This window comes from Osmerus mordax, chromosome 4, assembly GCF_038355195.1.
Source record: "Osmerus mordax isolate fOsmMor3 chromosome 4, fOsmMor3.pri, whole genome shotgun sequence".
NCBI classification, from domain to species: domain Eukaryota; kingdom Metazoa; phylum Chordata; class Actinopteri; order Osmeriformes; family Osmeridae; genus Osmerus; species Osmerus mordax.
Window position 1 is genome coordinate 2,311,053 of NC_090053.1, and position 215,278 is coordinate 2,526,330.

The 215,278-nt window shown below is 43.8% G+C and overlaps 24 protein-coding genes across 33 annotated transcripts; 15 read left to right on the forward strand and 9 right to left on the reverse strand.

Moving 5' to 3' along the window:
* The first annotated feature begins 225 nt into the window (after positions 1–225).
* Positions 226–10,846, forward strand: LOC136942212 (disintegrin and metalloproteinase domain-containing protein 10-like). 2 transcript variants are annotated; one of them, XM_067235045.1, is made up of 16 exons: positions 226–360; positions 1,689–1,839; positions 2,930–3,048; positions 3,245–3,403; positions 4,478–4,578; positions 5,033–5,179; positions 5,270–5,362; positions 5,524–5,707; positions 6,075–6,238; positions 6,365–6,548; positions 6,771–6,921; positions 7,044–7,227; positions 7,543–7,651; positions 7,875–8,095; positions 8,188–8,314; positions 8,468–10,846. In XM_067235045.1, exons 1-16 carry the CDS (start codon positions 294–296, stop codon positions 8,665–8,667), a joined length of 2,361 nt encoding a protein of 786 aa, XP_067091146.1. In that variant the 5' UTR covers positions 226–293; the 3' UTR covers positions 8,668–10,846. The 2 variants fall into 2 exon arrangements, with proteins under 2 accessions (XP_067091146.1, XP_067091147.1); XM_067235046.1 differs by lacking the exons at positions 226–360; positions 1,689–1,839 and adding an exon at positions 2,597–2,706.
* A 3,752-nt stretch (positions 10,847–14,598) lies between these two features.
* Positions 14,599–18,666, reverse strand: LOC136941478 (aquaporin-9-like). Its single transcript, XM_067233971.1, has 6 exons — positions 18,506–18,666; positions 18,211–18,337; positions 17,039–17,176; positions 16,584–16,702; positions 15,904–16,121; positions 14,599–15,424 (listed from the first exon to the last, which is right to left on the reverse strand). The coding sequence occupies exons 1-6, from the start codon at positions 18,605–18,607 to the stop codon at positions 15,223–15,225; spliced, it is 906 nt and encodes a 301-aa protein (XP_067090072.1). The 5' UTR covers positions 18,608–18,666; the 3' UTR covers positions 14,599–15,222.
* Positions 18,667–18,805: 139 nt separating this feature from the next.
* LOC136941479 (cingulin-like protein 1) lies at positions 18,806–27,896 on the reverse strand. 5 transcript variants are annotated; one of them, XR_010876532.1, is made up of 19 exons: positions 27,847–27,896; positions 25,753–27,132; positions 25,100–25,205; positions 24,917–25,012; positions 24,447–24,595; positions 24,183–24,324; positions 23,853–24,065; positions 23,576–23,782; positions 23,356–23,460; positions 23,015–23,167; positions 22,600–22,770; positions 22,030–22,182; positions 21,359–21,448; positions 20,543–20,626; positions 20,289–20,413; positions 19,845–19,953; positions 19,560–19,723; positions 19,311–19,440; positions 18,806–19,164 (listed from the first exon to the last, which is right to left on the reverse strand). XR_010876532.1 is itself a non-coding variant. In XM_067233973.1 (19 exons), the coding sequence occupies exons 2-19, from the start codon at positions 27,069–27,071 to the stop codon at positions 19,362–19,364; spliced, it is 3,402 nt and encodes a 1,133-aa protein (XP_067090074.1). In that variant the 5' UTR covers positions 27,072–27,132; positions 27,847–27,896; the 3' UTR covers positions 18,806–19,361. The 5 variants fall into 5 exon arrangements, 2 of the variants coding, with proteins under 2 accessions (XP_067090074.1, XP_067090073.1); XM_067233973.1 differs by having other exon boundaries at positions 18,806–19,440; positions 25,753–25,847; positions 25,911–27,132; XM_067233972.1 differs by having other exon boundaries at positions 18,806–19,440.
* A 1,097-nt stretch (positions 27,897–28,993) lies between these two features.
* Positions 28,994–36,322, reverse strand: LOC136942434 (transcription factor 12-like). Its single transcript, XM_067235339.1, has 13 exons — positions 36,254–36,322; positions 33,359–33,440; positions 33,061–33,188; positions 32,722–32,848; positions 32,528–32,601; positions 32,006–32,102; positions 31,798–31,871; positions 31,503–31,676; positions 30,972–31,095; positions 30,718–30,859; positions 30,225–30,457; positions 29,471–29,650; positions 28,994–29,088 (listed from the first exon to the last, which is right to left on the reverse strand). The coding sequence occupies exons 1-12, from the start codon at positions 36,320–36,322 to the stop codon at positions 29,514–29,516; spliced, it is 1,461 nt and encodes a 486-aa protein (XP_067091440.1). The 3' UTR covers positions 28,994–29,088; positions 29,471–29,513.
* Positions 36,323–41,368: 5,046 nt separating this feature from the next.
* Positions 41,369–52,807, forward strand: LOC136942226 (DNA-binding protein RFX7-like). The gene is made up of 10 exons (XM_067235065.1): positions 41,369–41,562; positions 42,337–42,370; positions 43,393–43,478; positions 43,984–44,022; positions 44,113–44,235; positions 44,620–44,736; positions 45,434–45,518; positions 45,998–46,205; positions 46,296–46,591; positions 46,717–52,807. The coding sequence occupies exons 1-10, from the start codon at positions 41,429–41,431 to the stop codon at positions 50,071–50,073; spliced, it is 4,479 nt and encodes a 1,492-aa protein (XP_067091166.1). The 5' UTR covers positions 41,369–41,428; the 3' UTR covers positions 50,074–52,807.
* A 1,809-nt stretch (positions 52,808–54,616) lies between these two features.
* Positions 54,617–68,159, forward strand: LOC136942342 (protogenin B-like). Its single transcript, XM_067235209.1, has 19 exons — positions 54,617–54,683; positions 55,325–55,624; positions 58,844–58,988; positions 59,116–59,249; positions 59,352–59,648; positions 59,768–59,927; positions 60,051–60,298; positions 61,025–61,189; positions 61,303–61,608; positions 62,995–63,180; positions 65,083–65,178; positions 65,339–65,525; positions 65,661–65,788; positions 66,180–66,350; positions 66,666–66,848; positions 67,008–67,131; positions 67,225–67,354; positions 67,495–67,596; positions 67,736–68,159. Exons 1-19 carry the CDS (start codon positions 54,617–54,619, stop codon positions 68,156–68,158), a joined length of 3,552 nt encoding a protein of 1,183 aa, XP_067091310.1. The 3' UTR covers position 68,159.
* Positions 68,160–71,674: 3,515 nt separating this feature from the next.
* On the forward strand, positions 71,675–73,340 carry arpp19b (cAMP-regulated phosphoprotein 19b). The gene is made up of 3 exons (XM_067234764.1): positions 71,675–71,849; positions 72,287–72,409; positions 72,502–73,340. The coding sequence occupies exons 1-3, from the start codon at positions 71,805–71,807 to the stop codon at positions 72,673–72,675; spliced, it is 342 nt and encodes a 113-aa protein (XP_067090865.1). The 5' UTR covers positions 71,675–71,804; the 3' UTR covers positions 72,676–73,340.
* A 350-nt stretch (positions 73,341–73,690) lies between these two features.
* Positions 73,691–86,713, forward strand: LOC136941762 (unconventional myosin-Va-like). 2 transcript variants are annotated; one of them, XM_067234347.1, is made up of 40 exons: positions 73,691–73,840; positions 74,158–74,268; positions 74,713–74,884; positions 75,205–75,349; positions 75,488–75,641; positions 75,721–75,864; positions 76,150–76,231; positions 76,575–76,682; positions 76,810–76,916; positions 77,146–77,411; positions 77,496–77,577; positions 77,661–77,801; positions 77,913–78,038; positions 78,316–78,399; positions 78,687–78,791; positions 78,873–78,970; positions 79,126–79,212; positions 79,396–79,504; positions 79,604–79,815; positions 80,036–80,192; positions 80,476–80,715; positions 80,911–81,159; positions 81,316–81,409; positions 81,500–81,642; positions 81,748–81,858; positions 81,951–82,085; positions 82,200–82,256; positions 82,341–82,568; positions 82,707–82,789; positions 82,893–82,970; positions 83,169–83,367; positions 83,459–83,552; positions 83,657–83,791; positions 84,048–84,202; positions 84,292–84,381; positions 84,480–84,630; positions 84,792–85,074; positions 85,347–85,521; positions 85,672–85,752; positions 85,859–86,713. In XM_067234347.1, the coding sequence occupies exons 1-40, from the start codon at positions 73,814–73,816 to the stop codon at positions 86,009–86,011; spliced, it is 5,451 nt and encodes a 1,816-aa protein (XP_067090448.1). In that variant the 5' UTR covers positions 73,691–73,813; the 3' UTR covers positions 86,012–86,713. The 2 variants fall into 2 exon arrangements, with proteins under 2 accessions (XP_067090448.1, XP_067090449.1); XM_067234348.1 differs by having other exon boundaries at positions 81,751–81,858.
* A 235-nt stretch (positions 86,714–86,948) lies between these two features.
* On the forward strand, positions 86,949–98,549 carry myo5c (myosin VC). Its single transcript, XM_067234349.1, has 39 exons — positions 86,949–87,113; positions 87,356–87,466; positions 87,709–87,880; positions 87,987–88,131; positions 88,212–88,368; positions 88,549–88,692; positions 88,817–88,898; positions 89,061–89,168; positions 89,274–89,380; positions 89,677–89,942; positions 90,040–90,121; positions 90,222–90,362; positions 90,471–90,593; positions 90,748–90,831; positions 90,939–91,070; positions 91,220–91,317; positions 91,626–91,712; positions 91,799–91,910; positions 92,192–92,403; positions 92,553–92,718; positions 92,824–92,970; positions 93,088–93,252; positions 93,337–93,494; positions 93,571–93,845; positions 93,936–93,999; positions 94,227–94,307; positions 94,395–94,575; positions 94,655–94,748; positions 94,844–94,907; positions 95,271–95,439; positions 95,606–95,690; positions 95,784–95,882; positions 96,002–96,156; positions 96,242–96,331; positions 96,435–96,585; positions 96,717–97,002; positions 97,105–97,279; positions 97,517–97,597; positions 98,049–98,549. The coding sequence occupies exons 1-39, from the start codon at positions 87,087–87,089 to the stop codon at positions 98,199–98,201; spliced, it is 5,229 nt and encodes a 1,742-aa protein (XP_067090450.1). The 5' UTR covers positions 86,949–87,086; the 3' UTR covers positions 98,202–98,549.
* A 184-nt stretch (positions 98,550–98,733) lies between these two features.
* On the forward strand, positions 98,734–102,693 carry gnb5a (guanine nucleotide binding protein (G protein), beta 5a). Its single transcript, XM_067234366.1, has 11 exons — positions 98,734–98,935; positions 99,465–99,601; positions 99,793–99,834; positions 99,931–100,007; positions 100,129–100,261; positions 100,613–100,756; positions 100,897–100,988; positions 101,096–101,144; positions 101,256–101,352; positions 101,682–101,848; positions 101,979–102,693. The coding sequence occupies exons 1-11, from the start codon at positions 98,800–98,802 to the stop codon at positions 101,988–101,990; spliced, it is 1,086 nt and encodes a 361-aa protein (XP_067090467.1). The 5' UTR covers positions 98,734–98,799; the 3' UTR covers positions 101,991–102,693.
* Positions 102,694–103,023: 330 nt separating this feature from the next.
* ap4e1 (adaptor related protein complex 4 subunit epsilon 1) lies at positions 103,024–110,996 on the forward strand. Its single transcript, XM_067234350.1, has 21 exons — positions 103,024–103,279; positions 103,455–103,526; positions 103,821–103,944; positions 104,043–104,116; positions 104,203–104,324; positions 104,421–104,580; positions 104,755–104,921; positions 105,039–105,112; positions 105,208–105,330; positions 105,416–105,525; positions 105,609–105,748; positions 105,887–105,999; positions 106,122–106,240; positions 106,526–106,828; positions 107,137–107,248; positions 107,330–107,468; positions 107,796–108,039; positions 108,129–108,656; positions 108,739–108,929; positions 109,318–109,478; positions 109,616–110,996. Exons 1-21 carry the CDS (start codon positions 103,139–103,141, stop codon positions 109,774–109,776), a joined length of 3,378 nt encoding a protein of 1,125 aa, XP_067090451.1. The 5' UTR covers positions 103,024–103,138; the 3' UTR covers positions 109,777–110,996.
* A 614-nt stretch (positions 110,997–111,610) lies between these two features.
* cyp19a1b (cytochrome P450, family 19, subfamily A, polypeptide 1b) lies at positions 111,611–114,470 on the reverse strand. The gene is made up of 9 exons (XM_067234364.1): positions 114,338–114,470; positions 114,022–114,172; positions 113,752–113,906; positions 113,223–113,399; positions 112,890–113,004; positions 112,680–112,794; positions 112,363–112,555; positions 111,989–112,230; positions 111,611–111,880 (listed from the first exon to the last, which is right to left on the reverse strand). Exons 1-9 carry the CDS (start codon positions 114,468–114,470, stop codon positions 111,611–111,613), a joined length of 1,551 nt encoding a protein of 516 aa, XP_067090465.1.
* A 757-nt stretch (positions 114,471–115,227) lies between these two features.
* On the forward strand, positions 115,228–121,706 carry LOC136941610 (histone-lysine N-methyltransferase PRDM9-like). The gene is made up of 11 exons (XM_067234147.1): positions 115,228–115,234; positions 117,611–117,678; positions 117,806–117,923; positions 118,182–118,304; positions 118,600–118,679; positions 119,062–119,140; positions 119,234–119,368; positions 119,534–119,805; positions 120,058–120,125; positions 120,273–120,463; positions 120,949–121,706. Exons 1-11 carry the CDS (start codon positions 115,228–115,230, stop codon positions 121,704–121,706), a joined length of 1,899 nt encoding a protein of 632 aa, XP_067090248.1.
* Positions 121,707–123,239: 1,533 nt separating this feature from the next.
* On the forward strand, positions 123,240–130,179 carry clpxb (caseinolytic mitochondrial matrix peptidase chaperone subunit Xb). Of its 3 annotated transcripts, none has more exons than XM_067234357.1 (15): positions 123,240–123,568; positions 124,188–124,262; positions 124,611–124,771; positions 124,939–125,056; positions 125,186–125,340; positions 125,502–125,661; positions 125,950–125,991; positions 126,694–126,870; positions 127,011–127,175; positions 127,361–127,449; positions 127,555–127,719; positions 127,881–128,180; positions 128,443–128,535; positions 128,625–128,731; positions 128,890–130,179. In XM_067234357.1, the coding sequence occupies exons 2-15, from the start codon at positions 124,208–124,210 to the stop codon at positions 128,978–128,980; spliced, it is 1,878 nt and encodes a 625-aa protein (XP_067090458.1). In that variant the 5' UTR covers positions 123,240–123,568; positions 124,188–124,207; the 3' UTR covers positions 128,981–130,179. The 3 variants fall into 3 exon arrangements, with proteins under 3 accessions (XP_067090458.1, XP_067090459.1, XP_067090460.1); XM_067234358.1 differs by having other exon boundaries at positions 123,240–123,431; XM_067234359.1 differs by lacking the exon at positions 125,950–125,991.
* Positions 130,180–131,004: 825 nt separating this feature from the next.
* LOC136941612 (ubiquitin-associated protein 1-like) lies at positions 131,005–133,015 on the forward strand. The gene is made up of 5 exons (XM_067234148.1): positions 131,005–131,136; positions 131,304–132,017; positions 132,403–132,573; positions 132,700–132,801; positions 132,881–133,015. Exons 1-5 carry the CDS (start codon positions 131,005–131,007, stop codon positions 133,013–133,015), a joined length of 1,254 nt encoding a protein of 417 aa, XP_067090249.1.
* Positions 133,016–133,692: 677 nt separating this feature from the next.
* Positions 133,693–138,551, reverse strand: LOC136941768 (protein regulator of cytokinesis 1-like). Of its 2 annotated transcripts, XM_067234360.1 has the most exons (15): positions 138,471–138,551; positions 137,836–137,968; positions 137,623–137,745; positions 137,245–137,478; positions 136,944–137,114; positions 136,506–136,655; positions 136,244–136,391; positions 136,025–136,161; positions 135,833–135,928; positions 135,590–135,736; positions 135,391–135,501; positions 135,109–135,210; positions 134,849–135,022; positions 134,609–134,646; positions 133,693–134,225 (listed from the first exon to the last, which is right to left on the reverse strand). In XM_067234360.1, the coding sequence occupies exons 1-15, from the start codon at positions 138,479–138,481 to the stop codon at positions 134,174–134,176; spliced, it is 1,827 nt and encodes a 608-aa protein (XP_067090461.1). In that variant the 5' UTR covers positions 138,482–138,551; the 3' UTR covers positions 133,693–134,173. The 2 variants fall into 2 exon arrangements, with proteins under 2 accessions (XP_067090461.1, XP_067090462.1); XM_067234361.1 differs by lacking the exon at positions 134,609–134,646.
* A 281-nt stretch (positions 138,552–138,832) lies between these two features.
* Positions 138,833–142,065, reverse strand: spi1a (Spi-1 proto-oncogene a). The gene is made up of 5 exons (XM_067234370.1): positions 141,911–142,065; positions 141,537–141,630; positions 140,996–141,177; positions 140,000–140,168; positions 138,833–139,897 (listed from the first exon to the last, which is right to left on the reverse strand). Exons 1-5 carry the CDS (start codon positions 141,932–141,934, stop codon positions 139,575–139,577), a joined length of 792 nt encoding a protein of 263 aa, XP_067090471.1. The 5' UTR covers positions 141,935–142,065; the 3' UTR covers positions 138,833–139,574.
* A 1,971-nt stretch (positions 142,066–144,036) lies between these two features.
* On the forward strand, positions 144,037–145,949 carry tmem276a (transmembrane protein 276a). Its single transcript, XM_067234369.1, has 4 exons — positions 144,037–144,433; positions 144,853–144,966; positions 145,088–145,225; positions 145,436–145,949. The coding sequence occupies exons 1-4, from the start codon at positions 144,037–144,039 to the stop codon at positions 145,678–145,680; spliced, it is 894 nt and encodes a 297-aa protein (XP_067090470.1). The 3' UTR covers positions 145,681–145,949.
* Positions 145,950–146,741: 792 nt separating this feature from the next.
* fibina (fin bud initiation factor a) lies at positions 146,742–148,314 on the reverse strand. The gene has a single exon (XM_067234371.1). It carries the CDS (start codon positions 148,307–148,309, stop codon positions 147,689–147,691), a length of 621 nt encoding a protein of 206 aa, XP_067090472.1. The 5' UTR covers positions 148,310–148,314; the 3' UTR covers positions 146,742–147,688.
* Positions 148,315–149,157: 843 nt separating this feature from the next.
* slc5a12 (solute carrier family 5 member 12) lies at positions 149,158–153,990 on the forward strand. The gene is made up of 15 exons (XM_067234362.1): positions 149,158–149,511; positions 150,010–150,075; positions 150,201–150,252; positions 150,336–150,403; positions 150,899–151,053; positions 151,189–151,329; positions 151,528–151,657; positions 151,733–151,821; positions 151,968–152,080; positions 152,292–152,359; positions 152,469–152,555; positions 152,685–152,878; positions 152,994–153,097; positions 153,492–153,616; positions 153,699–153,990. Exons 1-15 carry the CDS (start codon positions 149,158–149,160, stop codon positions 153,858–153,860), a joined length of 1,908 nt encoding a protein of 635 aa, XP_067090463.1. The 3' UTR covers positions 153,861–153,990.
* Positions 153,991–157,785: 3,795 nt separating this feature from the next.
* On the reverse strand, positions 157,786–177,707 carry ano3 (anoctamin 3). Its single transcript, XM_067234149.1, has 25 exons — positions 177,662–177,707; positions 171,794–172,009; positions 169,396–169,583; positions 169,034–169,192; positions 168,636–168,736; positions 168,480–168,524; positions 167,647–167,778; positions 166,920–167,026; positions 164,589–164,644; positions 164,349–164,470; positions 164,012–164,146; positions 163,738–163,834; positions 163,501–163,561; positions 162,358–162,440; positions 161,892–162,032; positions 161,376–161,540; positions 161,149–161,185; positions 160,729–160,840; positions 160,376–160,433; positions 159,958–160,055; positions 159,458–159,603; positions 159,132–159,284; positions 158,772–158,919; positions 158,248–158,443; positions 157,786–157,968 (listed from the first exon to the last, which is right to left on the reverse strand). Exons 1-25 carry the CDS (start codon positions 177,705–177,707, stop codon positions 157,786–157,788), a joined length of 2,985 nt encoding a protein of 994 aa, XP_067090250.1.
* Positions 177,708–186,137: 8,430 nt separating this feature from the next.
* Positions 186,138–190,112, forward strand: svip (small VCP interacting protein). Its single transcript, XM_067234372.1, has 4 exons — positions 186,138–186,741; positions 187,037–187,087; positions 188,416–188,529; positions 189,132–190,112. The coding sequence occupies exons 1-4, from the start codon at positions 186,679–186,681 to the stop codon at positions 189,144–189,146; spliced, it is 243 nt and encodes an 80-aa protein (XP_067090473.1). The 5' UTR covers positions 186,138–186,678; the 3' UTR covers positions 189,147–190,112.
* A 785-nt stretch (positions 190,113–190,897) lies between these two features.
* LOC136941775 (growth arrest-specific protein 2) lies at positions 190,898–208,456 on the reverse strand. The gene is made up of 8 exons (XM_067234368.1): positions 208,256–208,456; positions 204,301–204,463; positions 201,896–202,026; positions 197,914–198,055; positions 195,773–195,836; positions 195,421–195,640; positions 195,115–195,222; positions 190,898–191,807 (listed from the first exon to the last, which is right to left on the reverse strand). The coding sequence occupies exons 2-8, from the start codon at positions 204,443–204,445 to the stop codon at positions 191,598–191,600; spliced, it is 1,020 nt and encodes a 339-aa protein (XP_067090469.1). The 5' UTR covers positions 204,446–204,463; positions 208,256–208,456; the 3' UTR covers positions 190,898–191,597.
* Positions 208,457–208,883: 427 nt separating this feature from the next.
* fancf (FA complementation group F) lies at positions 208,884–210,531 on the forward strand. Its single transcript, XM_067234367.1, has one exon. The coding sequence runs from the start codon at positions 209,051–209,053 to the stop codon at positions 210,083–210,085; it is 1,035 nt and encodes a 344-aa protein (XP_067090468.1). The 5' UTR covers positions 208,884–209,050; the 3' UTR covers positions 210,086–210,531.
* The last annotated feature ends 4,747 nt before the right edge of the window (positions 210,532–215,278 follow it).

The window sequence follows — 215,278 nt, forward strand, 5'->3', positions numbered from 1 at the left end:
TTCAGTTGCTGGGGTGGTTTGGAGAAAAAACACAGGAAAGTAGTCCCTCCAGAGCAGGCACGGGGTTGGAAGCACCTATCATATAGTATATTACTACACATAACGGTATATACTGTTATGTGTAGTAAAATACCTTACGTGTGTTGTGGGGGGAAGGGTTGTCAAGATCCCAACTGCGTCTGACGTCAGGGCGTTGAGAAGAAGGGGAGGTGATGAGAGGAAGCTGCAAAAACACAGGGCGGCTGCGCCTAGCTAAGTAGGACAATAAAGTGATAACACTCAATGCTCTAACAATGGGTTTGACGGATATGCTTCTCTTGGAATTAATTTTCATTATTTATGTAATAAACTGTGCACAAGGTGAGTTGCCGTATTTCAATTGATTAATCGGAAAAGCGACATACACGAAGGAATTGGACAGCAGAAAAAAGATATCGCGAGCCAATGGCTAGGCAAAAACAGCGGACTAGCCATGGCCTGGTTGTTATGAAAAAGATTGCATCCTTCAGTTTGATTTCTTTCAACCACACCGCCACATAATAAAATGTATTTAATAGTTTCCAGGTAATTAGTTAAGTCTGCCCATTTTCAATTTACAACTACCTATATAGACTATTGTCGGTTTGACAGTGGTACTACCACCCGACACGGCTAGCTAACATATAATCTAGGCTAGCTGACTAGCTAGCTAGCTAACAGTTATTTACTACCAGGTCTTGGGGTATCGCTTTAGCTAAGTTTGATAGATTGCTCAGTTATTAATGCAAACACGCAATACTGATCTAAATGTTGTTTTTGAAATGTCTTATTTTTGCAAAATTCTATGTTGTCATTTAGCCACAGTTTCATTAGATAGCACAGCAAGTAGGTGTTACGTTCTTCATTATGCTATCTGATTGTCTATTGTATTGTTGGAAGCTAACTAGCTGCCTAGTCAAAAGCACCAGTACAGAAACAATGACCGGTTTCTTCTTAGCAAGGGTAGCTATACCTTTTTGTGTTTTGCTAGCCATGCAATGCTTTTTACTTTGCAACAGAAGCCCTAGGGATTCCTTCACTTCCTAATTTGCAATATGATGTAGTCATGACTAATTGACGGGCATTGCTATATTATTTTAACAAATATGCAACCCCCGGTCATTTAAACTCACAAATTATGGCTTGTGGTAGTTAGGGAATTTTTAAGCGAAAACTACATGTTTAAGCAGTCGTCAATATGGACAACAGCAATCATGTGAAATAAATATTTCTGATGCTGATGTATCTATATTCCATGCCATTCAATATATTTGGTTATGTTCTCTTCTTGTAATAATACGTTTTTGATCTAGCTTTATACTAGGCATGAGGTTGAAGAATTAGCAATCCCAACAATTTGGCAAGCTAATATTTTAAGGAAAAGCATTAAAGACAATTGGTTTCGGGGACATTCAAAACAATCAAAAACGCGATCAAAGATTCTCCCATCTTTGATACTTTAATGTTTCCAAATACAGATAAAGTCGGCCTATATGGGAATAGCAGGACTATTTAATATTTTAGAAGTAATAGTATACATATATATTATACTACTAATACAACTTGCATATTAGCGAACTATGTTGATTACTTTGATCTGGGTCGGAATGTGTTGTTTAGGCAACAATATGTGTATGGAACTTGCTAAAACTCCCCTATCTTATGTCCAGGACATTATGGGAACCCCCTGAATAAATACATCCGCCACTATGAAGGTCTGTCTTATGACACCGACCTGCTTCTCAGCAAACATCAGAGAGCCAAGAGGGCGCTCTCCCACGAAGACAAGTTCCTTCATCTGGACTTCCATGCCCATGGAAGGTTTGTCGGTTTTCTTTGTAGAAATAGAAAAGTAAAGCATGGTTACGTTGTTGCAAAATATCAAAGTGCATCGGTTCTTTATATACAGAATGATCTTCTCGGTCACAGAAACTGCATTTCACCCGTGGATGCTTTTAGAAGCGCATAATCATTTAATATCCTGTCCCTTTAAAAAGAGCTGTGTCAGAGAGCAGTGTTCGGTCTAAGCTGACAGACCCAGTGGAGACCATCTGGCAGGGAGTTTGGCGAGGACCAGGGCTCCTCCTGCCAGTGGCCAGGCCTGGTGCGTTGAGGCTCAGATGCAGCTTGATAGGGAAGGGAAAGAAGGGCTGAGCAAACAAACAAATGGAAGCAAGGCGCCAGCTTCAGAAAAGTAGGACTCCTCAAAGCATGCAGCCCTCCTGGCTTAGCATGAAACAGCGCTAATTCTTTGCCATATGGACAATGTCTGTTTCTGTGCTATTCCAGATGATATCTTTTAGATAAATCTCTGCCTTATATTTTATTATATATAGCCAGCAGCATTCTACTTTTAGAGAAGATATAAGTATCACTTAATATTTCACTTGTTTGTTTCTTTGGTCTCTGTCGGTAATAGGAAACACCGCTGTTGAAAAACACCCAATAATTTTTCTATGAGCTACTCACATAACATAATGTTAGTAACTTCTAACTATCTTTTTTGCTGAGCCAGTGGCCTTGCTTTTATTTCTTTTCATTTTCCCTTCCCCCCCCCCCCCCCCCCCCCCCCCCCCCCCCCGAGTGCCGAATAACGTCACCAACCTCTCTCCGCTCTGCCAAGTTCAGACCCCTGCCCCAGCCTGGGGGCACATGCTCAGAGTAACACGTTCCTGACCCTCGTCTTGGGTGTGTGTCCTCAAGAGAAAGTACACGTAACAATGAAATCTGACTTGGATTCAGGATGACACTTATCCTCTTCCTTTTTGTTGTCTAATGTTTTTGTAGAGAACAGATAAGCAGATCTTCCCTGGAGGCGTAGGCCTGTTGTTCAGGGACTTTCTTTTGTTCTGTCCTGGACGCACTTGTGCATCTGTTTCCTGTGCGCTGACTCTGTTTTCTCGGTTCTCAGACACTTCAATCTGAGAATGAAGAGGGACACCACCCTGTTTGTCCCGGACCTGAAAGTGGATATGGGAGGAGAAGAGAACACGTATGATACCTCCCACATCTACACTGGAGAAATATATGGTACGCTTAAAACCTTCCTGTGTCTGTTTTTCATATTTCTGGGGGCAAATAAAGTTTTCTTGAACTTTGGGAACCAGGAAGGAAGAGGAAACCACCTCACTGATGTTTATGGTCAAACCAATAAAAAAAAGCTGGAGAGAAGTCTCTGAAGCTGCCTTCAGTGTCTGTCTGTCTGAGTCTGGGTCTCTCTCCACAGGGGAGAAGGGTACCTTGAGCCACGGCTCCATCGTGGAGGGTAAGTTTGAGGGCTTCGTCCAGACCTACCAGGGGACGTTCTACGTGGAGCCTGCTGAGAGATACCTGAAGGACAAAGATGTACCCTTCCATTCGGTCATCTACCACGAAGACGACATCAGTGAGTCCCTTCCTCACACACACACACACACACACACACACACACACACACACACACACACACACACACACACACACACACACACACACACACACACACACACACACACACACACACACACAAGCTGACTCTCCTGTGTTCCCCAAGGCACCACTTAGCAGTCTCTTCCGGGCCACTACAGCTTAATTAAGTGGCCTGTGTGTACTGTGTTGGTACACTGCATACTAGCCACAGTGTTGGTACACTGCATATTAGCCACAGTGTTGGTACACTGCATACTAGCCACAGTGTTGGTACACTGCATACTAGCCACAGTGTTGGTACACTGCATATTAGCCACAGTGTTGGTACACTGCATATTAGCCACAGTGTTGGTACACTGCATACTAGCCACAGTGTTGGTACACTGCATATTAGCCACAGTGTTGGTACACTGCATACTAGCCACAGTGTTGGTACACTGCATACTAGCCACAGTGTTGGTACACTGCATATTAGCCACAGTGTTGGTACACTGCATATTAGCCACAGTGTTGGTACACTGCATACTAGCCACAGTGTTGGTACACTGCATATTAGCCACAGTGTTGGTACACTGCATACTAGCCACAGTGTTGGTACACTGCATACTAGCCACAGTGTTGGTACACTGCATATTAGCCACAGTGTTGGTACACTGCATACTAGCCACAGTGTTGGTACACTGCATATTAGCCACAGTGTTGGTACACTGCATATTAGCCACAGTGTCGTGCCATGTGCCATGCAAAGTTCAACAGCGAACAAGGTCTTACTTTGGTCTGTAGGGACGACTAATTAGGGACGACTAATTATCTTCTGCTTGTGGCACTGGCTGCTCATGAGTATGTAGAGAACATGTGTGATAAACGTATTATTTGCTCTTTGAGAGCATTAGAGAAAGGCAAATGGCCAGTAACGTTGGCAAGAGACCCATTATCTCGACCGTTAGAGGAGCTCTTAAGTGCATTTCTTCAGAGACAATAGAGGGGTCTGAGGCTAAGTGCTTCAAATGGTATGGGTTAATGTAAACAATGTGCTGTCCTTTTCCCTCAGACTATCCACACAAGTACGGGCCAGAAGGAGGTTGCGCTGACCACTCTGTATTTGAGAAGATGAAGAAGTACCAGAGCTCTGTCATAGAGGAACCGGCCTTGGTAAATCCATAGCACACAGCCACAACTTTACTGTCTGATACTGATAGATCATGGGAGTCAGATGGCTGAGCGGTTAGGGAATCGGGCTTCTCGATCCTGCTGGTTCGATTCCCGGCTGTGCAAACCAAATGACGTTGTGTCCTTGGGCAAGGCACTTCACCCTACTTGCTTTGGGGGAATGTCCCTGTACTTACTGTACTGTAAGTCGCTCTGGATAAGAGCGTCTTCTAAATGACTAAATGTAAATGTAGATCAACACAGATCATAACTGTTATCCGCTTATATTTCCCCAATGGTTGCATGCAGATTCTTTGGTATCAAAACTTTGGTTTAGGTATATTTGACGACCTAAAAATACGGCACATGTTTTATTCAGCCACCTCTGGCCTGAAAATGCTGCATATGATTTATTTAACCACCCATATCTGTTTCTCCTTGGCTCGCCCTGCTTCAGGAGCAGAGCGAGGAGGCACCCTCTGACCCTGTTCTGCTGAGGAAGAAGAGGATGGCGCAGGTAGAGAAGAACACCTGCCAGCTCTTCATCCAGACAGACCACCTCTTCTTCAAGTTCTACAAGACCAGAGAGGCTGTCATAGCACAGGTAGCGCAGGACACGCCAGCTTTCACTGGGACCAAGGGGGGCAGTTCCATTCCAGTGTGAGTAACGAGTGATCTCATCTCCCTGCTCCAGATCTCCAGTCACGTTAAGGCCATCGATGCTATCTACCAGGGCACAGACTTTATGGGCATTCGCAACATCAGCTTCATGGTGAAAAGAATCAGGGTGAGCTCGAGATTCATTCAGTCGTTATAAACGCCAACCTGACCCACTGTGGGTGACATGCTACTCTCATATTATGCTGGCATTGTTACTTTCCTTGAGCTGTGTGTGTGTCTCTGTCTCTCTCGCTGTCTCTGTCTCTCTCTCGCACGCGCGATGTACAGATCAACATGACCAGTGACGAGAGAGACAGGTCCAACCCCTTCCGCTTCGCCAACATCGGTGTGGAGAAGTTCCTGGAGCTGAACTCGGAGCAGAACCATGACGACTACTGCCTGGCCTACGTGTTCACTGACAGGGACTTTGACGACGGCGTGCTGGGCCTGGCCTGGGTGGGAGCCCCTGCAGGTAACGCCTCCATCATTTACATTTACATTTACATTTAGTCATTTAGCAGACGCTCTTATCCAGAGCGACTTACAGTAAGTACAGGGACATTCCCCCCGAGGCAAGTAGGGTGAAGTGTCTTGCCCAAGGACACAACATCAGTTGGCATGATCGGGAATCGAACTGGCAACCTTCGGATTACTAGCCCGACTCCCTCACCGCTCAGCCACCTGACTCCATCACCCTCTAGTCAACACCGTCAGGGTCACAGCCGCAGATGTAGTCAGTCAGGTAGTGAAGCCATGACTTGGTTAGGTTTTAGCTTCCCATGTGCATGACGATTCCATATTTGGGGAACTCTGCTGACAGGATTGGCTTGTCTTCACAGGCAGCTCAGGGGGCATCTGTGAGAAGAGCAAGTTGTACTCGGATGGGAAAAAGAAGTCTCTGAACACCGGCATCATCACGGTGCAGAACTATGCCTCGCACGTCCCACCCAAAGTCTCTCACATTACCTTCGCTCACGAGGTCGGACACAACTTCGGCTCACCGGTGAGTTTAGAAGGATAACGAGTTCCTCCCCGCTCAGCGCAAGTGAGGCTTATGGCGCTAGTGTGACTCATTTTAATCCCCCTGTTAAATCCTGAACCAAGATGTCTTTTTTCTTCTCGTCCTCAGCATGACTCTGGGTCAGAGTGTACTCCAGGGGAGTCCAAGAGCCAAGACAAGAAGGAGAAGGGAAACTACATCATGTACGCCCGGGCCACCTCAGGAGACAAGCTCAACAACAACAAGTTCTCCATCTGCAGCGTGCGCAACATCAGCCAGGTGCTGGAGAAGAAGAGGGGGAACTGCTTTGTCGGTACGTTGTGTTTGTTGTGTTTGTTGTGTTTGTTGTGTTTGTTGTGTTTGTTGTGTTTGTTGTGTTTGTTGTGTTTGTTGTGTTTGTTGTGTTTGTTGTGTTTGTTGTATTTGTTGTGAATGTGAGGGCGGGCCTGCGGTGTAGAACCCTCTCCACAGAAAGGGAGGCATTTCTGTGTGTTTTTTTCTTTGTGTAAACACACACACATGCACGGCTACACAGAGTCTGGCCAGCCCATCTGTGGTAACGGCCTGGTGGAGCCTGGAGAGGAGTGTGACTGCGGCTACAGCGACCAGTGCAGGGACCAGTGTTGCTATGACGCCAACCAGCCCGACAACAAGAAGTGCAAGCGAAAGCCAAACAAAGTCTGCAGGTAATTCAAATGGCCAACAGGCAGTCGCTTGTTTTTTTCTCCCTCACAGTTATTCTCACACAAATCAACAGTCTGAAAGCGACGTGTAGTACAGCCGACTGAACTCTCTTGTGCTCCCTCAGTCCCAGCCAAGGCCCCTGCTGTACTCACGAGTGCACTTACAAGGGCCGCAACGACAAGTGCAGAGAGGAGTCCGAGTGTGCCCACCAGGGCATGTGCAACGGGGGCACGGCCCAGTGCCCCACCTCCGAGCCCAAGGCCAACTTCACCGCCTGCCACGGGGAGACCCAAGTCTGCCTCAACGGGGTAAGTGGGCTTCCTGTGGGAGCTGTGGTGGGCATGCCACTGTCCTGTGAATCCCTCCCTCCCCTGGGAACCCCTCTTGTGAGGGAGTCAGGTGGCTGAGCGGTTAGGGAATCGGGCTAGTAATCTGAAGGTTGCCAGTTCGATTCCCGGCCGTGCCAAATGACGTTGTGTCCTTGGGCAAGGCACTTCACCCTACTTGCCTCGGGGGGGAATGTCCCTGTACTTACTGTAAGTCGCTCTGGATAAGAGCGTCTGCTAAATGACTACATGTAAATGTGAGGACGCAGGTTGACCTCTCTCCCTGCTGCTCCCCAGGGCTGCTCCGGCTCCATCTGTGAGAAGTACGGGCTGGAGGTGTGCACCTGCGCCAGCCAGGAGGGCAAGGACGAGACCGAGCTGTGTCACGTGTGCTGCATGGAGAAGAGTGAGTCACACTCACACACACACACACACTCACTCACACACACTCACACACTCACTCTCACACACACTCACACTCTCACTCACTCACTCACTCACACACACACACACACACACACACTCCATCGCGAGGCGTGTGAAGTGTTATTAGGTTGGGTGTAAAGGTGAAGCTCTTAATGTTCTGGCCGTTAATGCACGAGCTAATGGTCACTCCCTTCCCCTTGCAGTGAACCCCAACACCTGCAGCAGCACGGGCTCAGAGAAGCTGGCACGCTTCTTCAATAAGAAGGTGACCACCCTGCCCGCTGGGTCCCCCTGTAACGACTTCAAGGGCTACTGCGACGTGTTCATGAAGTGCCGTCTGGTGGATGCAGACGGCCCGCTGGCCAGGCTCAAGAAGGCCATCTTCAACCCCGAACTCTACGAGAACATCGCAGAGTGGATAGTGGTACGTGTCTCACAGCATCACTCCAGTCCCCTCCGTCAGCCCTCAGGATGATGTCCCTGTATGAACTGCGTGTTTCTATGATCTCCATCCAGGCACACTGGTGGGCCGTCCTGCTGATGGGCATCGCTCTGATCATGCTGATGGCTGGCTTCATTAAGATCTGCAGCGTGCACACTCCCAGCAGCAACCCCAAGCTGCCCCCGCCCAAACCCCTCCCAGGTGAGTAGCAGCTTTCCGTCCAACAAAAAACACTTAACAAACAAACCACTGGGGAACGCCAACCACATGGTTGAGACCTGGGAGTCGTTTTGTTCTGAAGTGCTGAACTAACACCCAGTCGCCCATCCCTCCCCCCCCCTTCCCCCCGACCAGGCACCCTGAAGAGGCGGCGTGCCCAGCAGCAAGCCAGCTCCCAGGTGCAGCACCAGTCCCAGCACCCCCACTCCCACCAGCATGCCGGGCAGAGGCAGCCCCAGAGGCAGCCCCAGAGGCAGCCCCAGCCCCAGCCCCAGCCCCAGAGGCACGGCCGGCAGCCCAGGGAGAACTATCAGATGGGGCAGATGCGCCGCTGAGTCCACCAGGCCACGCCTTGGCTCCTCCTCCTTGTGCCTACAGTGGGATAAAACAGTCACTCCATCCAAAGAATAGCCTAAACCAGTCACCCGATCATCCTCACACCCTTCATCCACCAAACAGCCCGACAAACAGACGGCGAGATATGGAGAATGACCCTGCCGTGAGCCCGCACGTGTCGAGTGATATCGGCCATCCTGCCTGGGATGTAGACTTGGACCCCCGGGCGATTTTCCAACACGGCCGTCTGGCATTTTTCTCTCTTGACCCCCCCCCCCCCCCCCCCCCCCCCCCCCCCCATATTGTTTTTATTGGTTTGTTTTTAAAGGAGTGCCAAGGAGTTAAGGAATCATGCGTAGCTTTAGTACCTTCTGTGATGATTTTGTTTTTGTTTTTCTCCTTTCCAATTGCTAAGTCCTCTCAAGTGACACACCTGCGGCTGCTGGTGAATCTTCTGTGATTTTTCTTCTGCCAGGAAGCCGAGAGGCACTCGGTAGAGATCTTCAGCACTTCGGGATTTTCCACCTTTTCAAAACGTCAAAAGACACAAGCTCTTGTCTCTCATGCAGACCATCCTCTGCATGTGACTGTACAGATTTAAGTGTATCATAAGTGAATACAAACTATTTCTTCTACTGTAAATGTATGATTCTTTACTGGTTTCGGTTAGTACTCTCAGGACTCTAAACACACAAATGAAGGTATCTGCGAAGATGAGCTCTTGAATGCTGAAGCGGGGGTGGAGGATCTGATGGTCGTTCGACTTCCCCTGCTGCAGTCGGATCAGGAGGGAAGTCTCAACATCACGTTAGGTTACTAGACATGGATGCTAAACGTCAAGGTCACCCTATCCCACTTTTGACCTGGAGGGACGTTCGAGATCCAAATCTTCATCTGCTTTTGTTTTGTTGCTAACATCTCGTACTGATCACACCATGTATCATATAGGGATAGTCAAGGAACAGGAGGGAACCTCACTAGGTTTTACACACTTTTATTGTTGCTGAAGAATGAATAACCACTAACTTAAGATAAGAATTCTGCCTGTGTAGTTCATAAATGCAGGCAAATGAAGGCAGACTTAGGGGCTTACAATAGGTCAGAGAGTGTATTAATGTTACAGTGCTAGGTTTACGTGAGTGTGGAAAGTGTGAAATTGCTAAATAGTTCCAATATGGATGTAAAAAAAAGAAATGAAGAAAAAAAAGTTACTCCATGCTCTTACTTTTCACATCAAGTGTGCTCTGAAGATGATTCCATGTTGGTATGCAGACACATTAATTACATGTTACTACAGCGCACAAAGGTCAGTTGTCACTATCACTTTGCTATGAAAGCTCGTTGTTTCTAGTCTTAAAACGGTGACAAAAGATTGAGATTGGAATCAGTGGCAAACTGAAGCCCATGACAGCTGTGTGTCAGGGGCTAGTAGCTGTATGGAATGAATGATCATTATTCTTTTATTTCCTCAAACGGATCTCCTGCCCGATGTTTCTGCAGGTGTTTGTTCTGTAAAGCCAGAGGCCCACCAGAGCAGATGAGCGTGTGTACATGACCTGGTCATAAATGTCTCTTGACCAGAGGTCTGTAAAGAGCAGCCCCATCGCATCCTTTAGTGTCACAGTGGTTGGAAAGGGCCAGTAGGTTTTGAGAAGCCATGCACTAGTTGGGACAGATTAAGCCTCAGGTTTGGAGGAGATGGGGACTGCCATGGTGCGCTTGTTTGGAGGAGATGGGGACTGCCATGGTGGGCTTGTTTGGAGGAGATGGGGACTGCCATGGTGCGCTTGATTTGAGCTCGGGTGATTTCCTCCTGCCCTGTTAACACGAAAAAGTGGGGGCAATGCTAGCTGTTTCCAAGCTAGTTTGCTATCCCATCACCTCTCTGTGGCCAAGCATGCACAGGTCTGTAGGAGACTCTAGAGTATGTCTGTCTCACATCAACTCATTTGTTTCACATTGTTGAGGAATTATTGAGATTAGGGGTTGCTAAACTCATTTGGGGGTTTAAAAGTATGAAGGAGTGGAAGTGGTTTTAAAATCATCTTATAGGCTAGCCCACTAATACTAGCCCAGATTATATCCTTGTGAACTTGTACAGTACTTGGAGAATTGGAGTTTTATTTGAAGATGAAGACTTTTTGATACGTCTGTTTTTTTTGTATTCTAATTCCAGATTTTAAAAAAAGTTCAGAGATGTTCATGTGTGACAAAACCTCCCTCTCTTCTAAGTTATTTATGTTCCTATATGTGCTAGTTGAAAAGGGGTTTGTTACAGATATTTTTTTCTCCACCATCACCAGTGGTAAAAACAATTCAGTGTAATGGACTTAATGTCTCATTCTAATTTTAGTCTTTTGTTATCCTGTGGCATGGTTTGGGTAGACGAACAGAAGAATAATGCCTGTAAATTTACTTTCATTTTAATTTTGTAGTACCGGTAAAGTTTTTAGATAAACGTGCACTGAAATGTCCAAATTGAGTTGAAATGTTGTAGGTGATATAGGCCGAAAGAACACAATTAAAAAGTAATACTACTGTCTGATTTTAATGTTCACTGTGTTTTATACAGTATCAAAATCTTTTGTTCACTTTGAACATTTTTACAAAAAAAAAAAAAAAACGGTTTCAAATTGTATTGTGCGAAGAGATGTAATTTTTGGAGTACTTGAAATGCATTAATTAAAAGATTCGTTCAAAATAAACTGGACAATTGCCTACTGTTTTTATTTTTGTGTGCTACTGCAGACATACTGTAGTTAAATATTCTGTACTGTGAACTCTTACCAATAGGACAGGGGACCTTTTAAATATATTCCCACTACTGTCTGTGTTTAGTCTCCGAGAAACCTTGCTGCATAGGTAGGTACTAAATATACCGGGACTAGAGGTGGTACAGATGGGTATTACCACTATGCAATACCACAGCTTGCCACCAGAGAGCTCTGTGCATCTGACACCAGCCATAAGGCCATGATAGTCCAAGTTGAACACTGGATGATGGTGTTTCAACACCCATTGACATTTCCCTGTTGTATGATTATGTTTAGCCTGTGTTCTGCTCCTCTCTTTCACCAACCGTCTCTGGAGGAGGGGATCCCTCACTGAATTGCTCCTCCCAAGGTTTCTTCCATTTCTCTTGTGAGTTTTTTCTGGGAGTTTTCCCTTGCCTTCCTTGAGGGTTAAGGTTGGTTGAGGGGCAGTTCTATGGGCGTATGTGAAGCCCTTTGTGACATTGCTTGTAAAAAGGGCTATACAAATACATTTTGATTTGATAGACCCTGTTGCCCCATCTGCTTGCTACTGAAAACACAAGAAGAATCAATGCTCTCGTGTGCTTCGGCTCAAAGACCATTGATCCTCAATCATATCTGGCATGTGATCATATTGATTGTAAATCTGGTGGGTGTGATATGCAATTGCTGGATCATCAACAAAAACCGTGACCCAGTGAATTGGAAGCACATGGGATTTTATATACCAACTACAATCGATAGTGTTGTCATTTTTCTCACAATCCTTTTCCTGATGATATCCAACACAGCCTGTGACAACATCAACAAAGAGAGGAAACTGTCACAACAGTGCCCTCCGTCCGGTGCAGTTCTAAGACGATAAACAAAGCATACCTCTGAACCTCCCAGCAGAGTCAGGGTGTGTTCGTACGTGGAGATGGCCGGTCTGGTAGCCCCCAGACAGGCCAGGGTGGCAGCAAGCCCTTCACACGTTAGACACTGACCCCGAAGATCTCCTGCGGGAAGAGAAATGCACACCAGGAAACAGCCGAATGAGGACGAGAAGTGCTTAATGAGGACGAACCAAAAGTCATAGATCACCGTGAGCTTACCTGCTCTCCTGAGAGACTCCAGAGCTGTTTGGTAGCAGACCTGTGCTGGCTGGTAGAGTCTCATCTGGCTGTCGGCATAGGCCAGGTTGGCCATGCTCTCCCCTTCCCCTTTCCACTGATCCAAAGCACCTGCAAGTTAAAATAACTATGACTACCAGTCAGGGTGTGCCTGGTGTAGTGACTGTGTGAGCGTATCAAGCATCGGGACATATCCAGCAGGATGAACTGTACATTTATATTTGTAGAATTCATGTACGTATGTTGAGACTGTACCGAACAGCTGCACTGCTTCAGTGTGATAAGGCAGAGAGCAGGAGAAGAGGCCCTGGGCGTTCTTCACAGCCCCCAGGTTCTGCAGCAGCACTGCTCTCTGCGGGCCCTCATTTGTTTGTGTGCTGCAGGCGGACAGCGCTTCCAGAAAACAGGCCTCCGCGCGGCTAAACTGACCCAGCGCGCAGTAATGCAGCCCCACGTCAGTCAGCAGCTGGCCTGAGTGAAGGAGAAGAAGCATCGTCATGCAGTTACTGCCCTCTTCACATTGTAGAGGGTATGAACTCACTGGTATAATCTCAGAATGAGAGGGGGTGCGTTATCTGAAACGTACCTCTCAGCCTGACATCACAGCCCCCGTCCTCGCAGTCCTGCAGGCAGCCCTGCAGAAGCTGCATCACACGTCTGTCAGACGCCTCACCGCTCAGTATGGCGTGTTTGGCAGCCTCCCGAAGAGCCATGGCTGAGTCCTCCTTCCTGCCAGCTTGCCTGTGAGCCTTGGCAGCCTGGGCAAAGGACTTACCCGCGACGGCCCTTTCCCCCAGGGAGACCCAACAGTAGGACAGTTTGATCAGAGCATCCCCTAGGCTGCTGGAACAGTTCGGCTTGAAGCTTCTCACTGCCTGCTGAAAGAAAGGCAGGGCCTTGTCCAGTCTTTGCAGTCCCTCGTACGCCAGACCGATGTTGAGGTAAAGGTCTCCATCGTCCACCCAGCCTGACTGCTTCTGTACTTTCATGCATCTCAAAAGGCACTTTAGGCCTTTCTTGGTTTTGCCCACGCCTACGTACTCAGCCCCCAGGTTGAACAGACAGCGGTACTGTTTCAGGAAGCAGGAGTCTTTACTGGACAGTAGGAAAGCTCTCTTGTAGTGGAACAGTGTTTTATGATGAGCAGACTGTGTCTGAACACCCTCTGTCCTTCCAAGTCTCTGTTTCTCAACATCTCTATATGTGATCCTGAAGTTAAAGTCAAACATCCCAAAATAATCTATAATTCTATATTTAGTTTATAGTAAAACCATTAGTTAGAGTGACATACCCATGGTCATAACTTAGGTAGGATCCTAAGCAATATCACAAATTTACCAGGTGTGAAGGTTTGCTGTTAAAAAATTAGCATTTTCTTCTGCTTATTCTCATCGCACTGCTAAACAGAAGTGTTTGTCGGTTGGCTGCCTGTTCAAGGGCAGTGGTGGAAAGATGCTACTAAGCAACATGAAACCCACCCACAAGCATTGTGTGTTTGGTTACTATGATGAAGATTACTGTGTAAACATCCCTCTGAACAGTGACAGTTTGAAGATGGCTGAGCGGTGAGGGAGTCGGGCTAGTAATCCGAAGGTTGCCAGTTCGATTCCCGGTCATGCCAACTGACGTTGTGTCCTTGGGCAAGGCACTTCACCCTACTTGCCTCGGGGGAATGTCCCTGTACTTACTGTAAGTCGCTCTGGATAAGAGCGTCTGCTAAATGACTAAATGTAAAAAATGTAATGTAATGAAGACTTGAGGACAGAGGACAGGTGGACTGTGAGAATGTAAAATATGTTTGAACATACAAGACACACATGCTTTATTATGAATCATAATCTTCGACACAAACAGGAATCTGAAGTAATCCTTACATTTAAATGATTTGAAAGACAGACAATGTGCTTGGCAATGATGCAAGAAATTTACAAAAGAACAAAACCACCACAACACATGACGTAGAACAATGAGTAAGTTAACCGACATCTAGGAAGGTTGTAATCAAATCTTTCTGCAATACGTCAAATAAACGTACCTCGAACTGTAAGTGTGAAAGTCTTATGTGTCTGAAAATGATACATTTGTTTGAAATGTGTGTGGGTACGTATTTTAATCTAAGCTTACACTGATAGCAACACATTTGCTGCAGTAGAACCAGTATTCCTCCAACAAGGAGGAACAGATGAAGTGAGGTCCACATATCAGAAACATCTGGTCAGAAACATAACGTTTACATTTGAAATGACAAAGGACAAGGTCAAATGTAAAGAGCTTTATACAGACAAAAGGAAAACTAAGAAGAATTGTTGTTGTCAAGACATGAATGTTACATTTCCGTTGTGTTACAGATACTACTGCCATATGTTTAACAGCACATCACTATAAACCAATAAGTGCCTTCGTATACTTATAATACAGTTCTGAGATCAACTGAACGCCAATGCAAGAGAATCTTCTAAATCAACGCACCTTGTAGTATCACTCTCAAGACGGTCGTAATATTTGTTGCCACCAGAGGGCAGATACGGTGCTGACAGGCATAACTAATGGCTGTCTATCTACACCAGGGTTTCTCCATGATAACAGTGAGAGAGCAAGCTTGTCCCTATATGTAAGGGGGTTGGACATTCTTCTCCTGATTGACATTTGCTGAACCAGACACTATGTTAGTCCTTGCAGGTAGAGCTCTTTAGCTCATGGTGATCATCTCATATTTGTCCTTGAGACTGCTGTCTTCGTCCTCTTCCTCGTCGTCCTCCTCCTCTTCCTCCTCGTGGGGCTTCTCGGGCTGTGTGTGGTGCAGCTCGATGAACAGGAAGTAGACGAGAGCCCCTACCACACCCCCGGCCATGGGCCCTGCCACGGGAATCCACCACCAGTTGTCCGCAGTGCTGCATACACACACACACACACGCACGCACACATACACACACACGCAGACGCACGCACACACACACACACACACACACACACAGACACAGACACACACACACACACATTAACAAAGTATGTTTGTTTTCTAAATACATCAGTAAATTCTATGAATTCCGTGTATATTAGTCGATTTCTTTAGTTTTACATGACTGTTTGGTTTTGACAAGGGCAGCCAACAACCATAGACTTTCACTATAATTCAATAGAGGGGACAGAGGCCCAGCATAGCACACTACAAGCAGGTGACTGGATCATTTGTCAGCATTGACTGCATGGGATGAATGCATGTGAGGTTATATAACACTGGAATCGATTTCAACATGTGTTTTTTGCTTAGCAAATGTCAATGGAAAACCCTATATAGCAGGGGAGCCAACTGAACCGGGGCAGCTCGTCCACTAGGGAGAGGATGGGAATAACCAGAACGTGAAGCCACCTGAAGACGTCCATGCCCCATCCGGCCACCGCAGTGAAGAGCCTGGGCCCGAGGTCGCGGGCCGGGTTCAGGGGGTAGCCACAGTTCAGGCCCATGGACACCCCGATGGCCATGATGATCAGGCCGATGGCCAGTGGCTCTGTTCCTCTGGGGGCTCCGATGTTCTTGCCATCGATGATGGCCAGGATGCACATCACCAGCATCCCTGTCCCCACCACCTGAGGTAGAGGAGAGAGAGAGAGAGAGAGAGAGAGAGAGAGAGAGAGAGAGAGAGAGAGAGAGAGAGAGAGAGAGAGAGAGAGAGAGAGAGAGAGAGAGAGAGGGAGAGAGAGAGAGAGTTTTGTCAGTTTTATAGAACGTCTGGTATTTAGTTTAGTCCCAGGATTCAGATCGAGGGAGCCATTGACGTGGTTACACCACTCATTGGTTCCACACTACATAACACTTGTTTGTTTTTGAAGGATCCGGAACAACCAAAAATGGGGCTAAGTGTAGAACTGAACATCCAGAGAGTCAGAAAATGGGTCATTACACCCAAAACTCAGCTAATGAGAAGGGTGCTCTGTGAGAAAGTAGGACAATCAATTTGCATTAACCACATTTCCCTGAAAAGAAAAGGGGGTTATTTAATGACGGAACTGGAACAACACAGGGGTCATATGTCCCCGATCCTGTCTCACCTGGTCTATGAATCCCCCGAGGACGGACAGGTGCCTGGAAGGGTAGGAGGCAAAGATGTGAGCCGTAGCGTTGATCCCGGTCACTGACAGGATCCCGTTAGTGTACTCCATAAAGGCATCTGCACAGGTGACAGTGTGACAGAAGCAGTTCAGTCGCTTGAGCATCGGTCAATGTTGTTCATCTTCACAGTCAAATAGATGCTCAATAATGCTCGACACAAATAAACACATATATTCGAAAGTAAAATGGGATAAAAGTCATCTACAAAGAGTGTTTGTGAAGATACCCCTGGTAAGGAATTAACCCAATTGACCCGATGTGTCCCGAAATCTTTAAACATGTCCTGTGGCTTCAAAGTTGCCTAATGTGCTGTAATGGTTTATTGTGCCATCTGCTCCATGGGGCACTTTGGGGAGTAAATCGGGGGAATGTTAGCTAAAAACAGAAACCTCACCATAGTACAGTCCGAAGACTGCTGCAGCCCCAGTGAAGGCCCCCAACAACTGAGCGATCACATAGAGGGGAAACTTCCAGAACTTGAGCTTGCCCAGGATGACCATGGCGAGGGACACGGCAGGGTTCACGTGGGCCCCTGAGACGGAGTGCAGAGCAGACAGTGAGAGGGAGGTGGGGTGGGGAAGCCGGCCTAATTGGGGGGCGGAGCCACAAGAGCCAGCAGTAGGAAACAGCAGCGCTTCAGGCTTCTGTTATAAACGTCTCACGAGGATGTCACTGAGTTCGAGAAGATAAGGAACTGTGAGTTAATGTAAAACAAGAAACAGCCCTTTCGAAAAGTCACAGTGTGGCTCTGCGTGTTTGTCAACAGTTTCCTGTGAGGGGCGTTTGGGCTGGATGCTTTCATAGAAAGATGGACATGGGGGAGATCGATGCAGCTGACAGGGATTTTAGAGCCTGGGGTTATGGATGGCCTCAATGAAGCCAACACTTCAAATGTGCCGGGGATGAAAAATCAATGGCCAGCTCTCATCCATCGGATCTGGATGACGTCTGGCACGTTCTCCCTGACTCGAGTATAAGTATGACTGGACTAACGGTGGCACATGGCAGGAAACAGCTAATTCTAATGTAATAAGAAAACTTTATTTACTTTGTTACCCTGGCAAAACACTAAGTCCGCTTCACTTATTAGTCATTTTAATGACATAAACTGTGTATACAGTATGGATTGTATCTATCACAGATAATAGAAAATGTTGAAAAGCACTGCACGATCCTTGAAATAAAGATGTCATCTCCCATTGATTTAACTGAATGCCAATACCCCGGGTCGAGGGGAATTGATCTTTGCCAGCTCCAATTAATATCAATCCATTCATTACATAATATTGCACATGCAAGCTTTTATGCCACGCTCTCTGAACACACAACTACAAATTAGCTGCTCTGTTTGATTTGGTCTCCACCAAAACTACAAAGTTTAATTGATTAGGTTAAACTTATTTTCATCTACTTAGAAAGCAAATCACGATGAAGCTATACTCAAAGCTGAAAGCAAAGCCGTCTACGACATAAAAAACTTCAAATGGAATCGAGTTGGTACAGAGTTGACAACTCTGAATAGCCCCAACCTGAGATATTTGTGATGACTCTAATATTTTGATTTACCTGACACTCCACCTGCCACATATACTGCCATCATCAGTCCAACAGAGAAGCCGATGTGGATGGTGAGCGGTTCCCCCAGAGCATTGCGACTCAGGACAGACTGAGCCACAGAGCCACAGCCGAACAGCTAACACACAGATGGAGCGAGACAACGAACAAAAAAACACATTTTAATTTAAATTGACAGGAAAGTGACCACCACAACACCCACTGGATCAACGTTGAGAAGCAACGGCAAACAAAAAACGTCAACATTTCAAAATAAAAGTTAGCTCGAACATCAAGCTTTACTTACAACCAAGACGAAAGTCCCAAGAAATTCAGCCAGGAACTCTTTGAGTATCCCATGCTTCAGAGCACAATGCTGCCTCATCGTTCTCTTGTGTTTTATCTCCATGTGCTTCTGTGCTACCTCTGCAGCCAGGACTGACAGTTGACTAACACACTCGGAAACCTCTGGAGTTCACCAGACCCCCCCACCCCCACTAGACACCCATTCAACACCCCATCGACCTGTTTGTTCGTGTTCACCACCCTCACAGTGCACATCCATGGAGTCATGGATTGGAGGCCCAAGGGTACAGTACTGTATGTGTCAATTTGAAAAATACATTTTAATTTAGGTAGTTTTACAGTTATGAGATGCATTCCTGTCAACAGTGCAGTATTCTGCTTTGCAGATACGAAAAGTGCAGTCATACATACAAACAGTATGGAACAGGACATTCCTACAAAAGGCAAACACAGCCATAGTTGGATTAGAGGTTTAGGGACTTTATACAATTATTATTCAGCATGTCCACTTCACTCTACTGACTGAAGTTAAATACATACCATCATGATTAAGTACGTATTTTAAACTATCAAATTTTTGAAATACGACAAGCTTATTGTGTTTCATCATGTTGTCAACGTTGCTCCATTTGTTCCACTAGTGTCTCCTCACTGGTTTCTCTGGAGGTACATCAATAGGTGTTTAGAAATGCAGTTTAGAAATGCCCACTAGAGGCCACTCTAAGCAAAACATTAAGAATTCACAACAAGAAACAGGCAGTTAGTGAGTGTTGTCCACGAGGCTGTACAGGCAGGGCTCCTCACACCCGAGACAGAATGACTGCTTCTCATCTTTCCAGTCGTTCAAGGTGCATCGTTCAGTCAGAGATGCAGTCATCTACGTCGTCCACGTGGTCTTCCACGATCATCATCAGCGGGGCCGATTTCCCCTTCCGCCTGGTGGAGTAAAATTGTAACATTTGTTGTCATTAAGAGCAAAGCTTTCAGGTCATTAGTATACAAGATGAATCATTAAACATCGGGCATTAACACAGACAGACGGATAGACGGATCACCGCATTTCGTTGCGCAGAGCGTGGAGCTGGCTCTGCAGTTCCTCGCTGCTCTCTGCCTGCTCGTCCAGGTCTCTCTGCAGCTTCTTTTTGGCGTGTTCCAACCGCTCAATCTCCTCCTCCGCCTCATCCATCTGCCTCTTGGCCGTCTTCAGCCTCTGGGTGAGCTGCACAGGAGAGGGCGCCCAGGTGAGACAGTGAGGAGGTCGTCCCATCCAAGCCCGAATCAAGTCTCTTGGCAACACCGGTTGACCCTGGGTGTTTGCAGCCAGGTGTTGGAACACTCACCTGGTCCTTCTGAGTCTGCACAGACAGGTGCTCGTCCTCCATCTGCATCATCATCTCCTTGACCTTGCGCTCCAGTTTGCGGTTGGCCTGTTGCAGGTTACTGTTGTCTCTGATGATACGAGCAGAAGAAGGACACATCCGGTCAGGCGGGGCGCTGGCACGACCCCTGCATTACAAAACGCTCTCGACGGGGCCACACCAGAAAAGAACCCCCACGCTTACAAATCTTGTCTTCAAATGAACGCAAGTGGACACCAGGGAGGGTGAGAAGAGGACAGTATGACATGCTAACAAGCAACCCAAGGAGACAGTAAACTACTTTTACGAATCGACTTATCTCATACAACTGACACGCATTACCGTAGTTCATTACACTGCCTTATAGGTGCTTTCTGCATGTTTTTTTAAGTGTGCTGAAGACTTATATTTGTGCCGTGGCTTCACCTCTCCTCTCCCTGCAGCTTCTCTTCCAGCTCCTGGACACGGGCCACCAGCTTAGAGACCAGGCCGTCCTGGTTGGCCTTCTGGGAACCCTCCAGGTAAGAGACTCGGCCCTTCAGGTCTTTATTCTGTGGAGGCGGGAGAACACATTGCAGTCGCTATGGAAACGGGCGTGGTGGAAACAGGAAATGGTCTTGGTGGAAACAGGAAATGAATCACGTTTCTGTTGTGGCCAGCAGGTGTTAACAGCACTGTACCTGTCTCTCCAGGGTGATCTTATTACACTCCAGATCCTGTCTGGCTGCTCTCTCCTGCAGCAACTCACTCCTCATCTTCTCCAGCTGTGACAGAAAAGCAACAACCAAGTCAGGAGACAATCGAACACCCCTTTACATTGACCTTGTCAGGTTTACAACTGAGTGATGTTACGAAAAGCATTGTTCAAGTGGTGAGGTTTCCTGGACAGAGGAAATGGTGTCTGGTCTAACTTCCCCAATCAGACTGTGGGCAGAATACAGACTCTACTCTGCACTGGATGAGCTGAGGCCAATTCCTAGAGGCGGTTAGTCGACGGAGTCTGAATAGCTGCCCCGAATAGTCTGCTCGTTTTCTTTTCTATTTATGGTAGCCAAAACAATGTAATATTGTGTGGCAATTAGCAACAATCTGCTCGCATACATACTGGCCTACTTTACCAGCAAGCTGCATAGAGAACACGGACGAATCTCACAGAAGCATTCAGCATTTCACATACACATTCCGTCTGAGAAAGGGGGTTTGGGGGGGCTTTGAAGAGGGGGGGGGGGTTTGGGGGGCGGTGAAGAGGAGGGTTATGGGAGAGTGCTCTCACTAGAAACAAAAACCCTCCCTGAGTTCCACAATCTGCGTCTCAGTCAGCTGCTCTCAGCTTACGAGGGGACATGGGACTGTGGGCGGAGCTCCATGTGTTTACCAGGAAACTCACGGCTCATTCCCCGAGACTGAAGGAGACGTCTACATGGCGTGAGTGAAGAAAAAAACGTCAAATGAGAGCTAAAGATGATGCTGTTTGTGTGTGAGGGATCTAAACCAGCCTGCTCTTTGCCCTTGTCCACTCTGTTCATCAGGAGGTCTGCGCTGGTGCGTTCCTCACTCAGGTCCTCCTCCAGCTGGGAGATCCTCCCCTGGACAGGAAACACGACACACACAATCTAATGTACTGCACGGAACTCCCGCTCCTCCTATTATTGATTTGACGGAAGACTGCAATATTTGGGAACATGGTAGAAGTGACACGTTTGATGAGAAAAAGTCTGATATTTGAGTACACACACACACACTCACACACACACACACACACACACACAGGTCTGTCCACTCTGTAGTCACCTGCAACGTGACCCACCCGCTTCCCTGTGACCTTGCAAAGAGTCGACCATGTCCCCTGTCTGGTGTTTTGTCATCAGCCACGCTAACAACACTAAGGTGTCATTGAGATTCTGCAACCACTACTCTTTCTGCTACCCTTATAACATTCAGTGCATGCAGGTAGAAACAGAGGTGAAAGGTAAACACCCTGAGAAATGGAACGATTCTACAATGAACCGAATCTGAAAAATGACTGACCCCCTCAGGGTGTGTAGGAGATGTTTGTAAATGTCACATCTGTGATTAACAGACACACTGAATGACATCCATTGGAAAATATGTATTTTCCTGATCTTGGATGTATTTGGTGACTTGTAGTTGTGCACACAGTACATACCTCCAGGACTTTGACCTGTTTGGCCTGCTCGTCCTGGGCCGCTGTGCCCCTCTCCTCCACCTCCTCCACCCTCCGGCCCAACTGTCTGCTCGTCTCCTGGGCGGTGTCCCGATCCCTCCGACACCGCTTCAGGTCCTCCTCCAGGGTACACAGCTGAACACACACACACACACACACACACACACACACACACACACACACACACACACACACACACACACACACACACACACACACACACACACACACACACACACACACACACACACACACATGGGATTGTCCACATTGGCAACAAATATCTTTCATTTATCAATCCCAAGTGAATCAAATAAAACTTTGAGTTCAGTGAGACATTACTACCTCATTTTGAATTAAAAACTAATATATTTAGATAAAAAAAAATCCTGTTAGGGGCTCACAAACAGCATAAAACAAACACCTGTAGTCTCAGAAAATTACATTAAAACCAAACCAAAAATTTATAAACCATTTTACGTTGAAACAGTTTCTCTGCTAATCATAACATAGGGTGGAACGTGTACTAAAGAGGGAGAACAGCGACCACACCTCTTCCTGCAGTTTGTTGGCCGACTGTCGGGATTTCTCCAGTTCCACTCCCTTTTCCTGCAGCTGTTTCTGCAGCGCTGCCAGCTCCCTGAAGCTCGTCTCCCTGGCCTCATCGATCTGGGCCTGTAGCCTGTCTGTGGATGTCTCACACTCTACTACCAGGTCACTCATCTGACCAGACGCACATCACACAGGTAGAGAGGGGGGGGGGGAAACACAAGTATGTTTGCTGTCGGATGTCATCATCTAGATTCCACAGTTTTAACTGGAATGGAATGTAAAAGGAATGTAAAAGCAGCCATAAGGGCCGTACATCAATACTAGATCATCCAACCACACCTTCATCCTGAAAGAAATTGTTGCCCTCTGTGACTTGGCTCTGGTCCCCTCTCCACCCACCACCCATTCCACTAACCTGTTTCTGCAGCTGTTCCACACATCTGTCCTGCAGCTGCCTCTCCTCCTCCAGGCCGCTCTGCCTCCTCCTCAGGTCCTCAGTCTGCCTCTTCTCCTCCTTCAGCTTCTCCTTCGTGTCTCTGTGTTCATGGTTGAGTTGGGTAAACTCACTCTGACCATGAATGAGGATGAGGGACAGAACGTTGAACATGTGTTCAATGAGGCTGATCAATTCCCAAACCTCTATAGAAACCCATGAAGATGAATTGAGGCCTGCTTAATTGGGATGGACAGTGAATACTTATATGAAATGTAGGGAAGAGAGAGAGAGGACTGTATGCCCCACATCCCTGGTCTTACCTGGATATACTCGAGCCGTACGACCAGGGCGTGGTTAGCCTGACACAGCTCTTCCTCTTTTTCTCTCACTTGCATCAACGTTTCCTCAACGTGCTGTTTCTCCTTCTGCGGAAGGACAACAAAAGAGCCCCCTCTATTTAGAAGCACCCGTCTTGTAACATTGAACAACATTTTCACATGCCAAGCCTTCTACCATGGCCTCCATCCCCCCCCATCTCACCCTCAGCTGGTTGGACCTTTCCTCCAGCTGGTTCTCCAGGGCTCTGGACTCCTGGATCATGTGATTGAGGTGGTCCACCTCCCTCTCCAGGTCCTGTACCTGTCCTCTCAGCTGCTCCCTCTCCTGGGTCATCTCCATCACCTGCTCTTGGGCTGCTCCGCTCTCCTCCACCACCCGAGCCTTCTCCCGGCCCAGCAGGCAGTTACTCTGATAAGGAGAGGCTAAATTAGCCTCTTAGCTCATTATGGAAGTGAGATGTCTGTCCGGCTACGGTTACCTCTTTGACTTTCTCCACCAGCAGGCGGAGCTCCTGGAACTCTTTCTCATACTCCGCCCTCAGAGAAACCATGTCCTTGTCATGTGTTTCCACCTCCTCCTTCAGAGCCCCCTTGAGGGCGGTCAGCTCCCTCTCCCTCCAGCGTAGCACCTCCTCCTGCTCCTCCTGCTCCTGCAGGACCTCCTGGAACTCCAAACGCAGCTGTGCCATGTCCTACCAAAGAGCAGCGTTCAAAGAAATAACAAACTCAGGTCGATCAGTGACAAAAATGGACTCCGAACACACTGCGAACGGTTCACACGCGTGTTTTGATGAGTAAACCTGTTTAACCTTCAGAAGAACTTCGTCTTCGATCCTGTCAGCCTCGGACTTCTTGGCTTGGTCCAGCTCGTCGTGCATCTCAGACAGCTGCTGCTGCAGGTCTTTCATCTCCATCCTGGACTTATCTCTCTCTGCCTTCAACTGCACAAGCCTGGCAGACACACATACACACAAGGGGATATCCTTCAGCAGATGGACCCCAAAAAGTGCCAGCCTGTAATAACTGAGTGTGTTTTACTCCAGAACAGAAGTGGGTTAAGGTCCTGTACTCACTCATGTTTGGTTGTCTGAAGTTCTGTCTCCATTTCAGCCAGTCGGTCCCTGAGTTTCGACAGCTCATGCTGCCTCGTCTCCAGTTCCTCCTGCAAGCCCTTCACGTTCTCCTTGGCCTTCATACACGCGTCTGCTAGACTCTTCTCATTCTGCATCGCATACGTAGACATAAAATGGTGTTATTTTTAGTGACGGAGCCCTCTCCCAGGAGGAGCCACTCTCCAGGATGTGTACATTTAGTCATTTAGCAGACACTCTTATCCAAAGCGACTGACAGTAAGTACAGGGACATTCCCCCCGAGGCAAGTAGGGTGAAGTGCCTTGCCCAAGGACACAACGTCATTTGACATGGCCAGGAAACGAACCAGCGACCTTCTGATTACTAGCCCGATTCCCTAACCACTCAGCCACCTGACTCCGTATCGTGTACATGTTTCTGGTTCTTTTCTCCCTAAACTGCAACGGTTTACCAGCGTTTCATCCTCCAGTTGTTTCTTCAACTCTGACACTTGTCTCTCCAGCGTTTCTCCTTTCTCCTGAAGTGCCTTGGCCTCCGCAGCAAAGTCCTACATGATACGGAACAAACAAATACCCTAGAAACAGTTTTCAGACACCCGACAGTACAGGTTGATGAGGCTCATCTCAACTCTCACTTTGTTCTCTGCCTCCACTTTCTCTGCAGTCTTCCACTTCAGCTGGTCGATTCTGTCAAACACCAAGTTGACCTTCTTTTGAGTGGTGGAATCATTGTCAGTAGTCCTGAAACACATTTACAGTTAGTCATTTAGCAGACGCTCTTATCCAGAGCGACTTACAGTAAGTACAGGGACATTCCCCCGAGGCAAGTAGGGTGAAGTGCCTTGCCCAAGGACACAACGTCAGTTGGCATGACCGGGAATCGAACTGGCAATCTTCGGATTACTAGCCTGATTCCCTCACCGCTCAGCCACCTGACTCCCAACCATCTGTAGATTAAAGGGCATCATCGAGATATCGAGTATTATTGGTAGAATTATATGTAATTTAAATTCAATGCAATGCAATGATGCATCCCCTTGTGATTTTATGTTGGTTTAATATATTGGGTTTATGGAAGCTGTGGAAGTAAGTTCTTGCTCTGCTGTCCTGGGCTGTATAAAGTGAGATCGCACAGTGAGATCATACAGCTAAAACATCAATTCCTTATCAGACTAATGGATGAAAACTAGCGTCAAGTCACGTGGAAAAAGGTGAACGTTTTCGGATCCCCGGGTGAACTGAATATGAAACAAATGACGATTGGTTTACGTTTATTTCCAGTACTTACCCATCCTTGAGGTATGTGTACAGTATCTGTTTGGTGGTTTCTGCGTTCGGTTGTGGAAGGAGCTCCTGCCACCCTTTCAGCAGATCCGGAGTAACCTGATGAGTGCACAGCAGAGTGTTTACCAAGTACCCAGCTGTGTGTTCCACTGACTGTTTTACCTGCGTGTCTCTCTCCTCAGTGGAGTCATCAGTGGTGTTGGTGGAGGTGGAGGTTTCGGCCCCTCGGTACAGCACTTTAACTGCTCTGGGAGAAGGTTGCTCCTTGTCTTCCTGTCCTCTGAAAAGCAGCGTGGTGGACTTGCTGTCTCCTCTTCTGTGAGCCAGCATGGGCACCTCTCCAGTAAAGAACCTAGCCCTGGGAGACCCGGGGACACTGGATCCCCCTGGGGTCTCCCCCCTGACGGCACACAGGCTGGAGGGGTTGGACGGCTGGCTGCTGTCCACACTGCGCGATCTCCTCTGGTCCTCTGGGTCGATCCTGCCCCTGCGACCACAGCGGCCCCTCCTCTGTGGCCTGTCAAACTGGTCTATCAACCTCCCCACTGAGGGGACGGGCTCAGGCTCCAGAGAGCTGGGGGACATCCGGGTGGCCTCGGCCTGGTCTCTGGGAGCCCTGCCCGGGGTAAAAGCCTGGCTCTGGGGCTGGTTCTGGGGCTGGTTCTGGGGCTGGCTCTGGGGCTGGCTCTGGGGCTGGCTCTGGGGCTGGCTCTGGGGCTGGCTCTGGGGCTGGCTCTGGGGATGGCTCTGGGGATGGCTCTGGGGATGGCTCTGGGGATGGCTCTGGGGATGGCTCTGGGGCTGGCTCTGGGGATGGCTCTGGGGCTGGCTATCGGCTTCCACTGAGCCCTCAGCTGGTAGGGGGATCCTGGCTTTGGGCATCCTTGCCTGGGCATCTCTAAACTTGGGGATCATGTGTGAATGTCCCATATGAGTGGGAGATGGAGCTCGGAAGCTGTTATCAGGGTCGTACGGGCGGAGTAACTCTGGATACCTCTGATAATGAAACACAGTCGGGGATCTTGGGAACTCTCCCTGAGAGCCATACTGACCCTGTTTAAGAGCTGATCTTCTATCCCATGAAGGACTGCCCAGTGGGGACCCCCTTACCATGGCAAGGCCGTTCTCAGACTGGAGGCCTACGACAGAAACATCCCTGAGACACTCCTGGCTGCCAGAGCAACAGGGATCTTTGGCACCGTTGTTCACAACCACATATGGATGACCTTTTATTCCTTGGACTTGGACTCTGACCCCAAACTGGCCTGCGCTGTCACTCTGAAGACTGCCTCGAGGGCTGTGCTGCTTGTAGGGGGACTCCATCAGTGTGCGCAGGGGGTGGGGGGGGACTCCAAGGAAACCCCTGAGCTCCCTAAACTCACAGCTGGTCAAAAAACACATGCATTTCTTAGACATGATGTTAGCATTGTAGACAAGACATTTTAAAGCAAAAGATCTATGCACGTGGTTTCGAGTAGTTTTATTTTCAGCCGGTTGAAGTGGCTCATTAGAGTATGGGCTATTAGACAACAATGTTGTGGCAAGAGTACCTCACACGCAGCTACACAACAATACAATAGTAAAAGAATACAGACACAGTACATTGATGTTATTGTTCTGTGAAAACAGGTCACTCTGTGTGCAATCACAGAGTACGATTGTACAGCGAAATTGAGTCAACTGCATGACGACTTGACACTGACAGTGTTTCTCCTAAAGACTGTCGTCATAGTTTATTCGACGGTACTTGACCGAAGTGATTGTCAAGCAAGTAGTTAGTAGTTGTGAAAAACATCATCAGCAGACGCCATCGTATCTGTTTAATTATATTAAAAACGAGATTTTGAAAATTTTCGAAAATTATTATTAGATTATGCAAAACTTTATAGATAAATGTCATAGGTTTAGGTAGCCTAAATGAGCATACCATCGTAGCCTAAACAATGGTAGACACATCTCTTTATTTACCGTAATTGCAAAACGACGCTGATCCATTTAGTAAAAATGTCGATTAACCTCATACAGCAAAAATTAACTTTCGACCATCTAGCTCTGTACTTTATTATAACTTGACAGTGTTCAGTGATAATTGACTTACCAGTTTGCGTAGCTTCAGACTGAAAAGAGACGCGCTCCTCCTTGCGCGAGAGTTGTCTGACGTTATCTGAAGTTCTCTCTCTCTCTCTCTCTCTCTCTCTCTCTCTCTCTCTCTCTCTCTCTCTCTCTCTCTCTCTCTCTCTCTCTCTCTCTCTCTCTCTCTCTCTCTCTCTCCCTGTCTCTCCCTCCCTCTCTCTGTCTCTCTGTCTCTCTCCCCCTGTCTCTGTGAAAGCTAGTTGGCACTGCCTCATTGGTGAGCAACACAGTAATTTATCGACAGAAATTCGTGGAATGTGTGTTTGAGGGAAACTTTAAGGAGTTGGTTGTCAGGAAAAATGAACACTTCATGTAACATATCCTTCCAAACATGTACAGTTTTTTATTTTCAGCCGCATAATTTTAAACTTCAGACAATGTTGTGTTAGAAATCGGAGATTAGTTAATCTATATCGCTATCACCTACAGTTCTGGTCAAAGTAAAATAATTATAATCTGTTAAAATGTTTAGAAAATATGACAAAACATCATCTTGTGTAAAATTGAAACCGACAATGTAATAATTACTTCTCAATACATGTATAAAAGATGAACTATTGAAAAAAATCAATTAAATCTAGAAAGATAATACATGCAACAAACAATACACATGTGAAGAGTAATACTTAGAGGGAATCGGGGAGATTACATATTGCTCTGTTCTATCCATCACTGTGGCCTTTAAGAAAATACCATTCACCAACATGACTGACATGACACGACCTAGTGGTCATGGCAACATGGATAGCATAGCAACTAGGATGCAACGAACAGAACAAATGAAGAGAGGTCTGTTCATTCACAGAATGGTCAAACTCACACATACATCTGGACTCACACTCAACAAGATACACTCACACATTTAAAAATATCTGTCCTCCGCGGTTGACATATTCAGTGCACAAAGATAAATTGTGTAGTATGATTCTGGGTCTAGCTTAAACCAGGATAGTTAACCCCACAACAAGGACAACAGTGGCTTTATCCAAAGACTTAATTGCTTTTTGATGTCAAACAGAAAGATCATTGATAATTAAATGTTTAAAAAAAAAAGAAACCGGTAGTACAAAACATTTTCAGATTACAATGCATTTGTCAATTACAAGTAAATTCAGGCACGAGTCCATTTAGAGAGTTGTGAAGACAGCAACACCATCCGGAGTGGCTGAACAGGTCCACCGTCTCAGGATTCTCATCAACTCAACATCTGCTGATGGGTTACAAGATTGTTTTAATTGGTTGGTCGAAATTCAGCACAGGGTAGATCACCGCCGGATTTTCATTAACATAAAAAACAATGAGTGAATGATGGTTAATCACATTTACATTTAGTCATTTATCAGACGCTCTTATCCAGAGCGACTTACAGTAAGTACAGGGACATTCCCCCGAGGCAAGTAGGGTGAAGTGCCTTGCCCAAGGACACAACGTCAGTTGGCTTGACCAGGAATCGAACTGGCAACCTTCGGATTACTAGCCCGACTCCCTCACCGCTCAGCCAACTGACTCACCAGAGAAACCTGACTAATTAACTGGCAGCCTCTAATATGTGTCACAAATAACCATCTATGAGAGTGGATGTAATGTACCTGACAGGGGCTCAGAGATGGCCCATAGGGTTAGCTGTGTCTGTCAGACTTGGGTGGAGTGATGGGTGTAGCGGCTTGGGTGGAGTGATGGGTGTAGCGGCTGGCCGTCTGTCAACACCCCGGACAGCTTCTCCTCTTCACGTGTCCTGAGACAGGCGGTCTTTGGGTTCAAGTTTCTCTCTGTAGGTTTCAAAAGACATCCAAGTCAGTGCCGATCCACATGAAGCAGATGACCAATAACATGTGGTATCTAATTAATATTCCCCCCTTGCAATCATCATCATTATCTTCATTGAAGTACTCTAGCTAGAGATTCCCTGTTCTCACACTCACTCACACATTCCAAAATGTATGTGACTACTATAGATACACATTTTTAGGATCTATTCTATATTTCTTCACCCACTACCTCTTTTGTTTCTGTCTATGTCTTTCTATCACTCTCTCTGCCCTTCTCTCTCTCTCTCTCTCTCTCTCTCTCTCTCTCTCTCTCTCTCTCTCTCTCTCTCTCTCACTCTCTCTCTCTCTCTCTCTCTCTCCATCTCTCCATCTCTGTCTCCCTCTCCCCATCTCTCTCTCTCGCTCTCTCGCTCGTGTGACCTTACTCATAGAGGAAGAGGGCCCGCCCACACCGAGCGTCTCCCTCTGATGCAGAAGTCGAAGTAGTAAGAGGCAATATGACCCCCTCCCTGCTCGACCCGGCCCCCACCCCCACCCACACCCCTGCCCCCGCCCCCCGTGGTGAAGCACTGACCTCGGACTTGTTGTTCTAGACTGAGTATGACAGCCACAGCCTGGTGCAGCACCAGAAGCTTGGTCTGGGGCTTCTCGTTCTTCAGGTGCAGCTGGCACATGTGGCCCAGCTCCTTGAAGGCCTCGTTGATGTCCCGCACGCGCAGACGCTCCCGGGCGTTGTTGGCCATCCTCCTCTCCCTCTCCCGCTCGGCCTTCTGCTCCGGACTGAGGTCCTCGTCCTCATGGATGCTGCTGCATCCAGGGGGCACAAGGAGAGAAAAATGTTTACTTCTTCGTCTTCACCAGTTGCATGTCTCTAAACTGTGCCCTGGCCTGAGTTGCAAGCTTTTATAATTTGGATTTATGCGCCCTCTGGTGGTCGGTTTCCGCACAAACTGTAGATTCATGCGTGCTGGAGTCAATGCAGATTGCCGCATCCCTCTTATTCGCAAAAACAAAAAGTCCTAATCATGCAGGTTTCATGAAAGGAGGCGACTGCCTGGACTCGTCACCTGGTGCTGTCTCCTGGTGTCTTAGTATCCCGTGTGTCACTCTCCTCGTCGGAACGCTGGCTGGCTGAGCTGTGGCTCTGACAAGTCTGCATGTCGTCTCCATCGAGACCCTCCAACTTCAGATCCAGCTGGCTGAACAATGCTGGAAGAAATGTTGTACAGACACAACGTTTATTTAAGAGGATCTTGCTGTGGGTGTTGTGAATATGTCAAGAGAAGTATGGCAGGTACAGAGGAGAGGGTTTGTAACTCACCTCTACTTTCTTCCTGCATGTGTATGGTCTGTTGGGATGTTCGTCGCACACTGTTATAGGGGTGGCCATTGTGATTGCGGTTGTGCAATGCGGAGGGGTTGTTGTTGAGATTGACCCCTTCTGTCTGCAAAATACACAAATAAATCTTTACAAAAAAAAAACGTTTTATGCACATCTGTACTACTCCAGTATCTTTCTGTCCTCTGAGAAGCCAGCTATATTACACTGTAAATGAAAGCTCTATAAATCTGAATGACAAACAGGTCACAAAAACCAACATCTGCCCACTCATTTGTTATATATCCCTGAGTAAATCTGTCACACACAAAATGAATTTAATCCGAAAATATACTTAATCCTTTGCTAAAAACTCCCCTAACTCTTTCAGGAAAGTGAAAATATTATGTGCACACAATTCCATTCCAGATAAAATAACCACGCATATGCTTCCACACCCTTACATGCCCAGACAGACAGACAGACACACACACACAGACACACACACACTTGGAAACAATCATGTGTTTTCACCATGGCAGGTGTGTGATTGGTGCCGTGGGGTCCTGGGGCAGAGCTCAGGCCAGGGTGAGTTGGGTTCATCAGGCTGTGGATGTCGCTGGTCAGGCTGGGGACAGGCCCCACAGCATGACTGCGCAGGACATGGATCACGTCATCCAGTCTGTCCAGACGATCCTCCAGCTGAGACTAAAGACAGGAAGTTGGATCAGAGACTGTTGTGTGAAGTACCACAGCGATACAGCAGATGTCACGGAAATATAATCCTTTATTAATTTCATATGACTTTATCATACAACCATGTGCTTACCATGGATATGAGACAAGACTCATAATTAGGGGAGACAGGGGCGTGAGTTGATGTGCGGGGCCAGAGGTTAGTACCTAGGAGAGACACAGACCGAGGAGAGTGAGCTGTCAAACTTTAAAAAACAAAACAAAAAAGAAATAGTCTACTACTATAAAAATGTAGCTTCAGCGAAACAGCTTTAGTTTGTGATGTTATTCTAGGGTCGTACCTTGGGGTGCAGCAGAGCTTGTGAGAGGGGATGGAGACCTGGCAGGGGTGGAGGAACTGGACGGAAGGCTACTGCTCGTGTGGTCAGGGGAGTAAATCTACCAGCAGACGGAGGGGGAGGGGGGGAGAGATGGAGCACCGTGAGGACCAACTCGTGGATCATTTTAAAGGCACAACTTGTCATTTCTCTGTAGGGCTTTACAGCCCCTGCCGTGGTCTTTGGAGAAGGCTCGTAACCCGAAGTGACTCATCAATCCTGGTCTTTTTTTACAAGTCAGCAGCTCATAAAGAGCCCAGCAATGCGAGTACGGCTCAGGCTCCATACAAGACACTTTGTTACCAGGGTAAAAAAAACAATTTCTCTATTTTTTCATTAGAGCCTGACAAAAAAATAAGAGGGTTGCGTTTTATGTCTCGGTTTGGGTTTTATGAACAGGACAAAGCAAACCAGAGACAGAGCAAACTCAAAACAGCACAATATTGTACAATTTACCCTCATAGAAACCCCGTAGTTGATACTTACAGAAGCCAGAGCTTTCCCCAGGGCATCCCCAGTCTGCGTCCTGTCAGTGGGATGGTCACGGTTACCATGGTTACCTGGCCCACAAGAAGACTGGCGTTTAAAAGTTGCGTACAGATAAATGTAAACCAAGCAAACAATATATAGATCGAAGCCGCTCTGGTCTAGATCGACGGCAGCCACACTGCGCGTCTCACCTGTGGAGCTGTCTGGGCTGCTGGCGGCTTGAGGGTGAGAGGTCGTGTTGCCGCCCCGGTGGAACGTAGACATGGGAGGAAGACCTCGGCTTATGTCAGCGGGGGAGACTGAGTGTGGAGAATAGTCCTGGGGAACACAGACAATCAGTGAGGCCGGGTTTAAACCAGAAGTGAATCCTGCCCTGGACACAGGCCCAGCCAATCAGGTCTGAGGCCCAGCCAGTCAGGTCTGAGGCCCAGCCAATCAGGTCCGAGACCCAGCCAGGCAGATCTTAGGCCCAGCCAATCAGGTCCGAGATCCAGCCAGGCAGATCTTAGGCCCTCTCTGTCAGGTCTTACCGGGTGACTGTTGGATGGCAGGTTGTTGTAGTTCCCTGAGTGGGATTGGTGGGTAGAGCGGCCTCCATATCCCAGCTGGCTCAGTTCACCGGTGGAACCCCACATGTCCGTGGATCCGTTTGTACCTTCTGAAATCAGAAAGAAATTACATTCACTGTCACTGAAAATTACATTTTTAAGTGTTTGAATGTAATTTGTGTGTTTTAATTTAATTGATTACAAGCATTTTTGTGGTGACTGATATAATAGCAAGTACCACAGAACCAATACATCATGCATGGTGTGAACTTTTACTTACCATAGAATGTGCTGCCAAACATATTGCTGGGGGCCGTGGAGGATGGGTGCGTAGACGGGTTCTGGTTGATGTCATCATAAACCTGAAGATCAGAAGATAAACAGAAGATAACGGAGTCAGATGGCTGAGCGGTGAGGGAGTCGGGCTAGTAATCAGAAGGTTGCCAGTTCGATTCCCAGCCGTGCCAAATGACGTTGTGTCCTTGGGCAAGGCACTTCACCCTACCTGCCTCGGGGGGAATGTCCCTGTACTTACTGTAAGTCGCTCTGGATAAGAGCGTCTGCTAAATGACTAAATGTAAATGTAAACACACAGCAGCATTAAGTGCTGATGAGTCAAATCTATGACACTGGGTTGAACAGGTTTAATACACAAAACAGTGATTTCTATTAATTACTTTAGGAGAAAAAACTGACATAAAGATAATTTCAATATCATAGATGAGAGATTACATGTTCAAATGAAAGCAACGCAGCAAGCTGATGTACACTTAGAACTATTGTGATAATCTATAATCCTAAAATCCATGTGGCTTCTCATCCGGATTTAGGAAGCATTCACCAGGAGAAATCCCTCCCCTAATCATTCTCAGGTCCTGCTCGATTCAAAAGCTTGAACTTGTATTTCATTTTAAAATTTAAAAATAATACTGGATAAGATGTCCTCCGCACAATTTGCCACATTTTAAAGGTGCATTATTGTCATGAATGTGTTCCACCATTAAGGGCTCTCCAGGGTGGGATTAGTAATGTTGTAATAAATATCTTAATCAGTTATAGATACCCCCCCCCCTTAAAAAAATAAGCTTAATACAGTAGCATACATTTCACTGTACTCATAGGCACGATCTGACAACACAAGCCAAATCCCTTGTATCATGTTTGTTGTTTTAAAACCTTTTAGACAAGCCATTCCCAACCTTTTCCACCTTGCGGCCCACTTGCATAGCTCAACTTTGTTTGCGGCTGCAAAAAAACACATCCGTTCACTTAGTTCACGTTTATCATAGGCTACTTTCACAGCAAGATTATTTTAGCGATCAAAGACGACCAAGTGTCCATCAGCGCCACAGTAAGCACACGTTGTATACAGAGGTAACCTGCGTAACTACCACGGCCAGGCCAGGTCTCGAACTTCCGTTAGTTAAAGCGGAAATGTCAGTTTCGTCCAACGTTCATTGGTTTAGCAGCCCACCTGTATTACCCTTGCGGACCACTAGTGTTCAAACCTTTCAAACCTTTTTTAAACCTTTACAAGACAAATTTAACCCTTTTCTCAATTTGAAACTTTTAGAAAAAATAATTGAACTTTTTTGGTAAAATATTTTTTCGAAACCATTTTGAAACGTTTTAGAAAATATGTTTTATTTTAATTTTAAACCTTTCAAAACTTTTTTTCGAACCTTTTTCTCTAAAATATTTTTGCTAAAATTAAAGTAACGTATCTGTCTTGAAAATGTAAGAACAAGTACAGATATTTTGTAAAAAAAAACTTAAGGAGTGAAAGTAAAAATACTAATAAATAAAGAGTGAAGTAAAGTACCGATACCAGAAAAATCAAATTAAGTTTATTTGTACTTCGTTACTTCCCATCTCTGCTCACAAACACACACTGGCACACACACACAAACACACACTGGCACACACACACAAACACACACTGGCACACACACACAAACACACACTGGCACACACACACAAACACACACATGCAGAGCGTGACCCTGTCTGGCATGAGTCCCATGGTGATTGTGGGCCAGGCAAACCAGAGGAGCCCCTGCAGACATGAGGGCAGTCTGAGCTTCCACAAGCAGCATATGGTGGTGGATAAAGCCAATTGTCCTCCTTACCATGAGCAAGGAGGCGACCCGTTAATAACGCTCACACCCCCAGTCCAGCACGCCCTCGCTGGCCCCCAATGGAGTGAGCCCCCATCTCCATCTCTTTTATCACAGCATTGATTTAGGAACCATCAATCACACTGGCACAAATGATAAAGGGCTGTTCTTTCAAAGGAGGCAGCTTATGTTTTTTTTTTGCTGCCATACCCAAAACTTTTGCTTCACCTATATAAAGTTTGCATGTCTAAGAACATAAAAAAAAACATTTTAATAGATTGTAAAGCGGGACAAACTATCACCCTTACTGTTCAAAATGCACATGCATTAATATACTGAGGAAACATAGCTGAATTGAATCCTTGTATGTACCTATGGCGCTGTCACGTGGTTCCACCATGACGAACTACGGCCGGATGAAACTATTTTAGTTTCTCTATGATCCGTGATGTCTGGATATGGTTACACTGACAAAGATCAAAGCTGCCTTTGATAACTGTCCTAATCTGGCATAGGGACTGCTGCACATTGCAAGGTTAAATCCAACAGAAATAGCAGCAATCTGTTTTATGTCAAGATCTGTTTGACAAGCTGATTTAACTAGCAGGCTCTTAGGTCTGTCTGATCAGAGGACCTTGAATATGCCGCCAGGATTGGTACACTTGCACTGACCACCATCCCATCCCATGAACATGACCGTTCACAGAAAGCTTTGTTGGTGTCTGGTAAAACCACTAAATATCCACTAATTTACATAGATCATTTCATACATAAAATATATAAACTAAACGTACTTCATCACTTTTCCAAAATGTATCTGCTTTCAAATAGATATTACTTTTAGATGGTGACAATGCGGATAAAGAGATATGTTTTATAAAAACTGAAGTGAATTTAAAAAAATCTAGCAAATAACATGTAGAACAGAAAACCTTCTGTACCAGAGCACAGTCAGGTAAAGGTGTCCCAGCATACCTGCAAGCCCTCCTTTGACACCATCGCACCAAATCACACAAAAACAAAGACCCTATCTACAGACAAAATAGAAATATACTCACTGATTTCACATTGCAGCCATACATCAGTGAGTTGTTTCCTGTCCCAGAGGCAGGATAAGCACAATACATGACTCCGGCTAGTTCAGTACAAGATTCCAGTGTCACAGTGCAGTCCACAGCTCCTCGCTCTGCTGATGAGCTCTTAGTTCACATCCACTCAGTCCCTACCCTGCTCTCTTCATGCAGTGAACTCACACAGACTTTATGCAAATGAGGGCTAGACCATTGCAGGGAGCAGAGGGGGTGGCTGAGCGGAGACCAGGGCAGTATGTGCTTGACTTGTACTGTGTCACGGTGTAACTACTGACGTGTTCCATTCACAGCAAATTTCAAATAGTTTATTTAACACCAGCAGTGTTCATTTCACACCTTGAGTGTTTATACAAGTCCACTCTCATCATCATTACGCTGCTGGTGTTTCAAACACTTTGAAATCTGATGTTCTGCAGTACATATAGTATATCATAGCTTTTGGCAAACACTGTAATAGTAGTGTCAGAATATATACAATTGTGTGTCTGTAAATGTAATCCCCTTCAAACAATTGAGTGAGACATGTTTTTTAAAGGTTTACATGGGGGAATACAAAAATGTCTTTATATGTGATCACAATGAAAGCATACAGCTGAATATCATCACACTGCCAAGAACACAACGCACACTAATTGAAGTAAGCCTGGTGTTGAAGCACAAGGACGACAAGGTTACCTTCCATTAGCAAAGTAGAAAATTCCTGTAAACACCACCTACTTCTCAGCTGACCCACATTTTCAAATTAAACCTAGTCTTAGTACTCAGCACGTGTGGCGTGGCAAGTTCCTCCTTTGGCTGGAGTAAGGTTATTTATAAATCAGCCTGTCTGGGTGCTGCTTTGACTGAATGCACACACAGAAGAGGTTTTCCTGTGAGCTATAATCCTCTTGGCTCTTAATGCGTGTTGGCCTGGGCTACCAGTCTCAGTGACCTACTGTACAAAGATATGCAACTGTTTTAAAATGTCTGGCCTCCACTCTAACCTTGATTTGACTCTCCATCAGAGCTTTTATCTGAGATAAAGTATGAACTGCGTATCTTAAATAGATTCTATGTCATGTTTAGCAAAAAACGAATACATTTAACAGTGAGCATTTAGAATAATCTGGGGAAAAAAACTAATTTTAAAGGATCAAGAAGGATCTCCTCCCTGGAGATCCCGACGCGACAAGTTTCCCTAGACATTGTGACACTTCACAAAAATCCAATCAAAGAATCCTCACTGAGCCAATAGTGTTGTCCCCTTATCAACACTTTCTGTCCAACTATTGGCGCTTGTAGTTTGGAACACAGTCATAGGAGGTTTAGTTTAATAAGGATAAGATCCAGCCACACTACGGAGCCAGGACACACATTGTTCTTTCTAATAAATACATTTAATAATGATAGTGAGAAGAGTTGCTGGGCACTGTTTGGGGTTCACAAATAAGATTCAAATTCATAAGTGTGGGTCAAAATGTGCGTTCACCACAGAATGTAATGAATATTAAAATGAGTTCCTTACAAACAGTGAAAATAATTGACTGACAAACACGAGCCATGCCCTGTTATAATAGTTGTATTTATGCAAATGTATTTGATAAGGGTTTTCTATATGTTTAAGGAGCCTCTGCCACACAAGGATAATCATGTCTGGGTAGAAAATGTAAACAATTTACACATTTGTTAAAAAAGGAAAACTGGAAAGCTCCGGCAGAAAGGGTGAGTGGTCATCCCTCCCAATACACATCCAGTCAAGGTAAGCCAGTTTGTACTGGTTCTTCAAAAGTAATGCTGCAATCCCTACTCTTGAGCATCAGCGATCAACAATTCTAACCTCCAGGAAACTGGGTCAGGAGGTCCACACACACCTCCCTCCTATTAGCGTCATTATCTGAGGATCTTAAGACGAGATGACTGAGGTAGAGCTCACTGTAGGGTAGCCTTTACTCATGACAGAGGTAAGGTATTTTTATAAGGAGGTCACATATAGCTCAGACAGTTTTCTTGGGTGAGGATGGGAAAGATCTCCAACCACTCATGCAGACATACACTCATAAAGGCTTCACAAACATGAACCCGAGGGAAAATGCACACAGTCACCTCACTCTGAACTTTGCATCAATCTTAGTTAATTACAGCCTTGTCAGGAGGGCCATTATTCAAACAGGTAATGCAAATGTTAATGAGTTCATATTAGCATATCTATATTTTTCCTTTGTTGAAATGTCATTGATTATGACACTCTACAATGATGAATGTCACTTCTGATGCACTCTGATAAGTGACTGGTCATTAGAAGGAAAAGAGCAACTGGAGAGAAGGGAAAATAAGGAATTAAGCAAGGCTGTAAAAAGGCAAAATTTGAGAGAAATATGTTACATGTCTCTGACTGCAGGGCTATCCGTGTTGCACTGTGTGGTTCAGTTACACCAATTAACTGTGAAGGTATAGACCCTTGTGACATCAAATTGATAATAATAATACTCAAATATTGAAACATATTATTGATGTAAAACCTCAAATAATATATGTTAATAAGAGGAAAGACTACTGTTTAGTAGTCAACCATACATTCTCTTTGGATCTAAATCAACAATACAGTACACAGAACTTCAATAAAGATATACTTTTTCAAGCGATTATTTTTCTTATCTTTGAGTGGATGATTTGACAGGGTTTAAATAACTAAATTCCTGCCAGTGAGGAGGGGAAGAGTTGCACAACAGAGCAGATGGTGACATTCCACATGACCAAACTGATCAATCAGCCCGCTGGGACGCAGGTGCAACACAGCCGGGCAGATCCACACCATCTAGTTCACCATCTACAGGGCACAAACACATGGGTACCACTCATGGCACCCTGAGGGTCCGCCTGCTCCACAGTCCTGCTGAGCCAAGGTTGATGACATCAGTTTCCCATCCGCTCTCCCACTGGAGAGCACAAAAACAACAACGTAAAAAAAAAAAAAAAACTCTACAATAAAAGCCATCCAAGGATGGGTTAGGACAGTGACGTCAAAATCAGGGACTCCCGAAAAAATATTAAATAACTCTTCTAAAAATACACAGAACCATACACACACATGCACACACACACACACACACACACACACACACACACACACACACACATGCAAGCACACACACATGCACACACACTTGCTGGCTACTGTAGGTCATTGGAAATAATATGTTGCCAAATATGTTTTAAGTCTACACTTCAAACCTGAAACTGGAACGTTCCTGGCCTAATGTATGAAAGACCATACTTTGTTGTATTTGTTTGTTACTTCATTTCTGCACTGCTACAGAAATGTTAAAACACAAGCCAATATGTTCTGTTACTAAAGTTCTGCAGGTGTGTGCAAACGGTGTTCGATACCTGGCGTGACTCTACAGGGTGGAACTATCTTTGGGATAAGATTATGGCAGATGATCTTGGAGTCCGGGCTTGGGTGCCAGAAGATGTAGGTCTAAGAGGATTAAAGAAGGGCAGCAGTGTCCACGTGAGGGCCAGACACACTGAATCATGTGCTGTGGTGACCTCAGACACTGGCCCAGATTGAAGCCAACCAGCTAGAAAAAGAGAGAAGCTCACATCAACACCAGCCCTGTCTGATTCTCCTCTTTGACCTTATGAACTGGCATATTACTGTGAACCACACGATTCTTTGATGCATTTAAACTGTAGAAGTAAAACTACTACAGTTGGGAGTCAGATGGCTGAGCGGTGAGGGAGTCGGGATAGTAATCTGAAGGTTGCCAGTTTGATTCCCAGCTGTGCCAAATGACGTTGTGTCCTTGGGCAAGGCACTTCACCCTACTTGCTTCAGGGGGAATGTCCCTGTACTTACTGTAAGTCGCTCTGGATAAGAGCGTCTGCTAAATGACTAAATGTAAATGTAAGACATTTGATGATCAATAAAAGCAGAGAGCAAGAGCGGATGTCTTAATTGCAGTCAAAAACGACCAAACTGATCATCTAGGAAAGCATACTTTGGTCGCCATTTGACATTTGACAAAAACTAGTAGAGAACCATTCAGCGATGCTAAACCTGTGAAACATGAAGCAAGAACAGACAGACTGCTCAGACAAGAACGTTGAAAGATGTCGAATTAGAAGTGACAGGAGATTGACAGTTAAATAGATTATTATTGAATAGCAGGGAGCAGCAAGTCAAAAATAGAGTATAAAAATACACTTAAAGAATCACTAACAGGGAGATCTTTTGAGATATACGGGAAGTGTCACCATTTTACCTCATTATTTTAGACAGCATGTAAAATGTTAGTATAAGATAGACTCAAATACGCCAAATTAATTTCTCCATCAATGAGAACCTTATCTTACCTTCTTTAAAATTGCATATTTTACGTAGCATATATGACAAATTTGTTTGGATTTATGTAAAATACTAATACAGAATACAAGGAGAAGGAAAGTTCATTCTTGGCCTGTTGACTATCCTCTTCATTTTCAAACTCAGGAAAATAACTGTAAACCTGAAGGTGGCAGTATTGAACAGGTAGCTGGGATTTTTCTCGCCATACTAAGTTCAGACAGGTACAGGTTACTTATACATCATTTAGACTTCTGAATTCAAGCATGGAGTTTCGATTTTATTATCAGTTATACATAAATATTTGCATATCATTTGAAGTTGTACAGTGTAGTGTTAGATTTGTCAGGAATTGGTTTAACTGGGCATGTTTATTGATGATAATGTTAGTTAATTAAACTATTATATTGTCATTATGAAAAAACATTCACTGCCAATGTACAGTAGACCCTTATCTACTTCTCATCTGATGCCGCTCCCTGCGCGTGCGCCCCTACCGCCTGGCAGCAGCATCGTCCGTGGCTGCTGCAGGCGTGCTGTTTGCGGCAGTGGAAACCTCTGCGAAATGTATTTTGTATTCCCGAATGTGTTTTGTTTGGTTTTATACATTTCAATTGTCATATCATAGTCTTAATAGCTATGCTTTATTGTCATTTTAGTAGGTTGACTTAGCTAGCTAAGGTTTATTTAAACGTTCGAAAACGTTGGGTCCGGTCTAGCAAGCTAATGCACAACCGGAGAGGCGCTCTGGTCTCGAGCTACAGCAGGATGAGGCCTACTTGTTAAAGCTCCCTCACCTCCTCTCAAGAATCATCGTGATGGCTGATGATCAACAACAACCTGGTCAGCACCAGAAGCCTACTTCGGGATTAGGCTCACTTCCAACGCTAGTGCCAGGACTTCAGGGGCCTGAGGCAAATGCATTGCAGTTCAAAATAAAGAATTCCATTTGGTAAGATTGATTATGATCAATGTCAATGGATGATCAACACGCAAATACAGTCGCTGTCAAAAAAAACGATAGTATTGACACCCGCCCAGCCTACCGCTAATATCTAGATAGCATGGTTGCAAATGCTATTCATTTATTTAACCCCATATTCGTTAGGCTGTTTGGCTAACGGGTTATCTTCATATGCAAATAATAACTAGTTTGCAAGCTAGCAAATCAGTCAAGGGAGGCCTTTTGTAATACACCTGAGCCCTAGCTAGCAGCTAGCTAGCTAGAGCCATCACTAGTCGATGATGTTTGTTTTTCGCGTGTTGCGTGCATGACATAATATAGATCATTGTGCTTGATTGATGATGGAGCTAAATAATCCAGCTAGCTATCTTTACAGTTGGTGACCTATGGGCGTTGAATTAAGAATATAATATCTGGCTGATCAGGCAGGCAGTTGTTTAATATTAGCTAACAGTGTTCTGTATGCCATCTAGCTAACTGGCGCTAAAGTAGGTTGGTCTGGTCCAGACGTGATCCAGAACATCTGGGCATCTGGGCGTAGCTATCTGACAGGCATCAAAGGTTATGGGGTAGAGGTCGCCAACCATTTACATGAAAAGTATGAATGCATTTAGCTATTGTTGCATCCCAATTAATGCCTGGAAACATTGAAGGAAGGTGATCCAATCTGACCTTGGCCAATGGTCCTTGCAAGAAATAGTCACTGGATTACCTGATGTGTCACCGTTCATGATTTGACATTTGCTGTCTCACCTTTTGCAGCAAATCCGTACAATCAAAAGTGGACAACATATTGGTGAGTAATTACATTTCTGCTGGCTGTGGTAGAAATATTGAAAGGATACTGAAGTTTTAGTAATTTTTCAGCTGCTTATTTGTAGCCCACAAGTTCACCACTACCAATGTTTTTAACTTTATATAATTATAAATTAGTTGACCATGAATTGAGGGTGCCGATCTCTATGAAGTTTAATCTTATGTCAACACTGAATTGTTGTTAGAATGTCAAATTCCTCACTTGTCACACATGTCTGGTGATCAGATTACATCATGTTATAACATGGCAACACACAAACACTTTATTACCTTGGGTCAAACCAAAATCTATTTTTAGGGTAGATTTTGTGTTATTCATTAAACTGTGTAGTAGGCCTACTCTGTAGGTTTGCATTTGCATCACTTTAAAGGAAACTGGCAGTTGGCACACTGCATGCTGGTCAGAGTCTAGTAAAAAGCTTTTTTTAATGGATGCTTATTGGCTGACTCTCACCTCATTCATAAGTATTGGTTACCCTAGCAACAGGCGAGAGGCAATAGAAGAGGTGAGATTATTCATTCTTAAAAGCCAAAGTATTCTAAAAAGAGGCGCATTTCAAGTGTGCTTAACATACTATAGTGTTTAGATTTTCCTTGCAATTATGTTAATGTTCTCCATGTTCATCGGTTGTAATATCTGTTGCCTCAAATTGCAGAATGCACTGTTAACCAGCTTCCCATGTCAATTCACACTCAGGTTTTTTAGCGGGAGCAGCCCACTCACCATTCCATTAGGGTAGACCATATAGAAAGGAGGATCATATACACAATTGGTTTACAATTTACTCGTCAGTTGGTCTTAATTTTGTGTTTCCGTTTTGTATAAATTCAACAAAGTATGATTTGTTGGTTCAGCATTGTACTTGCTGTGCTATACTTTGAGGGGCAGTTCTATGGGCATATGTGAAGTCCTCTGTGACATGCTTGCGTGTAAAAAGGGCTATACAAATAAATTTGATTTGATTTGACTTACTTTGGTCTTCTTCCTTCCCATGTTCACAGCAAGATGTTGAGAAGTTTACAGACATTGAAAAACTCTACCTCTACCTTAAGTTGCCTTCTGGTCCCAGCAATGGCAATGATAAAAGGTATTCATTCACTTTAATGCCACAGTCTTTGAGCTGGATGTCATGATTCAAGGGCTTCTTTCAGTTTGAGAAACATCCTCAGTTTCCCCCGTTTTTACATTGCCAATGCTTCTTTGCTATGCATTTTTTGGTTATTATGAGTGGATTGTTATGATCTAATGATTTGATTAAATAAGTCCATAAAATGTCCCCACTCGCATTTGTAAAAAATATTAAAAGTACATTGTCTGTTATCATTGTATATTCATCAGCTAATTAATAATATGCGTACGACCAACACCTGTCTACATTATATTGTGTAGTTGTCTGCCTGTGAGTTTATTATCACATTTGTTAGCCAGGGTCTCCTTGCCTCCACAGTACAGTATCATACCAGCATCATAGCTCTATAGTTATCATCAAGTAACCCTATTAATGATTGGTTTTTGCTATATACAGCTTTCTGTGTTTTTCATTTGTTTCCCCATATCTATTCATCACCTCAACCCTCAATACTCCACAATAGGACTGAAAATCAGAGAGGGTCCACAACTCCTGGACTATGGTACTTAAGTTTCTCTTCTAAAGGACAAGCAATCAGACCTATCCATTGAGGATCTGTCTTCACTAAGCGTTTGTTTTTGCGCCGTTGCAGTGATCAGAGCTCGATGTCCTCCAGCCGGACACAGCAGATGTATGCATTTAACTGGATTCGGAATCACCTAGAGGAACACCCTGAGACATCCCTTCCAAAGCAGGAGGTTTACGATGAGTACAAGTGAGTGTCTGCTGCTCACCTTTAGAGCCATCTGCATTTCTGAAGCAAGGCTAAATATAATGCTATTAGCAACAAGGTTTGTGCCAATTACAATTGCTTTATAATAATGGATTATACAGTATCATCCCAGCATTTTGACTTCCACTGAATGACTTGATTATACTGTATAATCAAGTCATTCAGTGGAAGTTACAATTCTGAGATGCATGTTGATGTAGATGAATAAACATTTAAAAGCCATGTCAAATAAAATAGGCTTTAGCTCACCTATACTGTATACAAAACTGAAGACCCATCTGTTTCATTCAAATAATTATTCATATCCCTACTACATACTGTGGCCTGGTAGTAAATGTACATAATGTTTATTTAAATGTGTTTCAGGAGCTATTGTGACAATCTAGGCTACAACCCACTAAGTGCAGCAGACTTTGGGAAGATCATGAAGAACGTCTTTCCCAACATGAAGGCACGCAGGCTGGGCATGAGAGGAAAATCCAAATATCCTTTCAAATAGAGCCCGACCGATATATCGGCGGGCCGATATTGGGGATTTTCCAAACTATCGGTATCGGCATTTATAATGGCCGATCAATGAATATTAATGTTTTTATTTAATTATTTTTTATTGTGTTTTTGTTCAAAGGACTTTAAGTTTCATATCTTAAGTTTGTATTTTTATAAATTTTATTTATCAGAAACTGCATTAACATATTATTTTAGTGAGGAAATAATAACAGGAGTCAGATGGCTGAGCAGTTAGGGAATCGGGCTATTAATCAGAAGGTTGCTGGTTCGATTCCTGGCCATGTCAAATTACGTTGTGTCCTTGGGAAGGCACTTAACCCTACTTGCCTCTGGGAATGTCCCTGTACTTAGTCGCTCTGGATAAGAACTTCTGCTAAAAGTGACTAAATGTAAACAAGAAATAACTACTGTTAGGGAAATCAGTTTTTTTTGTTACGTGTTTCTGGATTTTTAAAATATTTTTTTATATCGGCCAATATTGGAATATCGGATTTTTAAAACACCAAATATTTGTATCGGTATCGACCTTAAAAATCCTTTATCGGTTGGGCTCTACTTTCAAACGTACTCAACTGGAGTTGAACAAACCTGATTAACGTGTTCAAAAGTTGTTCCCACATTTTTCTGTAGGTTGTTCAAAGGCTGTAAATAAACCTTAACTCCTTCTCACATACTGTTATAGTGGCTTGAGGAAGAAAGCTTTTGTACACATGCCATCGTTACCCAACCTGGATCTGCAGAAGTCAGGCGACGGAGTAAGTCTTTGTTTGTCCCATTGGAGGCGCACCATAAGACGGGTCAGACACCCAGACTGCACTTCTGCACTAGATGCTGACCCCCAGACTGCACTTCTACACTAGATGCTGACCCCCAGACTGCACTTCTACACTAGATGCTGACCCCCAGACTGCACTTCTACACTAGATGCTGACCCCCAGACTGCACTTCTACACTAGATGCTGACCCCCAGACTGCACTTCTACACTAGATGCTGACCCCCAGACTGCACTTCTACACTAGATGCTGACCCCCAGACTGCACTTCTACACTAGATGCTGACCCCCAGACTGCACTTCTGCACTAGATGCTGACCCCCAGACTGCACTTCTACACTAGATGCTGACCCCCAGACTGCACTTCTACACTAGATGCTGACCCCCAGACTGCACTTCTACACTAGATGCTGACCCCCAGACTGCTGACCCCTGCCTCCGCCTGTGCTCTGTGTTCCCAGTGTGAGCTCATGGAGCCGTCGGGCCAGTCTCCCAGCGCTGAAGATGAGATGCGCTCGGCCGCTTGCGGCCTGGTGTGCGAGTGGGCCCAGAAGGTTCTCAGCCGCCAGTTTGACAATGTGGAAGACCTGGCCCGCTTTCTCCTCAACAGTCACTACATCGGCACCAAGTCCATGGCTGCCCTCACAGTCATGACCGGAACCCCGACAGGTAAAGATGGCCACAGGTTCGAATCCCCCCCCCAGCATCTTATAAATCACGTGACTCTCAACCGCTCAATCACATCCCCCGCCTCAGCAGGAATGAAGACGCCCACCCCGGCCTCTGCGTTTGTCCCCACGGCTGAAGCGAACTCCTTCCAGCCCCAGGTGAAGACTCTCCCCTCGCCCTCCGTCGACGCCAAGCAGCAGCTGCAGCGGAAGATCCAGAAGAAACAGCAGGAGCAAAAGCTGCACTCCCCTCTGCCCTGCGAGGCTCAGGGGAAGAGGCCTGAGGTCAGCACCCCGGGACCCACCATCCCCTGTGGGAGCCCCGCCCTGCTGTCCCCTCAGCCCACCATAGGCATCGTGGTGGCTGCTGTTCCCAGCCCGATCACGGTAGGGTTTTTTTTTCTACCACGAAAGATGAATACTTGAAGGGAAACTTTCCTTTTCTCCTGATTGATCGTATCGTTTAGTCGTTGCTGTATGTGAAGCAGTCTCTCTTGCGCTGTCACCCTCAGGTGCAGAGAAGCAGGCAGCTCATGACCTCACCCAGTCCTGTGGGAACTGCCGAAGGGAAAGTTCTGCCTGTCAACTTCCAGGTGGTCACCCAGTCTCTGAAACAGTCCCCTAAAACTCCCCAGAATATCTCCGCCAGCCCCGTGGGCGACCGCCTGGCCCGGCACAGGTACGCCCAGATCCTGCCCAAGCCTTCGGCGACGAGCGCCATCACCCTGCGCTCGCCTCCCACCCTCCTGATCACCAACAGCCCCATCAAGACAGTGATGCCGAACCCTCACGTCAGCTCGGTCAACGTGGTCAAAATGACCGCCATATCCCTGTCCCCGAGCGGCAGCAGCAACACCATCAGCACAACCCTGAGGCCCATCTCAGCTGGGGGAGGAACCTCGGCAGCTCCAGAGGAGCACTCCCATAGCGGGCCCTCGGCCACCCCCCAGTCCCCTGCCGTCAGGCCTGGTGCCCCGACCCCTACCACCAGCCACGACAAAGCAGTGTCCGAAGCTAACAACAACCACTTAGCTCCCGGCACAGAGAAGCAGAGCACCATCCAGGAGTCGTCAGCTGGGGGCAAGGAGGATCGGGTCACCAAATACAGGGCTGCCAGTGAACCCAGCTTCTTGGTTAAGTGCTCCCCGGGACCTGACAGAGCATCCCGGACCAAAAGTGACTCGACGTCTCCCCCTACGGCCACGGCGGCCACCGGGACTCAGGACAGCAATAACAACAGTAACTTTCAAAACAGTACTTTGTACCTGACTGTTGATAATCATAACGCCAGCGTCAGCATGTCGTCCAATGGCTCCTCGGCTGTTACTCTGTTGTCCAAGGACTCCTCCTGCCCGGGCTCCAAGAGCCCTAGAAAGCGCACCGGCCCGACCCTGGACTCCTATGTGATTCCTGTTAAGAGGGTGTTCATCTCCCAGCAGCCTGTGGCTGTAATTGACAATCCCAAACCCGGAGCGGGCGTCGCTGCCGTGAAGAGGATCCCCAGAGCAGGCGCTGGCGCCCGACCTGAAAGCGCTCCCTGCAAAGTGAGTGTGAGACACGCCACCTTAATGCCCACCCACATACTGGCTCTCTCCGACTCGCCCATCGCCCACACCGAGGGCTCCCAGACTGTTGTCAAACCCAAGGCCTTTCTGCTGAAACCAGGGGATCTGTCTCTCGGCACCAGCAGCGCAGCCCCTGGTAGCGGCGGCACCCCCGACCCAACGCCCCTGCAGCAGATCGCGGCCGATCCCGTCGCCGTAGCAACCGGCTCGGGAGGCGCGCGCGAGGCCTCCGCGATGAGCAACTTGAAGAGCACAATATGGGAGGAGGGGCAGCTGGACGAGCTCCAGAAGCAGGCCTCCTCAGAGCCACTGCCCATGATGGGCCAGGCCTCCTCAGAGCCACTGCCCATGATGGGCCAGACCTCCTCAGACCCACTGCCCATGATGAGCCAGACCCCGGAGGCCTCCAGCCAGCTCGCCCTCCATCAGGACATCGTGGACTTTGCGGGCTCCCAGCCCAACATGGACTATTTCCCCTTCAATGACGACGACATGACCCAGGACAGCATCGTGGAGGAGCTGGTCCAGATGGAGGAGCAGATGAAGCTGAAAGGCCTGCAGCCCTTGTTCAGCAGCTGTGTGGACATGTCTCTGCAGGGCCAGTCTGCTGGTCACCAGAGCTCCATCCTCAACGCTCACCAAGCAGGTTCCTCCTTCTACCACTCTGCCCACAGCAGCACCACCCCGGTCCAGACCCCTACCCCCACCCCGACACCCACCCCCACCCCCACCTCGGAGATGATCCTCGGGGGACATGATTTGACCAGAGAGAGCCCATGCTCCCGCATGGCTCCCATCACCCCCGTGGACGGCACCATGGGTCGGCACACCCCCATCAGCACCCCTCTGTCCAACTGCAGCAGCAGCGTTCCCCCTAGCCCCGTGGAGTGTCGGAATCCCTTCGCCTTCACCCCCATCAACTCGAGCATGACGGGCTATCACGACGCCAGCATCGTGTCCAGCAGCCCAGTCAAACCCATGCAGAGGCCCATGGCGACCCACCCTGACAAAGCCAAGCTGGAGTGGATCAACAACCGCTACAACAGCAGCTCTGGAGGTCCCCTGTCCAGCCAAGGCATCGGCATTCTCCCCAGCTACCAAGACCTGGTGGACGACCAGTTTCGGAAGCCGCACGCTTTCGCCATACCGGGCCAGTCTTTCCAATCGCAGTCGAGACAAGACTCTCACTTTGGCCGTCTGACGCCCGTCTCCCCGGTGCAGCAGCAGATGGCCAGTGTGCCCACGTCCACCAAGCAGGAGAGCTTCGCCGTGCCCGCCCCGCTGGACAACAAGGCCGCAGGCTCGTCTGCCTCCGGAACTTTCCGCTGTCGCAGCGTGAGCCCGGCGGTGCGTCAGAGAAACTTCAGCGGTAACACGGGCCCCCCCACGCCCGCCATCGCCGCCTCTGCTACCGCCCCCGGAGCCGTCGGGGCCCCCTTCAACACGCCTGTCTCCTCGGAGGTGCTGAACCTCCTCTCCGGCAGCCAGGCAGTCGACACCGTCCACAGCTTGGTCCAGCGCAGTCAGTCTGTTCCTCTCGGCATCATGATGCAGAGCGAGGTCCTGCCCGTCCAGGGTCAGAGCAACCCCACCAAGATCACCAGTGTCCTGCTGAACAAAATGGACTCCGACGGGGACGACGCGGTCCGAGGCCTGGGCATCAACAACCTCCCGTCCAACTACACGGCCCGTATGAACCTCACCCAGATCCTGGAGACCACCCCTGGCTTCAGCGGAGGACCCTCCCACCAGGGTCCGCTGCTCCCGGTCAGTTCCAGCCCGGCTGCCTTCGAGCTCCAGCAGCACAGCTACCTAAACGCTAGCGGGGAGCGGCTGAGCTTCGTGGCCACGGAGACCCAAGCACAAGCAGGCCTCTGTGAGCAGGAGGACACAGGGCAGCCCCAGCCCCAGCTCCTCCTCCAGAGCACACAGCAGCAAGATGAGGAGGAGCAGCAGCAGCTGGACTTCAACAACACTGTAAAGGACCTGCTGGGGGACGATGGACTGAACCCCAGCTCTCAGCTGGTGGGCCAGGTGGCCTCGGAGCTCAACGCCGTGGCGTCCGACTTCTCCAACGACATCAGACTGACCTCAGAGCTGTCCAGTAGCATAACTGACCTTAACACGTTGGACACGAACCTGCTGTTTGACCCCAATCAGCAACAAGAACAATATGAAGACTCGACACTGGAAGAACTAAAGAATGACCCGCTATTTCAGCAGATATGCAGTGAAACTGTGAACTCTGGTTTCGACTGGCTGGAAAGCAAAGACCAGCCGACCACAGTTGAGATGCTGGGTTAATATTGTTGTAAAGTAGTTATGGTGTCTGTTTTTAATTATTGTTTGTTGGGAATTGTCTGGACTTGGCCACCTGTCCAGTTAAAAGTGCCAGCCTATCCAGAATATTTCTCTCCTACTGATTTTGTTTTCTCGTTTTCAGTTGTACATGTCATAGTACATATCCACCTTATCTCTCCATCTGAAATATGTTATGCACACAGGTGAAACTTCATCTTCCATATTACAGTCAACAATGCAATATTTCTATTCAGATATCACTTTAGCAAAGTGGGATAAGTAAGAAATTTGGCACAAAAACAATCACAAATGACCTCACCAAAAAATGTATGCTGTATCCTGTTTTAGGATTTGGAATGGAAGGACAACAAAATCGTGTGCTCATCACCTAGGACATTTGCCTACCATATCAGAATACTACAAAGGGAGCAACTGATGCTGCCAGGTGCTGAATTTAGGACATTGTCTTTATACATTATCACATTACAAATCAGCAGAATACTGATTTAATGTCTGATCTTTGTCCAGGAGGGAAATCTTCTCAAAGTCTACACTACTTGTACTGTTCAATATTTTGTAAAAGGAGGAGATGGATCAACTAAAATTGGGCCGTTTTGCAGATTATGTGACATGGAAGGGAAGCAACAACTTGGCTGCCTTATTTCCAAAGTCCAAGGCCTTATGCCACCTCTAGAGAGACTGTATATAGCATACTCTGCAGACTTCATCAGAACCACCCTGAGCGAGCTTCATCACATCCAGGCAGCTGTTACTCTGATAAGGTTTTCTCAGTACTTTTTCTTATTCTTAAAAAAAACAAAACCAATCTGTTGCAGCATTATGCATGCATGTTGTATAAACCACACTGCGCGTGCCCTTATCGGTTGTAGATCAAGATTATTTAAAATGCTATCATTTTATAAATCCCATGTCCGGCACACTGAGTAGTGGCAAAAGGTGTTTCTCTCCCAGGATGAACATCAGTGGTATGGAGACGGCTTGATTTGTTGAATTGAAGGCTAGAGGCTGTATTGCAAAACATTTGATCTTGGTTTTGATGTAATCTTGAGATCAAGAGATGAATTGTGATTATTGTCTTTCTGGAGAACCAGCCTTATTTCCATACCAAAGATGAGCTGTTGTTATTAATGGATTTGATCATTCATCCGCTCCTAATGACTAATATAAATGAATGGAAACAGGCAGCCATGAAGATGAGATCACTTAAGAGTTATGTAGTGGTGGATTACAAGAAACAAAATTAAAACAGATAAAGATAAAGCTGCAAAAATATATGTACAGTATGTAAATTAGTGATATGGTCGCAGTCCTGTGCTGAATAGGCAACTACTGACCTGAAAGCATGTTGGAACCATCACTGCTAGCCAGGTATGTGATAAAGTAGGATGCTTGCTTGAATTTTGGCTATTGTTAATGTTGTAAAAGTCATGTTAAAGTTCCATTTGTAAATAGGATAGATACATAGGAATTGATGTATCAAGACGCTATATTATGGCCATAATTCTAGCTAAATCTATGGGCCATTACAAAAAATCTAAACAGAACTATAGTCGGCAAGATACTGTATGTTGTCTGTTGCATTTCTGGATCGATGTATTGTAGAAGTATCGCTGTCTGTTTGGTCTCGCTTGCTGGTGTATTTTTTTATTTTATTTTCCGAAGATAATAAGTCTCTGCTTTCGCAGAAGTGATGTGAGCTTTGAGCGAGAACAATAGCATGGTTTCTTCAGAAAAAGGTTGTGATATTAGCTGGTTGCAAACATTTCTGTGACATATACATTGTGTTAGAAGACTTTAAGCAGACACTGGAAATTTAATGGTTCATGTTTCAGCAAACTTTGGAGGTTCACATTATTGCACTAAATTTTTATGACACATGGCTTTGCCACATCTTTATGGACTAATGTTATGATGGATGCCCGCAAAAAAAAAAAAAAAAAAAAAAACGAAAAAACGAATTTTTACAACAAGGTAAGAAAGGAAAATTTAAAAGAATCGTCTGAAAATGACTATATAATTGTATTGTAGCAAAATGTGCATTAATCTCAGTGAGATACGCATTCTTAGTCATTCTCATACCTGAGAATATAAAGCGTTAAGGAAAAAAATGTTGAAATTACCTTTTAAAACCTTCATGCTTCATTATGTTTATAAATGATTGTACGCGTGCATGTGATGAATTCTATAGAAATTTGTATTCTTGGTAACCACTGTCTTCTGTGATTAGGGCGGGTTCTGTTAACCAGACGAACAGTGCTAGTTACTTGAGTTACTTTACTCTCTCATTGTGTGCTGTTTACTAAGTTAATATTGTTCTGTATGTTTTGTTAATAACTGTTTTGTCAATTTTACATTTTCTTATTTTGCAAAATGCAGTAGTAAAGACATTTTTAACATTTTCTCTTAATTTTTTTACATTGAATAAGGCACTGACATATGAATTTGAATGAAGGAAAATGCACCTTTTGTAAGATGTACAGGAGCTCCATCAAGCAGTGACTCTGATTCTGTACTTCTGACTTACCCAGTACCAACTCTGTTTGACTATTTTGTCCATTTATACCAGTACCAGTAGAAGAGCCTTTCTGTGTAGTTGTGTGGTGTACTGCTTAATGTACAGTAGCTTGTTAATATTGCAAACGCGGTAATGTTTTTTTTCAATGGAAAGTACTCACTGGTGAGATTTTTAAAGTGGTTTTAAAAGCCAATAAACTTTTTTAAAGAATATGCTCATCCTGGATGAATCTTCACATGTATAATTCTCTTCTAAATCGCCAACACTACATTGTAGCATAGTTCTGAATTCTAAAACATTGATAAATGATAAAGACATCATTTTTGTGCATTCTAACATTTGTATGATCTAAAACTATACGAACTGTACTTCCCATCACTTTACTCCCTTCCTACAATTAGCATATTAAATAGATTGTTTACTGAAGTTATTTTAAAAAGTAAATAACTATCATAGTTATACCAGTTATTTCATGTATTTTTTGTTTTATGCAGAACAATTAATGTGTTTTATCGTCAACCCATCTCGAGGTCAAGAAGTCAAGTCAACCCCTCTACTGACCTCATAGGTCACTGGGGAAGGGTCTACCACAGACACTGCCTCTGACCAATCAAAGCAGAGTCGGTTGGCCGTGGCTCCCCTTTCCCATGGCCTCACAATATTCATAACATGTTAATGACCTTTACTCTATTGATCATGACCTCCCAGCATGACCTTAAGCCATGTGGCACCTTGTACCTCCTGCCTGAGTCACCAGATTTGACCAGCAAGACAGGACAAGGAAGAAGCCACCCTTTTGCATGGAGATGGTTTGTAGAAGACTGTAAAAACTATAATGTAGATTATAGTTTTGTTTGGTAACACCTGAAAGATATCAGTCTTCTGAATAATACAACAAACTACTTGGTCATAAACAGAAGACAAATCAACACAGTTTTTATTTTTTACAGACATCAGTAAAATAGAGAGGATTTTAACTATCATTGGCCAGCTGATAATTTTCTCCTCACTGTGACTTTTGGCTTGAGTATTGTCTAAAATCATAAAATCAATGTTTAGCCCAAATCAATAAATAATCACACTGCACTCTATCTCATTTGATTGGAAAGCTTTTTCAATATTTAAGAATCCCAGTGGTATAAAAACAGGTTGTTACAAATATATATTTGTTTAGAAAAGTAGTCAGTGAATCCATATTGAAATTAATCCAATACATGTGTGCACCTTTGTTTTACGACTGGTACAAATCCCATGGATGTGGACGAACATTTCTAATCACTTTGAACGTTCCTATATGCTTAAGGGACTTTTTTTTGCTGATCCTGCTGAGCTGATTTCCCAGCTGAAGCCCATTGTATAGCTATTGAATGAGGACAGCGGGACAGGAGGGTCATTGTCACGAGGCACAGACTGTGGATCAATATCTGAATTCATTAAACAGCTGACTTGCTGTCATCAATGCTTCTTAATAATTATCAAGTTTGATGTTGAGAGCAGCTTCCACTGAAACCTGATCACTTTTTATCCACTAGCGCTTGGCAACAGCAAGTCACAACGTTATTTGTTAGAAAGAAAAGCCGTTGTTTGTTAGAAAGAAAAGTGTCTGCTAGCTTTATACATACATTGCAATCTCATGACTATTCAAGCTAATGTCATTAAACATCAACTGTCATTCAAATAAATACTAGTGGAATAGTGCAAAAATGGCTTGACAAAATATGTGTCGTTATAGGCTACATGTTAATTAGCAACAAATATATGTTATCAATCCAAACCAAGTACGAAAGGCAAATTCGGTAAACTGTCAATATTATGGTTGCGCAATATTTAGGCCTAGTTTCAGTTATGCGAACATAATATTGGTTGAGCGTTGGTGCGCATGCGCTAAAAGGAAGGGGTCTCTACCACTGGAGTAGGACCAACAGTGTCATTAGTAATTTGGAGAGGCGCGCAGGACGATGGGGAACCTATAGGTCCGCGAGAGTGAAAATGACAGAACAATTTGGATAAATGGCTCATTTTAAAATGAAACTTTTACATCATTTGTTGTTTTTCGTTTTATTTCTTCGACTCACAAGTAAGTAATAGTTTTTCTCATCATTTCTGTTGGAGGTGACACATTTTTAGCCAGAGCCTATGGTTCGTGAGTGACCGGATGACCATAGCCTTTTTTAACCGCTATGGCCACAACGTCTGGGCGGATAGATTAGGCTACCTGAGAAAATAAATGGGAATTTACGTTGCATGGTTTAACGGTATTGGGCTTTATGACACAGTAACTGATTGATTTCTACCTGGCCAACATCCTGCTTTTTTAATAGTTTGAAATTGCGGTCCCATGCTGCTTGATTGATCACCTATTCTATTAACTATCACTACTTATTTCCAGTTTTCGTTAACTTTCACATTCACCGCAATTAATATTAGCTGTGTTTTCTTGAATACATACGAGAACGCATAATTCCGTTTCAGGAAGCCGCTGTAGTGTGGGCTGTATGAGATCTCTTCATGCATCTACCACATGCAACTGTTTCAATAGGCTTTTAAAGTTTTCGCTATTCATCGAATACAAAAACGGTGTTAGTTCCACAGTCCTTCAGTCGCTTGACTCTCCTCTTGTTTCAGCTGCAAGGCATGATGTAATTTTGTGTCACTATCCATTTCCTCCCCTTGTATCCCAGATACTTGATGATAATGCTTCCTTCTATTTATTTTCAGCTGTTTTTAGTTTTAGTGAGCTGTCCTTCATCACAGAGCCCAGCGATGTCACCGTAATACCAAAGGATCCTGTGGTTTTAGACTGCCAGGCCCATGGACACCCTCCAGTCACTATCAAGTGGCTAAAGAATGGGCTCAAAGTGCTAGAGAGTGAACACATCCAGTTTCTCTCCAACGGCTCGCTGTACATCCCAGAGGTGAAGAGTGATAGAGAGGACTCTGACGAAGGCTTCTATCAATGCCTTTCTCAAAACAAATATGGAGCCATCTTGAGCCAAAGATCTTGTCTGACTATCATAAGTAAGTATGGACTGCAAGGTAACAATATGGCGTTGTGAGCAGTAGGACTTTTATTCCCAGCACCATTAAATGTTCATGGTGCAAGTTCATTTTGGGAGCCAGATGAATGAGGATCTTAAGCCCATGGTATTGTCCACTTTGTGTTGTCAGGATGTCCCAAAGTCAGGGTCACAGGTTGTTACCGTGGAGATGTGGGGCAGATGGACCCCTCCTCCTCTTCTTTATTTATGAAGGAAAATCCTCTAAAGTCACCATAGCCACTACAGTCACGTTTCTATGTCATTAGAAGTCACGTATTGTTCCATAGAAAAGGTAGTCCTGATGGTAAAGGCTGTTGGGCTGTTAAAGACTTGTTTTAAAGACTGATCCTTGATAGAGTCTATCATAAGGTAATAAAAGCTAATACTAGGCCTGATATTGTTTATGTAATCGCTGTGTTCTAAGGAACATTTACAAACTCATACCAAGAAATACCTCCTTATTTATTTTTGACAGATGTTCATATTTTTAGGGAAGGTGTTAGAGTTAGAGTGTCCTCCATGTTCTTGTGTTGGCTATCTTGTATTGTGAGTGTAGGCTTCTGCTCTGGGTGATTGGTCTATGGTCTGCCACACAGAGGAATCTCCAATAGGCCATTCACTTTGCCTCTTTTGTTAGGAGTGCCCCTGACTGCCCCTAAAGAAAAGACTTGTTTTTCAGGCTATTTGTCCACATATCAGTGCTCAGGACAGCTGTGTCTGTTCACAAGGTCAGTCCCACTGTGGACTAGGCTGTGCTCTGGGTGAGCTGTGCTCTGGTTCAGGGAGTAGTCTTACAGCTATATCTTAAGGGGTAATGATATGGTTCTCTAAAAGAATAATCGTATACAGACATTATAACCACAAATCTGCATAAATCTCCTTTTCTCTGAATACAATCTTCTGAAACAGCGAAAAATAATTACATGCAAAAGAGTTCATATTTGTTTGTGATTGTTGAACAGGCAGCCATCCTAGTGTAATGAAGAGTAAAAACGAAATCACAAATCACAAAAGCACACATTTAAAAAATCTATGTTATGATCTCCAACTTGATCATGGGGATTTTCTGGAACTTAATGGGTTAAGGTTTAGGTCAGCTGTAAGCTCGGGGTGGAGGACTGACCCCCCCCCCCCCCCCCCCCCAATGCTCCCCTTCTGTCCAGAAGCCCAGAGGGTCAGAGGTCACATGGGAAAGGCTTTGTGATGTCACTGGGCTGCTCTGGTTTGGTGGTCCTGTTGTCCTTTGGTTCAAACATGGATCCTTTTTCCCTCTTCAGCATTGTCAACCACACACAGTTTCTTTGTAAGACATATAGTCTGTTTCTCCACCTTGAAATGGTAGCTGAGTTTCTCCCATGCGTTTGTAAATGGCCAAGCACACTAGTTGGTGCTGCTTGTGTATTTCTCATAATGGTGTGTATCACTTGACACAGTGCAGCTTCTGTGACTAGTCACAGCACAGGAGCTGCAATGGCTAGGGCTCAGAGTCTTTGTTTACATACTACATATTTGTTTACATACTCTATGTAAACAACAACAAGACACCACAGTTGCATCATTTGATGTGGCTTATGAGGTATTAGAATGCTTATCGACAGCATATACAAATCCCAGTTTTGTAGACAAAAGGCAAACTTACCTCGGTCTGGGTCCCCATTTTTTTTTAGATTGGATGGACAGGGGGCTGAGTTGACCCTTGACCTCTTTAGGAGAACCTTTGTGCTGTTTGACCTGGTCATTGATCTCTTCTTTACGACACTGCTGACCATATTAGTGAAGCAGTCTGCTGTGGCCACACCAACAGGGACATCATGGCCTTTACTTATATTCTGGGTATATTCTTCGGCAGTTGATGATGCTGCTTTGATATTTAAGAAGTGAATATTTTCCATAAAAATTACTTGGGTATGCTTTGAATAACACAACCCAGAACCCATTTTCAGGGGTTTTCCTAATTAACTGGATTATAAATTGACTCTTCTTAGTCTTGAAATCAGCCACTCAGATACAGGGATGACAAATAAATCTGTCATTAACAACATTTCCAGCTATGTGACAATATTATAACGTAAGGAAGAAGCCAGCCTTATGAGTGAGGCCTAACCTTTAATATGTTTGAGTAGTGACCAGCTGTTCATGTGTAATTGTATGAAATTAAGCTTCAAATTCAGATCTTCTTTACAACATTTAAATGGTTCTTGTTAGAGGAAGAAACACAGTGCACACATTGATTTCCTTTAACTCATTATTGACCTGCTCCGTCTTGGACTTGGGGTATGGGAGAAAATGTTATTACACAAATGGATTAGGGTTACATAGTCTTTCAACACTTAAAAGATAGATAGGTAATTTTTCATCCCCTTAATTTGTGTTTTTATTTTGTGGTATTTTGGTGTGTAGAAACATACCTATCCTACATCTGGATGTGACGTTAAAAAAAAAATCACCTCAAAGGTAAACTGATTTTAAGCATGAAACACAACGATTTTTGGGGTTAGAATTACTCTTACATTTGACTAAAATACAGAATCACTATATAAGTCAGTCATTGTCTAAAATCATACCAATTTAGGCCTAAATAAGGTTTGATTTTGCTGAGAAATGGTCAAAGGTAATTCCCCCTGAGTAGGGCTAGCGTATTGATTAGTCATGCATCATTCAATGCCACTCCCATTGATCTATTGATCAGAGCAGCTGGACAGTATTGGACCTGATAACCACTTAAAGACAAGACCTTTATGGCCTAAAATGTTAAACACCCCCTATGATGATTACTTACCATAATTATGGTTTACAGTGATTCCCACCCTGTGGGCCGCGGCCCAATAGTGGTTCGCTAGGGGAATACAGAGGGCCACCAAACCAATGAAAACTAAAGTATGAAAAATGAATAAATAGAAGAAGAAAAAAAAATATATATATATATATTTTTACAATATCAACAAATCAACATATTTATAAATACTATTGGTATACAGTTTGACAGTATTAAGATGCGTAATGATTATGAACACATTAAGCATCTAAATACTGTCAAACTATACACAATTGTTAAAACATTATAAATAAAACAATAGAACAGCCTTCATCATCTATGTCTATCATCTATGTCTTCCTTTGACTGAACTGAAAAAACCCTGTTTACTCTGACTGGGTCTGAATGGTAGTCCTTACTTGGTTTTACCCCACTGTGTCCCAGACATCTCACCCTTTGTGGTGCAGCCTGTACCTGTTGTGGTGACTGCAGGCTCTGTGGCCAGGTTCTCCTGCCAGGTCACCTCCAACCCTCCTGCCTCTATCACCTGGGAGCTCAACCAAAGCATCTTACCCCTGGAGACAGACAGGTACTCCATCAAAGCAGGCTCTTATCCTTCTACTCTAATTGCTGTCTCTTACTCTTACTTAGTCTTCAACGGTAGTTAGATTGTTGTATGCTGTTATACATGTGTTTCCATGTTCCTCTGCTCTTAGAATCACTGTTCTGCCCAATGGTGTTCTTCAAATCTACAACGTCCAAATGGAGGATGCTGGACAATATCGATGTGTGGTCACAAACATCGGCAGTCAAATAAGGAGCAGAGAGGCAACACTGACCGTCAGCTTGGGTCTCGGTGTGTAGACATGGAGATTAAACACACTGACTGTGAATTTAACACCTGGATGAAATGTATACTTACATGCGTATACTGATCCACCCTTGTCTCCAGGCACAGGCTCCAAACCTCGACAGAGGCCCAGGATAATTGCCGGACCTCAAAATGTCACTGCGCCCCTTCACCAAACAGTGGTGTTGGAGTGCATGGCCACAGGCAACCCCAGACCCATCCTCTCCTGGAGCAGGGCTGACACTAGGCCCATAGATGTGTACAACGCAAGGGTGCTTGGCAGTGGGAACCTGGTTCTTGCGGATGTCAAGCCCCAGCACAGCGGAGTCTACCTGTGTAGGGCCACCACACCCGGAACACGGAACTACACTATCGCTGCGGCCAACCTCACCGTGCTGGGTAAACTCCTCATTTACCTCTACATTTCAGACATTAAAGAACAAATACGGCAGTATTTCCAGAGTTCTTTTGTCGACTGTTGTTTTTTCTCATTTCTGGCTGTTTTTCTGTGCCTCCAGTGCCTCCATCCATAGTAGAGAAGCCAGAGAGCCAGACCCGCCCTCGAGCTGGCACTGCCCGCTTCATGTGCCAGGCTGAGGGGGTTCCTCCTCCCTCAATCACCTGGCTGAAGAATGGAGAGAAAGTGCGCTTGAATGGCCGGATCAAGATGTATAACAGGTATCAGCCCAGCGCACACAGAGTCTGAAGCTGTTCCCTCTATCTAGAGATCTTGGGTAATATCCTTATGATGATAAAGGCTGTACAGATGTTGATGTCTTATGTGTTTGCCCCCCTTCCCAGCAAACTGGTCATTACTCAAATCATCCCTGAGGATGATGCCATCTACCAGTGCCTGGCAGAGAATGAGCAGGGCTCCGTGTTGTCCCTGGCACGCCTCATAGTGGTGATGTCCGAGGACAGGCCCAGTGCGCCCAGAAACGTCCACGCTGAGACCATCTCCAGCTCCGCCATCTTGCTGGCCTGGGAAAGGCCGCTCTACAACACAGACAAAGTCATCGCCTACTCTGTTCATTACATGAAAGCTGAAGGTAAAGCTGAATTTTTGTTTTGTTTTATTCTTTATTTCTTTGATTTGAGATTCATAACTTGAAGATGATGATGTATAATCCTGATGAAATATTGTGTTCTGGAAAGGTATGTGTCTTTTAGAGAGAGGAATGTTCATCTCACTGAGCTATGCAGCTCTTTTACATGTGGCCAACTTTCCTTAGTGGAGGCCATCTGTTGTTGCCAGGGGGATCAGAGGTCAAGGAGAAGAATGGCAGCCTCACTAAAATAACAACAGGACTGGCCTGTCATTGTCCACTCCTCAACTCACTGCTCAATGTTAAAGGGGAAAGACAGGCTTTAAAAGCCTGAAAAAGTTGACACAAATGAACCCACAAACGTGGAATTTTGGGTTGCAGAGATGCGTCTTTGAAACGAGTTCCGAGAAAATGAGAGTAGAACCCGAGGAAATAAACTTTTTTTTCTCCTCGTTTGAGTACGCCTGTTTCTGGAGGCCTGGAGGGGAGACAGGAATGATGCGAACTTAAGAGAAACGTGGTCCTGCTTTGCATTAGCCTGATGTTTACAGAGTATATGAAGGACATGTGGCAAATACAGGCTGACTCTGACAGAGTCACGCCCTTGTTTACACAATACCAAGTTATGTTTCATGTCGGCCGGTTACCTCTATTAAGGGGAGCCGACCCAATTGAAGCAAATTGCATTAAAACTACCCTTGTCATTCTCTCCCTATCCATTTAAACCAGGTCTAAACAACGAAGAATACCAAGCTGTAATTGGGAACGACACCACAAGCTACATCATCGACGACCTGGAGTCAGCTAGGAACTATACTTTTTACATTGTGGCCTACATGCCAATGGGAGCGAGCCGCATGTCTGACCAAGTCAGTCAACACACCCTAGAAGATGGTGAGTAGGGAAAGAATGCAACTCTTATCTCATAATAACACGACCAGTCATCTTGTAGAAAAGTCAGGTTGAGCCAGGTGAATGATGTGTGCTTGTCCTCTGGTCTGCTTCAGTGCCTCTGCGTACCCCAGAGCTCAGTCTGACCAGCAACAGTCCTTCCGACATCCAAGTGAGCTGGCAGCCGCTCGCCGCCAAGCTGAGCCGTGGCCGGGTGTCCGCCTACCGCCTGTCGTACCGCACAGCCACGGACAACACGGTCAGCAGCGTGGAGCTGCCTCAGAACAGCACCCAGCACCTCCTGGAGTCCCTGCAGCCTGACACCATCTACCTGCTCCGCATGGCCGCCGCAACCCGCGTGGGCTGGTGCGAGCCCTCGGCCTGGACCTCCCACCGCACGCCCAAGACGTCCAGCACCAAAGGTAACGTCTCACGTGGAGATGCTGGATGTGAAACGAGGTGTAGGCTGATGACATCCTGACGATGTTTGGATCTGCACAGATCCTAGCACGTGTCTGCAGAACACGCTGATGTCTCTGATTGGGCAATGGGAGAGAATGTCCGATTTAAGCTCAGAGATACATTTTGGTTTCTTTGATGGGTGTGAAGAAGGTGAGGGGCCTCTTCAAGTGTGTCTCACAACTAGTGTTGTTTAGAACGGGTCACATCCCAGTCGGTGAGCACCTTGCCCGTCCACACAGAGTTCCTGAGTCATGGTTGGTTGAGCTTGCTCGGCTAGTCTTGTCACATGTTTTGAAAACTCTTGGTATATTCTGTGAAGAGCAGCCAGCCCCATGCAGCCTAGCCAGCTCAGGACTAGAGCCTGCTCTGGTAGCATTGTCCCACAGCCTTTGTGTTGGTTACCCATGGACCTTTGGCCTGCTCTGTCAGTGGTGTTAGAGTGGCCTCTGTCACGGGTCATAAAGAGCTGGCCCCAGGCGTATGTGTCGGGGGAAGAATAGGCTCTTTTCATGGCCTGGTGTGTGGGGGGAGGTTGTTTATCTTCCTAAACAATATTATGAGTTTGAACATGAAGGAGTGCTGTTGGTAAAGGGGAACGCTCTTCGGCTTTAACCGACACGAGATTTTTAATCTTCAGACAAACATTTCAGAACAGGGTTGTGAACCTGTGTGTCAAGCAGAATGGATGGGACTCCTGGAGTTGTGTGTGTGTGTATTTGTAGGTGGGGGTAAATGTGAAACCAGCTGTGTCTGTTCAAGTCACTTCACACAAAAGAGATAATACAGTTTCACGCTGTAGTTCTTGGCTGTCATGAAAAAGTTCTAGTTTTCTGATGGTGATGTATTAACTATTTTAATTTAGCACTCAGTAAAAAATAAGAAAGTAAGAGTGAAGTAAGAGTGAAACTTCACAACTTTCTAAATGTAACATGATAACAGGACAACAACTACGTTCATTAAAAAAACATGCAATCATTCATGCAAACATAAAGAGATATATCAAAGGGAATGCAGACTGATACAAAAGCATTGGAAAGGAGCCCAGCTCGAATCAATAAGATCAATTGGAGAGTAACATATTTATTAGGTCTACTGTACATTTACTGGAGAGAAAGAAGATTGCCATTGGTGCTGAGTAAATAGTAAAACTATCACAATTGCATGGTTTCTGATTACTGATTTCTGATTTCAATGGCCTATTCTGTAGATTACCTCTGATTGATTAACACTGGTCTTTTCTATGCCCTTTATTCTGTTTCCTCTGGGGTGTGAGTGTGACCCACACAATCCTGTAACAGGAGGATGCACACACTGTCCCTCACGACAGCTGTTTTGTATCCCTGCAGTGCCCCTGGCCCCCCTGGTGCAGCTGGAGCCCGTCAACTGCACCTCCGTCACAGTGAGGTGGCAGCCGACTCCAGGAACCGTGGTTGTTCAGGGTTACCGTCTCTGTTACCACGAGGAAGGCCAGCCAGAGCAGCCCACCATCCAGATCCCACCGCAGCACTCCCACTACACCATCAGTGGACTTGGTAAGTGGTGCGGCCTCTTGAGGATGAACTCATTGAAATACACGGTGTTGAATTGGAAGGAAGTGATCATGTGACAGGTGCTGGTATTTTAATCTGCATGTAGGTCTGCATTTTTCAGTTTCTTTATGGCTCAGACAAGTGCAGATTGTTATCTTTCAAATGACATATCATACAGTGAAATATGAAAATATTTGAAGGAGATATGCTCATTTGAATGCTGGTAACTCTTGAATCAGAGAAATCGGAGAAAATGTGTCTGTACTCGATACACTGAACCTATTGCCGTGTCTGTGGTTTTAATGTTAGCTTGTTGTTCTTTCAGTGGGCAGTGTTTTAGTATTCCTCAGTCTTCCTGGCCAATCGATAAGGCCTGATCCTGCTTTCCTAAACAGCAGCGCCTTCCCCTCCAGCCTCGCTCCAGTATTGTGGGAGCACAGACTCCCAGGGTCAGAGTTCAGAGCCCAGATGGCCCTCCCATCCCAGTTTCCCATCCTCATCCTTGCATAATTACTCCTGGCCATTGTGCCTCAGGTCCAGGGCCAGCCCTGCCCAGTGAGACCCTGACTGCCCATCCCCACCCCCCTCCAGCTGGACACTGGGGCTCACACAAAGCCCTCTGGGACTGTCCGGAGCTGGGAAGGCCAGTGACCTATGGACTTGAGACTGTGGAGCTGGATTGCATCCCACCCTACTCTCAGCTCTAGTCTGCTATTTAAATAATGCAAGGTTACTTATATAAAATGTTCAAGACAGGAAGATAATTTTAGTTAGTTAGTCTGTGTCTGTGGACTGGAAAAGTATGGTCATATAGTTATACTTTTCTGGTTTAGCAAACGCAATCAGAGGGAAATTAGATAAGCCTAGGTTCCTGGAATGAATGGACAGGTTCCCCCCCCCCCCCTAGTTGATCATATCACCTTCTGATAACTTCCTGCGTTATAGTAATAGTTCTTTTCCGCCACCTTCAAGTTGAAGGCTAAAATGGGTGCAGCATGAAGGACTTTCAGAGGGAACACTAAGGGGCCCCACTCCAGAGCCCAGATTCCTTCTGTTCTATCTTAGCCTGACCTACTGGCCCCAGTCAAACCCCCCAGTCCCCAGGGTCTCTGGTCCCAGCAGCTGAAGGCTGCCCCTAGGCCCCCTCCCCCAGCGCAGGCCTGGACACACCGCCTCCACTGGTCAATACCCACAGGCTAACCTTTCACACTCGGAAGCATAAAACAAATCTTAACGCTCCCTAAAAACGTCCTGGTTTAGTAGGAGAGTTGGTGGTGTCTTCAAAGGAATCCTGAGCCAAAGGACAGTGATTTTAATTGCACATTTCAGGGGGAAAGGATAAGCAGCTATTACCCACTAGCTTTTTGTATGTTCCTTTCCTTGTGGCTTAGAACTGATTTATTGTTGAAACTTCTTGCATGCTGCGGTTCTAAGTATGTTTTATATGTGCACAGACCTCATTTCACCTGAAGTCACTTGCCTTACTTCCAGGGTGCATACTGCAGTGCAGACTGCTGGCCATGTTTCTCTGCTGTGACATTGTGTTGTATTTTTGCCATTGAACCTTTTGAATGGGGACTGACATTGTGTCCATCACTGAGTTCAATGGTCATGTCACCACCATTTCAGGTCCTTAAGGCTTCTTCTTCTATGGCAACACATGATAGATTGGGGTGACACCAGAGACCCTGAATTGTCTGTGAATGGGTGGTGGCAGGCAAAGACAAAGGCATTTTTCTTCCAGCACCAAACCACTGTGAAAACTATGCTCTGTTAACTGAAAAATGTGACTTGAGTGATGTTTTTGCCTGTTTTGACTTATTTCTAAGTGTTGCTTTGGTTTAATACATTTTTGTTGGTATGATGGCTTGTTTAAGACGCACTCATTTATTTTATTTTGTTTAGATCCAAGGCGGAAGTACCATGTCAAACTACTGGCTTTCAGCCTACTGGGAGATGGCTATCAGGCCGACCAGACTGTCAGCACCCCAGGATGTGTGTGTGAGTAAACAATCTACCAAAGACTTCCCACAGCCATTTTACCTTCGACCAGAATGGATCCGTTTGACTTCTAAATGCCAATGGGAACCAGACTTGAACATGTGCGTCTGTGTGTGTGTGTGTTTGTGTGTGTTTGTGTGTGTGTGTGTTTGTATTGCAGCGGTTCGAGACCACCTGGTAGCTTCTCCTCCCTCCCCTGACCATGTGAACGCCCGGGCAAACAGCTCCTCTGCGGTGCTCCTGCGTTGGAGTCAGCCTGCCTTCACCTCGGGGAAGGCCGTCAGCTACACTGCTCGCTGCACTCCGGTCGGGACACACAACTCCTCTGACATACGTTACCTGCAAACGTGAGTTGCTGCATCGTCATGGAGAACAGCTTTTTAGACGCAACTTGCACATTCACGCTTGCACACAGGGATGATATGTTACTGTGTTTGAGTTGATGGGACATTCTTCTCTGTCGTTGTATTTGTACCCCGCAGTATCAACCAGAGTGTGATTGTCAAGGATCTAGAACCCAACACCCGTTATGAGTTTGTAGTTCGTCTCCATGTAGACCAGCTGTCCAGTCCCTGGAGTTCTGTTGTCTACCAGCGGACTCTTCCATCAGGTAAGACTCTCCGTAGAAGATGCCTGCACCCCTGGGTGATAACAGCTAGTGTAGTAGATGCCTGCACCCCTGGGTGATAACAGCTAGTGTAGTAGATGCCTGCACCCCTGGGTGATAACAGCTAGTGTAGTAGATGCCTGCACCCCTGGGTGATAACAGCTAGTGTAGTAGATGCCTGCACCCCTGGGTGATAACAGCTAGTGTAGTAGATGCCTGCACCCCTGGAGGATTATAGCTCTTTCCTCTATGAAAATTGCACTGGTCTTACGTGCATTTTGTCATCACAGTAGATATCTTTCTTTGTTTTAGATATGTATTGAGTTTATCAAGTCATGAAAGAGACTCCTTCTTGTGTCTGTACTGACTGTGAGTGCGCCCTGTGTGTTGACAGCCCCCAGCCAGCCGCCCACGGGGGTGAAAGTGACCCTGATCGAGGAGGACACAGCGCTGGTGTCGTGGAGAGAGCCGGAGGAACACAACGTAGCGGTGACACACTACACCATTCTCTACGCCTCCCAGAGGGCCTGGCTGTCCGGTCACTGGCAGGTCCTGCAGAGAGAGGGTGAGGAACAAACATACGTGCAGCTTTTAGACCACTACACACTGCTGTCTGTTAGCAGCGTGCTGCAGAGAGAGGGTGAGGAACAAACATACGTGCAGCTTTTAGACCACTACACACTGCTGTCTGTTAGCAGCGTGCTGCAGAGGGGTTTGTGGATGAACATAAGAAAAGAGATTCTAATTAGCCTTAGTCTTAGTAAGCCTTGGTCTAGTAAGCCTTTGTCTAGCCTTGGTCTAGTAAGCCTTGCCACCCAGGAGACTGTAAGGGGGCTTGTTTATCACATCAGTGCTCTCTGACGCCTGCTGTGATTGACAGGGAGCAACACCATGGCTCTGCTGGAGAAACTGGAGCAAGGCAACATCTACCTGGTGAAGATCTCTGCCTCCAACCAGGTTGGGGACGGCCCCTTCTCCAGCATTGTGGAGCTGGCCCTGCAGCCTGGCACCACCCACCGAGGCAAGAGCCCACGCCACTCGGACGGCCGCTCCGAGACTACCGGTACGTTTTGGAGGGATGGTGTGGCCAACAAACCCTTTTTAATCAGGCTGAGTGTCGATGTGTAAATTTGTCTGCTATACTTTTTTGCCAAGTCATAAAGGTTTTGGCCGAAAAGAGATGAATTCCCCTTGAGGAATAAGTGTTGTGTTTGTGTTTCAGTGTTCTCTGATGGTCTCTACCACATAGACCAGAGGTCCATGACGGGGATCATCGTGGGTGTGTGCATCGCCTTGGCTTGCATTGTCATGTGTGCCTTAATCCTCATCAGTAAAGGCAGATCTAGGTATAAACACCAAACATAAAAACCTAAAACAGATTGCACCACAGCCATTTGTGAAGTTCTATTGACTAACTTCTGTCCTTCACACACAAACAGGAAATCGTCAAACTCTAAGATCATTGGTGTGGTTAACGGGCAGGTTGCTGGTTCGCCCCAGGCCACTGAGAATGCTCAGAATGCAGATTCCCTTGAGCCGATGATGAGAAGTCCGTTCATAGATAGCAAGGTGAGACACGAGTTCACAAACAGGAGTGTTTTCAGGACAGACTGTTTTGGTCAGGAATGGAATTAATAGTGACGGTAACACGGTGAGATGTGAAAGTATGCATTTCCTGTATTGCTAAATGTACCTTCTGACGGTTTTAGGGTGGTACCAACCTGGTGATAAGCAATGCTGGCCCTGTTGGCACTAGAAGAAAGAGATGGCAGTTCTTTAAAAAGGAGAAACAGAATACGACAATATGCAATGTAAGTTGTCAGATTTAATTACAGTAAATTCTATATTATGACTTTGATATTGTTATTACTGTATAGATATATCCGTACAGTTATTTAAGTACAGTGACTCACATGCCTAAACAATTGTTTTGTCTCATTTCTCCTGTAGATTGAGGACAGGGCCTGTCTGTATGAGGCAGGGAAGACTGTGCTGAGGTATGAGGAGAGGTTGGGCGCCTCTCCCCTCCAGCCCTCCTCCCTGCAGATCCTCCACGGCCCCCAGGGGGACTCGGAGAGCTCTCAGACCAGCGAGGGGAGCCACGAGACCGGGGACTCCGGACACTACTCCAACGAAGAGGCCGAGATGAGCAACCCATCCACCAGCCGCAGCTCCAGGCCTTCGTCCTTTGGGTCTGACGACAGCCCTGCTCCGGAGGAAGGGGACGCCTGCTTCACAGTGGCGAGGGAGGAGACTTGGAGCTACCTCCGCAGCAGCGCCCCTGACACTGTGCGCGTCTCACTTCACGGCTCCCTCACAGCTGTGGAGACCTCTCATCCCGGCCTCTACGCCTCCCAGCCCGCCTACTCTTGACACCGACCATCCTCTGCTCTGCAGGAGATGAAGCCCTGCCACCACCTCGACCACCACGCCTACTGAACTGGACCCCAGGGTTCTTTTCTAAGAAGCACGGATCAGGAAGCTAGCAGTTATGGAGGAAAGAGGGCTGTTACTTCAGGTCTACCTCAGGATTTTATAATGAATGTTGTTATACTAATTTCTTTCCCTCGGTTCAGTCTGTCTGTGTGTCTCTTCTTGTATGTTCGAAACCAAAGCTCACCCAAAATGAATGTCCTACAGAATGTCAAAAATGTATTGAGATACATTTCTCTATATTTAAGTTTTTTGCCACTGGAGCAAAGGGTGTAGTTGACCCCTTATTGCTGGATGTCTACCTCAGTTTCTCTTTTTGTGTTTACACTACTACCTCCTTTGTCAGTATGTTGTGCAGTATTTCTTCTAACTCAGGGGACACGGTTTATTTCACAAAAAGCCATGTTTTCCTTTGTGCATTTGTGTCCTTCAGGACTTATTGTTCAGGTTACTCCTGTTTCTCCCGAAAATTGTTTTTCAAAGGTTGAAAAGTTTTAAATTTTGTATTTTTAGTGTTTTGTTTCAACATTGAAGTGCATTAGATATTGTCAACTTTTATTTGAGTAAGATCATACCAAAAAAAAAAGTTTGACTGGCATTTCCAGTGCACTGAACTTTAAAAAGCTTTAAAGAGGGCCTTATATGGAAAGGGATTTGCATATGATGAAAACATCCAAAGACAGAAAATATACCCAAAGAATGAGTTTTTAAGAATACGAAAGAAACTCAAAAGTTACCCAAAAAAACTACTTTTATAGTACCTACATGTGAGGGTATGCCAAAATATTGTTCTTCCAAAAAAAAGTTATCTCTTTTTTAATGATAGCGTGAATGCATTTATCATTGTACATTTATTGATGCTTTATCCTGGTGAAAGCTTTGTCTCTTAGATGAGTCATCCATTTGCCTTTTAGACCATTGCTAAATGCAACGGTTACGCCATGCCAAAGAGTTGTCTTATTCCTCAGAGGGTAGAGCTGTTCCTTCAGATAATCCTTGTAATCATTCAGTAGATGTTGCTCATGTCAGACCAAAGATCCAGTGTGTATTCCCAGTGACGGCCGATGATCAATCCAGTTGTGGATTCTAAATTTCCGTTTATCTTCTATAGATCTAAACTTTCACAATTGACCGTTTGTAAGTGATGTATGCATGGTGAAATATTGGTTTTATACGCTGTGTTCTGTGTGACGACAACAAGGAGTCTGACTATAAATGATTACCCTCTGAGTGAAGAGCAACATAATCAAATGTTATAGCTTTGAGACACAACCAATCCTAACCAAAGAAATGTTTAATCTGTTATTTGTTCATTACTTTTGGTTTGAATTTGAACACAGTATTTGCATAATGTGATATAATTTTCAAACGTTTTGATTGTTATAGAAAGGCTGAATACATTTTGTGGATGCCAATACATTTTGTTTGAACTTAAGAGGTCAAGTTGTTCAGTTGGATTGTGTTAGTGAAACTTCATCTGAGAGCTGTAAAAACGGTTACATTGTGACTTTCTTTTTTTTAGCATCATCATGTTTTAAACTTTTTTCAGATTACAATTGGAAGTATTTTCTCATCTGAATATGTGGATTCTGAAAGAGTGTTTTTAGACTATATCCTTGTTGCTTGTGGAATGCAGTGTCATAAACTCAGGACTATTCAGGCTAAGGGCTAAACAAACATTTTATTTTGCCCTTTTTTGTTATTATTTAACTTATGCTTTTGTAATTACATGCTTTTCAATATTCACATTATTTACCACCTCATGTATTTTATTTTAAATTTCTAACATAGTGTTTTTATCTTGTATGAAAGCACAAAGTCACTACCAACCAAAGTTTTTGATTCTCTAAAGTTATTTTCACCATTTAAATAAAAATAACTTGAAAAAGGCTCAACCTCTCTTGTAGTAGCCTAGCTGCACCGTGTTTAATGTGATACATTCCTTCATAATAGACTACATCAATTTGCAGTGTTATCTGTTTTTGATAGTGTAGCCTACTGGATACATTTCAGACATAGACATAATTGATGTCTATGTCTGAATGTCAAGATATAAGGTTTGAGAGAAAATAAAATAAATTGTAGCCTTCTTGAAGAGACGTTCTCGACTTCAGTTAGTAAGTTACTGCTGCACAAATTCAGAAATTAGTAAGCAAACAATACCCTCAACGAACTTGCCCCCAAGCAAACTAATGATCCCTCTAAACCTTTTTTTAAGGAAGAGACCTAAAAGGCGAATGAGAAAATATTCCCTTGACCTGAATGCCTGACTGTTCTGCATCTGTCTGTTCTGTATCCTGTCAAATTGGGACTGTGACTTGACATGTTAATCATTGATATACTACTTTAATAAAATATACTATATTAAAAACTAAACGTATGGCAGATACTTTTTGGGCGGCCCTATTTCACTTGTCCCGTCACCTTTCCCATCACGTCACCATTCCCGCCATGCAAAGGGCCCCAAAGCCTTGGCCAGCCTTGGCGCTCGCAACTGTAGCCTACACATAACCCAACTCAACAGTAGGTGGCGGTGATGCCCCTCCTAAACATTGTGGCAATCTTCCATTAACACTACTGTACAAAGAAGAATATATACGAAGAAGCTAACTGTAGCAAATAGATAACGTAAACGTAAAAACGTTAGTCGTTTAAAAAAATTGCGTTGAAAAGTGCTACTTTAGTTCTGGGCCTGTTTATCCGGGGCATGGAATGAGATTTGTACGAAACAACTGCAAGGTAGCCTACGCAGTGTTAATTCTTTTAATGCGGTATTCACCAGTAAATATTCTGTATCGACCCCTGTGTACTGTACTTTGGTCCCCGTGCACACATCCCCAAGAAACGTTCCTTAAAAAACGTGTAGGCCTATTTTCACAACGTACTCATTATCGTACATATCGTATGTAGGCTACTTTTAATATTTCAGTTTTATTTTCAACATATATGCTCTTAGAGGTTTTTATATCCAACTTGGTTTTATCAGTATGGTTTGCTTTTTTATTTAATCTTGTTTTGTTTTTTTGCCGTTTTATTGGAAAGGTATATGGATTAGGCCTATAGTTATGTGGTTTAATCAGTTTTATGATATTTTGTGGCTTTAGTATTAAATGGCTGAGATATTGTGTTTTGCCTCATGGTTTAAACTCGGAGATCTGAATGGGAGTCTGAATTGTATATACTAAAGAGACGTTGTCGTGTGAACTACATACATAATCATATCACTCAATGGTTCATGTCAAATGTTTGGTCAGTATGGATTTGCAGATCATTGCTTAAGACATGACAGCCTGAAGGAATTTTTTTTAGCTTGATTTGGTTATTCTACATAATAATAGTACAGAAATACATGAGAAAGTGATAAACTAATATTTTCCCGTTTTTATTTAATTCGAAATAAAATCCTAGGGAAGTGTGGAAATAGTGACGTAGAAGTATTTTCCAGCCACAAACGCTGAACTGCGCAGGTGCTGGGGTAAAGTTGGTAGCTGGAGCATCGTTTCATTGGAGTTGGTAGGGTGTCAACTTGCTAGCTTGGTACATTTTGCAAACAGCGTCAGTATCAGGGAGTTATACTTTGATAGCTATGTCTGAGGGAAGTGATATAACACGGACAACTGAGGAACAGCAGGTGAATAATTTACTGCATTGTATTTTATGTTGTCGAGATGCATGCCGCAAGCTAACATTTAGCTTGCCAGCTAACCACCATTTAACAGTAGCTGGCTAACGTTAACTAGCTAACACTAACTCTGGGGCCATGATGACTAATCACTAGACATGTACCTGCTTCAACGTTTTGGATTATAAGACAAACGGTAGCATTCATGGTTTTCATATCATAACGATTAATCAAACGAAAACATTTCCTTTCAACAATCAGTTTACTGCACGACGTAGCATCTAGCGACTCTAGTCAGCTAGCTGCCTTCCTCCTGGTGGTGGTTGTTTGTCGGTGCAGCTTGGCGGTAGCTTGATCGTTGGCTCTGTAGCTAGCAACTGCCTAGGCCAAAATATGCCACTCGTGCACAACTCAACGATACAATTCTTTACATTGCTTTGCTGTAGGAAATGGATGATAAAGTTGTAAGTCCAGAGAAGGCCGAGGAGGCGAAACTGAAGGCACGGTATCCTCATCTTGGTGCCAAACCCGGAGGATCTGACCTTCTCAGGAAACGACTTCAGAAAGGGGTATGTGTGGTATAACTTTTTGGATGTAGTCCTCAATTCAAGACAATTAAATTACAATTTTCATAACTGTCATGTCCACTTTATACACGCAGCATCAAAAGTACTTTGATTCTGGGGACTACAATATGGCGAAAGCCAAGGGTAAGAGCAAACAAGTGCCAACGGCCACAACGGAAAAGGCTGAAATTACGGGGGACCACATCCCAACGCCTCAAGATCTGCCCCAGAGAAAGCCGTCGATTGTGGCCAGCAAGCTGGCTGGTTGAATTGAAAGGTTCTGTGACGTCAACTGTTTTGTTACCATTCCGGCCCTTCACGTCTACATATTGGCCAACCCATCCTTTGTCGTCGTGTATCTCCTTGATAAGAATTGAGAAAGCACTGTTTAATCAACCAGAATATGTATGCCACACAACTCTCTCATAGAACTAGAAATTATTGACACGATGTGTAGGACTTTTTCTGAAATCTAATATAGTGACTGGTTGAAAGTCATCCCAATCTGTTGGAGAGAAGCCCCGTTCTGCTACTGTTTTTACATTTTGCATCGCGCCTCCTATTAGAATTGTGAAATAATGTTGTTGTTTTGGATTATATCTACCCCCTATCGCTATATTCTTTGTTGAATGCATTGAAAATGGTTTGGACATAGCCCTTCTTAGGTGGTCTTGTTACAATTAATATTTGTGACATTGATTTTCAAAGGCTGCTGTGGACATGCATCTCATCTTGACTTCTAAAATGGCCTTAACAGTAATGAACCACTGTTTTTCTCGGGCAATATTTGCTCACTCCAGTGAGAATCTCTGTGAATGAAGCGGTTTTGTAGTCAAGCAACTCACTAAAATGAATTATCTGGAGTGTGCATGTGCATTTACTGTACAGTCACCTTGTGCCATTTGTTTTGTAAATAAAATAGTTTTGCACAATATTGGGGCTCTGACTTTTAATTGAAAACATGTGAAACAAAACGTTTTAAATACTGAGTCAAGTGCACACATAACTGCACGAGTCATCAGCAAATACATGGGAGGTTTGTTTGACTCAAATGTAATGTTGAATAAGTATAATCGTTGACAGCGACCATCAATTTCTACAATTTTGCATTCATATTGCATAAACATGATTTTTTTCAACGGTCCAATGCGATGTAATACCCTTTCCAGGCCACTACGTGGCACGCGTCCCTCGCCCGAGGCAAACGTGCCACGGCACGCTGGCCAGCTGTAGCTACCCACAATGCACAAAGTTCTGTGTTGGAAAAGTATGTGTTGGCAAAACTCGAAACAGGAGAGCTGCAACTCTTCTGTCCACATTTGCTACGAAAATGGATTATGCCCACACACTGTGTCTCAATTGCAGAAGAGAGTTGAACTGAAGACGGATTAAAGCAGAGTTAGTGCGATGGCAGCCTCAGAGCTGTATTCGAAGGTAGGTTAATACTAGATTAGTTGACATACAGTTTCTCATTGATTCACCGGGATGGTCTGTCTGTTAGTTTTATATTTCAGGTAGAATTGAGCGAATAACTGTTTTCTAAATAACGCAGTGGCAGAAAAAAGGCTACATGGTTCTAAAGCAACGTATAGTTACATTTGAACACGGACGTGGTATTGTTTTGTTTTTAATTATAAATGATTGTAATTAAATAGGTACCGTAAACAACAAATTGAGTATGCGCCTACTGACATTTAAGGTATTCGCTGCTAATAGGCAGCTGTGTCATGACCTGTGCTTCTGTCTCTCAGAATGTCCGAGTATGGCTTCCAGATGCAGCAGAGGTGTGGAAGTCAGCAGAGCTCACGAGAGACTACACCCCGGGGGACAAAGTTATCCATCTCCAGCTCGAGGATGGCACGGTAAGAAGGGATCAGGGCAGGTTGCTGGTCGGGCGGGGTCGAGTGAATTTGTCCAATGTTCATAGTTTCCTTCCTGTTGGTGAGAGGTAGGAAAACATGACCTATGGTTGAATTTGAAATAACTGGGCCACTTGGACAAATCGTGGCCATAGAAGAGACTGCATGCTCTTTAGAAGAAACTTCTCCAAATGTAATTAATGTGTTCTATGCATCATCATTTCTCCAGTGCCTTAAGCTGCTGCACTCTGCCAATGTACCTTCGTGTTTGGTCATGTAGGCTAGACCGACTCCAGATAACTATGAAAATAAGTGCAACGTATTATCTGCTGTGGCTAGTTAAAGTGAATACTGACTGGGGGCAGAATTAATTTGTAATATCTACACAAATTACTCTACTAAAACATGTTTTGTCGATTTCATTGAAACTCTTTTGTCTCTTTCCAGAATGTGGAACACAAAATTGACCCCCAGACCCAAAGTTTACCCTACTTAAGAAATCCTGACATCTTGGTGGGGGAGAACGACCTCACAGCACTCAGCTACCTCAACGAGCCTGCTGTCCTCCACAACCTCAAAGTGCGCTTTATCGACTCCAAGTTGATTTACACATACTGTGGTAAAGAACCATTCCTCTGTAGATTCACTATCTGCGTCAGTGTAGACTTTGGAGTCTCTTTCACTGTACTGTCTGACATAATCTCTTGTTCATGCTGATCATTGAGTTAGACTCTATATTCAACTTACAACAATGCCAATTGATAGGACTGTACTGAGGTTTTACACAAGTGACTATTGTAATATAGAAATTGAAACCCCGTTATTTATTTGAAATAGAATCCCCATCACGTGTCTGTGTGTGTAAGGAAACAGTTAATACTAACTGTCAGACTAGCATATGGATTCACTGTATTCATACTTATTTGTTGATGTGTTCAGGCATTGTCTTGGTTGCCATCAATCCCTATGAGAGTCTACCTATTTATGACTCTGACATCATCAATGCCTACAGTGGACAAAACATGGGGGACATGGACCCTCATATATTTGCTGTTGCTGAAGAAGCGTACAAACAGATGGCCAGGTTTGTCACAAGTAGCATTCTGTTTAGATGGAAAAGTTTTTTTATTTTCAGATTTTTTGTGTGTCTTCATTAGATTCATAATTCCAAGGTCCTAATGAAATTTCACATCAAACAACGAACGACTACTCATTCCTACAGAAATGAAAGGAATCAGTCCATCATCGTGAGTGGAGAGTCGGGTGCTGGAAAAACTGTCTCTGCCAAGTATGCCATGCGTTACTTTGCCACAGTCAGCAGCTCCAGCGATGCCAACATCGAGGACAGGGTCTTGGCCTCCAACCCCATCATGGAGGTTAGAAACCATCCATCTAGGTTCATGTGCCTGTAGCATGACTGCATGACACACTGCGTCCTTTCTGCTTCTCCTCTAGGCGATAGGAAACGCCAAGACAACCAGAAATGACAACAGCAGTCGCTTTGGGAAGTACATCGAGATTGGCTTTGACAAGAAGCATCACATTATTGGGGCTAACATGAGAACGTACCTCCTTGAGAAATCTAGAGTCGTTTTCCAGGTGAGTGGGCCTTTTGATCATTCGCATAGTGTGAGCATCTGTCTGATGCCCACTCTCGGGCCTAACTTGCCACAGCTGGACGGGATATCCTTAGATATCTTGCTTTGTATATATATATATATATTAATTAATATTAATATTATATATTAATTTGATTATCCTGGTCTGCTTCTAACTAATCTATAATCAGAAAAAGACACAAAGCAATTATGTCATTTCTATCTTTACAACCTCTTATTAGAAATTTCATAGATTTAAAATGTCAGTGTTTTTTTTTTTTCTTAGGCGCATGGAGAGAGGAATTATCACATTTTCTACCAGCTGTGTGCCTCCTCCCATCTTCAAGAGTTCAAAGCTTTGAAGTTGGGTACGGCATTTGTCTAAACGATCTGGCCAATTAAAAAGCTGTTGTTATCATACTGTGGGAAAACCACCCTGTCCTGGAGTGTAAAGTGCCATGCCCAAAATGACTCTGCCATGTTAAACAGAGGATTCCCAAATTACCCCATGGGCTTTTGATTTGGTTACATCCACTGTAGTTTACACCCTTTCTGGTTGCTCTCTGTGTATGAAATCACCTATGAAATCTTGTTAAAAAAACATATATTAATACATGTCACAAGTCTGAATGACAAGAAACACACGGAGCTATGGCCACTGTACCTGTACATTGACTTTTATAGAAATATGTTTTGTGTGATGAAATGAAGGTAGCGCAGAAGACTTCCACTGTACTAACCATGGTCGCAGCCCAGTGATAGAAGGAGTTGATGACGCCAAGGAGATGTACAGCACCAGGAAGGCTCTCTCATTGTTGGGCAAGTCCTCACAACTGAGGAGGGGGGTAGTCAAATTGTACAAAAGTCCTACCTTTTTTAAGAAACCCAAAGTTCAGGTTTGTAGTCACACAGCCTACACTTATTCTTGAAAACGTTTTACTTTTAGGAATCAGTGAAGCATATCAAATCGCAGTATTTCAAATCCTTGCTGCGGTTCTTCATCTGGGCAATGTGGAGGTGAAGGATAGTAGTGGAGACAGAAGCACCATCTTGGTAAGTCCACATGGGTTCCACGTGGGTTCCACGTGGGTTCCACGTGGGTTCCACGTGGGTTCCACGTGGGTTCCACGTGTTTCTATAGATGTTAACAGGAAGATTTACTATATTGCTCTGACTTGTTTATGTAAGGAACACTTTTTTCAACCTTTTTATGCCGGTAACCATTTATTGAGGATACCTTAAAGCTCTAACCAACTATGTATTCAAATTGATGTGATTTCAGCCTGACAACAGTCACCTGACTGTGTTCTGTGAGCTGCTGGGTGTGCCCTATCAGGACATGGCCCACTGGTTGTGTCACAGCAAGCTGAAGACTACAACTGAGGTCTACGTTAAGCCTTTCTCCAAGGTGAACGCCGTCAACGCCAGAGATGCCCTCGCTAAACACATCTACGCGAAACTCTTCTCCTGGATCGTCAATCATATCAACGAAGCCTTGCAGTCTGCCAGCAAGCAGCACTCATTCATCGGGGTTTTAGACATTTATGGGTGTGTTTTCGTTCATTCTTGTTCATTTTTCTTTTTTTGTTGTTGTTAAGACTTACTTTAGTTCTACTGTCTTTTTCTCTTCAGGTTTGAAACATTTGATGTCAACAGCTTTGAGCAGTTTTGCATAAATTATGCCAATGAGAAGCTTCAGCAACAGTTTAACATGGTTGGTCTCTATCTTGTGTGCATATCAGTAATGGATATCCGAATTATAGCATGTGGCTGACTGTGCCCTGATCCTCTGCCCAGCACGTGTTCAAGCTGGAGCAGGAGGAGTACTTGAAGGAGCAGATTCCCTGGACGCTGATTGACTTCTCTGATAACCAGCCGTGCATCGACCTGATTGAAGCCAAGATGGGAGTTCTGGATCTTCTGGACGAGGAGTGCAAAGTAACAGCATAATTTCCTACCCACGCTGACTGTGCCTGTAAAGCCGTCCACAGGAGTGTGTTTTGAGGAAGCCCAGTAATGCTGGAGTCAACCCCTTCCTTCCTTCCATAGATGCCCAAAGGTTCCAATGACTCATGGGCCCAGAAACTCTACAACACCCTCCTGAAGCAGAAAGCTCACTTTGAGAAGCCTCGTATGTCTAACAAGGCCTTCATCATCCTACACTTTGCAGACAAGGTGAACACAAACATAATGATTGAACTTCTGGTACGTGTGCTAACCACCATGTGGTTGTGTAAGTGAATAGGATGTGGAATTGATTTCAGTGACAAGTAATTTCCTGCTCACTGTCTGAGGTATACGTGTGATCCAGTGTGGTATGAGCAGAGTTAATAGGTTTCCTTGCAGAACAGCACTGGTCAATTAGGTTGCAGAGTGAGCTTAATCTCTTCCGGTCTTATCTGAGCAACGTGAACATTTCCCTAACCGTTGTCTGGTCTCTCCTGGTTTTAAGGTGGAGTATCAGTGTGAAGGGTTCCTGGAGAAGAACAAGGACACAGTCAATGAAGAACAGATAAATGTGCTGAAACTAAGCAAGGTTGTGTTTTGGTATTTCTTCTCTCTCTCTCTCTCGCTCTGGTTCCACCCTCAGTAAAAGCGTGTGTAAAAGTGCACACAGCTTTCAGTGGTTGACTAGTCAGCTTGTCTTGTGTAGCGCTGAGACCCCACACCCTAGAAGTTAGAGCTGTGGAAACAAGTCTGGACAATGTGAGGGGAAGAATGAGGGAGGGCGGCCCTGCAACACTGCCACCTGCTGGGCGCTCAGTCTCTTATGGAAAGGTCGAAGCCTAATATGTTCTGAATAATTGATGTATTTCACTGCAGTTTGAGCTGCTGCTGGAGCTGTTCCAGGAAGAGAGGCCCACAAGCACAGCAATGACACGGTCTGGTCAGGCCCAGAGGGACCACAAGAAGACTGTCGGCCTGCAAGTACGGGAGCAGGACAGACTGATTCGTCATTGTAGCTTCGTGCAGCCAGAGCTCTTCCTTGAACTTGCATTTTCTTTACAGTTTCGCAATTCTCTACACTTACTGATGGAGACCCTGAACGCCACCACTCCCCACTATGTCCGATGCATCAAACCCAATGACCTCAAAACTCCTTTCACGTGAGAAAGATTCCTCTCCTATCTCCACAGATGAAATTCTTCTCAGACACACTGGATTAGAAGAACCCATTTTTCCTTCTCCATACTTGTTTTCTATCTCATGGGATTTGAAAGAGCCCATTGAGAAACGGTGATGTGTGGTTTCTTTGTGTAAGGATGGATCCGGTGAGGGCTGTACAGCAGCTAAGGGCCTGTGGCGTTTTGGAAACTATTCGCATCTCGGCCGCGGGCTTCCCATCTAGGTACATCCTGTGCATGCAGCCCATGGTCTCCTGCATGACCGCATGCATGCAAACACTCCACATACAGAACATGAACACAAACATCCCCGTATGTACCTGAAAATGCTCCATGTCATAGGCTGAATGACAGACAGTTGACTTGATTGTCATAGGCTGAATGACAGACAGTTGACTTGATTGCAGGTGGACCTATCAAGAGTTTTTCAGCCGCTACCGGGTTCTGATGACACAAAAAGATGTTCTCTCGGACAGGAAGCTGACCTGCAAGAATGTCCTGGAGAAATTAGTTAAGGTACATGTAAATAAGGTTTCTTGAAGCACAACTATTGTTTTTTGCAAAAGTAAAAAATCTTGAACAAAGAGCTTGAACAATGTTCTACTTTGTCTCAAGGACCAGGACAAGTACCAGTTTGGCAAAAACAAAATCTTCTTCCGGGCTGGCCAGGTGGCCTACCTGGAGAAGTTGCGCTCAGACAAACTGCGGAAAGCCTGTGTCCGGATCCAGAAGACCATCCGCTGCTGGGTGGCCCGCAAGAAGTACCTGAGGATGAAGACGGCTGCCGTCACACTACAGAGATATGTACGCGGCCATCAGGCCCGTTGGTGAGTTCAGGCATCACAGTGGGTATGTTGATCATGTAAAACCTTTAAGAGTCTTTACTGTGAGGCCCAGTAGCTCACAGGGTAAGAGCGGGAACCTTAAGGCAGGGGCCTGGGTTTGAATCTGACTGAGGCCCTTTCTTTGACATCTTACCACATCTCTTTCCCTGGTAGCCTGTCAGGGATTATTTAGTATTTAGTCCATCTCGCCTGTGTCCCTCAGTCTTGTCAAGTTTATGCGGCGGACTAAGGCTGCAGTCGTCGTTCAGAGAAACGTGCGGATGTGGGCGAGCAGGAGGCGTTACCAGAAACTGCGCCAGGCGGCCATTACGGTGCAGTGCTACCTACGGGCCTACAGGGCCAGACAGCACTATCACAAGGTAAATAACACCTCTACAAATGATGAAGAGTGATGAAGTAGTCTAGTAGGAAGTTGTGGGCGTACAGTACTGTATTGTACTGTACCAAGGGCTCCTCTTCCCTGTGTCATTTCTTACCCTCAATTCACGACACATATTTGATGGTGGGTGTACAGGAAATCATTGAGGGCATACAGCGTATGTCTACATATTTCTGTACACTATACGATAGGAAGTAAAAACTGTGTGTGTCTGCACATGAATGTGTGTGTGTCTGTGTGTGTGTGTGTGCTCATTCCCTCAGCTGCTGTATGAACACAAGGCTGTGGTGGTCCAGAGGCGGGTGCGAGGCTGGCTGGCCCGGCGCAGGTACAGGCGCACCCTGGCGGCCGTGGTCCTGCTGCAGAGCTGCGTCCGGCGCCTCAGCGCCAAGCGGCAGCTGAAGAAGCTGAAGGTGGAGGCCCGCTCGGTGGAGCACTTCAAGAAGCTCAACGTAGGCATGGAGAACAAGATCATGCAGCTGCAGCGCAGGGTGGACGAGCAGGTGAGCTCCGTCACGGCAAACATGGGCATCCGCCGACTGCATCTGTGTCCATGTTTGGTGTTATCTGTCCAATCAGGATCGAGTATTTTAGCTGTTTGGTTTATGATGTACCCAAGCTGGGAAAACAACAACGTTCTGAGGTAGAGGGAGTTGTGTCGTGTCACATGGTTAGTCTGCGTGTCTCCCCCCCTACAGCACAAGGAGAACAGAGAGCTCAGTGAGAGGCTGGGTGGCCAGGAGAGGTCCCAGGCCGGCGAAAGCGAGAGGCTGGGGAGGGAGGTGGAGCGCCTGCGTGCGGCGGAGGAAGAGGCCCGGGGCAAGGCGGAGAGGGTCCCCTCCCTCCTGGAACAGCTGTCCTTCCTCCGTCAGGAGCTGGAGACCACCCGCGGGGAGAAGGAGGCCGTAGAGGAGCAGGCCAAGACCTACAAGCAGAAAATGGAGCAGGTAGGTCGATCACGTCTCAGTCTGGTTTATGATTCAACCCCACAGGCACTGGAACAACCAGTGTGCTCACATGCCAAATATTTGTATTTGGATCATCTGAATTTGTGCAGTACAAAATTGTAGCAGCTTGGCACTTTAATTTGCCTTGACCCCCAGTCTCTGGCAGAGTTGAATGCCAAAAACAGCTTGATGAACAGCGAGAGAAACGACCTGAATCAGCTGATCGAGGAACGGGACCAGCAGATTTCAGGTCTGCAATGATGACATCTTATCACTAATGAGGTCCTGTTAAGTGCCCAGGTGAGTGTTTGTGACGTGTGTCACCCATTGGCCCGGTCAGAGATCAAGGCCGAGGTGGCAAACAGCCAGCAAATGGAGAGAGACCTGACAGAGGAGCGCTCCCGCTACCAGAGTCTGCTGAGTGAACACCTGCACCTGGAGGAACGCTACGGTGACCTGAAGGATGAGATGAGACTGAGTGTGGTGAGAGACATTCATGCTTGGATGGAACCCTCTCACACACAAACACACACACACCGAAGCGGTACTGCTTGGTTTGGCTGTCCATGAGTAATATTTTTCTCTCAGCAGGGCACACGCAAGCCTGGGCACAGGAGAACAGACTCCAACTACAGCAGCAACGGGTCAGAGGGCACCCAAAGTTCTGGATTCCCAGAGGACAGCTCTGTACGAAGCGAGGTACGAGGTGTCCAACACGAGCAGGAATTTGCTGCGTTAACTCAAGCAAGGAACACAAGTACCTGAACAGGGTTTTATTTGCCATTGGCCAGGATGTGACCGAGACTGCTGTGGACATGCCGGTCCTTCTGAAGCTGCAGTGGAGAGTCAAGGAGCTGGAGCAGGACAAGCAGGGTCTGCAGCGCCAGCTGGACCGGAGAGAGGACGCCCAGATTAACAAGGCCAAGGTGCTGGACGCCAGACCACCACCTAGGAGGAGTCGAACGAAGTTTATCACACACGTCTACATCACTGTGCAGTTGGTCTTGTTTTATTGATGGCGTTTCTGCTTCTTGCTACAGGAGGCCGAGGAGCAGAAGACCGCTGGTAGGGCTGAGCTGGACATGGAGGCTCTCAAGGTAAGGATGGACTCGTAGATTGTTCCGGAAGAGACAGGCTCTGTAGATGGGTATGGGAGGCCCTTCTTCTGACCTCTTTTTCAGCGGCAGGAGTTGGAGTCTGAGAATAAGAAGCTGAAGCAGGACTTGGACGAGCTGCGTCAGTCCCTGACCGAGGACTGTGGCTCTCCAGCGTCCCCTAGTCCCGGCTCCCTGCCCTACAAGGTGCTGCTGGAGCAGCTCAACACCTCCAACGAGGAGCTGGACATGCGCAAGGAGGAGGTGCTGCTTCTCCGCTCCCATCTGGTGCGCCAGGAGGCGCTCAAACACAAGGTAGGTGTTTTACCTCAAGCCTTTGTTCAAAAAAAGGTCCTGTAATTCACATGATATGGTTGGATTTTTGGAGAGAGATAAAATGTTGTGTGTGTGTGTGTGTATATATGGTTTAAGAGTTATTTTGATTCTATGTAGGACTCAATGTTGGGAGAAGGGCTGAATCTAAAGGATATTAGTGAGATCCCACTGCCGTCTATACATCCACATAAGTCTGACAGGTAATTCTGATTCTGGCCTCCTCCTCCTCCTCCACCCCATCCACTTCCTGGATGTTTTGGTTGACATTTGCTTACTTCTTTTTTTTGTTTTCACGTTTCTCAGATCCGCTCCTGACGTCCACACTCTGAACGAGGATGGAGAGCTCTGGCTGGCCTACGAGGGGCTAAAGGAGACAAACCGGTATGAAACACTGCAACCGGAAAACATATTCTTTCTTAACATGAATTGGAGTAGAAACTGACACAACAACAGACTTACTCTGTTGGACACTGATTGACACCATTCACACAGGTGGTGAAAAAAATAAAATAGAGATATTTATTTTGTCTCTTACCCTTGTGGTCTCCCTCTCCTGTCGCCCTTCACCTCCTCCTGCAGGGTGCTGGAGGCCCAGTTGCGGCTGCAGGACAGGAGTCACGAGGAGGAGTGTGAGGAGATGCGTGAGGAGGTGCGCAAGGCGAGGGAAGACAACCGGCAGCAGCAGCAGCTCATGGCCCAGAGCCTCCACCTGCCCCAGGGCGCTCGCATCGACGCCGGCCTCCAGCACGAGATGACACGCCTCACCAACGAGAACCTGGTACGGGCGTCCCCCACAACTCTGCGCTGGGCGGACGGTATTTCACATCGATGCAGCATGTTTGACCTTCGCCTGTGTTGTCATCGTGTAGGATCTAATGGAACAGCAGGGGAAGCAGGACAAGGTCATACGCAAACTCAAGAAACAGCTTAAACTCTACGTGAAAAAGCTGGAGGAGTTTGAAGGTATGCTTTCATAGGGTCACGTAAAAACTAAAGACAAATCACAGGTATGCTTGAAATTGTTTTGGAACAAGACCCGGTCATGATCTGGTTTTTGCTGTGTGTAGCTGGAGGGCTGCAGGAGAGTGTTCCCTCTCAGTCGGTCCACCGGGCCAGTATCAGCCGCAAGGAGAAGGACTTCCAGGGCATGCTGGAGTACAAGAGAGGGGATGAGAGCCGTCTGCTGAAAAACCTAGTCATCGGTATGTTTACCTGTCTAAAGCACACTAACCAGTGGTCCAAGTTTGGAAACTGCCCCAATGTTTTCTAATGTCCTGATGTGAGTGACGTGGCTTGTAAAAAAAACAGACCGTTCCTAGACTTTAACCACCAAAATAGTGTTGGAACAATGTTCTTCAGACCCTTGGATCTTCCACTGTACTATTTGCACGTCGCTTTGGATAAAACCATCAGCTGAAAGAATAAAATGTATTCAAGTTGTTTTCGTGTGTCCGTCAGACCTGAAGCCTCGCGGCGTGGCTGTCAACTTGGTGCCTGGGCTTCCTGCCTTCATCCTCTTCATGTGCCTGCGCCACGCCGACTATGCCAACGACGACCAGAGAGTCAGCACCCTGCTGAACACCACCATCAACAGCGTGAAGGGCGTGATCAAGGTAGGGGGACGCTGTCCCCCGCAGAGCGAGTAGCACGGCAAGCGCGCTGGGTCTGAAGTGTTTTTGAGAGTGTCCATTTTGTCTCACAGAGGAGAGGTGACGACTTCGACACAGTGTCTTTCTGGTTGGCCAACACATGCCGGTTCCTGTACTGTCTGAAGCAGTACAGTGGAGAGGAGGTAAGCTGGAGGACACTGATAGTGATGCTAGCACTGGGTTAACTACCCCATGCGCCGTCCATTAATACCTGTTGGGTTTCTGCTTCACCTTTGTGCAGGCGTTTATCAAGTTCAACACTCCCAGACAGAATGAGCACTGTCTTTCCAACTTCGACCTGTCAGAGTACCATCAGGTTCTGAGTGACCTAGCAATCCAGATCTACCAGCAGCTTGTTAAGTGTATGGAGGAGATCCTTCACCCAATGATAGGTAAAAGGCCTGTTACCTTCAACAACTAAAAACAAATCATAAATAAAAGTCTTAAAAAAATTAAATAACAAAAAAACAAAAACATGCCTCTAAAGTTCTGTAATTAATTTGATTTTAACCCCCCAAACATTTCAATTTCTTTAACTTTTTTAAACATGCAGTCTCAGGTATGCTGGAACATGAGACCATCCAGGGAGTGCTTGGAGCCAAGCCAACAGGTCTCAGGAAGAGGACCTCCAGCTTCCCCGAGGAGGATGCCCACACCGTGGATACCATCATGCAGCAGCTCAGCCTCTTCCACGCCTCCATGACCCAGCACGGCATGGACCCCGAGCTCATCAAGCAGGTGGTCAAGCAGCAGTTCTACATCATCTGCTCCGTCACCCTCAACAACCTGCTGCTGCGGAAAGACATGTGCTCCTGGAGCAAAGGCCTGCAGATCAGGTAACACAGGGGTCAGGCTCCGGCTGTGCTAGCGCCCCTCTGTGGTGTGGAGGGTTTGTCGTGTCTAAAGGGGGTCGGATTAATCAGGTTGCCGGTTCAATTCCCGGCCTTGCCGAATGACGTTGTGTCCTTGGGCAAAGCACTTCACCCTACTTGCCTCGGGGGAATGTCCCTGTACTTACTGTAAGTCGCTCTGGATAAGAGCATCTGCTAAATGACTAAATATAAAATGTAAATGTCTGAGTTTGACCCTGGTCTCTGGGTCTCCTCAGGTATAACGTGTGGCAGTTGGAGGAGTGGCTGGTGGAGAGGGATCTGATCAGCAGTGGTGCCAAGGAGACCCTGGAGCCCCTCATCCAGGCCGCACAGCTGCTGCAGGTGAAGAAGAAAACGGAGGAAGACGCCAAAGCCATCAGCACCATGTGTAGCGCCCTCACCACATCACAGGTAAAGTGTGTGGCCAGTAAAGGGATTGCAGGCATAATCAGAGGCTTTTCTTGTGTGTTTACCCAGTTATTACCCATATTTACATTTGTATTATTTTCCTGAGTAAAACAGAGTAGTTTAAAGCTCTCTAAATATGTTTGCTCTCATCAGATTGTGAAAGTGCTGAACCTGTACACCCCAGTAATGGAATTTGAGGAACGAGTTTCGGTGAAATTTATCCAAACTATACAGGTATGTCAAAGTTGTGTTTTGCATTTGTGAAGGTAGTACATATCCACTCTTCTTTTGTTGTTGTTGATAAATGTATGATTTTATATTTTGGTTTGCCATTTCTCAGACCCTTTTGAAAGACCGAGTTGATTCTCCAATGTTGCTCATGGACTCCAGGAAGATATTCTCCATCACTTTTACATTTGCACCCTCTACCATTGCCCTGGAGACCATCCAGATCCCCAGCAGTCTCAACCTGGACTTCCTCATCCGGATTTAAGACCCCTGACAGCTGTGAATGCAGGGAACCACCATTCGTACCAAAGACAAGCCATTTCCCACCCATATACTGTAAACCATGCAGGGATTATATCAGCTTTAATAGATAAACAATTGTCCTGAATACATGGAAGAATGAATATTGCTTATACTTCACCAAACACATTATAGTAAATTTAATATTTTCTACATGTATGTATTTTATTGGCACAATTTATGCTTTTTGCCATGTATAGGCACTGGGATTATATAAAATGTTACAGCATCGTTTTAAATTGAAAGGATTTTGATTCATTTGACTTCCACCCTGAGAACAGTATTTATTATACCATAGGTGAAGAGCTAATCTCAAGAATGTTTTTCCTGCACATTTTGCAGTTGATATTGGTGAAAGCGGGGCTTTCAGTGCTAAGCAAACCATACAACAGCTTTTATACAGATCAGATATAGTTCAGAGTTAAGGGATATCCTTTACATTTCTGAAATATTTGATTATGTGGCTGATACTGAATACATACAGTGTTGCATTTATTGCCTTCTGATGAAGTCAATAAATTGTTTGAGGAGCACTTTCACAGCCTCTGGATCCAGCCAGTCTCATCGTCTGCTTCATACAGTATTTGTGCCTTGCTTTCTTAGCAAATTCCTTCTTAATGGTGTTCTCATGCACTGCCACCTTTTATAATGTATGACTACAGTTGAATAAAAGATCATTAAATCTATTTGTTTGAGTAGATTGTGCTAATGTACAGCTGACTACATCTACAGCTTTCTAATGAGTCTCTGAGCAATCGCTTAGCGACTGACAACAGACTTGCTGAGGTATGTATCCTGTTCCTTTTGTTGTCTGAGTCCTTGTTCAAACGATCACACCCACAATGTCAAGCAGTTGTCACAAGACTACTGGGCGGTAGAGGAAGTCAAAGTCCAGCGCACAGGTGAGCGAGGCGTAAAAGTTGGACGGCGTTCCCACAAGCAGGGCGAAAGTAAACAGGGACGGCATGACAACGAAACGAGTAACCTATCGCACTTTGAAATAAACGTTTACGTGGTTAAAGGAATAAATATGATCAAACATGGCTCTGTTGGAACTATATACCGAGGTAAGAACGACGGGAATAATTTAGTTAATCTGTGTTACCTTTTGTCTTAAAAAGTTTACAGTATAACTGTTCAACTCACAGGGGGTTTATCAAACAGACAACAGAACATGTCAAATCTTGGTTTTCGCCTGGCCCAGTATGAAACAAAAGCTTAAATGTTTGACAGGATTAAATGTGTAGTGGAATGGTTTTCAGCAGTCAAGCACACAGCTTAATTAACCTTTTATCATTTGATCTTTCAGTACAATAGAGTGTGGATTCCCGATGCCCAGGATGTCTGGAAATCTGCAGAAATTCGCAAAGACTTCAAATATGGCGATGATACACTACATCTCCTACTTGAAGATGGCACAGTAAGTAGTGTATTACTTGTTTTTATGCCTCACGTTCAATGTCCAACACCATACGCCAGCAGTATCACCAATTCAAGCCTTATTACTTTGTAATAAAAATATGGCTACCACTACTTTGAAAAAGAAAAAATATCTATGGAATTACCAAACCAGGGCATCCATCAGCCTACAATACAGCCCTAGGTGAAATGCAGTATTTGGAGAAAACAGCTGACTTGTTTGCATACTTTTGTACTTGACAGGTGCTGCTCTACCCCTTGGACTCTGCAACCCCTCAGCTACCTCACCTTCGCAATCCTGACATCTTGGTGGGGGAGAACGACCTCACAGCACTCAGCTACCTGCATGAGCCTGCTGTCCTCCACAACCTCAAAGTGCGCTTTGTGGATTCCAAAATCATCTACACCTACTGTGGTAATGCAAGAAATAAAAACGACCTTTGAAATTAATAAATAAACATGAAAGGATGGAAAATGTTGTTGTTGAAGAGTTAGAGTTTGAAATGTCCTTTGTTTTTCAGGCATTATCCTAGTGGCTGTCAATCCTTATAAACAGCTACACCTTTATGGAGATGCAGTCATTCATGCCTACTCTGGCCAGAACATGGGGGACATGGATCCTCACATATTCGCAGTGGCTGAGGAAGCGTACAAACAGATGGCAAGGTAACATTTGTAATGAGCTGCAACTTTATGTCTGGCTACAGAACAATAAAATATGTAACCAGAAGCAATTCATTTTCAAGAAACAACAAGAATCAGTCGATCATTGTCAGCGGAGAGTCTGGAGCAGGGAAGACAGTGTCTGCTAGATATGCTATGAGGTACTTTGCTGTGGTCAGCAAATCTGGCAGCAAAACACACGTGGAAGACAAAGTTCTGGCATCAAACCCAATAACAGAGGTACAGTATGTTACAGTATGGTACAGTATATTATAGTATGGTACAGTATGTTACAGTATGGTACAGTATATTACAGAATGTTACAGTATGGTACAGTATGTTACAGTATGTTACAGTATGGTACAGTATGTTTGAAATCAGACTTGCAAGTGTGTACTCATATCTTGGACCCACTGTCAGGCCATAGGAAATGCAAAGACAACAAGGAATGACAACAGCAGTCGGTTTGGGAAGTACACTGAGATCAGCTTCGACAGGAGGTACCAGATTATTGGAGCCAATATGAGGACATATCTTCTAGAGAAATCCAGAGTGGTTTTTCAGGTCTTTAATCATTTTACTTGTGCTTTATTTATTGTTTATGACGTAGATCATCTGGGTTTCACTTTCAATACTTGAGTTGTGCTACTGTTTCTCCGTTCTGAGCAATGCAACTTTGGCTCCACAGTCAGAGAGAGAGAGGAACTATCACATATTCTACCAGATGTGTGCTTGTGCTGATCAGCCAGAGTTCAAGAGTTTGAGACTGTGTGAGTACATCACTATGGGACTGCAGCAATTCAGACTGCATCAACAACTGGCTTTCATTATCACAGCACAAAACTGTAGATCAAAAATGAAATCTCAATTTCGGCACCTTACATATAGTAATAAAACAGTGGTGTTTTCTGGACTGTGTTGTGTGTGTTTAGTGAGTGCAGACAAGTTCAGGTACACCAGTATGGGTGGGGAGATTGAGATTGACGGTGTGGATGACAGAAAGGACATGGCAGAAACACTCACAACCTTTTCCCTTCTGGGTAAGAGTCACATCTCTTCACATTAACAGACCATCAATGGTCATATGTTCACCAGCATACAGTACTAACTTATCTATCTTCTTGTTGTTCAATGTCATCTTTTAGGGCTAAAGGAAGACTTTCAGTCTGACATTTTCAAGGTCCTAGCGGGAATCCTTCACTTAGGAAATGTTGAAATCAGACATGTTGGTGGTGACCGATCCTCAATTAGCGTGAGTTTGAACCAAACCTTTGATGCCTTTCCGAACACGTACATAGCGACAACGGCACTTTTTCGAAAAAGTGCCGTTGTCGCCAACCCTGGAGGACGCCACCTGAGCGGTTAGGGAATCGGGCTAGTAATCAGAAGGTTGCCGGTTCGATTCCCGGACATGCAATGACGTTGTGTCCTTGGGCAAGGCACTTCACCCTGCTTGCCTCGGGGGGAATGTCCCTGTACTTACTGTAAGTCGCTCTGGATAAGAGCGTCTGCTGAATGACTAAATGTAAATCTCTCCCCGGCCCACAGTCCAGTGATCCACATCTGGCTGCGTTCTGTGAGCTACTGAGTGTAAAAGCAGAGGGAGTGTGTCGTTGGCTGTGCCATCGAAGGATTGTCATGGTGACAGAGACGGTGGTAAAACCAGTCCCAAAAGAGAGGGCGGTCAATGCCCGGGATGCACTGGCCAAGCAGATCTATGCCCACTTGTTTGATTGCGTCATCAGCAAGATCAACGCTGCCCTGCAGGTCCCAGGCAAGCAGCACACCTTCATAGGAGTGCTGGATATCTATGGGTAACGTATAAACATGGCTGTCTGTTTTGTTTACTGTGTGTGGTACTTCAGTTACAATGTATGTCATTTTCATGCTAATTCTTTTTTGTACCCTCAGCTTTGAAACCTTTGAGATAAACAGCTTTGAGCAGTTTTGTATCAACTATGCTAATGAGAAACTTCAGCAGCAGTTTAACTTGGTATGCAACATTTCCTGTTTGGCGTAAGTACTGTACTGCTTGGCCTACATTATATGGTTGAATGGCTAAACTAAATGATTTTTTTTTCTTTTCCTTTTAGCATGTCTTTAAACTGGAGCAAGAGGAGTACATGAAAGAGGATATCCCATGGACATTAATAGATTTCTATGACAACCAGCCTGTCATTGACCTCATCGAAGCCAAAATGGGAATCCTGGATCTTCTTGATGAAGAATGCCTGGTAAAGAGCTTTCAGTTTCACCTAGATGACTTTCTGAAGGGTGGAATTGTATTGCAGGTTTTCTTGTTCCTGATCTTTCACTACTCATTATGTTTGTATTCTCTTCAGTTTCCCCAGGGAACAGATCAGAACTGGCTACAAAAGCTGTACAACTACCTAAAGGAAAACCCTTATTTTGAAAAGCCAAGGTTATCAAATGAGGCTTTTGTGATTCAACACTTTGCAGACAAGGTGCAGTCTCTGGCCCTTTGGAGAGCCATATATAACCCGAGGGTCATCTCTCTTGGTGTTCCCCGGAGAATGACAGATGTCAGATATTTAACATTGTCATTACTGCATGTTCATGATGTGATATAGCAAGGTTTGAAAGGTATGCTGCTTACAGGTGGAGTATCAGTGTAAAGGTTTTCTGGAGAAGAACAGAGACACGTTGTATGAGGACCTCATTAACACGCTGAGAACCAGCACGGTAATGCCAAGCTTGACGTATGTGTCACATATTTCATTTATAAATGACACATCTAAAACGTTTTGAACTCTTTCAATGTGTTTCCTCTACGGTTCATTTGAATTCAGTTTCCGCTACTGGCCAACTTTTTCCACGAGGATGAGAAAAGCGTCTCGGGAATGAAAGGCATCAAAGTGAGGCCAGCCCGACCTGGTGTAAAGCCAGCCAACAAGCAGTTCAGAACCACAGTGGGAGATAAGGTACCAGTGTTTGCTCTGCGTCGAAGAGATTAGGAAGTGTCACCTTCCCTAACCATATTAGGTTTGTTGTGCTGTGTGGAGCGGGCTCCACCATGTTTGTTTTACCTGTCCTCACCTTATCTTCATGTTATCCCTGTTGTTCCATGCAGTTCCGTGATTCCCTCTACCTGCTGATGGAGACCCTCAACGCCACCACCCCTCACTATGTGCGCTGCATCAAGCCCAACGAGGAGAAGCTTCCGTTTGAGTGAGTGGACAACCACTACATTGGTGCTCTACCAGGATGCCTTTATCTAGTATACGATGCATGAGTTGGGTAGGGAGTCAGGTGGCTGAGCGGTGAGGGAATCGGGCTAGTAATCCGAAGGTTTCCAGTTCGATTCCCGGTCATGCCAACTGACGTTGTGTCCTTGGGCAAGGCACTTCACCCTACTTGCCTCAGGGGAATGTCCCTGTACTTACTGTAAGTCGCTCTGGATAAGAGCGTCTGCTAAATGACTAAATGTAAATGTAATGTAATGAGTTATAAAGGAAACATCTCATGTGCCTTGTCAGATATGACTCCAAAAGGGTGGTGCAACAGCTCAGGGCGTGTGGAGTCCTTGAGACCATTCACATCAGTGCACAAAGTTATCCCTCCAGGTGAGCCTTGATTTGAGCTCCGTTCCTCACCTCACCTTACTCTACACGTGTAAGATTGTGTCCCCTAACCTGCTATGGTTTCACAGGTGGACCTATATTGAGTTCTACAGCCGGTACAGTATACTGATGACCCAGCAAGAGGTAGGCCTCAACGACAAGAAACAGACTTGCAAGACAGTGCTGCAGAGGTTAATTCAGGTCAGTAAAAGAAAACATAGCACACTGCACAATATCTCACTGTTCCTCATTTTTCTCCTTCTTTCCGTCAACGCTGTATTGTACAGTTCTTTAGCATACACAGTACAACTCTGGGGTAATTCAAATATAATAGACCAGACCATGCAGTGATAAAATATCAAGAGAGTAAAAGCGCTAGTTTCACAGAAGGAATATAACAAATGTATTCATTTTATTATCTAATTTCCCTCCTTGTATTCCTTTGGATTTGTGTGTAATGTGATCCCAAATACGACCTCCAGGACTCCAACCAGTACAAGTTTGGTCGGACCAAAATCTTCTTCCGAGCAGGCCAGGTGGCTTACCTGGAGAAGCTGCGTCTGGACCGGTTGCGAGGGGCGTGCGTTACGATCCAAAAACACCTCAGAGCCTGGAGCCAGAGGAGAAAGTATCAACGCATGAGACTCGCGGCCATCACCATCCAACAGTACATCCGTGGCCAGAAAACAATCCGGTGGGAGAGGATCTGCACATCATCACATGCTAAATTAATACTTTCTCTTTCTCTAATAATTTCTTTAACTGGCATTGAGCATCTCTTCACAGAATTTTGTAAATTGTTTGGTATAATTGTGATTTATTATATTTATATCTTCACGACAGAAAAACAGTGAGTGCTGCTGCATTGAAGCAGGGCTGGGCAGCAATGGTCATTCAGAGGCGATGGAGAGGATACCGGATGCGGCAGATATACCATGTGGTCCAGCTGGCAACTGTTACCATACAAGCCTTTACACGAGGCTGGACTGCCCGCAAACGCTTCAGAAAGGTGTTTTTATTTGATTCGAAACAAACTTAATAAATTACATTTAGATATGATAGCGGGAGCAGAATTGTTTATCAATGCATGCTATTGTGTGGACTTTTACCTCAGATGGTGGCTGAGCAAAAAGCCATGATACTACAGAAATATGCGAGAGCGTGGCTCGCTCGACGGCGGTTCCAGACCATGCGTAGGCTGGTGATGAATGTCCAGCTCTCCTTCAGGGTTCAGCAGCTGAGAAAAAAGGTTGAGGAGCAGGTGAGATTATCCCCCAATATGTTCGTTTTGAAACGTATCAAGCCTTTGTTATTAAATTCCTGTGTCGTCAGGGTCAGGTGATTCCCCTGTCATAAGAATGTGTGTTTTTGTTTTTAGACCAAAGAGAATAATGGGCTACTGGAGAGGCTGACAGGCCTGTCTACTGCACATGCCCACAGTACAGACAAGCTGCAGAGTCTACAGACTCAGCTGAGCAAATCAGCCAATGAAAGGACAGTCCTCGAGGAACGAGAGAAGAAGAACAAGGAAGATGCCAGTCAGGTATGCCTAGTCTCATATTGCACGTTATGGCTGTGTCACGATTATCAGAACATTACATCCTTGTTTTTATTCTGTCTCTTTCAGGCTATAGCCCAGCTTCAGAGAGAAATGGACAAGCTGATCCAGGAAAAGGAGACCCTAGAGAAGAAGCATGTTGAATCTGGCCAAGAACTGAAAGACAGCTTGGATCAAATAAAGACAACTCTTCAGGAAGATATGGAAAAAGAAGAAAGACTGAGAAAGTAAGGATTTTGGAACTTGAGGAAGTACTCAAGGAGTTCAATCCACACGCTGTTTGCTAATTGTTTCCCTTGTCAGGATCGCAGAGAACAACATAGAGATCCAGAGAGAGGACCACGAGAAAGAGGTGGAGGTTCTGAAGGAGGAGATAAGAAAACTGAAAGAGGAGAGGAACCGTCTTCAGAGACAGTTAGAGGAGGGTGGTCGGGCCAACACAGACCTGCAGGAACAGGTCGTCCAGCTCACCAAGCATGTCAAGGTTATACCAGAGTTACGGAAAGAGCTTCATAACCTGCAGTCCCAAAGGAACGAACTGGATAAGAAGATGAAAGAGCGATCAGAACAAACACGAGGTAGATGTTTTGAATAACTTTCAACTGACATTAACACTGATCTGCCAAATATGTGATGTGTACCTGTTTCCCGTTTCCTGTTTCCTGTAGCAAAGGTGAGTGGGATTACAAGACAGCTGCTTGGAGGCATTGTGGAAGAAGAAGTGCTTTTAAGGTGAGATCATATTTCAGTTTGATGATCCTAATACTTCTGTTTGTACCCAGCGATACCTTAGATTACATACAGTAAAGTTATATGTAAGATTTGTTAAAGGTGTTGGATTTAGGTCAGCTGGAAACACTTATCTAAGACTTCTTGAGAAGGTCAAATGACATTATGGCCAGAAAATTACTGCAGACTGGGATAACGTGTTTCAACTGAAAAACTTTCTATTTTAAAAGGATGACACAAGATGGCCCAGATCAGCCATATGAAGTCGAGGATCTTCGCACTGTCTTTGATGGACTGCAGAAAGCGACCAGGTCTGAAGATATTTTCCTTCCGACAAACTGGTCTGATCCAGTTGTCACTTCCATGTGGATGGTTCCTAATGGTTCCTGATCTTGCAGGGTTCTGGATACCCACCACAAACAGCAGAGGGAGGGCTACGACAGTCAGCTTGAGAGTCTGCAGTTCAAGGTGGAGCATGTACAGAACGAGAACAACCAGCTCCAGAAACTTTTCAATGAGAAGAGCAACATCACCGACAGCATTCGCCAAGAAGTGGCTAGGCTGAACACTGAAAACATGGTAGGGAGAAACTTAGCTGTGTTCAGAGGGTTAGACTAGTGGGACGTGTAATTTGTTTTCTAACTCTTCTGATACACAGGTACTGCCTGAGCTGAAGCAGCAGGTGTCAGAGCTACAGAGACAGAAGCAGGAACTGGAAGTCCATCTGGAGGAGCAGACCAAGGAGCTGACAGGTACCTGATGTCTTATTCATCAGTTCCCCCGTGTATCCAGCACAACTTCATTGCATCCTACACAAATTGTCTATCCTTCTGCTTGTGTCCTTTAGAAAGAATGGAGGAGATTTCAAGTCAGCATCAGAAGAAGATTGAAGAGGACGTCTCCCATCGCAGGTACATTTAGTCATTTAGCAGATGCTCTTATCCAGAGCGACTTACAGTAAGTACAGGGACATTCCCCCCGAGGCAAGTAGGGTGAAGTGCCTTGCCCAAGGACACAACATCATTTAATTAGGCCGGGAATCGAACTGGCAACCTTCTTATTAATAGCCGATTCCCTAACCGCTCAGCCATCTGACCTCCAGGTCAGGTGTGACGTTAACGTCTTTAATTCGATCCGAGTCGTTCTGGGACAGATGTTACCTTACATTTACATTTAGTCATTTTAGCAGACGCTCTTATCCAGAGCGACTTACAGTAAGTACAGGGACATTCCGTTACGTTTCCATTACGTTACCTAACGTGTTTCTTGTGAAGGCTGGTGGAGCTAAAGGCTGCGGAGTTAGAGCAGGAGAAGAAGGAGCTGGAGAGGAATGTGGAGGAGCTTGAGGAGGCGAACGAGCAACTGAAGAGACAGCATCAGGCAGAGAGCGATGCCAAAGTCAGACTAAGTCAAGAGGCATCACGATTAACCGCAGAAAACATGGCAAGTGTTTGTATGTGCGTACAGTGTGTGTGGTGTACAGTGTGCACGTGTGTGTGTGTGCGTACAGTGTGTGTGGTGCACGTGTGTGTATGTGCGTAGTGTGTGTGTGTGTGTTAAAGTATACAGTTCACAGACACATCTTTAATGCACTTCAATATCATCCCAGGACTTTGAAGAACAACTTGATATGAAGGACAGACAGATTAAGAAACTACTCAATCAAATAAAAAGCATTAAGACCTCTGATAAAGGTAACCCAAACTATCTATACTCTCAGTATATTTTCAAATTAAAAGTTTATTTTAAAAATATATTAATGTGTATTCATATTTGATCTAATTAAGAAAAACACACGCCGATACCCAGTATTCCTAAAGAATACCATGGAATGTTGGAATACAACAGAGAGGATGAATCAAGAATAATCCAGAACCTAATTCTTGGTAATATGTGATGCCAGTCTGTGCTTTATGTTTTAATTGTTATTTGTACAAGTTACCATTGACGTGCATTCTCTGGATCGTCAGTGTTGTTCCATGTCTGGACATGTCTCTGCTTGCAGACCTGAAACCCAGGGGGGTTGTGGTGAATATGATTCCTGGCCTGGCGGCCAACATCCTTTTCATGTGCGTGCGTCACGCCGACTACCTCAACGACGGAGCCAAGCTCAAGTCTCTCATGAATGCTGTCATAAACGGGGTCAAAAAGGTCATCACGGTAAGTTACGTGCTGATCACTGCTAACAAAGTGCTGTCTTGCGTGGCAAAATGACAGATGAAGACCGAATGCATTTTCTTTTCAGGATCACCATACAGACTTTGAGGTGCTGTCTTTTTGGCTCTCCAACACATACCACATGCTCAACTGTCTAAAGCAGTACAGTGGGGAGGAGGTAGGGATTTAATCTCTCACTAAACTTCCAGCAAACCCGCTGCTCTCAGAAGCATCAACAAGCATACGTAATCTGGAACTTTCCTTGTCACTTCTGCTTAAAGGAATTCATGAAACAGAATACCGAGAAGCAAAATAAGAACTGCTTGCAGAATTTTGATCTGTCGGAACACAGACAGATTCTCAGTGACTTGGCCATCCGTATCTACCAAAAATTCATCACGGTCATAGAGAAAGCCCTAACCCCTATGATCGGTATGTAACTGATACTTGCACTTCAAACACATCGTGCCTTTCTTCTTTCAGATTTGTCGATGAAAATGTGTTACCGTCTGATTTCACGTTGTGTTGACCTGACATGAGAGAGTTGCTGCTTCTGTGCCCAGTGCCCGGCATGCTGGAGCATGAAAGCCTACAGGGGATCTTCAGTATGAAGCCCACTGGCTTCCGGAAGCGTTCCAACAGCGTCTACGAGGACACGGAGGCGTACACTATCTCCTCCATCCTCCAGCAACTCAGCTTCTTCCACATCACCATGAGCCAGCACGGCATGGAGACGGAGCTCATCAGACAGGCCGTCAAGCAGCAGTTCTACTTGGTCGGCGCCACCACCCTCAACAACATCCTGCTCCGCAAAGACATGTGCTCCTGTAGGAAGGGCATGCAAATTAGGTGTGTGTGTGTGTGTTCGCGCACATTGGTGTCTGTGTGTGTCTCTGTGTGTGTGTGTGTTTTTGTGTGTGTTATGTATCGCCCCCTTCCTGTGTGCCTTAGGTGTAATATCAGCTATCTGGAGGAGTGGCTGAAGGAGAAGGACATGCAGGGCTCCAGTGCCATCGACACTCTGAAGCCATTGTCTCAAGCTGCCTGGCTGCTGCAGGTTAACAAGTCCACTGAGGAAGACGCAAAGGAGATCATTGAACAGTGCACTGAACTCAACCCTGTTCAGGTACTGCTCACAGCTGAGCACTTAAGTGTTTTGTTACATAACACTCCATGGACACATTGAATGCATGGACACATAATCCATTTTATGTTTGTTTTTTTAAATAGTCATAATAATATTAAAGTGAAACCGGTCTTTCCAAAAGGTTATATAAAATATAACAAAACATCACATACACTTATATATATATATGATATGGTCACTTATAGTTTACTCTATTGGTTTGTTACTCTGTGCTAGATTGTGAAGATTCTGAACTCCTACACTCCCATCGATGATTTTGAGAAAAGGGTGGCACCGTCATTTGTTCGCAAAGTTCAGGTGAGACATTGTTCATTTAGTTTTAAGTAGAATAGTTGGCAGTAGACCTCTTAAGCGTACATTTACATAAATTCCTTTGTCAGACGCTTGTTGCCAAAGCGACTAAACAAATAACGTTCAGTCTGTAGACACAGTGTACTATTTGGGGAGTCAGGTGGAGTCAGGTGGCTGAGCGGTTAGGGAGTCGGGCTAGTAATCTGAAGGTTGCCAGTTCGATTCCCGGCCATGCCAAATGACGTTGTGTCCTTGGGCAAGGCACTTCACCCTACTTGCCTCGGGGAGAATGTCCCTGTACTTACTGTAAGTCGCTCTGGATAAGAGCGTCTGCTAAATGACTAAATGTAATTGTACTATTTGAAACTCATCATTTGTACTTTTTCAGCAACATAGATGATGTGCTGTAGCTCTCACTCCTGAATTGAATGTCTCTGATGTGTTCTCTTGGACCCAGGCGTTGCAACAGGACCGTGAAGGCTCCACTCATCTCATGCTAGACACACAGTATCGCTTCCAGGTCACCTTCCCCTTCTGCTCGTCCTCCCAAGCTCTGGAAGCACTTCAGTTACCTAGCAGCCTCCGACTGAACTTCCTCTCCAGGATCTAACACGGCCAGCTCTTCTGATCAGCCAGGAAATCAGGACCCCATTGCTTACAGTTATTACCGTGAATGTGGTTTGATGTAGACTGTGCCAAGTGACTGCCAAGCTGAATAAGATGATGTTTGTGCTCTAAGTGCGGGGCAGAACTTTGATTTACTACCATTTGTAAGTGAATTAAGGTTTGCTAATGTAATGATTGATTCAACAAAGTTCATATTTAAACAACCACGTCACCTTTAGTACAGGTCAAAGCTTCATCGGCAAACTTTTTAAAATGTTTTGACGTGCACTTTTGAGTATTTTCTTACAAATCTGAGTGTATTTTAAATAAATCGTTTTAGTCTGTTATGACTTATTACATTTTTTTTGTCTGTATTATTATATTTCTATTTATGTCAAACTACTTTTCAGTACATATTTTATTGATAGCATTTGAAATGCGTAGCTTTTTGCTCTGGACAGTTCTATCGAGCGGCGCATGAGCAAGACACCTCCCGTGGAAACTGAAAAAGCATCTTCTCTGACGTCATGACAGCTGCATCAGCTGTGAGCCCGACAGAAAACCCCTTTTACTGCCCATCGCTGCTTTGACAACAGAAACATATGAGATTTCCTATTACTCCTGAAATGGCGTCACAAGATGTACAACCAAACGAGTCTCTTTCAAACCTAAAAACGGAATCGGAGACGTTGAAGATTAAGCTCGAAGATGAAAGAGCAAAGCTGCATGATGTCGAACGTAAGTACACAAAAATCAGGGCCTGATTCACCATCTAATCCAAAATAGCAAATACATAAATTACTAATAAATTAAACGGTCCTACAGTTTCACGGTAAAATTCGAAAAAGACGTGCTAATTTGTAATTTGGCCTACAGTTATTCAGCATTCATGAGGTCGCCACGAGTTCTTTATGTTGTACTTTAGCACTGACACTATAGAGATGTTTACCTCCCTGTGTTTTCATTACTTCTGTCTGTAGGTACTCTATCAGTAGTGCATTAAGATATTTAAAATATTGGTAACATGCTTTCCTGAATATCCTGTGGTCCTATGGATGTGATTCGACGCTAGCCTTCGCTATTTCGGTTTAGTGAATGATGTGGTTTGTATATCGAGTTATGTGGACGTTACATTTGACCTTGTTAAGATTAAAATGACTAACTCAACATCCCCAAATCCTCTGTAATTCTCTGCTACGAGAAATGGCGGAATTATATTGCAAGCGGCGCATTTGATGATCATCTATTTATGTCGCCCCTGCATTAGTACATCAAGTGGCTGATAAGTTAGATGGATTGGGCCAGTTTGTGATGAAGACCAGGCGCACTTTGAAGGGGCATGGCAACAAGGTTCTTTGCATGGATTGGTGTAAGGACAAGCGGAGGATCGTCAGCTCTTCACAGGTAAAAATCGGAAATTCTGTTTAAAAATTCTGAGCGCGCCCCTCCTTGAAACCACTTCCAACTGTGTCACGGGATGCACATATCGCCCCTGTCCTTGGTGCTGAAACACTCATTTGGCCAGTGTACTATCGTGTACAAAATAACAGGTGCATGTATAACCGTTTTTTAAAGAAACATGTCTGCCTTTTCAGGATGGAAAAGTAATTGTGTGGGATGCCTTCACAACTAACAAGGTATTTAAGATCTATGTCCGTTTGAAAATGTAATATGAGACCCTGACGAAGAACAAATAGTGAATGTTTCATTTGTGTTTTCCATCCATCTTCTAGGAGCATGCTGTTACAATGCCATGTACCTGGGTGATGGCCTGCGCCTATGCTCCGTCGGGTTGTGCTGTGGCCTGTGGGTGAGTCTTCCATTTGCGAAGCCTCAAACAATACAGAGCACATCATGGAAAAGTCAGTTAACGACCATGTTGCCAAACGTCCTGAATGTTAAAAGGACCTTTATGGTTTGCTCTGTCTCAGGGGGCTGGACAACAAATGCTCAGTGTACCCTCTGTCTCTGGACAAGAATGAGAATCTCGCAGCTAAAAAGAAGTCTGTGGCCATGCACACAAACTACCTTTCTGCCTGTAGCTTCACCAATTCGGATATGCAGGTGAGAAAAGCTCTTTTCAATTGCTGATCACACTGCAGTTGTGATAAGCAATAAAAACCATTGTGATGTGTTTTCTAAAACTGTAAACTCAGATTTTATTTGAATCGTTTTTGGGCTTTCGACCAGTAATGGGAAAGCGCTTCTCTCGGGAATGTACTGTACAGTATCTCTGAGGAATGACTTATACGCATTTTAATAATTCACAACTTTTAACAGCGTGTTTTAGTGTGGTTGGTCACATGCTTTCGTCTCATCCGAGTCAAACCATTAATAGTCAGTTTCAGGATATGACTACCATGACTTTGCTTCAGCCTTACAGTGTATATGACCCTTAAACACTATGTGTTGTAGATCCTTACATCGAGTGGAGATGGAACATGTGCATTATGGGATGTTGAGAGCGGGCAGCTGTTGCAGAGTTTCCATGGACATGCTGCAGATGTGCTGTGCTTGGACTTGGCCCCTTCTGAGACAGGAAACACCTTTGTGTCAGGGGTAAGAGGTTTTCCCTAAAAGTTATTTTTCTCCCCCAGTGATCTATTTCATGTCAGTGGTTTTTGTGTTTTGGGAATGTAAGTCGAGTTGTTAGTGATACTTCTGCACTTGAGTTGAACTCTGACCTCCTTGTAATGCAGGGTTGTGATAAGAAGGCCAATGTTTGGGACATGCGCTCAGGGCAGTGCATCCAGTCCTTTGAAACCCACGAGTCAGACATCAATAGTGTCAGGTAAGGTTGTCCAACAGGTTCACTGATGAGCAAAAAACAAATGTGAGATATATATGTTATATATAAACCGAGATATATAACGATATATCATCTTTGTTTGGCTTCAGGTACTATCCCAGTGGAGATGCGTTTGCGTCGGGTTCAGATGATTCTACGGTAAGTCGTGTACCGTTCTCAACTGGTCTGTAGATGAGTCAGTCATTATGTTGCTGCAAGGATACCAGGCTCATTAGAGAGATGCAGACTGAACCAGCGCGTCTGTTTCAGTGTCGACTGTATGACCTGAGGGCAGATCGAGAAGTGGCTATTTACTCCAAAGAGAGCATCATATTTGGTGCCTCAAGTGTGGATTTCTCTCTCAGTGGTAAGACATTTACATTTAGTCATTTAGCAGATGCTCTTATCCAGAGCAACTTACAGTAAGTACAGGGACATTCTCCCTGAGGCAGGTGCCTTGCCCAAGGACACAACGTCATTTGGCGTTCGAACCAACAACCTTCTGATTAATAGCCCGACTCCCTAACTGCTCAGCCATCTGACCCCATGACTTGAAAATCTTTCTGCACAGAAGCCTTTCATTCGTTTGCACATAAAACACTATCACTCCTCATGTGTGAAAGGCTTCATTGGAGATAAATCAAGGGTCAAATATGTTAATGTTTTTCAACAATGCATTCATTGTGTTTTTTCCAGGTCGGTTACTTTTCTGTGGCTACAACGATTACACCATCAACGTATGGGATGTTTTGAAGGGGACCAGAGTGTCTATTCTGTTTGGACACGAGAATCGTGTGAGCACTCTGCGTGTGTCTCCAGATGGAACAGCCTTCTGTTCTGGCTCCTGGGACCACACCCTGAGGGTGAGGCACATCATTTCACCTGATGGTGCTCTTCAGACCAGTCACTCAAACCTTCTGCATTTTAATACTACATTATACAAATGTACTGGTTTTGGAGCAATGGCAATTAACCTTTGTCATTACATTGCAGATCTGGGCCTAAAGATGGAGACGAAGACAGTGAAAGAGAAAACGTCAGCTGAAAGAGATGGAAACTCTGCCTCAGTACAATCATAGATATGTGTTTAGGTGTATTCCACGTGATACAAGTTTAATATATCATATACAAATGCATATCAGATACACAACTTTATAGCATTGGGGACTATCATTTTTATTGTGATTAATTTGCAAGGTGGAAGATATTTAGAAGCATTGAAAATGTTGAAGGAAACCTTTTTGTCTCATTAGATGAATACTGTACATGGACGCTTTGCTCAGATTGTTTCAATCTGTTGGATAAACAAAAGTGTACATGACGATGTAGAAATGTGAAAAAATGCGTAGAGACTGTTTGTTGAATGTTCTGGTCTTAATATATAATTATTTAGTAAAGCTTTGCTGACATACCAGTGATAGAGAAGAAACCACCCAGAAGACAAGTCTGTCTCACTTTATGTCACTTTATCTTCCTAATAATTTAGTGTTGTACTTTTTAATGTTTTCTTCCCGTATTCCACTTCTACTGTGGAATTTACGTTTTCTGTTACTTGAGAGATCCTGGCCTATACACAGTAGACGAATTCCTGATGTTTATCAGCACTCAAATAAAAACAATCCACCTATTAGAATGAAGACTACTTCTGTTTGTGCCATTGGTGTATTAATCATAATTTTATTTTTTGTTGCAATTATTTTACTGTAGTTAAATGTATATAGCTTACAAGTTGCTAAAATAAGGAAACATTTACCCAAATCACAAAAACATAATAAACGCACTTTTGAATATGAATATAGTGTTTTGTCATGACTGAAATAGATAAATAATTGAGAGATTGTGTATTTATCGATATACTAACGTGTCTGATGTTTGAGTGCTGTTATTGTAGGCTTGATCGAGAACATTGTAAACACGATTCCTGTTCGTATACATAAAGTTTTCCAGATAGAACAGGAAGTGACGCAATAGAAAACGCCGAATCAAAACAATGGCCGACTACGTGCCTATTTATGTGAACATTAACGCTACTCTTCTCCTTAGTGATAATTGCCTGCGTTGTTTGAAACACGTTGGGTACTGTCGGCAAATGGTTCATTAAGTCTCCTTTTACGAGAAATTCCTAGGTTTTCAGGCCATATTTGAGTACCGCAATGAGTGATGTTGTTGAGAAGACACTGACAGCTCTCCCGAGTCTCCTGTCACTAGACTCTCAATCAGGGTCTGGGAAACTTTCATCCACCTCAAAATTAGGAAATCTCATCAGAGGCATCACTGAGCTGACATCTAAACATGTGAGTTACATACCAGTTATACACATACATATTAGATGTATATGTACCTGTTTTACAACACTGGGTATTGCTAAGCTGCGGCTGTCTAGCTTGCCAGTTTAATTTATGCAACCCGCAACGTTAGCAGGCTAGCTATCTAAGCTAATGACTAAAGACTGTATTTTGTTTTCTAAAGGAAGAGGAGAAGCTTATCAGACGTGAACTGGTCGCAATCAAAGAGCAAGTTTCCTCCCCCAACACCACTATGGTAAGTTTCATTTAAAGGCTTAAACAGGGCTTTCTCTTTGTACGTTTACATTTACATTTAGTCATTTAGCAGACGCTCTTATCCAGAGCGACTTACAGTAAGTACAGGGACATTCCCCCCGAAGCAAGTAGGGTGAAGTGCCTTGCCCAAGGACACAACGTCAGTTGGCATGACCGGGAATAGAACTGGCAACCTTCGGATTACTAGCCCGATTCCCTCACCGCTCAGCCACCTGACTCCCGTTATCAGTAGCCAAATATTTTCTGATTGTAATGATGTTTTATCCTCAATCAGAGGCAGATGAAGGAGATTATGGTGAGAGCCATTTACTGTGAAATGCTTGGCTACGAAGCATCCTTCACCTACATTCATGCCATCAAGTTGGCTCAGCAAGGCGGTGTTCTTGAGAAGAGAGTGGGTATGTTCCTTTTAAAAGTGTTGCATGATACAGAGACCTTTTATCTGTACAAAATGAATCTGTGAGAGATTCTTATGAATGATATCTTGGTGTTTTAGGTTACCTCGGCGTGTCCTTGTTTCTTAATGAAAGCCACGAGTTGCTGCTTCTCCTTGTCAACACAGTTTTAAAGGTAACACTTCAACTGAGATCTCTGCCTTATATTTCATCAAGGAGAGTGTGTATGGTTAAATCTGAAAGGTTATTTGTCTTTTTCAGGATCTTCAAAGCACAAACCTTATTGAGGTGTGCATGGCTTTAACTGTTGTCAGTCAGATGTTCCCCAAAGATATGATACCTGCAATTCTGCCTCTAGTGGAGGACAAGCTCACACACCCAAAGTAAGCATTGCAACGTTGATCTTTATACGATTGTTTACTTGAGTTAAATTAGCCCTGTTCTTGTGATTGATTGTCAACATTTGTCAATGTTTACAGGGAAATAATTCGGAGGAAGGCAGTTCTTGCACTGTACAAGTTCTACTTGATTGCGCCTAACCAGGTTCAACACATTCACAGCAAGTTCAGGAAAGCTCTGTGTGACAAGGATCCTGGAGTTATGACAGCTTCTTTACACATTTACCTACTGATGATAAAGGTACCACCCTGCCAAATAACATTGCTTAAGTGTGCAAGTGTATGTCAAGTGTTTTGGTGAGTTAGTATAATGCTGCAAAAGATGATTTCTCAATTCAGTTTTTGTTTGCTGCACAAGCACATCTTATGGCGCCATTGACTCGTCAAGGTAACATGCTGTGTTTTGAACTCGCAGGAGAGCCCCGACAATTACAAAGACCTGACGGAAAGCTTTGTGACCATACTGAAACAGGTGGTGGGGGGGAAGCTCCCCATGGATTTTAACTACCACAGTGTACCAGCTCCCTGGCTGCAGATCCAGCTGCTCAAAATACTGTCTCTCCTGGGCAAAGATGACCAGAGGTACCTGAAGCGACCACTCATTCACCCCCTTTCTATGTTAACATGTTACATGTTCTAGAGTAAAGTGTCTAAGTCTCTGTAAAGTGTTTTTCAGTTGAATGTTCATTTTTCTGACAGCACAAGCGAGATTATGTATGATGTACTTGACGAGTGCTTACGCAGAGCAGAGATGAACCACAATATCACTTATGGTACGTCACATATTTTTTACAAAATGCATTGAACTATGACACAAATTAAATGGCTGCACACTGGTCCTCAAATTCATATTAAAAATTTTCAACAGCAATATTATACGAGTGTGTGAGAGCTATTTACACAATTCATCCCAAATCTGAGCTCTTGGAGAAAGCTGTGAAATGCATTGGAAATTTTGTTCTATCTCCTAAGATAAACCTCAAATATCTGGGTAAGACCCTTTAGAATGACATTTCCAATCAATCTTCTGTTTTCCTTAGACAAAGCAACTTACTGTTACATGTTTGGGATTTCAGGACTGAAGGCCCTGACATTTGTGGTGCAGCAGGATGCGAACCTGGCATTGCAGCATCAGGTGACCATCATTGAGTGTCTGGATCACTCGGACCTCATGATCAAGCGCGAGGTGAGACATGGCCCTTTACAACGCGTCGTGATCCCGCCAGTTTGTTCATGTGCTAATGTGTTAATGTCTCTGTCCCCCTTCAGACCCTGGAGTTACTCTTCAGGATAACCAACGGACAGAATGTGACAGTCATTGTGGAGAAGATGCTGGAGTTTCTCAGGTTTAGTAAAGATGACTACAGCACTATCGACCTGGTGGGGAAAGTGGCAGAAGTGGCGGAAAAATATCCTTTTGTTATCGTGACAGTTTTAATTCCTGTTTAGATATTGATCATTGTAATGATTCTGGCTGTATTTGTATGTGCTGTTGGTGTTTCTGTTCATTGACTGTGGAGAGTTTGTTCCTATCAACCTCTGTATACATATGCTCCAGATAATGGGTGGTTCATTCAGACCATGAATGCAGTGTTCTCCCTGGGAGGAGACACAATGCAGGCTGATATTCCAAACAGCTTCCTCAGACTCCTCTCTGAGGGTAAGATAATGCACATACTCCAGACCTTGCACTCCCTCAACAGAGGCATGTAATGGCTTTTGAGGCCACAGCTGTTTGAAAAGCTCGTTAATGTGCCCTGATTGATTTTGTGTCCGGCGCAGGCTTCGACAGCGAGGAGGAGGACAGGCACCTGAGGCTGTTTGCGGTGGACTCGTATGTGCGCCTGCTACAGGAGGATCCAGCCAAACTGCCCCAGCGATTCCTGCAGGTCATCAGCTGGGTAAACACTTTACACTTTAAAGAAGATTGTCATAACTACAGGATCCTTGTCACACAGAGCTTTCCTGAACTTGCTGGGAATGTGTTGAACCTGGTTAGGCACAATGAGAATACCAAGAACTGGATTGTCTCTCAGAAAAAGTTAAAAAACAAGATTTTAGTCTTTAGGTATTTCATTAAGTGGAAATTATATAAACGTTTTCTGATGCAATGCATGGAGGTAAAACATATTGTTTTGTTTTTTTCTTATGAAAAATATATGACATCTCCTATGTCTCTCTCTCAGGTCCTTGGTGAATACTCCCACCTGAGAGAGAGCCTGGAGGCCACGACGGTCACCCGCCTCCTGGCCAGGCTTCTGGATCTAAACCACACCAGCAACGAGACCAAGAGCTGGGTCCTGACAGCCATGATGAAGCTGTGTGAGGGCCCTGCCTGCGCCGCCCTGGTCCAGCAGGTGTGCGACAGGTACACCGGCTCTCTGGACACCGTGCTGAGGCAGAAGGCCCAGGAGCTCCAGCACCTCAGCCAGGACGCGGAGCTGAGGAGCAGGGTAATGACACGTCGCTGCACCCTGGAGCCCCTGGAGGTGAGAGACACAACAGCACAGTCTGTGAGGGGACAGCACACCTGCTCTACAGCAGTGGTCCCCAACCCTGGTCCCTCAGGGAACACCTGTCCTGCATGTTTTAGATGTTTTCCTGCTCCAACACACCTGATTTAAATGAATGGTCATAAGCAGGCTTCTGCAGATCCGGATAACGACCCATTCATTTGAATCAGCTGTTTTGGAGCAGGGAAACATCTAAAACCATGCAGGACAGGTGTTCCCTGAGGACCAGGGTTGGGAACCTCTGCTCTATAGGACCTCCTGCTAACGTGATGCATCCTGCTCAGGTGGACTCCTCCCTGTCATTTCTGGACGGCTTTGTCTCTGAGGCCCTCGCTGCTGGAGCTGCTCCGTACAAACCTCCCCACCAGAGACAAGAGGAGCTGTGCCAGGAGAAAGGTAAGACCCCCCCCACACACACTTCCTCTCCTCTCTACCTGTCACCACGATCGTCCGTCCTGATGTTCTTCTCCCTCTCAGCCCTGAGCCTGGAGCCCTACGGCCTGTCCCTGCCCGTCAGTCTGTCCTCCTGTTGCATCACCGACAGACAGTCTCCCACTCTCCTGTCCGTGAGCTCAGGTGTCTCAGGCAACAGCACCGATCCCTCACAGAGAGCAGCGTACGTTCAATATCTGTTCAGACATTTTTTGTCTGGTAGTGAATTGTGTATTACTGGATGATTTAGAGCAGTGGTCTCGAACCCTGGTCTTCAGTTCCCACTGCCCTGTATATTCGATATCCAACATTCAAATCATCATTATCAGGCTTCTGCAGAGCTTGGTAACAGCCCATTCATTTGAATCATCAGGTGTGTTCGATCTTGAAAACATTTAAAACATACTCAACAGTGCTCCCAAAGGACCAGGGTTGAAGACCCCTGATTTTAGAGATTCAGTATGGAACCAAGACTGGCATTCCAGTGTTTTGTTTTTCTTCTTTTTCCCAGCCCCACCACCCTGAAGCTGGACGGTGTAAAGAGAGTGTGGGGCAAGCAGGGCTATCTGGCCCAGAAGGAGGTGGTGGAGGAAGCGGCCCAGGTGGAAGGTCCCAGCCCTCTCCTCTCCTCCAGCCAGCATGGGAGCGCTGACAGCTCCCAGACACAGACCCCCACCCCTGAGCCCGACCTCCAGAGGCAGCAGCTCGCCTCGGCTCTCTTCGTTGGCCTGGGGGCACAAAACGCTGTGTGTCTGGTACAGTCATCTCAAATATGATTGGATGTTTACTCCAAGTAAAGACGGTTGAATTGTGGGTTTTTCATCATCGGTTTTGGCCCAAACAGATGGGGAAGACGGAAGCAGCGCCTCAACGGTTCAGGAGGAAGCCCAGAGGACAAGGATCCTCGTCAGGGTCCGTTGAGAGCTCCTCTTTCTCCTCACACAACCTGCTGGGAAACAACCTCCTGGACTCAACCAACATCCCCTCGGATGGGGTAGTTTCCCCATACAAGACTGAACGCACACAAGACCTGACCGCCACGAACGGCACCTGCGATCCAGAGGAGACGCCCCCCCCAGGTGAGACTGCAGCCCACGTCCTGCCCCTCATCAGCGGCCTGGAGACTGTGGAGCCAGCCACGCACACAGACCCAGAGAGACCCAGGAACCCCTGCCTGAGCTCTCACCTGCCGGCCGAGCTCTCCGGGATGGCCCACTCCGACATCACCCCCCTGTGCTCGAACCAAAGCCTGGCGCTCTCAGCCTGTACCGTCTCCACAGAGGACACCTTACTGCTCGTCCTCTTCATCTCCAACTCCTCGGACTCGGCCGTCCAACACCTGCTCCTGCAGCTCACGTGTAGAGAACTGGAGGTAGAGCTACAGTCGGACAGTAGACTGCTTTAATAGAAATTGAGCCTGTTTCTACATGATGTTGTTGTACTTTCCCCCCCAGGTCTCCTGCCTGTCAGATGGCGCCCCAGGAGAGCTGGCGGGTCACGGTGTTGCAGTGTACAAGTACTCCCTGGTGATGAAGACACCCTCTCCTCAGGTAGAGCTGGCTGGTGTGGTGTCCTACGAGATGCCCCTTGGAGAACTACAGGCAGTACAGTTCTCACACCGACTCTGCCTGACTGACTTTATCAGGTACACTACTGTCTATAAACTATCTAGCTGTACACTATCTGCCGGTACACCTTGTGTCTAGGCGGTGGTGTATCTGTCAATATATTAGCTGTCCCAGTAGGAACAGATACACTATCTCTCTATACGCTATATATCTGTCTACCTTGTTTGGTACAGTTTGTCTGTTTACATTTAGTCATTTAGCAGACGCTCTTATCCAGAGCGACTTACACTAAGTACAGGGACATTCCCCCCGAGGCAAGTAGGGTGAAGTGCCTTGCCCAAGGACACAACGTCATTTTTGCATGGCGGGGAATCGAACTGACAACCTTCAGATTACTAGCCCGATTCCCTAACCGCTCAGCCACCTGACTCCATTTACAAATTGTGTGCCGTCGTCGTCCCGCAGGCCCCTGGCTGTGTCCACAGAGGAGTATGGGAGAATGTGGTTGTCCTACACTCACGACACGAAACAGAACTTGAAACTCGTCCAAGACGACCAGGACCCTCTCACAGCCACGCTCAACGCCCTAAAGGAGAAACTCCAGCTTCAAGTGGTGGACATCATAGGTGAGCAGGCTGTTCTCATTCTGTTCACACGCTTCATGTCAGTTCACAGCGCCAGAGAGCCTAAAGGCGTCTCTATGTAGAAGCCGTCGCTCGAAGTGGACCGATGATGATGTTGACCTTTTCCTCGTGTGTCTCAGGGTTGGAGGGGATTGTGGCTTGCCGTCTGCTTCAGGGTCAGCCTTGTCTGATGCACTGCCGTGTCCATGACAACTTGCTGGCTGTGTGGCTGCGCTCTCCTGTCCTCGAGCTGCCAGACTGTCTGCTGTATCACTATCAGAAGGCCCTGCAGGAGCGCTGAACACACACACACACACACACACACATAACCCACCCTCTACCATTAACACATGAAGGGGAAGATGATGTATACAGACTGGCCACGTCAAAGCAGAAACAACAGAAGCCAATCCAGTATAAAGCAAACAATGTTTACTATTTTATATTGTTTCCAATGCAGTAGCAACATAAACATGGAAGTAGACATTTACAGAGGTGATGTTTGTGCTGGTTAACTAATGCATGGGAAGCATGTACCGGAAGCGTCAGTCCTATATTGACACTAATCAAATTTAATTTGTAACTGTCATTGGAAATAATTACTGGGACTATGAACAGTATATGATAGAACTAAAACGGTAGTAGGACAGTTGTAATGCAAACATTTGACTTGTTTTTGGTTTGATGTGCCTTTCAGCTGCTTTTTAAGAGGGTATTAGTCTTCCACCTCTCAGTGAAACATGTATGGAGAACTCCAGAATATTTCTTTTTAGATGCCTCCTTCCAGCTTGTGTTGAATCATAAACTGTTATGTCTTAAAGTATTATATTTAATCTGGATCCTCCTGTCCCCAAAGCGTCACACACTACTCACTGGTTGGTTATCACTCCAAGGTCAGATGGACCTGACCAGATGTTTATAAAACCATCTGACGTGGTCTGTATACTAATGGATTTGAGCGTATTCTAAAAGGCTCGGGGTGGGTTTGTTTAGAAAGTGCGTCCTGGCTCTTGTTGAAAATACGTATTTGCAGTTGTTGTCCTGTATGTTATGTTCTGCAGAGACCCTGTTATGTAACCTTTGATAATCTATGCATTCGGTTCATTTTTAAGTCAAGGAACAAAAGTGTATTCTGAAAGTCTTAAAATATATTTTTTTATAACAATGCAATACATATTTATTGGATAGATTCATACAGATAAATGTTTTGTATTTTGATTTAGTTGTACAGCATACATGATCAATCAAGACTGACTTTTAGGTCCTCCAACTAGATAAAGACTACAGTATGTAATCCAGAGAAAGACCATCATTCTCACTTTTGAATTTGTGTTGTGAGGGAATATGTTTTGCGTTTGTATTGCTTGAGTGTTGAAAGGCAACAGGACTGAAATGATAACGCTAGATGACCAAATGCCTTATGTTCTAATGCCAGTGTGGCATTTGTGCCTGTGGTACTGGATAGAGCAGGGTTCTTCAGAGTGCCTGTCATTAGTTCTGCTTACTTCTAATAAATCACGTTTAATGCAACACTTATTGATTTTTGAGTTATCTGACTATGCTTTTACTTTGCAGTAGATGTATTTTTTATGTAGAAAGTGTAAGTATGTTTACAGAAATGTTGAAAGAAATGGACCACAACCAAATGTACTTTTATGTAAGTCTTCTAATATAGAACATGAGATACTTGAAAATTACCATGCAAAAAAAACTATTTGTAGCTCTTATGACTTATAACAGATAAGCTACAAAATGATAATAATAATAATAATAATGGACAAATATTGGAGAAAGGAGAATACATTTGGTAAAAAGGATAATCCTAGCGCAGGACAAAACTATGTATGTAAATATAACACACAAATGGTTGAATAATCAAAGTATCTAAGCTATTTAGTGATTGCAACATATAAAATCATGTAATCAAAACAAAATATTAAGCAACAAAATTCTGTACTGACTGAGTGTGTGTAGTCTAATCCACTCAACATTCTTTCAACTAACTCAATCTACTTTCAATAAACCAGAAAAATTAATATTATTAGATATACAACATGGTCAGTTTGGAGACACTTTAATCAAGTAACCTAGTTTGGGTGAGTAACAGCGGACTTGTTTAATGAAGCGTCTGGTGTCTAAACGGCTCTCAGCTGGCTTTGCTCCGTGTGTGGAGGCTGAGTGTCCCTGCGGATGAATCGCATGGCCAGGCTGTGTTCATCCTCCACCGGCTGCTGGGACAGGTTGTTGGTCTGGCGGATGCTGCTCAGGGTGCAGCCTTGACGAGGACACACGGTGTAGCGGCTCAGTAAGGTGACCAGGATGGCCTTCATCATCACCATGGCCATGTGCTTGCCCACGCACGAGCGGGGGCCGCACCCGAAGGGCTGAAAGAAACGGCTCGGGACCTGTCAGACAGAGCAGGCAGGGGAGAAGTATTAGACATGGAGTAGCGCTAAACACACGTGTTCACGTGTGAAACATTCACATGTACAAAATACGTCCCTTCTACTTACGTTTTTTTCAAAGTTTTCTAAACTGAACTCATTTGGTTTTGGGAAGAATTCTGTTTTGTGCATCAGGCCGATGTTGAGGATGATGTTGGTTCCCTTGGCAACCTTAATGCCGTCGATGTAGTCATCCTCCAGAGCTTTTCTCATTGTGAAGTCAACCACAGGATGGAACCTCATGGACTCATTAATGAAGCTCTCGAGCACTGTCAGTTTCTGTAAATCAAAATCTTTCACATCCTCATTACCTGTAAAAAGAAAAGAGAGCAAAACATGTTTTTTTTTTGCACAACGTGGTTATTATTGTGATTATCACGACCATAATGACCCATGTGTGAGAAAAGATCCGCCTGTTCCTTGTTTTTCACGCGTAATCTCACCTGTCGCCTCAGAGTGTGAGCGCTGATCGCCCATGAGAGAGGTCATCTCTTCTACTATCTTCAGCTCCACCTCTGGGTTCTGCTTGAGCAGCATGAGCATGAAGAACAGGCTTATGGACAGAGTGTCTGGGGCTGCGATCACCATCTCCAACACACACTGCCGGACGTTGTCTGCTGAAAGCTCCCCGTGATTCTGAGTTACACACAGAAACCATTTGACTGTCGGAAACTGATATTCTGCACACACACACAGACACACACTCTGAGATTGTGAACCAAGTGCTCCTAAAAAGCCTTTAACAAATCGGTTTGCAGACCTGGGCAAAGATGAGTTCAGATGCGAAGTCACGATCATCATCCAGCTTTTCAGACTCCTTGATGATCTTTCTTTTCTTCTCAATAAGGCTTTCCATAGCCTCCTGAAGCTCCTTACTGAGACATACATGTTGACAACAAGTTGATAAAACGCTAAGTCATCTGTGTATCTGTATTGCGTTGTATTTTAGATCAAATGGACATAGTCTCACGCTGCTTTTTCATGCTTGTTGTACAAACATCCTAGTTTGAAGAATATGTCAGGTTGAATCAAAACAGTTTGCCAGGTGTCAAAGTAGTTCTGGATCTTCATTAGTAACTCCTTCTCTGAATAACAAGGACAGAAAGCCAAACTATCAAAAATGGATATTCAACTTAATGAGGAACACTATTGGTGACAGTGAAGAATAACTGTGGGAAGCATCAGAATCAGCATCAGAATCAGCATCAGAATCAGAATCAGCATCAGAATCAGCATCAGAATCAGAATCAGAATCAGAATCAGCATCAGCATCAGAATCAGCATCAGAATCCACATGACAGACCATTGAGAGGTACTCTGAGGAAGAGGCTGTTAGAGATGTCCACCACGATGCACCTCAGCAGGTTGAGGGCGTCAACGTGTCCCGAGGCGTCGGTCATATCCTGCAGACACTCCAGCTGCCTCTCTGTGGCACTAACACAGACGCCCACTGTCCTCTGCAAACCTGGTCCTGTGAGAGCTACAGTAACATGGGAGTCAGGGAGTCAGGGAGTCAGATGGCTGAGCGGTGAGGGAATCGGGCTGGTAATCCGAAGGTTGCCAGTTCGATTCCCGGTCATGCCAACTGACATTGTGTCCTTGGGCAAGGCACTTCACCCTACTTGCCTCGGGGGAATGTCCCTGTACTTACTGTAAGTCGCTCTGGATAAGAGCGTCTGCTAAATGACTAAATGTAAATGTAAACATGGCCGCACAGGCACACTTCACAGTCAGATCTGTGTGGGTGGGCAGATCCAACAAAGGTTTTCCATTCATGATTTTGTCATACTTCATCATTTGTTTCAAGTGCTTAATCCTTTATTTCTGTATACCTTTAGTAAAATACACCCTCACTTGTTTCCAGAGTGGAACATCGCTGTTGAAGATGATGCCCCTCCCATCCATTCCAATACACTGAAGGCCTTGTTTGCTGCCAAATCTGGCAGTGTAGTGGGCACTCTTTAGAACATGATAAACTGCTGAGGACCTGAAAATACATATAACTGTGATGCATTCGCCACTTAAATTGGAACCAAATAAGGGCATGTTCTTAACCTATTTGAATATTTTAACTAGTTGTTACTATAGTAACAATAACTTGCTTGCTAAGAATTAGTGTTTCCTCCCCGTTTATCCAAACCCGGACAATGCTTCCATATCTGTGGTTGTAGTAGTTGCAGGCTGTGCCGATGCCAGTCCAGATGAACCTGCAGTAGGAGAGAATAGGGCCCAGCCCTATGCAATAGGAAGGACCTACAGTAGCAGTGACAGGTAGAAACAGGGGCAGACAAGTCAGTAAGGCACTCACAGTGTGTTTTTTGCTCCAAGCAAATGTATGACGTGAGTCAACAAATTAGGTGGGTAATATCAGAAAGAAAGAAAAAAGGTCAATTATTACATAAACTTTTGACCCGTTACCTGGTATAGGTGACTTGGTGGGTGTGCAGGTCAAGGTGGTGGTCAGGAGGAGACAGAGAAGTAGTAACAGGAAGACTACAGGGTTGGTGTTCATCACCGTGGTTACCAGAGAGAGAGGGTCTGAGGGCAGCATCTCTGGTGTGGTGGCCGTCCTGGAGCGAGGAAGTCTATGAAAGGAGCCATTATCACCTGACATGTAAAAGGTTGCGTGCATCCTGCCATAGCTCACAGACACATCAGGATGATCCATTTGTCAACAACAACAACAAAAAATAAAATGGAAAACCTCAAACTCTGGACAACCTTGTTTTTCATATTTTCATTTTCATTTATTTTTTACACCTTTTGTCCTTCAAAAACAGACACCATATGGATAACATACGCTAAATACACTTTAAGATTTTTAAATTAACCTATTGCCTTAAATGTTGCTGCAAGGCCATGATTAAAAACTGTTTTCCAAGTTGGATAACAAGATAATGAAACATCTTGTCATAATGTCACCGAGTTTATTCTGAGTTGAAGTTCTTTTGATCATGTTTGCATTACTGCTGCTTAGCTAGACAGCAGGTGTATAATGTAAATAGATGGTGCATACGTTAACATGTGCTAAAAACTAACACAGTCTGAGCTGAATACACTGTTTGCATTGTGAATGCTGTGAATTCACTGTTGCTGTTTCTTTGAGAAAGATCAACAGCAGAACATTTAACTGCAGATCCGAAGGTTGTAAGTTCAAACCCTTCCCCTGTATGTTGCTTTGGATAAAATTGTCAGCTAAATTAATTTGTTGTTTTAATTAATGCAGGATAGAGTACATGAGCTGTTTTCAGGACAGAAGTCAATTCAATCACTTTAGCACAGTGCTCCTGTTTCTCCATGTTTGGAGCATGTCCAGTAAGACAGATGTAAATGTCTGATGATTACTCATTACTTTGGTCATATTGCTCATGACATTTTGCATCTTGTTTTGGAATCAATCATTTAAACTGGATGTCTATTTAAATCATCATGTTTGCATCCCTGCCTAAGCTACTTTGCAATCGTCTGTGTATAAGGAATGCAGATTCAAAACAGATACTTTTAAGATACTGAACAATATATTTTGTAATTGATAAACGAGGAGACAGTACGTACGTTTCTTGGCTGCTCCGATGACGAGGTGGTTCTGGTGTGACAGTTTGCGTCGTCTCTGAGAAAGGTTCCTTTCCTGCTTTTAAAGATTTACTGGGATGCTTGTATTCAATAATTCAGTGATTCAGGCTTTTGTAAATCCCTGGTTAAGCTTTCAATTTACTTGTTGCTTGGATACACAGCCATTGTGGGTTTTCAAGGGCTATTAAATGCTAGGACTTCTTACAAAAGACTTAAAAGGCAAGACAGTGTAGCACTGGGGTCCAACTGTCTGACTAAAAATTGAACAAAAGACACTTTTTGAGTGCAGACCTTAGATCTCTCATGCACAACAGTCTAATTCATAAAATGAAGAGCCTTTACAGCAGAAAACTAATTAGCCAGGTCAGGTCAACCTGACCCAGCGTTATGTGAAAGGGGTTTTACCCATCAAACTTCTAACAAATGGGGAACTATCATGTCCATAGAACCGTAGAACAGCGAACACAATGGGCTGCAATTACGTTATGCTATCTGCATTTGAGGATCTTGTAAAAACACATGAAAAACATGCTGCAGTTATGTGGTCTGTGAGGTGTCTTACTGCAATGAAAGTTCCTTCGATCTCAGAATCTTTTATGTGCTGGTGACACTAGATACCCTTTATTGGTAATCATTTGTGTAGAAATTTCTGTAGTTTTGTTGATGGTGCATTATGGTCTTCAACCCTGGTCCTCAGGAACCTCCTGTCCTGCATGTTTTAGATGTTTCCCTGTGCCAACACACCTGATTCAGATGAATGGGTCTTTATCTAAGCCTGATAATGAGCATTCATCTGAATCAGGTGTGTTGGAGCAGGGAAACATCTAAAACATGCAGGACAGGGGGTTCCTGAGGACCAGGGTTGAAGACCACTCTAGTCTATTTAAGGAAATGTCACTTATTCTTACTAGAAAACTAAAAAAGCTTCCTTTGCACTCTGCTTTCACTTTAAGAGCCAAGAAAAGGGAAAAAAAGCTCTCTTGTGGATTAGAAGAATGATTTACTTGTTCCCATAATGTTCATCAGGCCATTACTATGCAACATGCACTTGCTTAAAATTTTCACAAAAAACACCACAATAAACCCAGTATGACTTACATTTACATAGTCATTTAGCAGACGCTCTTATCCAGAGTGACTTACAGTAAGTACAGGGACATTCCCTCCGAGGCAAGTAGGGTGAAGTGCCTTGCCCAAGGACACAACATCATGGCATGGCCGGGAATTTGAACCGGCAACCTTCTGATTACTAGCCCGATTCCCTAACCGCTCAGCCACCTGACTCCCATGATCAGAATGCATTGTGCACTGTGCTCGGTCAGTGTGACATTTCCTCTCCAAAAGTCTGAATGTCATGCTGAAAACGTATGCAAACATGCTGCCACTTCTGGATCAAGTACAGCATACATGAGACACATCTTCATGAGATCTTTTCCAGAAGACACAAGATATGCAAGACAAGATGTTTATCAAGGTCCCTTTGTATAGGTATCTATATAACCTTTCCCTACTCATGCTGTGCGGATTTTCACTCTTCATCATGGACCTGTGACAGGCAGCCCTCACGTGATCTCCAGTCAGTGTACTCTCAAGTCTCAAGCACGCGCTGAAACTTCCCGCCGCTGGAGTTTCGCGCCTGTAGGTGGTCTCGCGGTCCAGTGGTAGTTTACTTCAGACTGATTTCATCCCAAGACTGGAAGACGTTATTAGAAGGTAGCTAGCTACATTTAGTTTATTTCATCAAGTTTAGTCTCACGTAAAGTACTTACCGTTAGTAATATGTTATTTAAATGATATAAATTCGTCTGTTGATAAGTGAACGTCGCATTGTAAGGTTAGATAAAGTTAACCAGTCGACGCTGCTAATATGCTAGTTAGCTGCTGAAACTGTCACTATACAGCTGTACGTTAGCTGCAGAGTTGTTAGCTAATTATTTTGCTAATATGGCTAGTCTATTCACGATACATGAATTAACTGTGGCTAGTGCCGTGCCGGTCGTGACACAGATGTTGGCTAGTTAGACGGTATAATTTATGACTAGCTAGATATAACAGAAGGGAAGTGGTTGCGAGCTAGCTAGCAGTAGCTAAATGACGCGGACGTTTTCTTGTAACTAGATAAACTCCAGCGGCAGAACAGACGACCAACGTCAAATATTTCATCCAAGATGAGTTCTTCAGAGGAGGTGAGGATAGCATTAGCTAGCTGGCCATGGATGCTAACAATCATCTTAGTTAAAGAGGGAATTTGGTAGGAAGCCCGAATTCCAAGTTTGGTTGTAGTTTGTGTCTGAACTAGAGGTGACCTGACAGGACGAGTATGCAGACTTGAAGACTCACTTCTCCATGATAGAATGGTCCAGGTTGGAGGAATGGGAGAAAGTACGCTTCAAGAATATAAAAAGAAACCATCTGGCTATGCTGGCTATAGGTACGTACCTTCTCAGTGTATAACATGTTTACTTATCAACAGTAGGGTTTTCCAATCAAAAGGATCAAAATTACGTTAAGGTGGTAACTTGTGCGCGCATGCGAAATATCGTGCACCCCCGCACATCTCTAGGGTGTATCTCAATGAAACGCCGGGTTGTAATTCTGTGGACAAAGTAATGGGTAACAGTAATTTACCTCACATGAAAAATTCACCTACAACACAGTTTGTATTGTTTGTATCCCCATGTGTGTGCAGGTCTGACCTCCACAGCTCCAGGTTTCATGCGTCGTGGCAGGGCCAAGGTCTTGGCCCCCCTCCCTGGACCCAGTGACTCTGAGGAAGAGGAGTGGACCCCTCGCATGGGGAGACTCCCTCCAGGTAAGGATACTGCTTGTACTGGTGTAGCACTGTAGTCATACTAATCCTACACCACTGCAGTACTGCTGTAAGTATTGTGTTACACCAATAGAGTGTGTCCACATACAGAATAGCTAACTGTTGTAGCTCTTATAGTACTGTAGTAGTATTGTAGTAATACTGATCCTACACTAATGAAGTGCAAATACATTCCCATTATCACCCCCTCAGAATGCTTCTGAAGGAATCAGAGAGTAACTGTTTGGCTGTGATGTCATAGAGGAATGCTTCAATGTTCTGTTGTGTGTGTTCCAAGCCCCACGGACCTCCAGACCCCCTCCTAGGAGATCAGCTGCACCCCGGAGAGCTGCTCGCACACACACACCTGCACCACAGGTGAGATATACACACACACCTGCACCACAGGTGAGATATACACACACCTGCACCACAGGTGAGATATATACACACCTGCACCACAGGTGAGATACACACACACCTGCACCACAGGTGAGATACACGCACACCTGCACCACAGGTGAGATACACACACACCTGCACCACAGGTGAGATACACACACACCTGCACCACAGGTGAGATACACGCACACCTGCACCACAGGTGAGATACACACACACCTGCACCACAGGTGAGATACACACACACCTGCACCACAGGTGAGATATACACAATATTGCTACAATAATAAAATAATCTGAAAGTTGAATCCAGATGAGGAGCTCTCTGTCTTTCTCTCTCTCCATCACTCGCCCCCAGCCCCCCAGTGGGGAGGTGGCGGGACCCAGCAAGGGGACCCGACCCCCCCTGAAAGAGAAATGTGATCTGCCAACTTCAGGTGATAGACGCTGGCTGTGTGTGTATGTCTTTATGATTTTTGTGTTTGTGTGTCAGGAGGAGCGGGGCTGAGGATAATGTGTGTGTGTACCAGGCCTGTCTAAGGCAGAGTGTGTGATGAGGAGCGGGGCAGCAGAGAAAATCCAGTTCTCCAGAGGCAGGAGCCTGAGAGAGAGACCCAGGGTCAACTACACTGAGCAGGAGGAGCCCAAAGATGACCACTACTTCTGTAAGATACACACTATCTCTGTAAGATAGACACTACCTCTGTAAGATAGACACCCTCTCTTTCTCCCTCTTTATCTCTCTCCCTCTCTCTTTCCCTTTCTTTCTCTCCCCTTCTCCCTCCCTCTACCTCTATTGTATTTGTAAACATACTGCCTCTCTTCTCCAGACTGTGAGGAGTGCAATTCGTTCTTCATCGAGGAGTGCGATCTTCACGGCGCCCCCCTGTTCGTACCCGATACCCCTGCAGCCCTGGGGCTGACGGACCGGGCCAGACTCACCCTGCCGCCCGGCCTGGAGGTCAGGAGGTCAAACATCCCCAGGGCCGGGCTGGGGGTGTTCAACTGTGGGGGGGTGGTCGCCAAGGGAACCCACTATGGCCCCTATGAGGGAGAAGTGAAGGAGGAGGAAGAGGCCATCGAGAGTGGATACTCCTGGGTGGTGAGGAGGAGGAGGAGGAGTGGTGTGTTTTGATGAATTTTTAAGGAATACGATTACATTTGAACATTTTAATATGAAGTTAAGCAACCAAGATAAGAAATAATTGTTTTTACTGAAAAAGCTTTTCATGCATCCCTTGTGTGAAGCAGAAAGTTTCCCTGACAGAAAGTTCCCCAAATGTACTAGTGTATGTTTTAAAACCATGGATCTATGGGTTTTAAGTGAGCACAAACAGTGTGTGTGCATTTCCAGATTTACAAGAGCAGACACTGTGACGAGTACATCGACGCCAAGACAGAGACTCACTCAAACTGGATGAGGTGAGGACAAAACACACTGAATCAGTTTGAGTGATCTCACTCTCCTAACTCCTTCAACTTCTCTTCATTTAAACCTTTCATGTTCTGATCCCCCACTACCTCCTCATCTCCCTCCATCCTCCTCCCATCCCCTCCTCCTCCCCCAAGGTATGTGAACTGTGCCCGTAATGTGGAGGAACAGAACCTGGTGGCGTTTCAACACCGAGGAGCCATCCTGTATCGCTGCTGCAGGCCGCTGGCCCTGGGGGAGGAGCTGCTGGTCTGGTACGGAGACGAGTACGCCAAAGACCTGTGCATCTCCTTTGACTACCTCTGGGACAACAAGAGCTCCACCAGAGGTACCTCCTCTTAGTTTCCTCCTTTTCTCCTCTCTCCTCTCCTGGCATATCTCCTCTCTTCTTATGTCTTCTCTGTCTTTTCTCCTCTTACGTCTCCTCCTCTTTCCCCTTCCCCCTCTGCTTCTCTCTCCCTTATTTCTCTCCTCCCTTCTCTTCTCCATTTCCCTCTCTATATAGGAAGATTGGAGGGGCTTGTAACATTGAGACACACAAATCACTGACTGGAGATGTTCTTAACCTACAATATTGACCTTAACTGCATTCGTATAGTAGAGGACTGATATACAAGACCATTGATTTTGAGTGAAGTTAATTTAATGCCAATAGTACGTGTCTCTCTTTCATTACTACCTCTAACAACCATTAAACCCACAGACCAGGATTGCAACCTGTTAATCCCTTCCCTTACAAAAGGTTGTCATTTGAAAACTATACTGTTAGTATTTAATTGTATTACATTTATTTTTTTGCTCTCACTCTTCCAGGACCAAGGATAGAGTCATCCCAGACTCAGGTGTTCTCCTGCTCCCAGTGTCCTCTGTCCTTTACCGCCCAGATCTACCTCCACAAGCACATCAAGAGGTGCCACCATGACCTGTACGTCTCTCTGCTGAGGAGTGGAGAAATCAGACCAGAGACTCTGTCCTCCTCTCGACCACGCCCCAACACCACTTCCTCCCTCCCCCCGGTCCCCACCCAGGGAAGCATGGACACGGAAAAGGCCAGACATCACCACTGTGACCAGTGTGGGAAGAGCTTCAGTCAGTCAGGACATTTAAAGAGACACCAGCGTGTTCACTCAGGAGAGAAGCCGTACCACTGTGACCAGTGTGGGAAGAGCTTCAGTCGGTCAGGACATTTAAAGACACACCAGCGTGTTCACTCAGGAGAGAAGCCGTACCACTGTGACCAGTGTGGGAAGAGCTTCAGTCGGTCAGAAACCTTAAAGACACACCAGCGTGTTCACTCAGGAGAGAAGCCGTACCACTGTGTCCAGTGTGGGAAGAGCTTCAGTCTGTCAGGAGACTTAAAGAAACACCAGCGTGTTCACTCAGGAGAGAAGCCGTACCACTGTGACCAGTGTGGGAAGAGCTTCAGTAGGTCAGAAACCTTAAAGACACACCAGCGTGTTCACTCAGGAGAGAAGCCGTACCACTGTGACCAGTGTGGGAAGAGCTTCAGTCAGTCAGGAAACTTAAAGAGACACTTTTGTTCTGGGAAGACTAGAGATCCTGAACTCTAGATCTCACTTAATAATTAAACATATATGAACATAGGAAATGTATGTATTTGTATTCATTATTTTAACTATAATAGTACATAAGATATTAGATTTAAACTGAAAATGTATATTGTATAGATTGTTTCATTGTTTATCATATAATTGTATAATAATTAATTCTGTATGACTTAATATATATTTTACTTATAAACGTAAACTTAAATAACATGTTATGGGATGTAGACAATAATATATCAAATAAAAAAAAATATTGAATGCTACTAAATCTTAGATGTTAATGTCTGATTTATACTGTGAGCATAATGTTGTTATCATACCTCAAGCCTCATTTCCATATTCACTTTGTGTTTGTGTGTTTATGTGACTGTTACATCAGGATGGGAGAAATGATCATCATGAAAATATTCATGCTTTAATTAAAAACTGTTCATTACGTTATGAGAACATCCACTTCCCTCCACAATTAATAAACACAGTAATAATTATTCATGCTGTCTCTTCGCCACTTCCCAGAAATGCTGTTATGCTTTAATACTGTAATATTCTGAAGGGTCGTCAGTCAGTAATACAGTCGTGTTTGGTTTCCTCCAGCTATAGTTTGATAGACGGGGCTTTCACAAAATACACCAAGTAGGAAGACCCACCAACACGTGTCGATAGTGGAAAAAGCTGTTTTATTTGATATTTTTACTGAAATAATGTGTTTCTATAATTGTTCTTATTAAAGGCTCAATCAAATACTATTGGGCATGCACACAGCGCTCAATACCCATACGAAAACTAACAACCCCGACAAGACTAACGCCACACAACATTACATGTAAACCTTCAATGTTGAATTTAAAAGAACTTAAGTAGCCAAACGACCACACCGTCCTCCGGGGTCTAGCGCCGGGTCACTGGCAGCTGACCCGCCAGTATGGCGCCTAAACAGGGAACACTCCCCATCTGGTACGAGCGCTACCCCCCTCACTTGTTAACAACCGCGACCTGTACCCCGCCCCCTGATATAAAGTGCAAGGTTCATCTTCACTAGACCGCTTAGCCGCAACTATAAACTTCTACTCAGTAGAAGAAAGTTATGGAATAATTTGTGTTAGTAGATCAATACGACTTTTTCTACCAATTTCCCATTGGGGATCATATTTCCTCTAGCTAGGCCCCATAAGATTATATCTCCTCTAGCTAGTCCCCATAGGATCCTATGATTTATTTGACTTTCTCTCCAACCGGTTCCCCTCTGTCCTAAAAGTTCCCCTCTGTCCTAAAAAGATCTTATGTAGAATCCATTTCTACTATATAGTATTATATACTGTATATATATTTCAGAGTATATTGTAAATAATGTTATATTTCTATTTATATAATTAAATAAACATTACCGTTACAACTCTTTGTCAAGCGTCAGATTGGTTAATAGTGCAACAGTATGAAAGTAGGCCGAACAGGTGAGAAAGAGTTTGAGCAATAATAATAAAATATTGGGCGCGCCCCCTTTAACATGTGATGCACAGAACCAGGCCAACACACTGCTGTTGCACCCTAGTAGTTTCCTAACGCAAGAGGAGAAATTGTTAACCTCGATCTCGTAGGCTAGTTTGACTGACCTATTTCATAACCCCAAACGTTACATCATATGAAGTCTATTACCACCTGGGGTAAAAACGACGTAGAGCCTGGGAATAACCATAGCTCCATGCGATCGATCGGCACATTGTGACATTGGTATGACACATTGACCTGCTATAATTGCTAGCTAGCTAGCGGACTAGCTAAACACTTGTAAGTCCGTGAAATAGTGACTCGACGAAATCCATTTGTGGTTGAAGTTGTCTTGTTTGATTTCGTCTTACCTCCTCACTGTAAGTAAAGTCACATGATTCAGTTAGCCACAGTACTGTACTGCTAGCTAACATAATCGTAGTTTTGTCAAATAAACACCTATCCAGCTGCTTATTATAGTTCACTGAAGCTAGACTATGGCTGTGCCTCACTGTCAGCAGTGGATTGTTTACCTGTCGACTCGCTTGCTTGCTACAGTCAGTAGCTAACCTAGAGCTAAATAGCCAAGAGTGATTATCGAGGCCCACTGTGGGCGCAGCAGTCTAGCTCTTGTATTGACTTAAATCGGTATTTTGGAACAAAGTTTTAATGTTATTGCAGTGGTGGTATTATTAGTCTAGCATTTCTGATAACGTGCAGTGCAGGCATGTTATTGGATGTAGCCTATTCATATTGAACAGATAGCTATGCTACCCTACTAGCCAGTGTTTCCTTGCAATACGTGTCTGAGCAGCATTCGGCCTAGCTGCGACCCACTAGCTAGCTACAGTAGCTAGCACGCTAACCAGCATAGCCATTAACTAGGCTATTAGTGGTACCCACGCAGGGTGCATTAGCATGTGCAGTAGAATTGTTGCAATTAAGCCTGCTATCACTACTATTGTCATTCTCAAGACCGTCTACCCCTCACTCCACCAGGACCTTGAGGTTAAGTGACTATGTCCTGCCCATGTACGTCGGCCGCGAGGATATTCTTCAATTCCGCACAAAGAGGTACATTTCATCAAAGTTTTTTCTTTTTCTTTTCTTTTATTAGTATCGCTATTTTAGAATAATTAGAATCGAAACTAGATTGTTACCATGAGTAGTTGGCTGCTGCCACACTGGATTAGCACGATACATACTTGACCTTTTTTATGCATAATTGAATCATTACTCAAGATGTTGAGTCTCCAGCTTTCTTTGGAATGTCACCTAGGCCTACATGGTTATAAAGTCGGTTGGATTCAAGATTTAAGTGTGTATCTTTTTTAAATGTTTATACATAGGCTATGTGTGTAACATTTTTATTGGAAATATTTGAAAATGTTTATACAATATTTATACTGTTACATTTTACAGGGTTCTCATGTTCACGGATTCAGCTGTATTCCTTGAGTAGACCAGGATCGCGTGAAACATATTTACCGTCCAGGGTCCGCGTGAGATCCTTTTCTGAAACTGCAGTCTGTTTTGCCTCAAAAGATGGCACCACAAAGGATGGCTCTGGTGACGGTGGAAAGGTACATTTAATTGAATGTCTAAAATCAATTGTGTAATCTAAGATAATACCGTAATAAATAATTTAACATTCAAAGTAAATGGAAAATCTGTACCAAGTTTTTTTTCGTTTTTATATGTGTTTTTCTGTATTTTCCCAACCATCTCTATATTTTGTTTGTAAATTTAGAAAAGCATCAGTGAAGGAAAGAGATCGTCTGGCTCTTCTGGGGGCTCAGGGAAGGGAGGGAGCCAGCTACGCTGCCCCAAATGTGGAGACCCCTGCACACATGTTGAGACCTTTGTCTGTAAGTACCCTTTTTAAAGATGAATTCATCAAATGAGCTTAAAAGATAACCGTTATAACCCCAGAGATCCATTCTAGGTACTGAAAAGAAAAGAACAAAGATATCTGATTGAGTGCTTTACTTCCTCAGCATCGACACGATTTGTGAAATGTGAGAAATGCCATCACTTTTTTGTGGTCCTCTCTGAGAGTGACTCCAAGAAAGGCTTAAACAAAGAGGCGGAGTCTGCTGCTGAAGCAGTGAAACTGGCTTTTGCTCAGAAACCACCCCCACCACCTAAAAAGGTTAGAAGGCCAACTAATGGAATTAGTGGAATAGAAGTTGTCTCAACAGAAAAATGCTGGTGTATATCTCACAAAGTTAGTGTGAATTATAAGTAGGTATATGTACAAACGCTTTTAAGTTGATAGTTGGAAAGATATTAAGTTTTAACATTCCTTTTCAGATATACGCATACCTCGACAAATACGTTGTCGGTCAGTCCTATGCTAAGAAGGTGTTAGCAGTGGCTGTGTACAACCATTACAAGCGCATCTACAACAACATCCCAGCAGGGAGCCAACAGCAGGCAGAGGTGGAGAAGCAAGCCTCCCTGACGCCAAGAGGTCAGCATTCTGTCAGGAAAACCACCCCAACTCGTTCTACATGAAAAAAAAAAAAAGACTAAATGTACATGTTCCACAAACTAAAGCGTTGACATTTGTCACTCAAGTGTTCAGACATACTTTTTAGGGTCAAAACAGTTGATTTTCTTTGTCTCTATGCTTTGGCATTTGTCCAATGGTTAAAACATTTTATTTCTTCATAGATTTAAGAATTGTGTTATGTAGAATCAAGTCATTGGAACATAGTATGGTGATGGCAATGTTGGTAATTTCATCCTCTCCCTGTAGAACTAGAGATGAGAAGACGGGAGGATGAGTACCGATTCACAAGTAAGTGATCGGCACTCCCTAGTAAATTTCTAGTATTGGCTTCAGGTGTCAAATATTTTGTTTGATCTCATAAATTGCACAAATGCCAAACTTAACAGACACTCATTGTGATTTCACGTGGTTCTGGAACTGGTCTCATGAATAGAAGCAAATTAATCTGTTATCCTGCACTGAATGTTGTGTATACAGGGAGATTAGATGTCCCAATGACCTAGATAAAGTGCATCTGAATTCCCAGTCCTGTGTTCTTCCATTCAGTAAGCCCACACTAGTGCTTTGATGGAAATGTATTCATAGATTGATCTTGGACCTGTTGCTGCCCACTGTTTGGCATGAGTGACTCCTTACTACTCGGATTATGCAATTCCGTACTCATTCAATTGAATACTTACTTCCGTAATGGAATTCATTCAGTTTAAGGACTTTGTATCAGTGCAGTCATCGTTTAGTTACTTTGCTAATAAATACAGACTTCCTCGACTGACCACTGAAATACTGTAGAGCTGTGCACTTCAGATTTTCTACTGTCCTTTCTAAATCCACTATTGGTCCTCGCTTTGGATAAAAGCATCTGCTAAATGAATCAAATGCAAAAATGTATTTTTAGGTTTAGCGGGTTTATAAAAAAATATTCAGAGTGTATATACAAAGTTCGTTGTGATCCCACTCTAAACAGGTCATTTGTAACTGTGTATGTTGTAGAACTACTGCAGATTGCTGGGATCAGTCCCCATGGTAACGCCCTGGGCGCATCCGTGCAGCAGCAGGCTACCCAGCAGGCACCTCAGGAGAGGAGGGGCGGGGATGTTTTGGACTCCACCCACACTGACATCAGACTGGAGAAGAGCAACATCGTGCTCCTGGGTCCGACTGGATCAGGTCCGTTGGGAATCATCACATCACCATGTTATTCATGCCATGGTCAAATATGTTTGTTTTTTTGTTATTTTTAAATGTGATTTTTATTTATTTTATATGTCAAGACTCACTTAAATATATTGTATTTTACTGTTTCATAGGCAAAACCTTGCTGGCTCAGACCCTGGCGAGGTGTCTTGATGTTCCCTTTGCGATATGTGATTGCACCACTCTGACCCAAGCCGGATATGTAGGGGAGGACATTGAGTCAGTCATTGCTAAACTGCTGCAGGATGCTAACTACTCAGTGGAGAAAGCGCAGCAAGGTGGGTAACACAAGATGACACAGCTGTCATAACTGCTAAGTTGTCTATGGTGACGCATGGCTGGCGTTCTGTCCAACAGACTGTTTGCAGGCACATGTCTAAATACTATTTAGAAAGAGAATGTTCTTGGCGTCCAGTGTTCTAACGGTGATGATGTAACACTGAGCTGTGTATTCCCTGTGCAGGGATAGTGTTCCTGGATGAGGTGGATAAGATTGGCAGCGTGCCTGGCATTCACCAGCTCAGAGATGTTGGCGGGGAAGGAGTCCAGCAGGTTAGTAAGAAACATTAGAATTGAACATGTCCCAGATACCATTGTTATCCCTCTTCCTTGTGTTTTGTGTGGTTTCGGGGGTAAAGTGCATTTTTACTCATACAGGGACTTCTCAAACTGCTGGAGGGCACAATCGTCAATGTACCTGAGAAGAACTCCAGGAAGCTCAGAGGAGAGACCGTTCAAATAGACACCACGAACATCCTGTTTGTCGCGTCGGGTGCTTTCAATGGACTTGACAGAATCATCAGCAGGAGAAAGAACGAAAAGGTGAGGCCTACCAGACCTGTCTCAGTCACCTGCTCTGAACCCAGCCCGAGATCTGGGTGTCATCACCTAAATGGGGAACGTTCTGGAAACCCTATGTTCACAAAGTGTGTAATTCTCCTCTTCCGTCCTCTTCCTCCTCCTCCTCCTTTGTGCACCTGCAGTACCTCGGTTTTGGCACCCCCTCCAACATGGGGAAGGGGCGGCGTGCGGCGGCGGCGGCCGACCAGGCCAACAGCAGTGGGGACACGGACACGCTGGCTGAGATCGAGGAGAAGGACCGGCTGCTGAAGCTGGTGGAGGCCAGGGACCTGATCGAGTTCGGGATGATCCCAGAGTTTGTGGGCCGCCTGCCCGTGGTGGTCCCTCTGCACAGCCTGGACGAGGAGACACTGGTGCGCATCCTGACGGAGCCCCGCAACGCCGTCGTGCCCCAGTACCAGGCTCTCTTCAGCATGGACAAGGTGAGGCTGGGAGCAGGGGACATTCTGAATGGTCGTTATCCAAGCCCGATAACGACCCCCCCCCCCAGAACCGCCCCTGCAGGGGAGGGGCACCAGGGCCCCCCGACCTGTCTGTCACCCACCTGACAAAAAGACTATTTTCTGAAGGTTTTATGACTACAAACTGTCGATTATCACAGTGCGTCTCCTCTTAGGTTGGCATGTTGAGACTAAATGTGCTCATCACTGATTCATTGGACGAGTGTCTGATTTTGTGTTTCAGTGTGAGCTCAGTGTAACTGCAGATGCCTTGAAGTCCATCGCCAGGCTGGCCCTGGAGAGAAAGACTGGAGCCCGTGGCCTCAGGTCCATTATGGTACGAGAGGAAACAAATGGTCTCAAACAAGTTGACATACAGTTATACTGTGTTTTTGTTGTGAATGTTTTGCAAACTGTTCTCCACAGGAAAAGCTGCTCCTGGAACCCATGTTTGAGGTTCCTCACTCTGACATCATGGCTGTAGAGTTGACCAAAGATGTCGTCCAGGGAAAATCAGAGCCCAGATACGTCAGGTCAGAGCACACCTTGTTTGACTCCTCTCCCCCACCGTAGATTGCGACCTTTTCATGCCTCCTACCTAGGTCAGAACCCTTAAGCGCTGCACAGCCAAGCTCTGCAGAGCCAGCCATGTGATATGAAAGCTGAACTGAGGATCACATTTGACTTCCAGGGCCCCTGTGAAGGTGTCTACCGAGGAGGAATACGACTCCGGCGTTGAGGAAGAGAGCTGGCCCAGACAAGCAGACGCAGCCAACAACTGATCCTCCCTCCACCCTTTTTGTTTCTCCGAGAACTCCTAACGACTGCAGTCTCAAATCATTAGATTCCCTAGAACCCTTAGATGGAAACCAGCTGTTGTCTCCTTGTAACCCTGCCCTGAGACCCCACACAGGCCTTGGAGGCTGTAGTAAAGGGACCCCATCCAGGAGGTTCTCACTGAGGTGTGTCTGCGTAAATAACAGGATTTGTATCTGACACGTGTCCTATTGGTCCCATGAATCCAGGAGTTAATCTGTAACAACAGGAGGTGCGCAACTAACAAGGTGGACTTCTACCTGGTACATTTTCAATCTTTGCGGATTGTTAACAATTTTATCTATCTAAAAGATAATGCAATTTTATTCTTAAAAGGATTAGTAGCTAGGAGATTTGCCTTCTCTTTTTTGGGGGTGATAGGTTGTAAAGCAAGGGAATCAAATTATCATAACGGGATCATATTGTACACTTGAAGGCATAGGGTTAGGAATATTCTGCTTCAGTGTTTTCTTGTTACATGATACAGCTAATGCCCTGTTGTCATGGTATTCAATATTTACATCAGTATTTTGATGTTTTCTTACTCACCATTTTAATAATGGTGTTGATAATGAAATTGGCTCGTAAATGTTGGGCAGTGGCGCATAGTTAGAATTGATCATTTTGTATCACTAGGCAACCTGTAATATCTCATCACTTGTTTGGTGTATGCCTACACCAGCACACTAAACAGCAGGACTAGAAACTTGTTACCTTTTTAAAACACTCGAAAAAGTTTGTGTTGTGTGTTTTATTTTCTATCTCAAGCCTCTCCGGTAGAATGTATGAAAGGTTACCCTCAGACTCCTTTACACGCGACTGAATCGACACAGCAAATCTTCCTGCATTGGGTCAAGTTTAGGAACCTCACCTTAAGTGATGCCGACTGTAAATCGTACTTCAGTAGACTACTCTGTAATCTTTGCCTTTTTGTTCCTAGCACAGTCTTTGGACAAAACCGTGCTGCTGTCCACCTACATGTTCTATGAAATGAGATTAATTTAGGATTGTACCTTTTAATTTGATTTAAATTCATATTTGCTTTAAGTTATGTTTCGAAACAGCTTTTCTCAGTTCAAAGGTCAATCATCTATATGCCCCAAAGTTGTGAATCTAAAACGTGTTGTGGTATTGTTTAAATATATAAATAAAATGTATATCTCTGTACAGACATTCTGTGTTTTATTTAATTAAAATTTGGGGTCAAATTGTGCTTCTTACGTGATGTAAAACCACTAGGGGGCACCAAAGATCCCATTAGTGCCTTAGCTAGATCTTGTTCTATTTAGAGACAGTCCTCTTATCTAAGCAACTCATGTTTAATCTCTGAGTATTGTAATCTAATTTTTCCCAACACCTCAGCATTTTCCTAATCCTCTCCTCTGACTTGCTGTCTATCCTTCCTCCTCCTCACTCATGTTCATATGCGCACGCCGATAAACAGACAATGTTGACAACTATGGAGCAGAAATAATCTCTGGGTACACGTTATATACTCACATCTTTGTTTTTGATATCCACATAATGTGTATCTGGGGGAGATAATGGTTTCCATTATATCCATTCCTCAAAGTGTTTGTTGTGACAGTAATGATAAGCTATAAATTCCCCACCTCCTATGTGTGGAAGAACAAGATGTTCGTGATTTGTACACCGTGCGTTAGTAAACATTTCTTATGTAATGGGCTTAGTATTAAAAAGAATGAGCCGGTGTGATCACTCAGTATTAGTCCCCACACACCTGCAGTGTTTCACATCAACACGGAGGACGCGCTAGAGAGGATACTACTCACAGAGAGGTGAGTGTCTGAAATGCTAATAATTTGATCAATAATTTAAAATGATCAGACAGAAAGAGCTGCCTAGTATTCTTAAATATTTACGACAATCTTTTGCCTACTGTGCCTTCCCTGTCAGTACAAACTGATCGCTTTTGGACTCAGATTTTGAAACATCTGTAAGTGTTTTTGTTTCTGTGTTTTGGTGCAGAATGAACTACTTGGAGGGCGTTCCCTTCAAGACCCCTGTGGGCGCTTTGGCAGAGCCCTTGGAGGAGGTGGATCCGGTCACAGCTCCAGAAATCACCGTCCCTGACTACCTCCAGATATTGAGAAGCACAGAGGTTAGCCCACCAGAGCATGAACACGGATGTCCATATATAGAGGCCTTTTCCCACTCCTTAGCTGTTAAAAATGAACACGAAGAACTGCGAATGTGTCAACTAAGTCTGTGTTTCTGTGAGTATATGAAATAATGTATCACTGAAGAGTTTGTTGCTCTTTTTGGCAGTATGAGTTCACCATGGAAAACTGGATCTTGACGGGGCTTCGGAGTGGCTGTCTGAGGGAGCAGCGAGCCCCTCCCCCCCCTTGTGGCGGGGAATCCGCCTCCTGCCCTCCTTACTGGCTGATGTTCAGCAGTCCTCAGGAGAGACGCTTGGCCAACCTCAAGAGCAGTGAGCTGTGGGCTCCCGTCCTCCGACCGCGCAGCCACAGCCTGAGCTCTGCCGACCTCCACCACCGACAGCGCAGCATCTGGTTAATCAGCTCTGACTCCGAGCACGAGGCCGGCTACTCTGAGGACGATGAGGGTTCTTCAGGCGAGGAGAACCGGCCCCACCCCTCTCTGTGTGAAAGGCCGCGAGGTACTGCACCAAAACACCCTTTATCCAGACTCAAGGACGTCCATCGCGATCCCTCATCTCACCGCTCCAACCCTGTGTCTCCTCGAGGCCTGGGCCTCCACAAAAGGGCTTCCTTGTCAACCCTCCAGGACAGCATGCAGACCTCCCTCTCTGCATTGGAGCCGTCCCACTCCAGCAGTCCACAAGCCCATAGCCAGAGGCTGAGCAGGAGGAGACACCTACAGTTCTCCAAGGAAAGAAAGAACTCCCTGCCCCTTAAGCTGCGTTGCTCTTGTCCTTGTCTCTGTTCTCCTCATTCCAGACCTCAGCAGCCTCGGCCGTCCTCGGCAGGGCCAATTGTCAAAAACCACAGCAACAGGGTGAGCCAATTCTGATATTTTCTGAGTGCATTTATTTGCTGTGACTAGACTGGAGCGGACATGCTATAAACTGTATTCGTAAGGTAGTGTGTGCCACTAGTTGAAGTGTCTGCTACGTAGAGCATACTCAAACAATTCCCTTTCATTGCCTGTATCCATTTTACATTACATTTGCATTTAGTCATTTAGCAGCCGCTCTTATCCAGAGCAACTTACAGTAAGTACAGGGACATTCCTCCCGAGGCAAGTAGGGTGAAGTGCCTTGCCCAAGGACACAACGTCATTGGGCACGGCTGGGAATCGAACTGGCAACCTTCAGATTACTAGCCCGACTCCCTCACCGCTCAGCCATCTGACACCCCTCTGTATCCACTCTACTCTACAGGCTCCTCGGCCCAGAACCTCCCATGGCCTGGTACTTGATTCATCTTCAGAGCTTCTCTCAGCCCTCAGCCAGAAAGAGAGAGAGCTACTGGAGGTCATCACAAGACAGGGGTACCATCTACGCACAGCCATCCTGGCCCTACAGAAGACAGGCTACAGCAGTCCAGAGAAAGTAGGATATATTGAGATGCTCTAGGGATCATTTAAATTGCTGTTAACGAATTGATAGAACATTGGTGACTTGCCCGTTCTGATAGAACAGGAAACTGGTAGCAGTATCCTGGTCTTGTGCCCACAGATCATAAACTACCTGGTTGCTAGTGAGCGGTTATGTGAGCTGGGATACGACGAGACACAGGTAGAAGAGGCACTTGAGATGTTCCAGAACTGTGAGAGCAAGGTAACTAACACAGCAGTGGAGTGACAGCTATCTCTTCATGTTTACTTTCACGGTGCTTGAGTGTGCTTTACCATTTCAGGCTGCAGAGTTCCTGCGTCTCCTGACACAGTTCAATGAGATGGGCTTCCAGCAGAGTGCTATTAAAGAAGTGCTGCTCATCCATGAAAACCACCGTGAGAGGGCCCTGGAGGAGCTTATGACAAGGGTGGCTTAAGTCACAGCACATCTTGTACCTCAGGGGAGTCAGGTGGCTGAGCGATTAGGGAATCGGGCTAGTAATCAGAAGGTTGCCAGTTCGATTCCCGGCCGTGCCCGATGACGTTAGGTCCTTGGGAAAGGCACTTTACCCTACTTGCCTCGGGGGAATGTCCCTGTACTTACTGTAAGTCGCTCTGGATAAGAGCGTCTGTTAGATGACTAAAATGGACTAAATGAAAATGAATGGGAAATGCAGTTGATGGAATATAGTTAACCCCCCCCCGCTTTAGTAAGAATGCAGATCTGAGTCAATTATTTTTAGGCTTCCATATGGACATTAGTATTAAGATATTGGAATATTTGTCCATAAAGAAATTCACTTTACAAATGTTTGTCATTGTGTTTGTTCTAGAGCTCCGCTTTGTAGGCTACGACTCAATACTTTTTTGCTACTTTGTAATAACTTTCTGCGGCCAGCATTTCTAGAAATGAACGAGGGTAAAAAACCTTTCTAGACGTGACTAAATGACATTTAAGACCTCAAATGAAAATTTGGCAGTTTTTAAGATGTTTTAAGGCCTTAAATTTAAAGTTAAGAATTTTAGACTTAAAACCCCACAGGAACACTGATTATACTTCCCAAAACACTCAGATATTGAAACAAAACATTTATTTACAGTTTGCAAATCACCAATTACACTCACATATGTTTAAAACAAGTGCTGTTATTGCAGCAGTGCTGACAGCAGATTGTGCACTTAAAATACCTTAAAGATAACACAAAAAATGTGTAGTGTAAAGTGTATAGTCAAAGTTGAGAGGGAAAAACTCATGATCAGCTAGCCCAAAACATGTATACAATAAGCTTGTATCAAATTGAAAATGATCAAATAGCCATATAAAAGAAAGGACAAAGTTTCATGAAAACTGTTCCGAAGTCCCGCGTGTCATTCAGCGGGAAGCTAAAGAAACTTAAAAATCTAATAATATAATAACATAAAATATTTAGAAAATCGTGTGTCAACTTGGAGTTACATTCATTGTATTGATTAACTTTCCTTCAAAGATATTTCAGAGACTCCAACAGTGTTAACATAATGCTGGGGGCACTGCTGAGCTGGTCGACCCAGAGTGCATCCCTGGCCCGGCCCTCAGAGATGAGTGACTGTAGAGTTCAGGTGTCCTGTCTGGATGATGGTAGATTTGGAGACCTTTGAAAGGTCTCGCTTTGGGGAGAAATAAGACAAAATGTTACAACAAACGAAACTTGTAGCCATACAACTCCTATATTCATTCGCCTCAAATCATTTTCCATGCACATAACAACAAGGTTGAGGTCAGTAAGTGAACTGTCCACAACCTTGCAACAGAACACAGAAACACCAAGCAGAACGGGTTGTTAAAAGTGGAAAGGTAAAATAACTGATTTTCCAGCAACACACAGCCCAATTCAAAGAGTTTAGATGAACGCTTGCCTTCTCTAAAACATTTAGACAACAGCAGAGGACTCAAGTGTGTCCTCCAGGAGGTAAAGCTGAAAAGTAGACATACTGTACATGCCATGTTGGTTAGTCGGGGGAGCGTAAATGTTACACGGCTAAATACAGACCTTTTAATGATGGTGGAATCAATGTTGACAAAATCCTTCTACAATAGAATGAACAGTTTGATTCAAAGTTAATGATGACAATGTTGACAATGACAACATAGTCACATCACAAGATAAAGCGAGTCAATTGTGGGTAACCTGCTGGGTTTTTTCATTTGACCAGTTACAAAATCTGACTGGATTGTGTGTTGCTGGAATAATCATCATCAGCATACGTCTTAAATATACAAAAAGAATTACCGCAAATTCTGAATAGGTGCTGGCAACCGAGTTGATGCTGAAGTTCCGGTGTGGGCTAGCTGGTGGTCTTAAAGTACCGCCCAGAGCAGCTCCATAGAGGTGGGAGATGTTCTCCTTGTTCCTCTCCTGAGCCCGAGGAGTTCTGGCGCGTGCAGGGGTGCGCAGTCCAGGAATCTGTGTTGGAACCCGCAGGCATTAAAAACGAGTTCTCTGAGAGAGTGTTGGTGTCAGAGCCAGGGAAGGTTACGGACTGTTCTCACCTTACTGATGGACAGAGGAGGTCGTAGGCTAGGAGATTGGAAGGTGCTTCCTCCGGAGCGAAGCGTACTGTTGGGAGTGGACATGCTGCAGGTGGAATTTAGCTAGATGGAAAGGGGGGGGAGAACAGGGAATCACTACGGTTTCTTACCATGCAACTGTGAAAAACACCATTGTTGACTGAAGGAGGAGGATCAAGAAAACGTCAATAAGAGAAAGGCCAAAAAGATCGGATGAATACGAACAAATAAAAGATGCTAATTTTTTCGCCTGCCCTGTATTACCTTTCTCGTTTTGCTAGGTGTGGGAGTAGCCGCAAGACGTCTTTTGGACGGCGTCTTCACAGTGGTTCCAAACTGCATGTCCTTCTCGAACTGCTTGTTTTTCTTCAGTTGCTATCACACATGCCGAGTTAGTTCAGTATTGCCCCCTTCTCCTTCATGACTAGATGTTAGTCAGCCGCCATGAAGATTTTAGACTCACCCTTTCCAGTTTCTCTTGCTCCCTCTCATTCTGGAGGACTTGCCATTGCTCCTGTACGTACTGAATGAACTTCTGACCATTGACCAAAAACTCCCTGCACTGTTCCTGTTCCCACAGGTCAATCTGGGTCTTCAGGGTCTTCTCCAACTGAAACAATCATGTCAAGCAGGATTCCTTAACACTTGCCAACCAGGAAGAAAACATTTTTAAAAAGGCCACCAGTCTGATAAACAATGTTGTCACCTTTGGCAGACTTTTTTGAAGGTCGGCCCTCTGCTTCTCCTCTTTCAGAAGGTTCCCTCCTCGATTGTTGAACCTAGAGGGATCTGTTGCCTTTTTCTGTGTACAAAGTTTAAGATGAATAAAAGATAAATCACTGAGTTACCATCTGCAGGGAGAAAAAAAATTAAATAAGATACTGATCCTGTTACTCACATCTAGTTCCAAAAACAGCATCCAGCTCTCCTGCCATCTTCCGACTCCCTCAAAGAGATCCTGGTGATCCTCATATTGTTTTTTGAGGTTCAAAACTTCAGCCTCATGAAGATTCAGACTTTCTTCAGTGAAATTATCTGTGTGCAAAATGACACGTTAAGGACCACCCAGCCCCGTAAGAAATCGGATCTAAAACGCACACCAAGATGTTTACGTTACCGTCAAAGTAAGGAACAAACGCTTGTTTCTGCTCAGAGCTGTAGTAGCACTTCTCCCAAAAGAGCGCTATCTCAGCTCTGATGGCCTCAATGACGTTCTGCATGTTCTTGATCTTGAGCTCTTCCAGACGCCCGGCCTCAGCTTGCAGCTGGGAGAGAGAGACCAGGAGAACCACATCCGTTTCATTCCATTTCATCCCTAGAAACGTAAGTCTTTAAAAATGTGTCATTTCCAACTGAGAGCCATAACGATGCTTCCTTACAGAGTCCAGGTTCGTCTTCTTCGACAGGACCATGTGTTCAGATATGGCGTCTCTCTCCTCCAGGGGAACCTGCAGTCTCTCCCACAGCTCCTGGATCTTACCGCGGTAGGCAGAGCAGCGCAGCTCATTCTCAGCCTTGCGCTCCTCCAACTGGAAATGAACACGCACACATTGGATGTTACATTTAGTCATTTAGCAGACGCTCTTATCCAGAGCGTCTTAAAGTAAGTACAGGGACATTCTCCCCGAGGCAAGTAGGGTGAAGTGCCTTGCCCAAGGACACAACGTCATTTTGCATGGCCGGGAATCGAACAAACAACCTTCTGATTAATAGTCTGACTCCCTAACCGCTCAGCCATCTGACCCCTGGATGTTGCACGGAAATGTTTGGTGTTCCTGTTAGGAATGTAGCAGTAGCAAAGCCTCCGTGTAGTCTACCTGACCGAGCAGCAGTTTGAGGGCTGCGATGTTGTCGTTCGACAGGCAGAAGGCCTCCTCGTCCTCGCACACCACGTCTCTCTCAAAGCTGGTGTCAGGCAGCTGATCGAGATGCTCCATGCATTGGATGATCTGCCTTTTGATGCCGATGAACTCGTCATGTCGGCGCACCTAGAAAAAACAACAACAAAAACACTAAGTCTGTGGTATACATGCAAATATGCTTCCTGTCTCTTAGGATTTTTTTTCTTCAGAAAATGGTTTGCCAGCTAACAGACATCACAGATGACCGAGAAGGCACCTTCTCTTGGGTGAGACTGTCCAGGTAGGCACGGTAGCTCTCAAGCTGCTCCAGAGACGGGACTGACTCCAGACTGATGCAGTAAGGAGCTGAGCACATGATGTCACACAGCTCCTGGTCCTCCTTCCAGAAGGCTTTCAGCTGCTGGATCCTCTGGCTCTTCTGATTGATCATCACCTCCAACCGTGTCCTGATATCCTTCTCCAGCTGCAACATCGTGCTACCTTCCTCCTCCTAAAGACACCAACGTTCAGAAGAAGAAGAAAAAAAATCAAGGCCTTGGACAAAATGACAATAATCCTATACATCAACTTCATTATTAAATGAACTTATTATCCACTTTACAGTTAACACGTTAGGAAGGTTTAGTTGTCCTACCTCAAATGGTGGTAGCTGTAGTTCCTGGCACAGGCTCTCAAGCTCTTTGCTACAAGACTCGATACTGCTCAACAATCGCTTCCTGAGACTCTCCTCCTCTGTAATCATCATCTCCAGCAAGTCCTTTTGGTCAGTAAACAAGCTAGTCAGATAACTTGGTTGATGCCGATATAACTCACTACAACAAATCCTTTCATGCAAGGTCGGACTCACTTTGATATGTTTTTTCACAACATCTGTCCTCTGTAGTCGCTGATCCTCAGGGATGCCGATTTCTTCCCAAATGTCCTTGAGTCTATTAAGAGCTCGATTCAGACAAGCCACCGATTCAGCAGCATGAACTTCACTGAAAAAACGAATAAGAAACAAATACGTTTAACTACTGGCTACGCGAGCTGACTAAAGCAGCAACATCCCAATGTTAGGTTGTAATTATAGCAGACTTGTTAAGTGCTGGACCAGCTAGTACATACTTACACGAACGAAAAATCTGTATATCTAGGCCTTAAACCGGTTAAGCGACCAGTTTAACCGAATATAATTAACACGACTGGCTAGCAGTAGCTACAACCATGTAAGACTCAGTGACGAAACGTCCTGGCAGCGATAATATAAACTAATAAGACTAACATATTTAAGTTCAGAATCGTGTTTAGTTAGCTCTTTATTATTTATCCAATTAACGGATGTCGGTAATAAAACGTTAACATTCGTTAACGCGAAAACTGAGGAAAGACAGCTTGCTAGTATGCTAGTAGAGCTAGCTAGGCTACACAGTAACGAGTAGCCAACTAACGTCGTCGATCTTACAGGCGTTCGCTAAAACAGTCGAAGAAAAAAAGATTTACCTTCTCCTCATGGTCACGGTTCTGAATTTTCTTGATCTCGTTCGTTTTCCAACCTAAATACAACGTGTCTTATAAACACAACCCAACAAGAGAAGTTCTGAAAGGTATTCTACCAGACTGATTCGCCACCTCGTTTCAAATTTTGCACCGAAACAATCATTCGCCTCTCATTGGCCAATGATTGGAGTACGTCAACACAACTTGTTCATTGGCGTAGCGCTACAGACCAATGAGCTTCTCCTCTGGACGGAGAAGGGGAGGTACAACTGCGGACCTTGTAAAAAGTTCTTCAAATTGATTTTATTTTATTTTTATTTTTATGTAAACATGAAAACGTTATTGGCTACACCTTTTCACTGCATCTCGCCCGAGGTAAAACATGACCTCATCAGTCATTTCGGTTTATATGTGTTGCTCTTCAGCGTAGCCTACTGATGTGGTTTATCAACACAATCGTGCATTTAAATAGTGAGCCTAAAAGTTGTTGCCTATAGTGTTTGAATGGAAATGATTAAGAAAGTGTTGGCGAATAAGATAAAGTCTTAAATCAAAGTAACAAACTGGGAATTGAGAGTCCTGGTGCTAGAAAATGGAACATTAACACATGACGGTTTGTTTTATTGTCGATTAAGACGAGCCCTAATTAGATACAAGAACACAACAGAAGAACACATTCATTTTGGTTGATATACTTGTGTCCCATCCCATTCATTTAGAAAGCTAATGTGTAGCCAAGTGAGTTGTTGCTGCTACACATTAAAGGTAAATTAACAATTAAGTAAAATAAATAATTAGGAATAGGACACTAGTGGCGGCACGTGAGATTCATCGCTTCTGTTGCAGCTCGACATGGCAGCAAGTGCGACGTCCGGGTTTATAGGCCTATAGCCTGTTTGTAGTTATTGCAAACATCTGATCCAAACAAGGTCACATGCGACACTGCACGGAATTGGGTCCTGTGGAATACACCTGCGTATTTCAACTTCCTACAGTGCCACGTTCGCAAGATAATAGGGCCACAGTTACAAAGCACGCACACACACGCACACGCATAGAAAATGGCATGGACATAGATTCTTGTTATTGACAAGTATTGGATGAATATCATTGTGTAAGTGAGGGAAACGTCTCCCCTCTGTACAATTTCCTCAGTATTTCCCCACTGAATTGATAAGTCAGTTTCTTTTTCACTTTTTTGATCTCTCCAGTCTTGCCGTAGTTCCGAAGGGCCCTAGCCATTTTTTGATAGGTCATTCGTTTGCGATTTCCTTTCTGGGTGCCCCAGCGGCTGGCCAGTGCTTCCTTGTGTTTAGAGGAGAACTGGAAGATGCCTTTGTCTTGGTCCACCCACCAGATGCTGTCCCTCATGTCTCCATTCTTTAGCAGATCTAGTAGGAACTGGTACAAACGGATCTTCCTTTTGTTGCCTGGATAAAAAATAAATAAATGTTATGTAGAGTCTTTTATTTAAAAGTTTTAACATCTGTATCTGAACCCAAACGACATGACCCTTTTGTTACTGTACTCACTGGAGTCTCTCAATGAGAGTAGAGGCAAGTGGTCTTCTTGGTCGTACTCTCCTTCTGACACCTCAAGAGGAGGACTGCGAGCCGGTTGGTCCTCCTCCTCTGAATAATAATGGGCAGGCGACACAGTGGGCAGATACTGGTAACACAAGGCATGGCTGTAATATGGTATCTGTATGGTGGGTGGAGAAGAAAATCATGACAGAGGTCAATTTTCCAAGGACTAATATAGGAAGTACTTTGGTTTCAGTCAAACAAACCCCCACAGTTACATGACAGTACAGTCAACAGCAGCAGAGTTGAACAGGAGCAAACGTCAAAATGCATGAGTTTGGATGTGGAGAAAATACGAAATTCCCCGTGCTATGTTTTTACAGCCTCTCCATGACCTTATGACAAGTTTAAAGTTCAAAGCCACTGTGTTTTTATTAAATATCTTGACTTCTCTGAATTTAACTTTGAATTTCTATAGTTTTTGTAATTTTTTTTATCTCTTTTTCCCTTGTTTTTCTAGGGGTGATTTCTCAATAACTAGGGTACATCAAAATGTATCCACAATCCAACGGTTGGTGAGTCTGCACAAAACTGCACTATCCTTGCAAGTAGCGGGGGCCTAATGTGTCTTCACTCAGGAAAAACACGTTGTGCAATATTCTGTCTGCACACAAATGTCCGTGTTCCTTTTTTCACTATGGCCCTGAACATCTTTAGACAGAGATTAGGCTACTGTGGTTACATTTACATTTAGTCATTTAGCAGACGCTCTTATCCAGAGCGACTTACAGTGAGTACAGGGACATTCCCCCGAAGCAAGTAGGGTGAAGTGCCTTGCCCAAGGACACAACGTCATTTGGCATGGTTGGGAATCGAACTTCAGATTACTAGCCCGATTCCCTAACCGCTCAGCCACCTGACTCCCTGGTTAACATAACACTGCAGGCACAGTACCTTTTGAGTCATTCGCTTTGTGATATGCTGACTTAATTAAGTCAAACTTACCTGAGGTGATATTGAAAGGACTCCAAGCGCTGGGTCTAGGGGAAGGTGTTGAGGCAGTGTGTCCACATATTGATATTGATCAAAACGTTGGGACCGAACACTCCGTAATTCTGTTAAATGATTTTCTGGAGGTTGTTCAAATTCTGCCTGCTGGACACGCTGGTGGTACTCCCATACATTTTCTAACCAAGAAGAAAAGTACAGGAATATTGTCAGACAAACGTCCAGATTTTAACATATTTCACTCAGCGTGGGAATGGTAAAACATTTGTAAAGAATTTATGAAACCTTAATAATTCATGCAGTCCATCTTTTAAAATATTTGTCAATATATTTGTTGATTTTATCAACAAATGTTCATGCATGGCTTATAATAGACAATTATACCCATGTAGCTTGGAGACATATCTCATAAAGGGTGTTATAATAGCACCTCTATCAAAAAAGTAATAAGCCTGACCAACATTTGTATAAAGGCTGTTCTTTTGAACAGTTTAGTGTCACCAGTCAATAAGCCATATCGATGTTTGTTATTACTCACCTTCATGGGGTTCTCCAACAGCAGTGAGGTATGAGTTCAACTCCAAAGGAGGTCGATAGTTTTCGGTTTCATACGGAGTTATGTTCTCTGATGCCTTGGAGAAGATTACGGTTAAGGCGAGTCTTTAATGAATGCCAAATATTATTCATAAATGCATTGGTTGCATTTATGAAATAGCTGGTGTTCAATGTCTACAAAGTTTGATAAAGGGATCATAAAATCAACATTATATTTAGTCCATGGAAAACTTTTCACCCACCACTAGAATCATTGATGTAGCAACATTGTAAGTTATCACTTAATAGCAAACTTGACAATTTAAGAATGGTAAATGATATATATATCTATAGTGAAACACTGTACACAGTACTTACAGATGGAAAGATATAGCTTTCCATGATGTCAGCAGGCAGTGTGATCGCTACTTTTTGAACTTTTGGTTCTAAAAAAACCCCAGGACCAATCCTTAAGAAAATCTTCTCCTTGAATACAAGTTGCACTGACTGATTAGACAGCTGTCAGACAGATGAATAGGAAAGAGTGTGACAGTAAGCATTATGTGCACACTAGACTAAAGTGAAGTGTCACAGCACACAGGAACCAATCATAACAACTTCATGGGGCTGGTCTTCATCGTTGTTTTGTGTCCATTTTCAACAAATCATCAAGCTCACTCTAATTACACACCACTTTTAAAATAAGCTAATATTGAATATCAGTAAAGATGTTTATCAATAACATGTATATATTTTATTCTGACTAAAATGGTTGAGTCCGTTTTCTGACAATGTTTTATACTGTCTTTTAGTTTAGACAGTAGGAGGTTAAAGAGGACAGCAAAGGTATGAAACCAAAAGAGATGTTTGGACAGAGGCTAGTTCCCCTTTAATCACAGTTAGACACTACAGTCATTCATTTGAGGAAGTTTTGAATGCATTATAACAGACCTGTTTGAAATTCTAACAGCATTCACAGTTCTTTAAACAATGAATACGTTTACAATATCTCACAACAACGAAAGACAAATGCCTTATAAACCTAATTGATTGATTTGTGACAATTTTGTCAGATGCATTGTAAATATCTGTACACAAACATACTATCTAAACAGACACACGCACAGACACACACACGTAGACACACTTCTGAACTCCATCTCAAAGGAGGAACTATAATCAACAATTAGATTCAATTCCCTTTTTTTTTATAGATGGGAATAACAAAGATGAGAGTCCTGAGCAGAACTGGCAATCAAAGACACTGTAGGCTGTCTGAATCGTACAATGCAGTTTCGTACAACAGACCAATAACACGGCATGATCTGATTTGGCATAGGATAGTTTGAGAGAAATTGATGGTTTAGATGGCAGTCAGATATTGTTAAATGTACTGTAAGTGATTACAGTAAGACTGGATCAAATATAAATGTAGTAACTATTCAACATAGAAGGTAAAAATCATATAATAGAACATTTTGTATTACCATAGCAACCTACTTGTACATGTGCTTTGGTTGTTGCTGAGACCACATGTTGAATATACTGTAAGTAAATATTAGCAGGTTTTCCTAACGTGTTGGAGTGTATTTCCTGTCCACAGGAAGTCCGTTACAACTGCAGAGACCGTCTTTTGCACAACTGCTAAAAGAATGTCATCACTTCAACTGTCTCAGCTAAATTAAGTTTAGTGAATATAACAGGAAGATGACATAATCAGTTTCACTTAACATTTGAATGGATTTCAACTCAGTTTCTTGAAAAACAATAGCTATTTTTATGTAGTGGCCATCAAAGGCATAGTTATCTCTGAAAAATGTAACTAGCATCTGACTCAAACTATGATTATTATCCGATATGATTTACTTTGAACTTTTATCTCATATACTGAGACACGTTTTCCCTTACCAAAAACCTAAAACACACACTTACATATTTTGACTAAGGAGCACTACTGACCACATCTAAATGGTAGCCTATGTGTTCTATCAGTTAAGCTTGTAGTCCACAGTAGGCCTGCCTAATGTGAGCCTTTATCTCTCAGGGCACATTTCCTGTACAGAGTAGTCATCCCTGCCTCACGAACCAACAACACGGCCTACAGCACGAGCTGTCTAACCACCTTTTTGCTTCAGATTGTTCAGTGCTCAGTACAAATGTTTGCTCTGTCTCCATCTGCTGGCATTAGTTTTTCGACCTGACAATATGTCCCAGATGGAATGTTACAGTGTTAGGTTCGTTGCCAGATAACCTAAACATAGGCCTGTAGCTGTGATACATCCACCGAATTATGCGTATTTTACGACAGTAACATGAAAGTGAGTGTGGTCCTTTTTACATAATATCAAAGAAACAATATTTTATTTTGAAGTCAATTACGCAATTTCTACTACAGCGAGCTACGAGAGACTATAACAAAATAGTGATTGCTGTCCCAAGGAATCACAGCACCGGTTGGAGAGCTATACCTCGCGCTAAAACAGCTCCTTTAGCGTGCGCGGAACATGGCTGCTATGAGGACATTAACTGTCGCAGGACTCTTTTTGGCTTTTTGTGCCTTAGGACTGATCGCAGTTGCTATTAGTACCGACAATTGGTATGAAACCGATGCAAGGAGGCACCGGGAACGTTGCAAGAATTATTCAAACAAAAGAAATGACCCTGGATATATTTATATTTCAAATCACAACCTCCCTCTGCGCATGTTACCGAAAGAAAATAATGTAGAGAGAAAGGGATCTAGTGGTGGAATCCTCCTGCGTGCTAAACGGCACTTCTTGCCTCCTGCCCCGGCCATGGAGTCCCTCTGCAGTCGGCAATTCAACTCAACCATTACCGGGCTGTGGAGAAAGTGTCACCGGGAAGGATTCGACCTGGAAACAGAGGACCTAATCTTTAAAGGTTTAATTCATTCAATGTCAGCCTGCTACGTTATAGTCTACCGTGTCCGATTTTATTTTTTATTGTTTTTGTTTTTTTATCTGTTAACATTATTTGTACCCCTGATAATGGTATGTTGATCTCTTTGCATTCGACTCGGTCAGTGTTTTAAGACAACGTATGCGCTATCCAAGGTGCTGATGTTGCGCGGTCATCCAACTCACAGCAGGCCTACGCAGTAACAAAGCTTCATCCATCCTTTGAAATGGGCAGGGATATTTTTTCTTTATCCTGTTTAATGTTGAATTTTACAGGCAAGCTCGTTTTTAATTTAATGGTTTGCGTTAGGACATAGGCTACAGTACTGCATGTGTTGTGTTCCAGGCACTGGTGTTTTTCAAATGGGCTGTGTAAAACACTTGTATTCTTTGTATCTGTAGGGTTGATTCGACGTTGCACACAAATTAAATACTACTACTCCTCCTCATCCCTCCCCCGAAATCTGCCAATAAATCTCACCAAGACAATTAAACAGGATAAGTGGCACGCACTCCGTAAGTTGTGGCTTCACACTCAGCCCAGTTTTATTTACTTTTGGTACATTAAGATGGAATCAACTTGATTATTTGAAATGTTATGATTATTGAAATAATTACATTTTTTTCTCCGTGACAGACCTCCAAAGAATGACTGCTAGCTTCATAGGAATGGCAATCTCCATCATTCTTTTCGGCTGGATCATTGGAGTACTGGGCTGTTGTAAGCAGCATGATCTGATGCAGTATGTAGCTGGACTTCTTTTCCTCATGGGAGGTAAGAGCTACTTTACATAGAGAAAGAAGTACTCTGAATGACCACTGTGGGGCAGTAAAGGGTTTGTTATGGAGAGGGAATGACCGAATGGGTACAATATGGTCCAGAAGGGCTGAGTACTGGTAGCCTAATAACACTGATTTAAACACCACGTTTTCTTTTTTAATAATGGTTTTGTGATGTTCCGCCCTTTTCTTTTTGTTTAAACAGGAACCTGCTGTATCATTTCCTTGTGCACCTGTGTAGCTGGGATCAATTTTCAACTTTCCCGTTTTCCCCGCTACATGTATGGAATACCAGAGGATATTAGTCATGGGTATGGTTGGTCCATGTTTTGTGCCTGGGGGGGGCTAGGACTCACCTTGCTGGCTGGGTTTCTGTGCACGCTGGCCCCGTCCCTCTACCCTCCCCACATGGTGGCTCAGAAGCCCAGACAGGAGAATGGCTGTGTGTGACAAGCTGCCAAACTTCCTAGTGACACGTTCCCCACCCCCTTCTGAAATAGCAGAGCTGAGCTGTTTTTCCAAAGACATCATCCAGGGGGATTTAAAACTGAGAGCACTCGCACCATTCTGGCCGCACAATGAACAAGGACATTCTTTCTCTTTGTAGAGGATGTTACTGTAGAGGGAGATTTTAATGAAGATTACTTCATTATCTCTGGGGCTTTCTCTGACCCTCTTAATCAATAAACTGTAAAGCAGGGGTCCCCAAACTACAGCCCGCGGGCCGGATCAGCCCGCCAACGCATTTGGACCGGCCCTCTCAACAATGCCAGAGACTTTTTTTTTTATAAAACCAAGAAAAGTTTACACTGATTAATATGCATAAGTAAGTAAATGTTTTGATTTCAATAGCAATGAATATGAAAAAAGGTAATTACGATATTAATAATGCTCTTTTAATAGGCTATATATCCCTTGATATGTATGGATGTATGGTGAATAATAAACTAATCTAGCATAATAAATACATTTGAAATCATAATAACATCTCCACAATAATACTGGTAGTCACTCCGGCCCATGTAATTTTCTGTTATAGACCGACCCGGCCCCACATTAAAGAAAGGAAAAATTATCTGGCCCTCGCAGAACCCCTTGGGGACCCCTGCTGTAAAGTGTCATTGCTTGCTATTCAAAGGGAAAACACAATTATTCAAAAGAAAAAAAAAAGTTATTACAGGTTATAAAGAAACACAGAAGATCAATAGCACAAACTTTTACAATTAAATCATGAATGAGTATTGTGACATTTCAAAGGGCAATTGTGTGCAGTAGTATCGTCATTGAGTAAAAAAAATATATGTTAATATACATTTTGAACTGTATGTATGTAGATATGCATTTATGTTTATTCAAGGAGAACATGAGCATTGAAGATGAATCTGTGATTTCATGAGAGATGTTTTGATGTTCTTGGAATTGTAGCCGAGTCAAAATATTTTTGAAAAATAAAATGTTCATGCGTTTGACTTAATTTGTTCTGTATTTTATAAGGAGAACATGAGCCTGCAGGTTGTTATGCATTTTATTTCACCTCTTCTGAGGTCTCTAAGTCTGCGTAGACCGTAACTTCTCAGTTACGCCAGTATTTTTGCAATAGAAAAACATGAACTCCTTCACATTAAGTAGAGCAATACATGACACAGGCTTCCCAGAAAAGAAAATAAGTAAAAATGGAAATACGTCTAAACTTAGTGTGTTACCAGTGAAAAAGGAATGTTGTCCTTATTTATTGACAACAGGAAGTTAAGAAGTTCATGATCCTTACTTGCTTTCGCATATTTCCTATTAAATCTTTATGACCTCTAACTTTAATACATCTGTTTATCACATTTCCTTTGGTATGTGTTGTGTTATACTTTTTGTTCCCTACATAGAAAGTCTTAGGGGTAAAAAGTTTAATGTGATAGTTCCAATAGAGTCATTATCCCTGTTAGTTAAAATTTATTTGGTTTGAACTGGGAACATTTCAAATAGTTACAGAATAGACCTGTTATATCTGAAGCTGAAAATACAACATAACATAAGAAAAAAACATTACTAGACAACAGTAACATTATGTACCAACATGAATAAAACATTTAAAGTAGATAATATCAGCTTCTTCCCAATAGATTTCTTTACATGTACAGCCCGATTTCAAGCGATACAATAAAGATGAAATTAAGTTAGCAAAGTCGGATTATGTAGCTTTAAAAAGTTCAAGAGGTGGTTCCAAGGGGTCAATCAGGCATAATGGATAATTTTGCCTTCCTCCCATGTTCAACTGAGTTCAAAGAATGTGTTTATGTTTTCAGTTAAGTTCCTTCCAAATGACACATTTACAAGGCAGGGGAACATTAAACACAACAATTCAGAAAGTGTGCATGCACACGAGCGCGCAAACACATACGTCAGAAGTATTTTTCATTCTTCATGCAATGGACTTTCCAGATGGAGTTGTTGGGACTGGGCTGATTTATACATTGAGATACTCTGTTCTGAGACGACTGAGTCTTGTGCCATGGCTTTTAAGAACGAGAGAGAGCAGCTCATGTTTATCTTTTAGTCCCACTGAGATGTCCTTTGTCTCCCTGAGACGATCTGTAACGCCATGGATTGTCTTCAAGACATTGCCATTGAGTTGGTGCTCCTCTTCAAGGTCGTTGTCCTGACTTTGTTTGAATTTAACTTCTAACTCTAAGAGTGATTTCTCCACACTTGTAAAAGCCTCACTAATCTGAGATGTCTCCTGAGAAAGAAATTTTCCATAGCTTTCCTTTCCGTCCAAGTCGTAAGATATCGTTCTGCCAATGCCTTCCAACAACCTTGCAGCAGCTTCAACTTCATGCTTCGTGATAAAAAAATCGTTGCGCACTACCGAGTCGCTGTCCTCATTCGTTCCGCACGCGCGCCGGTCAGTGAATTTAAAGAGCATTTGACATGTCTCGGGGTCGTCATTCTCCTCATAGTCGCCGTCCGGTACAAAAAAGTGATGAAATGTGCCATTTGACATTTCTGGATACAAGGGCCCACTAAAAGCTGAAAAGCAAAGTGGCATCGATGTTAAAATAAACAGCACTAGACGTGTGAAATCCATATCCACTTCTCAATGGGTTTAGGCGGCTTGGGCTTTAACCGCTGTCTCTGGCAACAACAACTGCTGTGAGAGTGCGTCGCGTGCAGTTTTCATTCCGACTCAAGTTACAGTCCCACCTCACCTAAAAGGCACAGACAACCCGAATTAGAAGAGTTAACATAGACCAACCACTGAATTGTAGCCTGATAGTCTGTTGCCAGTGGGCACAGGCTACTGAATCTGAATCTGGTTGTGTTACACAAAAAGTTGAAGAATAGTCTGATTATCATGAAATATTTATTTGAGTTTTTTGCTATTCGTGCATCCCTGCTGGTTTAATTAGCCTACACTTCCAGTGACTAGTGAGTACACTGTCTTCAGACATTTTGTTTTAAGTGTCAGCAATTTCCCCACCTGTACTCATTTAATATCTTACTGGTGAGTCAGTCTCACACATTAGGACAACAATGTATTCACGAAACATTAATGATTAATTGTGTGTGACATTAAGCCTTACAGAAACCTAAAAAAACATCATTTATACTGTATCTGGTCAATTCTCCTTTTGTTTTCAAACTACAAAAAACATACTCTTTACAACTTACATCTTAATACATCAAAATTCCTACTTCTGTAACCATAGCTTAAAAGGACATGATTGTATGTATAAGTTAATGCTTAATGTGGCTTGGATGAGTGATTGCTGTCACAACCTTAATCAGCAAAATCTCACTCTGTTTCAATTTAATAATGGCCAGCTCCCTAAATCATCAACTCTCAGTGAACACGTTAAATAATTCAGTAAATGAACAAAGTCTTCGCAGAAGCAAGAAGCAGAGCAACTGCCTCAACAGAAGCACCAAACCACCATGACGTTCCGGTCTCCTGAAGTGGGAACCTTCCAATCATGGGACTACGTGGTGTTTGCCTGTCTGTTCGTGGTCTCCTCTGGAATAGGGGTCTTCTTCGCCGTGAAGGAGAGAAACAAGGCCTCTTCTAGAGAGTTCCTGGTGGGGGGCCGACAGATGACCTGTGGCCCCGTGGCTCTGTCCCTCACAGCCAGCTTCATGTCAGCCGTCACTGTCCTCGGAGCCCCCTCGGATGTCTACCGCTTCGGGGCTTCTTTCGTACTCTTTGGTGTGGCTTACACCTTGGTGGTGCTTGCAACAGCAGAACTTTTTGTGCCTGTGTTTTATAGATCAGGCATCACAAGTACTTACGAGGTACGTGCGCACTTCATTAGTACGTGCTCCAGTAGTGGGGGTCAGATGGCTGAGCGGTTAGGGAAAAGGGCTATTAATCTGAAGGTTGCCGGTTCGATTCCTGGCCGTGCAAAATGACGTTGTGTCCTTGGGCAAGGCACTTCACCCTACTTGCCTTGGGGAGAATGTCCCTGTACGTACTGTAAGTCGCTCTGGATAAGAGTGTCTGCTAAATGACTAAAATGTAAATGTAGTCTGTCTGTCATGCCTTGCTATTGAGGCCTACCTGTCAAGGGGGTTGTAAGGTGAGTTAGAAAAGCAAACTTCAATCAGTTTGTTTGCACGTCTGTGTGGAAGGAAGGTTGGTCTGCAATCTTGTGTTGCAGGGAATGACGTCATCTCAAGGTGGTGTAGGATTAGGGGTTCAACCTTTCAGTGATATCAATTAAAAAACACATTGCATACTGTGCTAGGGAGCACAGAACCAACATTAAACTGCCATCGTCCTGTTCCCTCCAGTATTTGGAGATGCGGTTTTGCAGGGGGGTTCGCCTGGCGGCCACTCTAATTTACATTTTGCAGACGGTAAGATTACCCAACCAGGGAAATAAACACTGCAAAGCTGTGTAATCAAGCAGACTGGATGGATAAGAGATGAAGAGCATGTTATAATGTATTGATGTTTGTAAATGGTCTTGGTAATATTTCAGATTTTGTACACTGGAGTTGTGGTGTACGCTCCTGCGCTCGCCCTTAATCAAGGTCAGTTGTAGATCAAACTTCACATACATTCACTGTACCAAACGTATTCTGCTGAACTGAAATTATTCTCAATCTCTCTGCAGTGACTGGCTTCAATCTCTGGGGTTCGATATTTGCCACTGGGATCGTGTGTACGTTCTACTGCACCTTGGTGAGTTGGGTTAACAGAGTCAGATAAATCAAACTTGAACTCATTTCAAGCCCACTCTGTTTCTTCCCATGTGGCACATGTTTAAACACTTTGTCTCACAACATCAACATTGAAAGTTTAACTGACTTTCAAGACATCGTAAGTAGCCAACCAGGTTAGAGATTAAGTCACAAGGGAGGGGCCAGGCACCAATGGATTTATTCATTGTCTGTGGTGTGCAAGCTCACTATATGTGTGTGTGTGTCTGTGATTGGTATGTGTGTGTACATACTCGTGTGTGTTTACATTTTACATTTACATTTTAGTCATTTAGCAGACGCTCTTATCCAGAGCGACTTACAGTAAGTACAGGGACATTCCCCCGAGGCAAGTAGGGTGAAGTGCCTTGCCCAAGGACACAACGTCAGTTGGCATGACCGGGAATCGAACTGGCAATCTTCAGATTACTAGCCCGATTCCCTAACCGCTCAGCCATCTGACTCCCTCCATGTTTAGGGAGGCCTGAAGGCGGTTGTGTGGACAGATGCCTTTCAGATGGTGGTGATGGTGGTGGGCTTCCTGACTGTACTGATCCAGGGGGTGCTGAAGGCAGGAGGGCTTGGGTCCGTATGGGAGGCAGCGCAGAAAAGCAACAGGCTCTCTGTCTTTGAGTGAGTTCAGGAAACTGGCCACACCATTCTCTGGATACCAATACCAATGAAATTAGATTGAAGATGGCCCAATGATATTTACTGCTATCTTCATAGTACGTAACAAAAGTAAAATAAACAAAAAAAAATCCTCAGCTTTGACCCTGACCCTCTGAGACGTCACACATTTTGGACCATCATCATTGGAGGGACATTTACTTGGCTTGGCATCTACGGGGTTAACCAGTCTACTATACAGAGGTGTATTTCCTGCAAGACTGAGACCCACGCCCGACTGTAAGTATAACTGTTGCCATGGCACTGTGAGTGGATGTACAATATCTGACGTTCTTTGTCAAGACCATCTTCGCCCCACAAAACCTTCATATTCTGCTCTAAAACAATAGAGCTTTGGCTATAGATTCAGCGCGATTCTCCGTGCTGCGAAAGAGAAAAAGACAGCATGTGAACTTCTGCATCCAAACACCCTTTCAGAGCTCTCTACCTCAACCTCCTGGGTCTGCTGATCATCCTGGTGTGTGCTGTGCTGTCTGGCCTCATCATGTATGCCTTCTATGCTGACTGTGATCCATGGACAGCCGGATTCGTTACGGCCCCCGACCAGGTTTGTCTGGATCTCGAGTTTCGGTCGTGCCAGCCCGTACCATGCATTTCTAATTATGTGTATCTCTCTGGACAGCTCATGCCGTACTTTGTTATGGATATTTTGGGGGAACTCCCAGGCCTTCCCGGACTTTTTGTGGCCTGCGCCTTCAGCGGAACTCTAAGGTTACACGCGTACACATTTCAATTACGAGGCGCCCTGCAGCTATTACAAAAAAAACGTTTGAGGTTTTCCGTTTGAATGGATTCATTGCAAGATGTGAAATGTGATTTCAAAGAGATTTTCTTCACTGAACTGTTTGTCTCCACAGCACTGTTGCGGCCAGCATCAACGCTCTGGCAACAGTGACCTACGAGGACTTTGTGAAGCAGAGCTGTACAAATCTCTCCAACTCTGCCAGTGCCTGGATCAGCAAAGGATTGTGTAAATATGCCTTTAATTTGTATGTGCATGACAACCGTGCTCCCAGGACAGCAAGAGATGTTAAAGGAGATATGTAAAAAAATAATGTGATAAGATTTTGATCATGCACGAACAAAAAGTTGACACCAGCTACACAAAGGCTGGTAGGACTTTTTGTTTGTAAGAAATTCCACTGAGGGACACAGCTGAGAGATGTTCTACTCTCCTGCAGGTATTGTGTTTGGTGTGGTCTGCACTTCCATGGCTGTTGCTGCCTCCTATATGGGAGGAATTGTGCAGGTAAAAGTTGAATCTGACTTGGAGTCCTGCTCTGGGAACTTCTTTTGATGTGTGTGTGTGTGTGTTTGTGTGTGGGTGTGTGGGTGTGCTCTACTCTCCTGATGGCCAGGCCGCCCTGAGTATTCATGGAATGTGCGGAGGCCCAATGCTTGGCCTTTTCTCTCTGGGAATAGTCTTTCCCTGGACCAGTTCAAAGGTCAGTGCTTTGAAAGATAAATTCACAACACAAATCACACACTCTGCCCTGAAGTCCCATTTGATATATAGACGCACTCGACTTGACCTCACCCCCCCCTCTAACCCTGTGGTATGTCCGTGGCCGTAGGGTGCTGCTGGAGGGTTGATGGTGGGCATTGCCCTCTCGTTCTGGGCTGGCATGGGGGGGTTTCTTTACCCAGCCCACAGCAACAACACCAGGCCTCTGGACCTCAGCACAGTAGCATGTCAGCAGGCCAATGTTTCAGTCATGCCTGTCACTCCAACTCCACTCTCACTGGACTCCAATCCTCTCTCACCCAGGTGGAGTGCCGAACCAGTCTCTTTCACTGTGTCCCTTTATAATTATTTCCCTGACAAGTCGCATTAATGTCTAACACCATGACGGATGCCAGCATTTCGCCTCTGTCCTCCCCAGGTCACCCTTGGCTGATTCCTGGTACTCCATGTCCTATTTGTACTACAGTGCAGTGGGATTTATATCCACCATTATAGCAGGCCTGATGATTACCTTCCTTACAGGTACTGTTTATGTGCAATAGGGGAGATGGCACATTACTCATTTAGACTTAAAGAGACCAGGGATCAATTTCTACTTCTTGAATGTGAAGGGAAAACACCCAATCCATGGTTACAGCACATTCTGTGACATCCTATTAACTGTGTGAAAATGTCGTGGTTGCAAATGCAACTGCCGCTCTGGATAGGCCAGGCGTCACCCTTAGATTTTCAAAAGAGGCTTTAGAAACCAGCTGAAAACACCTTTAGATCATTACATAACTGAGTGAGCAAGTGTTATTTCGCAATGTTGAGGCATTTGAGGCTGCATAAACAAGAATTCACAGTTTCTAAAATATGCTAACCAAGTGGAAACTTTGGAGTTGTCTTTATCTCGGATTCCACCTTTCTTTGGCAGGATCCACCAGGGGTAAGGATGTGAAACCTCTCTTAATACGGCCAGTGTGCAATCTTTGCTGCTTCTGGTCTGATAAGTACAAGAAAATGTGCTGGTGCGGTGTCAGCCATGACGAGGATGAACAGGTGAGAGACTATAATAAGCATGACTACATATGTTCATGTTGTATCAGAGGAACACAATGAAGACCTGTGTTGTGCTTGTCAGGTTTTGGAAATCCCAGACGTGACGTGGGAGGGATACTGTGAGCGTGAGGAAAAAAAAGGAAAAAAAGCGTTCAAAAGAAAAAAGCGAGCAACAAACAATTACGACCTTACGGAAAAATCATACACCAATGCTGGGTTCAATGAAGACACTCAGCCTTTCTAAATGCGATATCATCTATGAGTCTCAAATGCAGTATTTGGAGTGTATTACGTGGTTTATGAGCATAACAGCTAGCGGTGACCTGTTCTTTCTATAATAAAAAAGAACAGCCGGAGTATTTGGTTTAAAAGATACAATCCATAATTTATTACAGAAAAGAGTGATATCCAAATAATTTTATTATGTTACATCCTTTTTTTTTTTTTTTTTATGTTTTTACATGTAAACAGGGATGAAGTAAACAATGTCCAGTAATTGGTACACAACCAATGACATCCTAACATAAAGTCCATGGTCTACTGGGCTTCCTGTCATGTTAACAGTATGGAAGGATATCCATGTCTCCAGTCTCTGACTTCTCATAATGGGCAAGGTCATCACTGTTCTACTGAATACAATATTCTACCCTCACCTACAGTTTCCATAGCCAACTCTTGCTCTATTGTACTTAGTCACTTACATGTGATGTTTAATCAATTGTTTTATATCTCATAAGAGTGACAGAGACAATAATTCATGTTACGTCACCTCTAGTAATTAATCCGAATCATTCTTCAATATATATAGTCGATCTGATACAAAATCAAAGATTTACAGCTGCCAATTTTTTTTGTTATAAGTAGCTTCTCCCATGACAAAGGCAGAGGTTTCGAACAGTTTTTGTGCTGAAAGTGACTTCAAAAACCAAATAAAGATGTTATCAAGATTTTAGGCTTTTACATAATTCCCCTCAAGGATTTTGCAGTGTTCCAAAAGCAATGCCAAACCCACTATCTGTAAAACACTTAGACATAAAACAAAATGCTTCTGTTAAATATCAGTATTTGAAACTTGAACATACGGTAGGTCATGGGGGAGTGTTTTAACCATCCATTAATTAAACAACCTTCATATTCATCACTGAAACAAGAAACAAGTCATTTGAACCGATTGAAGACACATTTTGTTAACTTCACAGAGTTAAGCTCTGAATAAGTCATGCAGGCTCAAGTTAAAAAGTATTCTAATAAATGGATGCATCCACACTATTCAAGTTATACAGAGCAGCCATGGTTGACAACATGCATAGATCTCCAATAATCACATCACAGGAAGGATGATTTAAAATGATTCTAACATTCCTCAGTCCATTGTATATGTATAAACTGGATTAGCAATTGAAATGTGTAAAGCTGGGGTCTCCAAACCTGTTCCTGGAGAGCCATATTCCTGTAGGTTTTGGCTCCAACAGCAGTTTTAACCAACCTTGTTCAACACATCAGTTAATGGAAGAAACCACACTACCAAATACTAGAATCAGGTGGTATGGAGGAAAACCTACAGTAAGGTATCTTTCCAGGGTTAGAGACCCATGGTGTATAGGATTGTATTGTACTGTTTATTAACAATAGGTATGTACTATTTCTCATATTTTAATTTAATTTATAATGTTACTTATTGCAGCTTTAGGCAAATGATTGGTTTCTTTATGCTATTGGTAAAAGCTTTTGAACAATCTGTTCTTAAAAGTTGTCATGTTCAATGAAAAAGAAAATGATGTATTTTACAATATAAGACATAATCTCTTATTGTATGAGGATCATACCATCAACTCTGAGATGGTTTGTTTTGAGACAATGCAAGAAAACAAATCATGCTTCTAAAGTGCTTAATTTTCAGACTAATGTCATGATTTTTAGTCATGCAAATGCAAAAATATATATACTGTTCACTGTATATATATCTTAAAAAGCAGAATACTTTTTGATTGCATCTACTAAATTATTAAAAACTAATTATCACCTGCAAACATTCTGAGGACACCTGAGGGAAGCGGAAGTTACATTACCTTACTTGCTTTTAAGGAAAGGTGAAGACATGCTGGCTAAATTCAGCACACCAACAAAAACATTACACACACATGAGAAACCGTCTGAAAAATACTGTACACACACACAGCTTGTAAAGAAAACTGAAAATGATTACTCTTGAACTAAAAAGAAAAATGTACAGCAATAACACAACAAGTACTGTAACAGAATATGTCCTAATTAAAGTATTCCAGACAGTCTTACTTTTCAGCTACTACTATTCTAGACTCCATACATTATATAATTTCTGTAACCTCCACACATATCGTGCAAATTGAAGAAGTCATGTAATCGAATGTGCTTGGTAGCGAAGTCCTTGAGAAAAAGTAAAAAATGAAACATCTGTTCAAGATTCCATTATTTAATTCTAATCTGTATGTTATTTTATATATCGATTCAAAAACACTATAATTGAAAATATACATAGCTGAATGTTGGGGTATTGTCTGATATTTTCACTTCCATGCTTCCTAGTGTGTTTCCCTGAACTGTTTCAGGGCTAAACTATCTTATCTAACTCCCTGTCATCACAATAGAGCACAATGAAGGGCGAATGAGAAAACAGACCCTAGGCATGGAAGAACAGATTTACCCCTGCAGGTGAGAGTCATTTACAATGGGGCTGTTACTCATACTTTGAGGATTTCGTACGAGCTGAATCACCATTTGAGGGTGGTGCACAAGCAACAGTGGTGGGCTATATTGTTCACATTTTTAAGCAATCCATATCGATAATTCAGAGTTTCCTGGAAGCTAGAGGAAGAGGGAGAATACTCGACTTGCAGCACAAACAGGCACATGTGATGTTGGTGACACACATCTTGTTGTTTGCAAAACAGTTAGGCACAATCAAATCACACTAGATTTACATATGATTATGTACTAGATATACCAACCTAGGACACAGTCAAGGTCAGCAATTTGGAATAAATATTACAAATAAAATCTAACACAGCTCACACAGAATAAAACCGTATGAGAACCAGGCATCTAGACAGGGGCTTTGTCTATCAAAAAATACAAAACAATATTTCCATGCATTTTACATGATTTTATAGAGAAACCTTTAGCAAAGATTTGTGTTAACGTCTTTTAAGTGTTTTATCAGCTGTTGACAAATGAACCAATGTGAATATAAACTAGCATGCTTTGAGGGCAACATACAGTTATTTTGCATAAACATTGTCCATTATTTTTGGTAGCCACATCACCAGAATCACTTTTGCAACAACAACCACATCGTGCCACACTAGCGCACAGTCACATAGGCCAGTGACCATTATGATGTCACAGTCACATAGGCCAGTGACCATTATGATGTCACAGTCACATAGGCCAGTGACCATTATGATGTCACAGTCACATAGGACAGTGACCATTATGATGTCTATGGAGATGTACACGGCCATGTTGTGAGCTGTTCTAGACCGATCTGTTACAGCATGGTGCTAGCTGCCACAGAGAGAAAGAGAGAGAGAGAGAGAAAAGAGAGAGAGTGCACGCTGTGAGAGTGAAGAGAGAGCAGTGGTGATGTGGTGCAGCCCTTGATCTGCATAGTAAACATTACAATTGCGCAGGACTCCCCCTTCTAAGCCATGACATGGTGCAAGGCCAAGGGCAGCCTGCCAGATGAAGCTGAAGGAGGAGAGAAAGGGAGGAGGGGGAGAAAGAGAGGAGGGGGAGAAAGGGAGGAGGGGGAGAAAGAGAGGAGGGGGAGAAAGAGAGGAGGGGGAGAAAGAGGGGAGGGGGAGAAAGAGAGGAGGGGGAGAAAGAGAGGAGGGGGAGAAAGGGAGGAGGGGTTGTTCAAAACCAAGACTAAGCACCGACACTCTGGACAGAGGAGAGAGGGGGGGGGACTCAGGCCTCTTTGGTGTGCAGACTCAGTTCAGTGAAGCCAGAGGCTTAAATATGTGGGGGGTTGCTTGTGGATAGCCTGTGAAGGGGGGTATGTGTATGCATGTGTGTGAGGATGTGTGTGTGTGAGGAAGGTGTGTGTGCCTTTGCCTGTGTGTGAAGGTGTGTGTGAGTGAGGAACAGGACAGTGTGTGTGTGTGTGTGAGGACAGGGGGGGGGTCAAGCTAAGGCCACTCATGGTGATAACGCTTGCCGTTCTTCTTCCTCTCCTTCTGTAGGTGCTCCAGCTCTGCCTCGTACATCATCTCCTGCATCAGATACTTCTCCCGACGCATGCGCTCACACAGGCCCTTGGGCATGTCCGGGATCAGGTATGCAATGAAGGACTTGATCCCATACACTAGGTGCTAAGGGTGCAATGTAAACGTTGTCATTGGAAAAAGATCCTTTCTACAATTCTATATTTTAGTTTGTGTGAAGTTATGGACTTCGAAGCAAAAGTACAGTATTATGGTTAAGTTCAATGTTATGTAAATAATACATAAAGTAAACTCGGTTTTATTAAACCTTTTACTGACTTTCCGTCAAAGTGAGTAAAGGTAATTGCGTGCATTATCCAAAAGAGAGATAATAAGAAATATAGAGGAAGAGGAAGAGAGAGGAGGGGAGAGAGGATTCTCACTCACCTCAAAGACGATGATGAAGGCTAGTCTGGCGGCCAGGACGTGCCAGAACTGCAGGGTGAAGTCGTAGGGCACTGGGCTCCACGGGGGTGCCCGGTAGTCCCTGTACCTGCAGAACCTGGTCTGGACCTGGCTGCCGTTCTTAGGCTCCCCCATATCGAACACCGACAGGCTGCTATTCATGTAACCTCGCAGGCACCTGAGGGTACAAGAGGCTCGTCACCAATTGGAAAACACTCTCTACAACTAAAAAACTGTTTCTGTTTATCAGACATTACATTACATTTAGTCATTTAGCAGACGCTCTTATCCAGAGCGACTTACAGTAAGTACAGGGACATTCCCCCCGAGGCAAGTAGGGTGAAATGCCTTGCCCATGGACACAGCGTCATTTTCGCACAGCCAGAATCAAACCGACAACCTTCTGATTAGTAGCCCGATTCCCTAACCGCTCAGCCATCTGACTCCCCTGACACACACACAAAAAATAGATGTACTACCGTTCGGATGAACGGAGACGGACGCACCTTTCGTGGCGGTAGCCCTTGTCCACACACGGCCCGTATTTGAAGGCGTAGACGAACCGAGGGATGTAGTCGGAGGTGATGGCAATGACAAAGGCATTAGTGATGACTGCCAGCACGCCGATGCCCTCAAGTATGCCATGCCAGATGCCTGCACAGCAAGACAAGAGAGCCCGCTCAGAACATTAAGCTCCAGGTAGCTTTACCCGACGTGCGAGTATGCAAAACGACAGAGCCGCCCCCACACACACACTGCCCGAGGTGAAGAGGAATTGAAATCGATTGAGGTGGTGGGTGTGAAGGGAAGAGAAACAGCCTCACTCAGGGAGAGTGGCAGGCGGCATTAGAGGGACACCAGCTGACCTATGTCGGTGGCGCGGGCAGGCATAGGTCTCCTCCACTGAGTGACGAATTTGTAGGCGTCCAGGCGGATCTCGATGATGTTGTTAAGCAAAGCCAGGAGAGGTGCCAACGGGAAGGCAGCCACAAAGATGGTGGTGAAGCCAAACTGGAGAACTGAGGGGAGGAGAAAAGGGGGTTGTGGGGAGGGTCTGAACAGGACTGACTGAACACAGCTCCCATAGCAATGCAGATAGAAACGTTACACATCCAACTGTAACAACTCCATTTATGAAGTCACGTCTTCAAGGAAAAGGTCAAAGGTAACATTTTGAAAAGAGGGGTCATACCCATTTCTAGGTATTCATCAACGAGACCGTGGGCGTTCATTGGTTGCAGGTTCCAGTCTTTGTCCCACTGAGGAAGTTGGACTTTGTTCTCTACATTCTGACCTCCTTTCTTTATTTTCCGGCGAGACCACCAGTTCTGCAGCAAACTGAAGAGCCAGGAAAATGTTGGCTGTCAACTCAAACCAATTATTTCTGACAAAGCACTGCGGGAACACTAAACTGAGCGCACTAAAGAGGATTTGATTCGTTTCCGCACAAGAAAAGGACCTTTCATGTGGAAATAAGAAATAATGGTGGATCTGTTTCATTGCTAAATCAGCATGCACCTCATAAAACTGCCCAGAAACGACAAAATCGTGGAATGATGTCAATCGGTAACTCAAAGAAATGACAGCACCGGCATGATCATGTGATTTTAGGGGTGAAACTGTGTCATCAACTCTGAAGGGATTGTTGGACAGACATACACAGTTAATCGTTTATGGAAGGGGAGTACTTACGGATAACCTAACTCCATAAAGTTGTTCCAGATCTGCTTCAGAACCATAATGACTCCCATTTGCAGGCACAAGTCGATCAAACATCCACTGGGGTGGCACTGATAATAGCAACAAATCGATTAAAAAACGGTATACAGTATATCCATACTGCAATGTCATGCTTGGAGAAATACTAGTTTATTTCCTATAAATGATAGAGATTTACTGCATATTTTATTTTGAACAATATCGCAAATAAGATTCATTATAAGGGAGATTAATGGCTCTCATTACTGTGTTTTTTAGTAATCATGGAAATTATCACAGAAATTATTAATCTCTTCAATATTCGAAAATCTTCGCCCAGATGGAAGTCAATCACCAGTTCCTACAGTGTTGAAATAATAACCTGATTAAATGGCTTTGCAATTGTACTCACCTCCTCCAGTCTCCACCTATTAAATAGTTTATTGTATTTCCCAGGCCTGCCAGCAAACCTGAACATATGGAAATGGGCAAACATTAGCTTACAAATTCAATTGTCCAATCTGTAAAAACTGTGGGGAGAGGATAGAAACAGTGGCCTGATGTCGCGTTGCTGATTACATAGACCATGCAGAGAAATAATAACATTAAGGATGGCAGGGAAGAAAGATCTAGAAAACAGAGACAGGGGAGAGGAAGATGTGCTTTCAAACTCCAAAAGGAAATTTAATTTCCTGAGGCCCGTAGCTCATAAAAACTCTAGCTACATTTATTGGGGAGATGAACTTTTGAGTTTAAGTCGCTTACCTTCCAAGGAAAAAAGCAATGTAGAACGTGGAGCTGTTCAAATTGACGAACTGGAAGAGGAACATCTTGAGTGCAAAGCTGTTTTCCCATTCTGACTCTGTGCGTGGGTGCTCTATGGGGATGAAAATATTGTATTTTATATTTTATTGTATAGTTTATTTTTATCTAATTCCACTTAGTATTGTTATTTATGTACCCTTAGTATAGTTAGTCCTCATATTTAAATTTTAGATTCCTATATGTTTAATGTTTGCACCTTCCTGCCAAAGCAAATTCTTTGTCTGTGCAAACTTTCATGGCAAACAAAACCGATTCAGATTCTGATTCAGATTCTGACAGTTTGAAAGAGCGGTTTTCATGTGTCTATCAAACCTGTGACATGCTACGGTGAATGTTTTACAGCATGGCGGTAACACTCACCCAAGTTAGTGAGCAGATAAGCCACCTTCTCATAAACCTGATGAGAGAAAAAATAGTAACGTCCATCAACTGTGAATCAGGAAATCAGCAATTGACAATATGCAAGATGAGCATCCCCAAACTAGCTTCTGACAACATATCTGGCACTCCCAACACCTGTCCTTCTATATGGTTCATTCAGCACTTGCTTCTTAAGAAACACAGATACCGGCGAGACAAACACCCACCACATTCAGAGACATGATGATCATGAAGTTGATACAGACACCAGTGCCAGAGGTAGCAAACTGCCAGTTCTTCTTCACAAACTCCCAGTCAAACGATGCAAACTTCTCCATGGCGATGAGTCGGAAAACCACCACGGCAAACACAGCTGTCAAAACAAGGGAAATCTGGAAGCAGGGTGGGGAAAGAGAGGAGTAGAAAATAAAACAAGGCTGAAAAACAAATAAACTGTAATTTAATCTTCAGTGGCGCTATTGGACGTCTAGATAAGGCATCTTCTCAGGGTGTTGGTTTAGGGTATTCCATCTCATTTGATGCTCTGGAATAGAAATACAACGGGTGACCGAGTCACATTTTTTCAGCATGCTCCGAAATACACGACCATCTACAGTAGGGGGAGCTGTATGGCTGCCAGAGGCCCGCCGATCGCCCATTCAGAAGAAAACACTGAGGTAAAGCCCATCCTGAACCTAGTCAGGTCGCGGTGGCAGATAGTCTGAGGTGAGAGGGGGTTTTACCATGAAGAAGATTCCAGACACAGACACCATGAGCCGGCTGAGTTTGTCTGTGAAGGGCTGGAAGGGCTCAGGCTTGCCGGATACAGGGTTCACTCTCTCCACTCCAGAGTACTTTGCTTCAAACTGGGGTCTCAACTCCTCCTGAGACACACAGAACATTTACATTTTAGTCATTTAGCAGACACTCTTATCCAGAGCGACTTACAGTAAGTACAGGGACATTCCCCCCGAGGCAAGTAGGGTGAAGTGCCTTGCCCAAGGACACAACGCCATTTGGCGTTCGGGAATCGAACTGGCAACCTTCAGATTACTAGCCTGCTTCCCTAACCGCTCAGCCACCTGACTGCCGTTATCACACGACCTGTCAGCCTCTTTCAACCCACCTAGCTGTCAACTACAGCACAGTTAGACATTGTAACACTGGGTGAAATGGTTGTAAATCTATTACAGAGTACGACCAACTGACCTCTTCTTCCTCCCAATCGATGAGGTCCCAATCATAAGTCAGTTCAGCTCTCCTCCTCTTCCAGAACTCCAGGAACACAGTGGCTGTGAGAGCCCCACAGGGAAGGACGTAAAGCAAGAATCAATCATGGTATCGATCATGGCGACACCGTAGAGATGGAATTCATATTCCTGAATGACATGGCTTGTCGACCCACTTATGCGTTTCAGAGTGATGTAGAGTGAATGTTGTTCTGAAACAGTAGTTATGTTTCTGGTGTAGACTGACATCTGTGACCAGAACTGTACATAAGATTGGGACACACCTATGAATGTTTTCAGTGAGAAAGAACACAGCACCAGTCTGCGCCCTCTAAGTCTATTCAACTCCACTTTCTGTTGAAGTTTAATATAGCTCGACCCACTTCTGTTTAAAGAAGCAGGGTAAGAAAATCAGTCTTTTCAGATGCCTGTGTTCTGTCCCTTGGGCTAACCATTTTTTCCCCTTTCTCATCCACTTCTCACACACAGCAGTCCGGGAGTGCACTCAGTGGTGCAGTGGTGCCGCCTCGGCCACACTGCCCCCAAAAATCTCAGAGCTGGATTCCGTAGTCACTGCAGTCACTACAGCCGCAGACTGGACATCCCTGTGACCTCCATTTATCCCAACCAGAGGACAGGACAGCCCAGCCCCCTCCTGTAGCAGTCAGGATCATTCATCTTGTCGGTTTGACAAGCAAATCCAGGCTGTGTACAGTGCCGTACAGTAGGCTCGATAGCGTGCTAGGTACACTAGCTTTGGGAAAAGGTGCACTAGCGTCAGACTACACAGTGGCATATCGCCATGCTGCAGTGTGATGTGGGTGGAGGATAGAGGCCAGCCTCTCTCCCTACCAGGAACAAGTGTTTCTTTACACAGCTAATTATATGTAGGCTTGATTGGATAGAGATTTAACTCAAGGCTTTCCGATACTGATTTATTAGTCACCTAATGGCCTGTTCAATGGTGTATTAACAATGCATTCCTTTTGAACTTTTCTCCAACTACAATGTATTCTCAGGTGAATATGAATGTTTCTTTGAAAGATGTTCACCGTGGGGAACAGAATCCTAAACATGTATTTGCACAAAGATAAATTCAAACCAAAAAACTGCATTCACCTACCCCATATAGCCATGAATATCGCGAAGAACACAGTTCCCCCGTTGTCAAAAAGATAGGTCACCTGAAAAAACACATAATATACATACAAGGACCCATTACAGTTGTACAATATTAGTTAGTCCCGCAGAAAGCACAACTGTTGTGCAACTAACACAGGCCTTTAATGACCATCGTTGACCTAAACATAATTAGCACTGTACTCTGAAATGAAGTTCATGTAGTGATAAATGAACTGACCTTTGCATAGACACAACTATCATTCAGTCTCCAAGGAGGACAGTTCTCCTCACACATAGGACACATAATTGTGGTGTTGTCTTCACAGATCTCCTTACTGAAGACAGAATCCAGGAGAACATGTCAGACACAAGGTCAGCGTTAATGAGACAGTCAATCAAACAGCAAAACCTAGGAAAAGGCACCAAAAAAATACACAGAAGTATTTATGTGGATTGCGGAGGATGTTACGGGGTCTGTACATGAGGCCTTGCAGTGGGATGTCTGGTCTGACCTGACTTGGCTGGTGTCCATGGTGAAGAGGCCATAAAGGAAGACAAAGAGACCGACCAGGGCTGCGGGGATCAGCATGCCAGTGTACCAGCCCAGCCAGGCAAAATACAGGCCTATCTTCTCTCCAAAGTAGCGCCTGTCAGGAAGGTGGAGGAGGAAAAGACAGATTGCTGTAGCAACAACCGGCCCACTTGACAGGCTGACTTTTCAATTAGAGTTTTATTCAGACATTAATCAAAACAGAGACTTGTCTCACTCTAGGGAAATGTTCTCTGACAAGCAGAGTACAAGGGGAGAGCACAAAACAGTGAGATACTGAGCAGACCACGGCTGGTTACCTTATGAGGTCCAGAGGCTGGTATTTGTACCAGATGCCCCAGCGAGCCCACCTCTCATACAGCAGATGCCGGTGGTTCTGTGCCCCGTGGGTCTTAATGGGGTGCTTGCTTTTGTAACCACCCTGAAATCGCAGGCCAGAAACAAGCAGGCTGTTAGTGAATGATGCATGACTGAGGTAAACCAACACTCAACAAGTCCAGCTTCCTAACTTGAACACATTTTATGATTATCCACTGTACCTCGTGCGGAGGAAACGCAGCCTCATATGTGCCATTACCCAGTAGTCGATTGATACCTGGATAGAAACAAATCCATCACACACAAAACCAAACAAACCTGAAAACAGAGTTCCAGAACTCCACTAGAACATTAACAGCACTTTTCCAACTCATTTTCCAGATAAAAAATCGCCACAGCGTCAGTTAGTGTAATTGACAGAGGCCCCCACTGGAGATCTATTTAAATCCACTCCTTGTCTGTGATTATAATATACTGCTTTATGTAACAGAGCTCGTCGGGCTTTGAGTACTTGATTGTTTGGAACCCCTGAGACCGCAGAACTTTGATTAGCCGCTCGTTCTACATAATTGTGTCTTCTGCTTTGTGTTCGGCCAAGTCTGGTTAGAGCCTGGAACGGCCACAAGGCAGGATAATGTGGAAGATATCATCTAATTGCAAGGCATAATCCTAATTGCATCGATTCATTGCTGTATCGTTACAGGAGTCTAAACTGTCTGAACTTGGAGAACATTTTTAACCAGCAACTCTAGAAATGAACAGTGAATACTAAATGCTTAGACAGTTAGTGGGGAAACCATGACAAACAAAACATACATCACAACAAACATAACACACGTAAACACAGTTAACACAGACATCGACTCTGGTTTTCAAGTTTCTCAGTCGAAATGACTTCAGTCGGCTTATTTCAACCCAACGTGTTTATACATTACGTGTTCATTTGTTCCTGCATATACTGACAACTACAGTAGAATGATCCATGATCAAGACCTACTTGAGGAGAACAAGAACATGAATCAACACTGTTGTCCAGTTTCTACTGGTTCAACAGCCCAGTGGCACCGACAGATACATACGCACCTTCCCAGGAGTTCAGAGACTGGGCAATCATGATCCGGTCATGGTGACCATAATAATTAAGGAGAGACTGACAACAGAGGGGAGGAGCTGTTGAAAAATGAAGGAGATGTAACTAGAAACGATGCCCGACACACAGACATGCTGTACATAGTGGGGGAAGTGCTACTTGGGGGCGCAGCAATCTGAACCTGACGCTGTACCGCCCATTCATGGAGAGATTTAACAAGCACCAGGAACATTGTAAAGACGGGTGAGCCATGAACATACATACTAGAAGGCATTTCCACTGTAACTTCCAAATGAGAATACGCGTAAAGGACAAATAGATGGACTCTTGATATTCATGTGGTTGGAATGAGCAAGAGACATATGGATGGAAGCCCAAATATCCTGAAGAGGTGATATCTTGCCTTGTCTTCCGTGCAAAATATGCAGCTGCCATGGATTATGGATTTATTACTACTGTGTTCACAGCACAGAAGTAGTCCTGCTTGGAATAGTTGATTGTGAGGTCACAAGCACTAGAGAAGGGGATTGGTCACTCCTTTGCCAGATCTGATCTCATTTGTTGGCATGGAGAAGAGAGGTCAGCAGTATTAAAATATTACTGTTGAAATCCCACAGGCCCTTCAAGGCCAAACCGTAATCAGCGAAACATGTCTGCAACTGACTGACAAGGGCTTTTAATGCGATGGACAGTTTGGGGTTTGGGAGAGAGAGAGATAGAGAGAGAGGGGAGGGGGTGTCTGAGTGCCAGTGCAAAAAAATAAATACATAACAGCCAGAAGGAGAGGATCAGCCATTGTTTGGACGGTGCCAATGACCACAGCTCACATTTTAATCAGCCGCCGGTGCAGCACATGGAACTCCCAACTACAACTCCCAAACCTCAGCTACAGTTATCCCACTGAAGCCAGTACGTCTGAACAGCAAAGTATCCTGTCTCTTACTGTGCTACATCTGTAAGATGTCAGCTGACACTTACAAGAAGGCCCTCACAACGGTCTTAGTAAGTTTGGTAAAGAAACAGGACAAGAAATACATAGTTGGGACATAGACAAGGGAAGACAAACAGACAGAGGCAAGACGGCAGGAAAATGGAAATTAGAAAACTAACGGCAATGTGACATAAATTAGTGCCTCGTCTACAAATGACTGACTGACTGACTCACTCACTCAATGAATCAGGAAAAGCAGGCCTATGTCATCTCTGATCTAGACAAGGCACAATTTAAATGCATCACCATGCTGAATTCATTGATGGGATGAAAACGGAGGTTATCATTCACATTTATTTCGGATGTGTATGATAAATAATAGCTTTTTGTCCAATGAATATTGAGTCTAGATGAACCATTGCAATCAAAACATCTAAACTATTGAAGATGTACAAAAACCGTTTTTTATCCCCCATAGGTAATGATGTATTTGAGTACTGGACACAGGCAGATCCAGCACAGGTTCATTACCCATCTTAGGCTTCCCATCCTCATACTTGGTGCGCTGCAGAACATGGTGGACTATCCTGCTTCTGGTGGAGTTGGAGAAGAACGTGTGCCTGTTGTTGATAGTGAAGCTGTGGAAGAGGGACAAAGTGTCTGTTACCTATAAAACTTCATTTGATAGAGACATCCACACTTTGTTTACAAGCAGAATAAAAAGAGATTACCCCCCTTCCAAAGGAATTAGTACCGCTGGCAAGTCAACATTGATTTCTACATAAACACATCTTCGAAAAGGAGAAACAGAAGATTAAGGGATGATCCAAAGACTGCAGACTGAAGAAATAAACACTGTTTACATTCAGTCGTTATTCTTTCGTGCCCTTCCCTCTGGCTGAACACAGTCCACAGACTTACTTGGCTCTCGTGTGTCTTAAAAAAGTAACTTGGCATACAAGATGGCCAGAACACAAGCCACATTGCAGTTTTGCAGACAGATACTCCATCCTCAACTATTATTGACACATTTTCTGTTTGTGTGTTTACATTTATATTTAGTTATTTAGCAGACGCTCTTATCCAGAGCGACTTACAGTAAGAACAGGGACATTCCCCCGAGGCAAGTAGGGTGAAGTTCCCAAGGACACAACGTCATTTCGCACAGCCAGGAATCGAACGGGCAACCTTCTGATTAGTAGCCCGATTCCATAACCGCTCAGCCATCTGACTCCCTGTTTGAGTATATGTCACTCACTGGTGCATGCGCGCTCTGCTGAAGGGGGCTGTGTAGCAGTCGGTGTCCTCCAGGTCAGGCAAGGCCTCTTTGTCCAGCTTCATGGGGTTCTTAGGGAGCCAACTCCTAATCTGATGACATCTCTGGCGGAACCTGCTGCATGCAGACACAGACACACGGAACCGCGGTATGAGAACATTGTAGTAGTCAACAAAACAGTTTGTAGTTTTGACAATTTCACTCGTAAATGTCTGGGATGAGACAGTCTTTCAGAATCCCTCCATCTTCATATCCGTTCCAGACAATATTATCATCACTCACAGTTTGTTTTGTAGACACATTTCTTCAGGGTGACTTATAAAGCTTAAAAGCTCAAATACAACATTCTTTTATGAAACCGGATTAATCCTGAATTAATTAAACCCCCCTCAGGGAAGACAGAGATCAGTGAAAGTTCAACTAAGGAAGTCCCCCTGGTTGATACAATGACAATCCATTGTCGTTGACCTCCCTACAGCCTCCAGCCTCTATCTCAACCCCCAGACCAAGCTCCCAGAACGCAAGTGACAGCCCAGCTGGGTGGAAGGTGTTTTTTACATTACATTACATTTAGTCAATTAGCAGACGCTCTTATCCAGAGCGACTTACAGTAAGTACAGGGACATTCCCCCCGAGGCAAGTAGGGTGAAGTGCCTTGCCCAAGGACACAACGTCATTGGCACAGCTGGGAACCGAACTGGCAACCTTCTGATTAGTAGCCCGACTCCCTAACCGCTCAGCCATCTGACCCCGTGGACGGAATGCATTTGCAGAATACCAAAGAGAAGTTCACAATGTGATGTCACTCCACTTACCTGCTCAAAGCTTTGCTCTTCCAGTCGGTAAAGTAACATTTCTTTCTGAAACAGATTATGAGAGTAAAATCTCACAGAATGAACTGACCCCACATTGTAGTCAGTAGTCACACACCATCAGTACCTCCACACAGACACACTACAGCACCAACATACCTGAATGGCATCCGGATGTTCATCTGCTCTGCATATTTGCAGAGAGTGTCCCAAGGAGCATGGATCTTGACAAACATGATGTCATTGTTGGTGAGAGAGGGCTTTCAAGAGCAAGAAGAGGTACCAGGTTAGCTCATGCCAGTATCTAAAGCCTGTAGAACTGTATGCTTTCTCCTCCCACAGAGAAACAAATAGCAACAGCATGTGGAGTTTGGAATTACAAACTCATGCAACCACTTTGTGCGTGTTACATTTGACAAAAAAGGCAAAAGTAAAAGCAGGATTTTTGTGACAGGTTTTCTCCTCACATCAAAGCAGTACAGAGTCAGGCAGTGCTTTGTGGAGAGGGTTTCTGATACATTCCTTTCAACCGGAGAATGTAGTTCAGTTTATCATACCTCCTTCTCAAGCATCAGGCCCTCAGAACGCAAGTTCCTCTCAAAGGTGCATCTCTTTTCCACTTGAGGACTTGACTTCTTGTAGACCAGGATGTAGTCGATACGCTTCATCCCATCCCTGAACAGGAGCCCTGATGAGTTGGCTTGTTTGTATTTGCTCTGCAGAGAGACATTCTTTTTTTTAGCTTCTAGGTTTCTTATTTTGAGATTTCATATCAGAAAATGGGTCTCAAATAAATCTAGATTTAAGGCATAACTCTTGATTTTGTGACCTGTCAATGTCTGCAATAGCAGTAATTTCAAGACAGGTACAAATATGGGGGTCATTCTGTTTAATGGGTGTGGGTGCAGGACGGTGCTACCTGAACTGAATCAGTGCGGGCCTCTAGCTTTGCACGGATGACAGGTTTCTGTATTATAAACGAATCGTCTGCCCTCGCCTTACAGGAACTAGAATCGTCTTCCCTCTCCTTACAGGAACTATAATCGTCTGCCCTCGCCTTACAGGAACTAGATTCCGACTCTTCCTCATAGATGTCCTTGATCGTTTCTGTAAAAAAAAGACACAGCATTTAAACATTGTAAATATTCTGCTTTCATGTGAATATGAAGGACTGATTAGCGTTTGAGCTGATATTGTAGTCCTTAAGATAAACATTTCATCATGAAACCATAAATAATCTATAAGAAGCCATTAAAAAACCCTAAAAGAGAGACTTTATGCGTCAGGTAGAATGGCAGTAAAGTTAAATATTTCTGTTGTGGGAGGTCAGCTGTTGCTGGATGGTACTGTAAGCTAAGCAGCCCAGACAGATTCTTCACTGAATCAAGCCTGGTCCATATAAAAGGTATCTATGTTTGACTTGAATAGGTAGCAAGGTAACCAGTTTCACAGGACACAGCAAAACAGCTGCAGTTGAGGGAAGGTCAGTTTTGATTTGGGGAACTTGTCTTTAGACAGAGAGCAGAGGGCAAAGCCAAATCATTCCACCCTGGTTTTCATGGTCTGGAGGCTTTTGGTTTTATCAGTGTTCTCTAATCCAAAGAGGGGATTGCAGTGGAGCGCTCTTTTATCCTCTGTAGGTTGTGGGATCAGGGGAGAACGAACAGTGTCATTGATGGGGGCGGAGCTTCACAGGGTGGATAGGAACAGTCTATCCCTCATTGCCTAATATGGCTGCGGTGTCTTAGCATGGCACTAATTAAAATGATCACCATCATTACTGGGATTGTAGAGCTCATACATCTGTTCATATCTAGAGCACATAGAGTATATCATCACAGCTTATATCATAAGCCCATAATAGATTAAATATTCTACATAACTACTCACAACAGTGTTTCTGTGGCAGATCGATTCTGATACTATTGAGGGCTCTACTCCTTAAAACACATTCGGGATGAACTTATTCTGGAATACCCACCCTCCTGTATTTGTGGCACATGCTGAATACACAGATAAAAGCGTAACTGGGATCAACTGGGATCCATGAGCATGCATGTTTATTTGCAGTCTGCATCAGTTTAGGAATTAAATAGGATTCAGCAGTACCCCCCCCCTGTTGACTGGCCCCATTTGCAACGGTATCTAAATTTCCTTCTGCTAAATATTTAATTAAATAGGGTGAATAATTCTTCTGTTCTCCCCAAAAGCAGTGCCATAAAGTGATGACTTGCTGCGGGCTACAACAGTTTGCCAGGATCTCTTCCTATTTCTCGCAACGTTTAATAGCCACTCCATTATAAAATGAATATGCTACATAATATAAATGTAAGCATTTCAAATCAATATGATGCATTTGCTGTCACCCACTCATTACAACGATCAATGAACATGTATAGAACTGCTACAATCGCTTCTCACCACAAAAAGCATTCCAAGAGTACCCAACACACCAGCTGAATAAATCACCATCATTATCAATCAGCATGATATTTTATTATAGTGGTGGATACACTGAGTACTTATTCTGTGATATACGCTGATGACTCTGAACCCTTATAGAGAGTAAAACGTTTATAGATGCTCCTAACAGCACTAAACGTTGTGGTGAACAACTCACGACCACTGCTTGACTGACTGACAAAGTGACTGACCAGCAGGGCATACAGACCAGTGGGGCATACAGACCAGCGGGGCATACAGACCAGCGGGGCATACAGACCAGCGGGGCATACAGACCAGTGGGGCACACAGACCAGTGGGGCATACAGACCAGCGGGGCATACAGACCAGCGGGGCATACAGACCAGTGGGGCATACAGACCAGCGGGGCATACAGACCAGTGGGGCATACAGACCAGCAAGGCATACAGACCAGTGGGGCATACAGACCAGCAGGGCATACAGACCAGTGGGGCATACAGACCAGTGAGGCATACAGACCAGTGGGGCATACAGACCAGCAGGGCATACAGACCAGTGGGGCATACAGACCAGTGGGGCATACAGACCAGCGGGGCATACAGACCAGCGGGGCATACAGACCAGCGAGGCATACAGACCAGCGGGGCATACAGACCAGCGGGGCATACAGACCAGCGGGGCATACAGACCAGCAGGGCATACAGACCAGCGGGGCATACAGACCAGCGGGGCATACAGACCAGCTGGGCATACAGACCAGCGGGGCATACAGACCAGCGGGGCATACAGACCAGCGGGGCATACAGACCAGTGGAGCATACAGACCAGCGGGGCATTCAGACCAGTGAGGCATACAGACCAGTGGGGCATACAGACCAGTGGGGCATACAGACCTGTTTGGGGGGGGAGGACCGTGCAGGAGGAGCTGAGGCTGAGGCTGTGTGTCAGGACAGGGACAGCCTCGTGTTTGACCTCTGGACTCAGAGGCACGGACAGGAAGTGGTTGAGGTTCAGAGGGTGCGTTTGGCTCTGGGCCAGACAGGGCAAGCTGCGACGGGACGGCTTCAGTGTCTTCTCCCTCAGGATCTCACTGATGCTCGTGTGCATGCCTGGAGGACACAGGAAGAGAGGGGAGGGCAGGGGAGGGCATGGGAGGGCAGGGCAGGAGGGTAGGGCAGGGGAGGAGAGGGGAGCAGAAGGCAGGGGAGGAGAGGGGAGGAGAGGGGAGCGGAAGGCAGGGGAGGGCAGGGGAGGGGAGGAGAGGGTAGGGCAGGGGAGGAGAGGGTAGGGCAGGGGAGGAGAGGGGAGCGGAAGGCAGGGGAGGAGAGGGTAGGAGAGGGCATGGGAGGAGAGTGGAGGGCAGGGGAGGGGAGGAGAGCGGAGGAGAGGGGAGGAGAGGGGAGGGCATGGGAGGAGAGGGGAGTAGAGGGACGGCGTGAATCGTTCGTATCAGAGAGAGAGGAGATGGAGAGAGTCCATCATGTCAAGGTTTACCATGATGGTCATGATGTCATTAGCATCAGCGTATTTACGACCCTTTCATCCCATCAGATAGATGGCGCTTTGTTCACGGAGGACAAAGTACGACACTCCTGGGAGGGCAACAACAGCTGCTAACAAATGACATCTGGCTTGAGCGTGACCAGGTAATCATGGTTTTGCTTAGGACAGTAAGTAGCTTCGCACGCATGACACGGTCATACGCTTCAAGGTTATTCTGACGTCATGCACAAGCACAGTATAAAAGGGAGGTAAATGTGTGTCAATAATGTTTAATGATTGACATTTCCCATTAGCAGCCACAGCGATAAAGCATCTAATTAAGACATATAAAAGCCATTTATGACAGCTGATAATCATAACAAATAGGCAACTATGGAGCCTCAACTGCAAGCCTGACCTTCACATGACTTTCCATCATTCTGCCGGAGCCTCGCTCACACGTTTATTCATGAAACGCACTCTAATTTTCAAACGTGCCTCTTACGCATGGAAGAGAACGTGACTCTCACCTTCAGGGAGGAAGGCTGGTAACTCCCCTCTACAATGCTCAGCTGCATTGATAATCCTCTCTCACTCTCTCGCCCTCACCAACCCTGTGCTGAAAGGGGCTGCAATAACTCATTTTTGTCTCACTGCGTAGATTTCAGTAGGGTTTCCCTGTGTTGTTGGGTGGAACAAGATCCATTTAAAGATAAAAGTTATCCGGCCCATGGGAAACACTCATCACACCGTTTATTCCTCTGCAGAGATATGAAATGGATGAAACTAAGTTGTGCTAAAGGCTACATGATGAATAATTGAAAAAGCTGAAAACCTGCAAGGATTGTGAGCCACATTAAAAGAATCCTCTCACAGCCAAGTCAGTCGTATTTCAGTCAACAAATTAATAGTTCTGTACAGATTTAACCCAGGTACTGGCTGATTACCAGGCATCACTCTATTTAGCTCTCAGCACTGTCAAAAGCAAAGGATGACAACCAAACACAAATACCTGCTGCACTATTTTGTAAAGACTACTGTGTCTCTCAAAACGTAATTTTCTAAACGTAGCTTTTTATAGTGTGGTTATTTAGAAAGGCCTGATTCCTCCCAGCCTGATTTATGACTAAGTAATACATTTACATGAACAGTGGGCCCTAAGTCCTACAGCCAGTTGCCTGGGATATAATTCCACTGCCTTTGTGGGTTGACAAAAGCTGCAATCACTTTCTTATTGAAATGAAATGGTCAGTTAGGGAACACAGCTCTCCAATACAACAACTATAAAACAACTCTCCTGGGCAGTATACCCCTGGTTTGGTGAAATAATGATCAAACGGTGGATATGCAAGGTAGTCTACAATCCCAGGAGACTCCAGCTAGTCTCAGCATGTCTAAAATGCTCAGATCAGTCTACAGGAGTGAGTCTTGATGATCCCAAATGACTCCCATGTTTAAAATAGTCCTACAAATTGGATGGGCTTGATATAGTGTGAACTTTCCATCATGGATATTCAATACAGAGTTGCTGCCAACTCATCTCACCACTCTACAGGGGACAGAAGATGGGTTGGGCACGAGGTTTGCCCAGATAAACACCACAGCATTGTGTGTAAACATTTGATGTACAGCATGTGTGCTTCAGTTCGGCCCCACTAGCAGGACAGATGTGTGTTTGTTTTTGAAGACACCGCATTGTATAAGTCTATAAAAATATATAAAGGGTTCATCTAACGTGCAATCCTGCTTTTAATCTGACTGTGGGCTGGACGACTGGCTAGAACTGTTTTGTCGGGAGAAAGTTAATCTTTTGTGTGTGTGTGTGTGCACACACACACACACACACACAGCAATTGTGTGTGTGTGGACATGAGCATGGATTCTGTACTATTGGTGGAGGAGACTGTGGGTGTTTGGCAGTCGAGTGTGTGTGCGAGTGAGTCGAGTGTGTGTGTGAGTGAGTCGAGTGTGTGTGTGCGAGTGAGAGTCACAGATAAAGAGACAAAAAAGGTTGGATTGGATGAGAAAGAAGATAAATAGCATGACTCCGACGTGGGGGAAAAAATAGATATTTTCTATTCTAACCACATCAGCATGACTGAGGCCCCTAACTGCAAACGTGGACACACACACACACACACACACACACACAAACTCAAGCTATGTTTTAGTCAGAGGGGTGGCTGTCAGTGCTTGAGGAAAGGTTATGATCCAGGAATTGAATCTTTACTGGGCGGCTTGCCTATGAGGATCTTATGATGTGAGATTAAAAATATTTTTTCATGTGCATAATGTGTTTGGTGGGGTGTTGCGATCTGCGCTTATGTGTCTGTGGGTTTATATGGGTTTGCCAAGAACTTATACATTTTTCATCAAGCAGATGGGTGTACATTTACACATAAAAATATCCATCACAGTGGACAGTAGCAATTACATGTCTTATCTCATTTTTGTTTTATAGATCGAACAGAGATATCTTCAAAGGTTAATCAGAAAATACACGATGGATGGATTCTTTGAATGATCCAGCATGGATATGTAAACACAGGCACTACCTAAATTAGTCAGGATAGAATCCGATACCACCACAATTGAACCCTGCCCTTCCATTGGCACAGCCTGAATAAGAAGCTAAGCCAAAATCTACAGGGTGCTTCTTTTCTAGAAGGGATGTTGCAGATAGCAACACGATGCTGTGAATTCAGGTCAGTGGGCTCTTTCCCACAATTCCTTCATGTTCCCTTATGAAGCATAAATTGAATTATTCATCTGTACTCAGTCTCAGCACTTAAGAGTGGAGCACTTCCCATCGGGATATTTTTAGGTGTCTCGTTCCCTGACACGGGTCATATAAGGGTAGCCCAACTTCAGGGATACATAGAAAGACAGGTACATCAAGATTACAGCCTGGAGCCAGGAAGAAATTCAACTTCTACAGAGGAAACCATTTTTAAGCCATTCGTGTTGTTTTCTTATATCCTGCTTGGCACGATATAATAATACAGACTCTGTCGTGTTCAAAGGGAGGTCTTCCTGTTTTATCAGAGAGCCAGATGGAATCTTGAAGTTGGCATAACAGTACTTAACATAACAGTAACAATTATAATATCAAACAAATGACATTGCAAAAAAAACACAGTTTTAAGCAATCAAATGGGCAATGTGAAAAGACTATTATTTGCAGAGTAATTACATTTATCCTCCAGACAGAGAGTTTCTTGGCTGAAGGCTATCACATGTTGCTTAGTGGTCTAACCATGAATGCATCCAAGCCCAGATGGTTTATAGGCCTCTGAACTCTGAACAGTCTTATACAAATTTGGCAGAATCTCCTATTGCCTCATTTCAGAGGATTAAACATCTGGATTCTCCCCTCAGTCTGTGCCTTTTAATCTCTGTGTCTACGTCACAGCTTCCCTCCGTGCCCTCCTACAGAGAAGTATGTTATGTCCCTGGATTGGTTGTGATTCTTACTACTACAAAAGGATTTTCTGCAAAGCCTCAGGTCCATGTAGTTAAAACCGTATTAAAATTCTGTATACCTGCCCTTCAGCAAACCAAGTACATCTCATAGTCAGAGGAAGATATTGTTTTTGCCAAAATGTGTACAGTATTCAGAATTTGTAAAGCAAACGTTATGTTAGCTAATCCACATAGAGTAGGATTCACCATTCTTTCACCTCATGCTTCAAAGAATAATTATGAATTATATCTATATCTATTAAACCATCTGTCTGATTACATAAGAAAACAGGTGGCCTGCTTGTGGATGTGGGGGTGCTGGGTAATCAAAAGTTCAGGCAGTCCTTCACTGAACACATGCCACAAAATTCAACAAATATTCATTATTTCAACATTTAATATGTTCCTTTGTATATATTTTTTTTCTTTCTTTGAAGGCTACATCTCAAATAAGCCCAAATGTTTCCTTCTTTTGATATATTTGTCGGTGGATTGCTAATTTAGTGATCATCAATCATGCTATCCGTGAATAAAGTTGCCATCATTTCTCTGCATAAGCACTAAATCCACCAGTGAGATCTCATGAGCCAGCTAGAAAAACAGAACTCCTTATTTCCAAAAAAAGGAGTGCTTGTCAGCAGTACAGATATCATCACTAAGGACAACTCTAGAACAGAACTCTGAATACACATGCAATAATGAACTGCAACTACTAGAATCGACCTAATCCTCTTTAGAGAGCCAGACTTTCCATGATCAATATCAGAGACAGTGTTATTGTTTTAAAGCAGAATTATTTTCTACTGTGTGCATTACCTCACACAATAAAGGGGTTAAATGTGCCAAACTGAGCAATAATTTCATTTCATCCAATCAACCATGCCGTGGGCACCTAACATCAGTGGCAGTAGATCTCTACATATGTACAGAGGAGAGAAAACTAAAAGGGGAAAACTTGCAGGCTCTTGACAAAACAGACATATGCTACTCAGACCTGGAGTTTGACTAAGCTGTATTTCTTGCCAGCTTTCTTTCCAAAACAGTGTTAGATGGATACCAGCATAAAGTGGAGATTGATGCTGCCACTCACATTAACTTTGAATGTTTATTTTCCATTAGATTACAGATAAATCAATGATCTGCAGTATCAACAGCCTGGCTGGTGCTATATTATACAAACACAACCACTCAGCCTTTAGGATGCTGTTGTTCCAAGATGATGCATGGTTTGAGCATCTCTAGTGTTCTCTTGCTGCTTGTATTGGATGAAAGTAAGAAATCGTACGTGTTTTGGAGGTATTGTCATTGCGAACTCATGTTCATTTCAAACCTTTTAATCTCAATCTAATTTCTAATTTAATTTTACTGTGGGTACAATTACAAATGTAATGGAAATTAACTTCAGATAAAAGATAGACTACTGTAAAAAACAACAACTAAGAAATACTTAAGGAAACTGAACATTTCAGTGCAGGGTCATGGAAGTAATGTAGTAAGTGTCATCGTGTTATATTAAGCACACAGACAATTACAAGATTTCGGTATTAAAATAATGTCTTTCAAATCGCAGCATCGCATAACTACTCAATACACAGATCTCGGAAATGTCTGTAAAACAGTTTCGTCATTTTACCGTGGGCCAACTCACGACAACTCACAACAATGCTATGCGTCACATAGCATACAGTTCTAACCCGTGTCAACATAGGTGCATTATCGTTCCAGAACACATTTCGCAAACTATAAACAAGGTAAAAAAGTACTCGTGACTGCGTAAAGACCCGACTAACGAAACGAACAGCATCGTAACTACAAACCTTTTTGCTGCTTGAAGGACTGAATAGACCCCGAATGATGCACCATTGCGCCGTTTGATTGATTTCCACAGAAAATTATATTCCTTATTTTGAACAGCAATATTGCTGAATACATGTGAAACTATAGTGGGATTGCGTTGGTGGTCTTGCAGTTTCCGTCCATACCCAACGATTTCTAGAGCGATGCGCAAACCCTCAACACCTGTCTAAGCTCCGCATGCTCCCCCATCCATGGCTGTTGTCATGGTAACGTACTGTAGAGGAGGTCCTACGTTGGACAATTTTTCTTGATCAGTGAGGACCTCGACTATTGCTCCAAATACATGAGCTGTCCCGTCAAAATAGCTAAGGACAGCTTTCAAGGCGCAAACAGAACCTTAGACTATAATCTCGACGTGGACGTGTATTCAACAGTCAAATTTGCTTTCAAAAAACACTCACTGGTCTCTTTATTAGGTACACCTGTATAACTGTATTTCAGCATGTGAATATGGTATGGTCAAGATTATCCAGTGAAGTTCAACCAAAGCATCAGATGTGGAAGAAAAGTTTCTAAAAGTGATTTTGAAACTTTGCATGATCAGATGCAGAGGTCAGAAGAGAATGTCCAGACTGGTTCGAGTCAAACGTGTCCCATATAGGCTTAGACGTTACTCCATGGCCAGGGTTCAATTCCAGAGTGGGTCATTTGATGCATGTCATCCCCTCTCTCACTCCCTGCCTGTCTCGACTGTCACTATCAAAATCGAAAAAGCAAAACATATATAAAAAAAAAACGAAAGGCAACTAAAATAACCACTTGTTCCAACCAAGGTACCTGTATGGCGAAGAGCTTCTCTGGATGCACGACACATCGAAGCTTGAAGCAGATGGGCTTGACCAGAGGAGCACACTGTGTACCACTCCTCTTAGCTAAGAACAGGAAACGGTGGCTACAATTTGCACGGGTTCACCACAATGGGACGATAGAAAACTGAAAAAACTTGCCTGGTCTGATGAGTCACGATTCCTGCAGTAACATTCAGATGGTAAAGTCAGAATTCAAGCTGGTAGTGGTGGTGGTGGTGTGAGGGATGATATTTTCTTGGCACACTTATGGCCCCTTGGTTCCAAATGAGCAGTGTATAAATGCCAAAGCCTTCCTGAGTATTGTTGCTGACCATGTTCATTCCTTTATGACCACATACCCATCTTCTAATGGCTGCTTCCAGCAGGATAATGTGCCATGTCACAAAGCTCACACTGGCCGCTTCTAATTTTTAATTAAATTATTTTGGTGCAGCGCCAAAATTGTGGAACTCCTTACCATTGCATATGCCCCAGTCGGACTGCATCTGCCCGTTTAAAAATCGTACAAAATCGTATCTGTTCAGAATAACTTTTACTGATTAGTAGTAGTGTTTGTGTTTCTATACTGTTTAGTTCATGTGTTTTATGATGTACGGTGTCTTTGAGTGCCTTGAAAGGCGGATAAAAATAAAAGGCATTATTATTATAATAATCTCAAACTGTTTTTGTTTGTTTTTTTAAACATCTTGGTTCACTGTACTAGTCTCCACAGTCACCAGATCTCAATCCGATAGAACACCTAATCTGGTGGCATTGGAGATTCGCATCATGGATGTGCAGTCGACTTCATGTCAACATAGACCAAAATCTCAAAGTTTACTAGAACATTAGTCAGGGTGAGAGAGCACCTGTTAATAATCAACTGTATACACCTGTATTTATTTCCAAGTAGACACCTGTGTGGCAATACTTCTATGTAGACCATTGCAACATACTACAAACATCCACTCATTCAGAATCATAAATGTGCTTTAACTGTTTTTTGTTGTTTTTTTTTCAAAAATTAATTCCACAAGGTCATTGATCTTATCTCTTCTGGGACAGAACAGCTGCATCCCTCCATCAGAAGTGATTTAATGTTGGTCATTGTCACAAAGGAAGGTGGAGCCTAGTCACCTCCGTTTCATTCTTTGGCAGTCACATGATCATTACCTGTTCAAGGGCATACCCATTACCGATACGTAGTCTCAATAGCCCAACGATTCCATTCAAGTCTGCCTATTTACATTTACATTTAGTCATTTAGCAGACGCTCTTATCCAGAGCGACTTACAGTAAGTACAGGGACATTCCCCCGAGGCAAGTAGGGTGAAGTGCCTTGCCCAAGGACACAACGTCATTTTTCACGGCCAGGAATCGAACCAACAACCTTCTGATTACTAGCCCGACTCTCTAACCGCTCAGCCATCTGACCCCCCCGCCTACTTTGAGAATCTCTGTCTGTGGTCTGGAGTCACAGACATTAATACCATCTGCTTCCTCACAGCTCAGCAGGTTCCTTCTCTTCCCACTGCTGTGGTATTTATGGAGGACTGGTGGGAAATGTAGCGCATGCCACCTTGCTACATTTCACTCTGCAATGCAATTATGTCTCAGCTTCTGGGCCAATAATTACATAAATAAGTAGCTCTTAAAAAGTGACTCCTTAAAAAACAGAAACCTCCACCACTTTCTATCTTTTCATTTACACATGTAGGTCAGGTGTTTGTGCAAGTTTCAGGAAAGGTTTTACTGCCATCTAGTGTTTCACGTGGTCATGACGCGCTACAACATCTAGTGCAGTAAGTTGACTCTCCAGATGGTTTTTTACACATATCCAGAGCCATGCACTGGGGAGGCACATGGGCATTTTATTAGTACATGTAATAACGCATAATAAGGCTTATTCGACCTTGATTTACACATCTGGAAAGACTGGTCGGATGACTGAGTTGATCATTAGATCAAAACAGTCCCCACCACAAAAAGAAAGAGCAGAAAAGATTTGAATCTTCGCCGTTACATTTTGTGAGCTCACCATTTGGCCTTTCAATTTTACTCGCTCACATTTTTGGCCCTGTTTCTTTGCCAAATCAGGCTCAAAATGATTTTCAATGCCGGACAGAGATTTTCAGGCAAGGCAGGAGGGGGATGGGGCGGGGCTTTGGGGGGTGTGGTCCCTAGACCAGAATCCTCTCAACTGATTGGCTAGCGAACCGTGCACTTGCTTCAGTTGATCCCTGTCAGTCAGTTCATATTCAGTTTTGCACTTGCAAATCTTTTAGACCCTATTTTACCTTCGTACATAAGATACCATCCAAATTGCTCTTCAGAATAAAAGGCACAAAATGAATCTTCATTTGAAAAAGAGCTTGAGTCTATCAGGCAAATTGCTGACATTTTCCACATAATGCCTTTACATTGATTTAAAAAATGTAGTTTCCTGTTGAAATAGTCTTCATTCTCAGCAGCACCCATAGCCACAAGACAGCATATCAAGCCATCTAAAAGCATTACCATTGATGTCTCTCTCTAGCACTCAGTGTTAAGAGTGCAATTTGCTGATATGGCTATTTTACTAGCTCAGAGTAACCTGACAGAACCTCTCATACACTTCCTTTCAGACAGGTATCACAGAGCTGGGCATTGTTGATGACTCCTCTGTCTCTTGACAGAGAGGACTTCATGCCATCCTGACACTGGCCAGGGGGATGCAACAGCAAAGGGAGACCGATGACAAACAGCGTCATTGTCGGTCTTGTCACGGCGTCGTCAGTTTTATAGCACAGCGGTTAGGCTCTACTGAAAACGCAAGAGGCCATCTTGGATTCCTTGAGAGAGACTCACCCGAGTCCAGCTCGGTATCCCCGGTGTGAGCGCTGGTGTCCAGAGAGGAGCTCCAGGAGACTGAGTGGCTCAGGCAGGCCCCTCTGGCCCCTGGGTCCTGCTGCACCAGTAACAGCTGGGTGAGATGGCTCTCCTCGTGACATGCTTCTGCAAAAGAGGAGCCACACATACCTGTTCTTTCAGGGTATTTTTCTTTTGTTTTCTTATTGTAGCTGGAAACTTCTCCTGAGAACTGCTTAACTGAATATATTTAACTCATATATCATCTTTCCTATGAAAACCTATAGGATTACGTGGTGAATATGTTTAGATACAGCAGCCCAAACAGGAGACCACTCTAATACTCCTCGTATTGCTGGACTCATAAATGTTTAACACTTATCAAAAAGACTTTGATACATGACACTAATGGTGGACAATAGGTCTTTCTAATAACTTGGCTTCCTAATCAACTCTTATCTCATACATACATTCATAAGTACTTTGAACTTTCCAACTGCTAAAATATTTACAGTGGAAGTACACTTAGGGAATAACCATTGCAAACATAGGGGCTCATTATAGTTTAAAACATGTTTTCAGATATTTTACTTGCTCAACATTTCCATGGTTGACCATAGTTGTAGATATGTTGTGCCAGACATTGAAATTCTAAAATGTAATTTCTTTTGCATTTTCCCCCACCAAATTAGGAAAGGCTTACATCCATGAAAAGATCATATACAGACCAATTTCAGGTCTGACCTGTACCTGGGTCAAAACCTGTCGTGCAGGTTTGACACGCAGGTCACGTCCTTTACCAATACAAAAATAGTCCCAATACCAGATGTTTGGCCTAAGGTAGGCCTAGCAAATCTTTGGGCCACTAAGAACACGCCATAGGACTTCTTGCATGCAATCCTTGCAAATCTATCTTTGTAAATCACATAGTAATTAAAACTCATTTTATTCATGACATCATATGTATGTTTTGTTTTACTTTTATTTAGCCCTTGTAAGCACTGCCGCAAGGTCTGAGTCCACGAACATCATTATGGGCACCTGGATGTGTTGATGTGTCTACATCCTCCCACTCTGAGAGGACGTAATGATCATCTCTATGTTCGGCCTCATTAGGCTCGCGGAAACGAGATGCCTCTGAAATGGAGGCACAGCGTGACTCAGACCTGCTCTCAGAGGTATGACTTATTTTGCAAAGCATTCAGGAAAAATATTTTATAAACAAAGCTCTGAAGGATCAACAATCACATCTCCCTCTTGAGTCTCCTCAGATGTGGTTGAAATGAGGAGACCGTGTAAAATGATGATTTCAAGAGCATTTGTCATTAATGGTGCTTGAATCAAACATGCTCGATGTCTACTGTACAGTTAAAAGTTTGCCATTAGCAAATATCGATTGGTGAGAAGGAAAATCCTTTGAACTTCCTGGTACATGAATAATCTATTCAAAATATACAATTTTGGTTGGGACTTAAGACACACATTTCCGCTGCACTCTATTTAGGCCTAAATGGCAATATGGTTTAAGTGTGTGCATGAATCATAGCAATGAGTAACAGTGAAAGCATTAGTTTGCAACAGCCTAAGTGACTGCATTCAACCTACTCTAGAAACATGACAGCATACTCTTTAACTTGTTTATTATCATGAAATAGCAATCAATAATGCCATTAAAAATTTAAACATTGCAACCACTGAGTTGATCAACATCACTCTGTGTAGTGTTATTGTGTTGTGTATTATTGAAAGAAACAATGATTTCATCGAGTATTATATCGCCATAACTATCAATGTCACTCTGCCTGAACTTGAGTTACTTTCGTGGTGTAATTGAGATAATTTCCCTTTACATCAAATATATCAAACTGATGGACAGCTTTATAAAATCGAACTATTTGGTGTTTTGATTTTTTACGAAGTAGAAACAACTTCATTTGTATTGTATGCATTAAATAATAATTTTACAATGTAATACTACAACTTTGACACTGACAGACCCGTGGATGTATCTCTATAAAAGCCTCGCAAAACAGACTGTTTTACTCGTTTTAGTCTCACCGCAAAAACAATAGGCTACGGCATTAACACATTTTACACATATACTGACTCTGGCACATTATATTTCGTATTTGTCCAAATGTCTATAAACAAACCAACCCAGGATTGTTTACTCGAGCATCACATTATCCATAATTAACAGGTAGATACACATTACCACCTGCTCTCTTGCTTTTGGGCGGTGGGACAACTTCTATACACTGTATTCTACCTAACTTTGAAATTTAAAGTTAGCGATTCCCACAGAAGAGAAAGGTAAATAGCATTCTTCGGATCTCAAGCTAATTAACCTACCTGAGAAACTACCGAAGACGACATGGCATTTAACTTCCATAGCATGTCTCTGTCCTCTAGCTATTCATCGGATGATTGCTAAATGATTCCAAACAGTGAACCATTATGACCGCCCCATGAAGCTACGCACTGGAACTGGCGCTTGGCCCTTTGACATGACTGGGATGCATGGGTGGAGTTTCAATCCCGATTGGGTCAAGTATGATATTAAAATAGGCTACAGTTATTAGGACTATTGTGTTGGTTTAATAGTGTGGTACTTTCTGGGGAAAACGGCACCAAACTCATGAAACATGAACTCATAAAAAATGCCAAAGTGAGGATAATCAGAATGGTTAGGGTTACTTGACTAATTAATAATGAATTAATTACTTGATTAACGGCCGTATACCCAGAGCTAGGATTAGTGAGTTAAGAAGGGTTTGTGATCCATGGGGGGACTACTAAACACAGGGGGAAATGGTTGGGAGACTAGCAAGGAGATTTGAAGTAAACTCTTAGCCTATGGATGCCGGTGTTGTATCACCCGATGCATGACTCTCTGGATTGGCACCCACTCGCGGGAGCGCGCGCGAATCAAAGAGTGAAGGATTTCGTCTTGATATCGCAACCAAACAAAGGGGAAACAGAAGTCTCACATTCTACTTTCTTTGTTATAGAATTCAAGAGAAGAATGTCGGTTATCTGTGTAAATATCAGATGCTATTTTCAACACAAAATCCTTAAAATTCGTCATTCAAACCATATATACGATATATAATAGATAATGGGATTAATAGCATTATTATGGGAGTCAGGTGGTTGAGCGGTTAGGGAATCGGGCTAGTAATCATAAGGTTGCCGGTTCGATTCCCCGGCACGATAAATTACGTTGTGTCCTTGGGCAAGGCACTTTACCCTACTTGCCTCGGGGGAATGTCCTAATGTAAATGTATTAAAAGTACGTAATGGAGTATAGGGAAGAAACGTATGCAGGGGGAGAGCATTTCATGGCAGGCCTTGTTTTCCATTTGATGTAAGTGCAATGCACTCCCTGCCAACACTGACTAGGAAAGGGTTACATGCCTGAAACTTACTGTGGTTACTCATACTAGTACCCTCAGTGTAAAGTAAGAATCATTTGAGGCTGGGATATACAGAACGGACAATAGAGGGGGATGCATGTCACGACAGGCTTGTTGTATTCCTCCTTGCCATGAAATGCACCCCCTGCTAACTCTGATTAGGAAAGTGTAACATGCCTGAAACTTACTGTGGTTACTCATACTAGTGCCTTCAGTGTACAGTAAGAATCATTTGATGCTGGGATATACAGAACAGACAATAGAGGGGGGTGCATTTCACGACAGGCTTGTTGTATTCCTTCTTGCCATGAAATGCACCCCCTGCTAACCCTGACTAGGAAAGTGTCACATGCCTGAAACTTACTGTGGTTACTCATACTAGTGCCCTCAGTGTACAGTAAGAATCATTTGATGCTGGGATATACAGAACAGACAATAGAGGGGGGTGCATTTCATGACAGGCTTAATGCACCCCCTGATTACCCTGACTAGGAAAATGTTACGTGCCTGAAACTTACTGTGGTTACTCATACTAGTGCCGTCAGTGTACAGTAAGAATCATTTGATGCTGGGATATACAGAACAAACAATAGAGGGGGGTGCATTTCACGACAAGCTTGTTGTATTCCTTCTTGCCATGAAATGCACCCCCTGCTAACCCTGACTAGGAAAGTGTCACATGCCTGAAACTTACTGTGGTTACTCATACTAGTGCCCTCAGTGTACAGTAAGAATCATTTGATGCTGGGATATACAGAACAGACCATAGAGGGGGGTGCATTTCACGACAGGCTTGTTGTATTCCTTTATTTATTTCATTGACTTAAACAATAAGAGTAATATTTCCTATCTTAAAAAAGGATTTGATGGTGAGAACATTTCTTTTGATGTTGATACTTAGTTGATACATGGTTTTTAGTACTTGTCTTTTGTAGGCTATAGGCATGTGAACCTTTGGTCCCTTTTCAGGACAGCTGATAGCCTATTCTGGATCAGAAGGTTGTTGTTTTCGACCTGTGTAACCCACCCTACGCGCAGGCTAACTGCATTAAAATCTCATGCCTTTGAACCTATCCATTAGTATTAAGTATTCTATAACAAAGACAGTATAATGTGAGACTTCTGTCTCCCCTTCGTTTGATTGCGATATCAAGACGAAATCCTTCACTCTTTGATTCGCGCGCTCCCACGAGGGGGTGCCAATCCAGAGAGTCATGCATCGGGTGATACAACACCGGGAAGTGGATAATTATATATCGCTAATTGTTTTGTTGAGTAATTGGCCGCCGAAATCACACTCCCGAACAGTAAGTGGCGGTAATGCGCCTCTCAATGTTGGTTGCAATCTGCCATTTCAATGGAAAGACGAAGAAAAAGAGCCACACAGAGCTACTACCGATAGCACTACAGTAACACTCTCCAGGGCAAATACAAAATGACTAGACGTTGGAACAAGAGGTTAGCATTAGCAACTTAATTATTAGCTGCATATCTAGCTTGCAATTATTTTGATAGTAGTGTCGCTACAAATCTAGGCTTAAGCGAAGACCTGGTAAACAGGAGTGAGTTGAGTGAGACACCTCAGCTTGTTACAGTAGCTAGTATTAGAGTTAGCCTACTAGTAGCCAGCTAGTTAGCTAGCACACTTGTTGTTGCTGTACAAGCTGCTGATGCTGTCGGCATTGAGTGTCTAACCCAAACCATACGGTAACGTTCGCTTGATAAAACTGGCTAGCTTCTTTTCTTGCTAGCTACAGAACTTAGTAGCCAAAACTTGTCTGTTTCTTGGCTAGCTTTGTAAATTGACGAACGAATTTAGCTCAAGCACCAGCTAGCACTAGCTGATACAGTATCATCACAGTTAGCTAACTAGCTAATGTAATACAACTGACATTGAGTTGATCACGTTTGCTGAAATACCCAAGTATGGGAATGTGCTTACCGTGCCTTGGAGGAGCTCCAGACGACGTCGTGGTGACTCCTGATCCAGTAAGTTGAAGTTTCAAGGCGTACAGCAGCTTTTAAACAGAGCCTAATTTAGCATTATTCATGTAGTCTAGGCTACTACACCTTGTAAGTTCTACCATTTATGTGCGTGACATAACTTGTTATTAAACTGTTAACCAGATTGGCAAACTTAACAAAAGTTAAATTTGCTCTGCCATTCTGATTTTAGTTTATATAAACAGGTCACATTTTTGAGTACCGTTTTAATGAGACGCATCCACTCTTATGTCTGAAACGGTGGCAGTGTTATAGTGTGTGACTTTTATTTGCTTTTTAGGAGATGAGACGACGGCAATTAGCAGAAGCAGCTGAGAAGAGGCAGAAGGAGGTAGGTTGGTTGGGCATACCGCCACTTTATAAATAATAATGACAACCTTATAACATCTCTAAAACATTTCCATAATCCCTTGTATCCCTCCGTATCGAAGAAAATGGTCCTTTAGGAGGACTTCGGATGTTTAATTTAATTTGTTCAGAGGAAGAAGTGTTGAGAAGGGGTGAAGGTTGAAGTGGTTTCCAGATTCCACCTAACGTTAGGTGGGGAAAGCTGAACCTATTGGCAAGTCTACAACCAGTGGACAACTTTACTAGCCAACACATAAATAGAGCTAGCTAGAATGCAAAATATTTTAAAAGATGTCAAACTTCAAAACGACCTGATGTATACAATATTTTGCTAGCAGCAGGGTATTTACAATGTGAGTTGATGTACAACAGTGCTTTGCAATCATTCAGTTGAGTTCAGTTAGTCTTCGCCTTTGTGAGACAGCTGCAAGATCGCGACCAGGAGAAAATCTATTTGGCCAATCTCCAAGCTATTCGTTTGTGCCTCAACCACAGTGGTTTAGACCACACGGGCATGGTTGAAGTTAGCCCATGATAGATGGTGATAGACAGGTGGTTCACCCAGTCACCTGCCAAGTGCCTGCCCTATTCCAAACAGTTTCCAAGGACAACTTCCCAGATGGATATGTGTAACAAACCATCTGGTGTTCAGGTGCCGTTGAAACCTTAACAATGGATGCAGTGGTAAATCACATTGGAGTTCTTATGATGTGGTGGGTATTTTTGTACCATTGTCCAGAAATACCCCAGTCACAGACGAATGTCTCCACATAAAAAATTATCAAGGTAAGAATGTGTAGAATCCCAAGGATTAGCAGTTTTTTGGCAGTTCAACCCTTTCAAAGCTGGTTCCTCCTCGGACATTTGTTATTCACGCAATAGTATCTAACTAATTTAAATCGCCACCCCTTCTCAACTTTATTCTTATCATGCGTTGCACTTGAACATGAAAGTTTACCTCTTTTTTTGTCACACAGAAACATTGTATGTTGAATGAATACAATATCCAGAAAACGATACACAAAGCATGCTGTTAATGACAGCACACAACACCATCAAACTGCGGCTTTCACATTCATGGCTGACTATATGTGCAAGCTGTTCTTTCCAGATACATTTGTTTAATTGGCATGATATCACAACTTTATCTACCCGACATTATATCAGTATGTCAGGCCAGGTCTTGCTTACGATGCATGTCAAAGCTGTAGCAATAGTATTTGTGTTTATCAAAGTCAAGATTATTATACACATTCAAAGTCAAAAGTTCAAGATCATTTCTATTGTCCTTTAACTTTTATCTTATTTCAGACAACCTATAGGGGGGTCAAAAACCCAGAAGGAGTTGAGAGAAAGAAAAAGAAACAGGAAGAAATTGAGAAACAGGCGATGAACACTTCCAGTTCCGGGGGTGGAGGGCTAAAGGTTAGTCTTAGAATCATCGAACACACCTGTTATAACCATACATATATATAAACACTAGATGTCTTACGGTGGAGTCTAGAACGTCCGCACATGGCGGCCATCTTGCTACAGTCAACTCGCTCACCCATAACATTGTGTTGAATCTACATGTACTTTTTAAATGACCATAACTTGCTCAATTTTCAACCGATTTTGAAACGGTTTGGTTTGTTATCAACGTCAGAGATGTCATTATGCCACTGCATACTTCTATTCTATTTTTTTTTTTTTATAACATAATTATTCATAAGTATGCAGTGGCATTCTGACGTTGATAACAAACCAAACCGTTTCAAAATCGGTTGAGCAAGTTATGGTCATTTAAAAAGTACATGTAGCATCAACACAATGTTATGGGTGAGCGAGTTGACTGTAGCAAGATGGCCGCCATGTGCGGACGTTCGTCTTCGTTGTCCGGCAACGCGGACGAGACATCCAGTGTTTATATATATCTATGGTTATAACCATGAACATTTGTAATCATTTATGTTGTCGTAATAGAAAGCCATTTTAAAAGTTGCTTTCCTATGGCCAATCAGTTCCTTAATCAAGTGTTTGTGCAGTGGCAGGTGGGCTGAGGACATTAATGGAGAAGACCTTGAAGTCTGCAAGTACACTAAGGGTGGTTCAACATGCAGCATTGCTACCAGTCGACTTGAATAAACCTTTGAGAAGCTATCTGTTCTGAACCTTTCATAGGCACATGCTTAGAAAAGTGTTTGCCCGTCTCTTACGGAAAGAACCTTCTTGCCTGATATTCTAGGTGACATTTTGGGACTTGACTAACTAATGCCAAGACACAAGCCAATCAGTTGAACAGTGAAACACCCAGGGCACATACCCTTGCTTTGGAAATCTTTCTTACACATCCATAAACAGAAGCAGTTAGCTTGCTTGTCAAAGTAAACACTACAGCTTTTATACCACAGTGCTTTTGTAATTTTCATACTACAATTTTAGTAATATTTGCATCAGTTTGCATATTTATATTTTACTTTTAAAATGTATAAGCTATGAAGAATATTCAATGACCGTGGTCCGAATACAACATTTTAATTGTAAATTGCTGAAAAGTAATGTTTACAGTTGCATCTCACTGCTTGTTTTGAAATGTGACCTTCCCAATATAATACACCTTTTGCTTTAGTGTTTTGGTTTTCTTATGATTGTGCAATATTAGTTATATATTTAGTTTATCAGTATTAAAATCTTGTATGAAGCATATGCCTGCTTCATTTGATTGAGGGTGAAGTTGTAACTGTGGAATACCAGGTTAAGACCAAATATTTGCTGGTGCATGGTTGGTGGTGATGGCAACACTTGTGCAGTGATGGTAATGGATTGAGATTGCCTGCAGTAAGACGCTGCTGAAATGGAAGGAAAACATTTCTGAAACGTTGTGTGCACTTGAATTATCTTGTACCTTCCTTGAGTTCTTTTCCTTAATCTCCTGATGCTTAAGGTGCTTCTGCTGTTTGCAAGGCAGGAAGTCAACCCATTGTAATTTGTTTAAATAAATTAAATTGCAGTCTGAATTACATTCAGTTCAGTATGTTGTTGCTCTTATTGATTCTGGATCTCTTAGAATGCTGTTCCCTACTGTCTTCAGTGGCTGGTTGTGTTTGTTCTGGTTCTGAGGAACAGGGATTCATCTTCATTTGCAGGAGTGGCTGAGAAGATGAAGCTCACAGGCAGGGCTCGCAACAACAACAAAATCCTCACCCGTCCCAAAGTGCCAAATTAACTCTCCAAAACATCACCAAAATGTAAAAATTCTTGTGTTTTTGACATTCTGACACGGGGCTAGGTTATTTGCAACACTAAATAAAAATCCATACAGTCGCGGGGCTCAAATAAATGTCTGAATTTCAATGTGAATACATACACACTACAAACACAATTTTCTTGCTTGTTTCATGGTGAGGATAGTCACTTACAACCCACTTGTAACACACGGACAATCGGACAATCCTTAATGTCGACCCCTGTGGAAATAGGCCCCACGTTTTCAAGGTAATTTGATATTTGTTGGTGTTTCTACATAGGCAACCTTGTCAGAGCCACTGCGTTCCAAAAAGAATTGACACTACCGTTTCTTACCTCATGGGGTCAGTAGTTGATTAAAAATACATGACTGCTGCAGTGAATAAAAAATTATGAATATTTGTCTGCCAAAAGAAGTCAATGCTGAAATGCTGATTTTAATGATTCGTACTTTTAACTCAATTCTGACTCAATACATGTATGCATGTATGGTACAGTTGTAGGTGATATGATTATGTATAATGTGTAAGAGTAAATACAATAAACTTACTGATATAAATACCGTTTAGGAAATTGTCTCATATTTTTATTCTCACAGAAATAAATCTTAGAACAAAGCATATTGGGTTCGAAAAAGGCAAACAGAATTAAACTACTGGAAGGAAAATGATTACAGATCAGTACAGAAAATAGGTAACGTATAAAAATCCGAAATAGCATGTAAACAAGTAGGCCTATTGCTCCCCCTATTGTTAGTAAAGAGGGATATTATTATCATAATAATGACATCTACATTTGTGGAGGACCACCACAAAGAGGTCTTTGGTATGAAGACTGAACTAAGAAGCTATCTGACGATGAAGCAAGCTCCTTCAAATAAACTGAACAGTGGTTTGGAAATTGGAATAACATGTAAAACTAGTGTCTGTCTAACTGTAAACAAACAAATCAGATCAGTATCCACACAGCAGCCATACCAAACAATGAGTTAAACTGCGTAAAGTACACTAAATGTTACATTAAAGGTTATTTGTAGAACCAGATTTACCAGTCTTGATCCCAGGCTGGACATCATTGTGAAGGTCGTTGCATAATTAGCTCTTAGACTGGAAAACGTACGGCTACTAGAGTGACCCTAACACAAGCCTGCTGCCTATGGATGCAGTAACTTAGATGTCACCGTTGTGGCATCGTCACACACAATAGAGGGTAGCTTAAAAGTGCCCAACCTCATCCTCTGAAAGCCCTCACAATGTTTAATGTCTTCACTTTTTACCGCGGTAATGGGCAGCCATCACCAGATAGCTGTCGGGAGTAAGGTCCTTGATGTTTGGCAACTTGCTGGCAATAAGAGAGGTCTTGCCATCTACGCGGGAGAATTGAAGCATGCGGCAGGGGTCGTGTTTTAGCAGGTAACTCTCGAAGGTCTCCCAGCCTCCTCCAACACGAACCATCACGTGTTTGTTGTGCAGCATCTACAGGAAGGCAACAGGACAGCGCTGGTTCAAACTCCCGATTGACACGCTTTTAAATGGCCCATTGTTACCGCCACTGATGACAGCAGGACTACATAAATACAAGTTAGGGTTAGAAATGTCTACTAAGACTACACGTTGAGCAAATGTAATTTGCGCGGGTGTGTAAGATACATCTTGAGTGTAAGATCAATGAGCCACTAAGCATGTCGGGTTTAGATAACTGATCTGGAATTCTCTGACCGACTACGATCAGTAGAGAACATTTCTACATCTCACTACAACTGCTACCATGGTAAAGCTGGAAACCTCTAGCAACCACAGTCCCGTCTGCTTGACTGCTCAGGGGCGGTGACTGCCAGGGACTATGAAGGATAATGTAAAAGTTGGCGCAAAATTTGATGAAAGCACACTGTACTAGCCTACTGTAACTACTGAGTCTTTGTTAGCCTACTGTTCTCTAAAATTACAAGCTTCTGGAGTTGGCTTTTTTGTGTGTTATTCACTGAAAATGTGAAATGTATAAATCATATGTTGTGGGTAACCATGAATTTATGTGAAGAGGGCTGCATTTTATTAGCAATATATTTTAGATTTCATCCACGCCTTTTTAATTACAGCCCTGAATGTTCCCCTGTTACATACACTGAATTCTCAGAGTTGGGAACCATGGCAACATCCTAGTCCAATAGCAGAAGAAATAAATTGCTCTGCCATATTTATCACCCATTGGCAATTCAAATGCCTGCATTCACCAGAGGCACTGGATTCAAACCCCCGCACCCCCCACCCCTGCCTCACCACCTCTTAACTCACGTTACACTAAGTGATGAAACAATCTATTTTACTGATAAATAAATATTTCATAATATACCAACAAAAAAACACCATGGCATGGCTACAAGAGCTGGAAGTGAACAGACCTAAGGTAAAACATAGAGGCTTCCCCTGACAGCTTCATAACATCAAACATTTCTGAGAAATCAATCAACAGGGCATTGGGAGGGCAGGAGCTCCAATCAGCAGTAGCAGGCCCCCGGGCTGTGTGACCGGGGACGTAATAGGCTTGTGGTGGAGACAGGGTTTCAATCACGCTCTACGAGACCACGAGCCAGAACCCCAGCGCCATCTCACTGAGCCGTCCACTGAGCCCAGGAGAGTTTCTGAGCCCTGGGGGACTCTGGCTCCCTGTGCAGCATCAAGCTGCCCGTGTTGTGGTACTCTAACCTCTAACTGGAGGTACAAGCCTCTCATTTACTCTGGGAGCTGAAAGGGTCGGGTAGATCGCTGACTGCTTGTGATTAAAAGGTTTCACCTTCTCTAACCCTGGCCTTTCTGTTGAAGGACATACTTGATTTAACTACTCGGACAACTCTGAATCAAATTTGGATGACCTCATACAGGTAGCCTGTATAACCCCCTGAGTTTACTCTCTCTATTAAGTGGTCCAGCAGACAATATTTTCTGGATTTGAATTTGAGGTCAGATCATGCTGATATGGTGGCATGTGTTAATGTAAGTTCAAGTATACCATGGCCACGGTACACTAACTGTTAGTTAGTGACAGCTGTTAAATGAATACCACTTTATCATATCAGTCATTCTGTTCCATTTTGATCTTCTGTCATTATTGCCTGAAGATTCTGACTAGTCAACATACAACATAATTTTATTTTGGTATGAGCTGTAAAGGAGAAGGTTTTGGGGGAATGTTAATTGAAGCTTCTGAGTTGAATTTTTTATTGAACCATACAGGGATGGAGGTCCTGACGAATGCTCAAGTTGACCTCCTGGAATTGTGTGTCTGCACACAAATAACTTAGACAGTAGACACTCAATGTCCATTCCTCTGAAAGGCATTCTGAGAATTCTTGAAAAGCAAATACAAAGTGACAAGACAGCACATGTCCTTGGTTGCTCGGCAACTCACAGGAACAGTGTGAATGATAAAAATGCCATGTAGTCAAAGAATGTAGATATTTACCTCTTATACAATGCCTCAGAAAACCTGAGCTCTACAACTTAATAATGAAAGCATGGATACTTCTGGGGCACAGTGTAGGATCTTGGATATAACATTTTCTAGATTGTCATCCATTAGGCAGAGGAAATATCCAGAATACCTTTGGGCTAGACTAGAGGTGGTGGATGTTATCTTGATATATTGAGATGAACTAGCCATGAAATTTCTCTATCTCTTAGTTCTACATAAGAGCACAAACCCATCCATCGTGCAAGTACAGTGTGCTAACAGCAGAGGACCTAAAGTGTATTCTTCAAACATCTTGAGCACACAATCCACACAATCCTCCTTCTGAGAGGTGTGAATCCTGCTACTGGGTTGCCTGGTAACCAGGATCCCTGGAGTACAAATGCTTCCTAATCTCTGCTGGTCTTTTCACTTATCAAATACCCATTGGAATACCCTTCATTTCACATCCGATTGCATTTCAAAATATACCAAAAAGCCCACAAATCTAAAGGTCTTTAGTGTAATGAGTACAAATGAAATCTTCAGCAATTCTGCATGATATTGTATTGGATCCTAGTGCTTAATCACTCAATCAAAAAGTAACATTATAAAAGAATCAAACATTTAATAAAGCTCTTGGAATATGGGGAGTCTTTTCCATTGTATCATACAATGAAAAAGACAATAATCTCCTTATAATGAGTAAGCAGTGCTGTCCAGAGACATTGCTGGAATACCATTACCAGTAAAGGAAACCTCCCAACAACAGAGGTCTTGCCAGAGACAAAGGATGACTTTCATCCCACATGTAGACCAAATATCAACAGACTGCTGTACGCAGTGGGACTGCGTCAGTGAAAATGTGAGTTGGAGCAGAGAAGAAAAACCTTATTGTTAGTGGGAGCTCATAAAACTAAAAGATCGAGCCAAAACTGAGAAGTCAATAAATAACACAGTGGGTAAAAGCAGTTCAGCCAAAATCTGTATCATAAAATCTTTGAACTAAAGGGTCCAGTGGGTTGCTACGGGGACGGTATAGGTGTCCTCCTCAAACCGCCACAAACTGCATTTTTTAGGGAAATTTTACATATTTAGTATTCTTGAAACACAGCATACTTTCTTTTATACATAATTCTGATTGAGCAAATTATGAATGAGGCTACTAGATACTCTCTTGATCTCTTTCGCTTATATGTACATCCCATCTGCATCCATTTATTTCAAGATAATTTTTGAAACTACTGCAGTTCAGCTACAGTACATCCTATGTGTTCATTCCTGACATCTTGCGTAACATAGCTATTGTCCAATGGGATAACATGAGCCTGCACCCACCCGAATGAACAGCATCTTCTCTCCAACGCGATAGCGACCCTGGGACTGTCTCTCCACACAGAACTTACTCGGACACTTGCAGGGTGGGTCTTCAGAAATGTGCTTCACCTGCAACACATGCACAGCCATAGACACACCTACAGTTTATTCATGCTGACAGACTTCATGACTGACTGGACAGCCAGTTAGCAGTGACCCCAGAATGTAATAACATAGGCTTGATTTGAAAAGAAGGAATGGAAGTAGATACGTTTTTTATCATTAGATTGGTCAATGAAAACTTTTGCTTTGGACGGATTCACTCACAGCCTCATCCAACAGCTTTCCTGTACTCTTCTTGTTGGATGAGCACTTGGTAGAAGAGGGAGAGGGGGATGGGGAGGGGGAGATAGACAGGGAGGGGGAGAGAGACGGGGAGGGGGAGACAGAGGAGGGGGAGACAGGGGAGGGAGGAGGGGGAGGGGCCTTCTCCTCCAGCTCAATCTCTTTCTCCAGCTTTATCAGCCCAGGAGGCTCCACTTTGTACCTGGGTGAAGAATATAAGACGGTCATCACTCTGTTTACTTCAGAAGAGTCAGAATCTTTGTCGCCTTTAAATGTTCAAGGACAGGAAAAATGTGTAATTTCCACGTCAATTTGTAAGAATATTCCACCTCACCAAGAGGCTATCCTTCCCAGTTGTAGGAGACAAAGGCAAACTTCCCGGGGCTGCTTGTGAAGAACTACAGGGGAAAGACAGGCATCTTTTATATTGTAATTTACGGCAACTTATATTTATCCCACTTAGTACTGCTAGTTTATGTACCCTTAGTATAGTTAGTCCACATATTTAAATTTTAGGTATATGTTTATTGTATGCACCTTCCTGCCAAAGCAAATTCCTTGTCTGTGCAAACTTTCATGGCGAATAAATCCCTTTCTGATTCTGATTTCTGATCTGATCAGATATATTCCCACAAAATGCTTATTCACACCCAGTGGTTATGACAGGCAACAATGGCAATGTCATATTTAGTTTCTAATGAGTGGAAGCACAGTGGTGATGAATGTGATATCACAAAGTGAAAAGAAAACAGTATATTCAGTGTTCTAATAGCATCTTCATGCATTCAAACAGATGGAACTGAATAATCTTGATTTAAAGTAATTAAGATTAATAACTCTTTACATTGCTCGAAAAATATAGAACTTAATAAGAGTTTATATATCATAAGACAAATTGAATTCCAATCACTCTGGATAAGAGCGTCTGATAAATCATATTTGAGTGAACAAAAAAAAAGATCTGTGGTTTTATTGGGATCATTAAAAAAAAATACAGGCCTTGAGAAAAAAAAAAAAACTGGTTCAAGCCTTGACAAAATACGATACTATGATTTAACTAAATGCTATGAAGACCAGGAAGCAGTTCTCTAGTAAAACTTGACAATGTAATAAACACAAAATCTCAGACTACACTATGAGAGTGGATGAGGAACATGCTGCATGTGAAACTGCACACAACAAGAAGCTATAAACCTAATGACTGCAAACCTTACAACTGATGCTGCACAATCCATCAGAGGAGAGGGGGAGAGAGAAAGAACAAAGGAATCACTCTTTCTGACACATCCAGTAACAGTCCCTCAGGTGCAAGCATACGTATTTCACCTGTACATTGAGGAGACTGTACATTTTCTAGATTTCAGTCTTCTTCTATGAACTGTCATGTTATTCACACATGGGGTTGCAAACCGGTCAATCTGGCATTGAAGCAGTGAATATCAGCCAGACATCAGCTGAAAAAGGGAAAGATCCTGTCTGTATATCTGAATGAATTAACAAAATGTTAAGACAGTGTTTTCACACACATTTCAGGCTGCGATCATTCGCTCGTTACTTCAAAATCGCCCAGCAGAGCCTGCGCTGAGTGTGTCAGTGTAAAAATAGAGCAGCAAACTCCCTGATGCAGACATTTACATAGCTCTGGCCTACTTTCTCCAACTCCACCCATCCCTCCATGCTTCCCTTCTCGTATATTTTTCGATAAATGTTGGTTTAAGATGCGGGGGAATCAAAGTCACCTGGTAAACCAAAACTGCCTCAGTCATCACAGTGTGCTGCTGTCTGAGCAGGTATTGTGCGTGTAGGAAAGGGGTGTGTTGGTATCTGGGTTGGAGGACAGTCTGTCTCCAGGGAGATGGAGACAGAGGGCCATGGGACAGTGTTGGCGAGGTAAAGAAAGCCTAGTCCTCCACAAGCATAATGAGCCCATTCAGACTGGTAAGAGATGCTTTTGTGCCTCTTTCTCCCACCTCTGCAGTCCATGACTAAGGGAGTCAGGTGGCTGAGCGGTTCGGGAGTCGGGCTAGTAATCAGAAGGTTGTTGGTTCGATTCCCGGTCGTGACAAATGATGTTGTGTCCTTGGGCAAGGCACTTAACCCGACTTGCCTCGGGGGAATGTTCCTGTACTTACTGTAAGTCGCTCTGGATAAGAGCGTCTGCTAAATGACTAACTGTAAATGTAAGACAGCAATCTGGGTCTCTCCTCCTGTACTTATGACAGGAGTGGGTCAGACAAGGCAGGGATGGTGAAACCTGACAGTTTGTACTCCGGCCTGTAGTCTCTGCAAACTCCACCCCTGACAGTTTTTCACTCGGTCTCGCTACCTAATGACACCACTGTTTTATTAGGCTCAGACAGGAACAGGATATGAGCGACAACAAAGAGGCAATTAAGGATACAAATAGGCAATTTTCCAGACCTCAATAATTAATTTCACCCAAAAAACTTTAGGCAGATCTATAACAATACATACCCAACCCCTCAGACTCAAATAAACAGGTTTCTCCAACGCCAACCTCACGACACCAAGCCAGGAAGTTGGCTGTGTTGTCTCTGGCGAAGAAGGACCCGGAGGGAGCACTTGCTCGGCACGGTATCCTACGACAGGGAATAGCCTGGTAGAGATGGGGAGAGATTAGGGTTGAGATTATTATTGTAACATCACCAACAGCAATCAGGTTAATAGGATGGAGCTGTCCGAAGGAAGTTGCATTGTGCAGAAGCTAATATACTTGTTTTTGACAATTCCTTTCTCTGAGAAGAGGCAGCCGAGTTAACCAATCGGGGCCAATGAACCCAACCCCCAGCATTTCCAACAGAATATATCCCAATCCCCCTGTATCTGCACTGATGTCTTTTCCATCTGTCCAGGCTCTGGTTTCAGCTCAGGATCAAGTCCCTTTTCCGTTCACAGATCAATATGGTAGATGGCGGTGAAAGAAACCCAGGGCTACTTTACCAGGCTTGCTATGATTTAGGATCAAATCGCACAGCGGCAGCCGCCACACGGGGTGTACTGGGAGATTCATGGGCCTCGCTGTGGTTTTATACAGGATGTGTGAGTCTGAGCAGGGAGAAAGGTACAATGAGGTCATGCTGGAAAAATGCAGTCTTTTGTGGGGAATTTTCCTTTCTTTCCAGGCACTCCTGACTATGGAATCTGTTCTACTGCTCCACTATCTTGAATTCCTCCGACAATGGTGTTACCCACACAGGCACATCTCTTAGCTGGTCGCACACATGCAGACGTATCCACTTACTGGCTACCTGTCAAGCCTACCTTCAGCATGCCTTAACAGTCACACTAGCTCTGAGGTTGAGGTTAGGGTTAAATGGACAGAAACTAATAATACCAGCAATAAAGAGCAGACACCTTGAAGTAATTTCCTTGAAAACTGTAACTAATATAATCATGAAGTACCTTACTCACTCAATAAATACATCCGGCGAGGAGTTTATATATCTTTTAGCTTGTATATGTTAACAAAGTGGCTCTAGTTTAGCCTTGCATTTTTAGTTGGTTAATTTCAAAACATACCAGCCTGAAAAATACAGTTTAGGGCTATATTTAGGTAAAGCAACTGTAACCTAAAAGCCTGGCAATTATTACAGTATACTCTATGCATGCAATCATCTGAGATTGATGTTACATTTGTATAACCACAAGTGAACACAAATTAAAGACAGCTTTCACATTGAGCATACAGTGTGTTGCTCTTGCAGAGTGAAATCTCTCTGCAAGAGGATTACTGTTATGAAGAGAGGTTCAAGCGTAGCTTTCAACAGCAACAGTTAATAATTCATCAACTCTTCCTTCTGGAATCATTTAGACCCACTCTCTTTATGACACAACTACAAATAATGATGGGACTTCAAAGCTGCCTATAACTGCTTTGACGAGATGGGCTCTTTTAAAGTATAAATAGCTGTAGCCACTGTGTGAGTCAAATGAGAAGATTTATGTTAAAAACTGGGGAAACAGGCACAGTTACTGAACGTCATGTACAGTGTGTTCAATCTCTCATACTTGATTCTATTATAAGAGCTTCATTGCACAACATTCACGATAAAAAAAAAAAAAAACGGACTACAAAATAGGTTTCCTTTCTTTAAGCTTTGAAGGAGATAACATCCATTTATATTCTCCCAAACAAATATCTTAACACCCCTTTCGTACATCCTTTTCTATAAATCTCAGAGCTGCTTTGAGAAGACTTTGTCTCTCCCTCCTCCATGGTCTCTCAGATCAATAGATCCCTCTATTCTAGCAGGTCCTCCCTAGTCCCACGGCCGTTGACCTCAAGTATTTCCTCACATCTGTGCTGCTACTCTCCCACTGGGATCAGGAGACCCACCATCCGCGGCTCACTAAAGTCTGCAGGCAAACATCAAGACTTTTTTTTAAACTGAAGAACCAAGGCTCAACAAAAGAGCCTATTGCTCCCCTTCCACTTTCTCAGGAGTGTGATTAGTGTAATCACGCCCAGCGTTAGTGAAAATCGGCCTTTACCCCTCAGTCATTGAAACATACAGTTTGACTACACAGTATATTGTTTCAAGACTGTTCATTTCAGCATGCCCTTGACTTACACTAGAAGCTATGCCCTTGACTTACACTAGAAGCTATGCCCTTGACTTACACTAGAAGCTATGCCTCAACTAGCCATGCAGCTGATAGGCCAGTCTTTAAGACAGCTTGGACCAACAGTCCAGCAGCTGATTAATGCATTTTGCATTCATACACCTCTCCAGTATTACGTGATCACAAAAAACAAAAACAAGATACAGCCATGCTGAGTTATGGAGTTAGCAGTAACAATAGTGGTAACAATAGCGCAGCGATATAAGTCACTGGATGGATCACCAGTGAATGGTTTTGCCAAAGTCCCAACAAGTAGACAGTCAAAGTAACTGCTGACCCAATCTCAAACAGCAAATTAGATTTCAGGCAAGAGGTCAGGCCAAAAGCCAATGGAGGACCTGAATACTACATCTCGGTAAAACTACACGCATCAGACACAGCCAAGCTATTCTTTATTAGTAACCTGGTTTTGGTTAGCCGTAAACTACTTAGCTCTATTGGGTTAAGTCTTGAGGTATCCTCTGTTAACTCTTTACAGTTAACTCAGAACTGCCATGAGAGGTTTGTATTGAGCTAAAAAATGGTTGGTAATGCTACCAACCTTTCCCTATGCGTTTTGCATATCCCCAATAGGGAACATTTACCAATGTGTTTTGTAGAATATTGGTTATTCTACAAAACACATTGGTATTGTTCGGTGCTGTACCAGTGTCACATAGAACAGCCTAGTTGGTGATCAGAGAACGGCAATCAATTATGGAGGCCCTTATGTGGTTGGACTACGGCCAAAACATATATTCAATAATTTACAACATACATCAGGCTCTAAAAATTACCCACCTGGGATTTTATTAAAAAATAATAACCGTTTCTGCCATTGAATGGGTCCTTATAAAACAGCATATTCAGCAGTTTAACAAACCATAAGAAGGCACATTGTCTTGCTGTCAGGAAGCACATGGCAGGCTACTCAAATGTGGGACTACAGAGAAGGGAAACATAAAACTAGAGTGTGTGCATGTGTGTGTGTTGTGTGTGTGCACGTGTGTGTGCAGTGTGTGCGTACGTGTCCTGGGCAATGGTATCATGTGAAAGATGGCCAAATAGCCAAATGAAATCTTCAGAAATACTCTATGCTGATATAATACATAACGAGCAGTTAATTAATCAGTTAAATCCTGGTGTTAAAATAAGGCTATAATTACATTTTCAGTTGTTTCACTTCAAAAGTGGAGTGGGGCTTTATAAAAAAGGGTAACTAACAGTTTACGTCAACAGTACAATGTAAATACAGGGTACGCAAGAATCTCCAAGCGTTTCATCTCATGAGAACAGAACAGACTGCAGCGGTTATCTTTGAAGGAGGATACCTTGGTTTGTTTGACAAGCCAGAAGAGAGTGAGACCAGTAAGATTAACTGTCTAGTGAGTCATGTTTTGTCAGGGTTCAAAATTCCATTGTAATTGTACAAAAATATAGACCAAAACAATCCTGGGAGATGGACTGTCAATCAGGAGGTATAAAGAAGCCTCACGGGTGGTTACATTCCTAAGATTCCTAGACTGTAATCCAAGAGGATGGCTGAGACATATTCACTGTGATGAGAAGTGTTTGAACTGTACTTGCTCTAAAGAAAACTTGGTATAAAGCAATAGCTACGGGGATGCTAATATGCAGGGTACGAATTATACAATGACAAGCGGCGGGGTCAACTTCTTCTCCAGGGCGTGTATCAACCCCCCAACCTGTTGTTTTTACCTCTTTTGGGGGGGTCCAAGTCTTAATTAGGGGGGTCAGACCCCCCCAAACCCCCCCGTAATTTGCACTCTGCTAATATGTCTCAGCCTGACTTCCTGTCTTGGTGGAGGTGTACCTTGCCGTTGCCAAGGCCAGGTAGGTTGTTATTGTTCTTCCTGAACTTTTCCTGCAGTGTCTCAGCCAGCTGGCACAGCAGGAAGCCGTTGTCCAAACGATCCATGAAGCCCTCAGCAGTGATCTCCAAACCTGTGTAGGGAGCAGGTGAGGTGAAGAGACTAGTCCTGTCAAACAGCAGACATATTTACACATAAAAACCTGGTTTTGAATTTACAGTAACTAGATAAAAACGTATCAAACAGTACAATTAGTTAAAATGACAATAACATGATAAATATTGAAAGTTACAGATAAAGTTGGTCAAATGGTCTACTCTGCAACCACATGCCTACCAAAACCACATCTGCATATGGCAAATTGAAATACAATATTGCCTCAGTTTACACAAAACTTAAAATCAGTTTCTGAATAGAAATATCATAAAACTTCAAGATATTTTCAAAGAGTAATGAAGGGCTTTTAGAGACTTCAAGTAGTGGCCAACTGTTTGTAGCACATGGCCAAGGGAACAGGGATGTTAGCTGAATACAGGTCACTGCAGGGTAACAAAGTCAGATAGCTAAGGCACATGAACAGGGGCCATCTGATTTTGCACAGTAATGCTTCATTATCCAACACACTCGCAGAGATAGAACAGTGATCAACATGTGGTCTCTCCAGTTGACTGGCTTCCAGACGGCCATTCTTTTTCAGTTAGATCATTCTGAAATAGGAGGTGGTGGCAGGGGGTGTCTGTGGAAAGAAACTAGAGTGATTTTCTCATCTCTTTTCTTTTTCTAATAGAAGGAGGGGGCTGGGGGCTGGGGGGGGGGGGGGTGGATGTTTAATGAGTTCCAAATGTGGTAATTGAGCCCAGAGGAGGAGAGATTGAGAGCTTGGGAAATACCCTCTAAGCTTCTACCTTATTCTCATGCTATCCACTCCTTCTCACTAGAGAAGGAAAATATACCCCTTTCTGCCCCACGGTAATGTTTATTAATCCTACTGGGGACATAACCATGACTAGTATTTTTACAAATAACATTCTAACCTATGGTTAAGCTAACAAAATTTCAGCTCCAGTCAAAGCAATACTCCTATCACAATATATATGTCTATCTATGTAATGAAGCAACTCGCTACCAATATACAGTATTAATTATTCATTATATCTATATCATATTTAGATATAATGAGTCAGGTGGCTGAGCGGTTAGGGAATCGGGCTAGTAATCTGAAGGTTGCCAGTTCGATTCCTGGCCGTGCAAAATGACATGGTGTCCTTGGGCAAGGCACTTCACCCTACTTGCCTCGGGGGGAATGTCCCTGTACTTACTGTAAGTCGCTCCTTCCTATATAGGAATATACCTTCCTGTTTACCCACAATAAAGTAAGCATTCCACCAACCACAAACATTCCCTCCCAGTCATAACTAGCCCTTCCATATGTGTGCCACATTCAATTATTTACAAGACAAGACTATAGGATTTGTGACCTTTTCTGATGTTATTTGTAAAGACAAATCGTAAAAACACGAATGCCAAATCCCTCTATGAAAATATACAGTATATTGTTCTTGGTAAAAGCAGTAGCTGAGCTTCTGCAGACCTGCTGGTTGTGCAAGACTACATACACAGTGTGTACAGCCTTTATTTTCTTAAGCTACCCACACTCCTCCCATGACTGAACACTGCTGGCAGCCAGCGCAAACAGACATGCCCAGCAGATGCAGCGCAGGGAAGACAGTGATAAGGATGAGGATCAGAGTTAGAATGCTCAATAAATTAGAACTAAATCAGCTTTCAAGAACTTGGAAATGGAATGCAAGCAACAGACAAAACACAACATGCATTACTGCCTGTGCATAGTACTAGGTGCTTTTAACGACACCCATTAGTCAATTAGGTTTGGTGTCATGGTGGGAGTCTCTGCTCTGGTCTCATTTGCTGTTCGTAATGAGCTTCGGATCAATACACGAAACCCCTTGAGGAGCCAAGAACGTAGCACAACAAAATCTGGTAGAAGCCAAGGCAGGATAAAAGTAAACATCCTTTTATCTAAACACCACTTACAATAAGGAATATCTAGGAATAGCTATGGCTCGTCTCAGAGCTCATCTCTATTGTTTAATGTAAATATTTGAAGAGGATGTATTTTAGCTGTGCAAATCAGCCACATATCTTCCTGAACAAGGCACAGTAACAGGACCGTAACTGTACTCGGGTCTATTGGCAATCCAACTCAACTGGCTTTGACACAAATATTTTCTTTGTTCATTATTCATTGACAATGCTTATTAGATATCATGGGGGAAACACCGTTAAGGGGTCTTGAGGATGACACAAGTACTGGTATAAAATTACTTTCAGGATCATTTCTTGTTGACAGCTACAGTAAACGGAAAGTGGTGGTAGTGGATCTCACCGAGCATGTTGGTAAGCCAGAGGGCAAGGTCCTCCTTCATGGGTAACAGGCTAGCTTCGTGCCGGCTGGCCAGCCACTGGCTGTATTGCTGCATGTCTGTCAGGCCTGGGCCACTGGGGTGCTTCGGACTCAGGGAGCTGCACATGGTTCACCTAACACTGGCCTGGGGAATAAGGAGGTTGAGAAGAAATCAGACACATCAAGAGTACCGGGATCAGATGGCTGAGCGGTTAGGGAATCGGGCTATTAATCCGAAGATTGATTGTCAATTTCTGGCTGTGCAAAACGACGTTGTGTCCTTGGGCAAGGCACTTCACCCTACTTTCCCCGGGGGGAATGTCCCTGTACTTAGTGTAAGTCGCTCTGGATAAAAGCATCTGCTAAATGACTAAATGTAAATGAGTACCGGTCATAATAATAATAATAATATATTCATTTAGCAGATGCTTTTATGCAAAGCAACACACAATATAGGAGGAATTTGAACCTGCAACCTCTTGATCTGCAGTCAAATGCTCCAAACACTGAGCTTTACCCTCAAAGAACACATGGGTTAGTACACGTCAGAAGAAACGGTCACTTCGGTGTCCGATAAAAGACCAAGTTCATGGAAGAAAACGTTGACATGGAGGACGTAAACACAAGTCCTGCTCTCACCCTGGTGTGGTTTACAGCACACCTAATGACACAGAACATTCTCAGCCTGGTTCCTATTCCTATCTCCCACCTCGAACAGGCTTCTTTTCATAGCAGCCAACACAGTACAGTAGGACTTCTATCTCACGGACTGACAGAGAGAACAGAAGGGGTTCCCATGCTACAGAAAGTGCAACCTGATCCAGAGCTCCTCCATTACAGCATGATATCAGGGGATATAGGAGAGTCAGGTGGCTGAGTGGTGAGGGAAGCGGGCTAGTAATCAGAAGGTTTCCAGTTCGATTCCCGGCCATGCAAAAATTATGTTGTGTCCTTGAGCAAGGCACTTCACCCTACTTGCCTCGGGGAGAATGTCCCTGTACTTACTGTAAGTCGCTCTGGATAAGAGTGTCGACTAAATGTAAATGTGAATATCACCGGCACTTCCTCAGACATCACAGGAGAGCGGTAAAGCGGCTCGATGAAACATGATATTTTCTCAATATCTTCGTCTATTCAATGGCCAACAATGTGTGGATTGAAAACCTTGAGTCAGTGAGTGAGGTGACTAGGAGTGGCAGACGGCACAGCAGGAAACCAGATGGACAGCATGACCAGGTGAATGATCAGAGGGGAAATATAAACAGCTCCCCACAATGTCTATTTTTTCAGACCAAAAAGTGGGACAGGGGGCTCGTTCCCTGTAGCAAGTGACTGTGACATAAAGTTGTGAGAAGACTTTAACACTGAGACAACATGGTGACATCACAAGAATGTTACCAACTGTTCTGCTGGGTTACGTACTCAGTGCAGATGGTACAGTGTCTATGAAAACCTCTTTTGCAGGAATTGGTTGTTTTTCAAGAGACTAGCTGTCACCATATATGCACCATAATTCCTGGATAGAAAAACACACTGTGAGCAGAGACATGTTGACTTTTCCATGGGTATAGTATTTATTTTGTTCACAGGTTGCCAGAGGTCTCTGCTCGTGTGAAGATTACCATTCCCTGATCATGTCCCATTCATTTCCCCTGACAGACATTAGCCTGTATTAGCTGGGCTTCACACTACTCTGGTCCATTATAACCTCAATAACGATGCGTTCATTTACTCAAAACAACCCAAGTCCATTCGGCTCCATAAAGGCTCTTAAGGAGCTTGGATCCTTGTGTTGGAATCTACTACATGGATCCCCTACTGCCCAGGCTCGTGTTAGCTCTTTCTGATGTACTGTACAGCACATTCCCCCCAGCAGGAGGATGCTTCAATGCAGAATGCCATGAGCAAACAGCAATGTAAAACTGCTATCACACTGATTTAGTAGGCTTGCCTAGTGCATACAATATGGCTGAGACAAGTTTGGTCAGTCTCACATATACTAGTTGGATGAACAGCTGCAATGCAACAGAAAAGTACATATAAAAGAGTATATCCTCAGATGACAATTCAAAGGAGCAAGACATTTTAAGAGCAAGACTGAAGTACAAATATTTTTTTTTTGTGGATTCCATAAGCCCCTTGGGCATTGGACCTTACTACAGACCTGTAGGACATAAACTTTGCTGTTACACCCCAGTGAAAACAGGAAACCAAGACCTTGTGGGCTAGTCTTTCTGACAACAACAACCCTACACACATCACAGGCACCGGAGTAGAGTAATGACATATGAGTGGCACTTTCCCACATCCACTGAGGGGAAAGCCTGACAAGGCGCAGAGCCAACCTTCTCTCTCACAATAGAATCCTCTGTCAACAGCCAAAGTAGTCAATACATATATGTCAGGGGACAAAATAGGAAAAATTAGTTATCTATATAGTAATTCTGTAATATTTGGTTTCACATTTTTCTGTGATTACAAGCTGTTATCTGTAATCACATAATATCATTCTTGGCTCAGAAGCATGTAATGTGGTGCCATAGACTAGAGGTTTTCCCTGTCCTGTCTCATGCCACATTTCTTTAGGGAATTTCAAACAAAAACCAAGTCATAAATTTTGTCTTAGTTTCGCAGTAAAATACATAATTCTGAGTGTGGCCAACCACCACATGGTGGTCATGGCTTGATAAAATACATAGTTGCATTAGTCACATCAGTTCTTAAAATACCTGCCTTAAAGTCCCTGTTTAATGCAAACATATCACACAACAGTTGGCTCCAGATAATTTCACAGCAGGAATCTGATAATGAGTCTTGAATGCTGAGTCATACACTCCCGCTGTCCCAAGAACCCTGGCTGGACTTTGCTCCCCTCCCCTTAAAAAGAGAAAACGGATCTATAAGTGACCTGTCTATTCAGCAGCGACCATTTAGCTTTTAGGTGGAATACTGACCGATAGGTGACATCATGTTACAATGTGCAATTGCCATTGAAAAATAAACTTTCATTGCTATTTCACACAATAACAAATGTGTTTTTAGCAATTGTAAACATTTACTGAATTTCATTCAGAACTGACTGCTCCTGTGCTGACGTACGCCTAGACAACATTTTGCAAGGGTATCTGAAAGGCAGGCTGAGGCTGAATATGATAATGATCAGATATTCAGAAAACTGTTCATTTATGTTATCATAAATTGAATGAAAATAAATAATACACACACAATATACTGTTTAACAAATTATCTTTTCTGTTGGTCAGTGCATGCACTCCTGTCCTTGTGTCTCCTGTCATTGTGTATCTCATTTAAAAAGGGCAGTAAACTTTCAAAGCTGTCTCTTCGTGTAAAGTTTCTGTTTACAACTAATAAAGAAGCCACAAGAGTAATTTAATCTTATTGTAAATAAGAGTAAACTTTAAAAAAATAAAATGCCTGACCTCATATGAAAAAGGGGGAGGAGGAGGGGGAGGGGGGCATTAAATTAGGTCAAAGTTGTGGGAAAGTTGCAGAGTTAGTACAGAAAAAACATTTTGGCACTTGAGGGTTAGTCATAGACATTCCAAAATAAAAACAAGGCTGCTCTGTGTAAAAGTTTAAACTATTTGCATAATTGAGTCCTGTGCCCGATGTAGGATTTAAGATGTAATTGCAGAAGCATAGCCATGAAAATAACTTGATCAAGCTCTGAAATGTTTCATTTGTGATTAACTTGTTTGTTGTTTTTTTGTAAAAAACTAAAAAACAAAGTAGTAAATAATATATTTGTTTTTATTTAAAAGCATCTCAGAAACCTCAAAACAAATGCAAATGCAATAATTATACCCATGGTAGGTATCACGTGTAGCTTAGTAAAACACAATAAATATGAATACACAGGAATAGAGTAGAAGTGGCAAACAAATCTGTAATGAGCTGTCGGAGATCTTCCACTCACCCTTTGCTTTTGAACTGTTTGATGCGGACCGTCCTTCCGTGAGTCCTCTGGGCTCCGGGGTTTCTATATTCATGCTTTTCTCTACTGATATGTTACCTATCCTCGAGTCAGTCTTGGAGAACAGTGACCCAGGGCAGATAGGCATAGGTAATGTAACTGTCAGAAGTTTGTGCAAACTGCAGAGACGAAGGATTCATCTGCAACGCCAATGGGACGGAAGTTTGATCATGCTGGATGCGTTCCTCCCCTATAGCAGCTCTTCGCGTTGCCTCAGTTTGACATGAGTAGGCAGCTTGCATATGCAGTCTGTTCACCCGCTTAGCAGCTCTACAGCTGTACACATTGAATTTGAATAGTTGTGTTTTCATTTACTATGTTAAATAGTTAAGTGAAGAATTTGACAGTATCCAAGATAACAGTTTTAACTGTTTTATCTTAAGACAGTCAGTATTTGTATTTATAATAACTATAATAATAGGTAGGCTATCCGATGTTCTGTGTAAATAGAATCTATAACCTTTGTGTTGATATCAGGACCTAGCGGAAGACTCTAACAGACTTTTATTTTGAAAGAATGGACAACTATCTCGGAACTTCCGTGGTACTTCATATTGAGGAAAGACTGAAGAGAGAAAAAGTGCCTCAAAGGACAGCATGTAGAACGTATATTATGTCGTTTTTTTCAAGGAAAATATATGACCAAGAGCTAACGGAAGTCTGAAGGCAACTCTCAGACCTAAAATATTGAACGAACCGGACCCTCACGCACATGTTTTATTTAGCAGAGAGCGCCACATGGAGGCAGTTCTTAAAAACTTGGAACGAATCGCCGAGCTCCTCGCAGTTACACAGACCGACGGAGTAAAAGAATGGGATCAACAAACTATTAACAGGGCCTTTCAGTGGAGTCGTTACTGTGAACACCTGTATTCAAGGTTCCACACAAATCCTGTCATCAGGAAAATGATGGAAAAACAACTGCAGGTGACAAATGACCGCTTACGAGCAGCCTTCCAAGGAGTCTATAGCGACGTCACATTTGCTCGCTTGTCCCAGTGTCAACAATTGTTGCTCACGACGTTGTTGAAAAATCCCGCGCTTCCCAGTTCTTTATTAAAATTGCTATTTGACACTTCCAGTTCTTGGAAGACTACTGGAAATGTCTGCCAGGAAGCCACTGGACAATGCGTCCGTGTCATTGAGTATACATCTGCATGCAAAGTCCTCAGTGCTATTGACAGCGGACAGACAGCCGTTGGTCCCGAGGCTGAGGTACAAGGCACGATGCTTGTAGAGAGGCTAGAGACACTTAACAACATGGACAGCGACGGGGACAAGAGAGAAGGATTCCTGGACTCTGTCCTTAAGAACTGTGGCGAGCTTGACAATCTCTCTGAGGTCATCGCAGTTGCTCTGTTGTCAAGGAAAAACGACAGGGCTAATAACTTTTCAGGAGTTTCAGTAGACAAGCTTGTAGACTGGTTGTTGCGAAACAATAGGTTATTTCACAATATGTGCTCTACACTGCCCATTAGGCTGTTGATAAATATTTCCCAGCCGTTTTTGAAATTCAGGATGGCCTACTGTAACATTCTGAAAGAGTGGGCTTCCCAAATGGAGTACGATATAGATGAAGGAGAATGGGTTCAAACATCTGCCAAAGGAATAACTTTCAAGACACTGAAGAACCATTTTAGGTCATTACTTGAAGAATACTCATTACTAAAAGAGGAAATGCTGGGAGAATTGAATGCACTGAAGGCTGCAGATGGAGGTTTTGATGTGAAAGGCCTCAGTATATGGGGGGATCTCCTCTATGAATTACAGTGAATTGTTTTACTTAGCCACTCAGTGTTGTTGAATACCCTCTTTATTCATTTACCAGTCTTTGGTTTGGGCCTTTCTAAACATTTATATTTACATAGTCTACAGTCTTTAGTCTATAGTCTCCTACTTTTCATTTAATATTCATTACACAATTGGTGTGTTTCTTATGTACTGGCAGCAATATAGCACTAGGAAGTAGGAATCAACAAGCACAAGCATGACAGATGGTGGCATCATGTGTTGCCTAGGCAACTAACAATGTACTTTGCTTTCCAGTAAAAGGGCCAGACTTTGTTTCTTGCCCCTCCCTTTGGGCTCTGATACTCATTTCATTTGTTTCAATCTGCAATAAAAGGATTTTAGGAATTATTTTCAAAACTTTTGAAGATAAACTTCCAATTCATTAAACCAAATATATTGCTTAATTATTATCTGTCAAATTTGTGGAATATGGCATGAAATGGGACTATGGGATTATTATTTAAAAAACATAATAACGGCATACATCTTTGTAGTTTCTGTGGTGAATCATTCTGTCTAATATTATGCATACAATTTAAAAGTAAATTATTCAATCATTCATGTTCTCCTGGCACCATCTGTCAGCATTGTCTAGGATGAACCGGCCTCTGGTTCAGAATGGCTGGTTGGCTGCATGCTAGTCACATGACTTGGCTTCCAGTCCAAACATTACAACCCCCAGTCCTATGTCATAGCACCTCTGCTGCTGAGGGATCAATTAGTCAGACCAGGCATCTTCAATCAAACCCAACACAATGGCACGCGTGTGACATAACACGGCCAGACAGCGGATTACAGCACCAGCCGGGAGTGTGAAAGGTAACACCGTTGCAACGTGGCCACGGCTCGTTTAACACACACTGAAAGCAATTCACATAGAGACCGTCAGGGGTCAGCGCGCGTGGGGCAGAAACTACACAAGCAATTTATTATTACCCAATGAGGAACATATGGATCGAGCTGGGAAAAAATCAATTGTTTAAACTTTACCTCCGCTCTCAAATTTATCATATCGGTTTATGCATGTGAAGGCCTACGGTCAAGTAAACAAGAAGCAAAAAATCAGTGTTTGACTTAAAACAATTCTTTTTTTAATTGGTAGACTCAAATAATGAGATGACTCAAAATATATTGTTTACCTTGTCTTGTGAATGACACTGGCAGATATCACATTTCTTTTCACAGTATTGCACATGATTAGCAGAGCATTTGAGCAACCATGGCGATGAGTCATGTGTGCTGAAGCTTTCTGACTCGCCTGTCAATGCAGGCAGAAAGCAAGGCAGAAAGCAAGGCAGAAAGCAAGGCAGTAAGCAAGGCAGAAAGCAAGGCAGTAAGCAAGGCAGAAAGCAAGGCAGAAAGCAAGGCAGAAAGCAAGGCAGAAAGCAAGGCAGACTATCATAGCTTGCATCGTTGTTTTCTCTATCCAGGTCAAGGTGCTTGCATTTTCTCTATTTGAGCAGTGTAACTGCAAACCACATCAGTCATCGCAACTGGGGAAAGATATGGGTTGGTTGTGAGGAAGATGTTTAAAGAACATAACGAATGTCTAAGGCTTCTATAGGTCTACATGTCAGGTTCTTTAATCTGAGAGTGTCTGCTCATTTTGAAAGGTGCTTCTGACATCATCTGGGAGGAAGGGGTTGGGAGCGTGGTGAAGGATAGTATTAATTAAAACCCAAATCCAGTCCCCATCTGGCGATCTAAATGGGGAGCCTTCTATAGGGGCTGTGTGCCTTGAAGTACGTGCCTAAGCTCCTCCAGCCTGGCTTCTGTCTGGCCACACGGTCGGAGCGCCCCCCCCCCTCCCCCCCTCCCCACACCTGTGTTCCAGGATCGTAGACAACCGTGGGGTGATCTGAGGTCTCTGCGGGAACGCAAGGACATATCACCATCAGGGAACTTGAGCAGTGTGTGTTTCTGAATCATGGAATTGTTAAGGACCAAACCCCTTTCAATGTCTGCTGAATGGATTTCAGATTTGTTCGGTGGTGGAATGGTATTCAAATACGACCTTGGTGCAGGACAATATTATTTGGTCCTGTGTCGTCTTCCAGCCTTTTTTATACTGTGAAAATGTGTGTGCATGAAAACGCATGAATATTTTGTAGGATAGGATCACAAATGTTGGTGCAATTAACATGTTGCTTAAGGAGGGGGGAGACCCACTGCAGCATTATTTTAGACCAGAAATGCGTAGTAAGGCGTTGGTCAGGTGCTGTAGCTGCAGAAATACTGTTTTGGGACATTGCAAAGAAGGGGGTGGAGTTAATGTGCGTGCGAAAGCTATTCAAGTGATGAGGACTGAGGTCCTTGCGAAAAATGTATACAGTATGCAGCTGTTAATAGTTTTCCCTTTATTGAAAAGGAAATAAAATATGTTGAAACATCTTTTCTTTCCTGATTATAACATATAATGTTATAATCAGTTGATAATTGTATCCTTTGTGGAGATGCAGGCAATATTGTGCATGAAGCTGTCAAAATGATGTGGTTTGGGGGTGGGGAACTGGAAGACAAATGATATATCACTTACCAGAAAGGTTGAGTAAAATGGAGGACAGCATGTGGATGTAACAAGAGTCTGGTGTCTGAAAGGTAAGACACATTAAAGAGCACAAACTTCAGTAGGAGATAACATTATCTAATTCGTCTTGAGATAATGTTATTGCCTAGCCTATTACTATCTCAATCTACCAATACTATTAACAGCAGTGGTGGCTGTGAGCTTAATTGTGACAGATTGAAAACTTCCTGAAGCAATAAAGAGAGAGATAACAGAGCGAACAAGCTATTTGAACATGGACGTGGGTGTCATAAAACAATAATTACAGCTATAAAATTGCAACTGTTACTCTAAAAGCTAGGCCATGATTTGAGATAATTGACTGAATCTTAGAATTTATTGGGAGCTTTTATGCATGTTGTACCACAAAAATACAGCTCTGTGAACCAGTAATATTCCAAGTATCTCAACAGATATTGTACGTTTTATCTGGTTTATCTGGGAGACAATTGTTGTGTTGACAGAAGCCTGAGACGTTCACCATAGCAGAGAGTGTGGATCAAGAGGATAATTACATTCAGCCAGTGTCCCAGGGGCAGGCAGCCCCTGTCATCAAATCCTCATTTTGGATAGGCCTCATCCCATTACAGTCCCTCAGGGCCACAACCACACCTGCCCCCTCAGATCATTACCATCCCCACTCACCACAAGCTCATCCCAGGATTACAAACCAACACAAACATCTATTTTTAAATGGTTGGTATTATATATGTCGGTCATTTGGTGACATTGCCACAGTCTACCACATGCATCTAATGCAGACCTGTGTTGTATGCATGTTCAGACTAGTTATGTTCCAACAGGTATTGCACTGAAGGCAACAGCCATGACCATTCCAGCTGGTTAGTCCTGGAAAAACATGTTCCACATGGTTGACAATTGTATTTCCCATCAGATTAAGAAGTGCAATTGGAAGTGGGTGTTGATGAGTGTGAATCTGCCCCTCCCCTGTCTGACATCCATGCTTGGTTTGACAGATTTTACATACCAGCATTTGGATGGATTTATTTATAGAAACCAGTATTTGAATGAATTTCAGCGCATGTGTGAAAACTGTATATTGTACATTTCTTAGTTGGGTACATTTAGTTCCACATAATATATTGTTTTGCCTTAAGTGCAAACCACTCAACTCTCCACCAAGGTATGTAAAACAGCATTGACCTGTTCTTTATCATTTAATTTGCATGTGATGATTTGTGTTTTTCTTCAGGAACCACAGTAAGTCAATAGTTCAGTCTGTTACATTAGTGCAACAAGATAGGCTATCGACCTCAGCCCTGTTCTGTTGTAGTGAAGGACACACAATACTGGCAACTGGGGTTAAGGACTTGCTATTGTGTGTCAAGATCCCATATCAACCGTTATCATGTCTATCATACATTGTCATTTGTCACTAATAAATTCAATAGATTTATGGAACAACGTTCCATATGTGCATCTATTTGGAAAAACGTCTGGTAAAATAAAACAGTAATAAAATGTAGTGTTTTGTATTGAAACATAAATAATGAAAGCAAAACAGTTCAAGTGAAACACAAAGTCACTCACTGTACAGTATTGATATGCCTATTTTCTAGTGTTATATTTGGTTTTGTGAAATGTCTACCAACAGCCTTAAGACTGCTGTTACTGCTGGTCAATTGTCCTCTCTGGGCTCAGGAGACTATGCTATTGATGAACTAGTTAGCAACGTGGAGCAATTTGGTGCGGCAAGCATAAATGAGGGAGTCAGGTGGCTGAGCGGTTAGGGAATTGGGCTAGTAATCCGAAGGTTGCTGGTTCGATTCTTGGCTGTGAAAAATTACGTTGTGTCCTTGGGAAAGGCACTTCACCCTACTTGCCTCGGGGGGAATGTCCCTGTACTTACTGTAAGTCACTCTGGATAAGAGCATCTACTAAATGTAAACAAATGAAGGAAATTTAAGTGAAACAGATCAGCTCAAGTTCAGTTGTGATCAGCTTGTACTCCAACTCAAAGTAGCACATTTAACATATTTGAGTCATTCTGTGAGGAAGCACCTCACAAGGAAAAGACATAAGGGTTTGTTCAGATATTATTTCTTTATAAAATGAAGTGAGCATATGAATTACACTTGTTGACATCAAAAGAGCTATCCATCAAACACAATATTTAAAGCCGTAGAATCACATTTAAACAAAATGTATGGCACAAAGCCAAAATAGCATAATTTGATCATCCTGAACATTCTTTAAAATTCTTTTTTTTCTCATATTTTTATATATTCACTCTTGCAGAGTAATCTCATGACACAAAGTCAACACAGAGGGTAAGGGGTAGGCTGGGGTACTAGGAGAGGCAGTAATGCCCTGAATCACAGGTAACGACAACCATCAACAGAAAACACCAATAAAACAGAAATTCCAGTTTTTCATATAAGTTATTTGCGTCTGACAAATAGTTTTAACATGACCGACATCATAAGCAGTAAACGTCTTTTCAAAAACTGTGTTTTATCCTGTATACTTCTTGTTCATCACATGACTCCAAAAACAGTTACAGATACATACAAGTTTGGAAGCCAAAGTTACTCTACAAAACAGGATGAAAAGCAGCTCTACAGAATTGATTGTAATGAACATTAAAC

Bases quoted from the DNA above. Each gene is read 5' to 3' on its own strand.
- LOC136942212 (XM_067235045.1), top strand. From the start codon at position 294: ATGGGTTTGACGGATATGCTTCTCTTGGAATTAATTTTCATTATTTAT. The intron at 6,549-6,770 runs GTACGTTGTGTT...ACGGCTACACAG, and splicing joins GAGGGGGAACTGCTTTGTCG to AGTCTGGCCAGCCCATCTGT. The intron at 7,228-7,542 runs GTAAGTGGGCTT...GCTGCTCCCCAG, and splicing joins CCCAAGTCTGCCTCAACGGG to GGCTGCTCCGGCTCCATCTG.
- LOC136941478 (XM_067233971.1), bottom strand. From the start codon at position 18,607: ATGGAGATAAAACACAAGAGAACGATGAGGCAGCATTGTGCTCTGAAG. The intron at 16,703-17,038 runs GTGAGGTTTCTG...TCACCTGTGCAG, and splicing joins AGTCTTCGGACTGTACTATG to ATGCCTTTATGGAGTACACT. The intron at 15,425-15,903 runs GTGGCTTCACGT...GTGTGTATGCAG, and splicing joins TGGGGCATGGACGTCTTCAG to CACTGCGGACAACTGGTGGT.
- LOC136941479 (XM_067233972.1), bottom strand. From the start codon at position 27,071: ATGGAGTCCCCCTACAAGCAGCACAGCCCTCGAGGCAGTCTTCAGAGT. The intron at 25,013-25,099 runs GTGAGAGTTGAG...CGTATCATGTAG, and splicing joins AAGTGGAGGCAGAGAACAAA to GACTTTGCTGCGGAGGCCAA. The intron at 24,066-24,182 runs GTTAAACAGGTT...GCTCTTTGGTAG, and splicing joins AAGACGAAGTTCTTCTGAAG to GACATGGCACAGCTGCGTTT.
- LOC136942434 (XM_067235339.1), bottom strand. From the start codon at position 36,322: ATGTATTGTGCTTATCCTGCCTCTGGGACAGGAAACAACTCACTGATG. The intron at 33,189-33,358 runs GTAAGTAAAAGT...TTCTGATTTCAG, and splicing joins GTTTGGCAGCACATTCTATG to AAGGTACAAACGGATCCACG. The intron at 30,458-30,717 runs GTGACGAGTCCA...CCCTGGATGCAG, and splicing joins ACACCAGGAGACAGCACCAG to CAGCATCCATGAGGACGAGG.
- LOC136942226 (XM_067235065.1), top strand. From the start codon at position 41,429: ATGGCTGATGATCAACAACAACCTGGTCAGCACCAGAAGCCTACTTCG. The intron at 44,236-44,619 runs GTGAGTGTCTGC...AATGTGTTTCAG, and splicing joins GAGGTTTACGATGAGTACAA to GAGCTATTGTGACAATCTAG. The intron at 46,206-46,295 runs GTAAAGATGGCC...CCGCCTCAGCAG, and splicing joins CATGACCGGAACCCCGACAG to GAATGAAGACGCCCACCCCG.
- LOC136942342 (XM_067235209.1), top strand. From the start codon at position 54,617: ATGGCTCATTTTAAAATGAAACTTTTACATCATTTGTTGTTTTTCGTT. The intron at 58,989-59,115 runs GTACTCCATCAA...CTCTGCTCTTAG, and splicing joins TTACCCCTGGAGACAGACAG to AATCACTGTTCTGCCCAATG. The intron at 59,649-59,767 runs GTAAACTCCTCA...CTGTGCCTCCAG, and splicing joins GGCCAACCTCACCGTGCTGG to TGCCTCCATCCATAGTAGAG.
- arpp19b (XM_067234764.1), top strand. From the start codon at position 71,805: ATGTCTGAGGGAAGTGATATAACACGGACAACTGAGGAACAGCAG. The intron at 71,850-72,286 runs GTGAATAATTTA...GCTTTGCTGTAG, and splicing joins GGACAACTGAGGAACAGCAG to GAAATGGATGATAAAGTTGT. The intron at 72,410-72,501 runs GTATGTGTGGTA...TTATACACGCAG, and splicing joins GGAAACGACTTCAGAAAGGG to CATCAAAAGTACTTTGATTC.
- LOC136941762 (XM_067234347.1), top strand. From the start codon at position 73,814: ATGGCAGCCTCAGAGCTGTATTCGAAG. The intron at 81,160-81,315 runs GTAGGTCGATCA...CTTGACCCCCAG, and splicing joins ACAAGCAGAAAATGGAGCAG to TCTCTGGCAGAGTTGAATGC. The intron at 83,553-83,656 runs GTATGCTTTCAT...TGCTGTGTGTAG, and splicing joins AAAGCTGGAGGAGTTTGAAG to CTGGAGGGCTGCAGGAGAGT.
- myo5c (XM_067234349.1), top strand. From the start codon at position 87,087: ATGGCTCTGTTGGAACTATATACCGAG. The intron at 96,157-96,241 runs GTAAGTTACGTG...TTTTCTTTTCAG, and splicing joins GGGTCAAAAAGGTCATCACG to GATCACCATACAGACTTTGA. The intron at 97,280-97,516 runs GTACTGCTCACA...ACTCTGTGCTAG, and splicing joins CTGAACTCAACCCTGTTCAG to ATTGTGAAGATTCTGAACTC.
- gnb5a (XM_067234366.1), top strand. From the start codon at position 98,800: ATGAGATTTCCTATTACTCCTGAAATGGCGTCACAAGATGTACAACCA. The intron at 99,602-99,792 runs GTAAAAATCGGA...CTGCCTTTTCAG, and splicing joins GGATCGTCAGCTCTTCACAG to GATGGAAAAGTAATTGTGTG. The intron at 99,835-99,930 runs GTATTTAAGATC...TCCATCTTCTAG, and splicing joins ATGCCTTCACAACTAACAAG to GAGCATGCTGTTACAATGCC.
- ap4e1 (XM_067234350.1), top strand. From the start codon at position 103,139: ATGAGTGATGTTGTTGAGAAGACACTGACAGCTCTCCCGAGTCTCCTG. The intron at 104,922-105,038 runs GTACCTGAAGCG...TTTTTCTGACAG, and splicing joins CTGGGCAAAGATGACCAGAG to CACAAGCGAGATTATGTATG. The intron at 105,113-105,207 runs GTACGTCACATA...AATTTTCAACAG, and splicing joins GAACCACAATATCACTTATG to CAATATTATACGAGTGTGTG.
- cyp19a1b (XM_067234364.1), bottom strand. From the start codon at position 114,470: ATGCTGCCCTCAGACCCTCTCTCTCTGGTAACCACGGTGATGAACACC. The intron at 113,907-114,021 runs GCAAGTTATTGT...ATGTATTTTCAG, and splicing joins GAAACACTAATTCTTAGCAA to GTCCTCAGCAGTTTATCATG. The intron at 111,881-111,988 runs GTAAGTAGAAGG...TCTGTCTGACAG, and splicing joins TAGAAAACTTTGAAAAAAAC to GTCCCGAGCCGTTTCTTTCA.
- LOC136941610 (XM_067234147.1), top strand. The intron at 117,679-117,805 runs GTGAGGATAGCA...GTGACCTGACAG, and splicing joins AGATGAGTTCTTCAGAGGAG to GACGAGTATGCAGACTTGAA. The intron at 117,924-118,181 runs GTACGTACCTTC...ATGTGTGTGCAG, and splicing joins TCTGGCTATGCTGGCTATAG to GTCTGACCTCCACAGCTCCA.
- clpxb (XM_067234357.1), top strand. From the start codon at position 124,208: ATGTCCTGCCCATGTACGTCGGCCGCGAGGATATTCTTCAATTCCGCA. The intron at 124,772-124,938 runs GTACATTTAATT...TTGTAAATTTAG, and splicing joins GCTCTGGTGACGGTGGAAAG to AAAAGCATCAGTGAAGGAAA. The intron at 128,536-128,624 runs GTACGAGAGGAA...TGTTCTCCACAG, and splicing joins GTGGCCTCAGGTCCATTATG to GAAAAGCTGCTCCTGGAACC.
- LOC136941612 (XM_067234148.1), top strand. From the start codon at position 131,005: ATGAACTACTTGGAGGGCGTTCCCTTCAAGACCCCTGTGGGCGCTTTG. The intron at 132,018-132,402 runs GTGAGCCAATTC...TCTACTCTACAG, and splicing joins TCAAAAACCACAGCAACAGG to GCTCCTCGGCCCAGAACCTC. The intron at 132,802-132,880 runs GTAACTAACACA...TTACCATTTCAG, and splicing joins TCCAGAACTGTGAGAGCAAG to GCTGCAGAGTTCCTGCGTCT.
- LOC136941768 (XM_067234360.1), bottom strand. The intron at 137,746-137,835 runs GTGAGTCCGACC...ACTGACCAAAAG, and splicing joins TTGTGAAAAAACATATCAAA to GACTTGCTGGAGATGATGAT. The intron at 136,656-136,943 runs GTAGACTACACG...GTTCATTTCCAG, and splicing joins TCAAACTGCTGCTCGGTCAG to TTGGAGGAGCGCAAGGCTGA.
- spi1a (XM_067234370.1), bottom strand. From the start codon at position 141,934: ATGGAAAGCTATATCTTTCCATCT. The intron at 140,169-140,995 runs GTAAGTTTGACT...CCCACCATACAG, and splicing joins TCCTTTCAATATCACCTCAG to ATACCATATTACAGCCATGC. The intron at 139,898-139,999 runs GTGAGTACAGTA...TTTTTTATCCAG, and splicing joins ACTCTCATTGAGAGACTCCA to GCAACAAAAGGAAGATCCGT.
- tmem276a (XM_067234369.1), top strand. From the start codon at position 144,037: ATGGCTGCTATGAGGACATTAACTGTCGCAGGACTCTTTTTGGCTTTT. The intron at 144,967-145,087 runs GTAAGTTGTGGC...TCTCCGTGACAG, and splicing joins GGATAAGTGGCACGCACTCC to ACCTCCAAAGAATGACTGCT. The intron at 145,226-145,435 runs GTAAGAGCTACT...TTGTTTAAACAG, and splicing joins ACTTCTTTTCCTCATGGGAG to GAACCTGCTGTATCATTTCC.
- fibina (XM_067234371.1), bottom strand. From the start codon at position 148,309: ATGGATTTCACACGTCTAGTGCTGTTTATTTTAACATCGATGCCACTT.
- slc5a12 (XM_067234362.1), top strand. From the start codon at position 149,158: ATGACGTTCCGGTCTCCTGAAGTGGGAACCTTCCAATCATGGGACTAC. The intron at 151,822-151,967 runs GTTACACGCGTA...TTGTCTCCACAG, and splicing joins GCCTTCAGCGGAACTCTAAG to CACTGTTGCGGCCAGCATCA. The intron at 152,556-152,684 runs GTCAGTGCTTTG...CCGTGGCCGTAG, and splicing joins TTCCCTGGACCAGTTCAAAG to GGTGCTGCTGGAGGGTTGAT.
- ano3 (XM_067234149.1), bottom strand. From the start codon at position 177,707: ATGGTGCATCATTCGGGGTCTATTCAGTCCTTCAAGCAGCAAAAAG. The intron at 164,471-164,588 runs GTACAGTGGATA...CTGCGATTTCAG, and splicing joins CTGCGTTTCCTCCGCACGAG to GGTGGTTACAAAAGCAAGCA. The intron at 160,434-160,728 runs GTAAGCGACTTA...CCATATGTTCAG, and splicing joins ATTGCTTTTTTCCTTGGAAG to GTTTGCTGGCAGGCCTGGGA.
- svip (XM_067234372.1), top strand. From the start codon at position 186,679: ATGGGAATGTGCTTACCGTGCCTTGGAGGAGCTCCAGACGACGTCGTG. The intron at 186,742-187,036 runs GTAAGTTGAAGT...TTTGCTTTTTAG, and splicing joins TCGTGGTGACTCCTGATCCA to GAGATGAGACGACGGCAATT. The intron at 187,088-188,415 runs GTAGGTTGGTTG...ATCTTATTTCAG, and splicing joins CTGAGAAGAGGCAGAAGGAG to ACAACCTATAGGGGGGTCAA.
- LOC136941775 (XM_067234368.1), bottom strand. From the start codon at position 204,445: ATGTGCAGCTCCCTGAGTCCGAAGCACCCCAGTGGCCCAGGCCTGACA. The intron at 202,027-204,300 runs GTGAGATCCACT...CTCCCTACACAG, and splicing joins CTGGCTTACCAACATGCTCG to GTTTGGAGATCACTGCTGAG. The intron at 195,837-197,913 runs GTATGTATTGTT...TTTCCCCTGTAG, and splicing joins ATTTGAGTCTGAGGGGTTGG to TTCTTCACAAGCAGCCCCGG.
- fancf (XM_067234367.1), top strand. From the start codon at position 209,051: ATGGAGGCAGTTCTTAAAAACTTGGAACGAATCGCCGAGCTCCTCGCA.